The sequence below is a fragment of the Xiphophorus maculatus genome, chromosome 2 (assembly GCF_002775205.1).
Source record: "Xiphophorus maculatus strain JP 163 A chromosome 2, X_maculatus-5.0-male, whole genome shotgun sequence".
NCBI lineage: Eukaryota > Metazoa > Chordata > Actinopteri > Cyprinodontiformes > Poeciliidae > Xiphophorus > Xiphophorus maculatus.
Window position 1 is genome coordinate 10,011,044 of NC_036444.1, and position 262,889 is coordinate 10,273,932.

General features: G+C 37.3%; 8 protein-coding genes across 19 annotated transcripts; 4 read left to right on the forward strand and 4 right to left on the reverse strand.

The window, feature by feature from the left end:
* The first annotated feature begins 27,592 nt into the window (after positions 1-27,592).
* On the forward strand, positions 27,593-83,711 carry LOC102218264 (semaphorin-4B-like). Of its 2 annotated transcripts, none has more exons than XM_023352181.1 (15): positions 27,593-27,772; positions 59,101-59,474; positions 70,872-71,032; positions 71,231-71,293; positions 71,751-71,849; positions 72,391-72,502; positions 72,798-72,914; positions 73,143-73,300; positions 76,690-76,871; positions 77,238-77,388; positions 77,623-77,833; positions 78,235-78,350; positions 78,704-78,861; positions 78,963-79,048; positions 79,153-83,711. In XM_023352181.1, the coding sequence occupies exons 2-15, from the start codon at positions 59,357-59,359 to the stop codon at positions 79,923-79,925; spliced, it is 2,505 nt and encodes an 834-aa protein (XP_023207949.1). In that variant the 5' UTR covers positions 27,593-27,772; positions 59,101-59,356; the 3' UTR covers positions 79,926-83,711. The 2 variants fall into 2 exon arrangements, with proteins under 2 accessions (XP_023207949.1, XP_014323978.1); XM_014468492.2 differs by lacking the exon at positions 27,593-27,772 and adding an exon at positions 38,899-39,092.
* Positions 83,712-84,313: 602 nt separating this feature from the next.
* Positions 84,314-97,643, forward strand: LOC102218001 (ras and EF-hand domain-containing protein-like). 6 transcript variants are annotated; one of them, XM_023325133.1, is made up of 18 exons: positions 84,314-84,453; positions 84,548-84,835; positions 86,219-86,371; positions 90,530-90,629; positions 90,903-90,998; positions 92,005-92,082; positions 92,160-92,275; positions 92,373-92,441; positions 93,635-93,716; positions 93,833-93,903; positions 94,007-94,181; positions 94,270-94,371; positions 94,929-95,073; positions 95,305-95,386; positions 95,526-95,640; positions 95,729-95,842; positions 95,958-96,034; positions 96,829-97,643. In XM_023325133.1, the coding sequence occupies exons 1-18, from the start codon at positions 84,329-84,331 to the stop codon at positions 96,929-96,931; spliced, it is 2,091 nt and encodes a 696-aa protein (XP_023180901.1). In that variant the 5' UTR covers positions 84,314-84,328; the 3' UTR covers positions 96,932-97,643. The 6 variants fall into 6 exon arrangements, with proteins under 6 accessions (XP_023180901.1, XP_023180905.1, XP_023180908.1 ...); XM_023325137.1 differs by having other exon boundaries at positions 94,932-95,073; XM_023325140.1 differs by having other exon boundaries at positions 92,011-92,082.
* On the reverse strand, positions 97,636-127,209 carry LOC102217752 (peptidyl-prolyl cis-trans isomerase FKBP8-like). 6 transcript variants are annotated; one of them, XM_023325199.1, is made up of 9 exons: positions 127,126-127,209; positions 123,657-124,207; positions 123,329-123,498; positions 121,654-121,742; positions 102,344-102,561; positions 99,940-100,121; positions 99,663-99,740; positions 98,574-98,711; positions 97,636-97,748 (listed from the first exon to the last, which is right to left on the reverse strand). In XM_023325199.1, exons 2-9 carry the CDS (start codon positions 124,096-124,098, stop codon positions 97,662-97,664), a joined length of 1,404 nt encoding a protein of 467 aa, XP_023180967.1. In that variant the 5' UTR covers positions 124,099-124,207; positions 127,126-127,209; the 3' UTR covers positions 97,636-97,661. The 6 variants fall into 6 exon arrangements, with proteins under 6 accessions (XP_023180967.1, XP_023180951.1, XP_023180945.1 ...); XM_023325183.1 differs by lacking the exon at positions 127,126-127,209 and adding an exon at positions 126,955-127,032; XM_023325177.1 differs by lacking the exon at positions 127,126-127,209 and adding an exon at positions 126,955-127,008 and having other exon boundaries at positions 123,657-124,424.
* LOC102217502 (RNA polymerase II elongation factor ELL-like) lies at positions 127,174-156,420 on the forward strand. Its single transcript, XM_014468486.2, has 12 exons — positions 127,174-127,392; positions 131,532-131,579; positions 143,923-144,050; positions 144,577-144,731; positions 147,295-147,536; positions 148,069-148,193; positions 149,326-149,440; positions 150,494-150,950; positions 151,371-151,440; positions 151,823-151,994; positions 152,100-152,144; positions 152,345-156,420. The coding sequence occupies exons 1-12, from the start codon at positions 127,255-127,257 to the stop codon at positions 152,456-152,458; spliced, it is 1,809 nt and encodes a 602-aa protein (XP_014323972.1). The 5' UTR covers positions 127,174-127,254; the 3' UTR covers positions 152,459-156,420.
* On the reverse strand, positions 153,212-160,032 carry pex11a (peroxisomal biogenesis factor 11 alpha). The gene is made up of 3 exons (XM_005798214.2): positions 159,723-160,032; positions 159,474-159,589; positions 153,212-158,525 (listed from the first exon to the last, which is right to left on the reverse strand). The coding sequence occupies exons 1-3, from the start codon at positions 159,776-159,778 to the stop codon at positions 157,966-157,968; spliced, it is 732 nt and encodes a 243-aa protein (XP_005798271.1). The 5' UTR covers positions 159,779-160,032; the 3' UTR covers positions 153,212-157,965.
* Positions 160,033-173,400: 13,368 nt separating this feature from the next.
* LOC102226378 (gonadotropin-releasing hormone II receptor-like) lies at positions 173,401-182,700 on the reverse strand. Its single transcript, XM_005798213.2, is given in 6 exon segments — positions 173,401-174,869; positions 174,943-175,147; positions 181,574-182,099; positions 182,101-182,107; positions 182,552-182,633; positions 182,635-182,700. Coding segments are annotated over 6 exon segments (1,350 nt in total). The 3' UTR covers positions 173,401-174,405.
* Positions 182,701-209,355: 26,655 nt separating this feature from the next.
* Positions 209,356-211,353, reverse strand: LOC102226126 (ras-related and estrogen-regulated growth inhibitor-like protein). Its single transcript, XM_005798212.2, has 4 exons — positions 211,238-211,353; positions 211,104-211,157; positions 210,947-211,023; positions 209,356-210,414 (listed from the first exon to the last, which is right to left on the reverse strand). The coding sequence occupies exons 1-4, from the start codon at positions 211,284-211,286 to the stop codon at positions 209,989-209,991; spliced, it is 606 nt and encodes a 201-aa protein (XP_005798269.1). The 5' UTR covers positions 211,287-211,353; the 3' UTR covers positions 209,356-209,988.
* Positions 211,354-226,908: 15,555 nt separating this feature from the next.
* On the forward strand, positions 226,909-260,079 carry LOC102225867 (solute carrier organic anion transporter family member 3A1-like). The gene is made up of 10 exons (XM_023325223.1): positions 226,909-227,070; positions 232,995-233,445; positions 254,329-254,427; positions 254,511-254,783; positions 255,781-255,945; positions 256,046-256,244; positions 257,933-258,101; positions 258,677-258,849; positions 258,954-259,018; positions 259,398-260,079. The coding sequence occupies exons 1-10, from the start codon at positions 226,909-226,911 to the stop codon at positions 259,748-259,750; spliced, it is 2,109 nt and encodes a 702-aa protein (XP_023180991.1). The 3' UTR covers positions 259,751-260,079.
* The last annotated feature ends 2,810 nt before the right edge of the window (positions 260,080-262,889 follow it).

Here is a 262,889-nt window from a genome sequence, read left to right on the forward strand (position 1 = left end):
GTCCACTCACATTCTGACCCACAACGACCACAAAATGGGGCTGCTAATGGTATAGGTCTGACACTTTTTAATTAGTCTGACTTACAGTATGTGCTGATGTTGTTCATCTGTAAAGGATGAACATATTCTTTTTAGTGCACAAATCTGAATGATGGGTCAATGAAATAAACAAAGGAGAAACTTAAAATAGAGGAACATGGTAATCTGTGATTCCTCGTGCCATGATAGAGCAGGGCTGTGTGCACTTTGTAGTACATTTGGGATAACTTTTTTGAACAACAAGAAGCAGAGAAATAAGAAGAAATTGGAGGTTTTTTGTGTATGAGACAGACATCCTCTTACAGTGAGAACTGAATCATATTAAACTAGTCTTCTGCTGTGTGTCCTCTACTTGGTCTCCCTTTGTGCATTTTGAAAACTATTTGAATAAATAAAAATGCATAAATAATCAACATTTCAAAACTGAATACTTCAAAGACGCTTCGTGGATTTTGGTTAAAATCCCATAAAATGATATCTGTTTGGATGGACCCATGGCCTTCTAGCAGACAGTGGAAATAATAATAAAAAAAAAAATCACACATTATGCATAAAAAACCACCAGGTGCTTTAAGTAATTCAGTATCCTTCGGTATTTTTATAAGAATTTATATTTGACTCCTCACCAAACTACTAAATTATTACATCCATCAAATATTTATGATGGGCTGCTAATAAGAGCCCTTTTTGAAATCTATTCTATCTTTAAATGAACTGTCTAAAATTTCAGCTGGCAGGGTTTATCGTGAATCAAATATCAGCTATCAGGGCACTCACCAATGATAGACTAGCCATTGCTGATTGCTCTGGTTTAGGAACCTGTAGTCATTGTGAAATGTGTCTGAAGTTAAGATTTCTTATACAAGCAAAAGTTCTCTAATTACCTTTGTATCTAGTGTAATAAAATACAATTGAAAATGCATATTTTTTCTATTTTTCATTGATTTCTGTTTGTGGAGATTTGGTCCATTCCAAGATTACATACACCGAACACAAAGACACATGCCTTTTTTTAATACTGTCTGAAGTTAAAACAGGCCAAACTTCTCCTGTTTTAAGTCAGTTAGAGAAAACACAATTATTTTTATTTGCTAAGTGCCACAATAATTTGTGAAATAATAATGTTAGAGATTTATTTATTGATGTCTCTTTGCGCAATGAAGGGAAAGCCCAGATGATGATGTCATAGCTTTGGAGACTTCTGATAGGTTAACCGTCGCATTTGAGTTAATTGGAAGCCCACCTGTGGATGTATTCTAAGGCCACACCTAGAACACTTTGCTTGTTTGACATAATAGGAAAGTCAAATAAATCAGCCAAGAAATTATGAAGAGAATTGTGCAGCTGTACAAGTCGGGTTCATCCTTGGGAGCAAGCTACTGATGCTTGAAGGTGCCGAGTTCATCTGTTAGAATGTGTTGTAATAATATGCAAACATAGATATGATGGGAATGTCCAACCAGCATAATGCTCAGGAAGTAGATGGATTCTGTTTCTCAGAGATGAATGTATTTTGGTCCAAAATATGCAAGTCAACTCCAGCCATCAACATTGTGAAGATGCTGGCGGAAGATGGTAAGACTGTGTTTTTATCCACTGTCATACGTATTGAAATGTGTCCTGTACCAAAAGGGAAACATATGTTGCCAGCAAGTTCAATAAAAGTCACGTCACTCAATCAAGTCAATATAGACAACTTAGACAATTAGAACTTTATTGGTTAATGTGTTTAATAATTGCAATAATAGTTTTAATGAGCAAAAAAAATTGGCAATAATAATACAATGACATTTTATTCACGTAGGTTTATTAGAAAAAACACAAATTCATAGCAACTGCTAGCTAAAATAAGCTTGTAAGGTAAAAACATCAAATTTATTTGCAATTATATTGAATCCAATTTGATCCAACTTAATTTCCACTGAATCCAGTTCATCCTAATACAATTCCATCATCTAGTCAGATTCAGATCCAGTTGTTTTCTAATCCAATCATAATCATGACATAATGCAGTCAAATTAAGTTGATCAACGTTAAATGTTATCCAAGACATCCGTGCCAAATGCTGAAAATCTTTGATTTTGCAGCAGTCCTAAGTAAGCACGAGGCAACGGTGAAAAGCAACGACTTTTAACACAAAAAGATTTCCAGGAAAACCAGGCTAAGTATATTAGACCATTTGCTGTGGCTGGCTGGGGATTGAGAGGACAGGAGGGAAACACAGTAGCAGGTTCAGGAGAGCCTTTAAGGAAAAGAAAAACCAAGGATTTACAGAGCTAATGAGGGCTGAAGTTCCATTAATGGCTTTTTCTAGGAGAGAAACAGAGCTAAACTCTCAAACCCCTGTTGTATTACTGTATTTATGGAGAGGAAACACAAATATAGTCCATAAAGTTACCGGCAGCAATGTCTACTTCAGTAGTTTTGTCTTGAAGAAAAATGCAGCAAAAAACATAGAATAAACAGGACAGGTAAATCTTGAATGAAAACAGTTGACAAATGTTATTTACTTGGCGACTCCTGCTACATTAAGACAGAGCCAAACATAGAAATATTGGGCCAGCAGTTTTTAGCATTGTGGTGAAATGTTCAGTAGACTAAGGCTGTTGTAATGCAACTACAGAAACAATTCAACATAATGTGCTATTCGAACAATAAGCTATTTCAAAAGGGATGTTTTGCCCTAATTAAAACTAAGAATATTTTTACTTTCATTAGTATTTTATTAATATTTGATGCAGATACATCAAAATAAACATGACCAGAAACAACATTTAGTTTTGTTCACAGTCTATGTGAACTTAATAATTTGAATACTCAAGTTTTTGCCCATTACGAAATCTCAATTGTTTGTGTTTGACCATATTTTTGACAATTGTATCTGCTGTTGTGAAAAACCGACTACTCTTTACATTTTCAGAAAAAGGAACAGCTCCCTTTACATTCGCTCCAAATGTTTGAAGGAAAACATGTTTCATCCATCAGAAAATAACAAGATATGTGCGTCATCATCTTTTTGCAGGTTTCCTTTAATCCATGCAGAGAATCACTAAACATAGAAGGGGAAAAAGCATAAAAATAGGCAATATGGTTCCTTTAAGTACATCAGTTGAAACATGCACTATGCTTTTAAAATACATCACACCATAAAATCACCTATGTCTTATTTAAATTAGCAGCATTTCAAATATACAGTCACCCTTAAAATGGCAATAAAGGCATTTATTTAGTGATCAAAAATAGTTGAGGAAGAAGCACTGATAATAACCAAAGGTACTATGTTTTTTTTATTTTTTTCCATTTCCCTGGTAGGTGTTGTCTTACCACAGTAAAATAATGAAGAGAGCTCTGCTAGATTACTTTCTTTCAAGGCATTCTTCCCCCACAAAGATAAAACACACACAGGCTCAAGGTGATTATTTTTTTTCTTCCCGATGAGACTTTAAGAGCTATGAGCTACTACCGAGCACTATGTGATTTAACTTTATAACGATAAGGTTGCTTCTTCTGAAGATCTGGAATCCTGCACATCTCACACACTTTCAGGTTTATAACAAGCTTTTGAAATTCAACACAGCCTGCTGTTCATACTGTTTTTTTTCTAAATTAGTAATCCAGCCTTCCCTGAACTTCTTACTGAGCTGTGCATCACATCAAGGCATTTTGAACAATCAAAATGACAAAAAAAAAAAAAACGCAACCTACAAAACATTGATATAACTCGATGGTTATGGTTCGAACTGAACTCTTTATTTAATTCAAACAGTGAAAATGGTTTGTTAATTTTTTCAATCTTACTGTTTTTTCAGCTTTGAAAAGGAACTGATTTAGGTGTAAATTAGATTGTCACAGAGACAAAAATATTGCCTTTCAGTTTCTCTCCAAAGGACATTTTCTGTCATGAAAGAAAATATACACATAGTGCCTACTGGTGATCATGCAGTTAACATCCGTAAAATGTATGATGACAAACATATTTTAGTTTTAAATTATTAAAAAAGGCATAACAAAGATTTTTTTCCCTCTTTCTACCTCGCGAAAGACATCCGTCACCACTAGGTTTAAAAAAAATCTGTAATTGTGTTTTCAAAAGTTCTCCACTAGATGGCAGCAGTGGTCTATTCAAAAACAAATCTGCGTTTCTGAACTGCTTCTTCAAGGTCTGGTTGCTGATGGCCCCTATAGAGGCAGAGTCTGTGGAATTATCCATCATTTGAGTCTGGACTTTGATTCCCTTTATGTAACACACTTTGTAGTTTATCATCTTACCTATTAATCATTCAGGCCTTTAAGTTTTAAATCTCAAGAGATAAACGTTGGCAATGAACCACTTTGAAATCAACCTTTTTTTCTTACTAGGCCAACTTTGTCTTGGCCCTTTTAACTGAGGACAGACATTAACAGAAGTCCTTGCACAAGGCAGATAATCAGCTGGAGCATCACAAATGTACCGGATCCTGTCTTTGCTGGGACTTTTTCTTCTGCTGTAGACAGATTTGTTTATGTCTCACTTTTTTTTTCCTCAACTTGTCGACTTCCCTCTTTTTTTTTTTTTTTTTACCCCTCCAGGGGGTCTTTTTGTGGGCTCTAGAGTCCCTTTTTTATGAAGTAGGCTGACAGGAAAGGGGGGAGGAGAGGGGGGAAGACATGCGGTAAACGTCACCGGGTCCGGGAGTCGAACCCGCGACAGCAGCGTCGAGGACTTGAGGCCTCCAAATGTGGGTCGTGCTAACCCCTATGCCACCACGGCACGCCCACTTCCCTCATTTTTAAACAAATAACATTACCTTCATATGCGTTCATGGTTGGGTAAGAGGAACAGACAAAAGATGAGTGTCTAAAAAAGTATTTTCTAAAAGTAAGCAGAATATTTATCTGAACCAAATTTAAAAGATTGACATGAAGTTTGGGCATTTGCAAGTAAAGTATAGAAGTATATTACCCTACTAATGAGAGAAATATGACTGAAATTTTAAGATTTTTATAGATCGTACTGACAATAAGGAGTCAAAAATAGAACATTTGTTCTGCATATGTTTGATTCTAATGAAACAAAATAAAGGAAATCACAGGAACTAAGTTTGCTCTTTTTACTGCCTCACTTATAGGAGATTAACACAACATAAATCTAACTTTTACACTGTAAAATAAATAATTCAACATGTTTGCAAATAGCCCTAAGGTGCAACAGTTTCTAGAAAATGTGGACTTAGTCAGTAAAATGGAGCTGTGCAGAGAGAGTTTGCGCTGTTAAAACAGACGTACTTCTGGATGTTTTACATGAGACCTGGATGAGACTGAACAGATGAAGGATAGAAATAAAATATTTTCTGCTCTGGCTTTTCTCAAGGCATTGCTCTCCATGAAATGTGGCACTGACCTTGTTAGAAGACTACTGAGCAGAAAGGAAAAGACAACATTTTGTGATGCTTCTTGATAAATGATCAGAATAAATAGAGATTTAGAGATCTTATAGCATAGCAGAAGAAACATCTAATTTAATTTACTGTTAGCTTAAGGTTCTGTGTGCTATAACGGTACACATCTACACATGTGACCTCCACTGCCCGTTTCTTTGTTGTTGATTTATTCTCTTTTTGGTGTTCTCAGAGGACTCAGTACCTATAAGCTCCATACAATGTGTACAGTGTCAGATGGTTTCTTTGAGAACTTTCCTAGAAACAGAAGTGTTTTAGTTGGTCTTCTGTATTTCTGCACTGAATGACTACATAAATGATTGAGCTGAAATGATTAACAGGCTTCAGAACTGCTATTTCTGGAGGCATGGCAGCTTACTTAACATTCATAAACGGCAGTAGACTCATACGTTTGTAAAGATGTTTTCATTAAATATTGAGAGTCCTCTCTCTGTGGGGGATGTCTGATAAGTTACTAAAATACACCTTCTCTACTTTATTAACTCTTGGTGGAGTGTGAAAACTATTATTTAAGTTTACTAATATTGAAGTATTAATTTTTGTTTGACTAATTTGAAGAAATCCTGGCTCTCTTTTCCCTTTGACATAATTATAAATATGCATACAGAGAGGAACTTTATCTCATTTGTTATGTTTGTAACATCTGTAATGCGTAATTCATTTATCAGTGTTAAAGATAATAATTTGAATTAAATCTTTCTTATAGTTTCTAAAATGCCTAACATCTTTTCATTTTTTTACAAAAGATATTAATGTTTCAGATTAATGAACTGCTTAATATAAAAAAATGCCACTAAACAGAATTTTTAAACACTTTGTAGTCATATTTATATTTTTCTATTTTCTAATAAACAATTTTTATTTTTGCATGAAATCAGACTTTGCCACTTCAGCTATTGATTTTTTTTAGAGACAGAACGCATTTTATTCACTTATTTTTTTCTAAATGTGCATAATTATGCAACCTAAGATTTTAATTGTGCTCAAATTTTGTTTTTCATTATTATCCATCCATCCATTACCAAAACACGCTTATTCTTGCAGGCGCATGTCTTCTCATCGGGAAAGGGCTGTTACCTATCTCCAGAGGTCATCCAACAAAAGGCAGAGTACTACCTGGACAGGTTTCCAGTCCATCCAAAGGCATTTAAATCATTATACGTAATCCACATTTAGATTACTATCACTATCAATCTTTTGAAAACATAGAGTCAGTAAGTATATTTATTAAAACACCAAAAAACAAAGTTCTAATCATCTGTTTTTATCAGTGGCTGACACTTGACTATATTTGATTGTAAAGGATCCTAAGTTGTATTTGATTTCTGATATGTTCTATCCTAAACATTGTAGATATTATATTTGTCCTGCTTTTGTTGCAGGACAGTCAGAATAACAAGTACACACAATCCAATCCAACTTATAATAGACAATAAACAGATTATTGTTGACTTTGGGAAATAATGATGCAATAATGTATCAATTTAAAGCTGAGATAAGACAGTTTTTGGACCTTGAAAGAATCAAAAGTTGGAAATATATTAGTTCAGGGGACATAGGTCAGTGACACACATGACTTCTCCAGTGAAAAAAAGGCAATGCCTGTTTTCCATTCTGTTATGCTGCCATGCAAGCTTGTTTTACACCACTGAACTGCTAACTTTGTCTCGCTGCAAACGCTTTTTGTTTTGCAAATTCTTTCTAACAAAATATAAATTACAGAATTGTTCTGAGTAATTTTCTAATTTGAGTTCATGTTTAATCATGCAAGTAAGACTGCTTGCTAAATATTTGCCCAGCACCGATTGAAGCCCCTTGTAATGAATCTAATTTCCTGTGTTTGGGTTTTCAGTGGGTATAAATATTATTGTAAGAAATGCTGTTATTAGGGCCAGTTGTTATATGTTTTCTCAACTGTGAAACTGCCACATGCCCAGATCAGGCATAAAATTATGACCACCGACAGATGATGATGTGAACTAGTATAAGTCTCTTCAGCATGGCATGTACTAGTGAATGGGTTTTATTTGGCACAATTTTCTCCCTTTTGTGGATGCTTTGGAAAATGAGAAGGTGTAAGGATTTCAGTGAATAGGGATCCAAAAATCTGGGCTGGAACTTGATGGTCAAAGAGACCTCTAGCAGGCCTTAGTGGACAGCTCGGACGTTGTAGGTTTTCTTCTCGAGTAAAAACAAGTCTCTCACCACCTGTATTAAAAATGTTTAAAAATAGACTTGCTTGAAAGCCTTCCAATGAGAGATGTTACATATTTCAGATCATTGACTGTGGATGGTGGATCTGATGAGATCCACTAAATACAGTGTTTGCTGACCTGTCTCGAATGGACGGGCATGTATAGATAAGGCTTTCTGTGGTTCTGATAGAAGACATGCCACCCTAAACAAACTTTCTTATTGGAGTGCAGAACTGCAGCCCAGTTAGGAAACCCATATTGACTCCTTCCCAATGCCAAAAGCATGAATTCATGAGCACCAGAATTGAACCATGGAGCAATGCAAAAAGGTGGTCTGGTCTGTCTGATAAATTACATCCATGTGTGACCTGCATGGGTGGCAGGGTGGGAATTACTTATCATGGGAGCACATGCAATCAGCACATGCAATCAAAAAAAAGGCAATATATCTGAGTCAGTGTCATGTTTTGGGGAATGTTTTAATGCAAAACCTTGGCTCCTGTCATACTTGTGAATGTTACTTTTATACATACAATCAGCTGTGAAGACCAGCATGTAAGGGCTTCATAGTTGCAAATCAGTCACTCTTTTTTGGAACTGAATGGCTTTGGGTTTTTCGGACGGAGTAGTGGACCCTGCCACAAAGGAAAATCGGTACAGAAAGAGTTTGAGGAACAAAACATTCACCTTAAAGTGTTTGCATTGGTCTCCAGATTCCCCAGATCTCGTTCTATTTGAGAATCACTGAGATGTGCTGCACAAACAAGTCAGGTCTATGGAGTCGCAACCTCAAAACATACAGGACTGGACTTGGTGTTAACATCTAGGTGCCAGATACCACTTCTCTACTTAAGGGGCCTGATAAAGGCTGTGTGTCATCAATACACTACTGGACCGGTGGTTGTAACATAAACAATCAGTGTTTCACATCATATGATGCTGCAAATAAGCAAGAAGCCTTTTCTAAACTCTGCTCTATTCACTCTTTCAGTCCAATACGTAGATAACACTTCAGAAATCAGTGCCTTCAGTTGCCCTGCCTCAGTTACTTCACTTGTGTGCACAAAGCCTGTTTGATTTATTTTTCTTAACTTGGCACTCAGACTTGTCTTTTTACTCTTTACCTTTAAACATTAGTGTAGGCTTATCTTCCCTGGTTTTAACTTGGCTTTCATGGTGGCAAGGCCAGTAAAAGACACTGGGCTTTTGTCTGTGCCCTTCTGATTTAATCTAGCACCTGTTTGCTTTGCAAAGCCTCAAGAAGGGCTCTTTGATATGGGTGTGTGTGTCTGTAGGCGTGTCGGTGTGTGTGTGTGTGTGTCTAACACCCAGATTCAAAATCTGATGGTATCATGAGCATTCTTTTAAAGACTGAATATGCTGAGGGATGGCCAGAAAGGATTATGGAACTATTTTATTTTATTTTTTTAAGACATAGAATGATACAAATGTTACTTCCTCATAACTGTTAAAAGTTGTTTAGAGCATGATCCTAATGAAGAAGAAAAAGCACTCCTGTGCTTTAAATTAGTAGCTATTACTTATGATTTGGGTGAATCCTAGACATATAATTCTAGTTTAAATATTCAAGAATGTTTTTAAAGTTAGAATCGTCAAATACCTAAATCTCATATTGCAAATACTCGTTTGTTTTTTTTCTTGTCTCTTAGTGGTGAGTAGAAATTGGAGCACCAACAGCCCTGGCTTGTGTGTCACTTTGGCACAGTGGTCACACACCAAAATGCAGGTCACGCAATGCGCTTGGGTCCTCTTTGCATTTCTTATTCATCGCTTATTTAAAAGCCACCCAGAGCTTTTCATTATCACCTGTTCAAGTCACTCGTGCCAGCATTCAACCGACTCAGCAAGACGATGATACAAATGTGAGTGCATACAAGATTTCAGCTTTAATGATACCTTCAATACGCTTCCTGTTTAATGGGGGTTTTTTTAGAATCCCCTATAATGACAAGGGAATTTGCTTGAGGTTGGAGACCTTTATTTGCACCTCGATATGTTAGTTTGTATCATAGTTTTCTCATGAAAGCACTTTATCCTTAAATTTTGAAATTTCATAACTCGGTGATGCAATGTTATGACTATAAAATCTCTAAAATACATTAAAAATAAACAGCAGAGAAGATTTTATAAAAAAATTTATTTTTGTTTTCTATTTTGTTCCTATGAAATATTAAGTTAAAAATATTTTTGCATGATTTATGTTTTTGGTCTTTCAACCCTTGAAAGACCAAAAAAGTCAATTTTGGTTCACCATTGATTATTACAGAAAAACCATGAAACATAAAAATAAAATTGTATAATTTATCCATAATACTTCACACACACATGTAAACATGTAGAGATTATTTTTGTACTTACTACATGCATTATTGTCCAAAATTAATAGACAATTCTGCTGACACACAATTATTTTGATAGTAAGGAACCCTCATGGAAAATGCTAAAAATTGTGAAATTTGAATTGATAAAAAAAAACTGCACTGAGAATGACAGCAAAATATTTTAAAGCGATAGGTGGTATGACAAAATGTGTCTTTCCTAAACAATCCCCAACCACAAAGAGAGAAGTGATGAGCCAAGTGACATCTTTGCCAGCAATAAAATGCTTTAATCATTACGTTTGCTTCGACTTCAGTTGCTGAGTATTTGGAAGTTTGGTCAACATGGGCCGAATGGCATTGTTCATTTTGTTTGCTGTTATTGATATGGTTGTAGATAAACTACAACCATATGCAGTTTACAGTATAAAAACAGCGCAGAAAGTTAATGTCATTATTAGCTCCACCTTCTGTTTAATTGGCCAGGATGAAATGTGCCAAGAGAAATTGAGCTTAATAGCATAAATCCCATAAGGAGCTGAATTGTATATGAAGGCCTTGGCCAGGGGTATAAGAAAAAATCATTAATAAAAATAAAAAAAAAAACAACAAAACAAAGCAAAACCAATTGCACAAAAGCTCCCTTAAAATCTTTTAAGGTTCAACAAAAATGATGTTCATCTACTTAGTCACAGGTCCAGTCGGTCAAGCTGAAAACGATTGTCTTCAATTGCCAGATCATTCCAGTATTACATGCAGTTCAAGCAATATTCTTGTTCTTTTAGTTATTATGTTGTACTGTAGTTGTCTGTAGTTCAATTTAATTATCTGTCTTTAACAGTAAAATACATCAAAGCTTTAAAAAAGAGAGATACAGCCTTAAGTAGCACAGCGTTTTTTTCAGGTTCTGCATGTGTTCACATAAACACCATATGTCTTCAGAGACTTGTAAAGTAATTTCAATTTGAAAAGACAATCATGTGCTAGAATTGTGATATAATGTCCAATTTTGATATATTAACCATTCATGAAGCAAAGGCATTTTATTTACAACAAATGTGTTTGTGGTGACTAACAAAGCATATTGCTGTGATGGAGGAAAATAAGTTTTAGATCACTACCGTGTTGTAACATTATAATTATATTGTATAGGATCAATTATACAATGTAATCATCACCTTTATACAATACAGTTATCATGGTTATACAACATGTCATTATGCTTGTGCAATATAGCCATCCCATTCAACCAATATGTTATCCTATTTGTACAACATAATTATTATGCTATAATGTGATAGTGTTCAAAAACTTATTTCATTGTGTGATAGCTGTAAGATTCCATACACAGGATTCTATATGTCAAAGAAATACAAAGAGAAACTTAAATAATAAGCTTTGTTTCTAAATTTAAGAATATAAATCTGAGTTTGCTTACATTTTATATTGCATGGTGTTTCAGCTCAGTTTGTGCCCAAATGTGTGATAAAAACGTTTTGACTTTGGCATTTATATACTGTGTCAAGTCGTATTACCGGTCCAATTTGCTCCAGTTAGATTGAATATGCCTGAAGACTGATCAAACACAAAAGATCTTTAGTTTGATTGAATACAACTCTGAAATAATATGAGGGGGTTTGGTAATCCTCAGTAGGGGACCAGAGCTAAAGATCTTCTAGAGTCTTGTGCTTTGGTTTTACTTTTTCCTCTGATTCTGATAGTAAAACCTTTGTAAGCATTGTTCATGTATTCAAAAGGCCTCAGTGTAACATCAGATGTTTTGCTTTGGGCCTAATTGGGCATAATGTTACTTATAATGCAGCGTTTGTGTTTATAAGCATGTGGGTATTTTCTGCAAATACCCAGAAAATAACTGAGGATAAACTATACTTTGTAAGAACATTATGAAATGTTTAAATTTATATTATTAGGTTCCATTCAAGGAATCTCTTACATTTTGAATGAGTGATTATGTATTGGCTAATTTACATTTCTTCAGTAGAAACGTGTAGTTCACAGGTGTCAAACTCCAGTCTTCGAGGGCCGCTGTCCTACAGCTTTTAGATGTGCCACAGGTACAAAACACTGGAATGAAATGGCTTAATTACCTCCTCCTTGTGTAGATCAGTTCTCCCAGCCTTGCTAATGACCTAATTATTCTATTCAGGTGTGGTGCAGCAGAGGCACATCTAAAAGTTGGAGGACACCGGCCCTTGAGGACTGGAGTTTGACACCCCTGGTGTAGTTGAAGGACACTTCAAAAGAATTACATAATTTTTAGCAGGCATCACACTTTCTTAGGGAAAACTCTGGAACCCAAAACTATACGCTGGAAATTTCTATTAGGAGTAATAAATATCTCATACACGAATGTCTAATCTGATTTTGATGAGATGACAAGCTCATGAACATTCATGAACAAAACATTCTTGTTTTGTCTCATAAAATGAGACAAAACACGAGAGCGAAATGCGTTTTGTGCAATATTTTAGTGAAAATATTTATTGGAAGGGTTTTGGAGTTGGTAAAATTGTCTCACCAAGTCTAACTCCTCGTTAATTTAGACTGTATAACCTGTAAAAGTCAGAGTTTTTAGTGTTGGAGAATTGGTCTTCTTCTTTTCCCCCCACAGTAACAAGGACATTTACTCACCTGTCATTTGTTTTTGAAACACTCTAACAAGTCGAGGCAAAGTATTTTTTAAACAACAATCTCAACTTTCCCTCTGAAATTCACGAATATATCACAGTAACCCCTATCAGTACAAGTGATGGGTGACTTTTGGTGAACAGCTAATGCATAATTATGAATTGCAGGAATGTATCAACATCAATTGTTTGATGTGGTTTATCAATTTTTTTTCCTTATCTATCTTATAGTTCACCTTAAAATTTCACCTTTTCCTTTTATTTGAGGCAAAGCGAGTGTATGTGGTGTTAAACAAAGTACCCCTGTCAACTGAAAACTATTGGCTGCTGGTGACAGTAATTTGATCTTGCCTATTGAGTAAAAAAAAATATTTTAGTAACTCAATATAGATAAATTTTCTACACATCTGAAGTAAAACCTCTGGAGCCTTTTATGACGAGTTGAAATCAGAGTGACGGTGCTGGATCGCAGCATTACCTAAGGACTTTCTTCTTTTTATATTCTGTAACATAAATCTGATGAGGCATTTTCATCCTTCAAAGCACTGAGCTATTTCTAGCTCAGTATGCCACTGTTGTGTTTTTCCATACATGCAATCGAGAACTCGTGCAGACTTGCAGTGGCCTCAACCAGTTGGATGCAAAAAATAGAGACATCTTGTCAGGAAATTGATTTTAAAACTAAAAAGAAAAATCACTATTCCAGAACCCTTTTCAGAACAGAAAAATATACGTCACATACATATTTATGGTTAAATTGTCTATTTGCAGTTTCAAGGGCTTAGGCTTCAAAGTTATTCATCTAAAATTCTGCTCTCAGAATATATTTAAATATACAGTTGTCCACAAATTGAAAATTATTTAATTTCAAACAGCAAGCAGAAGTTCTAAGAAAATAATAGAATTACCTATAGTTGGTAAAACTTTATTTTGCTTGATTATCACAAAACAATTTAAGTTTGTGGGATCAGTTTTCAAATTTTTTAATCAGTCAAAGACGGCTCAGCTTTGTTTTCTGATGCACATTAATTTGTCCGTTATTTTATTTCTCAATAGCAATTGACTCATCTGCACATACTCTAGACAAAGAGAGATTTTCAAAAGGTATGTACATGGCCACAAACAATACATGTGTGTGTTATGTTATGTTCTTCGCAACGAACTCTGACCCTAACATGTAAATGTTGTAGCTAAACTTGAAACTGAATCATACTAGGCAACATTTTATATAGCATTGCAGCGAAAAGTATTACCTCATCGTAACATCTTCAAAGGACAAAAAAGTCATTTCAATTTCAACCATAAATCATTGAAAAATTACAATAGCTTAAAAATCAACCTTATCTTAAAGGTCTCAAAAGCAATTATGTCTGCTTAAAATAAATCTCCAGCAGTCAGAACAAAGCAGCTTGACAAATGGCTCTTTTTGTCTTCGGTGTTAACTAAAATGATCTAACATAGTTTTTGTTTAATCCAGGAATCTGGTTCGTCTTGGTTATGCAGGAGAAGTCGCTCTGACTCACGTTGGCTGTCTAAAGACTTAATCTTGGATTCTCATCTGTTTTTGGCGAAGTAGTACACAGCGCTGGTTGTCAAGGCTGTGTTGATGCCACTGGCAACGTCAAGCAATATTTGGCTGATAAACAAAGACTTGTGAAATTGTGCAAAGACTGGGGTCATAAAGAGCCCAGAGAAAGCCAGGTGGAAAAGACGATGAGACTCACTGTTTTTTTTGTTTTTTTTTTACAAAAATGATAAAGCAGAGTCGGTTTTCCTTTTTAGTTTATTGATTCTCTTTCATTAGAGCAAGTGCATATATGAGCATGTTTACAGTCCATTTTATGATAGTTTCCCCTACTCAGACTCTATTATTCAAATGCTGGGGTTTATCTGATTTAGATGCAATATAGAAATGCATTTACTTAATTTAGAATCCCTAAATACTTTTAGGCATGAAGAAAATTGTATTTGTTTTCAATCAAATTTTCTGCTGTTTGTTGCTAGAAACCAACTACAGTTGTCTTGCATTTGTGTGTGTGAAGACAGAGTTCTGTGGATTAACACCATTGATATTCTGTCAGGAGCTGCTTTTATGGTGTGCACATGTCGACACATCTGCTGTCCTGCACCCAAAAACAAACTGTTCACTCTGCTATAGAGCCATCAATTCTGTTGATTGCTCATAGCAACCAATAAAACTGTATGCAGCTGCCGTGTGAGTGTTTACTGATGGAAACATTAGGATCAATGTCAAACACTGGGCAGAGAGGGTCCATTTAAATGTGTGTAAATCCTGGGACAAACAAAGCTGAGCTCAGACAAATGGGCAAGAGGCATTTAAAAGGAACAAAAAATCCGAGTAAGACATTTGAAGGTGTGCATTTCAATTTAAAATATGACAGTAAGACAAATCTGAACACATCTCGTTCACAATTTTATTTAAACTATAATTAATTTTAAAATGACTCAGAGGACAAAAGGTTAGGTGATTAAAAACTGAAAAACTATTGCTCCTTTGTGAGGAGTATCGAATGATTAAAGCTTCTAATCATTGATATGGGCTTTTTTAATGTATTTTTTACCACTGTAACACTGCGTATCAGCTTTTTTATTTCAGTTTTGAAAGAATAAGCAGTTCTTTATGAAACATCACTTGCCTTCCTACATTCATAATTACAACTGTAGGCCACACAAACAGAGTTTTAGCAAAGCAAGGATACCACAGATGTTTTGCATATCACACACACAATAACCCAGAATGAACACCCGACATATTCTGTCCGCTTTGAAAGAACCAGAGTTTGTGTCTCTCTTCGGTGTGGACCCGTTGTGCTGGACCAAGATTCACCTTTTGAGGTTGTCTCAATCTGCTTCCATGTGAACTCTGGTGAGATTTACTTCTGGTGTGAATACAGACCAGCCTTGGTACAAACCTACAAAAAATACACACCTTTTTGGACTTCACAAGCCACAGATCTAGGGATTATATTAAAAATGAGCCTTTCAGTGTTGTTAAAGCTGCTACTGCATTTACTGATTGTACTGAAATCGTACCTGATCCACATTTTTCTACTTGGCAACGCTGCTCCCAGCATGTTGTGGGTCAGGGTACTCTGTGCATCTCGCCTTATTCAGCTTGCAGCAGCACATGCTGACGCCATTCCAAATTTGGAAATATCACATCGCAAAATCTGCACTGAATGAGCTGCTCTTGACATTCAAATTGTAATGCAGTTGTAATAAGAGCACAACAGAAATGCTGAAAGCAGGATTTCCAAATTTGTTTACTTTCCGGTCTGTGTTGTGTCTCCACCCCCTTTATTTAATGCCAATGGAAAAAGTTACCATCACCTATTGTTACAATACAAAGTTTTTTCTTTTTGCATTGCTGTCATCGGTATTCCATTCCATGGACTGAACACATTCAGTGACGTTTTACTTAAAAGCACATTTGGACAGACAAAAAGAAAAAAAACAAAACGAGCAAAAATTTTTAAATTTTGCACTTGATTATTTTCAAATTGGAGATTTTGACCAGAGGTGCACATGACTGATCTAGAACTTGAAAATAGACTTAAAAAAATAAAATAATGCATATTAGTGAGAGATGTTTTCTGAAAGCTTTGCTGATCATCATATAACCTGCTCTATGTGCAGATTAATATTTTTATTGTTGCTTGCTAATCCTTTCACTTTCACAGATTCTTTACTTTTGGGGTAATTGTCTCCACATCAGTAATAAAAGTCTTTAAGTTGGATCTTGTTGGTCTTTCATAAAATATAAAATGAAAAACTGTCTTTAAAATACTTGAGTATGGCACACACATGGATGAAGTAAAAGTCTGACTTCTCAACATAGATCAAGTCTGGGAAACCTTAACCTTTAACAAAGCCGTAAAACATCTTGTGTATTTAAACCATGATGTGGGACACAAAAGTTATGTGCAACACATTACAGGTTAAATCTAATGATTTATTTCTGCAGTGTGTGTTTGCGATTTTGACCCTGACCAAGTTGGAAATTTGTATGCATGGAGATGTGGAGTTTCACCTTCACTCACTGATCTGAATGTAGGCCCCAAAGATTTATGTGCTTCAGCAAATGTGGTTAAAATGCTGTCTTTCAGGAGTGTTGTGTTCTTGCTCTCTGCAGACCTTCACTACTCATACTTGCGGATGTTAAAATTGTAGCTCACTGCTTTTTTTTGTGGTGTTGCCTGGGAATGTGAGCAGTTGTCACATATCTTTGCTCTCTTTGAGGGATTGCCACGCGACCCAGCAGCAGGCAAACATTCTCTGATCTGGTATGTTTCTGGGCTGAGCTAAGTTTAGAGGCCTGCAGAGAGAGTTGACCTGAGAGGATTTCTGGGTGAGGCCTTTGCTGCAGCGGCTGCGTCCTGCATGCGCTTAGCAGTGTACAGACCCGGCACGAAAGAAAGGTTTGCACTGCAAAATGCAACTTTGCTTCATGTGTAACTGTTGATTTGTTTGCTGCTAGAGCCAAACATTTTCCTCAAGCAGTAATTACAATTTGCGGCTTTATTTTATTTCAGCCCACTAGCGAATTGCATTCTGTCATGTATTATTGGTGCAAAACGCATGTAGGACATGCTACACTACAGTATTTGACAGTCCAGATAAAACTATATGCATATAAAAAAAGTGCTAATATATCAAGATACCAGACTAAATGGGAAAAGTCGACAACAGCTTGCATTAAATTGACAAAATATGAAGTTGTTTGAGAACGCTGTAAGACATTGGTCCCCAACCCTAGTCCTTAGGGCCCACTGTCCTGGGTATCTTAGATGTTTCCTTCTCCAGCACAGCTGACTGAAATGAAAATCATTGCATTTCCTTCTTTGCATGTCTCCAATTGCTCCATAGTCCTGTTAAACACCAGTTCACTTAATCATGTGGGCAATAAGCAGTGATGTCATAGTTACCTTGAAAAAGTTACTTGCGATTACTCCTTGAAAAAGTAATTTAGCTAACTGCTTACTTGATTCTGGCAGGTGGCAGTAAGTGGACCTTGCATTGGTTTACCAACAGCCAGTAAAACTCAAAAGATTACTTGATTTACTTGGACGGAGAGCTGGTTAGGTGTTAAGTTCTCAGAGTATGACGTTCATTGGAAGGGGCTTTGCACCTCTTGTAACGATGCAAAGCAAATTAATTTCGCAATGCTGAAATGTTGCTCATCTCATGAGTCCAAAAGTGGTGAATATTTACAAAGCAATTTAAAACAACTTTTAAAGAATGTCCTTTAATGTTCAGCATTGAATAGTAGGAAAAAAGTTTAGTAATTTCAAAGATTTCAATTCTCCTGCATCTGTAAACAGTAAGATAACATGTTCTGTCACACCAGCTGCTGTTTTAGAATGCAGTATGTATTTGAGCTTCATAATTGGTGTAATGATTCTAAAGCTTAATTGAGGAATATTTATGCATGTTCAGGGGAACAACTGCCTGCCTCAAATCACTTTATTCAAATAGATCCCAAGGGTTTGTATTTATTTTTTAGCTGTTGTAGATACTCCCAAATTTACAAAAATTACATTTTATAGCTGTTGTTTCATCATTTTTCAATAAAATCATGATTGTGATTCTGCTTTTGTTTGCATAAGTGTAGTTTTGTTTTTCTACATTAAAACATTTTTATATAGCATGACCAAGTTTGGATTAAATCCTTTTCTAGAGACATCTGTTGCTTTAATTTTTGAAGCTCAAGTCTCAAAATGATGCAAGCAGAATAAAATCATCTTAATTGCTGAATAGATATTTTGCTTGTGATCTTTCATTTCAAATTAAAGAGGCTGAATTGCCTTTACTTTATTGGAATCGTACCCTGTCATTAGAAGAGCAGCAGACAGGCATTTGCAGGTGATGAGAAGCCAGCAAGGTGCCTGCAGATTACTGTGCTGCAGACATACCTGCTTTTTAAGTACAGTCCTTAAATTACAATTGCTCAACTGGCTCACGTCAGACATTATGTGTAAAAGAAGTCAAAGGCAGGACAGTATTAAGAGGTAGTTCATGTTTTTGTACTGTTAGTTTTTTCTTTGATTACATTTTACAGGACTGGTGCTGGTGGGGATGTTGCATCCCCTCTCATTCCAGCATGTTGCCGGGGGGAAGATTCTATTCTTAAATTACATTTATTAAGTTTGAAACACTATTGAGATATACTGAACAAGAAAGTCTCCTAACTTAATGTGACCTTCCTAATTACATAAAGACAGATGATCTCAGTAATTGCACAGCTTCAGTCCAATCTGTCATTTTCTGCTTGAACATTCATTGTGTTTGTTGCCACACGGCCAAATTTCAGTTATTGTGACACACCTGTTGGAACCATCACGTCATGCATATAAATGGAAAAGTCTACGCTTGACTTTTACATATTGCTACTGTCTAAAATACTGCATGACAACTTGTACGTAGTATGTGTTAGAAAAGGGTAAAAATGATATTTCATGTAATGCTATGCAATTTATCACGGGCACAAAGCTGACACAAAATTGTCTATTTCATTTTATTAAGCCACCTCTTCTTGGCAGATTCTTTATGGCACAATAAAACTCAACTAAAATCCAACATGATTAAGCTGCCATTGTCTTACCTGATATATTTTTTTATAAATATAAAATTAACATTAATTTGCTTTTCATGCACCTTTAAACACAACATAACTGTGTAAAACCACATGCACACTGACAGCTACCACTGGCACAAACCAAACTTTCATAAATATCTTGACTAAAAACTGAATTTTCCATAGTGCCTGCAGTCCTGCCATAGGCAGATGGAAATAATGTCTTTCACTGGGATTAATTTTATACTCCGCTTTATGTTATTTTTTAAAGACTATCATTAAGAACATCTTGAACAGGCAACTCGACAAATTATTTCTTTTTTTTTTCATTCCCAAACAATACTTATCTGCAAATGTAAATGGGATATCCCTGCTGCTTTAATAGGGAAAAAACACAACAATGAACTTAAATGTTGATGAAATAGTGACTTTTACCTCTTTACACCAAATAAACAAAATAAAGTTTAATCACAAAAGCATAAACAGAGGGATTTTAACTTCCCACTTCATAAATACGGTGAAGTGATGAGATACAACTGAAATCGAAGTCAACCCATTGGTGACTCTGACAAAGATAAGTAAAATTTTATTTCCTGACTAAAATTGTTTGCTCTACCTTCTGAACATGCAATTTTCCTTTTAATTAGCCATTTGTTGTGATATGCCTGGTTTGCTGGATAAATGTTGTGGGAAGATGAGTGTTTTTTCAGGAATGGGAGGGTGTAGTGGGTCCTGGGAAGATAGGACGGTGATGTGAATGGGGATGTGAACGTAATTAAATTGTTGTCTTGGTTACCAAGAACACGATACTGCAGTAAGAGTCAGTAAACAAGGTACTGTTTCAGCTTAGACAAAGCTGAACCAGAGGAGCTTAGAGTACTTGTCTGAACTCTTTAGTCAGCAGATAAATAAATGGAGCTAACAAAAGAGTACATAATGTGTTTATTATTCCAGGGAATCCATTTGTTGATTTAAAAATTGAGAAATGTTCTGTTTAAAAAAAAGAAAACGTTTTTCATGATGATTTCTTTTTGGAAGTAAAATATTTGTAACATGAAACATCAGATACTATTACAGAATTCATCTTATAAATATACATAGTATATTTTTTACTTTTACGTTCAAGGCCCGCTCTGTTTAAACAGATGATCGAAAGCTTTATTTTTCCCATGAAGGAAGTAGGAATGTCCATCATAGTGGCAGGGCTTTATCTAAACAGCTGTACCAAAGCCTCTGATACCCTAAAGGAAGATTCTGAGGGGGTATCTCTGCTTGCTTTCATGCTGGGGATTAAAGTCACTATTCTAAGACACAAAAAATAAGACACAACTGCTGTGCTTCTTTTTACTTATAGAAGGATCTGTGGCGGCGACCATACACATCACGCTTGATGAATCTCTGTGAAAAAGTCTCATGCATGTTGTGTTACTGTTATCAGGTTGGGCATGTTGTGAAGCCACTTTTGATGTTGCCCAAGATTCAATATTAAAATTAAAGGTTAGCATGAGTGGTCGTAACCTGTTTGGTGAATTTGGTGAACAACCCCACCGGCGCCTCTGGGGCTTATGACAAACTGCCCTCTAGTTTAGGAGCTATCAGGCCTATGGGGGCAGTGGTAGCTTGCATGTCGTCCCCAATGAGATGACGCCCTGGGAGAAAAGGGTGATGTCTTCACAGATTCCCAGTTGGGTTTAGGTCTAAACTGAACCATTGTGACATACAGTTTGATATGAAACATTGCACTGTAGCTTTATATGTTTAGGGAATATGGATACTGGTTGGCATAGGATTTTCTAACGTTTACACATCACTGTACCTTCTACAGATGTCACCTGACACACTATCTCATCTCACCTATTCCCATAAAGAAATTAGCTCATGTTGAATGAATGCATATGAAATTAACCAGTTATTCTTCATTGGTTTGCAGTGTAAAGCATGACTGCATCTTAACAAACGCTTGTGTTATTCTCAAAGATCTGCTCCATGTGACAGTGGTTTATTATTCCCTCTGGAATTTGTTGGTTACTAGTAGACCGGCCACTCACCTTTGACCTTCTTCAATTTGAACTGGTCCCCAGGGCTGGAGAACGGGGGTTGGCGGGGAGGAAGGACGCCGCTGTTAAGTGAAATCAATCAACACCCTGCATCACAGCTCACCATCTCGTCTCCAATGTGTGAAGTCTAAATAATTCTTTGACACCTGCCGCTCCAGGGTATTTTTTTTTTCTTAATTATAATTAGTTTGTCTTTGCATGATTTTTGATAATATAGTCTGATACAACATAAAATCTATCAGACTACCCCTGTATAAGTCCCACTTGGGCTGGCAAACAAGCAGTAACTTGCTGAAACATGAACTCCACCTGTTGGATCTGTTGGAGTCCTCTGATATCAGACATAAAGAAATGATCGGCAGATCATTTAAATCTTTGAAACTGTGGCATGGGGCTGGAATTGATTGTATCCTTAAAAAAAATCACATGAATGTCTGTTTGAATTGAGCACTAAGGAATAAAGAGGTCAAATTACCATTCCAAATGCTCTTGATGTGTGTTTGTAGAGTAGTACAGTATTATAAAATTTGACAATTACTTTGACTAGGCATCTATTTCTTTTCTAGTTCCCAAAAAATTCAATAGCTGTTTTACAGTTGGTCCCAGACAATCTTTTCTCCACATTAAGTCTTACGAGTCATTGAGACCGTCACAGGTTCCTGTGCTTCTCCATCAATCAATAAATATCTAGAAAAGTTCTCAAGACATGGCATTCAGAAAATCATTTAACCTTTCACTTCATTTCAAACTGGTTACGGTATGGTTTCATTAAGACAGCCCTAAATCATTTACGGACATTTACACCTATGGTGACCAGACCACAAGTATGTGGGACAAACATCATGTTAATGTAGGAAACATTAAAATATGTCCATGTATATTACAATCTGAGATTTAAACAGACCAAAATATGCATTCTGCAATGTTGACTTTTGATATTTCAAATGCAGTAATGTAGTTCTTTTGAATAACTTTTAATGATAATTATAGATTTTTTCAGTTCATTCAAAAAACTTTATGAATTCCAAGGAAAAAATAAAAGTTGCTATCATCCATCAGATATAGTCTCTCTAATTGTTTTTGTTTTTGATAAATTTGAACATTTTGTTTAAAATACTAAAGAACAAACAGTTATTATGCTGAAATTGTTATTGATGTCCTGAAAAGTTCTCTTCTGAAACTGGGGTTTTCAACAGTAAATGTGCTGTAAAATTGGGGGAAGGCTCATTAAAAAGTATAAAAGACATATTTTTATATAAAAGATCATGTGCTGTTCAGTTGGTGTTGGTATTTGTTCATCCTTAAAACTGAATTATAGATGTGATTTTCATGCCTTTCTACTTTAGGCATTTCAGCACATGGTCCATCATAAGACTGATAATGAGCCATCTATGAAAGCAAACAAATATACATGGTTTGCTTTATGGTCTTTTATTTAAACCTTTTAAGAAAATCCAGCCACTGTACATTAATTGACAATTGGCTGCTGTGGGCATAAAAAAAATTATCAAAATTATGGAATTAGTGAAGTAGCTGCAGTTCTGTTGATTGTCACTATAGTCCACTTTACAAGTTCTTACTTACTCAACCTTACTAACTCCCCCACTTACCACCTTACCAACCAATCCATATCTTTAAAGGGTACTTCAAAGATGCAGCTGCGGCTACTGTTATTTGAGCTGGTCATTTTACATGTTGAAGCAATGTATGAAGAAAATGTTTTAGCCCTGAACTGAGAGTGCTATGTGAAAGGCATTAAATTTGCATTGTTTATTTATGGCTGAAATGTGTCCCAACATCAAAGATGTATCAGGATGATCAAGGTTATATAGCTGAGCTGGACATGTAGTCCCTGCTGTATTTAATTAGTCTGTACATAGATTTCAGAGGTGATATGAGGTATTTGTTTGTTTAAAGTGCATTACAGCATTATTACCATACTCTGTAACTCCAAATTGAAGATTGTGACTATAAATCAGAACTAAAGCGGCATAATACTCACATCAACAATAAAAAGGCAAACATTCAGTGGGCACATCTGTGTTATCCTACCTTTCTATTTTTATGAAAGAGGAAATTCAAATTTTTCACCTCTGTAATCTACTTGAAAAACTCTCTAGTGGCCTCCTTTTTCTCTAGTGCATAATCCTGAAAAGGAACTAAGGAATAACAGAGTGGTTCCACATTTATGAATCAACCTCACTTCTTTTATAATTGCTGCCAGAAGAGCAAAACAGGAAACAGCCTCATGCCTACGAGGAGGTGCAATCATAACAGTCCTTTGGTAATATCTTTCAAACAGTGTTGAAACTATTTGCATGCAACTCAACTTGAACTTGAGTTGAGCTCTAGCTACAAAAAAAGTTTATTCAGTGATATTGTATTTCATTTCTCTAAAATAAACCCATTCATACAATTTTATGAAAAGTTTTTTTTCCCCTATTTTGCTGGTGTCATAGCTATAATTTAAAACAGGGATACCATGCAGTGACTTTTTGTTCCCCCTTTCCAACAACCAAACTAAAATGGCAACATTCAAATGTTTCCACATGTCGGACATTCAATATGGTACCCCATAATTTGACAAAATTTCACTTTCCATTGTGTTCTTGTGACTTTTTATTATTTTTCACCACAGAGTCTGAAACAGATCTTTGTATTTGTGAAAAATGGGATGGTTTCATGTTGAGGTCAGCCACTTGCTATAAATTACTGCCATTTCCCCCCTTCTTTTCCTTTTTTACAAAGAAGTTCAAATCTGTTTGCAACTGAGAGACAGAAGAGCTCTTAGGCAAAGAAGCTTGTCTGTGTTCTGCAGCAATAATATTTCAAAGCTGTTGTCCCCTGCGGTTATAAAGGGTTCAGTCAATTCATGTTAGCAAAGGTCAGGTCCATCTGGAGTGCTGTTTACATTCTGTGGTAGCCTCTTTCCTCAGACATCAACTGGTGAATGGTGTCATACACACTTGAAATCCTACAGTCTTGTTCTAGTACAGCCGGCATTCCAGCCAACCTACAATACTTGGCATGCAAGGAATGTTGCTCTCTCCATTTAAAACACAGAGATGGACAAAAGAGCAATTGATTATTTTATCCATGCTTCTTTGTCTTTTTGGTTGTATTGTTGCTATGTTATTTTTTTTATTGATTTGACAACTATAACTGCAAATAGCACAGTTAAGTCAGTGTTTTAGCATTAAGAAGAGCAACTTGCTTATTTCTACTAAAGTATTTGAGTTCATCCTATGTATGATGTCAGTCTGAATGTGTTTTTACATGGAACACAATGAGTATCTTTACAGTTGGTAGACCTGAGATATTCATGAGCATTATGAGGCGAGCATCACACTTTGAGCAGTCATTAACTCTCAAATTATAAGGTTGCTTTGCTTTGTCATTGCTACCTCTCAGTACTAACTGCCATATTTACTCCAGTTTAAACGGGCAACCTTCATTTAACGTTAACTGTCACAACAAGGTGCAACAACTGCCCCTCAGACACATACGTCCATTTAAATTGTTTTCTACCTCACTGCCAAATAAATAAGAGATCTAAAAGTAGCTAGTTCTTCATCCATTGATTTAAAGCTGCATTTCATTTGAACTCAAAGGTTGAAACTTTCAAGGTCCTAGACAGAAAAATCAAAGTTGAAATTCTGCAGTGGAAAATCATCCCTTGTTCGGGCTGAAAGGCTGCTGTGATGGTCTGCTCTTCTCCTTCCTGGATTAAAGAAAACCATTTCCTGGGTCAGGGTGTGGGTGACCCCTCTGTGGAGACATAATCTGTACATAAAGAGTGTGTATGGGGAATGAGACTGTGTGTAGCATCTATTTTTGTGTGTGTTTACACTGGATGAGTGGGCATGAATTTCGGTGTGTGCATGAGTGTGGGAACATGTCGATGTGTCTATGCGTGTCTGTTCGTCTTTCAGGTTGGGTTTTAGCTGCTCCCTTCTTCTGGATCATTTTGGGCCTCCCACCACATGTGGGGGACCCAAAGGCCACTGAGTTTGTGGCTCTCAGTGTCCAAAGCTGGGTGTTCAAATATGTGTGGCTCAGCCTGGTGATGACTTGACTGGAACTGGCCACCCTGGCTATGCTGTGTGGTGTGCCCTCGGGGCTCGGATCTTAGTGTAGAGGGTGTAGCAGGTTGACAGTAGAACCTGTGGACATGTTGTTGCAGTCCTGGGGTCTACCAGTCCAGGGGAGCAGTTATCCCTGCCGTGGTGATCCTGGGGCTCCGTGTTCATAGGTCCTCTGGATATTTGTGGCTCCAGTCTTCCTCATGTTGTCCTTGGAGGGAGGTCTGCGGGCTGGTAACTGGTCACAGTGAATTAGCTAAGTTTTCCTGCATCCTTTTTTTTAAAAATAAATGACAATATGGTAAATCTTTGGTATGTGATTTTCTACTCTTGAAGATATATTTAATCCATTATGGATGTAACTGGGTGGTGTATTAGTTGATAACAGTGGTTACATGAAATGGTTGTAAATTCCCACCCGTTTCGGGCCATTGAATACATCAATGCCCCATTTCCCCACCTTCACTTCCGTTTCACAGCATTGTTGGGCTCATTAGTGTATATAGGCACCGGGTGTGCCCGGCAAGCTATGAGAGTCAGGTCCATTGTGGTGTGCAGTTGGATCTAGGTTGGATGAGTGCTGGCGCCGTGCTCGTTGGGCTGCTGCGCCAGGATTTGGTCCTGGATATTTGTGCTGTTGGGGGGTAAATGGAATTTTGATGTCACCTGTGGCAGGTTTTGTGTAATGTCAGGTCGCTTTTTATATTGTTGCTACTGTGCTACTGATTTTTCTGAAGTGATTTCTAATTGCTTTTTAGGAAGAATTTTGGGGGCTTTTCACTGCAGTGTCTGAATGTACCGTTTTTGTGGCTGATTAAGGTACCAGTTTTTCATTTTACCTTATATGGCTTTATTATTGTCTGCAGACACTTTATTGTTATTTTTGGGTATTACAGATTGCTGCTGTTGCATATTATGCTCTCACCAAGGTGCAATTTTTTAGATGCTCTCAGTTAATTTGCTAATAGGTCGTCCTCTAGAGCTTGAGTTGTAGCACAAGCACTGCAGAACCAGAACAACAGTTCATATTTCTTTTTTTAATGAATTACCTGATTGGGCACAGCTTTACAGGACTGGGTTGATGCAATGTGAGATTTGCTTTTCTTTTGTTTAATATTATTTTGTATCATTAATTTGTGCTGCTACTAATTTGGTTTGCAGTTGTTTTTGTTTATGTTTCAGGTTGCTTCTAGTGTTGTCCTGGATTCCTGTGCTTTATTGGGTTTTAAATTAGAATAATAAAGCATATTTTTAATATTGTAAAAGAATGTATAAATAAAATATATTTTGTATACTATTTCTGTTTCATCATTTTAAGCCAGACCTACCTGGGTACTTTCAATTGGGAATCCCTAGGCTACTTGATATTATTTGAGAGGTCTACCAGTTGGCTTTAGGGCCACGTCCTCTGTCACAATCCAGGTTCTTCCCCCGTGTTGCATATAGCTTAATAATACCCTATCATTATTATATTAAAAACCCTTTATTGACATATTACTTATTACTTTTGGAGCATAGTAGCTGGCTATTGAGAAAGACAACAATTTCCTAACTCTTACTAAAATTGCACTTTCCTGCAAGGTGCTTAAACTATTGGCATAGTCAAGCTACAGTTCCTGACTAATTTATTGTGACAGGCAAGTTAACATTAATAATCGCTCTAACAGTTGTACCTATACACTCGCAACCGCCTCAAGGAATCTGGAATGACCTTTCAAAGAGGTTGAATATCAGCATGCTCTGTGAGCACTGGTAGGCAGGCACTGGTCACGCAATCAGATTACTGCACACAATAGACACTGCATGGGTTTCTATGCTCCAGACCTACACTCGCACACAGGCACAGTCTTTGCCCCAAAGGAACGAGGACATAATAGGGTACATCATCCATTCTGACAACAAAGCCCAGTGATCGTACACAATTAAGAGCAGTTGATTGAATTATCTCATAGGTCTGACTCCAACTACTGAGAGCATTTTGCAGCCACCAGATCATAAATATTAAATTTGGGCTTGTGTATGCACTGAAGCAGTGACAGGGAGTGCGTCGTTTCAAGGAGCACCTCCCTTCCCCTGTCCACTCCTCTCCCACCCTTCCACAGAGGCAGCCTATGATGTAATGCTACTGCTGCTGATAGAGCAGCCCCCTCTCTTGCCTTTTTTTTCCATATTTTCCTCCCCTCCCCTATCCGATCTGCTTCTGCTGGTGCTGATCTCACCGGCGGTGATAGTAGCTGTGGATGCATGCGTGCGGTGCCGGCTTAGCCGCATCCTTGGGCATCTCTTGAGCATCTCTTGGGATTCCTACAGAGCTTCTTTTCCTCTGTCACCACTTGCAAGAGAGAACCTCCAACTGACCTTGTCCTCTGCTGATAAAAGGTAATTCAACTGGCTAATAACAGAGGAGATTAATTGCAAAATGAAAGAAAAGAGATGGAAAGAGTAAAAGAATGATAGACAGCAAGGTTGACGGAGTGTGCAGTTAGCTGCAGAGTAAATTGTTCTGCTTCTTGTCGCCTTAGTCCTGGATGCCATAGCAATTGCTCTGTCAGTGTGCGTGCAAGTAGTATGGTGTTCGTTTCCATGGTAAAGATGACAGATTCCTGTGCTGGCATTGTGGAGAGCTGCAATTACCTTTTAGTGTGGAATGATTTCTTATCTCTTGTGCAGCGGCTTGGAGATGTCGAACAGATTTTATTGACATTTTTCAAGAGCTCTAGTATTATTTCACTTTTTTAACCTAAAAGAGTCTGTTTGTATTAGGTTATAATTTATTTGACTTTTTTGGACCATATGGCTGACTTTGACCTGCCTGCTCTACAAAAACTGGGCGTGTACAATGAGCATCATCTAGCCAAGATGAGTGAACCAGTGGTTGTTTTCTGCATGCAGATTTTTGACTGTCATGGACAAGAACAGAGGTTTACTGTATATCACTTGGATGCTGAGTCAAACACTTTCCTAACTTAAGGTGTTTGGATTTAACATAAGATCCTAAATTGTTTTTTTAATCTACAGTGTGCCATTATTTCCAGGAGTTTTCCTAACCATAACTCATGCTCTAAATCAAATGGTAAGTTAATATTTCATGTCTCAGTTGCCTCACATGTAGATGCCCTTATAACTAATTCATCCTCAGGATCTTCCCTATTTTAATCACCGCCCGTCTGTTCTTCTTTTCGTTTAATTGTAGCCATTCATCTTACTGGGTCATTTCCCAGAGTGCACAAACCAGCAGGAGGATAATGTTTCCCTTTATTTGTAATTGGTATAAGGAACCAATAATTATCTAATTGAAATTGTCAGTGGCCCATTGGGATCTGGATCTGTCTATGGTGAGGAATCCTGAGTAACCAACATCCATGAAACACTCTGATTGCTCTGTAAGGGTTTCTAGTTTTGCCGTACTGGGGAATAGTAATACTGTCTACATAGATAGGCTTGTAAAATACAATGACTCAAGGCATGTTAGGATATTTTAGGGTATTCTAATTGATTATTTGATGTTAATTTGTACATTGTACATCATCCACATTAGCAGCTTTACCTTTTATAATGCCATTTCAGATGTACTGCATTCACTGTAGCTCTCATTTTAACCCATAGATGTCGCCACAGAAACAATCTGCTTCTCTTCAACAAGTGGTACCTAAAGAATAATCTAGAAGAATTGAATTTTTCATCTAAAGCTTAACCATATAATACTTTGAGGCATTATCTTAGTTTGTTTGGAACTTTGAACCTTTATCTTTGGATGGGGTTTCTAAAAAAATGTTTCTCGATTTTTACTGAAGATGTATCGCATATTTGATTAGTCACCATTTGATTATTATTTTTCCACATAACTAGCCAATTCACCATTTGATTATTTTAGTTTTGTGACCTCCTTATTGTGAGGAGACTGCAGCTATCTTTGTGCAATTCTGTTTTCTATGGTGAAAATTGTCCTACAGGATGTGTTCCAGATTATCTTTTGAAGACTTATTTGACACTTTTGGTTTTTGGTTTGAGCACTCTTGTTTTGATTAACATGTTGCTCTCATTAGGCTGTGTTCCAGGGCTTTTAAGCACACTGTTGTCCAGCCTCTTATTAAAATGCAAAGCCTTGATCCAGCTGTGCTGTCTCACTACAGAACAATGTAAATGCTGAAGGTTTTAGAAAAAATTTGTTTCTATTCAACTTCAAAGATTTTTAATCACCTTCAACATTTGTGGAAAAATTCCAGTGTGGTTTTTGAGCACATCCCACTACTGAGTCATGCCTTTGAAGAGATTTTAATTACAATAGCTTAATTGTTGACTTTGGAAATTCTGTTTTATGTTTCTTGTCTGACATTGTGAATTAAAATATGTTGCTTTCATGACTTGAATTTGTAATTGATACTATAAACCAGACTGGTTTAAATCAACCTGAGAAATAAGAGCTTCTCAGCGGAGTTCAGGACATTGCCCATCTGGAGCAGAGTGGCACAAAACAGCACAGCTTGATGCTGCTACATTTGTACACATGCATGTGCCTTTAACAAACAATGTATGCCTCATGCTGAAGTGCAACAAGACAGAATAAATCAATATTTCAATATTTCTGTGGATTTTATTCAAATACAGTTATCTATTAATGCCAACAGATGGCCTTTCAAAGAAAATGTTAATACATTGCTTACTACACTAAAAATACATTAAAATAAAGCATCTGGTTGGTGCACTGAGCACCAAGCAAATGCTGCTAGTGTGGATTGGTTCACTGAAAATGATTGGGACATATATTTCAACAGAGGATCTAATACCACAACCCTGAGTTGCCCTTTAGGGTCCTGTTCTTAAATTGCTTTTCTCAGTTGTTTAACATTTGGATGTTCCAAGCTCCCTCAAATTGGAAAAAAAAAGGTTAATTATATTGTTATATTATGCTTCTGCAAATTCCAAGTCAGTCTAAATGTTATGAAATATTTACATATTAAAGAACTGGAAAGACTTACATTTATTTCGTCACAACTGGACAACTGTAGTAATTTGTATTTTGGTTTGAATCAGTCATCTCTCCACCAATTCCACATTGTACAGAACTAATATAATATTTTAACAGGCACAACAAGCAGAAACACATAATTTCAATCTTGATTTGCCTTCCACTCCACTCACAGACTAATTACATTTTTTTCCATCAATACTTTAATGCTTAATGATGTTCTCACCACCCACACCAAATCAGCACCCCCACACACCAGGTAGTTTCTTATTTTGCCGTTATTTAAAACAAATTTTTTTCCACCTGACTTGAATAGGAAACTCCTGCATACTTAATTTGCCGTATTAGTTTCTTCTTCAGCATACGATTTTAACGTTGATTTTATTAGATTTTTCAATTCTGGTTGTATAAATTAGTTTTTGCTTGAATTAAGTATTTTGGTTATCCTTGCTTGATTTTGCATATGCAACATAAATATACTTGACATTGACAGTCATATTGAGGAATCAATACCAGCACACAACACAATTGCAGCAGAAGACGTAATGCAAGAAGTACATCTAATCAAAAAGTTGTTTGGAATCAAGGCATTTAAAGTAGCACTGTTGTCATTTTTATATCCAGGTCCTTACTGTATTATCACTCAAGACAATTTTTGTTGATTAGTGGCAATTTTTCATTTGAAGATGGCGAGTAATTAAAGTAATGTTGTGTTAAGTGTAAGGCTCACTCATTAATAAAGAACAATACACATGAAAAATAAAGATAAATATTAAAAAGCAAAGAGTTGTCAAGCCCTGTTGCTCCAAATCCCGTGTAATTCCCTGTGCATCAGATATCAGAAAGAGAGATAGTTAAGAACTTTTGACTGAGCTCAGCTCTTATGTGAGAAAAGGAAGAGGTAATTGATTTTATGTCAAATTTCACTTAATGAGACTCCTAAGACCTTCTGGCAGGCAGAGACTATCAGTGTCATGTAGGCCTGCTGATTTACATCATATAACCTGGATTTTTTTTTCTCTCTCTCTATACCTTCTGTCAACAGTCATTGAAAATACATAATATATTTTTACATGATCTCTATGAATGTTTGGTGTCAGACCATACCAGTCCAGCAATTATAGATTTGTATATTAATTGGATAAAATTGGTGTTTGGAGGTATTTCATACAATGGAATAGTAAAAGCTGTGATTGGGTTTTTATTGTTTATCAGTTTTGACTAGTTATTTGACTGTTCTGCTAGCTAGTGAAACAGACAGTATATCCAGATTATGGAGCAAAACAACCAAACAAAAAAACCCTCAAAATAATAGATACTCATTAAATATTCCTAATTTATTTACAACTTGGAAACATCTGCTGCACCCTTAACTCTAAACCAGTTAAGTTGAAGTTTTAACAAGAAATAGCCAATAAAACATTAAAAGGCAAAAGTAACCCTGTATAAATTTAGATTATGTCCATCTGTTTGTGGTTGTGTTTTCAGCCAACAATGCATAAGTAAGCAGGGCAGAAACATGCCAAAACATACAGTATATGATGAAAACATTTCAGAACTTGAAAACCAAAATTTATGAGGCTGAAATAGGAACTTTGGCCCTTATTAATTAATTTTAATTTCATTCATATTACTCCAATAACCCAAAATAGAAATTAAAATGTGTAACTGATCTTTAACAATGATGTAACATCGTAGATTATAAGAGGACTGATTGAAAGTGGCATAAATAAAGCATTGCCTCTTGGATATCTATTAAGAGAATTGTGGATTAATTAATTAATCTTAACTTGCATTAAAAATGTGTTTGTGCTTTTCTGGTGATCTAGTATACCCTAAAGAGGAAGCCCCCTCATGAGTTTATAGTTTTGCCTTCAATTAACTTATACAACCAGCGACACTGAAAAAAGACTACCGCAGTATAATCAGTTTCACAGCTTTACTTTATGACATGAGCTGTGTGCTTTGAGAAAAGGGAAAAAAAGAACCGAGCTCTGTCAGTATGGAGGAGGTGTATCTGTGTGGGGGAGGCAGACCTGAGTTGGAAATCGCAGACGAGTTGAGCCGCTGCCACGGACGTGGTGGGCCACCTGAGGAGCGCTCGAGCTGTTCCTCTTGCTCCGATGAATTTCAAACAAGCCCACTTGCTTTGGAGAAGAGCCACTTGTTCTTGTATGACAGCATGCTGATCTGATAAACTGTTTAGCTGTCTAAGCTATCACATATAGTGTTCTGCTAGCTAGTGAAACAGACAGTATAACCAGATTATGGAGCAACAACCACATATTGTGAAAGAGCGCATGATGTTAGAAGTCATACGGATTGCATGAGGAGGTGGTGAACTTGTGATGGGAGTGCAGGAAACTTTAAAGGCAGTTTCACACTTAGTAATATTTGGATAACATTGAGAAATCCTGGATGAATCCAACAGTTTAATACAAGACAATTGGTCCAGGCATTGATCTAAATGCCCATAAACACATACTGCCAAGGGTTGGATGATTTTCCTGCCAGAAGGCACGAGTCCCACAAACCCCTTCTGCTGGAAGCTTCATGAAGGAAAAAATTAAAGCTTTTTGTTTTTTTAGACCAAGTCCAGGTATCACAGCTTCTCTATTTCAACAAACGGAAAACCCCCTACAAAACTCACATCATCCTCAGGCTTTTAGTATGTGTGAAGGGAAGATGATTGATCATATGCCACTGGTGTTTTACACCGTGTAACTTGTTCTCATCATGCTCTGTCCCAAAATGAGTCACACATCACAGTTTTTCCTCCTGAACTTGAAACATTTTCCTCCAGAAGCAATTTAATGAAAGACAAAGTTTAAAAAAATAATAATAATAATTATGGCTTCATGAATTGATAGTAACTCATCCTTAACTTTTACAAATTAAATTACTGCGGTTACGTGTTGAAAGTTGAGACACAAAATGTCCAGATATTGGGAGTTCCACAGAAAGATATCTGAGATTCCTAAGTGGCTGCAAATATTTCCAAACCCGGCATGATCCATAATAAACATACTGACTGTTCACAAGTATAGAACAGAAGAACACTGTTTAGTTTTTCTGTCCTCTGAAAGTTTCACTCTCTCTGACTCTTTTGCAGCCTGGATGAACCAGACATGTCACTACATTTGGTAGTGTCTGCCACATTTTAAAATAAAATGATCAACAGACTTATACTGACCACATTTGGAACACTTCGCTGACGCAATTTCTTATTTATTTTTTGTTTTATTTGTAGTCCTTATTACTCAGGAACAGTGATGTTGAGAGCCAATTAAGGAAGAGATAAAAATCCTCAGACAGTTTTTCAATACATCTCTAAAAATACAAAAGGAATAACTTTCGTAAATATAGATGAAAGAAAAGGGATAACATCTTTCTTTTCTAATTAAACTTTTTTTCTTTTATTAAAGTCTTGAAGCTGATGCTGGCAGAAAATTTAAGATAATGTACAATTGCTTTATGATCTTGTTAGTGATGCTTATAGCTTTTTTTATTCGTGATGAATATAAGAACATTTGAGAATATTTGTGCATACTGTTTTGTTAATTAAACAGTTACATCTATAAAAATAGCACTTTTGTTCAAAATCAAGAATTTATATAGCTGTTCTGTAATAGTGTAATTTGCGGTAAACCTCTGAGGTCAAAGGGCAAGTGTAAGCATTGGTTGGTCAAGGACATGGTTAGTCAAAGTTGTGACTTTGCTGAACTTTTTTAAAATCCTTGATGTAAGAGTTGACTAAGGTCTTTCTGTTGTTATGCAACTGTCAACAACCTGTAAGGTGCGTGGGGGTGTTTTAGCTAAAAGGTGATATATTTGTCATAGTTTGTTAACAGCAGCTTTATTGCTGAATGCAAGTTAAGACTCCAAAGTTGTTCAACTTTTTTCCCATTGAAAAAGTAAGAAAACTAGTGTAAGAAAACTAGTGTGCTCCAGAGAAAAGTGTTTGATTATCACTAGGTCTGCAGCCTAGGCAATAAAATAACAATAAAAAAAGAGTTATTTTGATCTGTGAATTAACTGTTTGGAAATCCATTGTCACTAAAAAGTAAGTAGTACAAGGAAGAAGAAGTCATGCTGTTTGTTTTTTTTCTATGACATATTTCTATCAAACACACCCCAGAATCCAAGCATTTTATCATACTGGAGAGTTGCAATGACAAACACACTCTATCACTGTGAAACTGTGAAGTTACACAGTGACACAGTCAAACAGCATTATTCCTGAACTCTGAGGATGTTTTAAGATTTAAATCTGAAATGGCACAATTTACCAGTTGTTGACGGGGCCTCTGGCCCCCACAGAGGATTTAAGTAGACTAGTGCTCATATCTGTTGGGCTTCCATTTGACTAATATGTGGAACATGAGGACTTATCGCTGAGCTGTATTTCCTCAGCTGTTAATCATTTACGCATAATGAGCTGTCAGCGCTTCAGCTTGGTGTGTGCCAAACATAAAGAAGGTGGAAATTGATTAAACTTCCTTTTTTATGACAATCATAAAAGGGGATGCTGTAGCATATGCCTAATTGTAAATGCCATAAAATCAAAGAACTGTGCAGTTGCATAGTGTCACAAAACACAATAGTTAAGTTATTTAGAAACATGTGGAATTAAATTTGCAAGGCATCATATTGAGAATGAATTGTTAAACATTTTCAGAAGACAAAACAAAAAATATTACCTTTGAAAATAGCTGTTATGTGCTGTTATAACACGAAGAAGTAACAATAAAACAATCTTGCTTATTTGAGAATATATTATAGCTCTCTGTAAATGAAATGTATCATTTTGTTTTTATTTTATCTCATTTTATTTTAATTTAGTTGTGTTTACATTTCTATGTTTTATATTTCTATGGTTTATTTTTTCTTTTTTTTCCTACGTGGTATTGAACATATTGATTTCTACCAATCATTGTTTAATTTTATTACCACAATTAATTTTTTTTTAGATATATAGTACATTTTATTATGTTCAAACTATTTTTAGCCATTATTTTAAATATGTAGCTCAAACGAACCTTTGCGACATTTCGAGAGCACACTTAATATTTAAAGATGAGTTTGGAAAGTCTGCCCCAGGAGTCATTTATGTCTTATAGCTCATTTACAAATGGAGTTCTGCAGGGCACCAACAGGTGGTTCTCTTCAACCTTAGGCATGTCAACAGTTCCAGACTGGAAGTAATATGCCCAATACTGGCTTTAAAAAAAAATTCATTGAGTATCCTCAGTGTGGTTTTAGAGTGAGGAATCTTGAGTTTGTAGAGAAACACTGAGGCAGCAGGCAGACTCCCAACACCTCAAACTTGGCTTCATGTCGTCCTCCTTAGCAGTTGCCTAAAGTGTATAATTAGCATCTGCTATTTTAGAAAGAGGCGTCCTGTCTCAACACCCCGCTATTTTACACTTCTCTATGTTTACCCACGAAATTATTTTGGAGCAAGCATGTGAAGTTATTTGGTAACTCTCCGTGAAGTATTTCATAGCACTCTGCTGTATATTCATTAGCATCTTATCCACAATCTACAGACATACATTATTTCTTGTGAAACCAGTTCTGTACCAAGCACATACAGTATATATAACTTCAAATAAGTTGCTATTTATTGTGTTTTGATATAACATTAAGCTATATATAGTTCTTTTGAGCTGACTTTTCCCTTAACAATTACTAAGAGGGCCCCCTCTGAGACTAATACGTCATATTTGTTGTTCTTTTAGTACAATGGCCTAAAAATCATCCTTGTTGGAGTTTCTTAAGAAGCACATTATGTCTATGCTTCACACAGCAAATGACCTGATTTAAAGCTCTACAGGAGCATTGTCTATGAAATAGCATCTGCTCTAAAGTGGCATCTGCTGTTATTGTCAGCTATAGATTTCATGATGAAGTTTAAATCAGATTGTTACTCATGTGTTTGTGGAGATTACTGTGAAGAATATAAAGAATGTTCCCAATGCAGAAACAAATATGTAAACAAACCGAATTTGAATACTTGCCATAGAAGTGTTGTCTTTGGGCCTTTGATAAACAATATGCTACTAGAGGGTAGCTTGGTAACTATATAGCCTGGACAAGTGGCTGTAGTATAGTATAGTATAGTATAGTATAGTATAGTATAGTATAGTATAGTATAGCATAGCATGTGGTGTGGTATGGCATAGTATAGTATAGAACAGTATAGCATAGTGTACAGTATGATAAAGTGACTATACTGTAATTACTCAAAACAGCAAAAATGTTTTGGCCCTCTTTTGACACGAAGATGGAGTTATAATCAGTTTGACTGAGTCTCAAAATGTTTTCTTAAGATCCACATAATTTTTGATATCTTGTTGATGAACATTCTTATACTCTCAGTTTATGTATGTTTGAATTTCCCGTGTGGAATATACAATTGAAACGGCCACTGAAGTAAGTTTGTCACCAACTTCCAAATCCTCAAATTTCAATATGGCCACCACATGTGTAAAATGTGCTGATGGCTGCAGTAAAACTGCCAGTTCATCATTATGTTTCATAGCATTCAACAAAGAATGCTATGAGTACATAAATTGCCTTTTTAATAAAACAAATGACTGTGTTTATTTACTGGCTTATTCTTCAGAGGACAGATTTAAAGTATAAAAGTCTTTAAAACAGACCGGTTAGGCTTGGTGCCTGAGCTGTAACAGCACTGTACTTTTCTCTCATTGTGCTGATTTTGTTCTTCTTGCTTTCCCCCTCTCTCTGGCTACTTGAAGTTACTGTAATTATGATAATTAAAGTCAGACTTTATAACGATGCTAACATCTGGCTGAGGGGCAAACACCTGCAGTCTGAACTTACTCCCAGGAGAGATAAAAGAAAAAAGATCATGCTTCCACTTTTGTCTTGCAGGAGCATGCTTACGGATGACTAGTTTATCTTGTGATCCCTAACATTACAGAATGTGTTTTGTTACTGATGTGCCTGCTAAGCACATAGTTATCAGCTTTCAAGTCTGCTCAACCATATGCCTTCGCTTAGTCTACATTTGAAGAAATTTCCCTTTTAAATGAAAAGTTTTATGAGTACACTGTGGCTGAATATATTTAAAAGAAGTCAGTTGAACTGCCTCATTTTAAACATTGAGGTATAGACACCAAACCGCTTCTTAGATTCATTAGATTCATAGCTATGTTTGTTAATAGGATTCGTCCATCGCATTGTAGTACTTTGTGAAAGATTAACTTGATGCTTTCTTATTTTGGCAGCGTGCTTTGCAGAGGGAGGAAGAGCAATCTTCAAACACTGTGCTTGGACAGAAAACCTAAAGTTTAGGCTGATAAAACCTGTGAAGAAGTAGCATCCAAACCATTGTCATTGGACTCTAGCATGTTGATCACAAATTTTTAATATATTGTTAGCCCTGTTGCTTCAAATCAAGAAGGTTCCAAATTCACATCCTTACAGGGGATCTGCAAGATCTGTGAGTCCATAGACATCTAGTGGCTACAAGTAAGATACATTTCATTATTCTTTCTTATATAAAAAAATTTAAATAAAAAAAATTGCATTCCTTTTGTTCAAAGGATGTTAATATAGCAGAGTCTTCATTTAGATGTAACAAGTCCAACAGCACTTGGGAAGGGAGCAGCAACTGTCAAATCTGTTGATGTCTAAACAGCAGGGGGTTTGATTAAGAAGTCAGTGTAACTCCTTAGACACCAATAATGTCCATCCATCAGTTCACATTCAGTCTCCATAGTAACCAACTCTTGAACTCGCTGCTGTGTGCCGGTAGCCTCTGCTGCTTCAGTACTGCATCATACAAACAACACAGCATAGAGATCAAAATAGCTTTCAAAAGTATATGTTTTTGTCTCATCTGAACTGAAAGACCTTAGCTGCTAGCATGTGTTGCTAAGGAGATGGTCTCAAACAAAAACACTGCAATCTCTTATTTGCAGGGTTTCATCCTAGGTGTATTTAATGCTGTCCAAAATCTACCTTGTTATCCACGAGGGATCTGTTAGCAAAAAAGAAAAAAAGAAGAAGGAAAAATGAAAAAACGCAGCAATGTAGCTGTTCTGTGTAGTTGAGCCTTAAGGTGTGCTCAGCAAGCACTTATGCCTCCTATCACACCACACTCTGTATCCTCACTTGATCAGTTCGGCAAACAAGGCTGCCCCTTACACAGACCATCCTTCCCATCATTGTTCATCTATCATTGATGGCTGTCCATAACTCCATTAGGAAACAAACAATTTAAAAAATGTCATACATCTCTGTGTTGCCCTGTGATGGACTGACGATTCGTCCAGTTTGTATGCCACCTCTTCCCAATGACTGCTAGATTTCTAAAACTGCACATTTTTATTGAAGGTTTTCAAAGTCCTGACAGCTACTCAGTGTTTGTGAAAAGACTGAGAGCTTGTGAAACTTTTTTTTTCTGCTTGTGCCATGTGCTCTGTCCCTCCCTCTCTCTCCTCCTGATGGGAGGAGCTCCACACTAAGTGGATGCATGCTGTAGTACCGCACACTGTCAGAAAGACAGAGAGAGAGAGAAGGACGTGCGGACACACAGCTGTCCTCTAAAAGAGCTTTAGATCAGCTCTTCCTGTGAATTCTTCTTTGACACTTCGCCTGCTGAGGAATTAGTCTGTTTTTAATGTCACCACCTACAGAAGGAAAGCCTGTTTGAGATGTGAAAGAGAGTTTTGGTTTCACGCCTGGCTGACACAGACCGTAAGTAATACTGTTACAGACACTACCCTTCTGTTCATTAACTGTTCAGTGCCTCAGCTGCATGAATCATTGATGTTGCAGTTCTGGTTACCTGTGATGCCAGGATAGCCCTGCTGGAGAGTTATAAAATGTTCATGAACCACACTATGTTGGGGTCATTGTTGGTTTTTCTTTTTAAAAAGAAAGTGGGTGTGATGTGAGAGAAGACAGCCCTCAGCCATCTCCAGTCAGTCTTTATCGTAAGATGATAGCATGGCAAGAGGCTGGTCATTAAATACTCGCTCTGAATGAGAGCATCTATAGTGGGTGAGTTTGCATGTGGGTTTGGAGAGGATACGGTTGCATTACTTAATATTGGCCTTTAACTTATTTTCTCTAGAATCACAACTATTTAAAAGGGTATTAGGCATCTTAAGACTTGATGACTTGTGGGTCTCTAGAGGAGCAAAGAAGGGAGCTCCTTCAAGTGGAGCCACAACAGCTCATCAGGTCTAAGTCTGTGTCTGCTAAGGGGCTTTTCTTCTGATATGAGTAACTGAATGTGTCAGCAAATGCACTAACATCCTCTCCCAGGAAGGAAACGTTGCATAAACTCTGAAGGAGTGTGGAAAGTCTGATGAATCAAAGCAAGACAGAGTATACTGAGCAGCTTCTGGTTTTTGAAATTTGAACACTAGCACAACGAGACTGGTGTACTTTCTTTTGTGTTATGAAACTGGACAGGGCTTTATGAAATGACCCGGGAACAACAGATAAGCCTCAGGTGCTTTTGTGTGAAATTCAAATCTGTCACCCACACACACTGCTGACAGTGCAATCAACGCTGATGCTGTAAACTTGCCAGAAGTGTGGGTGACTGCTAATGGATGGGAACCATAAATGGAAACGTCTGTCAAGTGGTTTGGGTCAGTTTATGATTTTTATATGTTCTGTTTGCTTACTTTTCAGTGTGTGACACTGTGACCTTTGAAAAATCTCACGCTCTTTTTCAAATACTACGTACCAATAAAGATATACTATCAGGAACTAATGAAAGATTCTGAGGGCTTTCATTTAAATATTCAGAGTAACCAAATAAAAATGTCAAACTTCAATGTATTTATAACAGTTTTATGTCATAAAGCTGTAGTGCATATTTGTGAAGTGAAAGAAAAAGTACACAGTGCATGACTTAAAAAAATATTTTATAAATAAAAACTTAAAATGTGACATGCCTTTAAATTCAGATCCAGCTTTGTTGGAATTACTGCTGCAAGTCTTTAGGGGTGTGTCTCATCGACCTGTGGTGAGGTTCATAACTGCACTGACTCCTGGAATAGGATGTACAAATGTCTATACAAAACAGAAGCTTATGTTTCAATTTTGACTTTGTTCAAAACATTTTGTTGTTTTTATAAGCTCTTAAGTGTGCCTTCATCAATCCCATACTCTTCAGCAAGAGAGCAGCAAAAAAAAAACCAACAAAAAAACAATTAATGTAAGGTAAAATTAAAGAAGTCCACCTCTAATAATTTTGTCATTAAGCTTGTCCCATTTGACCTGTGACTCTCTGCAGCTCCAGTTACCTCTGACTAAAGCTCTCTCTTATCTTTTTTGTATTGAATTTGATTTATAGGTACCAGAATGAAAGAGACTGATTATAAATGCATGCTGAAATTTTCAGATTTTTATTAGCAAAAGGTTTAAAAATAATGTCAAATTTTTTCTCACATATTTTGTTTACAACACACTGCACTACAATGGTTTATTGTAGATATAAAACTAATAAAATACCCTACATTTTTCTGGTTGTGCAAAATGTTAAACAGTTGAGCAAGGCAACAGACTACGTAGAAATAACATTCTGTTGTACTTGGAATCTCTTCGAGTTTTCTTTTGCCCATCTGCAAGCTACAAAATGTAAATATTTGCAACCTTCTTCCAGTGATCGTTTTAAGCCGCCTTCATTCTTCTTTCAATAGAGATACTTTAGTTTTTGTTTCCACAAGTTCATTTTTCTCTTTGAATGATGATTAAACCAGCTTTCTGGTGTCAAGCGGGCTACACCTCAAAGGTCAGGAAGCCAAGTGGTTTAACAATAAGAAAAACACTTTATGGATTTAGTTCCTCTCAGTTTCCCAAGAGGAGAATCTGTCTCTGTTCTCTGGTGTTTGCTCAAAAAAGTCTTGATCTCCCTGCTGAAACCCAGTCTGTTTTTGTCTAACAGGACACTTTAGACATAACCCTCCCAAGCCAAGCTTTCACACAGACACACAATCCCAAGCAATAAACAAGTCAAGCTGGCAGAACTAGGAATAAATGGGAGCTTTCATAAATTTTTCAGAATGGTTAATTATTCCAAGAGAGGGGTGGAATATAATCAGCTGCAAAATCACATTTGTGGACGCAGAGTTTGTTTTTTTTTTTTCTTTGTACGGCCTCGCATATGGAGACTCATGTGTCTGCTGCTGGAGAAATGCTTGTCTGCGCTGACCTTGGCTCTGCTGTTTTCTTTTGGTTTGATCCACAAAGAAAACAGCTGGCATTTGCATTCTGGATACTGCCGGCGGCCTTGACAATGAACCGCATGCTTGATGCTGTCAGGAAAAACGAGGTGTCTGTTATATCAATAGGTCAAGCCAGAATTTATTAAAAAAAATAAAAATCTACAATTTATTACTCTACTGTAATTCTGCTTTGTGAAGTATTCAGTGCAGGAATATGAAAGAGCAAATTTACTTAGAGTCAACATACTGTGATGAAGCTTAATGTAGTAGTAAACTGAATCAGTCTAATCAATCTCGCCTGGCTTCAAATGTGCATCTCTTAGATTTGAATAAATATTAGGTTTTTACTTTTTTGCTTAATTGCATCTGCATATGTTCTGACTTCATAATTTCTTTCCCATTTTCTTGCATTGAAGGAGAAACAGCTTTTAGATACGTTAAAAATTTATATAAATTGAATGTAAGTGTTGAGAGGGTTTTTAATCTTAATTGTTCATGAATGTTTGTATTTATTTTGTACTTTGTGACATTTTTTGTTTGTGTAGATGTAGCGGTGCACAAACAGAGTTTGCATCTACATCAGGCTAGGCTTTTTATCCAGACTTTCTTGCCACAGGAACAGGAAGTTGGAAACAAGTTTTTTTAACAGTGTACTTGTCTGTGCTTCTGACAGTTTTGCATTATATTGTCATTGGTGATCATCTGGGGATCGGTAGGCTGCTAAAAGTTTACACTGCTTTCTTGTCAACTTTTCAGCCTTGTTTTGAGTTTTCACAATGAAAGTATTCATATACAAATTTTGTTAATTTTCGAATTAATACTCGTAAAAATATTCACACAAAGTCTTTTTAAATACACTATTTTCAACTTATGGTTTCCTTTTAGCCATATAACAAAAGCAACTAAACAGCTGCACAAAGTACAAGAAACATACTTTAAATCAGCCCTGTTGTTAATTTGCTCTATGCTTTGTAAAAATAGCTAAAATTCCTTGCACTTGTTACATAGTGTGAAAATAAAGTAAATAAAGATACTGATCCTGATACTTATCTCTTGATCTTTGGTTTGTTTTATTTTTATCTAACTTCCTCTTTATCTCCCCGTACCCTGATGAAGAAGAGCCAGAAAAGGGTTAATGTCTTTGGGAGGGGCGTGCTGTGGAGTGGCCAGTCACTTGTAACCTAAAGGTTAAACACAGGCCTTCAGGGAGTCCTGTTACTGCGCATTCACTGATGGGAACTCTGCAAATATTCATTCTGGGAGCCCAGCGGGTTCCTCTGTTTATTCCCAGTCTAGTGCTGTGCCATGATGTGGGAAATGACTGTGGACGTGGAACCCGGCCAGATTGCTGCGTTCACTGTAGTGTTTCCAAACTGCTACTTACCCCTTGTGAAACTCGCAACGCATATGTCACAAAAAGTGCTTTGGGTCGTTGTTGCCATCCTGGAGTTTGTTTTTATTAGCGCAAAAAGTCTTTTATCATTGTGTGATCTTTTTTTTTTTTCAATAATATGTTTAGAAGTCATATGATTCCTCTTAACATCAAGTCTTCAAGACTATGTCCATTGATTCATTGCTAGCTCTGGAGCTTTGATATGATGCACCACATGTTTGTCAGGTTTTTGTTGTTCTTAGTGGTTGTGAATGTTTGTGTTCTTTCAGACAGAAGTACCAGGAGTGTTTGTGATCCCTGAAAGAGTCTCCAACCGATCCCAGTTTAGCAACCAGTACCACCTCCCTCCCCCCTGCCTAGTGATTTGATATCTCTGAGCATTCCAGGTTGTGCCCTTTACTCTGCTAATGGTTCTGCTGACCCTTTGAAGACATTCCTCTGATCACACACATTTAATTGGTCCATTTTAAACAAGTTGTTCTGTATTTTCTTGTTGAAGTACAGCAATTTTTTAAACTGGGGTTTAGGGCTGTGCGGAGTAAGCTGTTGAAATATATGAACGATGACGAAAGACTGATGAAAGAAGATGTGTGAGGCAAGTGATTAGTCATATCATTAAATCCAATAGGGAAATGGGAAGTTCCTTTTCACCCTTTAAAGTGAAAGCATGAGATTTTCTTTTACACATAAAATTCCCTTTAATAGTCCCTTTTAAAGATTTCTTTCATTGTTTTATATTGTGATGTTTCAGATTTAAAAAAATGTCCTTTTCAGCCAAAGATGACCTGAGTCATCTTTTACATCATGGTAAAATTTAGTGGTACGTAAGCCAGCCTGGTCTTGCAGGTGCATTTCAGTAAATAGAAATATTATATAAAAAAATATTTATTTCAAAACTCCATTCACAAAATAAAACACAACTTGGAATGGATTTTGGAATTTCATGTTCTTCCCTTTCTTAACAATGTACCAGATTGCCAGCATTTCTTCAGGTCTCCCTCAATATGCTGCTCTAAACAGGGCAACTGGTTAATAAACTAGATACTAGTAAACTGACTGAACACATCTTATGGACTTCAGCAAACTTGCATCTTCCTCATGTTTTTTCATACATAGTTTTCTATTGTGCTACACTAATGTTAGCATCTTTACTGGTGTTTTGATATGACACAGTAAAAATTGGATACATAACATATTGCAGTGCTATTCTAGTTTGTGAACAAAACATACACACGTAGTTGTTTTCTTGCTTCTGATGGTTTGTGTTGAACCAGTTAAAACTTAATGATGAGTGTTTTAATTGTGATGTGTGACATTTCCTCCCCAACACAAATCTGGGCGCAGTAAACGGAGCAGATTATATGACACAAACAGAAAGCCACAGCACTCTCTCTCTCTCTCTCACAGTGAACATCATTATAAAATGTGAAAAGGGCTTCAATACGAAGTGGAAAACCTAGTTTATATTATCGAATTTATGTGAACAAACTCTTACACAGTTCTGTAGAATCCTGCATACGAAACTGGTCACACAAAACTTGTCCACGTTTCCTTTGTATAATCACAGGTTGTAGACTAAAAGCAGGTATTAGAAGATGAGGTTTTTAGGGACTGATGTCATCATAAAATGAATTGTAGGTCCAAGAGGCTCTGATCTATGACCAAAGAGAGCAGAGATGCAAACATACACCGATGGTACAAACAAGATCAGAGGGGTTATTTTGACTAAAATCTAGCTGACTCCTTAAATGTGCTTATTAGTCAGTGTGTAACCAATACAGCAAAAGGAAAAAGAAAATAAGGCCGCTTTTTACATAGGTTTGAACTAGGCTCATGAAGAAGATACTCTACACCTTTAAGCTAGCAGGTTCAAGATTTTTCTCACGTTGTTCCCCGATTTTAAAACAATAATTAAGCATCCATGGTCACACAGACAACTCGAAGTGCTTTAACAATACACATGTTGGTATTAGCCAAACTCACAACCCATCACACAATTAATATCCCTTGTGGTTGTGAGTTGCCCAAAGCTATGTTACTATGTAGAGTGGGGAGGCTGAAATTAAACTCACAACATGCCTGACAACTACTGTCACCATCATGTACCAGCTGAACCCAATAAATTATGCTGTATTTGAAATTGAATGGGAAAAAATGTTTAAGTCCAACAAAAGCTTTTCAGAAAATCTTTTAATACTGCTCAGGAATGCTTTAAATTCTAACTGGAATGTAACTAAAAGACAATTAAACTGGAACTGTTGAATGAGGCATCAGTTTTTTTAACCTTTGTTTTTTTAGACAGCAGGTTAGGTGAGGTAGTTCTTTGCGTGCTTACCTCACCTCTGAGAACTCAGATATTTGAACGGTAGCAAATCTACTGTCTTTCTGTTAAAAGCTTTGTGCCCACTGGTCCTGTTTGTTGACACAGTAACCTGATCTCTTTTCCTCAACGCTGTATTCCTGAAGTCCAAAACATGTATATACTTAGAGGATTGGAGGATAAAAGGAGCGCAGACCACAGGATGGCAGCCGGACTAAAAGCTTCCTGTGGCGGCGCAGGCAGCAAGGCGGACTTGGCAGATCAGCTGGCAGGGCAGATGTTTTAGGTGAGAGGCAAAGCAGATAGCACAATCTGAATAATTCATCAGATCGTATTGAAGATGTGATATATTAAGACACGGCGCACAAGACATCCTTTGGCCTCTTTCAGCACTTTTTGTGTACAGTGTAGCATGGCTGCAGGGCTTATATCAGTATGCATCTCTGCTTTCCTTCTGGCTGCTATCCACTAAATTGTGTACAGTGTAAGAAACAGTCAGAGATGTGCTGGCCAGACCTCCAGACATCTGCACAGGAAGAAGCTGCTCGGCATGCAGGTGAAGTTTAACATCACAGGAAGTAACACTGGTCATGTGTTGTCTCTGATAAGACCAGCTGGGGTCAGCGGGGTCTCACCGACTGTGGAGAGAGAAAAAAATGGTTCCAAGGAACACAGTGATGAAGATAAATTACCCATAGCTATGTTTCTCTCTAGTTTTTTTTTTCTTAACTATTACACAAATATTTAACTCTTCCTTATAAAAGAATAATGTTCTTGATGCAGAAAATTCTCCTGCATTGCTTTGAAATTCAAGTATACCAATTTATTCTGCGGTCAAACCATAGACCCCCTATCCTGTTTGTAAATAATGAGATGAATTTCTGGCTTCATGCAAATGTCAGAGATAAATCTGCAAAGCACTCTCTTGGGCTTTATGGAAATGGAGCCTTGAGAAAGATAAACACAGTGGATGTTTGTTAATAAGAGACTTGAATGCTTGAATATTTGTAACCACTTCTCCGCATATCACGACTAATGTCATCAATTATAAACAACATTTTTTCAATGTTTTGAATAAGATGGAAATAAGCTTCCACTTGTGTATTTTTTCTTTTTCACTTTAAGTCACAGAATAGTGGCCCAATTTCCAATCACAGATTTTGTGAAACTTTGACTTTATTATAGATATTTCTTGTCCTGTTTCAATCCCTATTTATTTCTATTAGTTTCAGAGACAAAGTTGCATCATGAGTGTTAAAGAAAGAGCTGTTAGCATTGCACATTTACTACAAACAACAAAATGATTACAGAGTTGACCTTTCAAGCCATTTTTACTATCTTATATCAGTTTTTAGAGCACTGGTTAGCACAGTTAGCATTACAGATGTCCCTGAGTGTTTGTACCATGCAGAAGATGTAGATTCTTACCTTAGCTGTGAGATTTCCAAAGGGCTTTCAGCACTTCCTAATCTGGGATGATGTGTGACAGAACTGGACTTCAAAAGAATAAAAAAGAACAACTTTGCTGTAATATCAACCAGCTTTTTGCTTTCTACTGACGTCTATCCTGTTTGAGTTAAGTACCAGACAAGAAATCCGTCTTTAGAAAATACATTTTCTTTTTATAAAGGTTTCTCACAGCTTCTTTGCATTCTTCAGCTTCATTTTTAAACACCTTACTGATAATGAAAATAGCCAAGCAAGTCTTCTTCACTCATTAACAATTTTCATTCCAAGTGTATGCAGCATTCTCTAATATCAAAAAAATGCTTGATTTTTAGTCTTAACCAGGTCACGGAGGTCAAATGTAAAAGTCAGCTCTAATTGCAATCAGTAGCAATTTTTTATTTATTTTTTTTTTTTTGTGCAGTTCTGGTAACTGATATTTCATAATCTGGCACTTTATTTGTCATTTTCATTCCAGCTTGCAGTTACCTAACCAGTCCGCACTTGTAAAATGGATAAAATGAGAGAAGGTGTTGAAATATGTGCTTCATGCTCTGGTATTAAAGTGCGGGGGCTCAGCTTTCTTGTGACACTTCATTTCAACTTCATCTCTCCATGGCATCAAGGCCCACATGCAGGCATCCATCTTGAGTGGCCTGGGACACTGTTTGGACATGTCAGGACTCTGATTTTATTTGGTGCAAACACAGATGAGGGTTTCTCTCTAAGACACAGAGGTACATTCATTGAGGTTCCTTCGGTTCAGAAACCAGTGTTAAACAGTGTTACACTTCCTCTGGATTTATAGGGAATTAAGTCATTTACATCATGTGCACAGTTGTTAGCAATATGTGTGACTGCTCAAATCTGTACTGTACCTGCAGCCGAGAACTTTGAACTCTATCATCTGATATGTTTCTAATCCTCTTATTATGCTTGTCTGGTTAAATACTGCAGTCAGTCAGCCATTAAATCATCCAGCAAAGAGGTCAGTGAGGCCTATAATTCTGCTGTCCAGGCCTCTAATTATAGCATCATATATTTGCAATGTAAATATGAACAAGTGATTCAGTGCTACTATAAATAACAACTTCCAAAAAATGTGTGATTCCAACAAATTCAACTTTGCATCACAATAAAACTTTCAGAAGAGAGGAGCGATATTAAACTTGTATAACTTCCAGAACAAAGTGAAGTGAATTCATAAAATGTGATTTTGTCTGCTTATCTTGTATTGCATTTGTCTCTAAAGTTGAAACTTCTGGGAAATACATCAGTTGCAATGATTACAAGACCAGTGAGATTTGCTACCTGACATTCTCAGTAACCCAACTAATTGCTCTTAGCAATAAGGTAATTACTGTTTCTCTGAACAGCAACCTGTTGCGCAGAGGAGCTATTTAGAATTGTGTGTCAGAAAGAACGCAAGAAATTATCCTTATTGTGTAAGTCACTAAGTATATGGGCCATTAACAATTAAAAGTTGGGCATTTCTACTTCAGAGTAAATACTGAATGCATATTGATACCATGTCCTTTAATAAATCATGCAGCTCTAGCAAAAAACATTTTGTTGTATTTTTTTTTATCACAAATTGAAAGTCTTGTAGTAAGAATGGTAGGTGTATGGTTTTAAATTGTCTTTCAAAATAGTGATTCTTGAAAAAAACTTTTTTCAAAAGATTTTGTGCTTGATCCAAACCTTAATATTATCTCTAGCATTTGCTCGAGACTCGAGCATATGAGTGACATGAGCTCATTTGCCTTTCACTGGGCAGATGTGTTGCACCCACAGGTCAAAATTGGTCGTCTAGGATGCTCAAAGTTAATAACTGGAATTCAACCCAAACATCACTGTTCTAAAGAAATCCTAAAGTGTCTTGGATAACTGGGATAGCAAGGGTTGAGTGACTGCTGAGGAATGTGCAGCCGCCTATTGATCTTTACTAAGTGAGGTCACTTCATGTGGGGGGCAGCTGCCCACTTTCAGACATCTCATAATAGGGTCAGACTGACCCCCACAAAGATATTCTAATGTGGTCAATATGCCAACCAAAGAGGTCAAAGACAGAAAAAACCTGACTAGAGTAATGTTAAACTTTTGAGATAATGTGTAATTTTTCCTTTTTGCAAATGCACTAAAGAAATGATTATCCATTTACAATTTGTTTAGCAACAGCATACTTCAAGTTGTTGACTTCTCTGGTTCTCTTGCTGTTATCTCAGTTCTGCATACCATTCGCAACTCTCAAAAACAAACTGTCTCTTGGCTTAATCCAAGAGAAATTCTTAAAGGTTAAGAATTTCAAGACGCTTTCTAGCTAAACCCATCGTGCATCTGTTTGAGCTGAGGGCATCATAAATCAAAATTATACTATAAACAGTTCCCACATGTATAATTTTAGATAGTGCGCCATAAATGATTGAAGACTGAACATGAACCTTGTTACATGGGCCTGAATGAACAGGCAATTCCGTGATGTAATACTGATCGTTTCTCAGAAATCTTCTTTGGACATGTCAATGTTTTATTATTTTTTCATTTTTTGCATTATCTTCATTGATAGCACAACACATCAACACAATCAAAGCTAATTTTGAGCAATTTTTTCCTTGCCATTATCCTTTTCAGAGGAGACAAATTTGGAGTGACTATTTCCTTCTTCTCTGTTGAACAAGATGTTTAAGTTTGTAGAACCTTGAAGAGCATGTCTTTTAGTGGTTTGAGACAATCTCAATACAAAACTCTAGAGTTTTGTTGAAGGCTTGTCTCTGGACCATGTGGAGAAATGTCCATTCTGAGCCCTTTATCGGCCTCACACAGCGACGGATGCGCGCAGCTCTTTGCCCAGTGGCCTATAGCCTGAGCTTCTGTTTAAGCCTCTAAGCTACTGGAATGCGTGCAGCTTCTTGCAGCCGACATCAAGGGGGAGCAGCCACGTCGCTTTGTTTACAGCTTTTCCATGGATGCCACACCAGCCGAATCAATTTCAGTGAGCATAAATGTGTCGGAGCCTTGTCTGTTGATTGAATGCTCCATGAATTTGTAAGGGCAAAAGAAAAAAAGAGTCGCTCATTTTCTCTAGTCAATTTGTCTATAACTGACGGTTATCTAGTCTAAAATTTCAATGAGGTTTTGCTGTTTGTTTTAATTTACTGTGCAGTATTTTTATTTCCATTAAGTCCTCTGATTGACAAAATACACAAACTTAATAGTGACAAAAAAATTCATAATAAGATATGAAGTGACCAAACAAGATGGCAGGAAATGAGGTGGAATGTCAAAAAATGTAAGCTTAAAGAGATAGTTTGGACTTTTAAAGTCAGGTTTGGTAAAATGTTGCTATCTTGTCCAGTATCAGCTGCAAAGCTCTAGATTTAGCTGATGAGAATCCAGCTAATGGCTAGTCTGAAAGGAGACCATATTAATATGAACCTCTATCATTTTCAAACAACTTTAACTTCAAAAACATCACAATGGTCAATGCAAACAATAATTAATGAACATTTAAACTGTCCATACAGTTGTGCTGGATGCCGATTTGCACACAAGGCAGTTATTACAGAGGAAATGGTATGCTATCACTTATGGTATCGTCCTCTGTGAAACACACAACTGAGAAATGGACATCTAAAGTGTTTCCAGTCACAGTAACCCTTCCCTTAAATTGGTATAAAAATGTTGGCTTTGGTGTTGCTTTACTTTATAAGGCACTTACTTTTATCTGCTGGCACACCGACTCAAACCTACATTTACAATGTAAAGGTTACTGGCTTCTTTGTAATAATGGCTCTGCATAAATGATGGCATTTAAAAGGTTCATAAAGTAGTGTTTGCATGAATCGCTATGGTGTTTCTGAAACTTAAAGTTGCTTTAAGATGAAATAAGTCTCCTGTAGTCCTGGAATCTCCCTACCTAGCGTCAGCTTCCTAGATTTATATTAAATCAAAACTCCAGCAATATATTAACTTTTAGTGTAATCACACTAAAAATCTGAGCCATACCTTTAACAGTGCATTTTAAAACTCATTTTTCAGAAGAGTTAACATTGATCTTTGATGCTGTACAGGAAATATGCCTCCATATTTGACATGAAAAGATGCAAAAAGTACTGGAAGAAGAAGACAAACACCTGATTAAGCACATAGTTAGCTATGTCTAACATTTGTGTAATATTTGTAAATTATGAAACTCAGAACCTTGATGTATTTCAGTTTTTATTTGTATAGCTGAGATCAAAATGAGCAATTTGGATTAATAGAAAATCAAAGCCACTAATTCACTGCAGCAGATTCAAACAGTTTTTCATAAACATTTTCTTTTTTTTTTTTTTAAATGAACAGAAACATTTCAAATGAGACTGAATGTTTCAACAGGTCTGACCTACTTACCAGCAGCCAGGTCTGAAACTCTGAAAAGGCTCTTCACCTGACTCTGGCAGCAGTCAGGAACTCTCATAAAAACACAAGCCCCAGATATTTTTTTTATCTATTTTTTTCAGCTTCTCCTTATTAGACTGGACTGCATATGGGCATACTTTCTATCGAATGCAGCATAGAGTTCTTATTTCATCTGTTTGTTTGCAAGCAGTCACATTTATTAGAAAACATCTTGGACTATATTATATTCTTTTCCAACCCTGTGAAAAACAGACAGTAGTTTTTCTACAGTGCACTTTGGTTCCTCAGTAAATCTGTCAATGTAATTGTTTAGTTACAATGGTTAAATAAGGTAGAGAATGCCGCCAGGCCATCCTCTGCTATTCATTAGCAATATCTATTTAAGAACTGAAAAGGCTGCAATGTAAGCAGCCTGACCAACTGTCAGCATATCACATAGCACAGATAAAAATTCTAAAGGATCTTCCTTTTGAATTTTTTCAGTGTAACATGACACCCCAGATGGTTCACAGACGTAACTACTGAATGTTGCATGAAGAAAGATTTTTAACTTTAGACAACATAAGGAGTTTGATGCAAAATATCTTATTGAACCTAAAAATGTCAAATGATCGCAAAGTACTTCAAAGAAATGTTTAGATTAGTAAAAAAGAAAATAGCACTGATTAATGCTTAGTGAATAAAATGCAGTAATGTGAAACTTAGTTGTCCTCTCAGCATTAGAGCATGAAAGGTGTCGTAGACGTATGAATGCTAACTTTCCCAGAACAGGGTGTGACTACAGTAGAAAAGACTTTGGAAAAGAAATAGGCCATTTCAGCAAGATCAACAGTGCAGGCTCCTTCCTCAAAGTGGATCAACTTACACTGATTTAAAAAAAAGAAAAGCTGAAAGGGGCACAGAGAAAGAAAAAGAAGCTTTCGCCTTCACTTTCATGCTCCAGAGTTTATTAATGACAACATTTTGGCAATTTTAAGCCAGGTTAAGCTCTGTCAGATGTGTTTTGACGGGAGATTTGGCTGAATTGCCTGAAAAAGTTAAGTACAAAACCGTGAGAGGCTCGTTGTATCTTTTTTGTGAGATTAGACACTTTCAGGTAATTTCTGCCTTGTAAAAGTATTTATAAATCCTGGACCTTTCCACATCTTGTCCAATTGCAACAACCTTCAATCAGTTTGGTTTTTCTACATTTTTGCCCTTTCTTTTGGTAATTTTTTGATTGCGTTCCCCACAGCACCATCGTATTTTATTATGGGAATGATGCCTTCAGGGGGTTATGTAGTGTTAGTTTTCTGCACTTGAAAGACCAAAACACGTTTATGCTCATCCAAACTGGGGACTTTCTTCCAGATCTTTACTCTATTGCTTATCTAGTAGTAACATATAAACTGGACATCATATGACTTTCTTTCAACAACAGTGTTTCATGCTTGGTCTAAATGTAGGATTTTTATCTGTGAAAAGTTCTCTATAAATAAAAGTTGTTGAGCTCTACTTTTTGTTATCCTGGCCATTGCCTTCCTATGCATTTCCACTCTATTCTAATCTCCCTTTAGTCTGAAATTTCTCCCATTAAACTTGATTTCTCCAGCTGAAATTGAACTGAGCCAATCGCCAAACAGAAGCAGAAGTTGTGAACGATGATGTTGATTTTCACTTCAACAGAGTCCACGCCTCCAGCAAGAAATTGTTTTTCAATAGATGAGACTCCAGACCCTCTGTATGAAGAAAAGCATAGAACAAGGAGGCTGGATTTTAACAGGTCAACTTTGTGTTTGTGTATCATGCAAAATTCTAATAAAATACATTGGAATTTGTAGGTGATACTTGACAAAATGTAGAAAAGTTCAAGCGGCATGATTACCATTACAGGGTGCTATGGGACATAGGATTTTTGCTTGGAAACCTTTAGTAAAGACTACTTTGGTCCTTTTCTTTGCTTTTCTTCATCCTTCCCTTTTCATGATTAAGATTTTTCTTTCTGTCACGGAGCTCGTGCTGCTCTTCTTTCACAGACTGGCATTAATAGCTGTGGCAGACCCAGCGACAGACCTCGGAGCTTCACTGCTTGACATTTCATCAGCGAGACTTGTCTGCAGTCTGTGCATGTGTTATGGAAATTGGTGCAGAGGGGAAATTGAATGAAATCGAATATCTTTTCAGACATTTGAACTTTTGAAGGATGATTTAAGCACTTGTGTTAACTTTTTAAAGACAGAACTAATGATATGTTCTCAGTCACTTTCACAGCATATATTCCACTAATCAGCCAATGCATTCCTGTCTTATTTTAGCTTCATATACGATATTTAGAAAAATCAGCACTTTTGATAAAAATGACTGTTTCTGACCTGGTGCCTTTCCATACAGGAAGCAAGTTTGATTCATTGAACTCCACTGGCACTTGAGTTCAAAATGTCCCTTATCTTTGTTCAATAGTTTAATAAGATTTTAATTAGGCAATTAAAAGTCTTTGGAGTAGCATATAGTCATAATTACTGCTGTATGCTTCACTCTGAGATGAACGGGCCATTAATTATTCTGAACAGGGTCTGGGGATTGCACGTAAAATGGGTCAATCAAGAAGAACTTTTTTTTTTTTTAAGTAGTCATCTGATCAGAGATACAGACATTTTCTTTTAACACTAACTAGAAGCAGAATGATGCTGCAGCAGCAGCTGTTTTTGATCTACTGTTCTCTAGATCTAAACTAATGACTCACAACTGAGACCAGATATTGAAAACAAAATGCAATGTTTGTTACAATTCCAGTTGTTTATAATGTTTAATAATTGCTCTGATTAAAGCTTTAGAAAAATGCTTTTTTCTTTTGTTTCCTGACAAATCTGCCTTCATTAAATGGCATGTTCTCCTATCTTTCCCCTTTTGAAGGGTGAAATTGAGTGTCCATCTCCTCAGTGTTTCAGCAACTAAATTTAAGAATATTTTTGCAAATAAATTCACAAAAATGTTCAAAGTCTGAAAAAGGTTTCTAGATGATATAATAATCATCTTGTTTCCTTGGTATTTTTCTTTTAAATTTATTTTTCAACCTATCGCCATAAAACCTAATCGTTTGCAGATTTTCACACAATACTGCATAAAATCCCAAATAAATCCATTGAAGTTTGGAATGGAGTGGTTTGAAAAATATGTGATGTTTTTTGATGTTTGCATCGTTCACTATAATTGCAGATGTTTGTATGTGTATGTATAAGATTTTTATGAAGCAGCACAGTGAGTAAGTTAACTCATCATCTCCTTAGTGAAAAATTTGAGGAAGAACCACTCCAGGCTCACCGCTTGAACGTTACTGGAGCAATGTGGGGATACACAAAAATGTGATCATAATTCATCACAAGTATTGTGTGTCAGATCTGTGTTGTGGAAGTGTTATCAATTGTTACTCACAAACAAATATCATTAGAACTGATTAAGTGTGTTGAAGCAATAGTTGGACAGCTGATACTTTGCACAATTTTATCATAATAGTGATTCCACACAGCTCACCTGATAAATCAGACACTCTGTGCAGTCAGACATGCTCTTCTATTTAAATCTCTCCAGGCAGATGACACTCTCCATATCTCACATCTGCTTTATGTCACAACGGACTGTTTTTAGTGATGCGGAGCAGTTTGGGGGTGGGTTGGGGGTTTGCAGTTAGAATCATAGGCTGAAGGTCACACGTGGAAACATGTAACCTGAGGTGATCCGTGTTCATCTGCATACAGGTGGCTTTTTGACACGCATGGCATGCCAAGAGGTCACGTTTGTGATTCGGCACTATTCCAGACGACGTGTTGAGCACTGACCCAAGCTGTTCTACTGAAATAGTAAATGGTAATGGTTCCACCACCTGTTTCAGCTGCGCTGCTATTTATACCATTCACACTCATAGAAGCGAAGCTGTCATGGAGAAGCTTTTTCTGTATATATATACATATATATATATATATACAACAGGAAATGATTGACATAGTTCTGGGAAACTCCCAGTTTAGTTCAATATAAAAGTCTTTTCTTCTTTTCCCTGTTGTGAAATGTTTTGACAAAGTGGCAAAAACATAACCTTCAAATGGTTTTTTGCACTATAATATATCTTTGTTAGAAGTGTTTATACCAGTTTAACATCACAAGCAGCTATTTCTGTTTCCTCCTCACTCTACTGTGACAGATTTGCATATTTTAGGTGGTTCTTATTGCCATTTCAGCTCCACGTGTTAATGAATCAGTGCTTTTCTTGTGATAAATTCTCACCCAGTTTCCTGCAGAACATTCCTCTGTCTGAGTCAACAGTTTCTCTCTCTAATCAGCCATGTTCACTTTAAGGAGAACTCTTGCTTCCACTGTCATATGATAGTCTAGTTAGGAGAAACCAGACCAATGGATTAGTGAGACATAGGGTTCAGACATGGTTTGGATGGCAAAACTCTATACTTTTACAAACTGGGGGCTCTGGGATTTATAGACTTTTTATTGAATATTTAAAGAGTTTAGAGGTTCCAGCAGTACAAGTTCCGTCTGAATTTATGGTAGATGTTTTTACTGCGGTAAGGTGTAAATTTTAAAGACCATAGTGGACAAACCTATGGATAGATTTGATTAATTTATGTATTATTTAAATATGTATATTAGCAGGACAGAACTCATTAAGATAAAAAAATTGTTTTGCAAAAACATCTTGTCAAAACCGGCAGTACCACAAAAAATAGTTTCAGCTTGTAAGACATGTTTGTGTGGCATTTAGTAAACAAGAAACTGGATGAACAAATGGATGGTGAATAGACAGATAAAAGAAAAGATGAATACAGAGCTGAATGATGCAAAAGATATATTATATTCCATACTCCTTCAGACAAAAAAAATAAACCATAGCATATTGCAAATCAACAGCTTACTGAGATTTTATAAATTTTATAAATCGTAAAATGCTTAAAAGTTGGGGAAGTCCTTCATATTCAATGTGAAAGTCTGACAAATGAAAAAAAGTATGTCAAACGGATAAGTCTAATGTGTTGCTGAAGGCTGTACAGAGAGGAATATACGAGCACTGTAGGAGGAGATGGTAGACAGAGAGTTTGGAGAGCATCATCCAGAGCGGGAGCACACTATCATGTCTGTGTAGAGGGTGAAAGGGATGATTCAGTTTATGCATCATGCAGGCGAGAGCAGTGAAGTGCAGAGTTGCATGTAGATTTCACTGCTGTCTGAGGCGTCCTTGTTCTCATACCCTCCAACTTTCTCTACATTCTTCGGTCAGATTCCTGCTGGTTTCCTTTGCTGACTGATACACAAACCAAGAATTAATGATGTTTCCCAGGTTTTCAATATGACTCTGCTGCATAAATAAGCATTTTCTTCTTTCCTTTACAGTCTTTCCTGCTTTCCAAACAACCTCCGCCACGCTCAGATTCAGACTGCTCCATTTATAACAAGCAGCCGAGTGCTTATTGACTAAAATTCTGGATCTCCATGACAGAAACCAGGAATAGACTCCCTCACTATGGTCTGCCATTGATTTCCACAGCTCACATGAAACTGAATCTCCATTTGGTTGCGTCTGAGGAGCTTCTTGTGGCAGGTGTAATGGAGCATTTGAGGTTGTAACTGGGATGTCCGTACTAAGGTTTTCCTTTACGCCTCAGTGTGTTCAGTAGACTTACATCAGTGAATTACCCTTTAACTCTATTACTGGTATAATAGATAGCTGTTGGCTTTATTGGTGAGAAGATTAAGTTTTTTATTTATTTATTTTTTTTTTACAATGTCAGTGGAGATATTAAAGAGGAAAATGAAAATTAATTAATATAATCTCTGTTGATTTTTACAAATTAACTGGATTTAATATATAAGCTTTCTTTTCTGGCATCAAAGCTGAAGTTTGATAAACAGTTGCTCATTGTCTTTAAACTTTATAAAAAGATTTTTAAGTAAGACTTTCAATACAGAGATTTCAAAGTTATTTATTTTTGCTTTAAACTGACTTACTAGCACTAATGACACAAGGAAGGCCATTGTTTATTAGTATTCAGTTATTTAAATTACTGACCTCAGTAACACAGAGCAAGGTCACATTTCCAGATGACTTTTAACTCCTGTTAGACGTTGTAAAAAAAAATTTCAATAACTAATGGTACGAGACATTTATACAAAAAAGAGGCATTTTCAATGTTTGGCATATATTTCTTCCTGTATAAGTTTGGTTGTGTTTTGAACTTTTATCAACAGACTTTTAGTGATGCATGTGCTACACTTGTCTTGGCTGTGTCATTTAAGCCAACTGGCAGCAGTGGTCTACAAGGGTAAAATAATTTTATTTGTGATATATTTCATTGTGGGTCAAGGTAAATGGTTTGCTGACAAAACTTACAATGAAAGTTGCTTTCAAAACATTGCATGATGCCTTTACATTCTTTTTCTTAATTTCTTTTTTCATTTTTTCCCAAACACAACTGTTTTAATTTACTAAATCCAGAGCTGTTCTTAACTTAAACCAATTAAAATATCCCATCTAATTTTTTTTTTAAAACCAACATAAACATCAGTCAGATTTTATATTACTTTTTATTCTTCCTTTTACATTTGCCAAATTAGTGTTTTCAATTGCTCAGAAGCAGCCACTTGTTTCTGTTTTTTGGGGTTTAAGATTCCACTGCATTCCTTTTCCCCTAAGTGTCTAGATGTTCCTGCACTGTCATGTAAAGTTTGCAAGGGGATGAATGCAGAAACATATTCTCTTCTGGTTGCAGTCTGGTTGCAAGTGGGCTTTGGATTCAACATTGCAGAGTGACTATCCCATGTCTATTACACTTACTGCAATTACTTTCCTAAACATAAGGCGATGGAGAGAGTAATTCAGTGATACAGCAAGGTTACCAGCAGAAGAATAGTGTTTACAAAAAGCAGTTTGTAGAGCAATGAATCTGAACCTGTAGCACAAGTACCACAGGTGATAGGTTGCCTTCAAGAGTACTCAGAAGTAATTTTGGCATTAGATTTGGAAGGTGGGTATGAATGGATTAAGTGTGATATAAAACTACTAAACAGCAGCAGCTTAAAAGATCAGTTGCTCAAGCACATTAATTGTTGCTTTATCAGAAATCTCTCAGTAGAAAATTGCTTTGAAGAAGGTTATAAGACCTTGCGGACGACGGTAAACCAACAACAATTGCAGGTGGCTGCTTATACTGTGTTCAAGTTACCTCTGAAGTTGTAACTTGCATCTGGAAATGAGATCAAATTCAATTTAACTGAGTTCTAGTTCCAAATGCAATAGCCTGTGGGATTTGCTCCTTTATCTAGTCAATAACTAGGGAGACTACAGTTTACAATAACAATGTATTTCCCTGCACATCGTACTTTCAAACACACAATACTACGAAGCATTCATGTTTCCGGAGGTTTTATTGTGGTACAAATTACCAAAAGCGGAAACTAAAAAAATAAATCATCCTACTGTACTACTTACTCAAAATGCCTTTCAGTGCAATTTATCATGGAAAACTTGTGGTATTTGTCATAAAACACTCAAGACTCTCTGACATGTAAATAAAAGAAGACATAATCTTCTGAGCATCTAATAAGTATATGCAGTGCATTACTCTAATCAACACAACTACAAAGATGCTAAATATTCTCTAAGGATCACAACTAAATCTAAACTTCTCTAAAATGAGCACAAACTCATTTCAGAATTCAAACAACATTATTAACTTCTAGAATTTTATGCAATAAAATAGTGCCACAATCACAGAGCTTACCACACAGGGAACATTGTATTCAACTACAATAGTTCAAATATCCTGATTAAAAAGGATATTTTGCTTCACAGTAAGCAAAGTGGTTTGATAAATGCCTGATCAGCTGTTAAATAATTAATTATAGTAGGAAATGACATGTGCAAATTAGCTCATACAACATACTAACACAATGTTGTGTTTTTTTTCTTTTTCTTCAAAGGTATCTGTTGAGACCCTGCAGTTCGGTGTTTCCATAGAAGAGGTTTTCTCCTGTGCTCTCAGGTCAACGATTGTAATATCAAACAACAAGGAGTTTTCTCTCTTCCCAACATTTCACCAGATTTCCATCTGAAGCACCTGGAGCTGCAAGAGAAGAGGCTGTGAAAGGAGATAAACAGAAACAGGCACACTTCATGAATTCCCCCAAAACCTAAAAGAGACAAATAGTACAAGTTGGCTGGTGGACCAGCGGTGGCATGTGGACGATGAGTATGGCTTGGCTGTGTCTCCCAGCCTACACTGTCCTACTTCTTGGTTTCCTTCATCTGGCTGTCACAGAAAATGATGTCACTCCACGTCTCAGCTTTCCCTACAGTAAGTCCCTTCTTTAAATAACTATGACATTTATAAAGGGTTTTATTTATTTTTTTACTTCTTACTGACACTAGCGACAATTAGTTGAATAGATCAGACAGGAAATGGCAGAAGAAAGAGAAGAAAGACATGCAGCACAGGATCCAGATTCGGGAATCGAACCCCTGGTTTGCATTCGATAAGTGTCTCCTACACAGGGACTACACCACCAATAGATTTTCTATCACCAGTTTCTCCCACCTTTTAACTTCTCTAGATTTATTATAGGTCTCATTTTCTCATCTTTTATTAATTGGTAGGTTTGTGGTTGTTCTGCATCATCCCTTCAATGAAACACAGGTTGCCTCTCCCAACTAATCAGAGTAGTAGGACTTCATTTATATATGTCAAGAAAGGGGGCTGAGTACTACTGAGCACCTCACCTTTTAGATTTTCAAAACATTTTATTTAACAGCTGTGTATGATACATTCTAATGGGATAGCACATGCAAATTCTATTGAAATACAGTGAAAATTGTGGTTGTGACATGACAAAATGTGAAAAAGTTCATGAGGCATGGATGCTTTTGCAAGGAATGCATTTCGAATCATAATAGCGCCTTATGCAAGCTGCAGATGCCTGAGGCTCCAGATGTGGTTGTATCAGATCCTTTTATGTGAACTGCAACATTTGGCCAAATGTCAATCAATTGTCAAATAAAAAATGAATGGAGAAAAAAAAACTTTACAGACCTGTTGATTTTGGTAGCATTTAACTGCAAGTAAGAGTTGGTTCTGCTGAGTTTCTGTGGGTCAAACATATTTACATACAGGCCTGTGGTTGTTGTAACTTGCTTCACAAATTCACTCAGGCCTTGGGTGTTACTGATTTTATCAAAAATGTATCTTTTCATGCCTACGCTTGCAAAACTGACTTGAAACTTTGAAACATGTTGAATATTCCTGTCAGCTTTCACTGAAAATATATCTTATTTGAACTCACCCAAGGCAAGTCTATGCAAGTTTATTTATAGTTCACATTTTAGACACAAGGCAATTCAGGGTATTGTACATAATGAAAATATATGTAAAAAATTACATTGCTGAAGGATAATAAAAGAAAGTAAAGAATGGACTACAGAATACAATTGATTTTTCAGTATAAATAGGTCAGTCAAAGGTAGCTGTGAAAGAACTCTGGATTTCAGCGTCATGTTTTCTTTTTCCATGAAAGGTGATTTATGGTCATACAGCTAGAGCATGTAGAAAAATTCATAACCGTGAATCAGATTATTGTTGGGATGCAGCGGAGTTGACAAGTTGGATTTCAACAAGAATCGCACCTTATTATCTCCATGGAAATTAAACACAATGACAGATTAAGGAATTAGTGTGAGATTGTAGTGTTTGAACTGTGGTGAGTGACTCATGGTCAGGCTTCATTAGTGTATGTCAGAGAAGATTGTGTGGAAGGATCTCGTTGAGTGCTCTTATATAGTCCTCTGATTCCCTTTTCAGCCCAGGACTACTTTGCGCTTTCAGAAAGTTGAGCCTGTCTGAGCTTGCGCCTTGTCTACATGTTGGACTTTTTACCTGAACATATAATCTCTCTCACCTCCCCTGCCTTTGCAGAGCCCACAGAGGCTGAGTGTTTCATAACAACACACATCATCAATCATTTTGTGAAAAGATGCTTTATGCGCTTCTCTGTTCTGCTGCAAAGATTTGCTTTTAGGGCGTGCAGCCAGAGTTAAACAACACCATAAAACATGCATGATTCACATGCCTCAAGTTCTCAGTATATAAACTGATGCATACAGTCTTTGAGTCTGATGCCAATCAAAGTTGGTTGTTTTGTTCTCTGTCTTGTAGGTTTGCATTAAGGCTAATAAGGCCCATAACCAGCCTGTGCAGGAACATAAGTCACCTTTAACAGTGAATTAATTAAATTTCTATATGGATGGTAGCTCTGAATTCAAATGATTTATTCAAAAACACATCTTGTTGCACTTAGAAGGCTGTAGATCAGGGGTGGGCACTCCTGGTCCTCGAGGGCCGGTGTCCTGCAACTTTTAGATGCATCTCTACTTCAACACACCTGAGTCAAATAATGAGGTCGTTAACAGGACTCTGGAGAACTTGACTGCACTTAGGAGGAGATTCAGCTGTTGGATTCAGGTGTGTTGGACCAGGGAGACATCTAAGAGTTGCAGGACACCGGCCCTCGAGGACCAGGAGTGCCCACCCCTGCTGTAGATCATGAAATAAGGAAAATCATGAGTTTCAGTATGTGAATGAAGGTCAGCAGAGCTTTGATAAATGCTGCCTTGCTTTGGTAACGTCAGTTCTGCTACGCTGACATTTTCCAGTCTCCCCGCAGAAAGTCTTTGTCACATTGTATATACAGTATCAAAGCAGAATGCAGAACCACAAGCCTTAGGGACATGAACTTTATACAGCAAAAACTGTCGGGCCTCGTCACGGCTTCCGGTGCTCTCTGTCCTATCTGAACGCCTGTTAGCTTGACAGCTTGCATGCCTAAACTGTTGCAGCTTAGGCAAGCCAGAGAACCGGCTGGCAGATCTTCATCGGTAGATTTCTCATTTACTAATGTCCCCTCCACTTTCCTCTGGGTCCCTCTGGATCCCCCTGGTTCCCGCCTCTGCCTTAATGAAGAGGGTAATCTGCCATGAATAATGAATGGGGATTTGTATGTGTTATGGTGTGAACACTTGTCTGGTTCTCATTATGCGCCTATCAGCACGGATCATGGGTTCATGGAGTAAAGCCTGCAACTGCCTTTCTCTCTGCTTTTGTTCCAGACTTTAATGTAGACCATACTGAAGGGCTTTGTGTGTTGGCGTGCTCTTTAAAGGCACACCTATAAGCCCTCCCCCTCCTCTATTTTTTCCCTGTTGATCCCTCTGTGACAACCCAAGTGACCATGGTTCTTTATTTTGGGCTAGGGCCATCCCTGCAGCCATGCTGTGAGCGAGAAAGTTTTCATTTAAATGTTGCCATGTTCAAATTAGCTAAATTAGCCAGTCTGCAGTAACTTCAAATGACAGCAGCATCAAGTGATATTACAGCTTTGTAATGCTGTTGCTGTCTGAAAAGTATGTTTAAGTGGGATTTTTTTCTGTTTGAGTGTAAAGTGAGAAGTGTTATTTACTCTGTAGTACAGATGCACCTGTTGAATCTTTTTTTTTCCATGGAGAAGTTCTTAACCTTGTTCCATGTACTTTGTCAAAGCATAATTACAAATAGGAAATGTAGTGCTGCAAACACGTGATAACTACAACAACAAAATTAGTAATTATTAGGTAATATCAAGCAGTTTTTTCTAAAGACTATCTGGGTTAGAAAATTATTATTTTTTTCTATCTAAAAGTATATTAAATGAGTTTGGCTTCTTGTATTAATAATAAAAATTCAATAAGATTGGTTGTGTCTTACTTCTATCATTTTTATATCAAAACATCTGTATCTATCTGAATTGTATCTATGTAGCCAGTCTGCACATTGTGAAAAATTTTATTTTTTTCTATTTGTTGATTCCATGAATAAACCATTCCTAGCCAGCTCCTCAAGCTAAAATTTGTACAAAAATACAATATTCAGTCAATCTGCACTTTATAAGATACACCTTGCTAATAATTAAGTTTTAACTCTGTCATAATGTAATAGCTCCCTGTGTTCTTTGTGGCATAGATTCAACAAAGTGTTGGAAACATTCCTCAGAGATTTTGCTCTGAATTGACTTGATATAATTCCAGATTTGCTTAAAATCTGTCATCTTATCATCCATAATGCAAATTCCCCAATCCACAACAACCCAAAGGCCCTTGATTGGATTGAAATCTGGTGACTGTGGAGGTAGATGGAAAACAGTCAACTCACTGTCATGTTCAGGAAACCAATCTGAGGTGATATAAACTTTGTAACAGTATCCTACTGGAGGTAACAATCAGAAGATGAACACTCTTGGCCATATAAGGTCAAAAACAAAAGACTTGTCACTGGATATTTTCTATTTTAGACCATTCTTTTCAAACCAGAAGGATAGTTTGTGAAAACCCCAGTAGATCAGCAGTTTCTGAAATACTCAGCTCAGCTCAATTGGCACTAACAACCATGCCACACTCATATTTATTTAAATCTCCTTTCTATCTCATTCTGATGCTCAGTTTGAGGTTCACAAGTCTTTTTCATTGTATCTAGATGCTTAAATGCATTAGGTTGCTGTCATACAAATGGGGTCAGTGGCTGTACATTGTAATATGGGTTTCTTTCATTTTTAATGTGCAAGTGCCATTAAGTCACATTTTAAGCACTAATAATTATCATAACATGTTTGAATGCATATAGTAAGTTTTTGTTTCTTCTTGTTTGTTCTACTTCATAACACCACAATGTCCATATTGTGCATATAATCCTGTACCTATTGACCTCTGCAAAGTTGCTTTGCATACAAGGTGCTTTTTGTGCTTAGCGAGTGTAATTGCTCAGAACAAATAGTAAGGTCTTAGTGCTGTGCTGCATTTAGAAACAGGTCAGGACCTCCTGTACAGCCCCTCTGTTCTTAATGCTCCAGAACCAGAGGAAGGGGTCATGGTGAGTTCCTGATGAACCAGCACCTGCTTAACATTATTACGGTTAATTCAGCATTTGTTGTTCCCTGAATGAACAAGGACTGCCTCATGAGAAAACGCTTCTCCTGAGGTGTGTTCCTTTTTAATAATTTATCAGAGTATAGCGCTCTTTATGTTTACAGATTAGCAGGATTCCTGCAATATCACACTGTGGTGTTGTAAATCGCACTACTGAAGCTTATATTGTTAATCCACGCCATGGAATATGTAAAACATGTTTTTACCCTGCCTTCCCCTCATTTTCCATCACACTTGCAGATATTTGTAGTTCTCACACCATGACATTATTAGAAATTAGAAAAGATATTGTCCACAGATGGTGCCGTAGGGACAATATCTTACTAACAAAATTCAGCCCCACAGTTTACCAACACAAACAGCAAGGCTCACTACTTGGCCAGAGGAACTTCTCAACCTCTTGGCCTTTTCATAATGCACTCCAGATGCTCCAGTCCCTGTCCTTTAGCTTTACTGGTTCACTCTCCCACACAATTATCCATTCAGGAGGAGCTTTTAAAAGCAAGCTTTAAAATACTTGGGATAATCCAGTTAGTGTTCCACTGTGGTTGTTTGGTATCTTACAAGACAATTTGACACTGCTATAGGTTGACCCTTGTTAAAGGTTTCTGCCTCTGTGGTCACTGCTTAAATGACTCCCCATCCTGTGAAAGCAGCAGTGCAAGGAATTCATCTACACAGAGTTTTGTTCTTTATGCCCAATATGTAGGAAATTGTCCCTTTGCTCTAATATTTTCTGCACAATGCAAAACCTATTCTTAATATAAGCTGTCAGTTTCCATAGTCATATAGCTTTCTCTGTGGGTATTTCTGTAATGAATACATAAAGATTTGTTTATCTACTTTGGGTTGTGAGTTTGCTTCTTTAATAAGTCCTGCTTTTCTAAAACCATTATTTGCTAGCATTACCTGGAGCTCCCTGAGACATTGCAATGTAGGTCATCTTAATGCTCAGAAGACTGGGAATGGGCTCTCTGATGTCCCTTAAAGATCAGTTGCTTGATACAAATTGGACAATGGCACTTTTTTTCTGAGCAAACAAAGATCACATGGAGTTAGTCAAGGCTCCATTCTTAGGCCACATGTATTCTATATCTATGTTTCATGTAGCTCAGACTGTGACGTACTGAAAGATCTCTTTGCTTATGACAGGAAATAATAAGTCCCTGTTTTCTGGTCCCAAAAATTGATAATTAGGGATCCGTAATCTAAATCTAGACTCCATGAGGCAAAAAACCACAAAGTAAGAAACAAAGGTTTTATCATAAAATCAGACATTAATTTTAACATACATTACATCTATATATAAATCAGAAGATTATTTTTAGTAATAATGCACCTGCACCTGAATTGGTTTCTGTATAAAATATATATGAGGTATCTGCAACTCATCCAAAGTGTTGATGCCACAGCCAGGACCAACATCTGTTCTTTCACCCTATTTGTAAAACGTTAACTTATGATGAATAAAGTTTAGCTATCTATCTATCTGTCTGTCTACTTTTAAACATTAACAAGATGATACATGATTTTCCTAAACTCCTCAGCTCTAGAACAGACACCTCTTAAACTTCAAGATGCACAGAGACTGTTGATTGCAACTTTATCTGTTCATTTGATCATGCCTTGTATTTTTTTGTATTTATTTGTCTTAAAATTGCCTTTATATTACTTATATCTAAAATTTTCTAAGTGTTTTATTACATTTCTTGTTTTAATTTAGTTTCCTTTGTATGTGTTCCTTTGTTAATCTGTGAAGCCTTTGGAATTGCCTTGTGTATGAATTGTTCTATAAAAAAAGTTCTCGTATCTTTTTTATTATCACAGTTTTTGGTGATGTTGACAACTATGGCAAGTACATTACTGTGAATTACAATTACAATGCAGTAAGCACATTCCTAGTGGTAAAAAATGTATTTATGATATTATCAGTGATATTCAAATCAAATTAAATCAAGCCTGTTTTTGTTTGTGATAATATTCCGCTGAACTCACTTGTAAATGAGCTGATATAAAAATAACAAAAAAGGCACCATTTAGTCAAATACAGTTCTGACTCTACAAAAGAAAGCCTTTAGATCACTATAAGTAAAGGTCAGAATACACTTCCTTTCAAAGATGTTCCACAGTCAATAAATCCTGCAAATGTTCACTTCTGCTTCAATGTAGCCTGCATTTTATGAAATAAATCTATAAAATCATCTTTTCCCATTACAAATAGACCTATTGTGTTGTGGTTCAAAATTATATTTGCCACAGTTAATGGCACCCAAGACACTGATCATTAGAATGCTAGAGCAAGTTCTTTGTATAGTACAGTTCATACACAAAGCAAATCAAAGCTGACCCAATAGAATAGAATGGGACTCCCTTAAACTTCATAATAATCTGTTCCCAAAAAAGATTTTCAAGTCCATCTAAGACAGTTTTCAGAAAATTTAACAGTGCCATTTGTAGAAATTAATTTTAATTACATAATAATGGCTATGATGCTTTATTGCTTGCAGCTGCAAAGTGTGCAGTTCATGGCTTAGTGGGAAAAGGTCACAGATGAAGTGCTACAACCACACAAAGCTGCTCTCACAAAGTCCATCATCAGAGGTCTACTATCACTGACATGATGAGATGTAAAGCCTCCAGCTTTGCCTACCAATGTTTTGGTATAATTTATTCAGTTGCCACTGGATATATATCATCTGTCTGTTCACTTTCTGCTTATTGTTCACATCAGTATAGCACAATTATTAAAAAACAAAGATCTTTTGTTTTTAGGCTTTACTAAATGCCATTTAGCATTTAGACTAAGAAGATAGAATGAAAAACATAGCAAAAGAGCTATATAAACCACATAAATTAGATAGAGATGGGAATAGGGTCCTTTTTTTCTTGTTGATCAGTAAAAAGCCAATCAGAAAAATTATAATTCAATATTTATTCCTGTTCAGTTAATGTATCAAATTCAAGCAGCACTGGGGTGCACTAGTCACAAATCTCTTCAGTGTTCAGTTGTTGTTAAAGGAAAAACAGCTAAAGATAGTCACTGTATATTCAGTATGTGACATTACCTGTTTTTAAAATTAGTACTCAATAAACATAAGGAAGTAATATAGATTTCTTTTAATTAAAGGAGAAAAAAAACAACAAAATGGCAGTTTTGAGAAAAAACACACATTAGAACTTAGCTGTAAATTTATAAATCTATATGATCATCTTCCAGTAAGGTTTTCGAATGCTTTCAGTATAAATTTGAATAATATTCACATTTCTTTGTAACTGATTTACTTTTATTTGACAAACTTACTGCTTGAAACTTATTTGAGCAGAAACTGTCTTAGAATAATCAGCGAGCTTAATCTGTACAAAGTACACGTCAACAAAGCCATTGTTTCTGTAGTGTAGATAGTTGTTGTTTTTCCAAGTTATTTTTGTAGATAAACCCTCAGTATCTCTCCAACAGAGCACAATTCCCTCATGTTCTTTTACTTGCCAGTAAGATCTAAACGGTCTGTCATATCTTATAGAAAAACAAGGAATTTTGTGGAGGGGTTTGCACGCTACGGGAATACATTTGTGCTAAACAGATAGTACAATTTTGATATAGTTTTTATTGCCCTACTTACCTTAGCATAAATTTTGACAATGATTTAGTATAAAATGTTTTTTTTGTTTGTTTCACATAAAAACAAATCTCTGAAGTGAAAACTAAATTCCTTGCAAGACATTTTGACTCTTAAAAGAACAAACAAGGTTGGTAATTTAGACAGATTGCAGTAATACTGGTGTACCTCGTCAGTAATAGCCTGATGTATGCATCTGCTTTGTTTGATTCTCTATCACAGATACAAGCTGTCCATACATTCCTAAGTGCCTCCATTTGACTCTAATGTTTCCCTTCATCTGCTGAGAACCTCAGAGTGTGTTGTGTAGAAATGCCACCAGGAAAAGGAGCTCAGATGGTCAAACATTTAGTCTTAGATTCCTTTTAAAAAGTTCAAACCACTTGTTAACTTTGCTCATTAGAAGGGAAATTTGTCTGCTCATGGGTTGACTAATGAGTTACTTCAAAAACCATGTTTCTGTTCTTTACTGCTGCTCCTGTTAACAAATTTAAGGCGGTTTTCACAAAGGTTTTTATTCTATCTTGAGTTTGAGACAGCGTGACAGAATTTGCAAGATAAAGTCTTTTTGATTCAGAAGCATCAGAACCACTTTTTGCCATTAGATTTATAAAAGCCACCACTGCCCTATATCTCTTGTAAATGCAGTGACAGACCAAAACTAAATGATATTACAGAATTTAATGTAAGAATTTGACAGCACTGTCGGCTTATTTGTCAGATTAAAATTACCTTTTGAAAATAACAATCTTTAAGCTAGTATTAAAGATCATTTTCTTTAAGTCCACTTTTTGTACAAAAAAAAGATACGATCTGGAGCTTATAAGTGACATGTGATGACATTAGTGGCTTTATAAAACACAAGAATACATAAATAAGTGTAACTAAAAAAAAATAGATTTTGAATCTGCGTCTCTTCTACAAGCTCATTAGCATACTTGCATGTCAATTGATTATTTTTTTAGGTCTGTATTTAAAGCAGTTTTAAAATAACTTACCAAATGTGTGTTTTATTCTTATCTCCATTGATAGCCGAGCCTCGATTTAATCTACAACTTAAAATTAGATGGTTAAACTTAATCATTGCTTTCTGCTTTCAGTTCTTCCACAACCTTTTGTTAAAATAATACAAAATTTATAAAACTCTTTACTGCAAGAGAGTATTTACTTTAATGAAGTCATAAAAGTATTTTTTTATTTACAAAAAACAATATATAAATATGCAATTGTCTAAGTTGTTTTTCTTTCACATCTGTGGTGTACCAGTTTTCCAGAATTGATCTCATTGTAGAAAACAACTCTGAATATATTTTGAGCTTAAAAAAACTATTTTATGCTTATGTTTGTAGTAAAGGAAACAAAACAAGTTGCAGAGTACAACGGAGCAGCCGTTCATTTATCCTGTAGTGCTACTGAAAAGCCCCCTGTGGGTCGATGTACGTGGAGCATTGCCTCTTGTGGTTTCACAGACAGATTTAACTACAATATGGCTCAGTGTTGCTGTGGCGATGGACTCCTATTAACATGTTGTTTTCCTGGGGGAAAGGAAGTTTCTCAATCTGCTGTAGAACCAAGGCACGGTTAAATTAGGACACACACACTGCAGGGTGATTGAGCTTCTTATGAGTAGAACTTAAAGACTCTTCCTGGAGTGAGTTGGTTAAACGTAGAAAAGTACCTTAAATTGTTGCCAGCACCATCTTGGGTTCAGTTTACTCTGATGCGGACACAGATAAAACACAACTGAATTGGATTCTGCACTTAATGCATCACTGTCTTTTTCTGCATGTGGTTATTCCATTAAGTTATGTTTTGAACGAAATCAGTATCCCTTTATAAGACAAATAGTTTTAGGCTTATATTAGGAGTGAAACATGATGTTGAGTCCCTACTTTTCACCTCATTAAATGCTCAGTCCCTTAAAGCAGTAGCTGATAGTTGAATCAGACTCTTCTTTTCATGCAAAATCCCAACAATCCAAAATAATCTTATTAAGTTTTAAATAAAAGCTTTTTTATCTGTGATTTTTCCTTCAGTTGCCATATTTTTAGGGGCAGAGATTCAGTCCCTTCAAGTTTCCAACAGCTCCCACGCTCTGTTTACATTGGCATGCAATTAAGGCAACTCGTTCAAGCTGGGCCTGTGCTGATGGCCCGTAAATCCAAGAAACACGTGGGCTAATAAATCATCAGCAGCAGCGATTTAGGGAGTTGATGATTCAACCTTTGTCTCTTTATTGAATCATGACCACTTAGGCAATAACACTGTTTAACTGTAACAGATGCATGAGCCTTTATGTCCTGCATGAAAAAAGATACACATAATGACATTTATTTCCTGACTTGATGTGAATCTGTTACTAATAATTTGGGTATTTTTTTTCCCCAAAAAACTATTGTTGTGATTTAACAAATGTAAGGAATTAATATGATATTATTTCATATGATAATTTCCCTCCAGGGTGATTCTATTCCATTTTAATTTACTCCATGGTCAGCAATGTTACTCCACTGTATTTATCCACCATCAGTCTCCTTGGTAACTAACTGCTTTACGGGCTAATGTTATAGTGATAACTTTTATTGCTTATTGTATTATTGCTCTGGGTTTGTACTCAAATATTCATCACTGCATAAGTGTATAAGTTACAATGCAGATGCTTTGCCATCGGTACATAAGGACATTAACTGCCACCACTAGTGCATAAGAAGACATTGCTATAAATATTATTTTTGTATACTTACAGTTGTAAATAATTCACCCTTTAGACATTATTCTCAAAACTAAATATTTAGTAATTAATTGAATTTCATACCACGTACTTTCAGAATCAAAATTCTCAAAAAGAGATGTTTTTCTACAATTGGAGTAAAATTATGTCCTGAACCAAGCATGTATTTTATTTTTATTTTTGAATGATTGTTCCCAGAACCTATTTTTGAATGTTTAAGCTGTAATTGTTTTATGTTTTCCTGCTATTATAAAGGGTAGCTCTTACTGCTATACCAGATGTCAAATCATATATGCCTGTTGAAATGTTCATAGTGATGATTCACTTAATGCATTTACATGTGATTGAAGAAAACACAATTAATATTACTTACATTGACCACCTTTCTGTTTCTGAGCAGATGCAAAGGAAAGGACAACGAGAAGCTTTTCAGCCAACGGGGTCTTCAACTTCACCTCCCTCCTGCTCAGCAGTGAAGACAACATGCTGTATATTGGTGCCCGGGAGATTCTGTTTGCTCTCAACCTCTCTGGTATCAGTGCAGCGAACCTACAAAGAAGTGTAAGAGCCTGAATGCTGCAACCTTTAAACTGCACTGTGATGTTAAGCATATAAATATGAATGTAGCTCCTTGAATCCCTCATGTAAGGTGGAAATTTGGCAATAGGGATTAAGAGATCACAAGAGTGCAAGCGGAATGTTATGCTTTACAGTGTTAAAGATATAGTTTAAAAACCACAGCATTTTTTTTTCCTGCAGCTCACGTGGAAAACTCCAGAGAGGAAGAGAGACGAGTGCAGTTTCAAAGGCAAAGATCTTCAGGCGAGTCAACTGTTGGTTTGAAGTGCACACAGCTGAACTCACATGGCTCAAACATTATTTACTGAACTTCAGCTCTGACTGCTGCTGAATCACAAAGCCCAGGCCAGGAAAGAAACCTGGACATTTCCTGTCATCTTGGAACTTTCCTTCTCATAACAATGGATTTTCCCCTTCCTTTTCAAATACAGTTTTATTGCACTTTTGTTAAACTTCTTTACTTTAGATCTGAACCTTTGACACTGGAGCATGTTAGCAAAGGGAAATGGAGCTTGTGTAAACGGGGAGTTCAAATTACTATGCAAAAACAAAGCATTTGATCTTTATTTTAAACTTTGTGCCTTTTTCTCTAATCTCTATACTATGCAATATAGTAATATACATTGCTGCTTTTTACTTGTTGTATAGCAGCTGGAAAATTTACAATAAACCCTTCTTCTTCTTTGTCTTTTTAAAACAGAGGGACTGCTTCAACTACATAAAGATTTTACTGCGTATGAACAGCACTCATCTGTACGTATGTGGAACGTACGCCTTCAGCCCAATGTGTGCCTACATTGTAAGTTTCCACTCTTTCAAAGATATCCCATCTGTTCAATAGTTTTGCTTCTGCATTTCTTTAAGATTTACAGACAACAGTAATGTTTGTTTTCCCTCATAAAAGGTGATTAGTCAGATGCAGGACATTGTATGGGAGTCATTTATTTGATTTTAGTGGAACATCATCTCAAATCTGATGCATCCCACATCCTGCCTCTCTACTCGCTCAGCATTCTGTCTGAGTGAGACGTTCAGACCAGTCAGATGCAATATACGTGCATTATTTTATTAGCTTGCATGTCCGTGGGGATAAGATCAAAATATATAATGCATGTAATCAGATTACATAAGAATCGATCTGGTTTTTATACATTTTCTTCAGATCCTTTAGTGCCTTTTAGAACAAGTCAGAACAAACAAACAATACTGACCTGCACTTCAACTTTGGCCAAAGACTGACCACCTTTTAAAGCAAAATCTGACAGAGAGGTTACTTAGAGCTTCGCCTTTCAAATTCCCTTATCACATGTGGTGTGTGTGTACGTGTGCTTGCCCCTCAGAGGACTGCGGACTTCTCGTTTGTCAAAAGTGATGCTGGTGAGATTGTTACAGAGGACGGACGCAGCCGCTGCCCATTCAACCCAGAGTACAAGTCCACTGCCATCATGGCTGGTAGGTTTATACAAATTGAAGAGCACACACTGGTTGTGTTACCCAGCAGAATCCTTGACGGAATGACACAAACATATCCATAAAGGGATGCTAGTTTGGAAAAATGTGTTTCAAAACTTAGAAATTTGGGAGTAAGGGGTTGATAACCACCAAGCTTTGTTAAAAGTTTCAAGATGCATATTCAGTGATGTCAGCGATAAAAACTAGAAGATATTCTCTGGATTTCATTACCATGTGACGCAGAAACATTTTTTCTTTTGGAGAAACATTGTGATCATTCTTGTCTGCATTGCAGATGGGGAGCTGTATGCCGGCACAGTTAGTAATTTCCAAGGAAATGAACCCATAATCTACAAAAGCTTGAGCCAGGGAACTGCTCTAAAAACCGAAAACTCTCTCAACTGGCTTCAAGGTATGTTGATGTAGCTGTGTAGCAATGCTTTTTATCATATCTTTCAGTGATAACATTTCTATTGTACAATGGATAAATACTCAGCTTTAAAACAGAGTGCCGGAAATGCTGCGTGATCAGTCTACAATGGAAAACCATCTTCTGTCCCTGCTGGATGTGGATTTCACTCAGCAGTGGGGATGTATGTTCCCAGATCCCAGTGTGACGGTATTGTTACTTTCCTTTCAGACCCAGCCTTTGTTGGCTCAGCTTACATACAGGAGAGCCTGCCCAAGGGCAACCTTGTGGGCGATGACGATAAGATTTACTTCTTCTTCAGTGAAGCAGGGAAGGAGTTTGATTTCTTTGACAACACTGTCGTGTCACGCATCGCTCGCGTGTGTAAGGTGAGTGATACTACAGGGCAGATATTTCCATCTGAGGATGCTTTTATATCCTTAAGCAACATCTAGCCCTGCAGTCACTGTAGGATTATATCGAACCAGATGGAGGCGAGTGCTTGTTTGTCTATTTCATGTATTTGTTCTCAGTCTGCCTCCTCTAAATGCACATGTGTCATCTTCTGCTTTCAGCTTAAATACATTTTGTGTAGCTTCCACTCCTACTGGGTGGTGATATAAGGAAATCATGTCCCTTCCATATGTTCGCTTTGTTTGATTCTTTTTTCTTTTTTTCCAAATCTCATCTTTAAATTCCTAAGGAACAAATGTTTGTCTTCAGATCTGGATTCAATAAACAGACACAGCCGCTTCAATTGTAGTATTTGAGTTTATCAGTTGTAGAATGTTGACCTTACAAAATATTTGTTAAAGACGGCAAGTATTTACATGCTTCTGAAATAATATCATTGCAGCTCAGACAACTGTATGGTGACCTTTCACCGAGAAATATTTCTACAAATACCATGAAAATATTATTCAGAGATTTTTTAGATTTAGATGTAACCTCTTATGCTACACTGTAGCCCTCCTACAGTGTTCTTTGACAATGCATCAACATTTATTTGACCCAAAATGTCTCTACTAAGATGTGTGAAAGTATTTTTTATATGCATTATCCATAAATTGAATGATTAATTTGTTAAACCTTATTTGGACTGTCCTTTCATTCAGTGGAATAATTACATTATTTGAACTTGAAAAACGAAGCAACTCCAGCCAGGAGATAGTGTTTCGTGAACGTTTATTTACAGTCTTTGGTCCTCCCTAAGTTTAAAGAACATGCAAGGAAACATTATATATCTAAAATATATTTCATAATTGTTCACCAACATGACTTGGCTGCATGTCTCACAAAGTCCTCATATGATTGGCTGGCTTTCTGTTTCGGAAACTGCCAGCTGTGTGGAGAGACTCAACCACAACCCATAGAGAAGAACCAGTGAGAAACTCTGGTTGAGTCAGAGCCAGACCTGATGAGTTTGCTAGACTACATAGATATTTTTGTGGTGTATCGCTTTGATACATTTGTCAGAATTTTGACAAATGTGCTTTTCTTTAAAAGTGTTAAAGTAGGGGCGTGCCGTGGTGGCGTAGGGGATAGCGCAACCAATGTTTGGAGGCCTTGAGTCCTCGAATCGGCTGTCGCGGGTTTGACTCCCAGACCCGACGATATTTGCCGCATGTCTTCCCCCTTTCCTGTCAGCCTACCTTCATGTAAGGACACAAGAGCCCACAAAAGAACCCCTGGAGGGGTAAAAAAAAAAGTGTTAAAAGTGTCATCACCCCCCAATATCACCACCTAACATCCTGCAAGCCAAAGAAGCAGCACCAACTCTTAATTTTTTAAGTGGGATCTTTAGGCAGGCAGAACCCCAGAGAGGCAGACTTTGTGTTTTTTTCTCTTTCCCTCTGCCCAAGCTGTTTGGCAGTTATGAAGGCCTTTCAAGGCCTTTCTTTAAACCTCTGATCAAGCAGTAAAAATTTTTATTAAAACAAATAAGCGTTTAACCAACCTAAAAAACATATTGTTAAATTCTTATTCAGCAAACGTAAACACTTTCCCCAATTGTTATACTCTGTAGAATTTGAGTCAGTACATTTGTTTTATTAATTTTTCAATCGGTCCTCCATCTCATGTTGTTGTTATCGTAAATAAATAAATGAATTAATTAATAAATTATTCAGATGTGTGATGGACACAGAAAGATAAAAGTAATTCTTAGGAAGGATTTTTTTACAAATTATAAAATAGATAAGTCAAATTAAGAGTATTTATGTAAGTATGTTAAGATACACAGAAATATACTGAACTTCTATAAATGTTTGTATTTCTTTGGGGGATTTAACATGACTAATTCAAGCTTACAGACTGAACTGACATTAGACAAAGCTGAACTCCTGGGCATTAATCTCCACCAGGCATCGCCCAGAAGGTTTAAACTGTCATTATTCAACTATTTACTTAAGTTTTCCAAACATTCAGTTTAGAGGCTCCATTTACCAGAATCAAGTAATCACTCACTCATGTAGTTTTCTCAGAAATTGTAAAATGAGGAACTCATCTTAAAATTTCCTGGTACGGATTACCCACAAGGGAATTTCCACAAACTTGAACAAGAATCCTTAAGTGTAGAATGTAAGCCAGAAGAAAAACAAAAGCTGGTATAATTGGCTACAAATGGTTTAAATAAAATACTAAAATCTACGCTTTGTTTCTGTTATCTCCCCAAAGCCAGTTTAAATCTCTGCAGAGGCTGCTTTCTCTGTCATTATGCATGTTCAGGTGTTTGCTGCTTTAGCTCTGCATCATCGGGGCAAACCTGGATAAACAATGTTTTGCCGGGAACAAACAAAACAAAGTGTGTTCTCATTTGCGTGATTTGCTCTGTTTCCCAGAAAGCTGCCTCTGGCAGCTGGCCTGTCCATGAGCTGCCTTTCGAACAAGGGGTGCTTTTACAAGAGGATTAATGAATGGAATGCATTTGCTTCAATTATTTAGTAGTCAGTTTAAGATCACAATAGCTTTAAATTATAAAACATGGGGATGCATGTTCCCTATTATCTGCCTGGGTTGCTGCAATAACCACAGTCATTGCTTCAGTATTTGTGATGGATCATTTCATCCCTAGCCAGGCTCCAGTAGTCTCCTATGAGGGTACCTGACCAAGGTGACCTCATAGGTCATTTAGATCATTCAGGTGTTGTTGTTGTTTTTTTCCGTCTTCTGATCATCACCCTTTCATCGTTTTGGATATGTGGGAACACTCACATCTGAGTCTTAAATCCATCAGATCAGACATCAAACTTCCACTCTTGTCTCTCAGCATGCATTGCTAAATTAGCACTCATGTCAACAAGATCCTGTGTCACTCATGGCACTATAAAGGATTATGCCAAGGGCAGCAAATCAGAGGGGCTATGTCAGGGAAGAGAGGTTGTTGGGGGGCATTGTTTCTTTCTCTTTTTCACTTAGAAGCACTTGCCCTCTTCAGAGGACCAAGTGTGTTTTATCTATGCCTGTTATGATGATGTAGTTTGTTTTCATGACCTAGAAGCATTCTGCCTTGGGGTAAATCTCAGTGGGAGGCAAAGCTGATTGAGTCCATAAGGGGTTAATATTTTTCCTTCTTCTCTGGTTAATCAGATCCAACTTTGGACCAAATACACTCTGTCTATGCTTTCAGAAAGAAGAGGGCAAATAAAAAGAAAATGAAATGACATGTTAACAATGTTGAATATTCCATACCGGTCTTCAGGAACTTTAATTTATGCTATTACACCCTTTACTGACCTTGAGCCAGACAGACTTTTAACCTCCAGTATTTGTCTTGTAGGGCGACATTGGAGGCGAGAGGGTATTACAGAAGAAGTGGACCACTTTCTTAAAGGCCCAGCTCCTGTGCTCGCTGCCTGATGATGGTTTTCCCTTCAATATAATCCAAGACATGTTTGTTTTTACGCCGAGTCCTGGGGACTGGAAGAACACTATGTTTTATGGAGTCTTCACATCTCAGTGGTGAGGATAAAAGTTTAAAACACCATACCAACAAAATTTAGCAAAAATATTTCCAGTATGTAAAACATATTTCAAAACAGATTAAAGTCTATATTAAGACATCTAAATCTGACAGGTGTAATATTAACATGAGTACGATTGTTAGGCAAGAAATTAATGTGGTCCTTTTGAAAAGTAGGGAGTATAATAATAGTATGAGTTCAAATTAGAGATGACTCTACATGGACTCTGATTTTGATGCTGTATGAGAGAAAACTGTGTGTACTACTTCTTGGAATATTCCTGCTAGAAACCTACACTTTTTGTGAAATCTTAAGGGCAATTTCTAATATTTTTGGATTTTTACGAAACTTTTTTGTCACTAAGGTATAAAGGTGCGTCAGGAAGCTCTGCAGTCTGTTCGTTCACGATGGACCAAGTGGAAAAGGCTTTCAATGGGCGCTACCGTGAGGTCAACAGAGAGACCCAGCAGTGGTACACATACAATCATCCTGTCCCGGAGCCTCGGCCTGGAGCTGTGAGTACATATTTGCTGCCATCTGCTGGAGAACCTGAACACATATTAACATCAACACACAACAGAGTCATGTCAGTTGCAAGACAGACATGCTTTGGTCTGCACATCAGTTATGATCTTAATGATTAATGACCAGACTGCTATTTGATAAAGATTCTACCAAACCACTGTTTGTGTTTTTATCAAGTGTGATAGAATATATAAATAAGATCACTTGTTTTGTTGCCCCCATAGTGTATTACAAATGCTGCCAAAGGGATGGGAATCTCTTCCTCGCTGCACATGCCAGACAAGGTGCTGAATTTTGTCAAAGACCACTTCCTGATGGACAGCGTGATTCGCAGCCAACCTCTCCTGCTGAAGCGTAACGTACGTTACACGCAGATTGTAGTCCATGGAGTCCAGACAGCTAAAAAGGTGTACAATGTTCTTTTCATTGGCACAGGTAAGGCACTTTCCACCAGTATTGAAGGCGGTGCTTTCAAGCATGCCTTTTATAGACAAAAATATGTCTAGTCTCTAATGGCATGTGTTACAATTTGAAAATGTTCTTTTCAGGTTTTTCAGGTTGTTTTCAGTTTAACATTTTTACTCTTTATATTAAAAATGCAAAATCAACACCTCTATAGTGTGGCGGTGTTTCCAATTTAGAGTACCATGACTTCAAAAGTGCTTGTTATAAAAGAAAATGATTTTTAATGGTCTCTATGACTTGAGAAACAATGGAAAGAATGATTGTTATTTATTTATGATTCATGCAGGGGTCTGTTTTCTGGCTCTAAATTGTAAGATGTTCCCTTTAACATGAGTCTTGTCTCATTTTAAGCTAAGCTATGTGTTTTCTAGATGATGGAAGACTCCATAAGGCCATTAACATCAAAAACAAGATGCACATTATTGAAGAGATGGTAATCTTCCGTGACTCTAAACCGGTACACCAAATTGAGCTGGACACTGAGAAGGTAAGGAGAGCTGCTTGGAAATAAATATGTTGAATCTATCTCTAAAACTTTCTCATTATACAACTTAAACAGTCTTAAAAAGTTTTTCAAAAATTTCCCCAGTGGTAAAGAGCTTTCCTCTAAAGCAAATGATACATTTTCTTAGTGGGATCTGCAAACTTACTAGACGTGGATGTGTTACACTTCCTGAATGTCAGCATACATAAACTTCCATTTTTAAATCAGGGTAAATAAATACTATTTAAAATGGCTGAAAAAAAGACCCTTTAAAGAATGATTACACCAGGAGTGGACATGGAAGTCAATAAAAAAAGTCACACAGACATTTGTCTAATGCCTCCTGTCTTCTCCAGGGTCGGCTTTATGTTTCATCTCTCTCTGAACTTGTGGAGGTTCCACTAGCTAACTGCACTAATTATCAGAGCTGTGGGGAGTGCATCCTTTCCAGGGATCCATATTGTGTCTGGAACAAGGGGCAGTGCGTAGACATCAGAAGTGCTCCTGCAAGCAAGTATGACCCACTCTGCACAATATTCTGGCTAAAACCCAGTGTGAAATGCAAATATTAGATGATGCAAACACAAGCCCAATGATTTGATGCATGTGTTTCAGTGCTCAGCAGCAGGATGTAGATGAAGCAAATACATCAGTCATTTGCAAGAAGCCAAGCCCACGGGTTCCTAATCATCCTCCAACACGTAGGTGAACTGCTCCTCTAAAAGCTGTCAACTTATTGTGTGAAGTCAATTATTATTCAGATAGCACAGCTTGCTACATCTTTTTCTGCTTTGCCTTCACACAGGATCATCTTCATGCCAGGCAATCATAATCCCAGCCAACACTTTCAAAGTACTGCCATGCAAGCTGCGCTCCAATTTGGCTGAGAGAAAGTGGCAATTCAGCGAAGGCACAGGTCACTTCCACTACCCCAGCCCAGAGGGGGGACTGGTGGTGGTCGCTCAGGCAGGCAGGCAGGAAACCTACGAGTGCTGGTCAGTGGAGGAAGGCTTCATGGAGTTGCTGGCAAACTACTGCGTGAGGGGCGAAGCCAGGCAGGAGAGCACCACCTTGACGGGCCGTTCCCGTGCGCCACAGCTTTCCCAAGAGGAAGTCATTTTTCTGCCAGGGGAAACCCTCTCTCCGCAGATAAACACCAAAACCTACTGGAATGAGCTGATTGTTGTGTGTGCTCTCCTGGGATTTTCCGTGGTGGTCTTCTCTCTGTTCGTGATCTATAGGAACCGTGACCACATGAAATCCATGCTGAAGGAAGGGGAGTGCCCCAATATGCAGCAGAAGAAACCCCGAATTGTGGGCAAACCTGCTGAGAATTTACCACTAAACGGCAGCACTGTCACAACATCGGCGTCAGATCACAAAGGGTACCAGACCCTTAATGACAACTACCTTTGCAGCACTCCACCTCATGAGTGTTCCTCGCCTGACAACACCAAGAGCTTCTCAGAGTCAGAAAAGAGGCCTCTGAACTTAAAAGAGAGCCATGTAGAGATTTCTCCCTCATGCCCGCGGCCTCGAGTCAGACTAGGCTCTGAGATTAAAGACTCTATAGTGTAAGACTGTCTGCAAAGAGCTGGAAAGAGTGCGCTTGTTGGTAAAGACTAAAATTTATAGGAGGAAGAGTACAGCACTCCGACAGTGAAACATTCATTACAGATATTTTGCACTTTGTCTACTTTTGTTCTGTCCCTGTGGTTCAATGTGCATTTCATTTTATTTTTCTCCTTCACACGGTGCATTCGGAGCAACTTCCAGTTTGCCTTCTGATGCTCTCACACATGGCTCACAGAAATATAACAAGCACAGAGGTGGCATCAAAACCACTTGTAAGGGATTGTGTTTCAGGGCATTTCAACTTTCTCCGTCCATAAAATACACTGGTAATGCTTGGAAATGCAGGGTGTTTCTCAAGGTTTATGTCACTGAGTTTGACACGGTCTCTAATGTTTTATTGTCATTCTGCCATCTGTCGGTGTTTGCGCTTCCCGGAAGCTACACACTAGTTAATGTGTGTTGCAAATTTCAACTCATATACAAACAAGTCTGACAATTGAAAGACATGGTTCCTCAGTTGTGGAAAAACAAAAATATAAAAAGCGCATCTAATATGACAAAGTGCCTTTTAAAAGTTTTCAAGTCTTCTGAATTTTTCTATATTTTGTGTTGTTACAACCACAAAATATGTATGTTATTTTTGCTTGATACTTTACCACAATGTAGTGTGTCTTTGTGAAGTAGACGGTTTTATTTATTTTTTTATTATGTTTTTTTTACAAATAAAAAAAAAAAAAACATGGGGTATTTCTCTATCAGGTTTATACATCCATACACCTAAGTCTTTGAGTAGAATTTTTCAAATATTTAACCCCAATTGGATTAAGGTGTAGATTTTCACAAGGACATTATAATACATGAATAGGCTTTGATCAAAGTCATTCCATTCTACCTCTGGGGTTATGGGTTTATTGTTCTGCTAGGATGTGAACTTCAGTCTGATGTTCCACGTTATAGGTTTTCTGTCACAATTCCTCTTTACCTCGATCTGTCTAATGAAGTCTGACCAGATTCCCTATTCCTTTTGAAGAAAAGCATCTATGACTGTGTCATGATTCTGACACATGTATTTTTCACTGTAGTAGCGCTGATATTTTCAAGATGATGAGTGTTACTTTCCCACCATTTAGCGTTTTGCACAGAGTCCAAATAGCTTTGGGCTGTGGTAAACTGCAAACAGAAGTTATTTTAGTTTGGTTTCAACAATGACTTGCTTCTAGTTACTTTTCCATAAAGGTCGGATTTGTAGAGTGGGCAAATAAAATCTGTCCTCTTAACAGAGTCTCCTGCTGGAGTTATGCTTTTCTGCAGCTGATCCAAACTTATCATACGCTCTCATCTGCTTTTTTTATTATCTTCTTGCCCAGTCTCTCAGTTTAAATGGACAATTATGTCTTGGTGAATTTACTGTTGTGACATAGTATTTCCATTTTCAGATGACCTTTGGCTTGTAAGATATCCAAAGGTTGTGATTTTTCTTTCATAATCTTTCCTAAGCTTCTTTAAAATTTCATCCCTGACCTGTTTTCTGTGTTCATTGGTCTTCATGATGCTATTTGATCTCTAATTTCCCCCGAGGCATTTATTAAATATGTGTTTTTACACTGAGATAAAATTGCACACAGGGGCACTCAAATTACTAATCAGGTATTTCTGGAAAATAGTTGGTTGCACTCAACTTTATTTTAGGAGTATCAAATTGAAAGAGGTTTAATAGAAAAGTACACAACACTTTTTACATTTTTATTTGACAATAAAGATTACTTTTTTCCTTCCACTTGATGATTCTGTGGAAGGAATCATCAAGTGGTACCTTTTGTTGGTCTTTCACAGAAAGATCCAACAAAATACATTGAAGTTTATGGTTGTAATGTGACAAGATATGAAAAAGTTCAAAGATTATGAATACTTTTGCAAGGCACTTTAGAAAACATTAAAAGCATTAAAATTTCACATAAATCCCACAAACTCGACTGCTAGAAGAGAAGAAGAATACGTATATACAGTACATAGATGAAGACAGATAAGCTCTTAAGCATGTAAATATTCTTATGATGAATTTTGACTTTTCTACGTTTTCTGTTTCTACATGCGACACAGAGAGAAATCTCATTCTGTTTTCCATCACGGTATTTGTCACAAGATCGGCGGTCTATGCAAAGCGAATAATGTGAAGTGAGGTTGATCAACATAGGATAACCTCACCTCGAGATTGGGTAAGCACAAGGTTTTGTTGCTGTGAATTACTTTAGAATCAGTGCCACTAAAAAAAGAGCAAAGCTACTCTTTATACAATCTTCAAATATGCAGCGTATTCTAGCCATTTGTGGAACGCTCCAGAGCAGAAGGCAGTGAAAACCTTGACAGGCTGGCAAAACGGGACAGATTACGAGGGTCCAGGACTGTTATGTAAATCTGTGGCGGCTGATTTATTGCAGCATGATGAAACTGTATAAATATTTATCATCACGATGTGGCAAAATGTTTTGGTTGCACAGAAACATTTTTTATAACCCCTTCTTCAGCGTTTCAAATATATATCACTGTTGTCACAGGGAAGTAGGGGTGAAAATAGAAATATTCTGACTTAAACGTCCCACATCTGTATAGCCTCAGCGTTAAATTGTTAGCCAATGAGTCTTAAAGATGAAAAGTATAAAAAAAACAACCTCTGCCTGCTTAAATAGTTTTGAGCGACCATAAGAGCAATAAGATCCATTCCCATCCAGAGACAAATACATGAACCAGTGCACTGAGTAATCATATTTATGCAGAAATAATGAATGATGAACGACAATAACTGCTAAATTCATGGATATTTCATCATTCATAAGTTGTGTTTTAGTTTGGCTCTAGCATTGTGACAAAGTAAAGAACTTAGAGCATCATAAAGAACAGGCATATTGCTGTGGGATTTGCACATGATGTTAAAAAGCCTTATTATGTTGCAGGTTGTGGCTCCGAGTATAAATTTGCCTCGGCAAATGGGATTAAAATGCCTTCTGAACAAAAATCAGGTGATGTGCCTCTTGAGACGATAAACTAACCAGGTATTAGAGCTTTAGAGTTATATAAGACACTGCAAGGTGTCAGAGAAATGGCCATATGTGGAAACAGTTGAAAACAGTAAAAAGATTCGTACCATCATATAATAGTGGCACAATTGTCTCTGTCATTGAACATAGCTCGTTAGGTGTTTTATTAGTTTAGTTCACTGATTGGGTGGCTTCAGTCTCAGCCAGGGACTGAATTTTTTTCCTAAATCACAACTCCTAACCACATCTTCAAAAAATAAAAAATGTCAAGTATTACATTTCCTATAAAAGTGTTTGGGGTTTTTTCTGAGACTGCCTAGCTGCAATCACTCATGCAGTGTAAAAGACTCATGCTTTGACTGTTAATAACGTAAACAAATGGCAGCTTTTGGTGAAGTGACTGCCATGAACAACAATAAATGTGCTATAGTCAAATGCATTGTGGCGATATTTTACTCAAAGATGATGTGCAGGTACATTAAATACAAGCTTAAACTAATAATGCCACTGTAAAAGTATTGTCGTCTGCTCTCTCTCCTAATGAACCACTGTAGTCAGGCCTTCTATTAGATAGCACACGTTGCTCAGACTCCTGTCAACATGCATTGTACAGCCAGTAAACAGGTTTTGTAAAGTTATTTTGTAAATTCAGCTGCCAATGTACAGGTATTGTGAATTGTATTTTTGTATCATATCACTACTGTTTTGTTTTGTTTTTGTATTGTATATAAAAAGCACTTTATTTTAATTTTTCAAATAAAGATGAAAAAAGATTTTTTTTTTCCATTGCTTCAGAATTACTGTGAGTTATAAGGCAAAATGGAGTAAGTACAATTGCCACTTCATACATTTGTTCAAGATTTGAAGCTAATTTATTTATCATGACTAATGTTACACATTTTTTAGAATCTTGAAGTTGTTTAAAGTTTCTTATTTTGGTGCACAGAGTATTAAATTCAGTGAAACCATATTTTACAATGGAAACTGGGTTTTGCAAATTGAATTCATATTTCATAAGAGTGACAATTATATAAAGGTTTATAACCAAAATAAAATAATCTCCACAGTTTTATCATTAGTAAAATTAAATTACTGCGATTTAAATTAAACAAATACATCTTAACAGTAATAATAAGTGCTTTAATTATATAACAATTTATATAAAAATATATATATATTTTTTTCTCACAAATTAGATCTCAATAATTGCTTTCTTCTTGGTTTCTGTGTTGGGATGACGCATTCCAATAGAGAAGTAAAGAAGTGTCTGTGATAAAAGCCTCCCCATGCGCTACACACCAAAAGCAAACAGACGTAAGCACTTGCTTATCTCTCCTGGATCTGCAGCAGGTTACCTTCGCTTCTCTCACCATGCATAAGCCTAACAAACCTCAGCTGCTGCAGGAACTGGGAGGCGGCCCGCCCACACCGACACCTGGACCAACCCGTGTCTTCGTAGGAGGACAGAGCGTTTATTTGTCTCAGACGCCGCTGAAGTACGTACATCCAAAGGGAGGTGGATGACCCCATTTAAATTTTCATACGCTCTAATTTGAATGCGATTTTTTTTTTTACTATGAACCGACCCAGTCTTAGAAGGCTGTTTTCCGCTTGCGATGTAAACAAGTCCGGAAGGATCGAGTATGAGGACTTCACAGTGGTCTGCAGGGAGCTCAGCGTCCCGAACACTGAGGTCCAAACTCTGTTCGATAAGTTCGGAGCTTGTGAGGACGGCTACATCGACTACAGCCGGTTTTCCTCCAGGTTTCAAGAGGTTTCAGAGACTCTCAACTTGGCGTCATTTGGCGCAGGAGCAGCTCCGACTCCGTGGGAAGAGTTTGTGGCCAGGATAGATGAGGAGTTTGTCCTCTCTGAAAGGTAAAGTCAATAACCGGACGGTAAAGTCAATAACCAGACCGGAGTCTCACTTTGACCAGGATTATTTACATACCTGTGATTACAGCACTTCTTAGCCAAAATGTTTTGCACAATCTCATTCTTTTAATGTTTTCACTTTTAATCATGCTACAACCACAAACTTTACTAACAGAGTAGTGCATTGGAAGAGTAAGACATGGCTTTAACATTTTACAAATCCAAATCCAAAAAGTGTGGCGTGAACTTATAGGACAAAAATTTCTTGACAAACTCAGATTCATTGTTTAGCGTCTGTTGAAATCAAATTTACAGTTTAATACTTTATTATGCTCTGTTCTAAACCATTACAATTTAATTTTGTCTAAATGTTTAGGCTTGAAGGTGAACTGGGTTGGAATCTGTTGGGTTTAAGCTTGTTTATATATATATATATATATATATATATATATATATATATATATACTTAATACTTAAAAAAAAAAAAACAGAATTGTCTGAACCTTTATATCTGTTGCTGCTTTTCCAGACGATAAAGACTGTTGGTTTCTTTTCTATTCTAAATAATTTTTAGTGTCTTCTAAGATTTTCTTGTGTTTATCCCCATCTGTTTTCACTGTCCCTACTAACCAAAAACATCCCCTCAGAATGATGTTACCATCATGGCATTGTGTTATTTACTGTGCACTGCAAAACACAATCTTACCAAGTACTTTTGGTACAGTTTTTAGTGAAAATATCTTGGTGCACTTGAAATAAGAGAAAACTAACTTACAAGTAACATTTCAGCAAGATATATCAGCTTGATTAAGTCAATAATTCCTTAATACTGATGGAAAAGTTAAACACTTTTGGGGTCCTGTGGACTCGGTGAGGCACTATACAAGTACAGACCATTTACCATTTTAAAGTCCTCTAAGTTTTGCAATTTTTATTTTATAACTGTCAAAAGTTTTTCACCAAATAGCTTCTGTAGAAAGGATGAGAAAAAACCTTGTGTGTAATTTTCCTGGAAATAAAATCAGCTTATCTTTTTAATCCATTTAACTTCAATTAAGCATTTGATTAAAGCATGATTGTTGCAATGAGACTGCATTGATTTAGGAAAGATAAACTTAACGTTTGAACAAGCAACTAAATATGCCATGGATGGCAAGCAGATGTGTATTTTGAAAATGCTGGCTTTTAATGAGACACGCTTAGTAACAGTCAGAAATGAAAATTTGGGTTAGGACACATTTTAGCTTATATTTACAATTACACATGTATTGAAAAGAGGTTATTCATCTACATATCACTTGTTTCTCAGCCTCTCATTTCTTTTGGGTGTTAGGTTGCTGTTTCTTTCTCATTGCTGTTTGTAAGTTTTTGTTCTACTCCTTATAGTCTCAGGGAGCAGCTGGCTAACCTTTACCAGGCCATTCACTCCTCTGCAAACACAACTCTTCTGCAGCCGTATGAGGACACCATCCACTCCCTTGTCAGTCTAAGCCTGGAAAACAAACTAGTGAGTGAACAGTTGGAGACCAGTTTGAAGAGGTAGGAAAAATAATGAAAGCTTTCCGTTTGTAGGGTCAGTGAAGCGAGCCGTTGTCTTGGAAAATGAAAATAAATGAACATGTAGGTCATAAAGAGCTTCTGCTCGACTAATGAAGTCCTTTCCTGATCCTCCAAAGATTGCTTGTAAAATATCCATGAGGTAAATTTAATGCTTTGCTTCACATGTCTGTTTTAAAGGGAACCACAGCTAATTATGAAAATAGACCTTATTTTGGAAATATTTATCTTAGATGTAAAAACAATACAGTAATAATACTGTAGGTTATTTAGTTTTTATAAATTTAAATAAAATATTTTCACAGGAATGTCGCCATGTTTTTCACACTGCAATGCATTCTGGGTAAATGACGTGTAACGGTCCAACTGCCTAAACAGTGATTAGTAACGTTATTAAGCCTTTTAATTTGAACCGGACCGCATTGAAAACGATCGGAACATAGAAATCAGAAGAGGTGATGAAGATGAGGAGGAGCAAACAGAAGAAGAGGACAGAGTTGGCCGTAGGAGCTGATGTTTCGCTGTTGCCTTCAGCTTCATAAATGAAACAATGAATGACACTTACCTCTGGTCGGACTGTGTGACCCGGCGTAGCTCCACTACCAACACTTCGTTCGGTGTTGGTAGTGGTTTTACAGTACCGGTGTTCTAGCTCCATTAGCATTTCCAGTAGTAGTAGCATCTCCATTAGCATTACCAGTAGTAATAGCTCCATTAGCATTACCAGTAGTAATAGCAGTTCCATTAGCATTATGTTGAGAAAAATGATTATTTTTGGTGGTTAATACAGCTAATATATGACATGTGTAAAGGTATAGCCAATACTTTGGAACAGTTTTCTGTGGAACATGTGGGAACTGACAATAGCAGACAAAGCAGGGCCTTTTGCCTCCCCCACACACACAAAGCAATAAAATTTACATTCCAATGGGAGTGGGACTTCGAAGGTGTCTGTGAAATCTCATCTTAGGATGTTTGGCGTCAGGGATCTGCCCGTATCAGATGGAGATGAGCACGGGGTAGACCGCCCTTTGCTTAGATAAAAAACAGACACCTTTGCTATAAATCAGGGAGTCCCAACTTTATCTGGGGGACCTGAGGGAGTTCTAATTGGTCGAAGAGCAGAACGCCTACTTTGCATATATTAAATAGGGAAACACCTCTTTAGTTTATATTTTTCCAGGTCAATACCAGAGAGTCAGAGTTTTTTCCATCTTTTTCTCCACGTGGGCGCCTTTGTCTCTCTGTGTCTCGTGTGTCTTCCCCCTTGTGTGTCTTTATTTTTTATGAGAAAATGCATATCTCTGTTCCTCTGCAGCTTTGTTGTCGATTGCTTTGTATGAAATTAAACTCTGTGATCTGTGACGTCAACACGTTTTGTTGTTGTTTCGTTTTACCAGCACGCGGTCGCTGCACGTCGCCCACTGAGAACGTCACTCGTCGAAGATCCCGGGCAAAATTAAAAGAGGAAGCAGGAGCCAAACGTTTTGTCCAAGGCTAGCATTAAATGATCCTCTTTTTTAATAATTACTAGTAGTAATAGCTCCATTAGCATTTCCAGTAGTAATAGCAGCTCCATTAGCATTACCAGTAGTAATAGCTCCATTAGCATTACCAGTAGTAATAGCAGCTCCATTAGCATTACTAGTAGTAATAGCTCCATTAGCATTTCCAGTAGTAATAGCAGCTCCATTAGCATTACTAGTAGTAATAGCTCCATTAGCATTACCAGTAGTAATAGCTCCATTAGCATTACTAGTAGTAATAGCTCCATTAGCATTACCAGTAGTAATAGCAGCTCCATTAGCATTACCAGTAGTAATAGCAGCTCCATTAGCATTACCAGTAGTAATAGCAGCTCCATTAGCATTACTAGTAGTAATAGCTCCATTAGCATTACCAGTAGTAATAGCAGCTCCATTAGCATTACTAGTAGTAATAGCTCCATTAGCATTTCCAGTAGTAATAGCAGCTCCATTAGCATTACCAGTAGTAATAGCTCCATTAGCATTTCCAGTAGTAATAGCAGCTCCATTAGCGTTGCTTGTCTTTTGACGTTTCAATCAGCGTCTGTGGCGCTGTGTCTGGTTCGGCATCAGCTGTGCTGCTTAGAGTTCGGTGCCGCGATAACAGCCACACCGGACGTAATTTCCACCGACACCGAACCTCCATGGATCCGGTCGGATCGGTGATGTCACTACCGCAGGCAGTATAGCTCCTGTTAGCATCTCAAAGAGCGTCCAGCTCTGCCTGTCTCAGCGGCAGCACGGCATTTATTTTTAGCTCGTTAAGGTAGCGATCACCTTAATGCTACCTTAACGTTGGCTGTTAGAGCCTTCGATGGTTCTGCCGGTATAAATAGTGCAAAGTGTTGCGGAGAAATATCCACGGTCCAGATTAGGTCCTTATTTGTGTTCCACTCCAGCTCTCGCACTGTGCTCTTCTTTCTTTCATGTGGGAAATTATCCAGATTCAGTCTCAATTTTTATTTTTATTTTTTATCACAGCCGATAGTGACACCAGTCAAACGCAATATGACAAGCAACTACTGGGGTAAAGTTAGCCTTCCCGCGTTTACTCTGTAGACTCCAGTACAGAATGGACCTAATGACGCCATCAACCCAGCGGTGAAAAAATGGCGACCTCCATGGGTGAAAAAATATAACAGAGGATGTACATTTTTGAAGCAATGAATTTTGACGTATCAAAAACAGCAATCTTTTAAGTAATAGGAAAATTGCAACATATTTAGGCCATATTTTGTTCAACTAGTTCAACTAGTCGTGGATCCTTTTAACAGGAGCTATGCCTTGGCTGAGCAGGTCACATCACTATAACTGATCTAATCTTTTGTTTGCAAAGCTGGTTGGGGAAAATTAGATTTGTTGGATCTCATACGCATTGCACACATTCCCCGTTTAACAGTGTTTCTCTTTGTGCAGTAGGATAGGAAAGGGTAAAAGTTTTTTTGTTTTTGTTTTTTTAGTTAAAATAGTTAATTTGTGCTCAGCAAATCAAAATTGAAATAAACATTTAAATAACTGCACAGTCCTAGCTGTCCAGCACAGCAAATTGTGCGGCGTTAAATCCACACTTAATCAAATTTATTTGTGTAACTCATTTCAGTAGCATGTCAGTTCAAAGTTCTTTACCTGGTGAATACCTAAAATGCATCATAAACAGAGATAGTCAACAGTTGTGAAAACAAATGTTACATTTTGTCTAGTGCCACTGTTAAAACAATCAGCACACATCAAATATGTTATTTGGTGCATAATAAAGTATAAGTATTATGGTTCAAAAGCAACTCTAAACAGGTGAGTTTTAATCTTGATTCTAAATAACTTAACATTTCCAGTTTTCTGGAAACTGTTTGAGATTTGAGGTGCATAGAAGATGAATACTGCTTGCACTCGCACGTATGCGGTTATCAGAAATTGTGTTTAACTTTTTCAACAGCACTTTCTACTCTGTTGCTTGAAAGAGTCAATAAACTTTCACACTGCATATCTAACACTGCAAAATTTCCTGCAAGTGAGGCAGGAGTTGCGGATGTAATTCTGCATGGCAGGTTGTGCCTCTATCTGCAAAGAGGAGATCTGGCTTGGCCTGAATCCTTCTTGTCTTGTGATTGCCCTCTCAGCAATCACACTTGTCGGACACTAGCTTTACAGTTCATTTTGTATCTGCTGCCAAAAATGCAGCTATATATACAGGAGATGGGTATAGTGATTTTTCTGCCCCGTGTCTGAGCTCTCTCTCAGGTTGAATTTGTGCACAGTATGAGAAAGGTGACATTCATTCCCTGAAGGAAGCAGGAAGCTTTAAATACACTGCCCTGCCCGGTTATTTAGCCTTATAAGAAGCCAAGCACGTCTTTCTATTGTGTTTTAAAGCTGTCTGGGAATCAATTAGCAAAGTCTAATTGACAAAGCGCAACTCATTTGTGCGCTGAGCTAACGCACGTGTGTGGGGAAATAGATCAGCACATATTTACAAAACTCTGTCCCTCCCTTGTCTCTGGTTGAGTAGAGTAGTCAAATGTGAAGTTTTGACTGAGCGGACGTGTGGACTTGAGCTTTGGTTCAGCAGTTGTGAGCCTGCAGTTCCAACACGTCTTATCCACTTTTGTTAAAACAGAGCTGAAGAGTTAAATACCAGTCGGCTGGCAGAGCTGGAGGACGACATTCAGCAACATTTAGCCCAAGCAGAGGAGCGGGCCAGAGACGAGGTGAGTGCTGTATGTACAATTTTTCTTTCCTTTCATACTCCTTTATATGAAGAAAATCAAAGTCATAAACATATACATAATGAGTTAATGTTGCATTTAGAGTGCAGTTTAATTCCAGCTGAAACAAAATGGTTGTTTTTACCAGAACCACCTACATAGCTGTGGTGAACTCAACAGGTTATGTGTCTTTCTCACAAAGAGGGTCTGTAATGTCAGATGAAAGCCCCACTTCAAGCTCTTAGCCGGCCTGCACTTCTGACTGCTTTGGTTTCATGTTTGCAGGAGCGAAAGAAAATGGAAGGAATCATAGCAACCATGCAGAGGAAATACAACGATGAGATTGCAGATCTGCATGCAACAGCTGATCAACTGTTAATGGTAGGCCTGTCACAGAAAACAATTTACACTTTAACAACTAGGACAACAAATTCCATCGAAGACTGTCTAATGCATTCAATGTTTGTTTTCAGCCTGTCACACACATCTGAAACACGTACACATTGTTTTCTAAAAACTGTAAAAGATATGCTGCAGGTATTTTTGAAAGAGACTTTAAATACTATGTTATTGTATTGGGATTTTAAGTGGAAGTAGAATAATCTGTAATGGCCAAGTTGGTGTACTCAAATAAATTTGCCTTATATTTTATATGTATCTTTAGATGTATATTTATGAGTATTTAATCATATATATGTATAGATACTACATACTTACACAAACTGTGTAAGGGACAGTTGTCCTGATCTGGGACAAGTTGTCCCAGATCAGGATGGACTAAAGGACTTACTTTGCTAGGTACTGCATAAAAACTTGGAGAAGTGCCTGTTCATCGCAACCAATCTGAAAGAAATGCACAACAGTTGATGATATTACTCATATATTTTTTTAAAAAACTTTATTGGAAATAACATAAGCCTTTTCTGAAACTACAGAAGGCAAAAATAAAACACAAAGTGCATATGTTTTAACACAACTGCTGTCTGTTTGTGGAAGCGCTTGCTACTTTTGTCCTGTAGATGGCCACAGTTGACAGTAAACACAAATGATGAACCCAGTTCTTCCTTGTAAGCAGGATTACTGATTAATGCTGCTCACACTGATGAGTAGAATGTGTGGGCTCCTTAATTTCAAGAGATTTATTTTAAACCTAAGCCAAACATGTGTTTGAGGAAATCTGTAAACAGTGATCCCAGACTTCATTGTTACTTCAATATGTTAGACTTACAAGTAATGGTGTATAAAGTGTATAAAATACAATTTTTCCTCATTCTCCTGTTACAGTATTTGACAATATATGAAATGTTAAATAAAACTGGCAGCAAAGTACAGAACAGAAACATGTTTCAGCTGTCTAACAAAATGTTTATATGGCTTTAATTTGGAGAACCAGGAGAGCTCTGAACTAAACCACGCAAAAGATGAGGTGATCAAACTGAACAAACAGATCAGTGATCTCTTACAGGTAAAGAACTCTGGATTCCAAGTCAAATATATCGCATGCACTTTGGGTTAAATTGCTTATAGTGCATCTATGTGCAGGAAAAGGAGCAGTTGCGAAGTTCTCTGGTGCAAAACCAGACAAACATGGCTGTACTCCACTCTGAACTGGACAAGCTGAAGAACATGTTTGGAGAGCAAAAAGCCCAGCATGAAAGGTAAAGGTTTTTTTTTTTTTCTGGTTCAACTAATAAATGTTGTTCCATTGTTTTATGAAATGGAAGTGTATGATTTTTCTTCTGTTGGTGTTCACAGAGAAACAGAAGTATTAAAAAAGATGGTGACAGAATATCAGTCGTACTCTAATCACATTCAGATCCTCCAGTAAGTCCACCTTGATCATATTTCTTGTTTTGGATGGCCTAATGAAGAATGCCAAAATTTAGATGATTGTTATTGTATTATTATTGTATAGAACAGATAAGATTTAGATATCAACATGGCCTCAAAACTAAAGGTCAACAATAGAAAATCTAACTTTTTAAGCAACCGTAACAAAATTAAAATGACTTTCAAAATAGAGAAGCAATCAGTAATGCAAATATCATGGTGGAGAGGAATAGTAAGGTGAGGAGCCACTTGACCCAGGCAGCTGTAATCTGTATCACTTGAAGTCTATGGAGATTTTTGTGATAAACCACACAAGTCACTTAAGCTGTATTTGAGTCGAGGGAGATATTGCCAAATACTTTTGGCAATATAGTGCTGGCTGTTATTTGTATGATATTGAAAATGTAGGTCTGAGACTGAGTCACTCCAATCTAACGTCTGTTTATACACAAAGAGCATCTTTGCGTTGTATAACATTGGTTTCTGCTCTTCTTATTGATCTATGTGGCTGTAAGGTGTACCCTTACCAGAAGAAAAGCTTAGTTATTTGTACAGCAAGTAGTCTATTTGACAGGCTCTGTTGCTGGTGTGTGTGCTACATTAGTGCTTCTTGTAATTCTTCTGAAAAAAATAACGTAATGATTTTATAGGTTTTGAAATTGAATTGTATCTGCTATGAAAACTTTGAATGCCTCTGTAATCTTTGGCGAGCTCCTGTAATGAAGTAGTCATAAAATACTAGTATTAGAGAAAATATTTATCGTAAATCTCTTTAGCTGTGTTATAATTAGTAGATAGAAATCTCAGTTATGTTTGTATTGATGTGTAATGATGGCACTTGACAAAATATAATGTATACTGGTTTTCTCAATTCTGTGTCTTCTGACACAGAAGTATTTTATGAACAGAACTTTAACTGTTTTGTTGCTGAAATAAACTTGATTGTTTTGTTTGTTGCTTTAAACACAATTATTTGAGAAAGGAACAAGCTGGACTTGTTTTGTAACGTGCTGCTAACAAGCAGCCCCTTTTTCCTTCTATAAGAGGAAAAAAATGACAAAATAACGACTTTGAAAAAAATTTAAGCTAAAGAGAAATTACAGAATGAGGAACAGCTTTATGTTTTCCTCAAGGAACTGTATGAATATTAATTATACACTCTTGTATTTTGTTGAACACATCATCAGGGAAATGAACAAGAAGCTTTATGACAGTAATGATGGACTGCGCTCAGCTTTAGCCAGTCAAACGGTTGCAGCTAAAAGGAGGGTGAGTTCCTTGTTTGCTCAGCTATGTTTCCTCATACCTGCTGGCATTGTCAGAAATAACCTCAATGTCCTGCCAAGTGCACAAGTAAAATAAAATGTTTCTAATCCACTAAACAGCTGTCTCCTCAAGACGAAATCCCTGCCAGGAGAATGAAACCTATTCGACAGAGCACACTCAATCATGGCAGGTATATGGAGTCCCTGTGCTCACCTGCATGACGACTCGGATCGATCACTGGGAAGATCAATTGTCACAACAATATTCAGACTTGTGTGTGTATGTGTGTGCAGATCCAAGCAGAACCCCAGCATCTTCCGCGTGTCCACCTGGGCTGACCGGTATCTGGACAGCGGCTTGCCAATGGACACGGTTGAGAGCTCAGCCAGTGACTATGATACTGACGACAGCATGAGTTCTGTGGAAACTGTGCACCACAGCTACTCGTTCATCCCGTCAGACATAGAGGTGAGGGGAAAAACAGAGCAGTATCAATTAAAAACAGCAACAGTTTTTATTCAACCCTTTAAAATGATATTTATTTTGGTTGTTGCAGATATCAGAGGTTAGGGCCGAGGCTGCGGTCTCTGTAGCTCCCAGCCAAACCAGCTCCATTGCTTCATCCCTGCGAAAACGCTTGTCTGCCTTTCCCACCAAGGTAAAAAAGCTTGTATTCATAATATCTTACAAACAAGCAACAACATGGACATAGACAAATTTGTTGGAATTCAAATTAATTAAATAAATTCTGATTTTATTAGTGCAGGAGTTATCTCATATCTTTTGGCATCTTTTTTTCTATCCCTCTGTTTATTTTGCTACATGTTGTAATAAGACAGATATTGGCCAGTGGCTAAAAGAAAAGGGCCTTACTTAGTTGTGGATTACTAATTAGGAATTCATAGAATCTTTGATCCAACTATAGAACTAATGAATGAATACATTTACTTATTTATTGGATCAATTATGCCATTAGAGAATGAAGTGTAACTGACTAAATAAACTCCATTTTTATTTCATGTGGACGATAGAAGAAGGTTAAACATTCATATTGTTGTATCCTTATTCTGTTGTTTGTACAATACTTTGTATGATTACTCGTCATTGCAGGACAAGATGCCAACTTCAAAATTGCACAAAATATAACAACTGCACCTCTTAATTTATATTATTGTGATCTCATATTCGTAATTTTCTTTGTGACTTTCTTTGTAGCAGTTAGGGGACAACATCACAGTGACAGAAGGACCTTCACCAGTGTACCGTGTTGTTTTAGCAGGAGATGCAGGAGCTGGAAAGTCCAGTTTTCTGTTGCGGTTGACACTCAATGAATTTAGAGCAGACATTCAGACAACGTTGGGTAGGTAACACTAAATATGTTGCCTTCACATACACAAGTGTTTTTTTACTTACAAATACACTGGAAAGACCCTGAAAATGGAGTCTGTGCTGAATTATTTTATCCCGAGAGCTTCTACCTGCTTTACTTTTTACCCTCTGATCTGTTTTTAAGAAATTTGTTAAAAAATTAATCTCACAGTTGTGGATTCCTGGCTTCAGATATTTTAACATGATACATTCCTGCACCCAGGTATTGATTTCCAGATGAAGAAGATGCAGGTGGACGGAGAGATGATGAGTCTGCAGATATGGGACACGGCCGGTCAGGAAAGGTACACCGCTTCCTAGAAAAAAGTTTTATCAAGACGGTAGCGACATGGAAAAATGGATTGCATCACTGTAAATGTGTAAACATTGACTCAGAGAAAGATGCACTTTGCTTCAAAAGAGCTGTGCTTCCTTTTATTTTAGGTTCCGTAGCATTGCCAAGTCCTTTTTCCGTAAAGCTCATGGAGTCCTGCTGCTTTATGATGTTACCTCAGAAAAGAGCTTTCTGAACGTCAGAGAGTGGATAGATCAAATTCAGGTATCCACAGCTCTGATGAGACATTAAATACATTTCACAGATGGCTGTGATGCATATCATATGTCTCCTTCTGTTTTTTTTTTTTTAGGAATCCACAGATGAAAAAATTCCCTTTTGTATTGTCGGAAACAAGGTGGACCTCCGGGAGCAACTTCCTGAAGGAAGCTGCGTTTGCAGCTCACATGGAGAAAAGCTGGCCAAGGTGTTACTTTCACCACATGGATGATTGTTTTATAAAGATGTTCAGCCCTCGAGGTGTCAGAGTAAACAGTCTGCAGTCAGGAATGTTAACGCTTTGCTTTGTCTTTGCTTCGCAGGCGTACGGCGCCATGTTCTGTGAAACGAGTGCCAAGGAAGGAACCAACATTGTCGAAGCTGTGCTTCATCTAGCACGGTAGGAAAGTTGGGATTTGTGTTTTAATTTTCAAGCCATACATGGCACATTTCTACTAATTATGTCATCAAAATGTTAATTATATTTTTATTTGGATTCAGTACACACGAGGTAAAGTGTTTCAAACTTAACATTTTTAAAGGATTTTTCCTGAGAGCTGGTTAAAAAAAAAGTATAATGTTCTTATAACTAATAAGAACATCATATGACTTATGAACAAAGATATTTAACAGAAATGTTGAAAAGCAAAGCCCACATTCTGCACAGTATATGCCCTCAAGAATAAGTCAGGTCACCTTTTGCATGAGTTACTGTGTCAGTGACGCAGAGCTAATCAGCCTGTCTGCGCTGAGGCCTAAAGAAAGGCAAGGTTGTTTAAATAAATGCCTTCACCTTCCGCCAGAGCAGTGTTTCTCAATATGCTCTGCATATTTTAGATGCGTCTCTGTTGCAGAATACATGATTCATACGATTGCGTGGTAAAGGATACAATAAATGCCCACCAATACCATCAAGTGCTGCAGAAGCCTGTTAGTCACTCACTTATTCAAATCAGATGTGTTGCAGAAGGGAAACGCCTAAAACATGCAGGACAAACCTGAGGACCGGAAATGAGAAACACTGCTCTAGAGAATACGCCATACGTTCTCTATGAGGGTCAGGCAGGTTTAGTGTTCATGAGTGAGCCTTCATAAAATGTATAACTTTTTGTTGACGTGGCAAAAATGCCTATTCTAAAAGTATTTAAAGCATATTGAGATGCACCTGTGCTTGTCTTTCTTATGTTTCTACAGAGAAATAAAGAAAAATGGCAAATTGAGGTGGGAGTCAGAATCTCAGATCATATTGAATGAAACTCTCCCAAAGAAGGTTGTTAAAGGTTGCTGTGGACTGTAAACATGAGGACAGAACAATGAAGAATATCATGCTGCTTGTATCTCAAAAAGGAACAACATTAAGCTTGTTTACATTTGTTTTTACTTTATTCTATTTCACCTCTTAACTGTAAACATAGTTTCGTGAAGCGTTACTTTTTGGTCAAAATGAAGGTTTTTGTAGTAAACTGCACATGTATAATTACAAATTGACATCATGTATTTTGTCAAAAATATTTAAGCTTTTATATTTATTTGGAAATGGATAACGTGAATTAGGATTTAGCCTAAATATATTTAATCATTGTAAGAGTTTGTCAAATGTTTTTATTAAAATCTCCCTTTGTAATCAGGACTGTAATGCTAACAGAGATGTATTTGTTTAGAGGATTACATTTACCAACATCTCCTTCAATATTTTATGGTAAAATATATTATAACATTTGGACTTTGTGGAGTCCAAATGTAATTTTGAGCTATTTTACTTAGTGGGTTTTTTTTACACTTTTTAAAGCATCTTTGTAAGCAAAAATAAAGGCAATCCCTTCCCCAAATAAAACTGACTGCAAATAACTTTTATAAACTTATCAACTGACTCTCTTCTAAAATCCACTCTTCGGTAAAAACATTCAAAGCTCAAGTTCAGTTTTCTTCCCGGCTGTGCTGCTCATACGGTGGGGACCTGCTGGTAGACAACTGGAAATCAATCAATTCCAGTGAATCACATATTTTTTCCTTCCTGCTGAGGAGTTTTAGTTTCTTGCGGTCATAATCATTGACGTCACCAAGCTGCCAAATGCCACCACCAGAGCTCCCAGGATGAACTTCCAGGAAAGTCCCTGAAAACATAAGAGGGGAATGGTATGAATCTGATTAATTTATCATAATATCAAATGAAATGAATGAGTTGAGTACAATTAAAGCCAGATATTTACATACACTATATAAAAAGATGCCAATCTGGGTTTTTTTTTGTTTCTTGACATTAAATCCATTTTTTTTTATCTGTTATGATTACTGTAATTTCCATTTGCCAAATGCCAGAATGAGTGAGAATAGAATTTACAACGTTTTTTTAATTTTGAAGTTTTTGCATACATTTCTTTAGTATTTTACATAATGGTTTTTGCACCAATGTTTTGGGTATCCTTTGAAAATCCTTACACAATAGTCTCATGGACTTTTGGCCCATTGCTCCAGACAGAACTTATGTAACTGAATCAGGTTTATTGCCCACACTCGCCTTTTCAAATCTCAGCAGAGAGCAGGGCTTTCTGACAGCCACTGCAAAGCACTGACTTTAACTAATTTAGCTTTACAATTTCTTCTGGGGTTGATCCACACATGAACATGATCACTGGAGATTCCCATGGTGTTTATGCTTACTTTTTTAAAAAAGATTATTGGAGCCATGGTGTTCTCAGAGCACATAAACTTATACATTTGAGATAAGTAATACAAAAAAAAATGTCTTATGGCATTTAGCAAATGTAAAGAAATATTAGTAACCCTAACTAACCTAGAACATAAGTTTGTCTCCATTTCCACTATCTTCCTATTCTTGCCTGTCTGAGAGGCATCAACAGTCTGTCACAGGGCATCTTCTTACACAGCAGATGTAAATGTCTGTAAATATCTGGTTTCTACTCTATTTAATGGCTTACTGGAGACTTTTTCTTAGAAGGGATAAGGAATGGTGTGATATCATCTCCGAGCACCTTTGCTGGTTTGAGTCTCCACTGTTGCGTATCTTTGCCTCCTGATTGTCGTTTGACAAGTTTGGACAATTCTGCATGGATTGCCTAAGTGTACACAAGAACATGTCTTTATGAAAACTTTGAAATTATACAGTGCATAAGTAATGTTTTCACAGCACTTCACTTTTTCCACATTTTATGTTACAACCTTATTTGAGATTGTAATAAATGACGCTCTCCTCAAAATTCCACACACAACATCCCATCATAACAATGTGGAATTTATTGAGATTTTTGCAAATTTATTAAGCATAGAAAATCAAGAAATCACATTTTTGTCATTCACATGAATGAAGCTTAAAATTGAGCTGCTTCCACTGATCATCCTTGGTATTTCTACAGCTTTAATTGAGTCCATGCTGGATTTGATTTCAACAGGCTGCAAGGTTCCACCTTTTAAAGAGCTGTAGCTGCAAGTGGCAGACCTCTGGAATATACCAACACAAAGTTGTGCTGAGGTGGGTGGGGCATTAGCTGCTCAAAGTTAAGGAGGAGGTGGATGATACCACATACGGGGCAAACATGGAGAAAAACCTGTTAGATTTTGCAAAAGACAAGATACTGAAGCAGATGATTAATTTCCAGCAGGACAACAACCCTAAAGATCAGTGAGAGCTGCAACAGATAGATCAAAGCACATTCATCTGTTAAAATGATCCAGTCAAAGTCCGGAGGATAATCTAAAGCTTTTCAAGAAATCTGACTGAACTATTTTTCAAATGAGACTGATCAAAGATTTCAGGTTCCAGTCGTGCGCGGCTGATAAAGTCATCCAAATAATTTACAGCTGGAAATGCATCAAAAGGAGGATCTACGAATTATGGACTCAATTTGATTTGTTAAACAAAAAAATCTGATTTTTTTTTTTTTTTTTTTCCCCACAACACAATCACTAATTTGTGTTGGACTATCCCATGAAATCCTCCAAAATACATTACTGGCAGGTTAGGAAGGAACATAAAAAGAGGAAGGATCATCTCATCCACATGATCTCACCTTGGTGGTTGGCTCCAGTTTCAAGGCCTGTTTTAGCACCTCCATGGCCTCTTTGTATTCACCCTTATCTGACAGCAGCTGAAAGAGATTAGAAGACCTGAAGTGTGAGCACTTCTAGAATACCCATAAATTAAAGTAATTATGTCCCAATATAATTTTCCCTCAAAATAATATCTAACACAAGATGAAACAGATTTCAAAGAATGCCATGTGTGGTCATTATTAGAGATGGGGTGAGATGTTTTATTACATCTCTCGGTGATAACGTGACTCTCACCTTTCCGGTCCTGAAAAGGGCCTTGACGTTGTTGGGCTGGAGGGTCAGGACGTCCCGGCTGGTGTGCAGTGCCTCGTTGAACTGCTCCAGTCTGAGCTGAGCGGTGGCCAGGTTGTTCAGACACTTCACCCGGTATTCCCTCACCTCTTCCTCCTCCTCCTTCATGCCAACATCATTACCATCTGCACAGACACAGGCATGTAGCTCACTGCATGCCCCCCTGCACTTGGTACTGGATTGATTTCATTTTATTATAAACCAAAAAAGAAAAAAACAAATGGAGGAGAAAAAAGTAGTTGCATAAATCATCTTGGGAGGGAGGTTTTTTTTTTTTCCTTTTAATCCTTATTTAAAAAAAAAACAAATTCCCAGTGGTTCATGCTCTACTTTTTAATTCAGCTGGTTATAGTATTCCTTCTCCTGCATGGTGTCTGTACCAGACCCAGACGTCCAACTGAAAGAGGTATTGACCAAAAAAATGAGGACTTGTTCACACAGACATTTTACTCTGTCTTGTTGGATCACAAATTCAAGCAGTTTATGAACAGTTTCTGTGTACCAAGTTTAACCTTATTACTGATTTTAGCCATTTGTCTTTATGGTGTTGATTTTTTTTTATTTGTTTTTCTGGAATGTCTAGTTTTGACTTTATGCTGTTAGCAGCAAAATAGTTGATACTACTTCCACCAGTTGTTTATGTCCTGCCACTAAAATAAAGGCTGGAAATGATTTAGATTTTCTTTTTTTTTTTTTACCCCTCCACGGGGTCTTTTTGTGGGCTCTAGTGTCCCTTATATGCAGTGACGTGCGGTGAGGTTCATAGCTGGTGAGGCACTGACGTCATCAGAATCAGATTTGCAAATAGATGCATAAATTGACAGCAGTTTACAGGTTATGTTTCACTTCTGCATCCTTACACATACAAACTGTAGCTCACAAAATCTATCGCTGCACTTGACTTGCTTCCCGAATCGTTTAGCCTAGCTCGCTATCACTTACTCGGCAGTTGAGGAGTGAACAAGACGAACGTCTGGGATCTTGAGCGCCCCCTGCCATGAGGCAAGAGAACTGCCTGCCTCACCTCGAACCTGTTCTCTGCCGTTTATAATCGCTCATTACACGAAACACGTTACACAAACACAGTTGGTGACAAAAAGCACTGTACATTATATACATAAGCTAAATTATTGGAAATAAGTTCACATATTAAATTTGTTTAAACCATTTTATTGACGCCGTACAGCAACATGCTCTCTCCGCTTAGCAGCCAGCGCAGAGCCAGGGGTTGCGCAATCCAAGGTGAGGCAGAGCTCGCTGCTGCCTCACCGGCATCGCTTCCAAGCATTTGAATGGGAAAATAAGAAAATTCAGCGATTTTGAACAAATAAAAATCGAAATTGGTGAAGCTACATGAAAAATTAATATTTTTTAGTACAAACCACCGGATGAATATAACAATTTAAATTACTTTATGATTATATATTTTCTTTCTTTCCATGATGGCTGGTGAGGCACTGCCTCACCTGCCTCCCCTGACCGCACGTCACTGCTTATATGACAGTAGACTGACAGGAAACGGGGAAGACATGCGGCAAATGTCGTCGGGTCCAGGAGTCGAACCCGCGACGGCCGCGTCGAGGACTCAAGGCCTCCAAGTACGGGCCGCACTGGCCGCTACTCCACCACGGCACGCCCCATGATTTAGACTTTCTTTCATGAAAATGTTTGTTTCCTCAAGGTGGAATAGATAGATAAAGACAAATCTGGTACTTTTTTCACTAAATAAGAGCTGGATTTTAAAAAAAAAAACTGTTATATGGATGATTTTAGCAGAACGTTTCTAATGTTACCTGTGTGTAATTTAATCTCTGTATTAATACGCCTGTTCTGGTGTTTGCGTTTGAACACTTGAAGTTGGATTCCAATCATTTAAAATTTTGCTAGACCTGTAAATATAATAACTGCATTTCTCCAGTTTAATTCTTCATCTTCTCTTTGACTGATTACAATATCTGTATGATCTGAACAAACTCCTCTCTTCGGTGTCGCATTGGATTCACTCACCATTCAGCTCTTATTGATTCATTATGAGGCAGCTCATGTTTTTACTTCATCGTCTTATTCAGCCACATTTCTCCCTCAGGCTTTCTCTGCCTCGTCGATAATTAGCGTGATTAAGGAGGTTGAAATGGTGGGAAAGTTGATTGGCTTTGATCATGCAAAAACAATTAAGTGAAAGCATTTACCGCAGCGCTCAGCACAGATGGACGCAGCCATGCATAGAGACGCTGCGATTAGTGTGATTGGTGGAGCACTCCTGTCAAATGACATTCTATACCTGCAGTTCACATACCCTTGTTATAGCTACCAGCATAGAAATACCCAATCATTATGCCAGTGATACCTTGGCTGTGTGTGGTCAGCACCTCCAGAGCTACATAATAAGCTCTGGCAGCCAGGCTGTACTCCTCTCTCTGGAAGTGAAAGTTTCCTCGCTCTCTCTTCTGGTTGCCAATGCGGATGCGGTCAGCGATGGGCAGAGTTTCTGGGTCTGGTTTGTCTCTGATGTCCAGCAGCTGCAGTTGGTAGAGTAGTGGAGCCCATGCAGGGATGTCAGGCTCTCTGCACAGACATAAGCAAGCAAAGTTAATACCAGGGTACAAAGTAGTTCCCTACTTTTCTCAAATTCTCTTTATGTTTATGTTCAGATATTTTCTGTAAATATAGAAAATATGTACAGAGTGGATGACAGAGACCAAAAAACATCCTTTTCTTCCTTAACTTTTTCCTGATTTCCTAGTGAATACATTTTCTTTGTTGTGCTTCTGTCACACCATGCATATATTCTTTGTTTCCATTTAGAGTTTGACGGGGAAAAAAGAATTGACTTCCATGTCACTAATAAAATGGATACAGTCCCATCCTAAGTTGTATGTGCTGCCATTGGCAGTAACTTGGAGTTTACTTGGTTGTCAACTCAACCCTGTGTAAACATTTTTACATTGTAATATTGTGTAGAAAAATTTGACATGTTTTATAAATTAAAATATGAAAAGTGATGTGCGCTCTTGTGTTTTCTAGAAGCATCTTTTGCTGCAAATATGGCAGAAAGTATTAAGAAATTTTCCGCTTTGCACACCTATAGACTGAGATTTCTGCCCATGCTTCTTTGCAAAATAGCTTTAGCTCAGCCAGATTACATGGAATGCTTCTGTGAATATTTTTTTGCCACAGATTTTAACTTTTCACCTTGATTTAGGTCAGTACTTTGACTGGACCATTTTAATTCATGAAAATTATTGGGTTTTAACCATTGTACTGTTGCTCAGCTTTTACTTCTGAGAAGTACACCTCTGCACCAGTCTTAAGTCAGTTTTAGTCTCCAACACAGTTTTTTTTTTTTACCAGGATTGTTCTGTATTTCTTTCGTCCATCTTCTAAACTACTCTGACCAGCTTCTCTGTCCCCAACAGCATAACGTTTCCACCACCATGTTCCTCAGAATAGATATCAAGGTAATATGCGATATCATATGCTTTATTTTATTGTTGACTGTTGCCTTTTTATTCACATTAATGTTACACAACTAGGTTGTATAATGCGACATTATAAAGCTTGGTCATGTGTACTGTGTAAAGCAACAAACAGTCACCATCATGGTGCTGAAGGAGCATTAGTGAATCTCTGTACAGATTAATTTGAACTGGATCCAGCCGCCTACACACTTCAACAATAACACCTTCAACGATGTCTCAGCCATGCCAGCTCATTTAAGCGGGCAAGTATTTGAAACTCGTACGAACCCGATGGCTTCAGCGAACTCAGGAGTCACTCTGAAAGAAAGTTAATTTGGTTTTTAATCATGTGTCTCCTGTGCACTCATGGCTCACAATGGTCCATAATCAGTTCCACTGTGGAGGTTCGGATTCCAGATGTGTGACAGAGGGAGGTAATAAGATGGAAAGATCATAGGTTGGCAGTAGAGTTCAGTACATCATATTACAAAAATACAATTAAAAGGTCACTTTTAACAACTAAATGTAAAAAGAAAAAAAAAAGATCCCCTGGGTTCAGTTAAAACAGAAAACTTCTAACACTAAGTCACAATTTGGTGAAGTTTAGCTTTCTGCTTGCCTTGACACTGTTGTAGTTTCATGACAATGATAACTCTGAGAGTCGTGTCAAGTCATGAATTATTCAAACTGGTTGTGCCACTGACACAGTTAATGTTACTCCAACACAACTGGTTGTGTACACAGACAATATGCTGCTGCGTCAGGGATCAGGTTACCCTTTCACCTGTTCCCCTCCAGAGGCCTCGCCCTGTATCACACTCAGCACACACAGGGGTGTGAAGTTAGCAGCCGAGCTCAGGCTTCAGGAATCTGAGCACAATCGCCACAGTCGCCACTATTTTGGTGGTGTCAAAGTATTATGAAACGACTGTCTACCAACATATGACCGCAGTTTAACTGTCTCCACTTTGAGCCACTCTTATCAGAAAACACTGGATAACATTCAAGGCTATATCTTATGTAACAGTGTGCAGCAAATAAACAATCATACTTGCAGTGTAGTTTATGCTGTGGAAATTTGATGAATGGTTTTAGATCAAATTTGCTTCTCTGGCCACCAACAAAAGTGATTACTTTTCTGCAAGGGAATTAAATCAAAATCACTAAACTAAACTGAATCTCTGTGACTTATTTGATGTTGTCCCAGTTAGAACTCTGCAGTAAATAAAATAAATGAAACCTTCCCTTCCTCAAAGTGTCCCTTGTGATTCATACTAGTGCTATCCCTCTTCATGATGCTTTTTGTTCTTTAATGTTTCTAGTAAACATTTGCATGCCGTTACCCTAATTATTGGCTCAGAACCAGTTTTAAATATTTTAAGCAAAGCAGAAAAGCAACAATACAAAACAAACAAAAAAAAAACCCTACATTTTCGCTATCTTATTTTCAACAAAAGCTAATTTTACATGAGGTCTGCCTCCTTTAGTCGTCACGTCAGCAGCTTGATTGGCTTTCATTTAACCCGTTTCTGTCTCTTTTGCTGCTCGGGGTGTTTTTAGCACCAAAATGTGTGCAGAGTTGTACATTTCTGTGAGACTGTGGACACACCAACCAGCTACTGAGTATGTGAAACTAAAACAACATATATTTGTTCAAATTACTATTTTTCTTTCTTTGTGTAGACGTCTGCACTAGGCACAGGCTCTCATGCCAGCTTTGGGGCATGTGCATTATGTGTACAGACTGTAATGGATTTTATTTCTGGTCCAATGCTGGCAGATTAGTGCAGCCAAAAAGCTAGTGCATCGTGTGTGTTTTAGTTGAGTTTTACATTGCAGCTGCACAGCAAACACCCTTGTGTGCACATAATAGGACAAATAGTGTAATGTTATATCCCATTAGGATAAGAGATGTCTATAATTTACAGACATTGCATGTGACAAGCTGCAACTCCAGCCTTAATTATTCACAAAAGCTCTGTGTGTGTTTATAGCCATTCACAAGCCTTCAGGCAATATCTCTGTTGTGCACATGCAACAAAGCACACACAAAGCCGACAGTCTGGCATCATCTGTAAATGTTACTCCTTCCCACAAGGTTGAGAGTATGCGTTTGTTTACGAACTAAGATGTTGTTGATGTATAGCAATCTGTGAACGATTTTATTGGTGAACTTTGTTGTATTTCTCTAATCTGCTGCCGTGTTGTGCAATTTGCAGGAGGCTGATTCTCTCAGATAGTGTGAAAAGGGGACAAAGCTTAAATGCTCTGTTTGCAAACTGCAAATATACCTTTAATAGGATAACTGGATTCAGTTATAGTTCTTACTTCATAACTTTGTGCTTGCGGTTTTCTGCTTATGGCTCAAAAAGTTGAATTATTAAAGAGTCCAAAATAAAAACAAAATTAAATCTAATTCGTGCTAAAAAGTTAGCCCATTTATTCAGGGGTTTTGTCAGTCTTCTCTTGAGGCATCTTTGCTTGACTCTTCATACCGTGGAGGACTTTGGGATATTGAGCATCTCAGTTGGTCTTGTGCCTACTCTGTGAATATATTCACTGCCTACTACTTGATGACTAGATTGCAGTTTTTTTCTCTATTTCCTTCCATTTAAGATCACAGGTGACCATAGTGAATTCATACAGTTCAATTGGACGCTGGAAGCTTAGAAGAAGCTGTTCAATTGCTTACACTAAGTAAAGATACATCAAACACTTGATTGTGTAAAAAGGAGATTTCAGGAAAGCAATTATCACAAAGAGGGCACCCTTTCCCAGCAACACAGAGTGACCAATTTTTAATAAATGTTTGTAAAAGCAATTGCCAAACCGAAGCGTTGGATTATGCACAACTTTGGCCAATGGAAGTAATGTGAACACCTACATTTAATGATATTTAGGAGTGACCCAATACTTTTGATAATATGTTCAATTGCTTGTTAGCATAAAATTACCTATGTTAATCATGCAGCAGCAACTCAAGGTATTTTAGCATCTAAACATGGTAAAGAAGTGGAGAATGAATAGGCAGAGTCGTGTGATATGGCAGACAACAAAATGTTCAAATACTCAGTCAGTCCATACAACAAAACTATGTGCAGTACAATCTCTAAATGTCAAACTTTGCAACAAATGGGCTGCAGCAGTAGAACACCACACAAGGTGACACTCCTGTAAACTAATAACAATAAAGCACAGCTATAATTCAAGCAGGCCTATCAAGATTTGACCAGTTGGAAAAAACTTTCTGGTGCAACAAACTTTTAGATGGCAGAGTCAAAATTTTATGACAGCACAGAACCATTCTGCTTTGTAGAAGCAGTTCAGGAAGGTGGTGATGTAATGGTGCTCAGGATGTCTGCTAGGCACAACTTGGCCCTTTACTACCAACTGATTATTGCTGAAACACCAAAGCCAACCTCAGCATCATCTCCTTCCACTTAAGATCACAGATGACCATAGTGAATTCATCCAATTTCCAGAAGGATGATGCACTATGTCTCAAAGCTCAAATACTCTCAAGCAGATTTTTTGTAGCCATAACAGTGTTTTAACTGTACTAAACTGGCCTCTACTGTCATCACAGCTCAACCCGACTGATCTTTAAGATGTGGTGCAGCAGGAGATTGGTATCATGAATACGCAGGTGTTAAGAAAGCAATTGCATGTTGCTATCCTGTCAGGATTGATCCCTACAATCTCTAGAATATTTGTGACACCTCATTGAATCTATGTTATTAAGAATTACTGTAGTTCATAAGGCAAATAGGGTTCAACCTCAGACTAATAATGCGTACTTAATAAAGCAACTAGTTTGAGTGACTTAGTTAAGACAGGTAATTTTTTCATTATTCTGTATCATCGCTGAAGGTAGGGGTTGCTTTACGCCATAAAGCATTTTAATCGATATATGTACGTATGTATGTATTTCTGAAACTAACACTGGCTTTTGTAGATTTGGATAATGTTTAATTTTGTAAACAGCTCCAGTGAAACCCCTCTCTCATCATGTCATTAACTATTGATCAGTTTCCAACAGTCAAATTGTCCGCTTTGTTGCTTCTGACTCACACAGACTGAGGCACATTATTTGAGGGGTGATGACTCATTGATATTGCTGCTTAAGTGCAAGCAACACTAACTACTGTGAATGTGCCACATTGATGCACTGAATACTAAATGACAAATTATCCTGTGGATAAAGTGTCACAGAGACTCACAAAGACACTGATGGGCAGGATGTAGTCTGGCACTGTGGGATTCGACAAGTGTAAAGCTTTGAAGATCAGCAGTTAGTAAGAAAAAAGAAAAAAAACAAGGCATAATGCAGAGCATTTAATCACAATCTTTACCTGAGACACTAATGAATTTTGAGACTAGCTTGTGGACATTGAACAAACCCAACTTGACCAATGAGGAGTTAAAAATGTATTCTATTTACAGATCTATGAGGTTTTTGGTGTTACAGAGGCCAACACAGATTAGCACAACACCAGTGAGCTGCTGAGCTGAGCTCATCCAGAGAGCCTCCAGGGTCCTATTAGTGCAAACAGGAAGCAGAAGGTGGTGAGGGTAAGGAGATTCCTTTGCAAACTTGAACAGGGAACTGCAAACAACGGATGATTCATAAAGTGAGCAGCAATGGCCTCAAACTACCTTCCAGCTTTTGAACTAACTGATCGTACAAAAAGGAAATGTTAACACCTTTTTCTCGCACTTTTTGAAAATTAATGACTTTTCAAAAAGTGACAATTCTGTAAATTTTAGTATAATTTAATATGAAAACCCAAAACAAAATAGGACATCACTGTGAAACAGAAGAAAAATATGTGTCAAATTATCCACCTTACCCTTTAAAAGAAAAACAGTGGTACCAATTACCTTCAGAAGTTGCCTAATTAGTAAATAGAGTAATTTAAGCCCAGCAGTTCTTTGAAGGTCTCATTGGTGCTGCAAAAGCTTGTTCCATTTCACGTTGACAGCTGATGTTAAGTTTGCATTAAACATGAAAGCAGATCATTTGTTCTGCTTTCATGAACAAATGAAAGCAGAACAAATTGCATTTTTTTTATACTATCTAATATAATGAATTAAATGTGATCAAATGTATTTTTCAAAAATTGAAATTCAGTTTCTTTAGGCCCCAACCAGGCTTGATGACCAGACCAGATATGGAAGTCACTTAGAATCTGACAACATTCTCTTTAAGAAGTTTCTACCCTTTCTGACACTTCCCTTTCAACAGGTCATCACAACAATGCTTCTCATTGATGCTGTTGTTTGAAGCCATTCTCAGGAGCTTTGGACTGAGAAGAAGTTAATATGAGAAGCTCAGCAGATATGCAGTTTCACCAGGTGTTTGCTAATTGCTGCTGCCACTAGTCTAGGGGAGCTGTGTGGGGAAGGCGAGTGGCAGAAATAGGTTTCTGTGTTATTAATTAATTTCAAAATAATTATTTAGGATGTAAAAGATGGAATTTGAAAAAAAAAATTGCTTCTTAACATGGAAGAATTATTCCCCGCTGAATTAATATACACATTTCAGTCAGAAATGTTTCTGTAGTGATCAGACTAGAGATCCCAGTCATTTTATGTTCATAAGAGAGGACGTCCTTATGTTATGAGAAGGGTATGAATTCATTACTGCTGACTTACACTGGTGTGTTGTGGCTGAGCCTGCTTCTTTATGAAAGTGACTCAACCTGCTGCCTGTCATGCAGACCCCTCGCTGCTGTGAACAAAAGGAAAAACCTCCCTCTGAGAAAGAAAACAGTGGTCACTTTGACGTCACACACTCCATAAATGATGGGAAGGCCAGCCATGTGCCTCATCCCGGTCTCTATGGTTACAACTTCAGATAGCACACTAATATGGTGTAATAAATATAGCCTGGGGCTTGTATGATAATACAAGATCCAAAGGGATTTATGAGGTTGTTTTTTTTTCATAAGCGTGAAACAGGTCTGCTGCTGTTTTTCAGCCATGTGTTTGTTTTGACTCTTGGATGCAAGCGCGGCATCCACCCACCACCATGCAAAGAGGCTTAACTATAATCCTGACGTTGCTGAGACGTCACAGATGTTTTTCCTCTCTTATTTCTGGTTGTAATTTGGAGCAAATCAGCCCGCTATTGTAGTCACAATTCAAGAAACCAAACTATGGTGCGAGGCCCTTTCTATCTGCTCCCTCGGCATGTGCTTTTCTCTCTTTCTTTTTATTTCGTCCTCCAGCAGTGGGGCCAAATGAAAGAGGACTTGAAGGGATCAAAGGTATCTACTGCCAACATCCTGGCTGCTGAGCTCCATTAAAGTCCTCATATAACCTGCAGCATATTTTCATGGGCCTTTTAAAAGGCATGCCAACTCTGCTTCAGACAACATGCAGAAGATGGTTTTTTTTTTCAGACCTTTTAATTTTGGTGAACATCTGAAGACTCATTTAGCAACAAAACGTCATTAAGTACAGAAAGTCAGCTTGCATGTACAAAAGCTGACAGAAGTGGGAAAGGTTTTGGGCAAATTTAGAGTTCCAGAATAAATGTGATGATCTGATGCATCCAGCTTAAAATGTAGGAACAATAATGAGCAACTTCTTTTCTTTACATTTAGTCGGAGGTTGCGCTAGACTTTTTCGTCATTTTGACAGACGGGCCACTCATACTCTATTTTTACATGTCAAGTTTTAAAATGATATCCATTACATATTCAATTGCATATAATTTTTAATTTTCAACCTCAACAAGAGAATCACACCAAGGAGTTGAATAAATGTAACGTTTTCCCTGCAGTGACAAGAACCGCTGACTGTGGCCCAAATTACTACATATATACAAAGAAATTAATCAATTGCACTTAAAGGAGGTTTCTAAATCATATCTTATTGTGTAATTTTATACCAGACATCACATGAAATAAAGAGACTTATTTTGAAAGTTATTTTGAAACAACACTATTTGGACGCAGTCACAGTACTTTGGAGTAAAAACATCAAACAGGGGAGGAACAGTAGAAACTCTTATCAGGACACGTTCCCTGGTGCTAAGTACCCTGGAAACCTCAAGGCGACATTCACCTTCTCCTCTGGAGAAGTTGTCTGGGTTTCTTTTCTCTAAATCAGTGCCTTTTGCAACACATCTGCACAATTTTAAAAAGTACTTCATGTATGAAAGTGGCTTGAAAAAAAAGAAAACATATAATCTTGGCTCGGGTGGGAGATCAGCAGAGGCTCAATAAATACTGACTCGCAGCGGTTCATTACAGTGTCTTTCCAAGCCAAACATTTGCACTCGTCTTGACGGAAAAAGAACAGTTAATGCAAAATTTATTAAACATGACTCTGTTCCACTGAATAAAGCACTGTGAGATGACTGAGATTTTCTTTAGCTTTACTGTATTTGATTTGTTTTGTGCATTGTGCAAAGGTCTGCAAAAAATAAAAAATATCTGTACTAAGGTCAGTGATTCTTTCTTGTCATTGTTGCAAAACCTCTACATGCAATAGATTTACGTTAAAACAGCTTCATAACACAAAAAATGTCATGTTTCCTAAAGTTGGATGTTAAATTGTTTCCCACTATCAGCCACAGAAGGTTTAATACAATATTCTTCAGGGAGATTTTTCATCAGACAATGCAAAGTTATTTTCTACAACCCATTTAAAGTATAATGAATGCATCAAGAATTATAACTCCGATACATAACATGTGACAGTCGGAGGTTGCTTTTAGCTATTTTTGTGTTTCCGTCTTATCAGGAGTCTGAATTTGTCTTATTTTACAAAAGTCTAATCCAAGATCTTTTTCTATGATTCTTTTCTGAAGACTGGACAACTCAAAAAAATATGTTAGTGTATAATTTATAAGTATGTAAGTATATGTAAATCAATTACTATTTCTACTTAGTTTTAAAATTCATGAAATATATTTAACTAAAAAGAAAATAAACTATAATGCATGAGTTTAGGTGTGCGAGCATAAAATGTGTGGGGGTAAGGTTTAGTTTAAGTGGTTGCTCTGACAGGTTAAAGCTAAGTAATAACTGCTTAGCTTTTTCTTTGCTCAGATATTATGTCTACAGATTCTATAATCTGCATCTCCAGCTGTTTAAGGTATCACTATTTGAACTTTAAAGGTCTCTAATGGTCAAGCAAATTCTGACTGAAGCACCAGTAAGCCAGTTACTCTTAAGGTCTGCTTACTTCAAAGGCAGTGTAAAGACAGTCTTGTTTAAAAAGTGAATGTCTTAAAAGTCTACGTAAGCAATTTTGCATAGAGATGATGGAAATATATTTGACCATGTTGTAATGAGCATTCATGTTTGTTACAACAAGCCCCTTTTTCTTTATGAATGTGATTTTGGTTAGGGTTTAAATGTCATAAAGAGATAGCAATCACAAAATAATTTCCTTTCCAAGCCTGAACTGTCACATGAACATGGGTGAAATCAGATAACTCCCACAGGGAAATGTCATCGTCCCTGGGATATCATTTTGCAAATTAGAAGCAGAACATGCAGACCCTGGTTATCAGAGTCTCTGAAGGTTGATTGCATGAGAATGCATTTTAAGGCACAAGATGTTGCTGACCTTCCATAGCTGACCTTCACACCTTAAACTTGTTTCTTTCTGGCTGCCATGGAATAAAATTGACCAGTCAGTAATTTGCATTTACCGAAGCAGAGACCAATCAGACTGATCTAAGTTTGAAAGATCGTGAGGATATTTTTTATGGGCTTGCTAACTGCTCCTCCGAGCAAAATTAGGAATTATAATCCTCAAAGGTTCTGACCTCAATAACATTTTGTAAAATACTCTTTCTCCTGTTAAATTTAGTTTTTTTTTCTCATCTTTTTAAAAAAAAAATATCACCAAATCTTTTATGGCGATATTTTCTAAACGTGCTTTCTACAGTGTAGATTCCTAAGAAATTGGATGAAGATGTACCTGTTTGAACTAAAGAAACAAAAAAGATACAAACTGTCTAGTTCACACGTAGCTACTGGAGGGTATTGTACCAGAACTCTGAACAATGGACACATTTTTGTGAAGAAGCAGCAACAACAAAACAAACAAACAAAAATAAACATGCAAAGACTTTTTTTTAACCTTTAGCTTGGCACTTCTTCTCGACTCATATGCTACTGTAATTTACTTTCTGAAGGACTCAAACGGCCATTTTGATCTAACCATGGAGTTCATTCTCAATATTAGTCAGGGGCATACAAAACTAAATGCCTGAGGTTGAAGAGGGATAACCTCCTTCAAAATGCTCAGTAATGAGAGATATCCCCATATGTTCCTGCTGTGATAGTTCTGTGTTTGATTTTGGCCATTTTAAGAAAGAGTAAACATGGGAAAACCCTCATTTTTATTGCTTATTTGTATTATTTTTATTATTTACTTAAATATTTACTAGTATTATTAAAATATTTGTCAAACATCCATATGTCTTAAAATGTTAGAAAACCACACAAAGGGTGTCCTTATTTTATCACTTGACTGTTTTCGCCCAAATGTGTCAACACCCTCAGCTGTAGCAGGTGTGCCCAAGTCGAGTTCTGAAGAGCAACAATCCAACAACTTTTAGATGCACCTCACACACATCTGAATCAATTGAATGGCTTGTCAACAGACCTCTGCCTGGCTGTGTGGCTGCTGATGAGGGGATTTAGCCACTTGACTCAGATGTGTTGGAATGGGGGGAGAAATCTAAAAGCTGCAGAACAGCTTTCCAGGACTGGAACAGCCCTGGTTTATTGAGTGTTAGCACTCTGTCACATTTGAAAAAGAACCTAAGGTTGGCTCTCTAAGTGTTTCTAGTCTTACCCAACAATGATTCAGCGTCCTTTTTGTGGCCAACCCTGCCTGAGAATCATTAGCAGCTACCTCCTGACTTATTAGGCAGGTTGTCACACAGGAGCAGCTTGCATCTGAGGGCTCCTTCATCTCTCTTCCAGTGCAGAGATAGGGACCATGAGTAATAAACATGAGTGAAGCAACACTTTTTTTCTCCAGAAAGAACCCAATTTTTTGGAAAAGGCAAAGGTCAGCCTTAGAAAGCTTGGAAAACAAATATATTCAGCAGTTTATATTGCTCGGTTTGAACACCAAAACGTTTTTGGAGGGGTTCAAATAAAATCTCTGTTTTTGTTCTCTGGTTCAGTTCTACTAATCCCATCGTATTTATCCAACCATTGAGAGAGTCTCATTTACAAAGAGTTCTGCTAATGAGCCTGTGGTAATCTTCAAGGCTTAAACACTGCACGCCTGATTTTGAGCTCACAGGGAGGACGTCAGCGGGAATCTGCCAGTCATTAACTCTGAGAGGAATATTTAGAGCGTCTGTGCATGTGTGTGAGCATGAGTTTGCATGCGGTGCGTTGCTGTAGACGTCTGATGACGAAGCGCTGACGTCTCAGTGGGATGAGTCATGTCCCACTCGCATTCACAGATACACAACAACATACCGGGGTGTCACTTGTCACTCTGCAGAGACCTCTTTCCTCCGGCCTCTTAGGCTGCGTTCGTCACCTCACATCCCCCCGCAGCAGGAGAAACACACAGTGCTGCACATTACCAACATATAAGGTTATTTGTTTAGACCCACTACTGTCTCAGCCAGTGAGACCATGATGGATTCAACGCGTTAACCTGACAATGCAGACCTGTATTAGATTCTGTGTGTGTGTGTGTGTGTGTGTGTGTGTGTGTGTAGGGGGAGTTCGCGCGTGTGTGTGAGTGTGAGCATTGCGTCACTGTCAGAAACAGCTTGCCCCTCCACTTTGCCATCTGCTTCCATTCTGCTGTAGTTACAGATGAGCAAAATGAATAAAAAGTGCTCATTAGTTGCCCAGCAACTTAATCAGTTATTACAAGACAGTCTGCTGCAGCTTCTGTTGCGACAGAGGAGTGTTTGGCTTTCAGTTGGTGTAAGGAAGTATTTGGGAAAGTGTGAAATAATTATAAGATATAAAGTTTAGGAGTGAACAAATAAGAAATAGGACCAAATGGGCTTGTGGTCAAAGCTCCAAGAAAAAGAGTCTGTGTTTGAGTAATGGCAAGAAAAATACTGAATGCAGCTAGAAATATAAATGCATTGTTTTATGAAGTCAAAGCAAGCAAAGCTACAAACAATGCTAGCTTGAAACAGCCCTGTGTTGGGCATGCTGCCTTACCACATCTAAGGGTGAAAGTGTTTATAGTGTTCTGAACAGCTACTCTTCTAAGTAGCTGGTCGTTAGAGACAGAAGACACAGTTCTAGTTCTTCAGGCTGGAATAATGAGATGGTGGCTCATCAAAGACATTCAGTTTAGACTTTACTGTTATAACAAAAAAGAACAAAGGCAGTTGTCTAAATCTCTGGAATATACAAATGTCACAACAAACTGGGCTCCTTAATTGTGATTGTTTTTCATGTTTTTTTATTGCCACCACCAGTGTTCAATTAAACATGTAATCACCCACTCACTGGTAGACTGCAAAGAATCTGGTGCACTGATTATTTGCTACAAAACTCTATATTACTTTACAATAAAAGATAAGGAGAGAGGTAAAGGTATTTTTGCAAAAACACAGTAAGTTAAGTGAGAAATATGTTCAACACTGTGTAACAACTTTTTACAAGATGTGGTGTTAAGAGTTGGACAAGAGTCAACCTGGGACCAGTTAGTAGATCACTGTCTGAAAATCTTAGAGGATAACAGTTCAACAGGTTTGAGATTTCTTTATTAGTAAGGGAATTTTTTAGGCCTGTGGGGAGTGGTAAGTTTGAAGCATTGAATAACAGATATATTACAGGAGGAGATTAAGCCTTAAATACACAAAAACCTCAATTATTTAAATATTTTCCTGTAGATTCACACATGACACAAGCTGTTGCTCATGTACCATGAGAACAAAAGGTTGGCTAGTTACTAACTCTGGTCTGCATTATCTTGCATTCCTTTTTAAATCCCCATTTTATATTACACAATGACTACATTATTACAATTACACTCGCTACGTTTCGCAGTGATTTTGATTAAATTCTATTCAGTAGTTTTAAGGACATTTTATTTTAAAACAGTGTCTCAACTTACCCCATAGTACAAAAATCATGTCATCTGCGGATTTGACAAAGAGCTTGTTAAAGAAGTCTTCCAATTTCTCCCTTTGTTCACTTTTTACCTGTACAATAAAATAACTTTTTTGTCTCTTTGGAAGAGGATAGAGGAGTAGTTTACAAAGTCTTTTAGGTTAGAGCATACATCAAAGTTTTTCTGTTATAATTTAGGTTTCCATTCAACAAATTTTAAAAAGAGGACATTATGTTCTTAGTTTTTTGGGGGGTTTTCTCTCTTAAACGTTGGGTTAGGTTTTTGCTGTTAAATACCCTTCGTCTTACTCCAACCAACTTAACTGTTGTGGTTATGAGTACTATAGACCGCAGCCACAAATTAATTATAAATAACAGCTGGTATGGGTAAGAAAATTGCTGGTCAATCTGACCTTGTTTAATTATCATGTGTCACTTTCTTATGCCATACTCTGGAAAACAAACCATTGTAACATGTTGCTTATTTCACGAAGCACAACCCCACAACATGTCCACATTTAAGGGGACATATTCTGCTTAAGCACCAGCTTGTGAGATTCTTTCATGAGAGGTAAGCATTAGACAGCAGATAAAGCTGTAAATATAACATACTTGCACTTTTCCACCTTTTATTTTTGAGGCAAGGTTCTCTGCAATCACATCAACAGCATACAATGGCATCAATTGAGGAAGAATGACAAACAACAAAGCAACATGCAAAAATCAGATTTGCTCTTTCATGTTAACCAATCACTCACAGAATTAGTCAATATCTCTTGTACTTATGATGCAAGTTTTACAAAAAGGGAACCATATATGATAACTGTAAATAGGTAACTACATTGGCAACGTTTTTTATTAAAGTCTAAAATAATATGAATGAATTATAGATAGTCATTTCCCCTAAAGAAATGCATTTCATCAGCTATAATTATTTCCTTTCTCATAATGTTTTGAAATGGTAAGCAACAAACTTGGTGTGAGTTATGCAAGGACTGAGGTGTCTTTAATGTAAAGTTAACCTGCTGCCTTGATCCTATTGGGCAATAAAAGGAGTAAGTTACAGAGCAGAGCTCCAATCAGAGTCATCGTTCACTTCCAGGTTCTGTCAAGCTATAGCACACTTTGTTGTCAAATAGTATGTAAAAAGATTGTCTTTGAAGATGTATTACCAAAGCATTTTCCAAATGGTTTTGTGACTAATCCTACTAAGTTATAGTACAGATTTTTAAATAAAATATCAGACAATATCAAAAAGTCCTCAAAGAATGGTCAATAATGCACCCAATTCTTTGTTCTGCTTAAGTAATAGTGTGCCTTCAATGAGCTGTAGTTTAATGAGCAATGAGTTCAAACCAACAAAAAGTCTTAGACCATATGGCTTTGTCGTTATCTCTTCTGAGGAATCTTTCAGCTTTCAAGGCTTGTGGGTGTGAAGCTACTTCCAGCCAGCTTGTTTTATCAGATTTTTATGTCATTGATGAGAGACATGCATCATAATTCTTTACCAACAGATGCTAGACATGGTAAATCCAGATTTAAACAGTGACTGAATATTATAATTATGAAATTATGAAATAATTCTGTGTCACTGAAGTGCATCACAGCATACTCTTACTACTCCCGCCTGTGATCACATCTTTTCTAGAGAATGTGAAGTCAATGCTCCACAAAGCACCATATTATTTATTAGCTTCCTTCGTATCATGATCTTGTGACAATAATGTCAGCTCCAGCTGTTGAATGAATTTTAAAAGCAACCTATAAACATTTCCATCCATTATTACTTTGTAAACAGTGAACTGTTGTCTGACATCATCGTTCTTCTTCTGTGCATGTGGGTCACTTTGGGGTTGTAAACCGATTACACAGAAGTCTGATTGTGGTCATATTTAATTAGTAGTATGAACGACCAAGCAAAAAAAAAAAAAAAAAGAGAACTGATTTTTTTTTTAAATATATATAAATCTGAAATGAGCATTAAGACCTTCTCTGCAAATGTAATTTGTTTTTGTTTGTTTTTGGGGATTGTCATTGTTTTATGCATTAATGCTTCAGCAACAGTGTTGTTCAAAACTGCCTTGTGTTCATCTTTTCCTCTCACGCGTTTTTTTTTTCTTTTTACATTTCTTGCTTCTTGGCAAGAGAATGAATTATGAGCAACATGCCTGAGCACAACTGAAAAGAATGAGTTTTAAAAATTCTAGTATGAGTACTTTAAATACAAAATGGTTTGTTCACAGAAAATACAAAGATAAAAGGAAGTGATGACACAGCTAATTATGTGTATCACATACAAAAGGGAGTTAAGATTGATTTGAGAGAAATATATTTACAAAATAGTCAATCAAGCAAGATCAAGGACAATGCTTCGTCTATTTATTTTGCAGTTTCTACTCAACGTCTCTTGTATTGAAAACTTATATCCTGCAGAAGCTCAATAAAAGCATATTTTGCTAGAGGACATTTACTTTCCCATTAAATTTACTCGGATCGCAGAAAGCAGAAGTAGTTTTAACTATGAGCAGTGCTATACCACAGACAATAATGTTGATGTGAGAGATAAGCCTCCTGCTGGTAGAGGGGAAAGGTAAACATCCAGGGAGATTAGATGACTGACGTGCAGTTCAAACAGTGATTCAAGTGGTAAAAAAAAAGCAACAAAAAAAAGTCCAGCCACGATGTCGAAGAAACGGACATCTAAATTTCAAAAGTTATTCAACCTATTTGCATCATCCAGAATTTAATTATTGCTTGATTTTAGTTCAACTTTAACCTGTTGAAAGTACACGGCAGTGTAGCAGCACTGTTGCAAACTGAAGAGAGCGTGCTCATTGGGAGCTGAGCCCGATGTTATCTGCAGCACTGCAGCTGTCAGTGCTTGCTGGCCCACTCCCGAAGTATGAGATCTGGGTGTGGTTTTCTCGTCAACTTGCTGTGACCGTACCGGGAAAGAGAAACACAGAGCCAAAAAAGCTACAGTCAAACTAGTTTAGATCACGTGACTTCACAGTCAAGAGTTCAGCTGTTGATTTTATAGCAAAAAAAACAACATCTGCTCTATAAATAAGTTTAAGCTACACCAAACATCAGAGTGTTTGCTAGAGTTTTCTTGCAGAGAGGAAGCATCAAAAGAGACAAATGGTTCAATTTTCATATTGTGTTTTTCACAGCAGAGCGTCACAAAGGTCACATTATTCATTTTAGCCAGGTGGCTCTGCAGAGTGAGTCACATAGTGATCAGAGGACATCCTCCTTCTTGGAGAGGACAGCATGCTTACGCACATGGACCCAGGGGAGGAGAGACTGCACATAAAAACTAATAAAATTGACAGAGGCCAGTGCAACTGTCTGGCGAGTGAGTCATTCCACCTGTGTAATTGCAAGTGCCTATTGTAATGAAAAGCAGAAGTGCTAGTGTTTCACTGTGTCATGTTACATGGGATGATAAGAAGAGAGATTAGTTTGCAAGAAGGAGGAAGAGAGAACATTTATTACATGAAGCTAATCAAAGTACACTTTTCCATTTTTTCAGAGAAAAAAAACATAATCATAATTTCCCTCATTGTAGTGGTGAATTACAAACACATAGCCCATAATAATGAGACACATCAGTTAAAACCAAGCAGATCTGGCAGTCAGAAGTAGAGATGCACTAAGAAACAACCTGGAGTCTTAATCAACCCTGGACCTGTGAGCAGGTGGTCACAAACAGAAAAACTCTGAGAGAGTTATTTTATTTTCATACCACACAAAGAAGATTAGATTTTGAAGCCTGTACTGAAGTGGCAATAAGAAAGCTATTGTTGAACAAAAGAGGTAAAAATTTACCACATGCCATGTGGGACAAAACCAATATGTGGAACAACAGGCTTTGGTCTGAGGAGGCATTCATAAATGCCCTCAATAGAGCTGTTTTACAGAGCAGAACCAGCAACAGAGCAGAGATATTCTTTCTAGATCTCTAAAGCTATTTGAGACATACTTCCAACAGATTAATGAGAGGACCTGGATCTACAAAGACACAACTGAGGGTTCAATACAACTGTATGTCACACTGATCAGATTTCTGTTCCATACAAACAGACTTTTATTCTGCTTCATAAATTTGCACTAAGTTGCCTCACTCTGTTGCATAAAATATTGGTAAAATACGTGGATTGTTGTGATTGTAAATGTAAAAATGTTCAAGTGATATAAATATGTTTGGAGATTCTCCTAAGCTTCTTAAATGGGGGCAACATGGTAAACTCACTGAATGTTCACCTATTTATCCAGATAAACATTAGTGCCTCCTACAATTCATTCTGATGAACTCTTTTTGTTGCAACAATCAAGCTAATGCTCCCACCATCTCTAGGGGTGTGTGCATCCTTGACAGTGCTGCCAGCAGAATGTAGACTGTATGAGCGACAGATCCTACAGGCTGCAGTGATGAATCATACTGTCTGACCAGCTTTGCACTCCCTGATGTGCTCTTAACAGCTCTGTTTGCAGCAGAGGATTGACAGAGTTCAATCAGTGCATATGCCAGAGAACAGAAAGAGGCTAATGAGATTTCCCCCATTGTCTCCCTGTCTGTCACATTATTGTACAGGCATGCTGAGGTCACTCAATCCGCATTCAAACATGACATATGTTGCTGCTTGTATTTTATTTTATTATTGTTTTTGCATCTCTTATAATCAAATATTTAATAAACTGTTTAGCCTCTCTACAAGTAGTAAGAGCAACAAAGACTAAAAGAGATCTAAATAAAAGATTTGGCTCAACTCAAATCAGAGAAACTGACAATATTTTTTAACTAAAACACTTCATATTCCTTGACCCGAGAAAAAACAGTTTAGGGTAACGCACATCAGTTAAATGAATCATATTGGAAAAGCAGACACGAAGCTCTGATTCTCTACCTTGTGGTTCAAGTAAGGTTTGACCGCACAGCACACAACCCTAATCAGTGGCATCAAAACAATCATTAACCAGCCTCCTGCTGCCTCCTGCTCCACACACGACATGGAAAGAGATTCTTTTCTCACAGGCTGTGTTCTTTGCAGAGTACTCGCTATACAAACACTGGCTAATGTGCAGCACTTAAAACAGGTTAAAAAAACAAAGCAAAAAAAAACTGTTTTATACAAGAGAAAAAAAACAAGCTCTCACTACAAAATGTTTGAATGTTAGATTTTTTTGTGTATTTGTTTTTTGATGACAATGGTCTATATTTTCTCCTTAGCTATAAAACTACAGGTGGGTCATAAATCGAGCAATGAATTCTGCCCCTTTTCTCGCTTTTACTGCCACATGACATTATTCAGCAAACAAATGGGAGTTAAAGCAGCTTTTCTGCTGATGAGTGTTCTGTCTGTAGAAAAATTCTGGGAAATATTTTATTTTATGGGTTTCTCAAGCTATAATGATCACAGTTTGCTTCCCTGAAAAACATATTTGGATCAACATTGTGTGCTTTAATCTATTAATTTATAATTGGCTCTAATGACAGTTGATGATATTGCCTTTTTAATAAAATTGCATCACAGCCTGACTAAATATTACTGTCAATTATCCCTGTGTAAGCACTGACAACTAAATAAATCATCAGATTTGATCGTTAGATGGTTTTATGAAGTGTTTATGCGGTGTGACATAAAATATGATATAATTACTGATTTGCATTTTGCTAGATATGAACAGAATAACTCGCTTTTGCCTGTTCAGTTTATCTTGAGCAAACAACTGAACTGTAAAGAACAGGTTTTAGGCAGCAGTTACTATGTGGTTTCTCCGTTTATACTGGCTCTTCACTGGTGAAAAGGTTATAAACCCAAGCTATTGGCTGTAATATGAGTAGGGTTACCCCATAGGTTAGGAGGTTACAGACACACCACGGATAGGTTGCTCCTGAATTGTGTTCAGACAAAGCCATCTGCTCCTGTTTATGGTCCATTAACCCCGATAACTCAGGATGCACAGACTGCCCCCACAGCAACAGGTTCAAGAGGCTAAAGATGGCATTTTGATGTCATTATTGTCAAAGTAAAGATAAGAGCCTTAATCCTGTTGAACCTGTTCTGAGTATGTTTTCTAATTTCTAAGATTACAATAAACAAAATCAACTGGAAAATCCTTACCTTCCCAGAAGTCCATAGGCATACTGGGAATCAGCCACCAGTAATGTGATCTCCCCCTTCTGCATGGACATGACACACTCCTCTAGAGCCTACAGGTGTCAAGAAACACATTACTTAGAACACTTCTGTGGCTTGTTTCACATCCAGCCAATTGCATAGTTAAACAAAAACACATGTATGTTGATTTGTCGCATATTTCAGTTAACTGACAGATTTTAATATATTATCTTTTCCTGTTCAGATTTCAAAGCTAAATGAGTGAGCTTGTAGAAGTGTAACTCCTCAACTGTCACCTGGAAAATGCCTAGATGGAATCCAATGGCACCATGAAGGGACCACCGACCTCATGAAAGTTAAAAAGTTTTAACCCAGACCTTTTGTGATCCAGACAATTAGAGCTGCTGTCACAGATGAACAAGTGGGAGGTCTTGAGTTGCTATAAATTTTAGAGGAGATGAAAACAGTCGGTTCATCTAAATAGAAGCAATGCAGTAGCTGTGGAAGCTGTTTATGGCATCATTGTCCCTCTTTCTCACTGACTTGGTAGAAAAGTTCACATTCAACAGTCTGTGTCATGAGAGTCTTCCATTGTTATTCTGTGGGTCAGAATCTTCAAAGTTTGTGAAGCCCTGGTCCAGACTATCTTCTATTTGGCAAGAAGACAATGTACCATTATGAGCAGGTAATTACCCTAAAACTTCAGTGAGAAAATCCCTTCTACCTCTGAATATTTTGTAAAAGCTTTAGTGGGGGTTTGTACGCCATCTCAAAACGTCACAAAGTGTTTTGTTTCCCTATTTTCAAGTTCTACATGAATATATAACAATATTTATATTTATATTCCCTTCTAAAAAGTTTGACAATCTCAAAAGGAGTTAGTCCAAACAGAGTCCATTTCTGCCTCGAAAATGGTTACATGCTGTTTCTTCATCTTCTTTTAACAGCTTAATCCATGCATGCACCTGTAGATATTTACTCAGGTAAGGGAACAGATGAAGACATGGTTACATGTTTTTTAGGACTGTAAACATGCCGGTAAAGCAGCAGAGAAGTGCCTTTGGTTTTTTAAATCACTTTTGTATTTTATATTTTAAGTCTGAACATTGTCAAAATATTTGCTGTAGATTTGACTTGAACCTTTTAAATGCATTTATTAAAAATAGGACAATATATCAGAAAATTTGACATCTTCATATTGTTGAAATTTGAACTCCTCAACGTCTGACCCAAATGTTTCAGGAGATTAAAAAAGCCCCCATCTTTCTAAAGTCGAAGGATCTAGTTAAAGTCGCACCACCCTTTAGATTCTTTTCACTGCATATTTGTTTAACTGAAACATAAAAAAATGTTAAGGTTGACTAATAGATTTGATTTCGACAAAAAAAAAATCCAAGCGACCAAAATTTGAGTCATAAGGATTCATGCCCAACAGCAACATATTGGAAAATGTATTGGAACAGTGTTTAGAAAACAGCTCACACTTTAATTACCTGTCAGTCTGAATAACCCTTTTGTTATTTCCAGATTTAAAGAATTACGAACATCCCTCATCCGATATCATTAAGCCTGTGCTGTGAGACCATGACTATGCAGATTTTTTTTACTTTTTTGAGGCAACACACACACACATGCACACACACAATAGAATCTTTCAAGAAAAGCACTGGAGTATCACCTGTATTACATCTCCCTCTCCGATAACAAAGACAAGTTTGCAGTCCTTCTCCACCACAGTCCGGTCCTCAAGAACACCCTGCATCTTCACAGTGACCTCTTGACCCCAGGTGGAGCGTGGGACCTGTTCGTCTCCTGATTCCAGAATTTTCTTCCTCAACAGCTGGTCCTCTGCATAAAAGCAGAGTAAAGTACAAAATCTAGTCAAATCTGGATTTATAAGAAACTACCCACAAGGACTTCCAGTTATTGCAGTTGGTTTAACAGTTCGATATTTAAAATACTTTCCAATATTAGGAGTTTAGATGATTCATTTCATGTGTTCGTACCTGTGATGTTCTCCCAGTCCTCTGCCATGAAGAGCTCCTCAAACTGAGCACATGTCCATTCCTCCACAGCATATTCTGGAAAGAGAATCTCTGCAGAGCTGTCCCTCTCCACAACATCCTCTTCCGTCGAGGGGTCTTGAAACCGGACCATCTTCCAGCTGTTTGTTTTCTTCAGTTTTTTCTCTACCTTGCATTCTGCTTGTTCTCTCTCTTGCTCGCAGTTGGATACGCTTTTTATCTCTGTGTCTTTACTCTCTACTGCATGGTTCTCGATTTCAGATGGTTCTTTCCCACAGAGTTCTTCACCTTGTTCTGGAGGCCCACAAGGCAGTTTGTTCAGAGGATCGCAGTCTGCAGGTTCAGAAATGCGTTCCACTACCTCAGGCTCTGTGGGATCCAACACACCATCCCTCCGCTCTTCACAACATGGCTCTGTCTCCATTTCACTGAGCGATGGAGACCATCTGCATTAGTCCCAAGAAGAGATGATCCTATTTGCTCAGCCGATGACCCACTGAGGTGTAGGGTTGTTGCTCTCACCAGCACCTATTCTTTGTTTAGACAAAAAAATATATCTCCATAAAAACATTTAGGAATCCATGTTGTGTTTTGGATAATCCATCTCAGAATGCATTCCTACTTTACCCAGTCACATATGATGTTTTTAAAGCTTTTGTCCCACCTGCAAAATCTGCAATTCCGCCTCCCTTTGACCTCTCCTCAACAGCTTGCATCCATCTTAGTCAACTTAATTCATCAATGTGGTGGCTACAAAAAAATATATCAATGTAAAGAACCTGCACAGCGCAACGAAGGACTCACAGCCAGCAGGCTGTGCAGTGGTAATCTACAGGATTAGAAGGAGAAAAAACCTAATCTGACAGAACGCCTGTAAGCTTCTTAATGACTCCACTGTCGTTCTGCTCAACACATGTGTAATATTGTGACAATTTAGTGATGTTTACTAATATTTTTGATGAAAGAAGCACCCAATTTGGTTACATTGAGTTATATTAGAAAGTATTTAATCTCAAAATTCAAATGAAGACAACCTGCAGCCAGCAGAAAGTAAGGAGTACACCAGATTATTGATTACATAAAAAGTGCCATGTTCAAACTTTTGAGAATCAATGCATTTTTTGCCTAACATATAAACATGATCTCACAGAAAGAAATGTTATTTTTTTTCTTAGGAATACGATGCTTATCAAAGCTCTGAGCAAATATTTAACAAAGCCGAACCTTTTAAGATGTTTTGGGGTTTAGCTTTTTAAACAGTGACATCATTCAAAAGCCATTAGAGCTGAAAACTCAAGTTTACATACAGTGAAGATTATATATTATTTTTCATGGCAGCATAGTGCAGTTATAAGTCTATCACAAGTAGCATTAAAGTATTTATTTTTGTGCGGTTTGTTTTTCTAATGGGTAAAAAATGATTTCCCTATATCAAAGTGAAATAATCAGCACACTGTCAGTATGGAATATTACAATCTCAAAGCACTATGAGGGTGTAATACTTGTCAGGCTACAGCATTTCAGGAGCAGTGCATTGAAATTCTACCTGACAATAAATATTTTAGCCACTTGGACGTCTGTAATGACATTAAGTGATTCAGATATTAGCACCTAAAATCAGAAGCCTAAAAGAGGGAGAGGAGGATGGTGCAAAGGAATAAGGAGTAGATGAACAGTTGATAATCATTACCAACGTATTACTGTATTAGAATTTCCCCATTCTGAGACATCAGATGGATTTCTATTTCTACTTGACAAACACTATGATGCTTAATAAAACAAATGTGGCAACAATGGTGAATGAAATGTTTTTGACATTGCTTTCAAACACAGGTTTGTTGATCGCTGTAACACCAATATCACTCTACATTTCCACATTTCATAAATAAACACTGCCTCTCTGACTCATTCTTTAATCCACATCAAAGGATGTTATCCGTCAGGATTAAATTAATCCAAATTCCATTTCTGGCATTTAATTTCTCTGACAGGCAGATGTTTTGCATGTGTCAATATTGGTTTTTTTTGTTTTGTTTTGTTTTTGAAGGTTTGTATTCAAAACCTTAAAGGATTATTTTTCACACAAAAAATTGTTTTCCTACACTTTTGTTGTTTTTAATTTATTCTTGTTTTTATGTGTCCACACAGAAGTATTGAATGAGTATGTTCAGTATTTGTATTTTTCAGCATCCTCTATTAATATTTCTGGTTGCTATAGTTATCTCATCTTATATAAAATTATTTTTTAAAGATTACTTCACACTACAATGAAGATAAAATGGGCTAATTTTAATATGATGTCTGGGCATGTATTGTCTCTATCTAGTTACTGTCGGTATGAGATTGTCTTGTAAAATAACATTGAGATATTATTTAGAAAGCCCAGAGGTAAGATTAGTGTTTTAAGTTTAACTCTGCATTTGAGGCTCTTACTTTGAACTATAAAACGGAGTAGTTGTTGAGTAAGAATTTAAGAAACCTTTATCATTTTAACCATATGTCATTTTAGCCACTTAGCAGCTAACAGTCAAAGTAAGATTTAGCTTTGTAGCTTTCCATTGACACAAAATGAATATTTTAGTTTCAATGTGTCTGGATAGAATATCATGGTCTCCAGTTCAAAATTTAAAGTACTTAACGTGAACAAAATAATAATAATAATAATAACTGAAAAACACTAAGCGATAGATTAAACCTTTACTTTAGTGGTAAAAACACAAAACAGAAAACTTTTGAATTAGGACCACAAAGCTTTCCCAGGCCCATGAAGAAGACAAACTGAGGTTGAATATTTTTCACTGATTAGATCCTTTAAAAAAATTAAATAAAAAACAAGTTTGTGATCTTTTTCAGTTCGTTAAAAAAAAAAAAACTTTTAGTTTTTCAAAAAAAATTGTATCCAAATTGTTTTCTCACTTCCATTTGATCCCAACATGTATTGTTCTGTCTGTTGAGTAAGTTGGACCTTTACAGCCTTTCTTAAATGTTTTATGTGAGCCTACATGTTGCATTTGCAACATACTAAGCAGCATTGTTGATAGTTGCAGTAAGATAACATGTTACATAGCTAGAACTAATAGCATGATGTCGATAAAACAAACCTTTTACAATAATAGAAAAGTTATAAATAAAAATGAGTGAACAGCATAAACATCCTGAGTAAAATGACATTTGTTTTGTGAGTCATGTTTACAAATGCATTTACTTCCTGGTATAACGTTTGTATGCGTGTGTGTGTGTGTGTCTGTATAAGTAGTGAGAAAATTCAAAGTGTATTTACCTAAATCAAAAGGAGCGAGACTTGGATCTGACCCATGGGCCAAAATACATCAAAGAAAAAAAAAACAGACTTCAAGCAACCGGAGTGACAATGATGGCCAAAAATACTGACCAGAGAACCGAAAGTAAAAAAAAAAACCGAAAATAAAAGAAGCTTTGCACACATATTTACTTTAACATTTCAAGAATGCGTGTGCGCTGGTACTTGGGGGTGTGAGCGTACGTGTGTTAGCTCCGCCCCCACGCCTTCTTCTCCGTGACGTTCCGGGCAGAATGTCACCAATGGGCTTCAGTTGTAGAAATGGCAGCGCTGAGACAGGAGCGTCGGTATGGGCTCTCCTGTGGAAAAATTAACAAAAACAACCCGAGTCAAAGTCTTTACCACGTCAAACTCACTGACACGGCCATCCGGACCCTGGAAGCCTCCCAGAACCTGAAGGTAAGCAAGAACACCGGCTTTAACTTTAAAGCTGCTGTGGCTTTTATTATTCATGTAGGAACATTTTCTGTTTTCTTCATCGTCTCTCTCCCAACTCCGGGAACTGCTTTGGAAAACATTCGCTTGGTTTACTTGTCGCACGGAGCACAAATAATATATATTTTTAAAAACCCATAAAAGTTCAAATAGCTCTTTGTTTTGAGTACGGATTGTCTAAATTTCAGACCAAAAGGGGCTGGTGGCTGATAAAAGCAGGCTGATTTAAACGTATTCTCGCCCACTCAGAGAAAAGGCAGAGCTGAATTTATTAGGCTCTAAACATGCAATTCTTAATATTTTTAATTTATTCTCCCGTATTCCATAATTCGAACTGACTTAAGCAAACATAATATAAATTGGGCTAGATTTTTATTCGGTGTTCTCTCTCTCTCTCTCTCTTTTTTTTTTTTTATAGTCTCCCTAAAAACAAACTTTTCTTTTTTCCTCTAACTATTAAAAGCGGATATTTTTTTCTCGGTTTATGTAGGCTACACCGCAGCTGGCGTTGAACGTTCAGACGACGTCCGCTGAACGTCCGCCGCCGATGTTTTCCGGACGACAAAATGAAACACCATTAAACCATTAAACTTTCAGTTAAATGCACGCCGGAAGTCCGCCGACAACTTTCAGCGGACATTCGCAGTAGATGAAAATAAAATGCTACATATTGTTCTGCGAGGTCTGTGGAAATTCTAACAAAGCAGCGATTTCACTGGAATGCGAGGTTTTCATGTGGAAAAGTTGTCTTCCGTTTCCTAGGGATATTAATCCAATGTTGTCACAAATTGGAAAGTCGATGACAGTCTTAAAACACTTGGCAAAGAATGTATTAATTTTACAGAATCTTAAAATGTATTTAGGTAGAAGGATGAACGCATATGTTTTCATTTGTTTATTTTTTTTAAGGCAAACTGCTTCGCTTCGCTCATTGCAATAAATGTAATATTCGATCAGAACGCTGTTTTATTGCCTTCAACCAGAGTGAAGTTGGCCCATTAGATTAGTCAGAGATCATTTAGTCTATCCAAAATGCTCTCTCCCCACAGCAGTGCTTGAAAAGACAGAGCTACAGTTGTGACTGCAGGAGGAGGCTCATTTAGTTGAGGGTTTTTTTTATTTTTTTTTATTTTCCGCTGTCAAAACAAATGAGTCTGTTTTTGTGTGCGCCACATTCCCGAGTCGCATACAGCTTCTAAACCTGGACCCCGACCTTGGTGGTTGAGCTGGATAGTAAACAGCTGGGTTCGGTGGCACTGGCTCTGAAAGTTGTTGTGTATTGTTGATGCCCGCCCATCTCCGGAGCTCATTGGTCCGTGAAGCGGAGGAAACTCCGGAGCTCTCCCACAGCCTGACAGCTTCCTCCAAGCCACAGCAGGCAAACAGAGAGGGGAGGGGACAGCAAGTTTTCCAAGCCGGAGACCACCCCAGAAAATACCGGTTGAGGACAACCCCTGTGAGGGTGGAAGGTTTCTGTCCTGCAGAAACCCGAACCTGACAGCTGCTACTACTTCACCGATGCTTACAATCAAGGGTGAAAAGAAACAGGCGAATGAAACCTCAAAGAAATGTGTTTTTTTTTTTCGAATGGAACGTCACATTTACTGAAAACAGGTCTAATAAAAAAAATATAAATAAAACACTAAAATGCAGCATTTGACAGTCACAAAGTTAAACGGAGGTAGCCTATAAGAAAAAAAAAAACATTGCAATGAAAAAATAAAATAATTTATAAGCATAGTTGATTCGAATATTGATCAATCTATCATACCATACCATAAGAAAATAGTTTGATTATTCCTAAAGTGGCTTTGGGCCGGTTTGCATCTTTGCATTTGTACCCATGTATTACATAATGCATTATAAGAGATAAGATAAGATAAGATAAATCTTTATTGTCATTATCACAAGGACAACGAAATTCAAAGGGTGCCATCAGTCGGTGCACATGCCCAAAAACAAAAAATAACTGTATCACAATTCACACACAACGCAAGAATCAACAAACTGGCAAAAAAAAAAAAATTATAAATGTAATTATATTATTTTCTGAAAACTTTACACCCCTTGTAATTCCTGTATAGATGGCTCTTATGAAAAACGATACGAAGACCCAATAACACCAAAATAATTGAGCAACCTCCGATTTTATTTACTTGAGTCACATAACAGTGACTCCAGATAATATTCAAAGAGTATTGTCGATAGATTGTTAAAAATGACCTTAAATCCTCATTTATCTAAGCTGCTGTAAACTCTCCCTGGCGAGTTCAATTTGGCACAGGATCAGTATAATCAGTCCTGTGAAGGATGACTCCCTTCTGTTACCCAAGTTGACAATAGCCACAGGAAGAAAATGATAAAGAGGTGAAACAACCAGCACCCTTTCAAAGCCAAGGCTGCCATCTTCATATATTTTTATACGAATGAAACCACTTGTTTTGTTTTATTTATTTTATTGAGATTGAACTTTTTATTATCGGCTGCATATTTGCTGATATACTTAGTCACATAAAATTGTTTCACATTAGTTTTTTGTTTGTAAATTATTTTCTATCAATTTCTCATAAACTTTAAGACAGCTTCTAAAAAGTGCTAAATTTACATTGCAGCTTTTTGCTGCCAACAAGGCCTGTTTTATAAAGTAAATAGAAGCTGAATGTCTATTGACATAAGGCTACAACAAACTTCACAAGTTTTTGCAAAGTTTGACAAACAAGAACTAACACATATCAATCGCATATTTCATTTATAAGAATAATGGAGCTGTGGTGTTGATACTTTATTTATTTATTTTTTTTATCACCCTGCAAGGGGTCTTTTTGTGGGCTCTAGTGTCCCTTTTTTTAAAGTAGGCTGACAGGAAAAGGGGAAAGACAGGGGGGAAGACATGCGGTAAGCGTCGTCGGGTCTGGGAGTCGAACCCGTGACTCCCAGGTAACCCCTCCGCCACCACGGCATGCCCCGTTGATACTTTATTAATGTTAATGGTTCATAGCTACTACATACATCAAATACAATGTGCTGTGAGAAATATAGAAATGCATGTGGAATCAAGTAAGTATCATACTGTATATTATGGTGCTCTACAAGGTTTGATTAACTGTATACATAATGTAATCTTCACTCTGAAGATTTTTTTTGTTCAGATTAGGGATGGGCAACAAGGACAAAATATTTACTGAAAACAGGATTAAAAAATGACTATTTTGCTACAAATTGATCACTGCATACAGTTGGACCCTCACATGAACTCACTGTTTTAAAAATTATTTAGACTTTTATAAGAATCCGTTTTTATAAAAATGTACTTACATCACAACAGTTAGCGTTCAATCGTATTTACTGTCATTTTCTCTAAATACAGAGAACTTTGCAGTTCATTGTTAAAAGTAGGACTCAAATAAAATCTGAATAAAAAATACAAAAAAAGCAACAAAAAAAACTGCAAAAAAATTGTTCAAACAGTGAACATATTTATCTGATCCATGTTGTCAGTTTTTGTGGTTTGCAGACACTGTTACTTTCAACAAATAATATGATCACTGTCCACCTCTGGTTCAGATTCAGTTTTCAAGGGTACAAAACTGCATTCGTTTCACCCTTCTCAACTATAATCTTATTAAAACCATATAATAAAAGAGGAGTTGGCCTGGCCCAGACAAGTCATAGTGGAAATTTGTCAGAACAGATCAAACATGAGTTACATTCATCTGGTGGCTGGGATAAATCTAGGGTACTTGCTTTGTCTTTTGGTTTAAAAAGTATATTTAACCACATTTTTATTTTATACCTAATGACCACTGGAATTACATGTTTAAAAACAACAGAAAAAATATTCAAAAACACATAAATCACAAACAAATGTGACATGAAGAAAATCTTCTGGTGGCAGTAGAATAATTAATTACACCCACTTCTCTTCAAATTAGAGCCAGAAACTCTTAAGCTTTACACTTACTGTGGAACGGTGGTTATAGCAACAAACACTGAGGCATGCAGAATGGCTACATATTTTTACCTATAATATTTTATCAACTTTGTAGATTTGAGATGAACATGATTTGCAATTTAAATTGGATGTTTTATTCCCTTCTTTACAGGCTTCACTATCAAACCAGCCAGTAATTTGCTTCAAGGGAAGCCAGGGGGTAAGATGTTTTCCATATTTTCTGTAATGTTTCAGTAACTGAGAATATATTTTTTTTCCTGTTGAGCACATTTATGAAGGTTTCTCTTTGCCATCTTGTTAGATTATTTAATATCGAATTATCACTTCCATAGGTTCATAAGAAAGTCTGTTGAAAGGTTGGTGAATGATGGAGGTGCCATTATTGTTGTGCCAGAATGATAATATGGTCGCTGTTAATCCAGCTCACCTCACAGCCTAGGGTAAAGGTGTGATTCATTTCCTCAATAATACTTTGTTGCGTCAAGTATCCTTCATTAGACATGTCTAAGCAGACACCTGGTGGATAGTCTTTGAGAGAGAAAAAAATCCTTTGGTAAAGAAAGTAGGAGGACCTTTCTTTGAAGCGCCTGAAAAGAAAGTTGCCTACGTCCAACTAGATTAGCAGGGTCAGACTCTCCCCACCTCTGCTCGTTAGGCTTGTACATTTTAATAGCACAATCGGCTCTGTCTGTCATGGGCCTTTCTAATCACTACAAGACCTGATTCCACTGACTAAAGTGACTTTGCTCTGTACACAAATACTGGCCCTGTGCACTCACACGGGGCCCTAAAAGTCCAAAGACAGGGTATGCTATCACCCCCTGCCTGCCAGGTTACTGGGTCAGGCGCGTAACTGGGGAGGCTTTGTTCTGGAGAGGGTTATGGGGTCTGGGGATTTGGCAAACCTTAGGGAGTCCCCAAGTCTCCATGCTTGTTGTTGGCATGAAGACATGAAAGACCTGAAAAACTCTAATGGTACGCAAGCAGTGGGATTTTTTTTAAATTGGGAAAAAAAACACACCATGCTTGTTGAAGTGCAGTGAGATATCTGTGAAAACACCTGCTGATTATCCTGCTTGTGAGAGTGTGAAGCTGTGTCAAGTGACTGCAACTGAAGTTTCCTTTAATCACTGAAAAAGAATTGGTGATTATATCTTGGCTGGCACATTACATATTCAAATTGCTCTGCAGAATTTAAGCATGGGCTCCCTCCCCCTCCGACAATATTCCCAGGGCTGGACGATTGGCCATTAATGAATGAGATGCAGCCATTGCTCGTGTGGGGGGAGCCCAGATTAAGCTGTTACTGGGGGGAGGACGCTTGTGAATTTTGCAGTCTGGCATGAAACACACCAAGATAATATCCAGTATGTCTATCTATATTGGAAGGTTACAGGATTAAAGATGTAATACTTCCTGTGGTGTGTGTTTGTTGGCTGAATCTTTTACAACAGCTCACCCCTTCCCCCAGAACTCGCACAAGGTTCAATAGGTCATTTGTCCACTGACAACCGCCAACTGTTGAGCTTTATCGCAAAAACCACAATTGCTACTTTTTGATCCTTGCCCTCGCTGGCTTATGTCAAATTTCCTGTAAAGGGGGCACTTGTGTGGCCACAGAAACCATAAGAATTCCTCAAATCACAGTCCTGGCGTCACTCCAGGGTTTAGCGGTGCCAGGGGCCAGGGCACCCATCAAGAAATAGCAAAATGAGGTTTTTCGGCAGCTTTTCTCTGTCTCTGCGGCATTTAGCCCTACTACTGGAAATAGTCCTGCCAGGCTTGTAATCATGCAACGTAAGGCAAAGCATATGAGACCTTTGAATTTGACATTCAAGCTGAATATGTAACTTTGAAATAACAGCAGAATGCCACTTTTCATATTGACATATATTATTGTACATGGTAAAAGGAAAATTACATAACTTCAAAAATGATACAAACTGTGAGCCCATATTCTGATCAATAAACAGCATATGGGCCAGAGATACACAGCAAAATCTGCTTTGAATTCACAGAGGGATTATGAAATGCATTGAGAACTGGTTTGAGTTCTCATGGCCTGGAATTTCACGTCTTTGTGCTTATTTTTTTAGGGCTTTGGGAGAACTGTGTCTGTGGTTAAAGATTTCCATTTTGTTGCAAAAAGATAGAAAAGATATAAAACAATACAGTTGAATGCCTGTTAATGGAAAAGTATTTCCCCCCTTAGTGGTTTTGTAAATCTGGCAAACAAGCAAAAGCAAAAAAAATCTATATATTTAAGAAGTCAAATACTTTTTCACAACCCTGCATGTGAACATTATTTTCAATCAGTCTTCATTTTTTTGATTGACTCATTCTGTTCTGTTGAACTTAGTAAACACTGCACAATACACTAGACAGCAATTTGAGATTTTATACTGTAGCATCAGGAAAACAGTTTGTGGGTATATTTTGTTGCTAGTAAACATGAACATTAAAGTAGAGATGTGTATGTTTTGCTCTGTCAGGAGTTACGACAGTTTAATTTCACTCTCGCCTGATAAATGTTGAATTACAGTAGCCAGGGTAGTTGTTCTGGTTTATAGCCCTGTCTCTTTTTATGTGCACAGCTGTCACATAAAGGCAGCCTGTGTGAGGATGAGGGGAATGTGGAGGTCCTCTTAAAGATATTCTCATGACGACTGTGTGTGAAGGCAGAGCTTCCCCTGGGCTCCTTTCCGCAGGCCCTGTTGATTATTGTGCCGTTTCACCCCGTGTCTTGGCTGAATCCTTGGGAGACATCAGGGCTTCTATCTCACACTTGGCTGCTCTGACTCTCTACCCCCACTTCGCCTCGTGCTCGACCAAAAATAAGCTTTTGCTCTGTGTGAGTGTGTACGTGTGCATGCACACATCACTTTTTTTTTCTGGACACTAATTAGAATAACAATAACTGGAATGCGGTTTGATGGTCGTTCTCTCCCAGTAGCACAGCAGTGAGAGGGAGAGCTGTCCCACGTGTTTCTGAAAGGGCACACGCCTTTCTATTGAGCCAGATGTGTTAAGCAAGGCAAATTGTCTGCATTTTTTTCTTTGCCTAAGGCTCTCTGGAGTTTTTCTTTTATTTTGTTTTTTTGATCACACAGTATATTTTAGGATCAAGTCTTATGGGAGTCCTGCTGCTAAAGAGGACTTTTCGAGAGAATAGGGGTGGTGCTAATGTTTTCTTACTCTACATAGACAAATAAAAAATATATTTTTTAGCAGATCTTAAAACTAGATTAATGCAATGAATGTTTTGTAGTACATTACATAGGACAAGTTGTCCTAACCTTTTTTTTTTTACTTAGCCACAGCGCAGGAACAGATTGATAATGATGCTACATCTTTTATTCACCAGCTAATTGAACAACTTAAAAGATATATCTAATTTTCTGCTTTGTGACGTTGTCAGTCGCAAAGATGTTTTTACCACTTTTAAGAACTATACAGTGCACTCAGCAATTGCCACACTTAAAGCCTCCCCCCCACACACACACTCTTGTAGGATTTCCGTTGTTCTTCAGGCCAATTTCTGTCCAGTTTCAACTGTCTGACAGATGGCCCCACATTTAAAGTCAAGGTCCTGTGGCACCAGAACAAGGCCTAAATTGTCAACACTCCACGACCACACTTGACATTTAGTAAAATGTCCTTGTATGTTGACATGCTGCATTTAGTTTAGCTAAGCGTAGGGTTGTGTATGCAGTTAACCATCTTGATTTCATTCATGTGTCCAAAACGTTTGTGGTTTGTTTGGAGAAAATGCTACTTGTTACATTTGCCTGACACGTCATACTTTTAAGTCTCTTTAGCTGGTCTGTCATGAAGGATCTGAACTCGCTGTAAACTCACTTCCTTTGTTTCTTTGAAAGAGTGGTGATTGTTTAAAACAATAGTCTTTCTTGACTCATCTTTATGGCTTGGGACAATACAGTCCAAAGCAATAACATGCAGATCTGACATGAATATTGTGGTCAAATAGATAACTAAACCATCAGAAAAGAAACATGGAAAGGAAAAGTGGGTTAAACAGTGGAACAGGTGGTAACACTCTATAGCAGCAAAGCCCCAGCAAGGAAAACCAATCTCTGTGAAATGAGGTCTAATTAATTTCTGAATCAATTCACACATTCATCCATTTGCACTAAATAACTCTGAATATTTCTGTTAGTAAAGATACATATTTCAAAAAGACTTGCATCTCACAATTTAATTACAATTTATTCAGCTGAAGACTAATCTTGGTTTTATGTTTAGGATAGTTGAATCTGAAAAAAAAAAATCGTATTTCTATTTAAACCAAAATAGCTACAAGCTCGTAGGTATTGATTAGAGTTACATAATCACATTTCCATCCAGTAGGCTTTGTGTAGTTTTTACACTAAGCCAAATCTTTTACACCACCTTTGGTGTTCAGTCTTAATCATTCAATGATGATTTTATGAAACTACTAAATAATAACTAAAAACATATTAATAATTATATCAATACAAACCCCCCCCCCCCCCACTTATTTCTGATAAAACTGCTGGCACTTAAGTGCTATCACACCCTATCTTGATGTGGAAGGCACCTTTGAGGAGGGATGGCATTGTCAAGTGCAGAGAGACTGCAAGCATTTGTTGAGGTTGACAGATTAGGCCCAGCTTTTTAGAAAAAAGACTGATTCTGCTTGGCATAACATGCAGTACCTTGGGGGTTACTCGACAGTTGCCCATCCCCATATTGCTGCACTAATTCGCATCAGTCCCAGCCACCCCCCTCTGCCTCTTTTTCCTGTATCTACCAACCCCCCTCAGTGAGGAGACCCTCAAACATCACTACAGCATCATTCGATGCTCACTAAAAACAGGCTGTAAGGGGTTTGAAATGTGTTTGTTTTTAGCTGTGTTGCTGGCAAGGTTTAAACCTTAAAACTTGATACTAATTTATTTTTATCAACATTGCCACTCTATCATGACTGAAAGTGCCACTAAAGGTAGCAAAATGTGTTCCCCTGGTGGTAAAAAGCAAACTTGCCCATTGAATGATGGATGGTAGCATCCATCATTTTAGTAATAATAGTAATGCCAAAATCAAGTCACTCCTCTCTGCACTGAGCTGCACATTCCTAGAGGAGAAACTATTTAGAGCCATCCCTCATGCACTGGCTCCACTTAGTGACTGAGACCACCCCCCATCTTTTCCATGCACATGCCCAAGTCCCCAATCCACCCCAATCCCTTCTTTTACCACCAAGCAAGACACAGCCACACGTCCCTGCCGTTCATGAATAATCCAGGCTGCCCGAAAGGCCATTGCACTCAGCTTTGTGGGGGGAAAAGCTAGAACAAAAGACTGGCAGCTCACAGAACAGCTTTGGCTGAGTAGGCTCAGATGAAAAGACAATAGTAACTAGTGTCAGTACAGGCAGGGGCAGGAGGAAAAGACTTCAGAGAAAATCACATATCGAGGCGGCAGTTCACATCTCATCTAAGCCAAATACCAGAAGTTTCATTCTTGCCTTCATCTGCAAAGCAAAGGGAGACAGTGATAAACTCTCATTTTTGACCTTTCCCTGCAGATACTTGGCTTTATTTTAACAAAGCAAAGGGCAGGCCAAGTCTTACTGTTATGTATGTTATATTTTCCTCAAGACAAACAGTCTGACCTGCTCCTAAAGTCACAGAACCTTTACAACAACAACAAAATACTGGCCCTTGTCCTTGTTCAATTGCTGAGCCCCCCTGCCAGTTTTCTGTTCCAGTCCAGTTCACACCTTATAACAGCTTGAAAGTATTTGACATCTCCAAACACACAGGGCCTGGATTAGCAGATGTGCTTGGACTGGAGCCACAGAGGCAGTTATTGTATTAAGCTATGCTCTGTTTGGGAGAAGTGGGGGGTGCACTGAAAGCGGGTCGTCATCTGGTAGCTCTAACTGTAACTGTCCAACAGCTACCCATAATTCTTCCCCTTATAATGAGGGGATTTACTGTGCATGAGTCTCACTGTGACTAATGATGACCTGATGAATTTTATTGAACTGACACAAGTTAGCAGAATTCTCTGATTAGAATAAAATGGACTTAAGCTTCCTTCAGAGTAAAGATTATCAGACTTATTGTCTCAGGGATCGTAATTGGAAACTTGTAATGCATAGGTAAAATAATTAATTTGATTTCTTTCTAAGGTAGTTAGGGATGTAACACTTACCATACACCAGAGATGTGCGGTCAGGGGAGGCAAGTGAGGCAGAGCCTCACCTGTCATAATGGAAAAATATAATGATAAAATAATTTATATTGCTATTTTCACCCTGTGGTTTGTACTGTAAAGTATTTAATTTTTATTTAGCTTAACCAATTTTAATTATTTTTCCTTCAAAATTGCTGAATTTTTGCATTTTCCCATTCTAATGCTTGGGAGCGCAGCTGGTGAGGCAGCAGCGAGCTGAGCCTCACCAGAGATTGCACAACCTCTTGCTAGCTGAACTGGCTGCCACTCTATAGGAGCATGTTCCTCCTGTCTGTACGTCGCCAGCAAAATGGCTAAAAAACATTTAATGTATAAACTGATTTTCCATAATTTAGCTTATGTATATAATGTACAGTGTTTTTTGTCACCAACTGTGTGTGTAACGTGTTTTGTGTGCTGAGGAGCGATCAGAAACGGCAGAGAACAGATTCGAAGTGAGGCAGGCAGTTCCCTTGCCTCATGGCAGGGGGCGCTCATTATCCCAGACATTGTGACTCCACAACTGTAGAGTAAGAGACAGTAACAGCGACCTAGCCAACCAGTAAAGTCAAGTGCAGCAATATATTTATAGTTTTCTTCTCCTGCCACAGCAATCACTTATTGATAATCGCAAAATAAACATCAAGCCTAAAGCCATACTACTGCAACAAACTGAATGTTCTGCTCTTTGTGTGGGAAATATTTGAGTGTTTTTAGGGGCGTTGTTGTCAGTTGTTATGGCAACGAGTCTGTGTGTAGCCTGGCCAATGCAGAGAGCGAGAAAGACTTGGTTTTGAGTTGTACTTCGATGGTTTTTCCCTTTGCTGTGGAATATAGCACAAAATTAATAGTACCTAAATTTCAAAGTTTCATTGAGTTAACGGAATTATTCTACCACGGCAGCGTGGCTATGGATGGCATGTAAAAGAATTGTCTTTTTGCCCTCCAGCGTTGTCCGCAAGCACAACATTTTCTGATGTAAACAATAACATGCAGGTGGTCTGCACTTGTATATCTGATTACGATTAAGTTAGTGCCTCACCAGCTTCACACCTCACCGCACGTCACTGCGATACACAATATCTGCTTTATTAGACAGGAGATTAAAAGTACTTTCTAAAAAAACAAGGAAAGTAATGGAAATGGAAAATAGTTGAACAAAGCTGCAAACTGTTTTGTTAAAAAAAATCTATAATTAAAGTTTTAGTTCCCCAAAAACTGGAGGTTTTCAGTAAAACTCCATCTATTGTGGCCCTAACACAAAACAAGCAGGCTTGAAATAATATTTAGTTTTGCTACAAATGGAGTAGAGGTTTCACAGATCACAAACTATGTTTAAAAGACTATTTCGTCAGTGTAAAAGTATCCAGTCCAAGTCTTACCAGTCTAAATATTTAGATTTTTGAAGTGATGGTCATTGGACTGAATTTATGTGGCACTCGTCTAGAAGAACAGATGACTCAAAGCATTTTATTCTAAAGCCACATTCATCCAATCACACTTACAAACACGGGTGAATTCATACACCAATGCGCAGATTGGTGGGCAACTCGGAGTTAAGTGTCTTGCCCAGGAGCTTGTCAATGTTTGGCAAGAGCAAACTGGAACCGAACCAAAGTTTTGGATTGCAAGTTGACTACCACTTACAGCTGCCTCAAAGATAAATGAAGCAGCAAATCATATGTCCACTTCAGTGTTCTGACTGAGGGCCAAAAGAAGTTTTAAATATTTTCTTATTGTGCCGTCACCCAGTCATGTTGACAGTAAGTGGAAAAGACTGAGAGACTTCCTCTGGGTGAGAAATTTTGTGAACAGACACAGCTGGAACGTCACTGCAGTGTAGTTACATTTCAAAAAACAGATTTTTAAAAGAGCAGAAAAAAGATCTAAAGGTTTTCAAAACACAACTTTTACAAACATTGTTACACTTTAACACCAGCAACTAAACCAATAAATGTGATATTTTGCAAGAGCTCTTTGCACTGACAACTTTCAAATGAGGAAATCTGATGTGTTTATTTATAAAATCTAAAGCAAAATAATATATTGGTAATTATTGCAGTTTTAGGGTACCAGATTGTCTTGTTTTTAATGTGAATGCAGTACAGCACCCAACAGCTTGAATAAAACCCAATGTGTTGACAATGTACTAAAAGAATCACATGCAGTTATGTAGAACTGTGTAACCAGAGCTCCTTTCCATGGCATGTAAGCACACGTTTCCCTAGTTCTTGACCTGGGAGTGTTAGAGTTCCATTTCTCTTTCAGCTTTTAGCAGCAACTTATTAGCTGCATGTGAAGCTTTGTTAACTTGATAAAAATGTTGTGTGTGCTTTGTTTTTGACCAGTTTTTTATGCGCTGATTTATTCATTGATGACTGGATGTGGCTTTTCCACAGAGTCTGACTGACACCGGCCTCTGTGTTGACATTTAGCCTTTGCCATAAGCTAGATGTTTGACCTCACCCCTGCATCTGACCTGGACACTATGAGGCTTGCCCTGCTGAAAAACTAAAACACAACACACAAACTGACAGCCTTGGGGGAATCTGACAGCCTTGGGGGAATCTGGCCAAAGTTCCACATGGAAATGCCCATGACTGTGTCTTTATGCAAATCTTCACCTTCTACTTGACTCACAGGAAAACAAGCATGTTTTCATCAAACATAATCAATAGTCAGCGTTAATGGATGGGTGGGGAGATACCTTGGCTTTGATGATGAGTATATTCCACTGAGATCATCGTTGTAATTTTTGAGGTTGGTGATACCACAGCAGTTTTTGCAGAGTTCACTTTACTTGTTAAAAGTATACTATCCTGCAGAGCATTATAATCATAGATATGTTATCTAATGACAGTCAAAGAAAGCCACTTAAATTATGACACCGATATAACTTCTAGAAAAATTGTTTTCTGTTAACTTTAAGACATAAATGTATCTCCTCTTATAGACCATTTTGTTGTCTTGTAAGAATCAATTCTATTGATCACCCTTCACACTTCCCCACAGCTTCTTTAATTACGGTAATATCTAGTGGAATCAATCAAAGACCATTCAAGTTTCACTAAAAGGGTCAAAATTTACTTTGAATACTTCTGTTGCTGTCTTTCTTTGAAGAAACCATTATTTTGTGCAACAAAGATTAGGCATGGTCAGTATAGGATTCTTAAAATATAGACTAATGCCGTATGATGACTATATGAACTTTGAATAGAAATAAGGTTTTGCTGCTCAGTGGCATAAAAATATAAACATAAACAAAAATTAATTGGATATTATCCCTTTTATTTGAAAAAGAGAAGCAGTAGTTATTCCTTGATGTTGCTGAAGTAATGAAACATTGATTATTATGTATTATCTGTCAGATTTATTGTTATTTTTATTGTAATATAAACAGAGACAAGAGAGAACACAGTACATCACATTTGTGAATATGTGAAGGGACTTTCACTAAAATAAAATGTGCATATAAAACCAATACCACAAAACTGAACTTATCTCAACACCATCAGTTATTAGTGAAATCATATTACTCATCACAAGATGCAAAGTAAATCAGGAGGAATAGTAATAACTGATGGCAACCAAACCTCTTATCTAATCAGTAAGTATTTGGAAAACCTTTGGTTTCCAATGGCAATGAAAGAAATGACAGGAGAAAATCTAAACAGTTTGTTTAGATTTTAGACGTGGTATTCTGTGGTGCCGTCAGCAGTCAGTCCCTTACTTGCAATAGACAGATGACTCCAGTTTGTTGACTAAGATAGAAGTCCTCAAGGGAATGTTGAACTAAGTTTCATTAGGAATCTTTGGTGTCTTAAAACAACTCTAGCAATTAAATTAAATTCAAAAGAGATGGACCTGTAGTAGTATAGGGGAGTAGAAATACACTTTGCTATGTTTGTTCCAAACATGGCCAAGTTTTTTTTTTTTATTATTTTAAGACATTGTACTAAGCTATCTGGCTACAATCCAATAGATCAAGCAATTACTGCATGTCTTATGGTTCATAGGAACAGAGGCTTCTCTGACTGGCCTCACTGTGGATTCATAGCACTTTCGGGATGCGCTTGTGATCCCGTGATTAGCCGGAACAGTTCTACTTGTGGGCGTCGGGAACTGCTGGGAACTAATGGGTTAAATGACATATGGTTATGAAGCTTGGGAAGGAAGCTGTGAATAAAGTGGGGGTGACCTCTGAACAGTCTGACCCAAGTGACATTGATTAGAATTAGAATGTGAAGTGTGTACGGTGGCATGGATCGGGGTGACAGGCAGATCTAATACATGGCTGCAGGGGAACTCATACTGCTGCCATCAACTGAAAGAGGGGACATGGTGGCTTTATTACAATGCTAAACATTTCATCTTATCAGAGACCTTTTGTTCAGATTAAATCTTGCATTTATCAAATAAAAAAAGAAGCGTTGCACTGTTGAACCTGTGTTATCAGGAAACTCTTTATTTGTGGCTCTTTACATGAAAGATCCAGGAGGCTTGACTCCCCTGTTGTCCCTGCTCATATTTTTTGCTTGTTTTGGCCAATCGTTCCTAGTTAGTGCATTGTGTTTAACCGCATCCTGTTAACAGCCAGACATAAATGGGTCAAAATTAATGGTCAGCTGTGTCTCAAGTGTCCTCGGCCTGGCGGGCCGCTTTGCGTGTTGTATTGACTCGGGTGGACTTGTGCACATGAGGGGAAGCTAGAGGCGGATGGGGGTAGGGTGAATGGCATGCTTTGGGTTTTAGACGAGAAGGAGGAGGGGTGTCGAGGAGACATGCTGTTCGTTGGCTTCATGTTGCAAAGAAAAAAATGCTTATGGGTTTGCTGCATGACTGGGCATTTGTGACAGCTAAAGTCCTGCCTGTCACATCTGCTGGGAGCAGTGTGCTGTCAGCCACAAGACTGGTAATCAATCACTTATGGGGTGTGGCTAAAGAAGCAGTTTCAATGAAACAAATTCAGGGTTTAGTTGAAGTTTTTCCATAAATAGAATGGAAGACTTAAAAAAAAAAAAAGCAATACCTGAATCTAGGACATTTTATTGACAGAAGTTGCAAACTGCCCATTTTCAAACTGACAAACTGAGATACGGCTTCAGGCAATGCAGAGGGAAGTAACTACCCGACAAGGTTTTAAAGGACGTTACCTGTAGGTTAATGACTTTCTATGTTCAACTATCCTTTTAGTGGAAATGGGTTTTTGGGTCATTTTATGTAACAGATTTCTAATGGAGGTAGACTTTACGCCATTGGCTTGTTTGCTGAGAAGAAGCAGTGGACAGACTCTTACACAAGACGCTAGAACCTGATCAAAGAGTTGTCACTTTTGTTCTATGTTATGTTGTGTCTATCATACTGGATCTCCTTATGACTGGCTACAGGTCGTCTTCTTTGACCTGGGAGGCGCCTTACAGCCCTAATGACTGGCCAGCCTGGCGGATTATTTAGGTCACATTTATTGGATGGAGCAGCATAACAAATCAGGGACTGTCCTGAGTAGTTAAAAAAAAAAAAGATTTTTTGTTGTTTTGGTCTTTACAGCATTTGGAAAATTACACTGAATTTGTTCAGGCTGTGTCTAGGAGAAGTAAAATAATCCTATTACATAATGCGCTGCTCAAAATAGCAATGGCAGCAGATAAATGCAATCCTGTCAGTGAACACAGAAAACTGCTAAAGGTTAAATATTACCTCAGTGTTACAATTTGCACAGCTAGTGTAATGATTAGTCTTTCGTCTAATATGTAGTACATTGAAAAATTATGCATATACCATTACATTGAGTCACATTTCCGACACAAAGGTTTATGAATAATATTTGCATTTTATGTGATAGGCTACTACAATGAAAATGTATAAAGTTAAAGGAAAATAATAAATGCTTTTTAACTGATTTTACAAATAAATGTAAAACTAATCAAGATAAAAGTGGAATGGTTTAAATTAAAGCACATACACGTATTCGAATGGCCTAGTTAAAGTCCAGATGTTGAACATTTCTATTCAAACATCCTCTCTTCTTCCATGCTAAACTTGAGCTATATTAGGTAAAAGGATGGGCAAAACAGAAATGTTAAAACTATATTTTGATTTTTTTTGACTCCTTAATGAAACATTGCTTTGTGTACATCTGTCACATAAAATCACAAACAAAAATAAAATAAAATAAAAAAATCACACTGTCATTTGCAATGAAGCATTACAAAGTTCATGGAATTTAAATAGTTTTTCAGGGGACTGAAAATATATTCTAGCTTTTAAAAATGTTCCTAACAGTTTCACACTCATATTTCTTTTGTTTTTATCTTTGGCAGTACATAAAGATCCCAGCACCGACCACTGAATCTCCAGATGGATTCAGAGTCTTCTCATTTTACCTTTCCAGTGACAGCAAAGACAAGCCTCAGTCCAGCTTTGACTGCATTCACCAGTTTATCTCAGGGTGAGCAGCACACAGAACTTTTTCCGCTGTCGACCACAAATGGAATTTAAAGTAAATGTGGTGTCAGGCTGCAACCGTGGGGCTTGACCAAACACTGGCCTCTCTCTTCAACCTCACAACAATGGACAAAACGCCTGCCGTTCAGCCACATTCAGCTTTAATAATAACCTAAGGGCTGTCAAGCCACATCGGACCTCAAAGGTGTGACCATTGACAACAGAGAAGCAGCATTTGTGGCTTCACAGAGTCAATGGACTTCTTCAGAAATTACATCAGCACCAGAGTTTTTAGCTTCCAGAAATTAGAACCCCTTGCTTTAGAGGTCAGAAGAGGTCAATTTGCTTCATGTGGTTTATAGAACTTGTGTTTCACAAGAAGTTAGTGTGCACTCAAGCAGTCCAAGAATTTTGTCATTGGATTTAATTGTAAAACTAAAACACTACCAAATATATGAGCACAGAATTTCTTTTGCTGCTTTAGACAAATGTAATGCAGGACTCAACTTTCTTTTTTTTTCTATGTACAGGGAGGGCAGGGATCACTTGGAAAGTCAGGGGAGCATTCAAGACAAGATCACTGTTTGTGCCACAGACGACTCTTACCAGACCACACGCGAGCGCATGTCACAGGTGGAGAAGGACATCTGGAGCCGCACAGCGATTGAGATCAAGCCAGGACCAAGTAAGTTTTGGAGTTAAGAGTTTCAAAGTTCTCTTACATGTTCTAGCACCAAAGGGGTAGTTCAGAATTGTTATATTTTGAAGTGAGGCTATATTAAACTGTATTAAGCAGGTAATATCTCACCAGCAGAAGATAACTGTCTAAGGCCTTCATTTAGTACAAATTCAGAATCTCTCTAATGACTGACTTTTATGGTCTAAAGATGACTAAAAATCTCAAGACTATCATAGTAAGTTTATGTGAATGTAATTTTATGAAGATTTATAATGTTACCATGTTTGTATTGAATGATTATTTGTCATTCTATTTAAAAGACCTGGCATCAGATATTTAGAACTATCATTTTAAAACGTATTTTGGTTAATACAGATAACTTGAAACATATTACTGCTTCTAAATCATTCCTTGTCAGCAATTTCGCTTGCCAACAATATTCATTTTAAGTGACAGATATCTCATACTTGCTCTAAAAGGGTTGTTTACAAATTATTTATGCAAATGAATAATTTGCATGAAAAATCTGGCTAGATATGTGTCTGAAATCTAGCCAGTCCAATTTATTCTGGCATTTTACCAATTTCCAACTCAAATTTGTTGATAAAAACAAAATTTGCTGAAATGATGGAGGCCTCACAATAATAAAGGCTTAAAATATGTAATTGCACTCATTGAAAGTTAGTTGTTTTTGTTTAACATTTAAAGGTGTTGAAAAAATCTGTGTCTAGCTGTTGCATTATGTCATGTGTACATACTGTATATTTCTAGTAGCTGAATTTACTTGATAAATGATGGGGCAAATTTCAAAAATTCCTACTGAGAATCATGCAGGAATATGGTTTCCCATTTTACTCAAACATGTCTTCTCCTGCACATCGGGAGATTCATGTAAATGGGTTATGGCTCTCAGTATGAGCCACATGGCAGGGAAGAGTGCACAGTTGTTTTGTGGTCACATTCTGTCTTTTTATGGTACAGTAATGCTATACTTCTCAGAAGAAAATGCCTGTACACTAAGTCACAATTATATGCTGCAGTAAAAAAAGAAGAAGAAAAAAAGTAAACCATTTAGATAATAGTGTGTGATTTTAATGCTTGGAAAAGAAGACCTGGCAACTAAGTTGAAGACAGTGTAAGCACCTGGTGCTAAAACAAGTTTAAAAAAAAACAAAAAAACATTGAAAGCTCTCCCCAGTAATATTCCCACATGGCTAACAGATGCTAAGCTTATTGTTTGGCTAGTTCTCAGAAACACTTCTGCAGTATGGTAAAGTTTCAAAGCAGCACAAACAATTATGACACAAATATGTCCCTCGAGCAGTTCTAGTTTAAACTCTGAAGGGACGTCTCTGGTTGCTGCTTGTATGAAATGTTGCACTGCAGGTTGTTTTAGTCAGAGCTGAATAGGTCCATTACTTGGTCTAAGGTAAGTGTTAACCATACTGTCTTTTAGAAATCTTCAATTCTAAGCAGCACCTTGCAAAAGTATTCATATATCCTGGAGTGTTTGAGCATTTCTTGCATTATAACCAAGAACTTTAATGTCATTTATAGGGATTTTATGTGATTGACCAACATGAAGTAGCACATAATTTTAAAAAAAGAAATGTACATGTTTCTTTTGTGGTATTGGTCTTCATGACGCTGTTTGTTCACCAAGGTTTATAACAAACCATCACAGAACAGCTGTACTTTACACTGAATTTAAATTAAGTAGTGGATGCTTTTTATTAATTTAATTAGCTGACTTAGTAGGCAAGGCAATTTTCAGTTATAATGTAAAAAAAAATTAAGGTCCAGGAGCACAAATGCTTTTGCACGACCGTGTATATTTCCAATTGTTTGAGACAATAACACCTGCAGGATATGTAAATAACAAAGTCAAGTATCAACCAAGCTCTCTCTGTTGGCACACAGTGTTAGTCTTTTACCTTTAATAACCTTCAAACCAATGTATGGCTTAGCATTGTAATGAGATTACAGTCGGCAGACATCCACAAGAAGTGACCTGGATCCAGTTGAATTAGTCCTGTAACATGAAGAAAACCTTCTCTGAGTTAATTGCTTTATTTTCCCCACCCCCACTTGTTTACTTAGGAGAAGCCAATTCTACTATCTCATCATTACACTGGTGCAGCCTCTACTCACATACAAAAAGAAAATGCATGAGCTCGGCATTGAGCTCTGTGTATTAACGCATGTAAACTACTTTTTCAGACTGGCATGTAAATTCAGTCTTATCTGTTGCACATGCATAATCCATTAAAACAGAAGAGATAAAATTACAAAAACGTATTGTCTGCCTGTCATGTGTGGGCTTGACTTAGAAAATTGGGGCATGATTTGTATATCTACCCTTAGGACAGGATTGTGAATGATACGACAGCCTTGTTTTCTCAGGATACTTCAACTGCCTGAGTCCTGTTATCAGATGAGTTGAAAGCATGTTCCTCTTTAGTTGAGCGAAGTATTTATCTGAATTAAACAACTTGAGATTATTGGTGTAATACCCACTACCTCTAATTAAATTGATCTCTTTAAAACTCTTTGTCTACTTTATTAATAGGTAAGTGTGTGAAGGTGCAAAGGAAGCAGGGCCTGGTCTCCAGCTCCGACAGCAGTAACAAGCACTCCCCCAGCAACAAGAGGCCCCTGCTCCCCAGCCCGGTGGCACATCGGCCCTTAAGGGATCGCATCATTCATCTCCTGGCCCTAAAGCCCTACAAGAAGCCTGATATGCTCCTATGGCTAGAGAGGGAGAGGGCCAGCCCAAAGGACAAGGCTGATCTGACCTCTGTACTAGAGGAGGTAGGAGACTGGTGGAATAATATGTTGCAATTAGAAATAATTTTAAAAAATGTATCTTAGACAATGAGTAAATTTAACTGCCTTTGGGATCTGGTATAACACTGAAAAATTAAACATTATATATAAGAATTGTATAAATCTACCCATGCCTGGTCATCAATTGTGCAAATAAAAATAATCCAATACCATTAGGTCTATTTCAGGCATATTTCCCGTGTTCACATTGTGAGTGTCCCAACGCAATCATCAATTGAAAACTGTGCAGGCAGTGGTAACTGTAATTAGGGCTGTGCTTTAATTATCTTTGGATGAGAAGATACTGTTTCTGACAGGAGAAGGGTTGGGATGACACAGGCTGGGATCCAAGTAATCGGAGAAACTGTTGGTTGCTTTGGGTATGTTCGTATTAGTGGGGTTTGTATACAAGTGATAAAAATAGTGCAACAGTGCTGTGTCAGAGGTTACAAGTACAGCTAGACTTGTTTTCTGTTATACTACTTTCTGTCCTATGACGGGAATGTTGGTTTTCCAGGTTGGTAAGCTGAATCCTAAGGATAGCAGCTACTCTCTAAAGGATGAACTTTACAAACTTGTCCAAAGAGACTGGCCTGGATATCTGGAAGAGGAAAAGCAACTTATCCACAGGCTTCTCATCAGGTGGGAATTCATTTAGGCCAAATATGAAAATTTAGCAAAAGACGAGAAAATATTTAAATATTTTTATTATTATTCATTGTTACCTACAGTGTAATTGTAAATATTTTCACGTTCATCCTTAATGTTTGTGAGAGGATAAGTTTTATACTTTATTTACTTTATTACACAAACTGCCAACTGTTTAGCTTAGTATAAAGGTGTGAGGGTTCAACAGCAAATATGGCTTTACTTTTAATGCACTTTAAAACTTGTCTAACACTTTAAACAGTCTAATATGGTCATCGCTTGTTGAGTTATTGTGCCTAGCACTATTGGTGTCAGTCTGCTTTGATTTTTTATTTTTTTTTAAATGCTGCTTCTAAATGACAACGCCTTTGCTCAGAAGAATCTTTTAATCGAGACATCAAAGCAATGGAAAATTTTTCATGCACTCTGCTGCCAAGTGGCAAGACTTGCGAGGCTAAGCAGTTGAGGAGTGATCTTTAAGTGCCTGCCAGAAAACATGGAAGCCATGTGCTCCAGTGCCATTTTGGAAAAAGCACAACTCCCACTAGAATCTTGCAGCACTCCTGCTGGGTGTAAAAGCTTTTCAGTTGTATCCATTCAAATATTTTGCCAAAAACAATAAAGCTGTGATTTGAAAAAACTTGGAGCATCTTCTCTGTAGTCAGTTTATCTGACTACTACTTCACAGCGTTCTAAGAACTGTTGCTTATTGCTACTTAGTGGCTAGGAACTCCACTATTACTGTCACTATTAATGAGAGGGCAAGAATTCACTGCAGCAAGTGACCTTTGGTAATGGCATCTGTTCAAGGAAGGAGCTGTACGAAACAGATTACCAGAAAAAAAGGCTTTGGCCATAAAGAGGTTAAATATGCAGCTATTGTTTCTCATACGAGTCTTTTTAGTTTCTGTGGACAGCTCCTGTGTGTTATTTTACAAAAACACAGTTGCATAACTTCTGTAATTATTTTGTCTGTGGAAAGACTTCCACCTCTATCTTTTCCTAGCTGTAATTGCTCATCCCATTGCACAAAAATCTGCAATAATGTGTTCTTCCTGTTTGGCTTTATGGGCCATTTACCTTAGTTAGTCTAAGTAAAGGTACTGTGTTCTAAATGTCTTCACAGGAAACTTCAGCCACTGCACAATAACCAATCAAGGAGTCCCCAGTCCAACCATTCATTGCACAAAAGTCTTGGGGATTCTCCCTCACGGCTCAGTCCTGCCAAAAATCTCTCAGTGGTAAATATTCATGTTGCAAGATTTGTCTTGTTTTTATTTCCTAATTTTTTTCTGACTAAAAATGAGGCATTACCCTCTTAAGTCAATGTACAAACAAAATGCATTAACAAAAATAACTCAAATAGCTCTTACTGGAATCATGCAGTGGGAAGTAAAATTACATGGTTAGTTATTTAACAGAACCAGGAAATGGATAGATAAGTGATGTTATGTTCTGTTTTATGGAAATGTCTGAATACACAACTAGTCTTTATAGATAATTGGTGTTAGCTTAGAAATCATTCACAAATGAACCTGTTCTTTGGCTTTATTGCTGTGGAATAGATTGATGTATCTTTACTTTGTTTAAAACGACAACGTATGCAAATCCTGCTAAATTATAGCAGAAATTAGGGTCTTAATCAGGTTTAAGACCCTAATTCTAACCTAATAAAACTCAACATGGACAAAGAGAAGTATACATTTTAAATCTATAAAACTTTGCATCCATTGCAGGACCAAAGATAAAAGGTGACAGTGTTTTCATCTCCTCTCTGTTTGCTTTGATTTAAATTTTTTGTGTCTCAACAATGATAAAGTTTTAAAAACAAAACAAAAACTCCAGAAGTAATTCAAATGCTTAAAACCTGCTTTTGTTTAGTCATATTCACTTATTTGCATATAATTTTTACAGCAATGTATGAATTTATGTCCTAAAAACTGCTTAATAAATAGGTTTCTAATTGGAATATCAAAACAATCTAAAAAAAGAATAATATTGGTCACTTAGGGAATGGTGATTAAAAACTAAACAACCAATATGCCTCAGATATTATTGTCTTGGACATACAGACATCAAAGTCAATCAACTAAAGTAAATTTACCTCTGCTTATTTGACGTGAACTTTTCTCATAGTTTTTCTGTATTCAGTATTTTTTCTAAGCTTACTGTTGCTATTTTTGAATGGTAGGTTCGTTCCCTAAAGTGAATTCAACACTATCCACAATACTATAAAAACCCTCTTCAAAATTTTCTAGTAATATTTAATTTGTTTTCTTTCTCTTTTGTTCTAGAAACGGTCACTGGTTTTGGACGCTCCCAACATCCAAACCCCCAAAAAACAAAGGCTGTCGGAACATTGTCTCCCCCTGCAGTCGCCCTCTCATGCAGACTGTGGCACCAATGGGGCTCGTAACTCCTCCAGTCACGGAAACGCTTGTGCGGCGACAAAAACAGAGTTTGACATAACCAATAATCATCCTCAGGGAAACCCAGTTGGTTTGTATTCGCCACACAAGCTCAGCATGCCGTGTGCTATTTCCAAACTAGACAAGACGGAACCGGCTCCCACTTTACCCAGTCCCAAGCCTCGACACAATGGCACCTCTATATGCACTGCACAGCAGCTCGCCAATGGCCAGCACAAAAAGAAAAGGTCCAAGAAACACAAAGACAAGGAGCGAGATCGCTTAAAGCCAGACTGGATTGAGACTAGTCCAGACCTGAAGCAGAACCAAGAAAATGTTAAAGGTGAATGCCAAAGTTTTATCAGGTCATAATTTATTCTGTTTTGCTGGTAAGATAAGGACGAGGTTGTGCAAGAAGGCCGTTTAAAGAAATAATAAACTTTCCAAGATTGAGTCATAAGTTTTTTTTTTTTGTAGAATTAAAAGAGGAGCATTTTATAGAATTTGATCTAAGACAGCAGTAAGAACAGTTACTCTGTTGTCTGTTGATGATTGACTGTGTAACAGCTGGGTGACCTATGGCCGAGCTAGTCAGCAGGCAGATTTACCTCCTGCTTTGCTTTGTTGACGTAACTGCTCGTCTTGGATTGGATCGGTTATCAGAGACACCATTAAATAATTTATCTTGATATGACAGACTTGTTGCCAGATTTCCATCAATATACTGAAATTAATCTTTCTCCTGAATGTGTATTTTAAACAGCTACAGACCACGAACGAGACAAAACACCTGTTAACCGAGCCGCAACTGAAGAACTGCCTGACTATTTCATGTAAGGTTTTAAACATTTTTTATATTAAAATTTTTTTAATGAGTAAAACATAGCCAACTTTCTTTACATTAGTTGTTGAAGCAACGTTTTACAGCATAGTTTTGAATTTCTGTTTTAACCTACTGCTTGAAGGAAAAACCAAAGTTTTCCTTAACAATACGGTTCTGCTTCAACCCATTCACATAAACAGAGGAACATTATATAAATAAGGTCTCACAAAGCTTCACTGAGAATAACTCACAAAACAAAATATCTTATGTCCTACATTTATACATCTGCTCAGCACACCATTCTCTAATCTAATTCTTGCAGAGCCATCTAGTGGATGGATTCGGTACATACTCGGTTTCCAGAGATTGACGTGTTTCCTTTTGCTTTTCAGAAAATACAGCACTGTAACAACACTGGAGCAGCGGCAACAGTACCACGATGACTTTTGTGCCGAGTACGATGAATATAGAGCTCTTCATGACAGAATTGGGGCCATCACGGAGATGTTTGTTCAGTTGGGCTCAAAGATCAACACTCTCACACCGGGAACACAGGAATATAAGGTACTTTTTGTAGTGGGAGCCTGCTGAAACTGCTTCATTTTGTAAAATACCAAAGAGAAAGTGCATCATGTACAGGGCAGTAACACTCTTTTTGTATTTTTTCAGCTCATGGAGGACCAAATACTACAAAAATATCGAAAATATAAGAAAGTAAGATATTTTTAAAATCACTTCTTTTGCAACGTCCTGACTTTGATGAATGCCATGTTTGTCATACTTGCCTGGGCAAATTTAACAAAAACTGAAAACAAAAGTTATTACAATGATTAAGAACTTTTTTGCACATTTAATGGGAAACATCCATCAATAAAAGTTTAATACAGACTCTTTTCCCTTTCTGTTTTTTGTAGAAGTTTCCTGGATACCGGGAAGAAAAGAAACGGTGCGAGTACCTCCACAAAAAACTGTCGCATATCAAAGGCCTGATCGCAGAATATGACCGAACACAGGGATTAGTTTCCTAGTGACTGCACACTACCCACACCGGGTTGCAACAAAAGTGGACCAAAAGAAGCAAGGTGGACCTAAAGACTGCCCAGCCAGGTCCCAGGGATGCTGAGACACTTTAATTTCCTCCACAGTGTCAATGGAATGGAGGGTGTAAGGTGCTCTGTCAAAAGTGGGCCTGGACCGCCTACTCGTGATCATATGTTACCCTTTAAAGCTCTGTTTTTTCAGCTCTATTTATGGCTGGAAGAGCTGGTTTCAGTTCTGCTGTAAAACACGACAAGTAAAAAGGAGAAGCCAACAGATGTGATCCTCCTTACCTAACTACATAATTTGTAATTATATTTTTAAACTGGTTGAAACTTTAAAGTGTCGACTTGTAAGTAATTAAGTGATGGTACAATCAAACTTAGGGGTATAAAAAAAATTCCACTGAAGTGTTTATATTTAAATACAAAAACTGTTTGTGGATTTGAAGATAGAAAATATATTTAGGATTATGAATGATTAATTTAGTACAATAATAAGAAACATGCTGGCAGCAATTACATCGTGCTAGTTATAAGTGCACTCTAAGGCTTTTTAAATTAGATTAAAAATGGCAAATTAATCATTTGTAGAACTTAGCTTGATTAAAATTTGTCATTCATCCAAAAACCTGCAGAACTGAGACCTGATCTAATATTGATCACTAAAGAAGGATATATGGAGTCGCTGCAGAGACAAGGGTTGAAACGTGTGTCTATGAACTACAATCAAAATGAATTTTATGCCTGCTAATGTTCTGTCTCATTTCTCCGAAATGCCAAAAAATACTCACAGTGGGGAATTATTGAAAACGTCAAATTTGTCTTAGTCACTGAGGACGCTTTTGCCATGAAATTCGCCTGGAGGTCAGTAATGACCCAAGTAACCCACACATACAAAGAATGGAGCACAAATAAATCCTTAAATTATATGTAATAAAGCAGAATAGCACTTGTTATATGAAGTCTGGTAATCTCAGTATACAAAAAAATGTCCCACATAATGATTTTATCACCTTGGAACTTCACTGTTTGTTGTTTTTAAGGTGATTCCAGTGCAATTTCTCCTCCAAACATGGTGTGTCTAATGACATTCAAAGAGTGAAGCTTTGGTCTCATCTCCCCTGAATTCTCCTTGTGTTGTGTTTGGTCCGTCCAAATGTACTGCTGCAAGTTTAAAAGGTCTTAAATGTGCTTTTTTCAGCAGTGGAGTTTTGTGTAGTAATTCTTACAGAAGTCATGGCAGATATGTGTATTACTTACCGTTTTCATGGAAAACGGTTCCTGCTAGTTGCAGGTGTCTCTAATGCTCATTGACTACTTTATGGCCCTTGGACAATTATTCTGATTGTTGACTTATTCTTAGTAATCTTAAAAAGAGCACCTGGGTATGGTTGGCTTATGGTTAAATGTTCTTTCTGCTTCTAGATTATGGCCTACATTTTAGCAGCCAATGTCAGGACTATGCTGTTAGTGATATTAATTTCCACTGAAAGACCAGTATTTTTCTCTGCTTTTCATGCATTTATTAACTTAATTTTCTTCAAGTGATATTTTCAATGTCATTCCATTTCACATAACTTATTCAGGGACTTGCATAATTCATTTCTTTGTATGTGTGGGTCACTTGGGTGGATACGAACATATGGTGTAACTCATGGTTCATGTCAAAAAGCAGATTAAAACTATGTTGATGAAAATCACATTGGTTCCACAATAATAGTTCCACTGTATATTTGCTGGATTTCACATAGTACTGTGCACTTTTAGAGTCAGTTTCACAAATGTAGCCTACAGTGCCATGAATTGCCTTTTAATATGAAATGATCAACATACTCATCTCTCAAGTCTTCTGACCATAGCTTTACTTCCATAGAAATAATGCTGTTCACACTGTAGATGGATGATCATTTTATTGTGTAATTTTACTGCTGTTAAGGCCCTGAATTAAGTTTAATAGAAGGTTTGGCTAAAAACAATGCATTGCTACCTTCTATGAGCGTTACATTGAGGAGTTATTCAGAGAAATGTGACTAAAGTGTGTAATTTAAGGAGTCGCAAGCGATTGGTCCTGTGGGGTTTTTTTATGCCCAAATTGCTTGGTTTAAGTTTGTTATAAGGAGTAGTGAGAACACAAAAGGGATCCACATCAAGATTTTAGACACTCTGATATATATCAATGTGCATCTGATCGGTCACAACCTGTGCTTTTAATTTTACCGGAACAATCTCTGGTTCTGGTGTAGAAATTTGAATATTTGTAGTTTTCTCTAAGCATTTGCATCATAGTAGCAGTACTCACATCTATTGTCTTAAAAGTGACTTATAATGGATGAATGAAGTTAACACTTGCCTTGACATGCACTGTATGTCAGACATTTCCAACTTTCCTAGTTGCCCATTTTCCAAAATGCTCCTGGTTTATCCTGCAAAAATCAGTGTTCTCAGATCATTTCTATAAATGGCTTTTAGTCCAATTGTAATTTTGGTTACTGGTAAAATGTGCTGAAGTTGTCTGTTTTATTTCTGTCTGTGCCATGTACTTATGTCTTAATTTTTTTTTTCCCATCATTTGTTGTCTTCTTGTCTGTGCGATAATCACAAACTGTACAGGAGTTTCTACTACCATCCAGTTCTGTCAGAGATTCAAAAACATTGAATACCTGCAGGAATCTATGTAATTTGCTTCTGATGATTTCTTTGTGCAGCAGCTCTATTGCCAAAAGTTTAGTGGCCAAATGTTTTTTTTTGTTTTTTTCTGCAATCAAATAGACATTTTTAAATGCGGTACTCTGATACGTTTGAAGGATTTGAGTAACAATAGTTATTCTGTTTGAGCACATATGAAATAAAATTAAAAAAAGTATTGGCACTGACGACTGGAGGAAAAACTGTAATCCCATAAAGTATAAACCAGCTTCAAATACTAAAAATCATAAAAAAATAAACAAGTATATAAAAAAATGCATAAGCACAACTTAAGTGCATATCCAAAATTTATTGGGATTTTGCAGTGTTCTACTAAAAAGTTGAAATTTGAACATGGTTAGAGCAATAATGAGACTCTTCAAACCATAGTTTGCTGAAAGCAATACATTTTAAAACCATTTTCTTTCAGAAGCTTACAAATATGTACCTCTAACATAGTACAAGTAATATTACACGAGGGAAAAAAACTGATAACCTGTGACATGTGTACCATTTGTGAAAAAAAAATCCTACGTACCTTTTTCTTATTTATCTGTTGCAGGAGCTAACTACTGAAGGTGCCTTTTCACTCAGAGAGCAGGTAGATTCATCACACAGTTATTGTCCAATGAGGGAAAAGAAAAACTGCCAGCGGTAATTACAAATCTTTAGCTTGACACTGTTGCCACTTTTTAAAAGTGCTTTGTTCTATTTTTGCATAATCTCAAAAGATGCCTCTTTAAATGCACATACAGGCATATTTAATAAATTAGATCAAAGTTTTCCAGTAATAGAGACTTGGTCTTATAGGATTGAAGACCTATTAGGATATCAACTCAAAGCCACGTCTGTTTAAAAGTGCTTTGAAGCAACTGTCTAAGTTTCAGTTTAATTTCATCTTCCAACTTGGCAAACTATTTCCACATTTTTCCATTGAGGTGTGATTTAATAGATTACTGGTACAGGAAACAATAACACACCAGTGGAAATGTGAAATAAAACCTTTTGTCAACTATATATTATTGCATTTTATTTGCTTGGAGCAAATGTATTTATTGCTTTTAATGACTGTACATTTTTGAGGGACTATTTTGTGCATTGCTTATTCGTTCTTTGCACAGCCAAACTAAACCATTGTGAAAGAGACAATGGAATATACTGTATTTTTGCAATATCTGGATGAATATAACATCTCTTGAGAATAATCTTTTACAAAAAAATGTATTGTTGTCTGAGTGAAACAGAAAATAAAAAGCTCTTCAATTGTACAAGTTGTCATTTGTCTTAAAGAGGGCAGTGTAACTACTTCTGAAAGACAAACATGTTGCATGGAGCAAATTCCAATACATTTAGTTGCAAACAACAGATTTCCAAGTATTTGCAGCTCAAACTCTTCTTGAACAAATAAAACGGCCATGCAAAGTTTTTCCTCTTAATCCTGTATCACTTTTCTTTGAGTTAACCTCATCAACAGTACTTATAGTTGAAGTCCAGCAGATTATTTCAGTAGCACATTAAAATCTAAATGTTTCCCGTCATTTGACAGAGAAGCCACTAACTCTTCAGTCATATCAAATTAGCAGCATTTTATCACAAAACAATAAGCACAGCAGTGGCAGTGGCCTGAACACTAACCCTCAATTTGTACTTCCATTATGTAGCCACTTATTTCATCTCAACCGTCCTCCCTTTCACACCGGCAAACAAACTTTTCTAGTCGACACTTGGACAATAATGCACTATTATCCAAGTGTTTACCTCTAAGAAGGTAAACATTCTTGATCAAATATGGAGATAAATTATATCGTCATCCCTTTTCCTTGAATTTTAAAAAGTTTACATAATTCAAAATTTTCTGCAACTCTATTACTGATCTCTGGTGGTTGATCGTTGAGGAAAAAAAGCTTATGACCTCTGATCAAATCAAATAACTGAGTAACATTCTGTTAATCTTACTTTTTTGAGTCACAGAATCCCTTTTTCTCACTACCTACCAATTGTTAATCACAATTCACCAATGCGGGTACAAATTGTTTCCTGGTCTGGACAAAACATCTTGCATAGTTAGGTGATGTACAAAACCCAATATATTTCAAAAGTATGAAATAGTAAAAAGGTCAGATGTAATCATCAAACAATTCCACAAATAAAAATATTAAACATCTTTGAAAGCAGACAAAAAACCCTGCAATATAAACAATTTTTGTTTCATATTACTTGGGAGTCTATCAGTTGTGAAACTGCTGGTAGTGTTTACAGAAATGCAACAAAGTCAAGTCTTTGATATTAAGGTTGTTTAGAAAGTACTTCCTGCAGCAGGTTGCTGTTAGTTATATTTAGAGATGCACCAGTTAGTCAGTCAGAAAAACAGAATTGTCCCTTGACTATCGGTCAAACCTGAATTTTTTTACTGGTCATTAAATGCATCACAAATAAGCATTCACAAAATTTTAATCTGTAAGCAATCAACCAGTAGAAGGTACTTTGTACTTCCTACTAGAATATTAAAATCACACACAGGTTAGGGAAATGATTTGATATGTTAAATAATTAACCTGCAGTTCCTTAATTTACCTTCTTTGATGAACAAAAAATATCAATTGGAAGGTTAGACTACAGAAAAAAATTAAAAATTGCTATCAGACATGAAATTCTTGATTGATGCATCTCTAATTATATTATTGCCAGAAAGCCTTAAAGTAAATTCAGATTCTGCTGCAAAACCACTCAACACAATTATCATTGGAATATATAATCTTGCCTGTTATTGCTAGTCTGTTTTAACCTTTGGTCAAACTCCACCCTCCTTATCAGGGTTTGATCCTCAAAGTGGGTCGTGCGAGGGTTATAATGCCAATCAGTGAAGATATCAGCCCACAAAATCCAACAACTCCTGCACTTGACTTGTAAATGCCCAGCCTATCTAAAGGAATGAAGAGATCGCAGATGTTCTTCACAGTGTCCAAGGCAACAGTCGGTTCTGATCTCAGAGTCTCCAGAAGCAGGAAAATAAGGGCATCCAGCTCAGGAATAACGGCTTCCGCTACTTCAGGACAGTCACTGAGATGCTGGCTTTTGAGGCGGTTATCTCTCCCTTTCTGTTGCATCAACTGGAGAATTACATATAGGTCTCGGGTCAGATTCATCACTAATGAAAAGAGGTAGTAGCGAGAGGCATTTATGCTCCAGCGTTCCTTGTCGATGCTGCGGATGAGGCCCACATTTCTGGCCCACACTACATTATCACAGATAAAGTAGAGGGCCCGGTTGATGTTGGCCACTGTGAGGCACAGGCCCAGTACTCGGTCAGAGAGTTGCATGGTTTGTTTAGCAGCCACAATGGAATTGGCTGCATTTCCTAGCCTGAGCACTGACAAAGGAGGCAGAAATGAAAGCAGGAATGAGTTCAAGAGAAACATGAAGTGAACATTCTGCTATAAGCAGTCAACAAGCATCCAACAGGTTACTATACAGCTACATAAACTACATAAGTTTAGCATGTTAGCAACTCTGTAGCACAAAGGTCAAGGTCGACATTCATGCAGTATCTTCACGTCTACTCTACAGCACTTTTGAAGCAAAGCTTTCCTGCTTTCAGAATCTCTTAGGGACCTTGCTCCAAATGAATGTCCCACCAAAATGTTTTGCTAAGAAATTATGAGAAAATAGTGTCTGTGAGTTAGTAAGTCAAGCTGCCAAAGCAGCAGAGACTTGCGGTGGCAGCTAAGATGCAGAAGCGATAATTAAGCGGTGCATCAATAGTACCCCTTTGAGGCCCAGCTTTGGACTTAGTAAGGCTCCACAAGAACAGAAATAGGAAATGCTATATCTTTATCGCCTGACCTCGCTTCCAGGCATTTCCAAGTCAAACCTGTCTCTTGTCTTTTGCACACATTCATGAAGGAACTGGGACATTATACATTAAAGTCTTAAAAATCTCAGTTCACCTCTTGTATTTTTTATAAGTATTTTACCAGGCTATAAATCCCAGAAGTCAAACAGCTCATATTAAGTACTTAAAATCCCAGAAAGCACAAAGGAAGAACGCTTGATTTTTCACAATGTTCATTAACTCATAATTATGAAAATGTCTTAAGTTTAACATTTCCAAATATGTAAAACTTTGAGCAAAACACTAATTACTGTTTGTCACAAGGACAGGAGTGACACATGCAAAAGGGACACTATAGACAAGGATTTTTTTTTTTTCATAAATTAAATTAATTAATAAACGTTGAAAGTTGTCTACTGATAATGAAATGCATTAAAATATTTTAATCAATAAAATGTTTTATTGCTTTTTTACGATTATACTCACATTTTCGTCCAGCACTTAGATTATTTTCCAAACTTTTAAGTCTGGCCACCAGGTCCTTTCTATCAGGCTTGTTTCGTAGTAAATATATTGACAGTGCACAGGCATACTGTGTAGCTCTGAAAGCAAAAACAACACAGGAAAAGTTATCAAATTTATTACTTAAGCAATATCACCAATTCGGCAAATTTACTATTATTATTTATTATTTTCAGAAATACGCCTGGCCAACTTTATAAAGGAAAAGCGCACCTGAATATACGGTCTCTCCCTTGGCTTTGGCTTGTGAATTTCACAACGGCGTCCATGATTATTAACACATCAGGACAGGCTGTTCTGCTCAACTGCGAAGTTTCCTCTTCGTGCACCCGCTGTCATGAGCTTCTTGTTGATGCCGGTATAGTTCAGTTCCTTTCTTGACTTTAGTATATTGTCAGCACTAGGTCCTCACATTTGTTGCCGCTTTAAAAAGACCGAATACTTAGAAATGTAAAACTTTCACCGTGTGTTTCATTTTGCTAAAGCTCAGCTGATTTACAACACCTGCGGAACTAAACACGGTTGTTTCACCACAACTCTTTACGGCAGCGGAATGAACGTCGAACAGATTTCCGGGACGGACAAAGGGGTTTAAAATGAATGGACCTTACCAAGCTCCGCCCACAACCGACCCACGACTCAAGTCTCACAAACAAAGCCTCGCAGCGCGTTGTTTTTATGTAAACATGACTGATTAGTGCATAATTTCTACCGGATTTTCACAATATATCAGCTACTACAATGGACAGAGGAACTAATAAGTTCATGTAATAATCTGGGAGGAGGTTACTGGTTTCTCAGTCACAAGCTGGTTGCAAACCTGAGGCCAGCAGGTGTCAGTCAGTTATGGTAGATCTGAAATTTGGTTTGATGACGTCCTACAGACTGATAGGAGGAACCAAAGAGCTCTGTAAAGGTAAAGGCAAGTCTTCTGAAGCTGGGATATAAGTAATTTAATGTCACATAATTATTGTGGTAGAAGCCATTCGTTTGTTAAAATTTTATGAAATATATTTGTTCTATTTGATGTTTGTTGTCAATGACGTCAACTCACAAACAGACGAGGTAATTAGTCCAACGTTTAGAAACTACGGCGGCTGTAATGCGCCACAGCAAAGGTAAACAAAGGTAAAATAACCCACACAGGTGATCAACTCAAAACCACTCCTACCTTTTTACTCTCTCTCTCTCTCTTTGTAGTTTAAGCACACCTGTTACCGTGGCAACCGCCTGCGCCCCGCAAGACGAGCAAAGATTACGTTCAAAACGTAACATTCAGTCCGTTACGATATCCAGTTTCCAGGCCTGATATTTATTTCTCGATTATTGATTGACTAGCTGTACTTGGTGCTAGAGTGGCTAACAGGAGTAACAGTTTAGTCCAAAGCCTTTTCTGCTAAAATAAAAATCTTTAGTGTTTGTCAGATACAGTAGACATTGCATATTGATCTGTTTAGCTAACGTAAGACTGTGTAGCAGACAGGCTTCAAGGTGTAGAAGATGCATCAGTTCTGCCTTTATGTTGTACTTAGCTAACGGGAAGCGTGTGTTTGTGAGACGGCCGCGCACGTGACCACGTAGAATGGGCATCAGCCAATGAAAAGCGGCCACTCTACCAGAGGTCCATGGACCTCTGGTAAGGTCACTTGGATGTTACTTGGATATTTCAAAGTCTTTTCTTTCCCACAAGAAATATCTTTGACTGTTTGGTCTTTCTGAACCAAACAGTTCAGAAAGATGCAATGGCCGTAGTAAAAGGAGGGTACAACTCCTTAAAGTTGAAGGGTTTATATATCTGAACCAAATAAGGTATTTAGATAAAATAAAAGACTTGTAGCCTTTAGCAGATGACCACATAAGTGGTCTTGCTGTGTCATTTTTTAGAGAAAAGAAGCTTTTTCCAAGCAAAATTTTGATTCAGTTAATAGAACATTCCCTACTGTAAAGAGTATTTTCTTATGAACAATCTTCCAATGTGTTTAATAATAAATCCCACATTTCTTTGGAAATGTCCCCATAAAACTTCACAGACTGGAAGTAAAAATCCCTTTCTAATACAAATTTTTGCACAGCTGCCTCATTTGTCATTTCCATTCAGCTTTTGAAGTAGGCTGTTAGGCCTTTGTTTTTTGGTCATCAAGTTTGAATAGTTTAGCAAATTCCGTTGAGTATTCACTGAGTATGTAAAAGGCTGGCTTTGTTGAGGGATGCAGTGAAACTTGACATTATTGCTCTCAGTAACACAAATATAATGCATTGTGGGAGGGGGGCAGTGTCATTAAGCAACAAAACAAACCTGTTTGAAATCAGTTGCTTCTGCAATTATCTGGTAGATTGGCTTTTTAAATGTGTCTCTTAGTTCACTACAGGGAGTTCAGACTTCAGAGGAAATGCAATTTGGTCTGAGAAGGTAAAAGATCAGTTTTTTATGGTAAATAGAAACCAACGGGTGGAAATAGCCGAGTATTTTTCGACTGTACATATTTGTCTGATTTTAAAACATGGGATGCAATGAGTGGCAGTGTATGCGTATTATTTCATTAAGGACATCAAGCCTGATTACTGTCAGACTTGTAGAATTAAAAAATCACTTAAATAGTGCTTGTCTGACACCAAGAATAGGCTAAAAGAAACCAAATACCACCAGTCTATGTATTTTTATCAGAAATTGAGAAGTTTTCATTTCAACACCATTTTTATGAAAATGTTCTACTCCTGTTTTATCAAATCAAAATTAACATTTCCTTTAATTTGTTGGTTTGAGTTAATGATGTTGTCCCTGAAAAATAAACCACATTGTAAGGATATGCCGACAAAGGATAGGGATAAGTCTGGCAGAGTCACAAAAGTCCCAGAATAATATCAACGCTCCACTTGTCTCAGATAATTTGCTTGTTTTTCCACAGCTCGCATATTTATTCATTTGTTGTACAATAATTTAGAAAACTTATTTAATTACTTTCAAATCTTCATATCAACAATTACTCCATCTTGAGACATGTCCAGTCTATTTAATTAAAACTCCCACTGATCCTTTATTTACAGAGCAGTGGGAAATGCTTTTAATCATCTGTTGTCACACACAACCTTGTATGCAGCCAAAACAACGAAACACTCATTCCCAACAAACGCCCTGGGGTGAACCACAGGCACAAATTAAAGAAGCCAATTTATCCTCAAATTATTTACTAGAGAGGGCTGATTTTACCAGAAACCTTTACTTTATAATGCTTTATTCTCACTTACCTCAGTGCACAGTGTCAGTGTTCATCATTCATAACTTAGGAATAAGAAAGAGACTGACCAAAACCACTGCTGACCAAAAGTAGCTTGTCATTTGAAAGAATAAGAAGAAAAAAAACATTTTCATAATTATCAAGACCTTCATGGAGATATTCTGTATACTTATGAGACATATTTGAAGGTGTGTGTCCTATTATTTTTGTCATAAAACTAACAGTAGTTCAGAAAAAGAACATCACGTGTAAAATCACTCAGTGGTAGTTTGATGGCCTGGGGTTGCTCTGCTGATACAAGATGAGCACAACGTGCTATAACTACTCTCCATTACCAAATACTCAAGGGGATATCTCACCATCATTTTGTGACCCTCAGTTTAAGTGCACTCAGGATATGCAGAAGGACATTGATCGACGCCACTCGCCACATACGCAGATCCAAATCTGAATGGCTCAAACAAAGCAAAATAAAAGATGCTTAGCGAGCCTAGTCAGCGTATGAACTTGAAATGTATTATGATGCTGCATCAACTTTCACTTGCACAGTTTGTATAACAGAACAAAATAATCAAGTCACCATGAAGTCTGAAACTAGATAATCATGAAATTAGCTAATTGCAACATATTATAAATGCCTGGCAAAGACTTAAAAATTGCAACAGAATGTAAAAATGAAGTACACCTATTATGCTTTTATTACAATTAAGAGGATAAGTGGCAACCTGGTGGTGCAATCAAATACAATGGTCTTTAGAAATGCCAACCTCTGTCAGAGAAAGCAAATGTTTTGGCTGCTTCTCAGTCTGCGGTTCTTGGTTTTATATCAACACAATCCAGCAGTCACCTTCGAGAGGCTTTTCTTGTTAATCTGTGTAGAGCACAGGATCACTTTGAAACTATTTTAAATCCACAAAGACTTTTCTCAACTGGAAAAAAAAATACTGTTAACAATCTCCCTGTGGGGAGGATATCTCAGCAAGTTATCTGGAAGGTCAGACAAGTGTAATACTGTAAGAAATTTCTGTTAAATCCTAAATGTTACATTGCATAAATTGGAATTCCTACAGGTCTCTGTTTGAACAGAAAACATCAATGTTTCTGAAAGGACAATCAGAAAAAAAAAGACTGGTGATGGAAGGCCTTCAATCTTTTCCGTGTTTGTAAATTTATTTGTTCCTGCCACCTGTTTTGATTCTTCACAGGATTCACAAAGTGAATAAGCCTAGACCTATTGGCGTATCAAAGATCACACTTAAAAACACAACTGAAAACTGTGACAATAATCTGCTTGAATACAAATCAAGCAGATTCCTGCAATTTGCAACAGTTTTTTTCTTCAAGTCATACTTGTGTTTAGATCATTCATTTGATAAAAAAACAAAACATTTTGACTAAACTACAAGGCAGAGATCATTGGAGGAGAGGGTGAGTTCTACTTTCTGTGACATCCTTCACCCAATCGTTGTACGGTCAATAGCACAGAGGTTTGACTTATTCCTTGCTTATTCCTCTGCACCAACATTACCAGCAGTTTTCAGTTGTGTTTTTAAGTGTGATCTTTGATACGCCAATAGGTCTAGGCTTAAAAATGCCAAGAATTGTGCACTGACTGTATAATTTACATAAATGTGAACAGGCTGTTCCCTAAATGCAATATCTCATTTACAAATTCCGTTTGGTTAATGAATATATTTTAAGAGGAAATATGTTTTTTTTCTCTCTCATTTCAGAATCAGATGAATGTGCTAATTCAGATTTGCACATATTTAGCAATTGCATTTAACAAATTTGGAAAAATGTATGTCCAATATATTTCTATGCTAACTCTGGAGTGTTTGAAAACAGTGACGAAAAGACCGCAGAGCAACTCATGTTGGCAAAGATTCCTGTGAGAGAACATTATTATTTCAAGAAACGTTTTCTTTAGCCAAATATCAAAGTGTGACAATAAGCACATTGGCTAAATCAACAAAAACCTTTTGTCAGATATGGTAGCTATGAATATGATCCGGGCAGCTTGAAGTTAATGTGCCAACTCCAGAGTCAAATCTGAAGGTATTTATTTGACAGCGGAAGCTTGAACACAGACTTAAATTACTTTAAGAGTTCCCTATCATTACACTTTTGTAAAATCATTATAATTGAAAATAAAAAAATCAAGATATTTACCATTCTATAATCGTTTCTCCATCTCCACCTAATGGTCTTCCTGTCACTTTCTAACCAGATGGAGAAGTGGATGAAAATTTCTCCGTCAGGAATGATGGGAAGGAAGTCGCTTGGCTGACCAATAAGATCATTATCTGAAAGAGGGATTATCTGGAGGTGTGGAAATCTTCTCATAAGCATATCCACTGAGTCAACTGGAACTGAAATGTCTTACTGCTTTATTTTGCAACTCCACCTGGTTGTATTCAGCCACTGTCAATCAGAGAGAAGGAGGGTGGATGTGAGTGTGCATGCTGTTACATTTGCAAGTACACAGATAATTGTAGGTTTACAAGCCATTAAGCCTTAGAAAAGTGTCTTTAGGTTTCACTTAAGTAAAATCTGGCATATGTGACAAAGAGCAGTCACATTAAAGAAGAATATGGAAAGGCCTCTTTGTGTTGCTGTGCATATGTTGACTTTAAAAGAGATGTAGCCATAAACTTGTAAAAAACCACTCATTTGTTTGGATTATCTGGAAGATAATTTGCTTGTTTTTTCACAGCTGGTATATTTATTCATTTGTTGTGCAATAACATAGAAAGCCTTTTTAATTAATTTCAAATCTTCATATCAAACATTCCATCACTCTGTCCTGAAGCATATATCCATTCAATTCATTTAAATCTCTCACAGATCTTTTATTTACAGAGAAGGGGGACATGTCTTTAATCATCTGCTGTCAGAATAAAAATAAATAAATAACAACTTTTGACTTTGAAAAACAGATTCATAACAAACTCCTTAGGGTGAACAATAGGCAAAAACTAAAGATGCCGAAGAGTGGCTTATTTAGAACAGAGTTTGACTAGTGTGTACTTCTACCATTTAATATTTTCTTATTTTTGTGGAAGAAGAAGAAAATACAATCAGCAGTACTAGAATTTATCCCTGGCTGAATTGGATATTATCAATCTATGCAAAATTGACACAACCTTGTTACACAGCCAGTCACTGACTGAAATGTCAGTCTAGCCCTCCACACAATGAAAGCATAGCAATATTAAATTAGTAATTTCTCATACATGTGAGCAAGTCAGCCAATAAGGGGAAATCATCATTTAACGATTCAAATGAAAGAGTTTGATTTTAAAGTCACCCTCAGAATGTCAGAATGTCCTTTAGAGGCTGGATTAAGCCAGAGCCTTGAGGCAAAGATAAGGTGCAGATCAACCGGGTGTTTATTCACTAATATTGAACAGGCTCACAAACAGGCAGAAAAACCTAACCTGTTCCTCAGGCCAAAAGAGGACTCAGCAGCAGCTCACAAGCATCTTAACAAGCGGTCTTTAATAACATCCTCAAATTAACAAACTTACTATGCATCTTATATGTTTGTTAAGATACTTGTGAGCTGCTGCTGAGTCCTCTTTTGGCCTGAGGAACAAGTTAGGTTTTTCTGCCTGTTTGAATATATACAGTATATATAGCTAAATATCCAGCTATTCTGACAGACAAATACTGTCAAACAATAGAGCACACCTAAAACCACACTTCAGTTTCTGCATTTAAAGCTATAATTGTAAACCATAAAGTGCATAGAATACTTATGAATCAATGAACTAATCTGGAACCTTTAAATGGTTCTCAGGCCCCCAGAGAAAGAGACCGAAGGAAATCATGCACAACAAATACCGCATATAAACATCTACAAGGTTAGATGATGCTACTTATTGTTATTGCCACAGACCATTACATATTGACAATACAAATTTCTCACATAGACTGTGGCTTATGACCATCGGATGAGACATTAGACAGCCAGAGAGCCCAATGCTCAGATTTTAGTCTTATAGTTAGATTTTACATTATATGTTACATGGTGTGTATGAATACAAAGCCTATAAATAAATACTGTTGTTGTAAATTATATTGGCAACCTAATAATAAATATTATGTATTTCTCATTAAAATTTCAAGCAGTTGAAGGTGGACTCCCAGACAACTTTTTCTCCCCAGTCCAGTTGTGTTCATATGTGAGGACAACAAACAGTCTATAGCTAAATGCTTGCTTAAGAAAAAAACAACAACAACATACAACTGAGTAACACCCATGTGTTATTCATGTTCCAACAGGTGTTTTACACATTGCCTCACTAATTCCCATGAAACATGAAAAACCTAAGTGCATTACGCTCTACTCGAGCAGTCCTTGCTCACATCCTGTTTGGCAGGCATGTTTTGACAAGTGGCAAATGTCAAAGTCACATCAACTGAACCACCAGGATGTGTTGTTTGGTTTTCATAGCAAAATTTCATGTAACAAGATGTTACACCATTTTTAAAATTCTTATGATTGCAACTAATCTGTACATAGTCTATATATTATATACTAAAATAACAGCAAAAACACACACACACGCCCATACAAAACATTTGATTTATAGTTCTGCTGACTAAAGAGCCAGAAAATAACTAGCTGTCAGTCAATAGGGCAGGTCGTGTTCAGTGTGGGAGGCTGTCTCAAACTCTGGAGACCAGAACCTCAAACATCGAATCTCCCAGCAGTTTCAGCCTCAACATCAGAAAAAAGGTTTCCTTTACAAAGTCTGTTAGACCAGAAGGTAGAGCAGATATGTAGGAGCTCAGAAATCCATGTGGCAGATGGCCAAGTCTTTTTATACAGGTTACAGAAACAAAGAATTAATGCTATCCTTGTCAAATTCAATTTTTTATTTTATTGTGCAAAGTTTTTTGTGTTTGTATTTGAGTTAATAAAACAAACCTATTGTGTTAATGTTTGCAGGTTTTATGCTCAACATTTTTATTAATGTATGATTGCTCATAGCATGTTTATTTACCTTCTCAAATAGAGACCTTCAACTAATGGTTCCTCACAAAATTGTTCATTTGTCATCTAACCAGACACTGAACATCACTAACTATAGAAATTCTTGAAAATTGATCAAATCAACACAAAAGAATGAAAGAAGAGCACCTTCAGCTAGTTTCACTTCAACAGGGACCCTGAAGAGACCAGATGTGTATTAATAATCTCGACTAGTAAAGGAAAAAGCAATACCCCACTAAATATTAAGCTGTATTTATATAGTATCAGTGCAAACTGAAACTGTAAGAAGGCTGAACATCCTTCAGAATGTGGCTGTACAATTCTCAGCCCTATTAGTTGTTGGTTAAAAAAGAGAATAAATATAATAATATTAATTTTTTAAAGAATGAGGACAGAGACTTGTGATTTCCCCTCTTTCAACAAAACCTATTGAAAACAAAGTGAAGACGGGGGATTCAGGTGTAGGAAAGATGGTTTGCCCAGAGTGCCAAACAGGCTAGGACTGCCTCTATCCATGATGCAGGAAAGTTAAAGCGTTTCTCCAACCTGTTTAATGTTTGATACACTCTGAAGTTTTCAGTGAAACATAGTAAGGATGTTTCGGCCTTACAATTTCTTAAGACTTAAGAAAGAGGAGGTTATTTAGTGAAAGGATCATGCAAGGCTGTTTGTTGCTGAACAATGAAATGTTGCTTGAAAAGAAATCCAAGTCAGTGATAACGAGAATAAAATTATAAACAGGACAGATTTGTTATTATAAAGACCCACATGTAAAAAAAAAAAATAAAGAAAAAGTGAAGTAAAATTGTCATGAGGTGGTGGAGTGAAGTGGTGAGGCAGACACTGAGAATCCAGGTAGACGTGTGAATGATGGTTTTTAATGATGAATAGTCCAAAATTAGTCCACAAAACCAGGCAGCACGACAGAGCGGAAGCCAGGGCTCAACATCGGTAGCAACTGGTACATAGAAGACGGAAACAAACGTGCGCACACACAGGACAGACACCAAAATGAGACGAGGACCTGACAAAGACACAGACACACAGGTGACACTAAATACACAGGAGGTAATCAGGGAACGAGACACACCTGGGAACTAATCAAAGGGAGACAGGACAACACGGAGACACAGATACACAGGAAACTCAAAATAAACACACAAAAAAACACAGATCCTGACAAAAATGATAAATCCCTTGTGTTTATCTCAAACAAATACAACATGGTGTATGGTGTTCTCAGTTTCACCTTCAATCCCCCAAAAATGATCACTGTATGGTTGACCACATATCCAAATTACCTGTTAAAATTACATTATAATAGGAGATCAAAATCCTATGCAATCTAGGTCAAACCAGGACATGTAAATCCTAATATCCTTCCTTTCCTGATTATAAAGACTAGAAAACTCCTTCATGGAAGCCAAAAACTTTACAGTTTATGAAACTAATACTGCAAATCGTACTCGTGAGACAACAGCTTCATTTGTATGCTTCACACCGTCAGCAGCATATTTTGCATAAATAAATATCTGCAGTGAGGATCAGATTGCCTATTAAAAACACATAGCCTTCACCGAGGTGGAAATTTTCTGAACACTTCGGATGCACATTGAAGTGAGTCCATGTCAGTGTGCATGTGCATGGGCATAATTTTGTTCATTGCTGGCAAGTGAAGATGTTGTCACCATGCAGACGTTAGGGTTTAATGCTACATGAGTAAACTGGGGAAAATATTGTGAATTTCAAAAGTCTACAAACCTCTCTTCCGTTCCCAGGATGTTGTGGGATGAGAAATGAGGCCACCGTTTCTCCACCTTTTTTGTTATATATTTCTAGAACAGTCAACTGTAATTTGATGAAACTGAATAGCTACAGACTTGTAGCTGCTTTACAAATGAAAGCTGATATAAAGAAAGATGGAGTTGTCACCATTCCAACTTAAACAAGAGTAATTAAAGCTTAAAGCTCAGTTGATAAAGAAAAGCTACTTTTTATTTTCACTGAAAAGAAAATGCAACAGATTAAACCAGTTTTTTTTATATCTACTCAATTGTTTCATACTATTAATTGGTAATCAACCTTTAAAAGACATGGTGGGAAAATAAAACAGAGATAAGAAGCTTGCACAAACATACAACAAATTTCTGGAGCAAACCTTCATCACAACAAAGGACCTTTTGTCAAGATGAACCAATAACTGTAAAGTTCCTTGTTCATATCTTAAAAGCAGGTGTAAAAAAGTAGGTGATCGTTTGACATTTAGCCCAGTCTTATACATTTATAAACATTAGGGGGAAAAAGGAGGCTCAAATATCCACGGTGACCTCTTAAAAGCACAGAGATGATTCACGATGGACAAAATGAAAAGAATAAAGTGAACACAAAAGGTTTAATGGATGACCAGCCTCTGGACTCAGCTCCTTTTTTTCCTGTCAAGAGGAAAAGCTCTTCAGTCCAACCTTTATATATACCGGCCGTCGCTTTTTGCATCAGATAAGAAGACATTTGTTATCTCGGCAGTATTTGAAAGTGTTAACTTGTGTATTAACTTGACAGTATGTCCATCACACTGCTGGCCATTCTAACATTTCACATGCATCTGTCTAAATGTTGTATATCAGTAGTGGCTGCACCTGCAAAATCTGTCTGTACGAATTCCTTGTGACCAAATCTTTTTTACAAACATTTAATACACCAATCCATTAATACAACTAAAGAACATAAAAACAAAGCTCCCTCGCTGAAATAGTTTTTTTTTTTTCGTCTTTCAGTATCATATCTTACAATTTTCTGTCCTTGAGCTCTGTCTGGTGGCAGGTTTTTTAACTTTCTTAGCATCTTTACTCCATTCAGCTTCTTGAGCCATTATAGCACTATCAGCTCCATCATCATTACATGATGTAATATTTACTAATCTTTGCTTTTCTGAGAAATATCTATTGGTACTTTGACTATTATATGCATTTCAATTAATTATTAGCTTCATTTCCCTGCCAGCTGGTGTTTATTGGTATACTACAACTAGTGAGTAACTTTAACTCACACAACTGGGTTAAACTGCAAATGTTGCTTGATTACAAAAAAAGTTGTAACTGCAGAAATATTTACTGAGATCGAAATATTTTTTAAAAAACAGTCCAGTTCTAGTACTGGTAAATTAGTCCAATAAAATATAGTCAGTTGTGCCAGATGTTGACTTTGACAAAGAGATGTTTAATTGCAATTCAATTTAAACATAGAATCAATACTTCACATTTTCAAAGGTTGTTTTGGCGTGCAGTATGTTTGAGACTACAACATCGAATTCAGAGAATGTATGTTTCCTGTTGGATGAATTCAACATAAAGAAAGGAGTTTTGGTCAAAAACTTTTTAGTGTGAATATGTATCAGCAGGTTTCCTTCACCGGTGTTGAAGAGTGGGCGTGAGGTAGCACAAATTACTTTGGCCATGCCATCTGGTGTATGAGTTTCATATGATGTTAATGCCACTTCACTTTCTTTTTAAAAGTGAATTATAAATTATTATCACCCACATTAAACTAAGACACCTGGCCTCAATGCTTTTCCAAAGATGCACTCTTATGTTTTCGTTCTCTTGAAATTATTTTAGAGAAAATAAATCTTTTGACTCATCGTAATAGATTACATTTCTGAAGCAAGGACCCTCTCAGAGGGGGAAAAATGTCCCTTTGAAAAGTGTCGCTCATGAGAAGTATTTGCTAGCCTTCTTGACCTTGTCATTTAATGGAACATGACATGTGTGCTTCGGGTCACTTGTGAGCTTTACCTCCTGAATACCTGAGCATGTACCTGCCATCCTGTCAGCTTTCACATGTCCAGTGAGCTCTGTCCAGTGAGCAATAGCCTTCTCTACAGAGAAGGCTATTGCACACACTTTGTCACAACATCAAGGTAGAAAAATAATTATATTACTTCACATATTACATGACATAAATGCAGATACTTTGATAGAACATAATAGAATCACTTTAAATAACTATTTATCTTGAGATGCACTGCCCCATTTTAAGTAGGTGTTCAAACAAACAAAATAATGAAATGCTAAAATGGCTAATAAATTAAAAATGTTGCATAAATGTATGAGATACTAATAAAAAAAACACAGGAACAATAACCGAGAGATGTTTTTTGTCAAAGTAGAGTCCCGTACTGTTTAGATCATTGGACCCAGCACCTTCAGGTGTTTAGGTGTTCACCTCTTCAATGACCTCTCCATTAATGACAACCAGCTGGGACGATGGTTTTGACTTCCAAAAATCAATGATCATCTCCTTTTGGAGGTATTCAGCAGGAGGCAGTTCTTTGTGCTCCAGTTATTGAAGACCTTCATCAGATCCATCTACATGGCCACTGTGGCCGCCTGTCAGGTAGTCTGTGTGATGGAGCTGAATTCACAAACTTACAAATCTGCCTTTGATTTTTACTCAATGGAGCATGTAGGATCACATCATCCATTCTTGGCTTATTTACTATGTACTGCAGGGGATCCACCACATGCTTCACCTGTGGTTGCAGAATGCGGAGAATTGGCCGCTCCAGTGTCTTCATGATGTGTGACGCGAGAGCCACCAATCTGTAGTCGTTGATCTTAGTTGGGCGTAAGAGTGATGACACCAAGCAGGATGTTTTCCACAAAACAGTGACATTGTCTGTTTGTAAATTAACCAGATGACAACTATTTGTAGAAAACGTCAAACTACTCTTCTGTCAAAAGCATATGCTAAACTGTTGTCACTTCTAAGTTTGAAAAATGACAGAGTTAACCCATTTGTTATCATTTAAAAATACGCCTTGATTGAGATGCTCATTTTCTTCTATTCTGCGATGAGCTGAAAGCTAATGTTCCTTAAGACTGACACATTTTTTCCTAAAAATCTACGTAAAGCAAGAGGCTACTGTGCCACGCGATGTGACTGTTCTGTTACATGAAGAGAGATTCCCAGTTTGATCTTAAATCTAAATGTGTTTAGGATGGAATTTAGATTATTGAGGTACAACTGATTTTGAGGCAGATATTTTTTATTATTTTTATTACTATAAAAATAGTGAGATACTGACAATACATTAAAGCACACAACCGAACTTACAGAATAAATGGCAACAGCAGGCAAATATGTGTATTTTTTTTTTTTTTGCAGTGTAAGTACCAGTCATGAAATCCAATTAACATCACAAAATGAAGTGTTTTGCCCTGATTTGACTAAAAGCTGACATTAATCCACTATATAATGAGCTAACAACACTAATAATAATCCAATAATCAATAAGTTTTCAAGGACCATGCAAAATATTTAAGTGCATATAGAACACAATACATACAAATATGGAAACAGCTAATATTATATTTTACTGGCACAGAAGTCTATGAAAGCAGGTCCAAAAATTCCTACATCTGTAGGGTAGACACTGTAGTACTTGTTTACATTACTGTCATCCAGATGACCTTTGATTGTTGTAGATCAAAACTTCATATAAACACGAGTTCCAGCTCAATTGTAAACAACAACATTATGAGCATATTAAAGTGTCTTTAAATAAATTAAATGTCAATATATACATAAAGTAAAAAAAAAAAACAGCATAGCTTTTTAGCATAAGAGCATAAGAATAATTCCATTTTGTCAACTTTATGTCTTGCCATAGAAAACAAGACCAGCCATTCTAAACAAAAATACAAATCAGCAAACACATCCACATCAGCTGTGAGGTTGGATTCAACAAGTTAAGCTGCTCAGAATCTTATTTTTTTTATACATAGTTCCTTAAAGAATAAGAGTCAACCAAACTATTCTGAATCTGTGAGCTGAAATTTACACTTTGGGGAGGTAGGAAGAAACATCCATCAGTCTGGGAGTCACACACAAATCAGACAATTTATGATGAACGCCATGTTATAATGTTTCAAAGACAATTTAGACAAGTGTGTTAAACTAATTGTAAAAGAAATTGTTTTATGTTGTCAGTTTTTATCTGTATACTATAGCTTTCGTAAAGAGTAAATATCATCATATGTTAGGGTAAAACCTCAAAATCTTAAATAATTTAAGAGAGCTTAATTACAAACAGACTTTACACAAAATGAACTTTTCTGATGTACATCTAAAGCAGAGATACTGTAGCTGCTATAAACAAAAAATATATATATATTTTCTTGCTAATAATAAACATGTTTCTGCATTAGATTTCAGTCTTAAAGGAAACTTTAAACTGAGCAATGAAAATACAATGCTGTTTATGCCATGGCTGCAACAGATAGCCCTAATGCAGTCAACAATCATATCATCATATCGTCAGCAGTCATCACAGTGACAGTGGGTGAGCTTTGTGAGCATAAATTTCTCAAGTTAGAAATTTTAGAATCTTTTTTTTAAGCTGTGATTTTTATGTTTTTAAGAGCCATTGTCATCAGAACACTTTTGCTGAGTTCTATTGATGGTCGCCTTCAATCTTCACAAAAACAGCAGCATGTTAAGATTTTGCATTTACTTTTCTAAATCTTTTCATTGGTGTAATTGAAATGAGATATTTCCAACATTTTTGACTTCGACATATGAAGTTTTACACAACAAATAAACAAAGTAGGCAACATTAATAAGTAAGTACACCTGTTTTTCCCTGAAAGTCTTTCAGCCATTAAACTTCACTCACTGAAATGACAGGACAGGAGGCATTTTTTAAGTTGCTGCTGTCGCTTTCCTCCCCTGTTTGTTTACCGGAACCACCAGAGGTGAAATGCCTGCGAGACGATAAGCCAGACATTTGCACCAGACAGGTGTTGTTTTCTAACTCGGTGTGGGTGGTCGAATTTTGACAACGTCTCCTCAGACCTTGACGAAAGTGAATTGTAAACAGGCCGTAGGTGATGGGGTCCAAACATGCATTGAAGAGGCCAAATATGAACAGCATGTGAGTGAGTGAATGAGAGACCGTCTCCTCCATTTTTTCAGGAAACAACCAATACCACAAGCCAAGCAGGTAGTACGGCGTCCAGCAGATGATGAACGAAGTCACAATGACAATGCTCATCTTCAGAGTTCTCATCCGAGCTTTTGGGATGTTACTGTGAGAACGCCGAAGATGGATGTCTCTGGACAGAGCTGGAACAAAGAAAAACATCATATCTGTTCTAGAAAATAATTTTGACCTGCAGAAGTGAGACTTGTGACTTACTGTTATTCTGAGCCATGCGGCTGGATATCTCCACCAGGATTCGCGTGTAGCAGAAAATCATGATGACCAAGGGCAGGAGGAAGAGGCACGTGAATGTAAACATGTTATAGAGAGTCTCCTGCCAGCGTTGGATAAAACTACCATGGGTGGTGCACTGGGTGAAGTTCTCAGGCACTGTTATGGTCACGTTGTGGAAAATAAATATCTGTAGAAAAAAAAAAAGACAACAGGTCTATTAACCTGATTTTAATGTCACTGTGGTTTGTTTTTTGTTCTGATGTGCATAGGTGTAGAGCATTGTTTTTCAGAGTGGCGGCCGAGGCTCTGTGGGGGGCCAGCAGGAGCCTTCAATCATGAAATTGATTGTTGTGAAGCTCATGAAATTGGAAGAAGTAAAAAAAACTTAATTCTTATCAATTTTGTAATCACACATTTTTAATTTTAGATTTTCTAATACAGTAATTATAATAAAATATAAATAAATACAGCCATGCTCATCTTTCTAATTGGTTGATTGTCAAATCTTTGAAGCTGCTTTGCTCCTCAAGCAAAACATGAAATGGACAAGTTTCTGTCAAGAAAAAAAGACCAAAGAAATGATCCAGCAGCCTGGCTGTGAAGAACACTGCTGTAAACAACACACAAAACTCAAGGCCAACTAAAATCAAAAGATATGAGGCAACATTTATGCTAAACAGAGCATCACTACTTTTATTCCAGTAGTAAATAAATGTGAGGGAAAAACATTCTATAAGATGATGTTTTTTTTCACATATTTGTGGCATTGCATGTGGGCTTACAAAAGGGGATCCCTGAATAGAAGCTAATGCTGTTTGGGGTTCATAGACCACCTCTGATTGGATGATCTTCCTCAGGATGTCTCCTTCCCTGGAAGAGCATCTTCATGGTAAGTTGTGTCCAGAGATTCAAACACAGAATCAGCCTCCTGTGTTCAGACTTCCTGAACCAGGTTGGAATGGCCTCATTAACTTTATCTTTTGACCAAAGATAAAGTTTAAATTTTTCATCCTTAAATCTAAATATCACATTCAATCTTGTTTTTCCACCTTCTACTACTTTTTCCATTTCTAATCAGTTTTAGGCCATTTTTAATGAAGTGACATGAAATCACTCAAATTGAGGGCATGTATCACAGTGGCCTTTAGAGAAAGTGCAAGCTGTGGGGTGGAAACAGGAAATGAATTAACCCATGATGTATCAGAAAGAGAAGATAGATTTTGTCTTCTTTTATATATTAAACTAGTTTTTGTTTTTTTGTAAACCTAGCAATGTCCCTTTTCTTGTTTATTTCTTGAGTCAAGATTTCCACTTACCTTTCAGATGGTCGACTGCTCTGGTCATTGAAAATGGAAAGCTTTTTTTCAGGCTTTACATAAATCACAAAATTACTTTAATGTACAATAATTTCGGCAAGATTTCCCTAAATGCATTCATTACAACTCAGTTTAATGAGGCAAACAGCATCAGTTCAGAAAGACATTGTTCACTGAAGCCCATTTAGGAGCAGATTTGTCTTTCTTTCCTTTTTCAGAATAGAAAGGACATACAAACTAAGGCTTAGCCACATTTAAAGAATAATTGAAAATCAGTTTGCCCTTAAGGTTTCAAGTATCTAAATGGCATTGATGTTTTTTGTTTTTTATTTGAATGCAATATTGGAAGGGGACCCACTCTTGACCAGTTTCAAAGCAATTTGATTCACACCGGGAGACATTATACATCTTGAAAGTAAAACAAAATAAAAAAAATGATACAAATTAATCTTAGCAACACAGACCACAGAAAAACACACAAAACATTGAAGAGATGTAACAAGGCCAAAACCTGCATCTCAAAAGGAATATGCTATACATAAATGTTCTGTATGCTTAGGTCATTTAAGCTGAGTAACATGGAGTTTTGTTCATTTTCATTTCACAACCCCAAAGGAACCACAGTTGACAAGATGGAAAAGAACCAAAATAAACCTTTTCCTTTCATTTTTACTTGACCAATTTTGATTTAAATTTTCCATTTTGATGCTGGATGTATGCTTCTTGTGAAAATTAGATTGGTGGTGAAGTGAAAAAGAGTAGTCAGGTTTACATGAGCTGGTTTTAAACTCTTGCATGCAGTGCTGGTGTTCATTTGGTCACATTTCATTGCTAACCTATATGTTTGTGTACGTGTCAGTCACACTTAACAGTGTCTGCAACTTCAGGAGACATATTTATTATCTTGTAGCAATGAACAACATACTACAACTTTCAATTTATGGAAAATGTAATTAAGTAGGAAGAATTGCTCCATTGTAGGAGTCCCTACATAACAAACTAACACCATGTGCAAATTACACTTAGTGGCCTTGACCTTTCCTTTGATGCCATGGTAAATGCAAATTGATACGGTGACCTTCCACAGCAGAGATACAGAGAAGTGACCAGAATCCAGCATTCACTGCATTATTCCTCTGTGAGATGAGAGTCTTGGAGCTCAGAGGCTGCAGTATTAAAGTCAACCAGCTTTCATAAGATGATTTCCTTTTTGATCTTTTAAAATGTAGTCAATAAACAAACAAAACAATAAACAGAATGGGCTTTGTGAAATAGGGTTCATATTTGAAAGAACTTATTGGACAAGAAAGTTAGATGAAACGTTGTTTCAAGAGTCAGCAGTTTTATTTATTAATTTTTTCTTCTTTATCAAAACACTCGAGCAGTCTTGATTTTTACTGGTATGTTCTGATCCAGGAATATCAATATTGTTGGGCCAGTTGGGGTATTGAGGATGACTCTGTATCACATGGAAGACATTGTTAACACTTCCCAGCATCCTGGAGCAGTGAAGCTGAGACCAGAGAGTGCACCTAAGATGTCAAGAGTTTATTCTTATAAGGCACCCGAAAGATTTTATTTTAGGGTGATGGAGGTAAGCAGACTCTGACCAATTTTCAAACCTCATCAGTTCCAGGAAGACAGGATGGTTTTGTCGTTGCCATAGAACAGCTAACACCTGATTATCACCTTCAGAGAATTGGAAATGGGACAATGGGTATTTTGTTGTCTGATCCCCACTATCCCATTTTGTAAATTTGGTGAAGACCTGCAAGCATTTTCCCTTTTTCTGATTTGGTCTGGTGAGAAGTGTACAGGTTACACCTGGGAGGCCTTTGAGAAGAAACTTTCTGTTTTGGAGAAGACAAGGAAACATTATTTGACACCTGAGTAGGTACTAGATTAATGCAATACCTTTTTAAACTTGCTGGTAAAGAATTCAGACACCCATCAGAATGCTGATTTGATTATTTAGAGAAGACACTAAAACAAACTAGTCAAAATCAAAGCCACTCATGAATTTAAAATTTCTCACCAGTCAGTGATGTATACTCTGTAGTAGCTCCTATTAGACTGTGACAATGTTGCACAGCAGCATTTTGATATGCAGTGTGGATTCAGGTGGACTGTAACCTTTAGGTGTTTCTCAGCAGCAGTGATGAGTCAGTAAGCCAGCCGCTTTCTCCATCTTATACAGGGCTCTTGTTTTGGTGGAATGTTGTTCCATCAATAATCTTGTTTTGCTTTGTAGGCTTGTTATTTGAGTGAACCCTCATGTCACCTTTCAGCACAAACTCCAAAATAACTCTTTTTCAATGCAAAAAGTTATTATTAAAGTTGTTAGGAGAACATCATTTCCCACTACATAGCTGCATTATTTATATGTGCAAACTAGTTTGTACTTATGTTATACAACCCAGTTGCTAGGAACCAACTTAGATATGAAAATACAAAAAAGACCTTAGAGCATCAGGAGGTATTTTGTTGGGTGATTTAGCATTTTGAAATAAAATAATATTTTTGTTTCTAAATCTATGAAACATACATATAACAGGGCAAAAATTTGGGTTTTCCGGTGGGTCTTAAGCCAATATGGACTGTTAACAAAGGTTTCCTATGTTCTCTCTGAGCCACATGATGCATTGCACTGCAATAAATATCTTGTTATATGCTCCTTGTTTGTATGTCTCAGCCACAAATAAATAACAACCCATAAACAAGTTAAAATCTGACAAAAGTCTACAGCTACATTGTAGGTGCAAAATTATCTCTGCATCAACAATGTTCTCCGGAGCTTTTAGGTTAGGGCATTAAATGCCCAGAGCTAAGCTTTGACAAAACATCACCAGCAGCAGGGATAACAAATTGGCTTTAAAAAAAAAAGAGAGAGAAGTCTGATACAATTAAGTAAAACATAAATGGTTCAAACTGGGCTACCAAACACTAAAATTTCCAATGTACAAAAATAATCAAATTAATTCAGTCAAAATATTTCATTGTAAAAAAAAATAAAATGTACATCTTTCCAGAAAGCAGAAAAAAGAAAACATTGAGTTTTTATTTGCACTTCTTAAAGACAAATCTGAATGAGTGATGATAAAAAAAATCGGCCAAAAATCTCATCAATCCATCTAAGAATTAAGGAAACAAATCTTTTTGACATCCACTGACAGTTTAGTTCAATTTGCCTTTGCTGTTAAACAAGAATGCAGTGTCAAGACACTACTTTGACTAAGATCAGGGATGGACCAACATAGACATTTGGACTAATATCCAATGTTAATATTGTAGTTGTGATTGCTAACTCTTATTTGCCAATATTACAAATATTATTTATATTTGACTACCCTTTCAACGACCAAACCCCTGATTTCACCACACCCTCTTCGCTTCAGTTAACTTCCCATGCGCTGCATGACTATCACTGTCACATGACCTAACAAATAGTACATGACCAAAACTCCTCACCTACAGAAACAAATGGCAACAAGATGGAACTGAATATTGGTTGCCAATATCTGCCTAGTTTTATTTATTGGACAAATATCAATAAGTTAAAAATGAATAATATCAACCAATACCCATGTTAGAACTAGTATATCATGCATCCCTAGCTAAGATAAAAAAAAATGTTGAAACAACATAACAGTGTAAACAGACACTAAAATAATCACACAAATCATGAAAACCTGAAATTGATATTGAAATTGGCTCCATAAAGTTCACTTAAAACAAAAAGTGATTATCTGTAAGCAAAGCAAAAGATCTAGATGAGAAGAACAGAAGTCTAAACAAAATCTTAAACAAAATAAAGATTCTTTGGACCTAGCATTTATGTGAAAGGCTAATATTCCTTTTTTGTTCAAACTAGAAATGAACACATGTATTTCAAAATTGTAGCCATCTCCTTTTAGCAGCTTATTGTCATGTTGGTTTAAATGATTAGATTTGAATAAGAGGTCTGACTTATCCCTGTCTATTTCAGACCTACTGCACCATATGAAACACTGCTAATTTACAAGTATTGGCAGAGACTTTGTTTAGCTGTCAAGCTCTGGGAGTGTTTTGAGACTTGATTAGCGACTTCCTCCCTGATGTTTGGGAACCTGCAGAGATTCTGCAGAGCTGAGGCATGGACATGCTGCACCTGATCAAAGATCTGATTTAATTTAAATGAAGAGCTGCCTCATTTATGCTCAGCGTCTCAGACTAATTTAATCACTCTGTAATTGGTATATTTTCAGAACCTTCAACCTTCTTTAAAGCTTGTTTTTGTGACTTGAACAGAAGATGTTATGTGTCTTTAAAGGAGATACTTTTAAAGATGTTTTGATCACAGGGACATCTCAACCAGCTGTATCAATAACATTTTATTTTAATCATTCAATTAAAATGGTTATAAATATGTATTATATGAAGTAGCTATGTAAATATGTATTTCCAAAACTTGTTTCAGTTCTGGTACTGAAACAACAAAATTAAAGCCAATTTACTAGGAAATAATAATATTACATAAGACCAGTAAAAATTTAGTTTTTGACAATTATGTGATCCAGTATGTGATCACTGAAACTCTTTTCACAAGGTTTAACCCACAACAGGTCATTCCCAAAGGAAACTACTCTGAGTGTAGCATGCAAACATAACCATACATAGAAAGTTGAGTGGAAGGAAAAAAGTATGGTACAAATAGTTGCACATGAAAGAGGGATAGATACAACTTTGACTGGATTGTGAAACAAAACACATTTATGAGCTTGGGGAGGATTCATAAGACATGACCTGCAGCTGAAATCAGTGCCTTAAGTAGTCTGTGTTTTTTTTAACATCTCAGCATTTCCACCATGCCACGTCTCTGATGCAGCAAGTAAAGCAAAAAGAAACTCAACAAAGTACTAAGTGAATACTGTGTCTTTTTATGTCAGTTTTTCTTCCAATTCACTTTTACCATTAATACGCTTGGACACAGCACCACGAACAGCCTACATCTTTAGCAATGATCTTCTATGACCTACTTGTGAGTCTGCTGGATAACAAGTCAGCAGTCAATCAGCTGTTCTTCCATAGCTATGCCAACACAAGGCCACAACGTTTCTGTATTTAAAAATGTTTATTTACTATTATTATCCAGGCTTTTTAAACGGAATTACTGAAATTAATTAACTTTTCAATGAAATTCTGACTGACTGAGATGCACTTGTATTTTTATACAACTGTGCTTTTGTAGTGGTGTAGAGTAATAAAAGTTTGATGTAAATCTTCCCCCTGATGTTAGGCTGAGATACATTCCCTCTTACCTGCGGGAGTGAGAGGATGAAGCTCATAGTCCAGGCCACGGTCAACATGATTTTGCTTTTCCTTTTAGCCTCGCTGATTCCCAGAGGATTGAGGATGGCAGACTGCCTGTCTAGGCTGATTACCACGGTCACAAAGGCGCAGGAGTACATTGCCACAAGCTTCATGAACATAAGCAGCCTGCAGGCGGCGTCCCCCGCCTGCCACTGAACCGTGATGTTCCACACCGCGTCCACGGGCATCACGATGAAAGTCACCAGCAGGTCCGCCACCGTCAGGTTCATTATAAGGATCCTGACGTGAGACTTGCGCTTTCCGCCTTTGCCGGCTGCCCACAGCACAATCAGGTTGCACACGGCAGACACCGCGCACAGAGTGAAGGTAATGATCACTCGGACTTTGGCTGCGGTTGAAAAAGTGGGGAGTTGGAGCGCGTTTCCATCAGCGCTCTTATTGCAGTCCAAGGTGGTTCCCTGACAGCTGCCGTTCACCGTCTGATCCTTCAGCTGGTGGAACATAATGAACCCGGGGTTTGACTGACGGGACAGATGAAAGGGACACCTAGACTTTACCTTTGCCCAACATCTTCAACTGAGTCTCAAACTGAGAAAAGCGAGAAAAAGACTCATGTTAATTGTTCTGTTTCTCCTCTTGACGCGACATGTGCCACAGGAGAAAGAAAAGATCTGTAGGTTCTCACACCATTGCAGAATGCAACTAGGAATTGGCTGCAGAATGCTGTTAATGACGTGCAAAGTCAATCTGACATCTGTATAAAAATGCATCACTAAAGTGTGTATAAAAGGTTTTACAAATACACAACATAGCAGAAGCAAGTAACAAGTAGGATAATAATTGAACTTATAATGTAGCTCATTTAATATCTCTTGCTACTAATTTTAGGTTAATATAAACAGACAAAATGGAAATAAATCATGGGCTGATTGGTAGTATTTTCCGAGACCAAGTATGTGTCTTACCTGGATGCACAGGAGCCGGTGAGCGCTCGTACAGTGATCTCACAGAGCGCGTTTCCACTGCAGTCTCTGCAGCTGTTGCTTCAGTCCGGTTCATTCAGCCGCTGTGACGCGCAGAACTGCTGCTGCTGGGGTCGATCGGTTTGATCCATCCACGAACCCAAGAGAATCCTTTTCACTGGAATGTACAACACAATTTCATATAATTTCAGAACATAAATGTATAGATTCAGATTCAATTAGATTGGCATTTTGCCTTATACTCAATGGAGATTATTATTTTTTATTACAATATAAAGGAGCGTGGATTTGTGCTTTTGGTTTGGTGATTGTGTGGAACTCCACTTATATGTGTATGTTTTATTCCTGTTGATCCCATCAAAATTATAATTTGTAGCACACTACCTCAAACGAGATGGTTAATATGAAGTATTTCCCTTTGAGGTTTAACTAAAATCCAAGGATTTTCCAAGCTTTGACATTCATGTTTGTTCGATTTTCTACTAGCAGACCTAGCAATCTCTGAGAATCTCACCACAAGCATTAGTGAAAGACACACTATAAAAGGCGATAAAAGATCATAACCACTGAGTAAAAGTAGAATAGATCATAAACTAATTATTACCATGAGCTAATAATCTACTCAGTGGTGGTTTATGTGATCATTTGAGATCAGTGTGTGAACTTCTACCCCGGAACAGATGATCTGCTCATTGAGTATGTATGTGATTATTCAGCTCATCTCTACAGATTGTGACTTCATCGTCACTTTATCCACAAAATTTTTGTGGATGCTCTGCAACATAAATGTTAAAGGTTTTCCCAGATGTTTCCTTAACCTCTAGGTCCTTGATAAGCTTCTATTAAAATTAATGTGCCATTATTGGATAAAAGCATGAACCCAATTTAAAATTGAAACTCTTATCAGAAATCTTGGGACTTTTAATGATTAGTTTGAATTGTTCTTTAATTTAATGTTGGTAACATTAAATTAATCTGCAGTGTATTTAATGACGACTCCTCTCATGAGAATTGGAGGAGCAGATATAAAGCTGTCATTGTCTTGACAACGGTCCAGCTTTTTAAGAGTAATTCATTAATGTTTGGTATGGTTGAGGTCTGGAGCATTCCGCAAGCTTTACGTCGGCCTGTTTGTGTCCATTTCCGTGCCAGTTTGATGTGTGTTTTGGATCATTGTCATGTTGGATATATGTCCAAGTTTCAAGTGGAGACTTTTAATTCAAACCTTCATAAACATCATGATTGACTGAAACTTTGATAAAGAACCCGACTGAATTATCTTTTATCAGCTGCAATGCAGATTTACAAGCAGTCTCTTTGCAGCCACAATAAAGACAATATATTCTACACACTCAATTGGAAGAACATCAAAAGTTCATTTTTTGTAGCTTACCTTTCGTTTACTAAAATAACTGTGGAGTTGTTGTGTTTGGATGTAATATCTCCGTGGGTTTCCTTTGATGTTTACAAGCGCTGCACCTTCCATTAATTCTTTTCCATCCACTGCCTAAAACAAAATTATTCCTCGTTTAAATTAAGTTAATTAATTGTTTTTATTTTTAGACCATTTATTACTACTGTCGGTCATGGGGGGCTGTAGCCCCTAAACAAGTCTCTGTAACCTTAGGAAAAAAATTTTCTGAATAATAAATGAAAAGAGAAAGTGATTCAATCATTTGCTGTTTTGTTGATGTTGATCAGCTAGCTGAGTGTGGTGGTATTGTAAGACAAGGGGAAGAATAAAACAGATGTTGCTATTTGGAGCAGCGATAAAACAACCTTCTTCAACAATTTTCCTACCATCTGTCCCTTTTTCTCAAAGAACATGCTTGTGGGGGGTCCATGATTATAAAAGACATCTGAAGGTACCCTTGTTGCTGCTGATTTAAAGCCATTTAACAACGAATTATAGGAGGAGCTTTATTGATCCGAACAGTAGGGGATGGAGACAGAACGAGGAAATGGAATTAAAAGGATTTTCTAAAATCAAAAATGGATCTCACAGGCAACAAAATGAAAAATTCACAGGAACCAGGTTGAAGTAATGTTTTTTTGTTGGGTTTTTTTTTGGTGGGGGGGGCTCTCTTGTTGTTTTCATATTTGCATTCTCTTTATTTGTTTTAAAGCTGCTGCTTTCATTCACCCACCTAATTATCTACTAAAAAATGTTCACTGGGTAGGCTACAACAAAAGAATACACTAGATTGATGCATAGTTTTGTCATGCATTGCTATAGCGTTAATGCATCTTATTGGTATTCTATGTGACAGATCACGAGAAAAAAGTGTGTGATGAACCTCAAAAAAATTAGATGAAATTGATTGTATTTATTAATCACCTAATTATTTATAAGTACAAATACAGTTAAGTCGCCCTATGTGTGTGATTTTAACTGGGTAATATAACACTGTCCCTTCAGTTTGTTGCATTTCATTGTGGCAATTCACGCAAAATTAACAGAGCCCTGCAATTTTTCACAATAATGCATAATTGTAAGTTCATTGTAAATTTTCTCCAACAATTGTCCAAAGCAATAGGTTAAGTGACCGCTTAACCCATTGCAGGTGGCAGTATTTTATACTTTTACTACACTCCTGCCTCAGCCTTATTGGATGTCAAGTTATTGTTGTGGTGATATATGAAGGGAGAGTGTTGGAAAACAGGAGCTTCTTAAAGAGGTAGAGTCCAATTTCCAGGTGCAAATTTCAACACCAAACTTCTTCTAAGCTAATTTGGATATAGGAAGTATTTTTATAACAACTGAAGGTAACATAGTTACTTGAATGTGTTACAAACTTGACTTGTCTTAAAATGGCTCTGTGCACCTGAAAAAAAATACAATATGCCCACTTACCACTAAAGCTAAATATTGTGATTTTTCAACTAATTGAAATTGCCTAACGATAGCAATTCCCCAAAGGCCTTTATAGCATCATATTGCTCTCTCCTTTCATTGTGATGTTGGTTGACCTTCGCTTTGTCAAAAACAATGATCTGCCCTTTGGATTCATTTTTCGAAGACTTCTTGCTTTTGTTGTCACTTTTATTTTATCATTAAATAGTTTATTAGCTTCTCCGCCTGCCATCCTCTAAAGTCTTATCTGCATTCTGTCTACCTGCGTCACTATGCATGACAGCTAATTTAATGGCATGTTGGTTTGTGCAAGGAATTTATGAATTAACATGCTCATTTATGAGCTAACTGCATAAATCCTGTGTAAGCCAATATTCAGTTTCCTGATGAGCAACAGAGATTGATGATCCTGCATTAAGTTAAGTTTTAAATTATTACAAGTGAAGCATTATGTAAGACTTACCTTAATATATTTGCTGTCTTGTGGAAGGTTGTCTTTTGAAAGCTGACACATTCAAAGTGAATCACAAATCTTCTCAACCAAATGTTGTTCAGGAGGGGAAAGTTCAGAAGTATCTTTCTCCCAGAAACTAGGACATCAGTTAGCTACTGAATCCTTATCTTTTTCAATACCACTATGTTGGAGACTTTATTGTTCAGATGGGGGGTTAGCTAGTGTATTTCATTGTCATTTTAGTATTAATGAAAACTAATATATTAACATACTACATTATTTTCCAATATTAACTTTGCAATATTCCAGAATGACTTATCTGTTGTTTGTGTGAAAAATGTCTTTGGCTCTGCCTGACATTATATCTGTATAGTGTCTGTATAGACATGTGCTTTTCATAATGAGGTCTATGAAAAGCTTGTCATAGACCTCTGTGGGTTCCTTTTCCACGTCTCCATGAGGAGATAACGTATCTCACCCGTCTCTGGTTGGCTGCAGTGGATATTTCGACTTGTCATGATGTAAAAATAACTAATGGAACAATGGTTTATGTCTAGAATGAGTCCCAGGAAAACCATAACAGGAGGCTAATAAAGAAAGCAGCCTGTAGCTCAACTTGAAAATGTTTGTTTGTTTTGGGAGCACAATAGAAACATGGCAGACATTTGGTCATCTGCACTAACGTAAGTACGGTGCACTGTTCCAGAGAAAAATGCTAGACCGTGTGGGCTTCTAGACGGAAGTAAGTAAGCAAGTAAAACTTTATTTATATAGTATCTTTTCAACATATTGATCACAAAAAGCTGTAAACACATAAAAATACATATTAGAAAAGAGAGATGAGTTACAAGTACACTGTAAAAAAAAGTCACTGTAGAATTTACAGTAACTTACTGGCACCAGGGTTGCCAGCCAGTTACTGTAATTTTTACGGTAAAGAAATTACAGTAATTTTACAGTATCCTTACTGTATTTATTTTACAGTAGCCTTACTGTAATCCTATTACAGTTTTACTGTGATTTTATTATAGGTTTACTGTAATTTTATTACAGTTTTACTGTAATTTTATTGCAGGTTTACTGTAATTTTATTACGGTGTTACTATAATTTTTATTACTATTTTACTGTAGTAAAAAAATTTGTAATTTGATTCGTGTTACTGTAATTTCTTTAAAATAGCACAGTAATTATATAACATGGTTACTATGATTTCATCACATTTTTATCATAATAAATTACAGTATCCCTGTAGTAGAATTACAAAAAGTTGTCATTTTACAGTCGATCATGAAACTGCAAACTTTGCTAGCTTTTAAAAGTTTAAATGTGAACTTGCAACTTCATTTACCAAACTCTCAAAAAAATGTTTTATTTTTCTAATTAAAAAAAATATACATATACATTTTAAAATCTACGGAAGAGGATTAGGGCCACTGAAAAAAAAAAATTATGGCCCAGAAAAAAAAAAGAATTCTGACTTTAAAGTCAGAATTCTGAGATTAAAGTCAGAATTCTGAGATTAAAGTCAGAATTCTGACTTTAAAGTCAGAATTCTGAGATTAAAGTCAGAATACTGAGATTAAAGTCAGAATTCTGACTTTAAAGTCAGAATTCTTTAAAGACTTTAATCTCAGAATTCTGACTTTAAAGTCAGAATTCTTTTTTTTTTCTGGGCCATAATTTTTTTTTTTTCAGTCTCAGAATCTTTTTTCAATCTCAGAATTCTGACTTTAAAGTCAGAATTCTGAGATTAAAGTCAGAATTCTGAGATTAAAGTCAGAATTCTGACTTTAAAGTCAGAATTCTTTTTTTTTTAATGCAAGGTAGTTGCTGAGACTGTGGCAGGCCTAACTCACTTCAACCTCCTGCTTTGGGAAATAAAAAGGAGAGAAAAGAAAAGAAAAGCAGTGGCAATGGAACTTTTAATTTCCAAATAACAGGGAGAAATTACATCATCTAAAAAGTGGGCTTTATTGCAACACTTACCTTTTGTGGTTTATACCCCAGAGTACGTTGTTGTTTTGTCTCCACTATCTGTTTCCCCTCCCTATAAGAATTTCTTCTTAAGAGCTCACATGGTTAAATAAAGGTTGAATGAATGAATGAGTGAGGGTAAGCCTTAAAATCAGATTGATAGTGTAAGTTATTGCATTTCTGATTTAAAATCAATTTTGATTGTTCTTATGTAATATTCTAATTTTCTAATAAACTGAAGTTTGGGTTGTTATTAGCTGCAGGCCATAATCAAAATGCAAATAACTTGTCTGTACTGCATAATAAATCTGAGCAATACAACTTTTACTTTTTGAAGTTAATTAAAGACAAACCTTTCTGGATATGACACTGAGGAAACAATGAGTTTCTGCCATTCAGACCTCCACAACGCTCTTTCTGAAGGTTGTATTCAAATGTGTTGTAACATACTGCTTGTGCAACTTCACTCGATTTTAGTAATTTATTAACATTATTAATGCTGCTGTTAATCTTGCCCAAAAATGTCTCTGTTTGCATGCCTCTGTGAACGACACATCCTATCTGTATGAGTCAAATGATTCTTGTGGCGATAAGGTGAACCATTCAACCAAATCAGATGTTTTGAGAGGTCTTCAGGTCCACATTTATGTAAAGGTTTATGTTCATTTTCACACTGAAGTGAGACAGGACCATAAGTGTACCCTCAAGGCACATGCTGAGATGTATATGCCTGGCACTTGAAGTAGCTCAGACCAAAAATTTATATTTGATGTGATTCTGTGAAGCACATATTGCATACATGAACAAATAAAGGAAGAAAACATTCAGAAAAGAAGGGTAGTTCTAACAAGTCCTAACTATTCCATATTTTATTTGTTTTTAGTACATTTATTCTGTAAGCTTTTTTTGTGTTTGTTGGTCAAAATTGTTTTTGGTCAGCTGTTGTCTTACATATGCCAGATAAATATATTAGTCTTTGACATTTTTAAAATTGTATGATATATTTTAGGCTAGTTACTATACATATTAGATCTTCAAAGAGGAACTGTGCAGTTGTTGAGCAGGTATTTTTGCAATTTCTGCCTATAACAAGCGTTTGTGACTGGAAAGTTAATGTTGTGTGGAATAATAAAAAGACTACCAGAATGCTTCTTAACACTGAGAGCACAATAAATTACTTCCTCCTGAATTGGTCTGAAAAGAAGTATTTTCTTTTCAGACCACCTCAGCTGCATTTATCAGCAGCAGTTTGTTCTGTATTAGCAGAAGTCAATACAATGAAAACGCCATGTGAATGGTCACACAGAAATAGGTTTGGGTGCTGCAATTATTCCTGTTGAATTTGCTGAAGGCACACCAGCTTCAAGCTTTTGTCCACATGCAATATGCTGGAGACAGGGATTAGAGTGGCTGTGATTAACATCGCAGCAATGCAAACTTTAAAGGACACTGAAGAGGCTTTGACACACAGATCTTATAAGTGTACTTGTCTGTCCCTCTCTGTACGTCTGATGAACTGAACGTGAAGTGCGTCCATCATGCACTCAGGGGAGGAGATAGAGAAAGAAAAGAAACAAGAGGAGCACTACATTTACATCCTAATGTAACAATATTAGCAGGTATGAAGGTCCACTTGTCCAAAGTATTTGTTTTGGGGTTTTTTTTAATGAAATTTTATTACTTAAATCTGTAATAGCATGTAAATAATGATCCCTATCAATCTAATGTTTAATAAAATCCTGAGATCTTTGTTGTAACATGAAACTAGATACTGTGGTTATCATAATGACATGACGAGATCCGTACAAAAAGTAAAACAACAAAAACTAGATAAAACACAGATTACAGCACTGATTCTATAGGTTACTATTGCAGGAGTATAAGGGGAACAGTCAATATTTCATGTATATAATATTATGTAAGCTGTTTCTCAGGAGCTCAAAGAAGAGTTTCATGACTTATGAGTTCTAAGACCTAAAAGATTTGAGGGCAAAGAGAGAAGAGCAAGAAAAAAAGAGAAGAATTCTACATTTTTGAATGGATACAATAGAGGAAACAGAAGAAAAACCCAACTGGTGGATCAGAATGAAGCTGATGGCTCACTAACCAAACCAACTTGGACTTCGGATCAAGAAGCTCCTGTAGTTCCAGTTTTCATCTCTTGTTACAGCTTGTTCAACTAAATTTTACTGGAGGTCCAGCAAGGTTCCTAAATCATGAGACGAGTTTTTTTTTTGTTTGTTTGTTTTTTTAGATCCTAAATCACCTAAAATCACCGAACAATTATCAAATAAGAATTTAATTTGGAGGAAACAAGTAGCAGCATTCTGCCACACTGGTTCCCAAATGGACTCTCCTTCTTTTTCTGGGATAAAGTACCACCTTTTTTTCTTTATCTTTCTCGTGTTCAAGATTTTCAATGTATTATTATTATTATTTGACTAAAAAGACAAGCACACTTTCAAAGTTTAACATGTTTAATAATATTTAAAGATAATTAGCTATGGATTATATCAGGGGAGCCCAAGTCCAATCCTCCAGAGATATCATCCCCCCGACTTTTAGATGCATCCTTTCTCCAACGTGCCTGAATCAAATGATTTACTCACCAGATCTCTGCAGAGCTGAATGTCTGGCAATGAGGGAATTCAACAGCTTGATTAGGGTGTGTGAGAGAAATACTCATCCAAAAGTAGAAAGGTGGTACCTCTCACAGACTGGACTGGCACCCCTGGTGCCACAGTAAAACCTTTTTTGTTTGTTTCTAATTTAGAAAAAATATGATCATTAATGTAAGAGACATATTGACGGACATTCAGAGAAGAGTATTAAACTTCAACATTACTATGGGTCTAAGAGTTTGTTGTGGCTACATCTAAGACTACATTTTTTTTTAAGAAAAATCATTTTCCTTGATGATAACAAGTAGTTGTGTGGATATTTTATTTGTGGTTAAAATGTTGGGACAATTATTTTTCATGATTGTTTTGACAAGTCTGACTATTGTGTGTCCTGTGGAGCATTTTCATAAAATTGGAGGTGCAAAAAAATGAGTCTTCCTCTTCTTCTCAGTGTTCTAGCGGCACTCTCGCCTCAGGCCAGCAGCACAATCACATTCCTGATTGCCATTTCAAAAAGATATATTTTTTTAGCTTGAAGGAAAAAGAGCTTGAACACTGACAAAATGACAAATGCATAAGAAGAAGCCAGTGTTATGGTCACTAGGAATGCTGAAATGTTTTTCTGCGGGGCCACACTTTGTGAAAGCCACAAATGGAAGTGAGAAAAATTTGGACAGAGATGTTTTTCTTCAGCAGTCCTCCTCTCTCTTGAAGGTCATCTTTTCCTCATGTAGCATGTGAATTTCCTTCAGCACTATATTTGCTGTTGGAAACCTTTTTATCCAAGTACTATCAGTATTGCTATTACAAAATGGATCAATAACCCCTGGGATCATAGATCTTGCTGTCACAGGTCTCCGACATGACAAGGCTGAAAGTTATATTTTCCTTCAGGTTTTGAAGGTTTAGAGTGGATACTGCTGTGTACTGGCATGTACTCGGTGTAAGTATCGGTACTTGTTTTTTTGTGGAAAAAATTCTAAAAAAGATTTAAAAATTTAACAGAATATACTAATTAAATAATGAATAATATGGGCTGGCATCCCTTCACTGCACAGCTGAGGATATAAGCCCAAGATGCAAGGTGCGTCGCAGGATAAGGACAGACAGGGAGTCACAACAGCCTATGCAGAAGCTGAGAATATTCTTCGGCTATGAGGGAAAAAGTCAGATTTGCTAGTAATCAGCTAGGCCTGTATGTAACAACCATACACACAAAAATATGCTGTCCTTGTGAAAAATTGACTGCAAAACATTGTCAGTGGGTCATATTATGGATGATGGTAGACCAACAAGGTATCAGGATGTTCACCTGTGACTAAGATCTTTCAAACTGGACCCCTGGCCAATAATTCGTTTTCTTGACAGTCTGTACAGTGGGCAGGATGGTGAGGTGAACCTCCAAAGTTCACTGTATTAGGATTTTTATTTTTTTTAGATTATATTTCTTCAATGTAAGATACATTATTTAAGTCTAGTTAATTCAGTCAGGACTTTTTACACATTACTATCATAGGTTCTGTAAACTCTAAACTTGACACGCATTTCTGTTTTCTGTCTTTTAAATTGCAGATGAAATAAAGTCCTTACTAACAATTCTCAGTGTTGCTGGAGTTGAATCTACAATAGAACAAACTTTATGATGCAGATGTCTAAGTATAACTGAAAGGGATGTGTTAATCTGGTCAGATTTAGACTTACATTTTTTAGTGCCACAGACTCAAAAAGAAAAGGAAAACCCCATGGCAGATTTTTTGCTGCATTGGCAGCAAGAAGCCTGCTGAGATCCTTGGCTGCAGAAACAGACGCTCTGCATTGGATTTCTGAGTCAATGGTTCAATCTGCAACAGATGAACATATTTTGAGTTGCACACAAGATGGGGGTGTCAAAATGACGCATTCATACAAAGAAGCAAGGCCATGTACTATAAAAGCATCAGAGCAGGAACGCTGAAATATTGTTTTACAAAATATCACAATCATTTAAATAAGTTCGAGTTGGTCTGCCGGGAGAAAACAAAACAAAATTACAGGTTTTTTTTTAATTTTATTTCTGTTGCATTTAATAACATTTTTATTAGGAGGTGTTATTTACATTTTGAGAGATGACCAAGTAAAGTTAATTTATTTAATTAAAACCTTCTATAATAGAGCGCACCCTTTCATACAATCACATTTACCTTCTCCCCTCTTGTCGTAGCTTATGGCTTAACTCACTCCTCAATAACACACATCAGTGTGGTGGCAAGTAATCCTTAAGTTTCTGTTAAAGCTACAATATGTAACTTTTATGAAATATATATATATATTATTTAAATCTGCACTATGGCATGACAGTATAGCATGAGAAAAATAAATTGTGAAAAAAAAAGCTCCTCTGTCTTCTTCCAGTGCTTTCAGTGGAATTGCAGAAATACACCACTCAGTTAGAAACAACCAATCAGCAGAGGATCCTAGGGTTGTCAATCATTCTTCTGTTGTGAGCTGCTCACACCTTTCTCCTTTGCTCTCTTCTATGCTACGAATTCTTTCCCATATCAGAATGCTCATTCTAGTTAGCATAGCCACCAATGACTGCAGATAAACAGCTTTTCTATTATAGTAAGTTGTTCCTTTGCTATTAGGACAGTGAGCAGCAAGTGCACTGTGGTGATTGACAGCACAAAGACCTTCCTCTTGACTCTAATTGGTTGTTTTAGTCCTGGAGCGGAATTAAAACAAACTTATTTTTCCTGCTGAAAAGTTGCTTTTCAGTTATTTTTGTCTTATTTCAAGTGCACTACAATATTTGCACTAGAAACTGGACTCAAATATTAGTCTAGTGTTTAGCAGTAGGTTCAACATGATATTTTGTTCTCTGATCTCCAATATTAAAACACATAATTTATGAACCAACATGCTTCCTTCTTTATACAGCTTTACTGTCCAGGTTGAAGTAATATGTTAGATCCTTTAAGTATTTGATTTGTTCAACTTTGAACTTGATAGTTCAAAGTTGAACTGGAAAGATGAATGGATATTCTGGCAGACAGAATATTTCTGTCTGCCATTTGTGAGTATTTGCAGAAAATCTGGTCGCCATAGATGGCAACATTCAAAGTAGAAAAATAAAAAAAATAAAATTGGATCATGCACAGAGCTGCATTTCCACATTTTGCTATTTGTTTCACAACGATTTGTCTCAGTGGCCTCCACAGACAACCTATTTAACTTGTAAAGCATGGCCAGTAGCTACGCAGACAGCCATTTCCAGAGCTGTGAAATCAAACGGAAACTCTCTGCAGACATTTACTCACAAACCAGCAGGTGATGATGACATGTAGAATCAAACCACCCTGCTCTGTTATTGCTTAAAAAATAAGTAAAAAAAATAATAGGAACTCATACAAAAACAAATGGGAATTTAACAGAGAAACAAAGAAAAATTAAAGGGCATATGATCTTTTTTTTTCTTTCTTTCTTTGCAGTATATGTCAGAAGACACTGGGATGCCCTTAAAATGAAAACAATTGACATGCTTTTTTTGTCAGCCAACATGGTTGGTGGCTCTGTTGTCCCATATGTTTAGGGACAACTCACAAGTTCACACTAAACATGTTTGTCACATAAGTAAAACCTTTTTGACACTAGTGGTATTTACTTCAACCATAAGGCTATGGTATTTTGAGTTGCCTCATGCGCTGATCTGGACTTAAGCAGCACCATCCTTTTACAAATGTAAGACACACAAAGGCATCAACTGGTGCCTTTTTTGGTGTCTTTTTTGGTTCAGGGTCTGAATGAACCAAAAGAAAGAGGGACAAATTTAAGCTGCTGACTGAAGTACCATGTTGGGTTTGGTTAGATGCTGATGGAAGATGAACGTTAACGTGGCGATCTAGGGCAGACAACCCTTTTCTTTGAAGAAGCATTTTTAAGCAGAGTAGCTAAAAATCAGTTTCACAAAATCCTCACTTTTCTTATTTTGTTCATTTCTGAAGAATAAAACTGTATCTGTTTGTCCATCAACCCATCCATTTATCTTTCCATCCATCTTAGTTAATCTGAGGTGCTGGGGATTAGCAGGAGGTGAGACTCATGAGGAGAGGGCATGATATTATTATTTTTTCTCTCTCTCTAGTCATACGTTTAGATAATTATCTACCTGTAAGACCAAGAGGTTTCCCACAGTTTTCTGCCACAGTCCAGCACATATTCAGCTATAATGACATGTCACTTAGAAAAATTCATATTGTCATTTACTCTAAGAAGGTTTCCACCCATCTTACTTAAATGACGCGTTCTCTCGTCCTCTCCATTTTGAAGAGCGGTGAAGAGATCAGCTGTGTCATTTAACATTTAAATTCTAGTAAAAGAAAAAGTCATGGATTAAAAATGAGTAACTTCAAAACACTGAGCAATTTAAAACAGTAATGTTTCAGTTTAATTTACTTTATCAGAATCATGATGGTCACATTTACAATCGTGCTTCCTGAGTATGTTGCTATCTTTCTTTACCCCAGTGACAATAAGTGTGAATGGGGGTATAAAATTGCTTTTAGGTTACTTTTAACCCACAAAACCAGTGGAGATAAATCTGTTTAGATAAAATGTTTGGATAATTTGTATGTTTTTTCACTTTTGAACTAACTGCATGTGTGATCTCCAGTGATTCATGTAACAAAAGCCTCTGTGGGAAGACTCGTCATCCCAGTAACCAAGACAACAGTCTACCTTTCTTCAACACTTTTCCTCATACCGGCAACACCGTTTCCCCCTTTTTATAACCAATCTGTGAATTGAAGCTGACAATAAGCTTTTTTATTCACATAACCTTTCCCTTACAATCATCAACTGCATTTCTGGTGCAAATATTACTTTATTACAGATGACGACAGAAGGCAGTATTTTTTTTCGTGGCCTATAACAGCTGTTAAAGGCTTATTTTAATGGCTCACCACTCAAGTGTTGACGTAATTACGGACCGTAGTCAGTTCAATAGATATTAAACCACTGCAAGAAAGATGAATGTTGTGTAGGTGTGGAGAGAATCTTATTCAAGAGCAAGCTTGAATGCTACAGAAAGAATTTTTCAAAAGAAAATTTACTTGGTAAATATGATGTTCATACAAGTTTTACTTTCAAAGTAAATTAGTCCCACGTGATTCTAAAATCCTTGAATCCTTAATATTGTTTTGAAAGTCTCACTTTATGAGTAGCTCTTTGTGGCTGGAAAACACATTCGCGAGTCCACTGATTAAATGAAAGTAAAAAGATAGAAAGTCGATATGGAGCTGAAGATGTCTGAGCAATTCTCTCTTAATTGCATCACTTCTCCTGAGGGTTACAGCTGCAGACATGGGAAATTTATTCCAACATAACTAATTATATGATTCAGTCCATTACTGCCCAACTTTCAACTGTGCTTATTCCCACAAAATCACCACTCAACTCTAATGATTATTTAAGACATTTAAAAGTAGAGGTTCAACTATTTTTGCTTTAATTAATGAATTTATCATTACTTTTACCCGTCGACTAACTAAAGGGTTTACTTAGGTTCTTAGATTTGGTATGACATAACCTTTGAGAAGTCAACATACTAGGCACTGCAAGAAAACAAGATAATCAGAAAACGCCAATATGTTAGCTGTCGGCAAAAACCTTAGTTTCTTGTGTGAACAAACGCACCAGATTTACTTTTCACTTGGGACCTGAAAACAAGCTCTTATTCCACACAAAATCCACAAAAATCAATGTTTTGTGACCTTAGTGTGTAATTCACAGAAGAGTCTGATTGCCTGCATTGTTTATTTTCTAATTCGAATGATCCCAATTTACTGACTCAGGAATTCATAAACAATCCTGCGTGAAACTGTGAAAAGGAGTCTAGTCATTAGATGGTATCCTATCATGATTCTTGATATCTTTGACAACTCTTGGGTCTAAACAATTGGGTTAAGGAAAGTAAAGTAGATTTTTCTAGGGCTACGCAACATGATTTTGCTATCATGTTATACCAAGTCTGCCTCTGATTGGCCAATCTAACACCAGGTCTAATTACCTGGTCGAGATTTAAAAGTTTTTTGCCACTTTAACCAAATGATGTGTTGGTTCCTAATCTAAATACCTTGCAGTCTGAGTGATGATCATGCTGGAACAGCTGCTGTCTGTGCCCAGACATCTGGTCTGATCCAGCCAGCTCTGTGAGTCAGTAAGTCAACAGCCTGATACCAGTATGTACTCTTTTCTTGTTCTATTGTGGCAATGTTGGTGTTAAAATCTTACAAATGAAAGATCATTCAGAGTCCTAAAATTGCTCCTCTTCTTCCCTCCCAGGTTACTGTTGGGAATTAGAGCAGAGAAATTTAGACATTTTCATCGTTTTCACAGGCTTCTGAAAGAGTTAAGTTCTGATAAAAGTTTGATTTTCAGTCAATTTAAATATCTCATGTCACATTCATAAAACTCTGTAATTGGAATCATCTAGAACTGGGATTTTCAAAAAATTGCAAAAAAGAACAAAACAAGGTTTTATTTTTTGTTTTGTTTATTTTGCTGAAATGTGTGTTTTATTTTCATTTATTGTCATGTGATTTTGTTGTTGGAGGACCAAATTTGGAGACAGGAGCTGGGAGAATGGATAATGGAGAAAAATATTTTAATGAAAAAGTGATGAACAAACTTACAAAAATCACAGAGGGCCAGGGTAGAAACAAAAAGTAATCCCACAACAACAACAAAAATAAACAAGGAGAGCCTGAAGTACATAAGGAGACCACAGAGAAGTGACAGAACTATGGGAAGAATGAAGAATGAGTTGTACATATATTGGGCGGGTAGATTACTGAACAAGAAACAGACGGCTGATTAGAAACAGGTTGCAGGTGTGAGGGGAGAGAAAGTGGCACAGTGGACTAGAAAAAAAATCCAACACTAAAGAATAACCAAACCTAAGAAACATAAAAACAATAATAACTAGCAAAAAGGACTAGACAAAAGACATAAGCACAACTAGAATCACTATGATGGTATAGAAGAAAAAATAGAAGCAATGCAGAACTAATAGGAAGAACTAAAGAACACAAATAACAAAACCCCAAACAGACTCAACCAACCTAAGATCCTGACATTTATACTGTTTCACAGAGGCGCATGCTCACAGAAGCGGTGCCATTTTCGATGCAAGTGTAGAGGGGTAAAAAACAAGTTGTTAGTAAACAAAACCAAGAAGTAAGAAAATAAGCACCCAACATAATTTTTCATTTTGTATCTTTAATTTCTCATCGTAATAAGTTCTGTAGTGTTATTTTAGTTAGTCCGTGCAATTCTACAGATGGCCGCTAGGGGCGCTAACGCGTTAGTGACCAAGAAAATATTGAGCACACCAGAAGAATAAATCTTCCTGTTGAAGTTAAAAGGAGCTCAACGTGTGTGTCTCGTCTTTTTCATATCGCAGGTCAGTAAAAATGTATGTTGATGCATAAATGTGGTGTCCAAGAATTAAGAGGTTATAGACTGTTAAGGAAAATGATTATTTAATGCTAAAAATACACTTAATCTTACGACATGTGTAAAGGGATAGCCAACACTTTATTTGGAACAGTTTTATGTGGAGCATGGGGGAAGTAGGGCCTTTTCCTCCCCCATTGACACAACAGAGCAATAAATTTGCATTCCAATGGGAGTGGGGGCTACGGAGGTGTCTGTGAAATCTCATCTTAGGACGTTTGGCGCCAGGGATCTTCCGTATCAGGCAGCGATGGGCACGAAGTGGTCCGCCCTCTTACTTAGATAAAAAAAACAGACACCTTTGCCATAATGAGGGGACTGTCCAAGTTTTCTGAGTCCCTACGGAGTTTCTAATAGGTCAAAGAACGGAACGCCTTGACTGCATATATTAAATAGGGAAACACCTTTTTCATTTAAAAAGTACAGGTCAGCAAGTGGGCGCCTTTGTCTGTCTCTGTGTTTGTCTGTCTACCCCTTGTGTGTGTTTTTATTTTTATGAGAAAATGCATATCTCTGTTCCTCTGCAGCTTTGTTGTCGATTGCTTTGTATGAGATTAAACTCTGTGATCTGTGACGTCAACACGCTTTGTTGTTGTTTCGTTTTAGCAGCACGCGGTCGCTGCACGTCGCCGACGGAGAGCGTCACTCGTCAATCCCGGGCAAGATTAAAGAGGAAAAGAGCCAAACGTTTTGTCCAAAGCTAGCATTAAATGATCCTCTTTTTTAATAAGACTCGAGAGTCAACTGGTGGGTCACTTTGTACAGCTTTGGATGGACATTGTGTAGAAAACGGGACGTATTTCGGGAGGCTAACTAATGCTAATGCGAGCGAACATTGTACACGTGTTGAGCTGAGAAACGGTTGAAGGACTAGAGATTGAGTTCATTTTGAACCTATTGCATTTTTCACTTTTGAAACGGTAAAATATATGTTTCTGGTGTCTTTTCTTTATGGGCTATTTAAATAACGCAGAAACAATGTCGTTGTCAAACTCAATGAGTATATGTTGTGCAGAATAAAAATTGTAAAAGCTATTAAAATAGTTAAAAACAAATCCATATATTATTTTGAAAGTGAAAAATATAAAAGGTCTGAGGGAAAGGGACATGGTATTTGAGTTGTCTTGTCTCTATGCTGTAACTGCGAAGTAATTTCCCTGCTGGGATGAATAAAGTACTTCTATTGTATTAAAACAAAACTAATTGGTTTGGAGAATTAAAAGCTATCTAAAATATTTTGTCATTCAATAAAATTCATGATGGAGCGTGTTAAAATAATTCTCGTTCGGTTTAAAGGGATATTGCAGTCATTTGTAATGTAGTGAATCGAAGGGCTATTTGTGTAAGTTATACAGTGATGGCTGAAGTATTTGATATGAAGTATTGCATTTGTAGTGTTGTATATGGAGTACGGTCATCATGAGAAGAATAAATCTTCCTGTTGAAGGTAAAAGGAGCTCAACGTGTGTCTCGTCTTTTCCATATCACAGCATCACACGTTGAGGGAAGATCATCTACTACATTTCCCTCAGCCATCCGAGGTTGCCGGCTAACACAAGAAACAAAAGTTTAATCTCTGGTTCATATTATTCATTATGCTGCAATACGGAATGGTTTTCATCTTTGCAAATAACCACAACTCTTCTCATTAGTGTCTGCTGCCTCTCTAGAGGCTTCTAATAAATGCCAAAAATATGTTTTTGCATGTAGGAACATTAAGTCCACCGTGTCAGTTTTTCCATGTTACACGGTGTTCAGCTTTCTTAAATCTGTTCTTTGTCCGTGATTGAGCATAATCAAGTGGCTCCCGGTAACATGGAAAACTTAAACGTTACCAGTTATAAGCAAACACTACTAGTTGAATTCAGTGGGCTGTAATATGAGCTAAACCATGTGATGCATGTCTATTGTGTAAAATGGGATTTCAAAGTGACTAACTTCAGTTGCAATAATCTAAATCTAAAAAAGGTTTTAGTAAAATGAACTGTTGACCAGATAACAGTAGACCAATTATAACTAATTTTGGGCCTGCAGCAGCCATCTCAATCTAGTCCAGTAGGTCTGATAGCTTTTGGCTCTATTCAGTCATGTCTCATTTCTGAGAAAAACGTCTGATTGCCTCGAGCTAAAAATGAAAGCACAACCCAGCTGACTTTATGAACCACACACCTTTACTCTCTGATCTTCTACATGAATGCCATGCAACCGCGGGTGGAAACCAGGGTATTAAAATGAAAACTGTAGCAATGCACCAATGTCTGAGTGCTGAATTATTCACTTCCTCTAAAATAGCCCTCCACTGCCTCCTGTGAATTGTCATCAGATTCCCATGCATTGTGCACCAATCACCAGGGCAGTATTCTTTATCATAAATGGCACTTTCGCTTTGTTTTCTTGCAACGTGAGCCCAACAATCAAATGTGTTTAAAAATGACCTCTGTTGTTCATAATCCTTTTTCACACCCAGATGGTGTTGACTTCCCGCTGTCGAAGGTGCTTTTTTGATCAAACAAATTTCTCATTCATTCCTTGGAGTACAGAAATGGAAAAACAGGATCAGGCTGAGGAGGGAATAGTCCACAAAAGATAAACAATTAGACAAGGACAAACTGAGGAAGAAAGAGGACGATTCACTTTGTGTATAAACAGAGACATGTTTATTGGACATAGCTGCCCCCTAGTGGCCTCTTCCAGAACTGCTATGTGCTTCTAAATTAGAATTTAGAATTCTGTGATAGCAAGGCAAATACTCTTCCCACTGATCTACAGCCACCTATATTTAAAGCGGCTCATTTGACACAATCTTTTTATTCCTTCTGCTTAACTTTAAAATGACAAATGTGAGGAAAAATCATACTTTCAAGTGATTTTTCCAACCATTCTTTTAACTTATATTAGATCTTTTAACTTATATTAGGGAACTTAATGAAAGTTACATTCTCAACTTTCAGTAAGTTCCCTAAAATGTTTGAAGTTTTTTTTTTCCATCTTTCACTCTTAAACATTGCTGCATATCATTATGTCAGACCTTCTCCATTTTGACATTGTAGATTCCATTTGACTCATTCACTCAGTAAATTAGATTTTCGATTGCCCTGATGTTATTAACTTGGTGGTGAATCATGAAACAGTGACTCATTCAACCAGTTATTAGCATGAAGATGTGCCCTCCAAGAATGGTGACACTTTTTGATACCATGAGTAGAGCACTAGACCAACAAAGGGTTTTGCTCTCCTTCTGAACCTTAAAAATCAGTTAATTTTTTTCCCTCTTCATAAAGAAATGCACTGTATCTGCCAGGGAAAGCACATATTTAACCACCTTGCAGCTGAATCACAGGTTATTTTGAATGTGAAATTGTTTGGGAGGGAAGAATTAAACTCAAAACCTTTAAACAGAAATAGAAACGTATGTTGTGAAATTGTAAATAAATCTAATTTAGGTAAGACATTCAAACTGTGTGATGTCTACAGCATAGCTCAATTTCAAGAAAGCTGATTGTCCTGCATTCGTGAATACGGCAGTGTGTTTTCATCCTTTGTCCTTGGTGACAGGCTAAGGTTGACACTGCACGCGTTACCTTTCTGTGTGACCCTGGATGCCACTATGCAATAATAGCATTCTTCACATTCAGGACTCTTACTCCACAACTCCTCCCTTTTCGGCAGCATTTTTCAGAGAATGAGTATCGCATGAAAGGACAGACCCCTGCTGTGAGGTCCGTGAGTAAGTCATGTGTGGCTCTTTTCTTATAACCTGAAGAAACTTGTTCTGTACAAGTTTCTTAAATATGCTGCTGTTGTCATCAGAAGGTGGCAGACCATTGTGTCAGACCTTTAAGTCTGACGCAATGTTGCTTTTTCTGAGGCTAAAGATTATAGCAAAGAATTGGAAATGTTGAATTCTTTGCCGTAATCAGCTCTGTCCTGACAGACGGGGCTGATTACTTCAATTCCTGACATTCAAGTAATTAAACAAATGGTCTGTTTTTCCATCAAACAGATGGTTTTAGATCAAAGATATACAGAGTCTGACGCAAAACACTTTTACTTTATTTTTTGTGGTTTTCCAAATCTGAAACTACAAAAGAGCCAAAATACTGAGTCCCTAGACTATCTAAAAAATCCACCTGTTTAGAGTTGCATTTGAATCATAACAAATTAAACATTGACCAACATATTTGATGTGTATAGAAGACTTTGATTATTGCAATCATCAAAATGTAATGCTTGTTCAATTGTTGACTACATGGTGTCTTTCATGACTTTGTATTTTTGTTTTTATGATGTTAAGCACTTTGAACTTAAGTGCTTAAGTTCAAAGCAATAATCAGTCATTATTACAGTCAATAATGACTGATTGACTGTAATCAATCAGTCATTACAAAAAAATGACTGATTTATTTGAATATCAGATGCTTATTAAAGGTCATTGTCAGGTTCTTTTTCATTGGTGCCCCATAAATTAGTTCCTTATAGAGGCCCAATTTAACATGAGTCAGCATTACGGTACTTCCTTGTATCCCTGGTGCTGGCAAGAAATTCTGCTTAACTTTGCTTTTCTGTCTCTGATGCGTCTTCAGATCCAAAGTATAGTTTGACAATATCTTTATCTCAGTAGAAAAAAAGTCACATTCTGGTTGGAATTTGAAAATACACTCAATCAAGTCTTTGTGAGAGTAACTTTGGCTACAACTAAATAAGTTAACTGCATTTAAAATCATTCCAGATTTTTGACCAATCTGGTAAAAATCAGATTGGCTGCTGAATGGGAGTCTACCATTCAGCAGCTCCCAGTGAGCGTTTTATCACCCTTCACGGTGTAATGATTCACTGAGACACCACGCCTGATTGCATTTGCCAGCTCACATTCTAAATAGTCTTCTCTTCCCTCCATGTGTGCTCCTCGTTAGAGAGAGAGCGTGTTTCCAACCATTCTTTTAACTTATATTAGATCAAAGCTTTATCAGTGCTGCCCTCCAGACATGCCTAGCCAGTGTGGAGTCTCTGGTTATTGAAAGATCAAACAAGCAAAATTTAATTGATCCACAGAATGATGTCAATAGAGTCCTTTTCAATCAAGTGGAGGGCCTTTACATGAGTTGCTGGTTTTCAGTGCTTTGCTTCGTTTCCATCTGTCATGTCTATTAAATGCATCGTGTAGAGACGTGGGTATAGAAAAAAGTACTGTGGTGATTTGCAAGTGTTCAGCTCTAAACTGAAATAACTGCAAACAAGCAAATGACTGATCTGTCATTCAAAAGTTTTCATGCGTTATTAAATTTTTTACATGTTGTGACACCACAGCCACAAACTTCATTGTATGATATTGGTATTTTATGTGATGAATCAGTGCATAATTGTGTAGTGGAGGAAAATTACGCATAATTTTAAAATATGAATAAATATAAATCCTGAAGTTGTGCCATATACTTGTGTTTAGCCCTCCCGAGTCTGACACTGCTAAGTCACTTTCAACACAATCCATCTGTGTTGAAAGTGGTTGTCTATATTTAGTAGTTGTCAAAAATGTGGATGTAGAGCTCTGGAAAATGTAATTTCCAAATTTTTCCATATCTTGATTTAAGATATATCTTGTTTATTTCAATTAAAAGAGACAAATCTGTTTGAGGAAAAATAGAAAAATAAAAAAAGATACAACAACCTGGTAAGAGTTCACACTCTTCAACACTTGAACCACTTTTTGATTTCATTTTGATATTTTGTCATATTGACATCAACAGTTTTAGTCAGTCTAATTTACCTGAAATAAATTCCCAATTGGAACTTTTTGCATCCTCCACCTAAAGCTATAGTTTGCGGCGACACTACAAATGATCAAAACAATCTGGTTATTCAAACATACTAGATTACATCAGCAACTATGTATGACAGAAATGTTCGGTACTTCCTATTTATTTGGACAAACAAATAGGGCTGCAAGTCCTTTCTTCTGAAGAAAACACCCAGATTTAGTTAAAACTTCCAAGTACTTTTAGTCAACCATATTTCGCACTCACAATCTGAAGAACCTAAACTGAAAATTTTGAGAAGCATTTCAAAAAGGTACGTTTAGCTCAGATATATTACTCAACAAAAAGAGCACACACACATTCTGTGATATATGTTGGCAGGCTTATTAGGACCTAGGGTTAATTCTCTGCAGATAGAAATTGGATTTTGTTAAAGTGGATGAACTCATGACAGGTTTCAGTTTACCTATCAGAGCAGCTTTAGGTCTTTGCAAGAGAGCAAGATCAACATAAATCTGCCTTGTCTGGCTCTTTGGAGTCAAAACAAGTGACTCAAAGATCAAGAACTCAGACTGAATGGTTTAGATGTTTTTAAATGTCCCCACAATTGAAGACCTGATATAAAAATGCTCATAGAATTGATCATATTTCTAAAGACCATAATTGCAGTAAAAGGTGATCCTATGAAACATTCACTAAGGGGGTGTAACACACCTAAATGTATTTGACACATTTAAGATTTTTGTTCTTTGTAAAATTAATGTAAACCTTCTTAATAATGCTCTACTTTTTGGTTGGTCTGTTGTAATTAAGTAAATTACAATGACACTTGTTAAGACCAATATATTGACAGCTAATAGCCCAGATGGGCTTATACTGAGTCTGTTATTTACATAACAAAGCTTTGAATGTTGTCCATCAGAATCATCTTTACTGCCTGAAGTTGTGGTTTTGGCCAAAAATAAAAAAAATAGCCCCAAACTATCTCGAATGGTTTTAACTGTTGGGTGTTGGAAATTATTTAAAGATGCAGGAAAATATAATGGAAGAATGAGATAAATCATTAAATCCTAACATGGAAAATACAAGCGCTACTGAACTTTGAACTTTCAACGACATTCACTGCTGGGGGTAAGTAATGGTCACGGTGGTTACACATCAAGACCTTCTGCTGAGCAGTCGGCCGCTGCAGGAGGTCTGATAAGTCTTTGTGGGAGAGCTTAGCAAACACAAAAGGGCATGAGCAAAGATATAATTGACATTTCTGAAATGTTATCACATTTTACTGAATAATCTAAGGCACCAGCTCTGAGCAACAAAGATTATTCTGCGGTCCATGATTTCCTGTGTAATTCTTTCATTAGCAAATAAAGTATTTTTTTTTGTTCATTGCCAAAGGCATAGAAAAGAGGTATGAGCCTGATTCACCTAGGGACATCAAGCATATTTTCTGAACAAAAATGAACTTTCTTTAAAAATTAAAGAAAGACAACTTTTATAAATGTACCAGAACTAAACGTTTTGGAAAAAGCAAAACATTTAACTTTTGCTACAAGGTCATGCCACTGGGCTGCACAGTGCTGTATTCTTTAGCACTATCTACTCACAGCAAGGATCATTTTCAATCTTGGCTCAGTTCTGCAGCCTATTGTGCATACATGGGTTTTCTCTAGTTCTCTGCTTTCCTCCCACTGCCTAAACCCTGCATGATAATTGGTAAATTGACCTTTGGTATAAGTTGCTGTGAATGCACAGTATGTCTTGTACTTGTCTCTGTGTTGGCCCTGTAATGGTCTGCTGACCTGTCCAGGGTGTAACCATCCTCTTAGCCATTGACTGCTGAGATAAGCTCCTGCCCTCCTGCGACCAATGAACAGCACTAACTGGGTACCGAAAATGCTGAGCCCAACATAATCCAATTAGCCATACTTCCACATTTTGCTGGAAATTACTATTATTTGTTAATTGCATTATGTTTTTATCATGTAAAGGACTTTGAATTGCCTCCATGCTGAAATGCGCAATATAAATATGACTTATTTTTACCATCCAGGCATATTTATATTTATATCATGAAATGTATTTTGAAGTTTAAGTAGTTTCTTTTAATGAATGCAAAGAGGGGAAGGGTGGGCTCGTGCCTACCTACAGCAATAATTGAGAGAGAGGCTGGGTACACATTGGAGAGATACAAATTGAAAATTTCTTTAAAAAAAATGTGTTCATACAATTTTGCAGCGCTTTGAGTTAATTGTGTACTTTGGTCTTGTTCTATTAGGTTTATTCAGAAAACAATGAGCAAATACAGTGAACAGGAATAAACATATGTGTTTGTTCCTGTCTTTATCTTGTTCAGGGTATTACCCCAATGTTCATTTGAATTGTTCATGTCCCTTCCCAGCATACAGTCATATGATCACCCTGTTCTCATCCACTTTTTGCCAGATCCTCATAGTGTGTCCTTGTTCTTCATTTGTTGTTGTAGGTCCAAACTGTGCTGTTTGTTTCATTACAATTCTTCATACTAGGATTGTGGCTACCGCCTGTCTGCATTTGGCTTCACAACAACAATCCAACATTACATTTGTACAGACATAGTGTGTTGTTGTATAAGCCTCATTAAAACGTGTATTGGACATAAGATTCCTGGTTTAGTTGCATTATACAACTTCACCTTTAAATATGGCCAATTTTGTACATTTGTTATTTTCGTCAAAACAGATATTGCTTTCATAATCCCGTAATACTAACATGCAATCCAAGAAAACTAAGGTGATTTCTCATGATAAATAAATGCTGCCCTTTAGAAGTATCATTTGTGGATGCTTAATGTTGTATTCTCTGAAAATATATATCAAAAAATCTTGCTTTGGTCCTTCTATTTCTTTGTTTATGTTGTCTTTAAACCTGCTAACCTCTTTAAGAACATAACAAACACTTAGCTTTACAGTAATGAAATAAACCCAGCTCGCATTTAATAAGGAGAAAGAAAATCACATTGTGCATTGATCAGCTGTGTCTCTTTAAAACGTGCTGTGAGCCAGAAAGGAAATAGTCACGGGTTGATGTCTGAAAGGTGACTGGAAGGGAAAAGCTAAAGAAAAAAAGAGCAAATTATTTCCTTATTGGGTTTCTTTGGAGTCACAGATGATCTGCTCACGTGCAGCCAGAAGTCTCACATAAATGTTCATACGAAACTGTCCACTTTAGGAGCACTGATGGTAATCTTACTGTTTGACTGAGTACAATGGCATCTATAAATCTTTAATGTGAAATTACTTTAATTTCTCTTACTTTTATGACTGATTTTATGCATTTAATCAGTGTAGTGGTTTGTTTAATTCCATGGGAGATTCATAAATTTCTAAAACATGCATGACAAAATCAAAGCAACAATCCATATGTTTTTGGTGAGGGAATAATATTATAACACTGAAAGGCTCTTATGACAGATCAGAAGAGCCTTTCAGTGTTTTTTAACACACTCTGGTTCCAGGGAAAGAAATCCACAGCTGTTTCTGAGATAAAATGGCTGTTTATATGTTCCAAAAAAAAGAACCCATTCTATTAAATTATGACAACAAAGTCCAGTTTCTTGGTTTAAAATTACTTACAGTAATAAAATTAGGCTTCCTCAAGTACAAATTCCAACTTTAAAATCAGTTTTATCTAATTTGAGGTAAATTAAATCTGGAGTTTTGGTAAGAAATACTTAGATTTTAAGTGTTATTCGTAATCCAGTTTTAGAAGTTTTAATAGAGTCTTTTCAAATAAAATGTCATTTGTATTCATAGAAACAACACTTTGGAACAAATAGGAAATGCTGCCATCACACTTACATGATTTGTAAGTTTTTCTATTGATTAGTTTGCAGATAGAAAAATATCAGATTTCAAAGTAACACAAAAAAATGTACTCTTTAGAATACTTAATGTTGCTCTGTAGCTCTGCATGTGTTCCAGGTAACCTTTGACAATCAGCACTTGACAGTAAGAGTTCACATCCACTTGCACGTTAGCTTACAGTTTTTAATCCTCACTGAAAGTTCTCTTTTGCAGTTTTTGCAAAAATCAGTCTCCAAGTTCCTTTTCATTTTTTGTTGCGTTTTGATCCTAACATGAAGATAAGCACCAGATTGCCAACCTCCCCCCATACAGAGGACGGGGGGAGGGTGCTTACATTTTCCTTTCTAAGCAGACAGATGGATGGACGGATGGACAGACATAATTTCCCCAAAATTACACAAGAAATGTTATGCAGAACAAGATCATTATCACTCAAAGTTAATTTTCTAACTACAGAGTGGTAATGTGGCTAAATCTTTTATTAATCTTACACTGGAATGTCATGCTGACAGTTTTTATAAACACATAATTTCAGTTCCAGTAAAGCCACAAGCAGCTCTCCCAGGTAAAGCATTTTAGTCTGGCTGGTGTTTGTTATGGGTTCCCCATGTGAAAATCTTGAGAGGTCACAGACAGTGACAGTGACCTGTAGGGGCCATAAAGCTTTGTTAACCCCTGCCTTATTCCTGTCACATTCTTCACAGACAAGAAAAGAAAAGGAGGACGAGCGGCACCGGCTTACCTGCCATTTGCCCCCATGTGCAGCTGCCTTGTTAATCACTAGCATGGACATCTTCCCAACACCTAACAGCAGACAGTTTTTCTTAATCTCTCAGGGTCAGATCACGTTTATTGGATTATACTTCAGGCCAGTTAGAGGTTTTTTGTTTTTGTTTTTTAGGGGTAACTCCTCCAAATAGTTTCAGATTGGGATTTGGACTCCAAACAAAAGGAGCACTGATATGAAGTTTTGCTTCAACATTAGAAGGTGACTTAAGAAATCTTTTCAAATTATTGTGGATTTTCTATCATTAACATTTGAATAAATTCCCCATTGTGGATGCAAATAAACTGTGGACTAATTGTAGCCAGTAACAAGGTCCTGGGATAATTCTGCCAGTTATATGACTGTGCTTCCTATCAAACGTTGTAAAGCTTATTTAAATAGCTTAGTTTTCAGTTATTGATATTTTTTAGAATTTAAACTTTTCCAAAAAGTTTATTTTTTTCTGATGTCTGAGGTCAGAAGCAATTATGAGTCAAACTTAGTCTGCTTTATTCATCCTGAAACCAGATCAGATGTGTGCTGAAAATCATTTTCTTTTTGCGGTGCCCAATTAGGACCAAGTTCAAATAATTTAACTGTTAATTTGAGGTTCATTAATTTAGGTTCCCCACACCATCCAAAATCATACGTTAGGTACATTTTCTCCGGTTGTATGTTTTTTTGGGCTTACTTCTATGTTAGACTGTGAAGACCATGTTCTACATGTGAAATAATGAGAGTGATTTGAAAAGTCACACACATGTCTTCATATTTATGTGGATTCGAAACATTTTATGGTGTGTCACACAAGTTATTTTGAGGGGACGGCAAATTTACATTCTTATACAAGCTTTTCAGTGACAGCTTAAAATTGCAAGAAAGTGTCATGTCTTCACTGTTGTCCCATGAACAAATATAATTATATATTTACCATATGTGATTGCTGTAATCACTTTTGCTAGATGTTAGATTCTGTAAATTCTTATTAGCAAGAAAAGTAGTGTAGGAATTCAACATGGAAGACAAATGAGATGTAGGTTCATTCTTTATTTCCAGCTGTAAACAATAATGGTTCACATTCAAGGAAATGGAAAAACAATATTATAAATAAAAACACACTCCATTATTTTAGAAACATTTTTCTCGAAGGTGCACTCCTCCTTCTATGCAACAAATATTACACTTTGACCAAACTGAATTTCACAGCTTTGAAACTTATGTTGTGTTAAAGGCTATGTGTTGTTTAGTACAATAGACAAGGAGTGAATGCATGGAGTTATGCAGCTTTTAGTTTAAAATGACAGTATGCTTGAAATGGTTCTTTTAAGACCATTTCTTTGGTACCAGCGTCAACAGTACTGGAAGAATTTGAATACACTTTTATGTTTACATGAAGACATCTAAGTCCAGCGTGCACTTTTTATATAACACCGATAAATAAAGATTAAATATCCTGCACAAAACAGTTTTTTTACAGTCCAGAAAGATGAAAGCCATTTTCTTGTTGAGGTCCAGGGAACATCTGCAACATGTGTGTTTTAGTTCATATTTTCTGAAGCTTGATAGCTTATCTGAATTCAGAGTCATTTCGTACTATTATTTTTTCCATCTGGTAAAATGCCCACAATTTCCAGCCTTTTCTTCTCCCTTCATTTTTCTCTCAAAGTGAATCTGTCCTTCTTCTGGCAAACACAGCAGACATGCTTTTTACTATGCCCTTAAACCTCAGAGGTCTCTTTGTGGTGAGCTTGGCATCCTTCATCCTGTCCACAAGGCCGTTAAACACAGAGACAACGCTGTGGTAGTTCTCTGCAGCCGAGACTTCATAGAAGAGGCAGTCCATGCTGAGGGCCAGCATCCGGCCCTCCTCACTCAACACTGTCCGTCTGTGGAGCAGGTCCTTTTTGTTGCCCACTATCACTATGGGGACCTTATCCCTGCTAAAGCAGTCTCTGGTGGATTTGATCTTCTGAACCAGCCTGCTGATGGCGTTAAAGCTGGCTCTGTCACAGATGCTGTAGACCAGGACGAAGCCGTCTGCCCACTGGATCTTCTTATGCAAATGTGAGGCTTCCACAGACAAATCCTGCAAAATAAGACATTTAATAAAATTGCTGCATAAATTCTGTTTTTTTTTTCCACCTGGTTTTTGCTTAAGATCGGAGGTCTTGCATGAACACCACTACCCCCATATAGGTCAATTGCAATTTTCCCATTCACCTTGTGCTATTAATGCCTGAACAAGAGTTCAAAATGATCTTTTTGGCTTGTCACACTATTAAGTAAAGTATTCACAAGTCTGAAGCTGTCTAAAACATGTTTTCTTTTATGTAGAATACCCACTTAAGGTTTGATCAGTGTAAACATTTAAATTCAAATTATAGATGATCAAATATAGTCCAGATTTTTTTTCTTCTCATTTTCTGCAGTACATTGTACATAATACAGATTGTGTCCACAACAAACAGACAGATAGATTTCCAGATTATTTTGTATGTGGGTGCCCCTCAGGGTGTGGCACCCTGGAAAGTGAACCAGGTCACCCATCTCCTACTACATATAAAACATCAATAAGGCAGAATCTTACAAGATTTATTAGGTCTAGATAGCACATATACCTGAGAGTAAGGCGAGTCCCAGATATTCAGAGTGACCTCTCTGCCATCTACTATAAAACTCTGGCTGTAGATGGATTCTGAAAAATGAAAAGAAATTTGTGTCAGAGTTCATTCATTGAAAAGGCATCAAAGTTAAGCGAGCATAATGGGAACTTACCGATGTCTCCATATTCACCTATAAATCTCCGAGTCAACAGGCGCACAGTCATTGCTGAGGAAGAAAATAACCACCTTAATATTCAAAAGCAATTCCAGAAGAGTTAGTCTTCTGTGGAAGAAAACGTGTTTTACCTGATTTCCCGACACTTTCTGTCCCCATAACAACAATATTGGCTTCCATTGTGAGTGGGAAACTTGTTAGATGTCCATGTGTGGATGAGGACCGGGTCCGCTGCTGTGTCCCCGCAGCCGTCTGAAGGCAGCTGTTATAAGACGGACGGGTGGGCGGGGCTAGCAGGCGAGCAAAACAACAACTGTCAGACCTCTGCCATAATTTAATGATTTCTATGTCACGTGGCAAAGGGACAGCGCGGGGGGGAAGAAATCAAATCAAATCTAGACTCAGTGTGTGTGGTGCTAATGCTCCTACTGTACTGAGGAGGTGCAGCCCTACTAAACCTTTATTATAGGTTTCTCTCTAAAGGGCGAATATAAAATGTGAGATCTAATTTGAAGAGTCACCCTTTATCCCCTCCAAAAGTGCATTAGTTACCCAGTGAATGAATTCAGAATCCAAACTGAGGCTGAAGTTCTTGTTTAAGTTGGTCGTGAAAAAAAAAAAATCACGAAATCTGGTGATCAATCAAATCAAGACAACTGTGCGTTTTTGAATTCTCTGATTAATCTGACTAGTCATCAATGCTATTGAACACAGTTTTCTGTTTATATCTAACACTGTATTATTTGCTGACCTGCTTTCGGAACTAATTAGGATGATTATGTGCTTGGTTTTATTAACCCGCGGCTACGAAAGTGTGTGGAACATCTAGGTTCAATAATCTGGAGGAGTGACTCTACCTTTGGCAATGAAGTGTTGTGAAACCTAGAGGACGTGACAAAAGAGAGTTGATAGAAAATTTTGTACTCAAATTGCTGTTTTTTAGTATAAATAGTGCATTTTATTATAGTTTGTGAAATTCATTATTTTATTCACCGTTTTTATGAAATTCTTAGCAGATTTCTATTCTCTGAGTGGGCACTGTTCTACTCAGAGTTGCCACAAGGGGGAGGTGTAGTTTAATAAATCCCCTACCATAAAGACTTTATCAGTTTTTGTTTATCTTCCTGCGGTTAGCTAAACCTACAGACTTGGAACATTGATTGGCTGAACAGAAAAAGGGCCTCATATAATTGGCTGTGACAGTTTGTAGTTAGGCCGCCTACAAATCAAACTAAATTATCTTTACATCTTTACTTTTTTATAATGACCTGAGTATCAAGGAGCTTCGGATTACTAATCCAGAATGTTTTCCTTAGACATGAATATGACACAGGCAGCATGTTACTGCACCTGGAATAACAGGGAGACTTTTCTCTTTTAGGTGTACTAGTGTAAAAGTCATCTAAGGAATATAAAGATGAAAAGTACTATTTTGGGTCATTGCAAAAAATCTCAGTAGGACTCCATGAAGCGGGGAAAAGCACTGCTGGGAAATTGCTTGGTACAGTCATTATGTATTATAACATCAGCAAGGTATTTTCCCATCCAAAGCTGTTTAACAGGAAGCTGGTTCGCTAGTATGTGCTTATGCAAATAAATCTTCTTACAGACTTAACTCACACTCACTTTATGCTCATGATAATTTGCCTTTCCTCTATTTCCGGAGCAGTGATAAGAAAAGAAATGGAAAATTATCCTCCCAGTGAATGCCACCGGATGCCGTTCCTTATTTAAATTAACCCTTGATTTGCAATTCTACATGAAATGTGACGCTTAAAAAAGAGAGGGATAAAACTGAACTGAGGTGGCGCTTAATTCATTCGAGATGTGCAAAAGTGCTCATTATAAAAATACAGTTTAACAAAAACACAACGTGATTTGGGATGGAAGCTGCTGCAGAAAATGTCAGTCAGGCCTAAACTTCCTGGAGGGATTTATTATTTTTGTCCTACATATTGACTAAAAGAGATCAAATTCTTTTTTATTTTATTTTATTTTAATGCAGTTCAATTTGCTGCTCAATCAGTGAGCGGAACTGATGTCAGTTTGCAATTAAAACTCATGAATTTTTTAAATCCTGGCGGCTTAGGGTCACAGAGAAATCCTATAAGCACTGAAGTTACAATAAACACACCCTTATGAAATCAAAAAGCACCTGTTTCATGGGTGAATTAAAAGAAATTGTCATTGTATCATTTAAATATATTCTACTACTGCTTGACGAAATATATAAAAATATCATGTGAAGTAAAGGTACGTATTGTGCCATTGGTATAACTTCAAGAAAGCCTCATGATCCACGACACAGAAAAAACCCACACAAATTGTGCTGAGTCCTGAAAATGTCTTTAAAATAGCAAATAAACATATTTCATGAATAGTGTCTTACATTTTGTCACGTGCCAACCATAAACTTCAGTTTAATTTTTCAAGATTGTTTGTGATAGACCAACACAGAGCAGTAAATAATTGTAAAGTTGAGGAGAAAATTGTGTACGGTCTTCAAAGTAAAAATGTGAAAACTGTGGAACATCTGTGTATTCAATATAAATTAAAACTTTGCAAGAATTGCCAATGCAATTACAGTAAGTCTTGCAGGAAATGTCCCGACCAGCTTTTTGCTCATAACTGATATTTTTGGCTAACTTTTCCTTATCAAAAAGTCGATTGGATTGGATACATAGTGTCACATGTCTTGCCATAGATTTGATTTAGGACCAGAGCCAATCAATGTCAATCCCTTATGGCTCTGGTTGTATTGTCAGGATCTCTGGTCTACTAAAAGATTAATCTTTACCTCAGTCTCAAATTTTGCAGCCTACAGTAGATTTTATCCCAGGATTGTCAAGTATTGAGCCCCATTATCTCCCTATCGACTCTTTCCCTTTTCCTATCGAATAAATGCATCTCAACAGTAGGATGATTTGAACTGTATTTTGTGGGACAGCAGACTAAAATAATAATCTCTTCTAATCGGAACACATTTTTTAACAAACGTTCTTAAAGAAGGTGCATGTGTAATCTACAGAACACGTGGCAAACTGCAAATGGGAGGTCTAAGGACTTCCTTTTAACAATGTTGTGTCTATTTGTTCTCTAGATTCTACACCAAAGTGGGTTAACTGAAGTGAAATTATTTATATCTTCTAATTGTAATGCAAAACCGAAATTTAGCCCTGTGGAATCGCAAAAACAGTCTTTTCAATCTGCAACAAAAGTGTGTTTTTCCTCAAAATGCTTCTGCCAGTTGCTGCCAATTGGTAAAACTGAAGGCATCCGTCATTAGCAGCCACTTACACACTGATGCTCTCATTAGACAGCTGTGACTGAAGACCACAGAAGAGGCAAGAGTGCGCCATTAGCGTGTCATTTCCTAGAGAGGAAGGAAACTTTCAGACCCGTGCTGTCAGAATCACAGGATGAGAGTGGAAAGAACAGAATACCTTCAATTCACAGACTGAAACAATTCCTCCTCTGTCCCTCCGGAGTTAGCAAGGAAAGAACACAAAGTGGGCTCAGCAGAGAAAGTAAAGAAAACACAGAGTAGCTACCAAACAGTCATTTACATCTTCTTATGCTAAAATCAGATTTTGCCGCTTATTAAAAGCAAACTCAAGTTGGAATGGTTGCTGTAAAGCTTTTGTTTATTTTTCAGTATCTAAAACATGACTTAATGAGCCCTTTTCTGGATATTTCATCCAGCTTCCTGTCATAAAACATCAAATTTTGTCAATCTACTGTACCTCAAAGTGCGGTTTACAGTTGAGAATGTGCTTGCAAGAAAAAGTGCTGCCTAAATATTTCATAGTATAAATAACCGTAAGTGGCTTGTAATGGACTTTGAAAGCGTGTCACGGTTTTACATAACATCTTCTCCATCTCCTGCTTGTGTCTTAAAATGTGCTCAGACGTGACTGTTGTAGACAAAGATTTCTTCATATCTCTGCTTTTGAAAGATTTTTTGAAAGTAGCTGCCCTCATTTCAACCTCTTGAAAATATTTAATTAGGTGTATTATGATATTTCTAGGCAGATATTTGACCTAAAATGCACTCAACATCTTAGATTTTTATTCAAGCTAAATTTCATGAGTTTTTTTTTTTTCATTTAACCGCATAGTAATGTTCTTTTTGTATTAATCCATGACAAAATAATATTTTTTAAAAGCCTGTTACTATTAATGAAATTTTGTGAGCCAAAAAATTACAATGTGAAAAATATCAAGGGGTTTGCATACTTTTACAACGCATTGTACATCATGTTGCTTTTCACATCAGTTGGGTAAGTGGACACATAAATAGCATTAACATTTGATTATAAAACATATAAGAGGCCAAATATTCCTCTGAGCCAGTTATTACATATTTATATATAATATGAACCTTATAAACCAAAACATATTTACCTCATATTTGTTCTTCTGGATGTATTTGAAAAATTTCTTTACAAAATCAGTGCAGTAGAAATTTTAAAACAAGAAATGTTAAAACATATGTAATCAGAATAATTCAAGTATACTGGAATCATCTATTGACTGGATTTTATAGTCCCTTCTGTTGAACATAGCGCTAAGTTAGCATTGTTAGGCCCTCTTTTTTGCCCTTTTATTTACATTTATATATGAAATCCATAGCTCAAAAGTTTTGAATTGATTTCTACAGAAGCTCTGTTCAGTGTAGAAATCAGTTGAAGTCTAACCATGTGTAATACATTGATCTTACTACTAAATGATAAATCACACAGAAGTATTTTATATAATTTCTTGCAGCAAGAGAAAACTAATTTGGAGCACAACTGAAAAATAATTTTGGTTTGCCTGCCTCCTGGCATCTCCACGTGGTGTTTTGCCCTTGGCAGAAAGTCTACAGCCAAAACTGCCACCACTCACAGGAGTTGTTGGGGAAATAACCAAACCAACTAACCAATATTCATCTATCCATTATCTAAACACACATATCCCTGCAGGGTCGGGATGGGAGCTTGTGCCTATATCCAACGGTCATCAGGCAAGAGGCAGAAACACTCTGGACGGATTGCTAGACTATTGCAGGTCAACGTGCACACACTCACGCTACAGAGACCAATTAACTACATACATGCACTGGGAGAACATGCAAACTCCATGCATGGAAATCAAGCCCAGGTCCTCCTTGCTATAGTCCTGTATTCTTAGCATTTCCAAAGAAATTATGTTTTGAGTTAATCCTATGTGTCGAATGTTAAAACACATTTGAATACCTGGCTAAAAACAGAAATGCAAATGGGTATGTGTCGGGGAAAGCATTCCATTAAAAGCCAGACTCAATAAATATTCAGGAATGTATTTTACTTTTAAATAAATCACAGCACAGCCTTTAGCCCTGAAGCTTATACAATAATTCATAAACAGTAGATGTATTAGTTAAAATATGACTGTGTCTAATGCCATCAAACCAAAATCTTCCACCAAAATAAAGAAAAGACACTTACAGGCAACCCTCTGGATTTGCAAACATCTTATTCAGCAAGTCGTTCAGCTCAGCTGCAGGGGAAAAATATGTCACAATCTGAGCTCAAAGAGAGAATAAACAACCTCTGCTTCTACATTTATATCCTCGCACAACTTTAAATCCTGCTGCATAAAACAAACACAGCAAAAATACAGCCAAAACTCTTTAGCTCTCATTGTTTGGTAGCCTGGTAAAAACCAGCCTCTTGACCTCCTCTAAAGAGATTTTTTATTTTATTTTTTTTTTTTTTAGGAGACTTGCACAGGAAGACAGTGACCAGGCTATTGGTTTTGTTCACTAATAACTGAAGTTTTTCTTTAACTCATGTTGTGCCTTTCAAAAGTACTTACAAATGTACTATTGTCATGGTGAAACTTAGTGGTTGTAACATCATACCTTGAGGTTTTTATTGTTTCAGCATGGGGGGTTGATGGGAGTATGAATGGGTGTAAATACAGGGCAATTCTGGAAGAAAACATGTTCTATTGTCCAAACATTTTTAGACTGGGACAGGGGTTTAACTTTCAGAAGGACACCAGCGCTTAAGATCCAACCAGAGTTATGATGGAATGGGTATGGCACGCTGATGTATTAGTTTGGCCCAGTCAAAGTACAGGCCTACATCGGTAGTAGCTCTTGAAAATTACTGTTTACCTAAGCTTTTCTAATCTGGAGCTGAGCTTGAGCAATTTTGCAAAGGAGAGTGGATAGAAACATATAATTTGCCATTTACTAAACTAAAACATATCAAATCAAGAATCTGGAAGATTTTGCTAATTTATGAAAACATAATGCTGCAATGCAAGAGTGGCTTCCAAGTGGCTTCTCTATAACTTTGTTGCTTTACAAATCAGCAGTTTTAGAAGAGACTCAAAGGCGCGGCATAAACACAATAGTATCTTTTTACATAGAGTAGTTATAAAAACAGAGAGTTTAATTTGAGCTCTTTTAGGGAGATGTTTGGTCTTTTCCTTCTAATCCTTTTGTTGTGATCAGAGGGGAATCAAATGACGCTCACAGACGGTTCACTCACAGGGCAATTCCTCCTTCATTTGCATGAATTTAACGTATGTAAATTAAGACGGAGATTGGGGAGACAGTTCTAAAGTCAACGTGCTTATATGTCTGAATTTGCAATCCTGGCACTGTGTTGTACTTTCAGATTTAAGGACAATTTTTGATTTTAAACAAAAAGAGCAATAAAAGATTACCATTTGTGCACAACAGATCATTTCCATGTTATGTGTTGTACACTGCAGATTTACAAAGGAAAAGTGAATAATATCTGCGGTAGTATAAAATGATCTTAACTCTGGATTGTTTCCAGTGAGATTCTTGGATGTGGTGCCCAATTAGTCAGCCCTTCAGTGTGAATTCTCAGCCCACCACATGCCAAATGCTGACAATCCAAATGTCACCAACGTAAATGCATCCCTGTGTAAAACGAGTAATAAAATGTGCTGAGTGAAGAAAAAGAGGCCTATAATATTCTGCATTGCCTGGCGCTTCATACTCACAGGCCATGCATATAATATACAATCATGAACTCTGTATCTCATAAGTGGCTGTCAAATCCCACTGAGCAGATTACCCCACCCATCTTAAATGAAGCTTTGCTTTTACCCTCAAGTCCTTATTTGTGCGTGCATTTCTGTGTAAGTTGCCAGTTGAAGTCGCACTGACAAAAGAAGGCTTTAATTACAGAAATTACTGCCTTGTGTGATGCACGCTTACAAAAAGGGACATGTTACAAAGGTTTTCCATCCAGAGATTTTTACCCTTAGCCCTCTGCCCTTCAGCTCAGAAAATGGTGGTAAAATGTTACCAGATGTTTTGGAACTAAGGATTTTGAACCATGTAATCCAACTGTTCTACTCCCTCAGCTCAATATCAGCAAAGTACAAAGTTTTGTATGGAATATTTTTTTCTGCTTGGTCCAAAGTGTGTAGGTAGACAGGAAAATGAGTAGTTATTTCTTCCATTCCTACATAAATGCAAAAGTAAGAAGCAAATATGTTGTCTGTGTTTCTACGTCAGACATTAAGCAAAATATCCCTTTGAGTACCTTTCATTAAAAGTTCAGGATTCTCTGTCTGAAGTTTGGGGATTTTCCGGATAAATATAAGTTCTTGTACTTCATGTAATTTTGGATTTAAATGTTTTGGAAGAATAAGGGGGAACATTTTAAAGATACATTTCAGACCAAAAAAAACAGAGAACACCAGAGACAGAACTCAGAAGAATGCTTTTATTTTTTGTTAGAACAGACATTTTTTGTTTGCTTGTTTGTTTTTTCTTGGAATCACCTTTTGGTCTACTGCAGGATTCACCCAAGCCTCTCTCGAATGAGAATATATTTATGCATCTCAAACAGTGAGATTTAATTAAGAATAGACGAGAACATATGTCTTACATTAACTACATTACATCATACATAAATGATCAAAAACACATTCAGTTTCACAAAATGTTTAATGTTGTACACAATTCAACTACACTTGTGTTTCTGAGGAATTAAAACAGATTAGAATAATAGATTACACAAAGTGACAGTTTAACATCACTCATATTATCTTGAGTGGTGATCTTCTTCAGAACAACCTTCCCTGATGAGTCTGGAGGCAACAAATGCTTTCAGTGGATTAGTCTGGACTCACATAGTTCTGAAATCATATGTTTTTATGGAATACTTTGGTCATACAAACTCTATAAGAACATCATAAGTATAGTTTGAATTACTGACTTGGTAGCAGCCTAGATTCTGTGCAAATTGTCACCATAAACTCAAAAAAGCAGCTATGTGGAGTGGAGCATGGATTACGTTTATCAGAACGAAAGAAATCAAAAGGTTTTGTTGGGGGGGGGACAAGTCCACAAGGTGAAACAATTCTTCTGATAATTTAATTGTCTAACTCCAACATGTATTGTTCTGATATGTTTGTCCTCATTTTGTTTTGCAAGTGTATTTGTTTATCCTGCAACAATAACTCTGTGCTTTTGGACTTTTTTTTAGGAGACATATCAGAGACATTTGTTCTCTTTCACATGAAATGGGAATAAAAATATCAAAAGCAATGTAATGTTGCTTTGTGATGTTCCGGTTGGTGACATGAGAGGAGGACATACTCTTTTTATTTTACGTTATTTTTTTCAGTCAGTTCATTATGTTTACTGATGGCATTTCACCACAGGAATAGAGATAGAAGTGGAAAAAAACTGAAGTTTTAACTAAATGTCGCCTGGAAAGTTCCCCCAGGATGATTCTTTGGCCCTGGTATTGTTTCTGTTTCAAATGGCTTATAACTTTACACTTTTTTGGGTGTATTTTTATGCTATCCTCAGTTAGCTGACTGTAATTCTTCTTTCCTTTATGTGAATGCAGCACAACTGGCTTTGCTGGTTTTCAGTAGTGTTTGTACTTTCCCATGACGAAACTTTGGCTATTGTAGAGTGAGGTATTATGAGATGTATTCTTGTGAGAACTATTTTTTCCCACTGAAACAAACATGATTGCTACAAAATTCGGACTAAAGTAAGGGGAACAGAGTGCTATTCATGCCTATCAAGCACAGTTCCACAGGGAAGCATGCACATTTGCTTTATTTACCCAAGAAGAAACAGGACCTCACTGCTTTACATGTGCCACACTTGAAACCCTCTCTCCAGCAGTGCAGATAATGTTACTCTATTTTGAAAGAGCACATTGCCCTCTCTACTGATGCTAGTGTAAAAATAGAGAGCGGCACAGCAGCATGAAATGGTTCAAAAATGTAGAACAGACAGCAGAACTCTATATTTAGATGGGACACAATCACAAAAAGTGCCTGGTGACATTTTCCCAACTCCAAGCAGAAAGTTGTTTGGCTCTCCTTTTAATACTGTATGTAGATGTCCTGATGATCTCCTGTAAAGTTATAGGAGAAAACAAGATTTGAGGTGAACTCTGAAGAAAATGAGAGAAAATTGACTATAGAGTTAATAGTATATTATTATATGTATGAGCAGGTCTTCTGGGTTTAAGTTTTTATTTTGCATATTATATGAATTTAGGGACATTAACAGAGAACAGATGCAATTATCAAATGCCAGAATATGCTTTGACTATTATCCGGCTACAGTGCATGCAGTTCATGAGAGCAGTGTCTGCCATGCAAAAATGTGTTTCTAAATGCATGAAGGATTTTTGAAAAACATCTGACACTGCAGGGAAAAAATTATGGGAATTTTCCATAAAAAAAAAAAAAAAGATATATGCTTTCAATACAGTCAATGACATCCTCTGCAGAGTGCTGCTCCCCTCCAGGTGAAATTCCAGCTCCACTCAGCAGCAGCCGATTGGTTGAACATTACACTGCCTGGAGCCAAACTGACAGGACATTGGTTTGAAGGAGACAGTTCTGGGTCCAAGCTAAAAGAAGAGAGGAGGGGTTTTGTGCTGAGCAAAGAGTGAAATTTAAATAATTGTCCAGAGGCGACTGTGGCTCTTTGGTAGAGTAGTCGTCTTGTGATCGGAAGGTTGTAGGTTCGATTTCAGCTTCCTCCTGCCACATGTCGATGTGCCTCTGGCCAAGGCACTTAACCCCAAATTGCCTACGTATCGGTGTATAAATGTGTTTGTGAGTGCGACTGGGTGAAAGTGCTTTGAGTGGAAAAGCGCTATATAAGTTAAGTCCAGACCAAGAGTACAAGAAAAGAGTTTACAAAATGTAATTAAGCAAGGCTAAGAAAGTGTTTTTCCCCCTCAGTTTGACAAACTACTTGCAGACTTAAGTCATTAGCATTAGTATGTCTGTGAAAAATAGCAGGAGTCGTGTAAAACAAAACAGGTCAACAAGACCCTGCACCTCAGAGACAGAACCAAATATGGAGTAGCAGAAATCAGGTTGTATGCACTATAAATCTGGAACAAACTTCCATAAAGCTGCAGAAACACTGAGTTCTTTTAAATCAAGGATAAAACCCCACTTGCTAAAAGCTGCATTTGATTAGTAGAGGAACACTGGTTAATATATTTGATGGTGATTATTCTTTATTGGTATGTAATGTTTGTTGCTTTTCTCAGTGTTGGTTATTGTGTTATGTTTTTATCATGTGAGACACTTTGTGAAATGTGCTATACAAGTAAACTTGACTTTACTTGACTTGTTTAGTGCAAAGTCATAGATCAACCTTTTTCCTTAGCCATATTAAACATTGGGAACTAGGCATGAGATATATACCATAATAGCTGAAATGGATCCACACCCAACAGGATGATCTTCAGGACTAGAGATGAATAAAGGAATTAACATTGGCATTAAGGCGTATACCTGTTTCATCAGAAAGAATTTATTTTTGATGAAAGGACAGCAGCATCTTGATCCAGTAGTTTTAAGAATTGAGTCCAAATCCTTTGTAGTACTTCATACCTTCTATAGGCACAAGCTTAAGTACAGTGGACTGCAAATGAATATAAATCTGCAGACTTATATTCACTTGCGTCTGTGGCTCTAAGAAAACCCATAACTACTTCTGGGTAGATTTTCTGCCAATAATTTGGAGTCATGTTTCAAAGAAATATCTTTGAATAACTGAAGCCTTAACTACTAAAGTGCACTTATCTTCCAGACAGTTATACATTTTTAAATTAATTTGGTTTGATGAACATTTGCTCTCAATTGATTGTCTTCTCTCTTTATGTCGCTTGTGGTTTCTTGCAAATATGCATTAAAAAAATTGTGCTCTGAAAAAAAAAAACTGAATTACAAATTGGAATACATTTGTACTAAATGAAAAAAAATAACACAAAAGCCTATGATACAATATCTATTTTTGTTCGGATCAAGCGTTCTCTACACTGCCTAAAATTAAATCTGCTAGAATAATGGTTCATTGTCCAAAAAATAGAAACTAAAAAGAGGAAAGCTACAGTTTAGAGCTCCTTCGGGGCAACCCAGCAGAATAACAGGTAGTGCTTGAAATTCTTCAAAAGTTTAAACAGGAAACGTCAAAGTTCAGTGTTGTTTGTACTCCCACTTATTCCTGAAACGCCTTAAATTTTCCTAGTGACTTCCAGCAGATGGGCTGGCCCTCTCTTCATCCACCCTTTCCCAGATCCTATAAATAACAGCTGTTTCAGAGGGCAGAACAATGCTGCACAGGGCTTGTCATTCATACATTCTTGGCATCGGCCCGAGCCATCTCCTCCCTCCACCTGACTCACATCCCATCATGTTTACTGAGTGTAAGCACACACACGCCCACCCACACACACACACGGGTGAACGCACGCCCACACAAGCATGCACACCCCCCCCCCCCCCCACACACACACCTTCATGTATTTCCACGTTCCAATCAGACTGGTGTTGGAGCTAATCTGAATCTCACAAAGAACACGTGACTAACAAAAACTGTTAAAATTCCAATGTTTGACTTTTTATGCCAAAAATCATTGTGAAGTCAACAAAACAATAAGACTCACCTTAGAATTTTGTTCACTTTTTTTAAAACAGCTTTTTCTTATTTTTCAGCATACACAAATTACGTAATTAGTTAAATTAGCAACTTCTCTAATATTAAACATCCACACATTTGTAAGTGTGGGTTGTAAGTGTGGTACAATGAAGTAACTATCCTGCCTTCAGGTGTCTTTAAAGATATATCAAACATGACTTACAAGAAATTTGACTTTGTAATTTGACACCTCAGCAGACGCATAGTTCCACCAGGTCTTTCTTAATTGCTGCTGTTGCTAGTCTGGTTGAGCTGTGTGTGGGAGGTGTGGGGAAGGGCTGCGCTGTCAGCTGTCAGACGGCAGCTCTAAGGAGGAGCTTTGTGTAAATAGGCAGTGCTTTGTGGGAACAAATGTTTAGGCAGCCCTGAATGGCTGCCACGTGAGATTCAAAGATTTCTCAAATATGTATGAAACAATTTAAGCAACACGCCAGGTATCTTTCTGATGCATGGATAATACATCTCCTTTAATGTTCCTAAATTAATCAGTAATCTCTGCAATCAAGATGAATTATTTCCTAATTTTGTAACCAAGCTAAAATGTACTATTTACAGATTTAACTGAGCTAAGAAAATACACAAAGAAACCTAAATAAAAGCCATATATGTATTTTACTCTACAAATTATTAGAGCGAAAGGGAAAGACTAGAGTGACGCAGTAAAATTTAATTCCGTACGAACCTTTTACTATTGAGAAATGTTCTCTTTTAAAACTTGGTACCCATTTAGAGTATTTTAATCAATAATAATCCATCAATTCTTGCCTGACTGAAAGGTGGGTACAATAATTGAAAAACCTCTGCATAACAATATCTGTACAGACTTTGAGCACAACCAAAAATGTACACACAGGTGCCTTTTTTAGCTGGTTCACAGGTTTTCACACGTTATCCTGTGTTTTAAAACACACCATGACACATTAGATTTACATTTCCCATAACACTGTTCAGCTGAGCTTTCAGTATTTACATACTTGTCGTGGTTTTTCACATCTCTGCTCAGCTGGAAGTGAAGACTTTGTCACAGTTTGTTTGAACAACACATCCAGTGTTAAAACTGTCACTCTGTTTGTTGATAGTTCTTTTCTCCTAGCAGGCAGAACAGAAGAGGCAGCAAATTATTCTGCTACCAGGATTTTTTTTTTGATGTTGTTGGATTTTAGATGGTTTCAAGTGAGGAAGTGTTCACAAGTCATGATTACTTTACGTTGGACTCCTGCCAATCAAAAGGTCAGAGAATGAGAGGGCTGAGATAAATCATGGTTGACTCTTAAATCTTTCCAGTCTCATTTTCAGCTTTCATTTTTCTTCCAGCTCCTGTTGATTTTAGGAAGCGAGAGAAAGTCATCTTCCCATCTGCAGCTTTGATTTAAAATGTGCAAGCGAAGAAAATATTTAAAACATTCATTATTTCAGTCAAAAAAACAGAAACACCTATTAACTAAACATATTGGTATAATTGTGTAACTCAATAAGTTATTTTTTTTGCCAGTTTTATTCAAACCTATGTCACACCTCACATTTTACTCATTCCTTAAAAAATTGTTCATAAAATCTTTGCAGCCATAACACAACATTTGTTTTTCATTCAGTCAGTTAGAGCCCATAATTGATGTGGTTGCATTACATCATAGCCATTGCAGTGTCTCATCCTGTGCCCACTCAAATGATGATCCAATAATAATCATAGAAACAAGATGAGCAAACAACAGAACTTCTGCTTCTCTACTGCAGAAAAACACAATGGCAACAATTGCTTTCTCCATATCTACAACAGTGTTGAAAGGTTTGGTGGATAGGAAACAGTGGCATAGTACTACTGACTCAAAGCCACAATATAGTTTATGTAGTGTGGTTCTTTGGAAGTCTTTTTTTGAATGTTTGTGCCACATACTGGCATTTCCTTCAGTGGATAAGTATTTATTTGAATCTTTTTTTCAAACACTTAAAGATTTAGAACCTTAAAATGTTTCATGTGGTAAATGCACACAAATAAAGGTGTGCATTAACCACACATACATTTCTAAAATTTCCATTGTAATATTATGTTGTTGGAATTAAAGATACGTTTATTGCAAGATTACTTGGTCCCACTAGGTCTGAAGGGTCTGGTCCGGTTGTCTTTGGACTGCACGAAACAGAAAAACAAGCACATCAGGGGCCGCCCGCTCCAAATCTTACACAATATATAACAAAAATAAAGTCGGTCCCTGTTACTTTATTGTCATAAATTCAATTAAGTATTCACATAATGGGATAAAAATATATATTACAATGACGATGGTAACAAAAAATAAACTTATAAAATCTTTAATACTGGAGTGACTTAGATGAAAAATTACCAGGTTTATGAAAGGGAAGGGCTGAGGACCACAAACAATTTAACAGAACAATACCACAGAGGAAGAAATAAAGAGGAGGGGCTCCCGATCTTAAAGTTGCAGCTCACAATAATCAGAGTGGTTTGCATAACGGTAGAGGAAATGTCTGAGTAAGGGAAAACATTTGGTGTAATTATAACAAAGTCGAATACAACCTGCTTACGTGTGGTTGAGCAGAATTTCTGATCACAATTTAGTAAAATGTTACAATTGTTAAAAACAAAGTGTGTAATGATATATATGATTACAAAAATATTTAATTACTTTGATGAGCTTTCTAGTCACTCAGCATTTCTGCCACAAGTCAGCCTCAGACAGGCTTTTCTTCTCTGAATTACTGAAGTAAACACTATATCTAATATAGAAATATGTAAATATGCATTAAAATAGAAAACTTAGCCACTGGTGGTTTTTGCTTGGGTGAACTTCTCTTGTCTCCGTCAACTAATCAATCATGATCTCCTAAATTTCATCTACATTTTTCATGATAATCAACATTTTTGATTGTGATAAAATCCCTTGCAGTCCCTCACAAAGCATATAAAATAGTCAGCAAACAGTGGACATCAACTCCCCAAATTCTACAAAAAGCAATAGAAACATAGTTCAATGAGCAACTGACAAAGAAATTGTATTTTTTTTAATCCACCACATTTAATTATTGCAATCCTGGGTAACTGTCCATATTGCCCATATTAAAAGCTTCACAGCAGGACTGTGTGCACCAATGTGGCTGAATGTATGGTAACGCCCCTGGTACATCCACAGCATTCAGTCAATGCAGCCATCCATTGTTGCTATGCCTCATGCCAACATTAAAACAGTCCTTTAACGGCGGTCGGAAACACACTCAGTGCCCTGCAGGATTTTTGGACAGTTTAGTATTTTTCCGAAAAGAGCAGAGCTGAAGATGCTGCACAGCGCCCCTAGCGCATGGTTGCTGCTACAGACAGACAGAGGGAGGAGAGCAGAGACAGGAGGTAAGGGCGCAGACGATCAGCAGCCGTCGTGGCTGAATGTCCCCGTCAGTCCTCCGCTGCCGGAGTTAGGAGAACCTTCACCGGCCGCTACAACCCACAAAACTCTGCGGCCCAAGCATGCGACGTGACGGGGGTTTTTATGCCGGCGGTTCACTTGTGCCTTCGGAAAGCTCACATGTTTCTGCGCGGTGTCGACGAGGTAGCAATGTTTAGCCGCGGAGCAGCGACTGAGCCCCGCGGAGTTTGGATCTGCGCTCCCAAGCTTGTCAGATGAAAGCCTTACAATTTGTTGACTTACCGAGACGCGGCGCCAAGTAGAAAACCCTCGGATGTAGCCTCCACGGGTAGCAGACAAAAACGAAACCCTGAAGCTGCCGGCCGGTATCTTCCTCCGGTGAACATCCTCCACCTCTTCCTCCTCCCCCGGCGAGTGTTTCGGGGAGTCCTAGGCGGCGGGGATGCAGGTGAAGAAGCACCGGGACCCGGGGAGCAGCAGTGGCGGCGACATGCTGGAAAGCGACACGCTCCGCAAAAACTCATCATGCTTCTCCAACATCAAGATTTTCCTGATATCGGAGTGCGCTCTCATGTTGGCACAGGGCACAGTGGGAGCGTACCTGGTGAGTACCGAACAGCAGGGGCACAGACTCATGCAGCCAGGAGTCCGTCCTGTTACTGTACAGTACAGTGAAAGGCTGCAGCTGCAGATTTTCTGCTCCACTCTGGGCTTTTCTGAAGGGCTGCAGTTACAGAAACCGGCTGCAGGACAGATGTTTGGCTTCTGGTTCTTGTCACGTGGGTAAAGAAAAACTTAAAAATCATTTACGATACTGATATTAGGCTAATTAGTTCAGAACAAAAACACCAATTGGCTAAATTGACCAAAAATGTCATTCAAGGTCAAGACCCCAATCCTCATTTTTCCTTCTTTCTTCCAGTCTTCCACACGTGCTCACTCTTTCATTTTCACATTTACTCACACTGATTACAGATAAACACATTTTCCTGTCTCTCTCTCTACATGATGCCAGTTGAATTAAAATGTCAAAAGAAAGAAACAAAAAAAGGGATGCGGACAGTTCTTATTTTTTGGAATTGGTGGAAGAAAACCTCCCTAAAGAGCGCCACAATATTTATCAAAGCATCTCGGATGAGATTCGCAGCCTCAGGCAGCCGCTGTGAACGTTTAGGCTCAACATTAGCAGTGTTTATTCTCTGAGGAAAGGCAGCGATGTCTCTGCTTGCGCCCAATTAATGCACCTAAACCCTAAATGCCTCAGCCATATTTGGACTGGAACATCTTATCTCCTCTGTAAGTGGACCTGCTGAGCATCTTGGAGCTTGAGGATGGTGCTGCCACACTGTGATAACTCTGACAGCAAGAAAAAGAGCGAATCCTCCTTTGCTTCTCAGACAGAGCAGGACTGGTGGCCGTTTTTTTTTTTTTTTATGGCACATTAGTTCTGGACACCTGTTCAAACAGTGAATGGACTGTAAAACTATAGCAGACAGTGAAATTTGCAGTCACCTCATTGGATAAACACAAGGGCTTTTAATTTTCTTGAAGTTTCCTTTCCATGTACAGGACATTGGGTACCTGGCAAGATGTCAAGCTGAAAAGCTGGTGTTGACTTACATGTTCAACTATGGCATCTCTGATTGGATCATTGTGCTTACAGTAAGAGAGTTTGCTGGCACCAGCGAGGGAAAGTTCAACATTTATGGCCCCTTGCCTTCCTGTGAGCTCTTGACTGTACAAGACAATCAGCAACGTCCTAAGTATCTCGAGTGCAACAGTGAAACAAAACAGACAAAAGCAAAGAGTTAGACTGCTGTTTTTGAGACTTTTGATATTAAAAAAATAATTGAAAGTAAGTTAGCAACCAACTCCTGAGACTTTAGATTGTAAGTAGTGAATCTTTTTGAGTTAGTAAACAAATTGTGTTGGCCAATACAATGATAACACATGTCACAAGTATCTGACACCATTAATACTGTTTCATTCCTGATCACCTCTCCACCAAAGCATATCCCCATTTCATACTGCACATGGTCACTTCATCTTCATCACTTTCTTATTTTTTTCAGGTGTTTTCTTGAAATATTGAAATAAGTGGTATAAGAGAGTACCAACATTTGAATGTATACTTTATTTTTAATTATTCATTAATTCTAAAAACTAAACATTGTATTTACCTTATTTCCATTTTCTTTTTGTTCTGGTACTTGTTTGGGCCAATTGACTGCTTAATCAATATGCCGAAGTAGATCCAGAATAACTCAAAACTACCCCTTGTTGGGTGATAATAATTTCATCATTAAAATAACCAATGTTTTTTACATTAGATTGAGTAAATGATAGAAAATTACTTTAATTTGTATGTACTGAGGTACGTAATTTCTCCACTGCATGGTTGGTGTTTAACATCTAATGGCTGACCCTTTCGCACCTGAAGAAGTTGTGTACAAAACAACTGAAACTACAGGTCCGTAATGGTGACGGGGACAAATGACATTAAGCCCCTTGCAAACCTGTAGTTTAGATGCTCAGCCATGAAAATGACGGTCCTCTCTTTGGTGAAAATTGTGCAAAACAGTCTGTAAATTCATCAACAAACCTCATGTTCACTGACCAACTTTGTTTTGAGTTTAGTAAAAAAAAAAATCTGATAAAGGTTAGGGAAATACTATTGGTTGGGGATTTTCGGCTGGATTTATAATAGCTACCTTTATCAAGAAATCAGCAGCACATTTAGTCTTTTTCAGTCAAAATTGTGGACATTTATTTGCTGAATTAACACAAAGATTCCACAGAAAAACGTCTTGCTTGCTTGAAAAAATTTAATTAATATCAAGTCAGTAAAAAAAACTTGATCAGGACATCTCTGGGTAAGTCATTTTGATTTTATGCATTATCAATTTAAATTATTGCAACTGTTAGAAAAGCTCAGGTGCATTAAAATGTTTGCAGCAATATGACAGCATCTTATCTTCAATTAATTACATGCAGAAATTTATATAATCTACTAAAGTACAATTAGAAATGAGAACGTTTTAAACAGATCTAGATAATGGATATTAGCCAACACTAACAAAGGAAGTGTTGAGTAGAACATTAAAATTCATATAAATTGACTGGGGACGTTGAGCAGCTCATCTGTACAGTTTAACAAGAGCGTAACGGTACGTTCAACATTTTATATAGATTTAAACCAAGGCAAGAGCTGAGCTTAACATTTGTGAAAATCCAGTTAGCATTTTTATAAAACAAATCTAAAACAGAAACAACACCGCACTTCTCAATGGAATCTTTCCTTCAATGAGAAATATTGTCTTTTTTTTTTTTAACAACATGAAGATGTTGTAACACCCATAGTGTTTCGTGCCTAACTTTGATCAAATAAAATGTTTGATCTCGGTTCATTTAGTTAAATGCAGTTTCATTATAATACTTAAAAGTACTATGCAGTACTAAATTCTCTCTGTGACTCATGTGCAGATATAGACAGTTTGTGGTGTGTTGGGTGTAGCTGCACCTCTGTGACGACAGTCAAATCTGACACTTAAGAGCTCAAGTTGGAAAACCAAACTAACACCTGGTCCTCAACTGTTATGTCCTCAGTGACGTGTCACACTAAGGCAGCCATCAACCCACGGAGCGCTGAAAGGGGATGTGGAAGCCATTCACTGCCTAACAAAACCCTGTTTATCATTTCCAGCTATCCACTACTCTGCCATTGTCAGCTTATTTGTTATGTTAGTTTGTATTGGGTATGTTGGATAATCATGTTGATTGGTTCTCTAGGGAGTAAATATTTAATGAGGAGATAAAAAAAATACAACACCACACCTCGGTAATCTATTACTGCGACTAGCCTCTGGCCTTTTTTTAAAATTGGTTCAGCTGTTAACAGAGTACTTGACAACAGGCAATAATAACAAAGCTGTAAATGTTTAAAAAAAAAAAAAAAAACTAAATAGACAACTGGTTGTACTTATGAGTTCAATCAGAATTATTTTTTATATGTAAACAACACTATTTGTGTTTTATTTTTTAGAGTGTATTCAAAGGATTATTGTTCTTTTTAATCCAAGTGTGCTCATGCTAATGAATGTTATTTATGCTTCATGCTCATAACAAATTTTTAACCTGATTGTTCTCTGCTGTTGGAGTAATGTAAACCAATAGTCCGTAAGTTCCAGCTCATAAAACAGAGAGGAAATTATTCTAAATAGTCTCAGCTCCAGTTAAACACAGCTGCTCAACCATTGAAATAGCATCATTTTAACATCTCTGCCTTAGAGCTAAAACATAATGTCATACAAGGGATGTCAGCTGCAGGGGGCCTTGTTTTCTTTATGTATATTAAACCCCTTCCGGTTAATTCTGAAAAACATCTCTAAAGGGGAAAGTGTCTTGTTTTTTTTTCGGATGAGACACACTGCTCAGTGTTACAAAGTTTACTTGTTGCTATGCAGCAGATTAAACATTTCCACGGTAATCTGGGCAAAACATGGCTGGGACCACTGACGGAATGGTTTCCATTTGCTTACTTTTTCCTGTATATTTCATGGTGGTTTAACTCCTCCTGGAAAGCTGCCTATTGAGGTCAGAGCTGAAGAGATGAATATGTTGAACCTATCGTACTCAGAACGGGTTTTCCTGCATAGCTAGACTCACATTTACTCAGATCTTCCATAGTAACTAAGGCTCTAATTGGATTTTTTTTTTTTTTTTTCGTTCCAAACGTGGCATGAGACACAACTGGAGGAGCCAGTCCTGCCTGTTCTGTTTTCTTTAATTTATGACAAATAGCCACCCAAGGGGCCGACGTTTTCCATTCCCTAAATTCAGTGGAAGACTCTGGGCGCTCCCAACAGTCATTCTCCCTTTGCTTTGTACTTCAGGGAGGGACATGCTGCACTTAGACTGAGAGCAGCTGCATCACTGACCTGGATGCATCACTTGTGACACCTGCATATCAAAGAAGAAAGCGCATTTTAAACTCCTATAAAAGAAAAAAAAAAAAACAAGCCGTACTGTATTATTTCTGGCAGTCGTATCACCTGCTGATCTTCTCTGCCTTCAGTAGTGGACCAGCTGTCATGCTTCTGCAGTTTTAACTCTTTGCTTTATTTACCCAAGACCCTCAGCCTGTATCATTATGTAACAAAACAAACAGCCTTCACATTCCAAAGGACTTAGTTAAAACTTTTACTGTTATTTTTAGATGCTGTCCGTTGCCTTTATAAGTAGCTAAAATGCTCAGCTGAACACAGAACTACTAATGTAGGAGTTTATTTCACAATGTTCTTCAGAGAAGAATTTGGCATTTAACATGTGAAACAGAATCCCTGTTTTTTTCGATGTAGTGTATGATTTAGTGATCTGTTTCCAATAAGGCTTGATATGAAGCATAATAAGATACTGAATTTTAAGTCAACTATATAAGGATGTCAAGTAGTGTAGCGGTCGAAGAGTTACTCCATATACTCGATGCGGCAGTCCTTTGTTTGATTCCTGACTTTGAGATCTTTGCTGCATTTCTTTTACTCTGCCCATTTCCTGTCTGGTAACTGTCAATAAAGGCCACAAGTGTTTTTTTTTTTTGTTTGTTTGTTTTTCACTCCCAGATGAAAAATGATGTTAAAATGAAAAATGATAGGGTTGTGGTTTCTTGCCATATCATTCACAAATCTTTTCTTTTGGCTTTTTTTAAACAGTGAAGGCTAATAATTCTCAGCTTAGTTACATTTGTAAACACAAAAAGCAGATTTTGGGTTGTACCTTAAAGATCAACTCTGCTATGACAAGCCCCATGCTGTTTATTATATTAGCATGGATCAATAAAAAAAATATCTGTTAAAATATGAATGAAGTCTCTCAACATTAGGATGCCATATAAAAAGAATTTCTCAGTTAAACACCTGTGCAGTACTCTTTTTGTCTCACATTATAACTTAAAGATGACTACATACCACTCTGGATGTCTGCTGCTCAGTCAGCTACTCGGTTAGCTCACTCTTCCTGGTTTCTGGCTTTCTGATTGGTAGTGTAGTATTTGTAGGCAAAATTTGCCATGTACAGAGTTACGTATCATATCCATATATTGTATGTTCTGATATAGGTGAAGAGAAGTGAGATTTAAATGCTGAGTTAGATCTCTCCTTTGAGTTTACAAAAATGCCGGAGTTAAAAAGTTCAATCAAATGTAAGCATAGGTTAGCATAAGAGCTGTAATCAAAGCCAGGATTAGCTTCTTGCTGCCTTGTTAAATGTTAAAGAAGTCAAAGTGGAATTCCCCTAAATTTTCAACATTTAAAAACATGCTGGGACGGCTTTAATGACACTGTTGCAAACAACCAATCTGCTGCTTTTTTTGTTCCTGATAAGTTTCTGCTTGGGTTTTTAAACTGTGGTGTGGATGGCAGCTGGTGAAACACAAAAGCTGGTGGTGAAAATAAATAAGTAGAACAGAGGTCCAATCTCTTTGTTAGAATAAATTTGATTCCCTGAACTCAGATTTGTCGTTTTGTTTTTCAGGTGAGTGTGCTGACTACCCTGGAACGACGGTTCAACCTGCAAAGCGCCGACGTTGGAGTGATAGCCAGCAGCTTCGAAATCGGCAATTTGGCACTGATTTTGTTCGTAAGCTATTTTGGGGCCAAGGCACACCGGCCCCGTCTGATTGGCTGCGGGGGCATAGTAATGGCCTTAGGAGCTCTCCTCTCAGCTCTTCCCGAATTCTTGACCAAGCAGTATGAAATAGAAAAAATTCACAGGACCAACTTGGGTCGGGATGTTTGTTCCAATACTAGCTCTGGTGAGTCTCAAGATGAGACTCTCTGCGCCAACAAGGCCAACACCAACATGATGTACCTGCTGCTCATTGGGGCCCAGGTCCTGCTGGGGATTGGGGCCACTCCGGTGCAGCCCCTTGGAGTTTCCTACATTGATGATCACGTGAAGAAGAAAGATTCCTCACTCTATATAGGTGAGAAACTATTTCATCCTATCAAAACACCATGGAGATTCAAAGTCTTTTTGCCATTTCAAAATATATAATCTGGTTCAGGTAAACTAACGTGCAGAAAAACAGCATATTTATCACTGTAAAAGTTAAAAATAGCAATCCAGAATTTCTCAAACACATCCAACGTGGCTGTGTTTGGTCACCACTATCAGATGCAATTTTTGCACCGTTTCAGTCAAGCAGGGACACCTGCTTGCTCTTCCTTTGTGGCAAGTCTGAGCCTGTTGATGCGTATGCCAGGTGAGCATTTCTCTGAGCTTTTAATCTCCATTACAGCCAGTTAAGAGGCGAAGAGGCAAAAAAGGGGGGCCTACTTTGTCCGATCCTCTCTTAAAGGGAAAATGCTGCTGATGTCAATTTTCAAGGTGCTTTTCAAAGTGCTTCCTGTGCAACATTCAGATTACACAATGCTGGGTTTTTTAATACTATTGTGGCTATGTAGGTATTTTTCAATATTGGTATCATCAAGGCACTTTGACTACTTTGCCCAGTGAACAAGAGATAGAACCACAAACTCCAAACTATCTTACTTGGATACCTGTGAAACCGAAGGGTTTAGATATGAATTATTGTTTATATACAGTATATGTATATATAAATCTGACAGTATCCAGATGTATCTAGATCCTTTAACTCTTACACCCCTAGATAAACCCATTGTAAACCATCCCATAAGTTCTCCTTGTCAGATTCTTTCTATGTGCAAATGTAGATATTCTGGGAAGGTCTCATAAGGTTTCTGTAGACAACACAGTGTTATAAAGATTAAGGAACACAAGTCCAGAAAAGATTTGAACGGTTTGAACAATGCAGTCAGCACTGGTCATGATATCATTCCAACCTAACAAAACTACAAACCTACCAAGTCATGACCATGAGCCTGTGCTGATAGACAGAGAAGCGAGAGAGAAGCATGGTAACTAGAGGAACTAAAGAGATCAACACCGACTGTTCCCCTGCACATATACTCAGAGCTACAATGGAATGGTTTAGGTTAAAGCATATTCATATGTTCGAATGGCCCAGTCAAAGTCCAGACTTTAATCTACTAAAAGAAAATGGATAAGACTTGAAAACTGGTGTTCAAAGATCAGATCCAATTAGGGATACATTTGTTGTATTTTCCTTTTCTTTCACTCCACAAATATTAACTACTTTTGTGTTGTTCTTTCACATCAGATGCTTTGAAATACATCAAAGTTTGTATTTTTGCAAGGCACAGTATTACGATTACTACATCCATCATAATTCCTGTAAATGTTTTTTGTTAAACCACACAGCCCTTGAATGTTCACGTTCTGATAGTGCCAATAATTTACTGTCCAGACTGCCACATCCACCGATGATGGAGTAGGTGTGTGTGAACAGTGCGGGATGTTTGCTATCGGTGTCAACCAGAGACAATGAGCGCTGGCACACACCCTTCCTGATCCGTTCTACAGCTGCCTTTTGTCACCCAGATGCAGATGTCACCTGTAAACAATGGCATATCTGTACTCTGTTATCTAAAGCCTAGAGCAGATTAACCTAATTGCCCATCTTTGTGTTATTTTTTTGTACCAAATATGAGGTGTTTTTTCTAGAGCAACGAGTCCACATTCGAAACCACGTCGATCCTTCAAAAAGCACAGCAGAAGGCTTTGACTTTTTTTGTACCATGGTTTTGTGGCTTAACAGTTTTATGTTTGGATGTGGGCTGTAGGTGATTAAAGTTTGGCAGACATAAGTGGGGAGAGATTTGGGTCTGGCTCCTCTGATAAGCTACAGGGAGAGTTGGAGGGGAAAAAACAAGCGGTGAACTGTGAGGAACAATGTGGTATTGAGTCTTGTTCAGCTGATCGTCCTAATCCTTCTGCTGCAGGCCTGTCATGTGCCCCCGACTGCATGAATGGTGCAGATTGTCTGAACTTCTGAGAGATTCTCTTTCATATGCAATTGATGTGTTCTGATTGTTGAACTTTTGTCATGGCTAAATATTTACATATTTCTTGCAAATTTTTCTTTGGGCTTGGCTTCATTTTCCATGTGAAACACAGCCAGGCAGCAAAACGTCATCCCAACCTTCAACCTATAAGAGTTTGTATTGGAAATGTGGTCAGAAAATGCCTAGAGGTATATGATCTGGAAATACTGTCAAACAGGAATTATGGAAATTAACACATTTCAAGCCGAACACTTCACCCTAAACCCACATCTGTTACAAAAGTAGTAGCCAGCATGAGTAATTTCCTCTGTTATCATTGAAAGTTTGCAGCAACATGCTTTGGCCCATGTAGACTTCTCTACTTCACCAGGTGCAATCCCAAAAAAAATAGGCATTTTTTTAAACTGCGTCTCATCTCACTTTCAGTGCTTCCATTTCAAAGAGGTTGATGCTTTTAGCTTCTAATAACTACAGTATATGTCCAAAATATTTGAAAGAAGTAAGTACAACACAGCTACAAGTTTCCTGAGAGTAAAAGTTTTAAACAGCATTACTCAGCACCATGCTGGTTTCTATGACAATTTGGCCCACGATTAGAGGGAAGTTCAAAGAAAAGCTTTCTTAACGCCAGAGGTTGGAGATCTAACAAATCAGCACAGATAATTAAAAACCCTGTGTTGCCAGTTTAGTAATTCACCACAAGGGAGAATGGTTACTTTGTGACAGAAAGTGTATTTGAAAAAAAACCCCTACATTTTCATCTAAAATGATCATGTTTCTGCACCAGTTCTGACCAGCATTGCTACTCTGATGAGCACAGGCAATCACCAGCATTTAATTCTTTTCCTATTATCACAAGAATGTTTCAAAGAATGAAACACAAGGGAGTTAAAGTCAAACAAACTGTCAGCATTTGTTTAGACAAACAAAGCCTTTGGTTAGACTCTTGTATTCTATATGCAAACTTTAAAATCAAAGTCCTTCCTTTATGTAGGAAAGGAATGTTTCCAAAATCACCGCAGTAGTACAAAGCTTTAAGAATGCCAAAATGAAAGATACACATTTCTGTGATGTTATTATATAAAAATAGATTCATTTTGCATGTAAACACATGGTACACTTTGGCAGCATTTGTCACATTTACAGGTTTTTTAAAAAGGATCTTGTTTAAGATTTAGTGGACTCGGGTGTATTGGTATCAAAACAGAAACATTTGGTGTGAAAGAGTTCATTCGTTTTTCAAGTTTCACATCATTTTATCTCTTGAAATTGAAGTTAAAACATCACTATTACCTCTGATTGGTGATACACGATGCCGAGTGTAATGGTGAGATGCTTTTTATCTGCTGGCCATACAGTATTTACCAAACTAATTGTATTCTAAGCTAAATGTCCAGGAGAATCATTGGTGGCTAATTGCTGTAAGTGTGCATTGGTGGTGGTTGGGGAGAGATCAGATCAGAGAATAGCAAAGCAGTCTGGAGAAGAGCCATAATTACAGAGCGGGCCAGGAATGCCAACCAGCCAGCCACGAGGTGGGCCGGAGTGGGTTGAGGCTCACATGCATACCACACAGGCCTGTGAAAAACAACTCTTCCCGAGGCCTTGGCTGCCTGTTTTTACTGCATATTCTTTAGCAAGCCTGTCTCACACACTCCAGCAAGGTCTGCTATGGCTCCTCACAGAAACCTCATTATGCTTACTGTCATTTCTTGAGTGGATTCTGTTCTAGAAGTGGTACTTTTTCTTCCTTGAGGGAACCGCTGCCCTGTTGCACTTTAAAACCAGGAGCCAACCTTCAGTTTTGTTTGGGTTTGTCTCCCACTTTTAGATGCTGACATGATAAAAGGAAATAAATATTATTGGGCATGTTGCATCAACAGGATTTCTTTCCATTGGCCCTGCTAAGTGACCTATTACTACCCTCAGCTAATTCTGGCTCTTCCCACCAGACCCCATGACTACATAAATACACATGCCAGGACGCACATCCCAGGTTTTATAGCTGAACACGCTGTATTGCAGAACACAGACCTCACCCAGCTGCCTCTCTTGGTTTTAAAAGCTTTTAAACAGCTTGGGATTCCCTCATCAAACTGTAATGTAAAGTATGTAGTGCCTGCAGCATCAGACGTGTATGACATAAATCTATTAACACAAGTTGAGGACCTCTTATGTAAAATCACACACATTTTGTACACGTGAAAGCTTTTTTTGTGTGTGTGCATAATCGATGTAGCATACAGAAGTGGTTAAAGGGCATATGTTTCAGTTTTCTCAATTTGTTTCTCCTCATGGAGAAAAAAGTAAGAATGGCTGGGAACCCATTCTTAAACTATCTTACATATGCTGACAAATATTATTCAGTGTACATTTTAATTATTCAGCATGGAAATAGCCATAATGTTGTTACATAATGTGCTTTTGAGCATCTTCATTCTGCACAGTCTCTGTTTACTTCTCTCCTACACACTGTGCTCTCATAAATTCAGTAAAACTCCCCCAAAATATATGATTTGCATATATTTATCCCTCTGCTGTCAGATTCAGTAATGAAATACGGGCTTATAGCAAAGTTATCAAGTCATCCTGAGAATTTTAGGGGGAAAAAACAGCTTTGCCTTAGTTTCTAAGACTTGTGTGTTAGGATATCTGGCAGCTGATATGACTTGGACAATGCTTGCAAAGTAAAAAGCTTTCTTGTTTGAATCATGTTAGTGAAAGTACAAAAAGGTTAATTCACCTGGTGGTTTGGTCAAATCCCTTGATATTTTTTGGATATTCTTGCTACATCTCAATGGACTTCATTTGGATTTTATGAAGTAGACTAACACAAACCTTCCAGTAGGGAAAATGGAGGTGACAGCATCATTGTTACAGTTACAAAATAATTTTCTACCATTTTAGACACATTCATAAGTTTCATTGAGGCCATCAAAACTGTGCAAGGGCGGTCCTAGCCTGTTTGACACCCTGGGCAAACAGCATTCAAAGTTCCCCTCCCCTCCAGTCAAAGTTGTGACATTATTCCATGTGAGAATCTGAATCAAGATTTGAAAACTGCTTCACATATTCTCTCCATTCAATCTGTCTGAAATTGAGCTATTTTGCAAAGAAGAATGAGGAAGCAACTTTAGTCTCTAGGTGTGATTATCTGGAGTAATCATTGAAAACACTTGCAGCTGAGTATTACCAAGTGTCTGGGGTTTTTAAAGCCAGGCTTCGAGGGCCGGTCTCCTGCAACTTTTAGATGTCTCTGCTTCAATGTACCTGAGTCAAATAATAAAGTTTTTTGCAGAACTCTAGAGAACTGGTTGCATACCGAGGAGGTAATTAAGCCATTTGATTCAAGTGTGTTAGACCAGGAACATCTAAAGCTTGCAGGACACCAGCCTTTGAGGATTCAATTTAAAAAACCCTGGTATAAATTATCCCTTGGAGGAAAAGTTGGTCCAAACATGCACTGTGTTGCTTTCAGGCCAAATAAATTTGCTGCTGTCTCTCATTACTGAGACGGGAAACAGAAGAACGAGGAAACTATGTTGAACTGGTAAAACAGCATGACAGAAAACACCTGCTAGACAAATATTTCCTGGATTTACAGATCAAACTGTTGACGGACTGAGAGAAAATTCTATGTGATTAAACTTAGAAAGCTTCAGTCTATACAGTATTAACCAATGATAATGATGTAAATTTGCATAGAATTTTTTGAAAACACAGTTTATATTCAGTACTCATCCATATTATGTAATGCATGTGTCACAAATTCACCCAAACTTTCCTTGCCTTATCCCTGAAGGGTGTTTGGCATATTGCGGCAATTTAGATAAATCTGAAATCTTTATCTGTTAAGGCAATGAGCCATCACCAAGCTTTGGTCCTTAAATTTTAAAAGTTAGTTGTTGTTTTTTTTTACAAACCTCTGCTAACTGACATGTCTTCATTAACTTCTAAACACATTTTCTCTCCAATTCAGCTGTCAGTCAAATGACTAAAGCACTTCGCCCACTTATGGGCTGCAAAGCTGCAGGAGTGTTTTCGGTGCCAAACCATCTACTTTATTTAATAAGTGCGCAATGACATGGTTTATATACACACTGCCTTTATAGTTTTTGACAAAAAATATAATAACTAAGCAATTATGATTATAGCCCCCTTGCCAGGAAAAGACAACACTCACATTACGTAACAAGACGGCAGCAGCGAACACATTTCCTCAAGCACTGGGGAACTGAACAATAATGGCAGACTTCAACTTTTTAAGACCTTATCACCTTTCACTGAAAGCACTGTCAGAGAATTTACTGAGCAAATTCTCTGAAGCGTTTCTCCATTTCTTGTTGCTCTTATCTCTGCGGCCTCAGGTTTGTCGGGAAAACCGATGCCATCCTCGAGAGTCTTGTCAACGTTTCTGCTGAAGCTCTCTGACTCCAAGCGAATGCTGCAGCAGGTCCTGAATATAAGCTACTTAAACTCGAAGCATGTTAATGTCATCTTGAAGGATTAGATCCTAAATGGGTTTTTCCGGCCCCGCCATAAGCTGCATGTTGAGTTTGCCTAGCAACGGTAGTATGGGTTATCTTAAGATGATAAATGGGAATGCAGCAAATGCTCATCAAGCACCCGCAGCTCTTGTGCATCGCTGTAAAGCACAGTACAGTGTGAGCTTGGTGTTTCCACCTCAGTCTGCTGTTCTGCAAGCTGAGTGGCCCAATGGTGCTCGCGGGGAGCTGCAGGCCTGGATTGAGAGGCTAGCCTCACTCGCCCAGCTTGGTAACATTTTCCGGAAGATGTCTTAAAGGCAGGGGACATCAGATTATTAGAGAAAATGTTGTCATAGAGCTAATTAATAATTATTCCTAAATACCATATCTCATTTTTCAGAAGAGAGGGGGGAAAAAATGCTGGTACATACTCCAGACAGTGAGGTAATCTACACAATTTGGAGTCTTCTCATATGGTGAACAACTGGTGAAAGATTCATTAAATCTAAACACAAGGAAGTGGAATGTTGAGAGCATTGTCTTATCAGTTTTACTCATAAATGGAAAATTTATGTTTGTTTTTTTTAAGCTGAGATTTTGTCAAATACATGTTAGTAGTCTGTATATTGTATAAATACAAATAAGCTATTTGTTTTGTGTTGTTTTTGTGGCTTTAAACAAGTTTTATATAGCTAGACCAAAGACAAAAATGGCAGCAAGGGTTGTAAAGGCTGCTGATCCCTGTGCTAATTTGAGAAAAGTCAGCAGCCTCCAGCAGTGTTTTGCTCCTGAAAGCTTTTGCCGATCTGGATACTCAAGCTTTGCTCGTCCATATAATGTGTTTTTCTTTAGCCTTTCTAATTCTGAGGTGGAAAATGTAGGAAAACGTTTTATGTTTGCATACATTTAAGTTTTCATTCATTTACTTTAAAAAGTTTGTGTGAAATTATCCAGTTCAGGTTGAGTCAGTCTTAGTGTTTTCTATTTTCAGCTATGAGTCAAGACCTACTGAAAACCCGTGAAATAGTCCTTTAGTTTAAAGCCAATAGGAACATGTCTCTCCGTCACAGTTTGTTTCGTCTGCTGCTGACCCAGAATGCTACCACCCAAACAAATTAACATTGGTGGGACTTTTTCGGTTCTTTTGTGGCCGAATGTTGTCAGTAGGCGTGAGACATGTGGTCATTTGAGATAAAATATATTACAACACTGTAATTAAGCAGCCGGCTTTCATTGATGATTCAGATCATTGTGCTGTGTTTTAGTCTAAGTACCTGCTTGCTACACAGAGCCTGCTTATTTAGTGTGACGAGTCTTTGATCCTTAGTTGGATCATTGGGACACTGAAAAAGTGTGAGTGCTAAATAGGTCAAACCCCTGTATGATCTGGATCATCACAGATGACAATTATGACACCCTCTGGTCATATCATCACAGCCTATTAAACTAGATGTGAAAGCTTCTGGCCTTTGCCAAGATTGTTAATAATCAGTTTTCCATCTGCTACAGTGCAGGCTCAAAGGACTGAAAGATGCTGTGTTTAGCTTCCTTTTCTTGCCCAAGCATGCCTTTGACACCTTTTAGTCTTTATGATGAATTCATGTAGCCTATGCAAACCTTACTGTGGTGCCAGACAGTCTACTTGAGGCAATCTGGGTCAGGCTCTGTCACTGCTGATTAAAAAGGGGATTTTTTTTATGTCATTCGTTGAAGGAGGAGCCTGGGGATAAGGGTGGGAGGAAACAAATCATAAACCCAGCAGTATCAGGAAACTGCAACCACAGAAACAGACTGTTATTTGGCTGTTACAACTGCCAAGGATACATCCATCACTCTGCTTTTCAGATCTTCACTGTTTAAAACAAACAAGGACTTATCTAATGTGCTTGTGACCTTCCATGGATGCAAGTGCTCATTAAAAAAGCCCTTGATCTTAGCAAGTGAACATGTAAGCAGTATTTATACATCCACCACAAGCCCCAGGCCTAATTGATTGGATGGTTTCTAAGAGCTTTGTGGACCTCTTGGATTACTGGCAGCATGGTCAGTACTTAACCCCCATATCAGTAATAGTATTGTGTTCAACATAGCTATACCTTATTAAATGGACTCTGATCAGTAGGTGATATCAGACATAAATGGCAGAGCGTCATATTTTATTTACTGCATTGAAAAATAACAAACATATTTTATGGTTTCCAATATATATTTAAATGTTCCCCACTGGGTGAGTGTTTGCTTACAATTGTGACAATTCATTTCAGATTTTGAAATTGAATAGAATTGACCATATGGAGTTGGGTAATATTAAAAAACATATATTTATATTGGAATTGTATGTTGATGATCCTGCAACTTTAGCTTGACTGATAATTTAAAAATTGCATTTATTTGGGGACATTTTGCTTAATTAGAGAATATTTCATTCCTCTTTTAATATAATGTGAATATATTCAATGACATAAGTAGTATATGTTTTTCTTCTTCTTTTGTTATAACAATTGTTTTCCCACAAAATATATGTGATAATCATCATTTCCTGTAAACAACTGACCAAAATAGATGAGTAAATTCCTTGGTGTTCACCAGGACAACAGATTGGACTAAAGTTGCAACAGTAAAGTTTGTAATTGTAACATAAAATGTGAAAAAAATAAAGTAGACGGTATACTTTTGCAAGGCACCCACAGCAAGTGCTCTAAACCCATTAGCTATAGGTTTGTTTGTTTGTTGTTTTTTTCCCTTCAGAAACACCTATTTTCTGCTCTTCAGCACCGATTCCATTTAAAATCCATTTCCTCAGGATGTAGCACAGTTTTTGCAGCATTTTATTTGAGCCAGACATGTTGGTGTACAATCAGTTGCATATTATGAGCCCACTTCTCTCGTTTTCCTGGGAAAAGAGGGAAAAAAACAGGTTGCTGGCATCTCTGTCCTGATTATTAGGCCAAGCCACCTGCAGAGGAAGCTGTTACCAGCTGCTGTCAAACAGTCTCAAACCTCTTCCTGCTCTTCGTCTTCAATAGAGCAGCTGCAGCTCTCCATCAGTGTTCTGTTCTGATGCTTTAACCCTCTGCTTCCATCCCATCATCACAGCCACCCAACAATGGAGGCTGTGTGAGGCTCCATACCTCTTCCTACATCTGAAGATGGTTACAAACAGCTCACTGTGAGGCCGGCCCTTTCTCTGCTGCGTTAACTCTCTCGCACTGACCCTCCATCATTGTCCCCTTTTGTTGCTTTCTGTTTCTTTTCCTCATTTGGCCCAGCGTTCACAAGGTTGGCTGTCTGGCCAAGACCTCGGAGCGTCCAGTATCACACCACTGCTCAGTTTGGAAACATGCCCAGCCTTAGCGTGTAATCTTATGACTCAGAAAAGTCATCATCATTGTTATGACAGGAGTTGATGCTTGTATCAGTTAAAAATCTCTTGATGACCATCTTGCAAGTGGACCGAAGACTTGTAGCGATGATTTGTAGAGGCAATGAGTTATACTTATATCTGCAAGTAATGTCTGGTTAAAATGACAGTTGTTACGTTAATTATGAGTTTGTGTTGCAATTCAGGCAACAACAACTAATCGACTTAGGTCAATGGAATCTAACACTGGATCCGTTTAGGTTATTGAGCACTCTGAGCAGTTCCTAGACTAATTTTTTGTCACAAAGCTAATTGGAATTAGAGATTAGGGTACTCCATGTCAGATTAAAATGTCCGATTGGCATTGACCTTCAAGGTGAGAGGAGAAAGTGATTACAAACATGAGATTCGACTCATTCTTGTCATCTTGAGCTGCAACAGGTGTTCAACGCATTGAATGAAAACCCCAGGACACACTTCATTCTGCACCTTTTCAACAGATGATTATCTGCAGATGATTACCTCAGTTTTGCAGTTTAAGTTTTGTTGTTTTAAGTCACAAAACAGAAGCATAACAATGTTGAAAGCATTTTCAAGCCATACAAGTGTTAAAATAAATGTTAATTTTCCAGTTTTTTTTTCTCACATTCTTTTTTTTAATGTAAGTAATTTCATAATTTTGAGGACGGACAATTAGGATATATACAGATTCAGTAAGAAAGTGTGCCTCAACCAGATTTATCTCCCTTAATATATCTATTATATCTATAGTCCACTTCATAAATGTTTTGGGGCCAGATGTTGATTTTTAGATTATAAAATCATTTATCTGTCACTGGCCCTTTGTTTCTCTTTTTCCATCCCACCACAGGGTGTTTTGGCAAAATAATTTTTTCTCTTCATTGTCATCTAAAGGACTTAGGCGGCTCTGCTGTCGCAGCCAATGAATTATAAACTAGGACAAAGATCTGTTAGGCACAGAGGATTGCTTTTGTTTTGTTTATTTTTTTTTGCTTCTTAGAGCTACTTCATCATTTCCTTAGATGGACTGCAAGGCTTTTGTGACATAAATATCATCATGTGTACCAATCCTTGTGGATTGTTTGGACAAACTGAATGCGAGGATTACGTAGGACTGCAACTTCTGAATAAAAGCATGATGCATACAAAGTTAAATACTATCAGCAATATAAGAATTTCTTGCCTTAATTCTAAAGCTACAGAACTCTATATATTTTCTGAAATTTATATTTTTAGGTTCTATTTTAGTCTCTTATTTTTCTTTGGGTTAGCAAATGCATTGTGTTTACAAATCTATTGTGTAATCATTGCATAATAATATTGAGGCCAGAAACTTCAGAAATAGTGTTTAAAGTGTTTTTCTATATTTCTATCCATGTGTTCATCATCCAACCATCTGATCATTCATTCATTTTTTGTTTATTATCCATCCATTCGCTTCCCTACACTCTGAAAATTAAACAAGAACCATTCATTTCTCTGAGTTAGTTAACCGGCTAATTAACCAACTAACACCAGCTATAAATGGGTATTTCACAATGCAGTGCATGTAAAGTATGGATGCTGGAACTCCTGGGCTGTCCTTTGGATCCTTAAAGTTGGAGAGTGGTTGTAAAAAAAATAGAGAAGCAGAGATTTGTTTAATTTTGAAAAAAGGGCTGAGTTTCACAAAAGATTACAGAAAAAATATTGACTGTTGAAGTAGCATGAAACAAAAATCAGGCTCATATTTCAAAACGGCCCACCAGCAGGATTCTTATAGGTTTCCAAAAGGAGCCAGCTGCAAGGTGTTGCTAAAATGAGCTAATGAAATAATCTTGGTTGTCCTTAAATTGAGACAAAGTTCAGTCTACCATCAGTTTGTTTAGGGAAAAGGTCTTGCTAAAAGCCTGCGCATAAGCCAAGTCCATGATGGACTTTGTTCTGTAGTAACCTCAATGCTCATCCTCAGAGGGTCAAAAGGTTAATAGCATTAAACATGTCCTCAGGCTGCAGTTTTTATTCGGCAACCATATGGCATCAGTGAAACTGTTTCAACCCTTATCTGCTGTGGTTCAGATGGGAATGTCCAACAGTGTTTTTAGTGTCTGATTCTGTCTTTCTGTGTGCCAATGGCCAGTTTGAAATTTTAAATGATTTGACGTAAGCGGAAGTTAATGTCGGATGATCCTGATGTAATGGCATTTGAATGTGAGTTGAGAGCCGGCTATAAGCTTTGGCATGTTATTTAGGTCATGACTGTGTGCGCTCAACAGGGTTACCACAGGATAAGGCAAACCTGCGTACCTCTTTTTGTATTTTTGTTATTCTGGATATTCCAATCTCATAATCAATTAAAGCCTCATTTAAAGAACTTATTTGAAAATGTTACTGCAAAGTTGAAGATACTTTTTTTTTTTTTACCAGTATAAATACCTTTAATGTTATGGTAGGGCTTAAAGTTTTCAGGGTGCAAAGAACCTTCTGTGTGTTTTTAAAATATCCAGATGGTGAAGAATGTTTTTTTTTGTTGTTTTTTTTTATAATGAGAGATTTTAACTTTGATTCTTAAAGCCTCTAAGGTGGGTTGAGGCTTTACTTTCCTTGGTGAAAGCTGCTGTCTAATGCTGTTAGCTCTGAAATTTGGGAAACTGTTAATCTGTTCTGTACTTCATCGAAATAGACCTTGCCTTTGAGAAAAAAAGGGTACGACTTTTACCTGCTCATGTTCTGACAGCATGAGTTTACAAGCTGGATGTCATGTTCTGATTTCCTTAAATTAATTATTTTGATCAACCTTTTTTGTCAATTTAGATGGGTGCTTAGTCTCAATATGATTCTTAAAAATATTTTCTATCTTCATCTTGAAGTTCCTGTAGATTTTAGCTAGATCTAGGTTTTATTAGAGCCTATTTTTTGTTGGGAAAAATCTGAAACTTCTGTTCTAGAAACCCCACTCTGTTTTCAAGATATAACCGATGTTCTTACATTCTTCTAAACAATTTATACCGTTATCTAAGGGATGCAAATTTGCTAATCTCAAGAGGATTTATTGATCTCAAATCAAAATATGCTTCAGAAATGCTTGGTTTATGCTTGTGCAATTAGACACAATTTATTAAACAACAAACAGAACATACATTACATTAACTATGGAAAACAAGTTTTAAAATAATTTATCATAGTCTTATTTTCTAACATAAAAAAACCTGTTACATTAACATGGGTGTGAACACTTTTGAAAGCCACTCCACATATTAAAAAGGGACTTTTTACTCAGTTTAGTCTATACTGCCACATATCCTGTCAGGTAGTTTCATGTTTCCTGTTGTTCAGTGGTAGTCACTCTTGGTGTTAAATAAAACCATCACTTGTGAGGTCAAAACATTTTTGCAGCTCCTAAATATTTTTAGAGAAATGTGAGATCAGAATGTTGTCATTCCTGTCAGAGTGAATAAGAGGACAGTAACTTTGAGTCTAGATAGTTAGACGTGTCTGAAACGTCTTGCTTGGGTGGATCAAAACCACTTTTATCTTTTGCAAAATACGGTGTATTTCAAGACTATGGTAATATCTATTTATATAATTTAGAGAGATTAGGTATTTCTATTATTATGTTTGAGAGACAATAAAATGAATGCAGGAAAGACTGGGAAATAGTGAACTAGTTCTATATATTCTAAAGTCCACATCCATTTTCTCACATACATCCTGCAAAAGATTATACAATTACAATCTTTATGTAGTCTTTCCTTTTCTGCCCCTTATCAAGATAAAGAAACAATAACTTTCAAGGAGAAATGGTTTTCTATTTGTAGCAAATTACTCAACTGTTCACTCTCTATGCAGCATCCAGTCATTAGAAAGTCAGTATTTCTTCCATATATGATGACTTCTTTCACAATTTAACTGACAAAGGAAATGACATCAACAGATTGTTTGATACAATTGGCTACTTCCCACCTCTTCCTCTTTAGGCCAGTCTACAGTCATGGCCAAAAGTATTGAGAATGACACAAATATTATATTTTCACATGACCTGCTGCCCTCTGGTTTTCATGTGTGTATGTCAGATGTTGTCATCACATACCGAAATACAATTGCAATCATATTATGAGTAACAAAAGCTTTTAATGACAGTTAGAATGAGTTAATGCAGCAAGTCAATATTTGCAGTGTTGACCCCTCTTCTTCAGGACCTCTGCAATTCTCCCTGGCATGCTCTCAATCAATTTCTGGACCAAATCCTGACTGATAGCAGTCCATTCTTGCACAATCAATGCTTGCATTTTGTCAGAATTCCTAGGTTTTCGTTTGTCCACCCGTCTCTTGATGATTGACCACAAGTTTTCAATGGGATTAAGATCAGGGGAGTTTCCAGGCCATGGACCCAAAATATCTATGTTTTGTTCCCTGAGCCAGTTAGATATCACCTTTGCTTTATGGCAAGGTGCTCCATCATGCTGGAAAAGGCATTGTTCATCACCAAACTGCTCTTGGACGGTTGGGAGAAGTTGCTCTCGGAGGACATTCTGGTATCATTCTTTATTCTTGGCTGTGTTTTTAGGTAAGACTGTAAGAGAGCCGACTCCCTTGGCTGAGAAGCAACCCCACACATGAATGGTTTCAGGATGCTTTACAGTTGGCATGAGACAAGACTGGTGGTAGCGCTCACCTTGTCTTCTCTGAACAAGCTGTTTTCCAGATGTCCCAAACAATCGGAAAGGGGATTCATCAGAGAAAATGACTTTACCCCAGTCCTCAGCAGTCCACTCCCTGTACCTTTTGCAGAATATCAGTCTGTCCCTGATGTTTTTCCTGGAGAGAAGTGGCTTCTTTGCTGCCCTCCTTGAGACCAGGCCTTGCTCCAAGAGTCTCCGCCTCACAGTGCATGCAGATGCACTCACACCTGCCTGCTGCCATTCCTGAGCAAGCTCTGCACTGCTGGTAGCCCGATCCCGCAGCTGAAACACTTTTAAGGGACGGTCCTGGCGCTTGCTGGTCTTTCTTGGGCACCCTGGAGCCTTTTTGGCAACAATGGAACCTCTCTCCTTGAAGTTCTTGATGATGCGATAGATTGTTGACTGAGGTGCAATCTTTCTAGCTGTGATTTTCTTTCCTGTTAGGCCATTTTTGTGCAGTGCAATGATGACTGCACGTGTTTCTTTCAAGGTAACCATGGTTCACAGAAGAGAAACAATGATGCCAAGCACCAGCCTCTTTTTAAAGTGTCCAGTGGTGTCATTCTTACTTAATCATGACAGATTGATCTCCAGCCCTGTCCTCATCACCACCCACACCTGTGTTAATGGAGCAATCACTGAAACAATGTTAGCTGGTCCTTTTAAGGCAGGGCTGCAATGAAGTTGAAATGTGTTTTGGGGGATAAAGTTCATTTTCTAGGCAAATATTGACTTTGCAATTAATTGCTGTTACGCTGATAACTCTTTATAACATTCTGGAGTATATGCAAATTGCCGTTATAAAAACTGAAGCAGTAGACTTTGTAAATATTAACATTTGAATCATTCTCAAAACATTTGGCCATGACTGTAGTTGACTCTCATCAGTCCACACATTATTCATTTATAAGTTGTGGTATGTGTTTTATATAGACCAGAAGTAGTGACGTATTTAAGGCCTACCATCCTTCTTGATGGGGACTTTTTTGTGAGAAACCATGCAAAGGTTGAGAAAGTGGCTATTTAAAGTATTCAGAGTGAAGCGTGTCACCAATTTCTCACATTTATTGTAACCGTTCAAAGTAAGTCAGTTATACAGAAACAGCTAATGTCACCGGCTGAAAGCTGAGATGACACTGCTTCAGCAAGAAGCCAAGACGTTTTTTCTACCTGTTAGATAGTTTAAGTAAACAAGCCACTTTCTGTAATATCACCAGAAAGCATCAAAGATTGAAGTTGAGTTTGCATAGGTAGAAAGTTATTAAATTTACATGTTCACCAAAATCACTTAAGACATTAAAAATACAACTTGTTGTAGTCAGATGTGTCAAAACTTTGGAAGATACTTCTGTTATTACGAATAAATTTACTCTTATGTTACTTTTCCATGCGCTGTACAATCTAAATAGACATATTAGGCATGGCTAACACAGTAAAATTCTGTAATAAAGCTGCTGTCGGTCCATTCCTATTTTGTTACACAATAATTTCAAAAGCAATAAAAATGGATAAACTCCTGCAGCATGCTATTTGACATCTTCTTCCTCATAGCCTGCTGTCTTCATATGCAATTGAAATACAAGGTTGACATGCAAATGGACAATTAGAGCATAAATATACCTATAAGCAGAATCAACGCTTCTATTACTCAAGCAGAAAAATCTCATAGTATTTACTGCTAAAAGTAAGTCTATCTTAAACTAGCTATCTTCAGTCATTCTGACCCAGGAGACCCATCTCCTGCTGCCTATTATTGATTATGTAACAAAACTCGTGTCAGATGAAACACTGGCTCCTGGCTTATCTTCAGTAATCATTTAGTCCATTCTCAGTTTCTTAAACTGGTCCCGGTTGTGAAAGTGACACAACCTGCTGTCTGGCCATCCACATTACTCCATCCCTCGGCTCCTATTTAGCTCAGAGGATTACTGAGCCAACTTGAGTAGGATTAACAGAGGAGAAGGAGGAATACCCTTTGTGCCCTGAGAGCAGGAAATTAACTGAGAATTATGTTGCATTTCAATCCTAAACTCGGATAAAAAGTTAGAAATGTACAAATGAGGGTTTTTTTGGGGAGATCCTTCCATAAATGCAATAAATTGGCCTCTCCGGGCTTCGTCTGACAAAGTTATAATCTTTTCTTACATCTCAATACTTGCATTAATGTTCTGGGTGAATGATTAAAGTTTGATGGAGTTACTTGAATGTGAATGTTTAATGTTTACTCTAAACTCCCTTTTCAGCTGCAATGCAGAGGCTCTGCGATCCATCTGCCGGTTAATTAATATCTTGGAGAGGACAGGCCTCGTGCACAGTGGCTCTGCAGCCCTTTCCAGCGGTTTCTAAGTAAATTAGTGAGAGACAAAAACTCTAGATGCAAGCTTTGTTATTGAATTACTTCTGACATCCTCCCCTGAGACCATAATTCACAGCGTTCTAAAAGGCTTAGGCAAAGTACAGCATGAACAAATTAGTTTGTTTTGTTCTTATCTTGTAGTGGGACTGCTGGAAGGGGAAAAGGGGGGATTTGGAAGTTGTTTGGAAAGCAGTGTATTGCGAAGATTACAGCCAGCTCCGTGTTGTTCCTCATGGAGAGTTAATGGGCTTAATTTAGATTTTCTTACTTCCTGCTTAATCCTGCTTTGAAGTACGCAAAATGTGTCCCTTTGCAACATGTGCAGACAGGTTGTAGTCTTATAAAGTAAAGTGTGGACAAAAACAAGGGTGGCTTTTGTGGAGAAAAAAATCTGAAGCACTAGGATGACTGGGTAGAGAGAGTTGGGGAAGGGGAAGAGGTGGGGGTCAAACAGAGGCTGTTTTACAACCCAGAGAAAATTAGTCTATGGTTAGCTGCAAACTATAAATAGTTTGATTGGAATCTTCAGTTAGGCATGGTAGTATCCAATAAAAATAAAAGCATTGATACTATACAATGTACATGGCAGCAAAAGTTTTGTCTCTCTTTGACAGAGAACATTCTTTGTCAAAAAAAGAGAAAAAGAAAGTACACAAAATTAATAATAGCCCTATTTCACTAATGGGTCACAGGCAGACACACCGGGCTATGTGTAGTATCAATGGAAAAAACAGAGACTGAGAGAGTGCAATGTTAATGGCAGCAGTACATGAATAGTCCGAATTACCTCCAGTAGCTGAAAACGGTTTCAGCATAACTACAAAGACAGCTCAGGCTAATATAAAGCCAATCAAACTCTAATTTTAACAAAAACAAATGTCTACTCTTAAAAGTAAGCAGAGTTTCTGCCTTACAGACAAAGACTGGAAGGTGGATTGGAGGAGAGAAACTTCAAAACTTCAGAATCAGACTGCACTCTGAATTTAGGTGCCTTCACTAAATCAATGCAGTTTTACAACATCTGGCCAACATTTCAATTTGTAACTTTGGTTAGATTAGGAGAGCAGGAAGAACATGTGATTCAATCTTGCCTTCTATTTTGCTTGAAGATTGAATTAATAAGATGAAGACGAACTCTGCCAATTTCAAAATCGCAGGATTCTGTTGTATTCTGGCAAAAAGCGTCAAACTGTTATTGTGGGGGACATGCTCAGTTTTCGGGGGTCTGCTCATTATGGGGGACAATGTTATCACCCAGTGTACCGTAAAGCAACTGTGTGTTAGAACGGATCTCAGTGGAAACATTTCTCCTCCCAGTGGTCGCTGACTTGCGGTTTAGCTGGGCCATCACCTCCCTCAAGGTGATGTTTTTTTTCTAACTCAATTTCCTTCTTTAGATTTCCCATGGTGCAAGCGATTGTGATGTTGTCAGCACATGAAAACAACACTCGGTTTCTAAGGAAACTGAGCACACCAACCTCATTTGCAACACCACAGGCAAATGTGGTCGTCACATTGTGGGTGCAGTGCCCTTCTTGAGTTTTTTTTTTTGTCTTTTTTGGAACTGCTGCTAACCTGCATTATCTGTCGTTTCTAGTGAACACTCTTCTTTTGTCTTGCTGCCACAACAATGCTTTCTTGTTCATCAGTTTGCGTTTGGACTTCAGTCTCTTTCAGGGTGTTAACCGGTTTGTTTTTTGTACTTCTTGTTGTTGCATCTTGTCCATGTAACAGAATCTCAGAAGCTACCGTGATGAGGAAGGAGGTTGAGACCTGTACGTGCTCTGGCGCCTCGTGGATGCATCTGTGTGTACTCATTTCCGTGCTGGTTTCGCTGTCGGCAACAAATGTGTTTCAGTTGTGGTTGCGCGAGAAAAAAGGACGAGTGTTCCCATCCCATTTCTTTTTCCACTCAAAGGAGCTGTAGCACGTGTGTTGCTACCGAACTCCTCCTCGTGAATTTGTGAGTCATTTCCTTTATGTGAAAAATAAACTATGATGTGATTGAGGGTACGTTTATGTGACTGCGTCGCCTCCCTTCCTAAGTGGGTGGTCAGGGCAGGAAGCAGACCATTGAGTTTACTCTAGGCACCAGAAGAGAAACACAACGCTTAGTCACAGTTTCCGTGCTTCATTAAGTGGCTGCTTCTGGAATCAGTTTAAAAGAACAGCGATCAGCAGCCAACTTGAGGCCAGTGAAATGAATTTGTTTTGGCTTCTGTGCAGCCATCGATTGTCTCTGTTTGCTAGACATCTTCCAGCCCTCTAAAGGAAAGTCTTATATTGCCACACATCAGAGGAGTTAAAAGCCCGGGAGGAAAATTTGCCTCCCAAATTGAGCTTGGGCTCTTCATTATCTTCCTGCAGTCTGAGTCACAGGTTCACGCTTGCGGCCCGCTCTAATTAGAATTTCGGATCAAGCTCAGAAATTTCATCTTCAACTGCACGCTGGAGGAGATAGGGGACCTTGTCTGCTACGTGTCTTTCTCTTCCTGTCTGGGGTTTAATTCTGAGTGTTCGGTTAAGTTTTGAGGAGGATGAAAGCATGCGAACATCACCGACAGCACCTCTCATGCTTGCCTCTTGGTTTTTACACCAGCTGATTTGATCTTTGCTGACAACCGAAACAGTTCCCTGTTTGCAGTATTGCTTCTCACTTTACTTTTTTTAAACAAGGGTATTTTAAAGTTGAACGCAACACTTAATTAGTCAGCAAATTCATAATTCTGGCTTCAGAAGGTGACGAGTTGAGTTCAGTCTGTTTGTTGGACCTGCATGCGTTAGACTGGCTGTTTATGTAGTCAAATGATGCTGAGTTATGCCTGCGGGAGTTTGATAGCCAGCTTAGCCCTACGTCGTGAGTTCTAACATTAATCTAGCAGTTTCTTGGCAGGTTTTGTAATATTGTGGAGTTCTGTTTTATTGCTGCACCATATTACAAAATCTTCCAATGATAATATCAGTTGTGAGAATTGCCTGTTTTCTTCTTTCCGCTTCTTGTCATCTGTGCTTCTGACTCTGTGAAAATTGACATTTGTGTCCACTGCATTTGCTGCCGTAAAACTAGGTCCAACAGGCAAAATATTACATTAGCTTGAGTAATGCAAGTTCATATCAATTAGAATGTATTAGTCAAGAATTGTTGCACCTCAAGCAATCCCTAAGCAGGCCCTATTCTATATTTTGTGAAGCTGCATATGAATTAATGAGAGCACAATTGAAAAGTAAATTTTTCTTCAGTTGTTTACTTCAAAAGTTTGAACTCAAAGATTACACACACTGTGATGTATTTCAAATATTTATTTCTCTAAACTTGAATGCACCTTTTCAGAAAATTAGAATGTTGTGTAAGACTAATTTCTACTTTGTAGTAGAAATGTTTGCCTACTAAAAAGTATGTCTACAGTATATGCACTCCAGACTTGATGTGGGCTGCATTTGCATGGATCACCACATCAGTGGGGCGAGGCATGGAGGTGATCAGTAGACAACAGTACCTATCTTACAATACTTCACAGATTCTCTATGGCGTTTAGGTCAGGCAAATTTCAAGCGCAGTGATGCTATGGTCAGTAAACCAGGTGATGGTACTTGTGAGAATGGGGGCACAATGAAATCAACATCAACAGAAAGCTTGTCAGCAGAGGGAAGCATGAAGAGCTTTAAAATGTTTTTGATAGAAAGCTACTGTCGTTAGACTTGTTAAAATTGTGGAAATTTCACCCTGGACCCTTCTTGTGTCGTTTTAATTATCAGTGTTCAGAAACACAAGCTTGACATATACTCTGCCATGAACATAACGAATTTCATTTTAAACTGAATCAGTGAAATAAATTACACTTTTGATTAAATTCAAATGTATTTATATGCACATGTATTTAAATCTACATTAATGTATTACAATGTGAAAAATAATATTTTTTAGCTAACCTGTATGTATAAAGCCATATACTGTACATCACAACAGATCTGACTAATGTGAATAATTTTAAAAGTTGTTTAAGTAATCAAAGTCTGTGCTTGTCCCTTTGCAGGAATTCTCTTCTCTACGCTGGTGTTCGGACCTGCCTGTGGCTTCATCCTCGGATCCGTCTGCACTAAATTCTATGTGGACTTCATCTTCATAGACACCAGTGAGCTCAGTGGTCCAGAGGTTGTTGTTTTTTTCTGTTTCTCTCATACAGCTCGTTGATTTGTTACGTGCCTCTCATCACAGGTAAGCTGAGCATAACTCCAGATGACCCGCGGTGGATCGGGGCCTGGTGGGGAGGCTTCCTGCTGTGCGGTGCCTTATTGTTCTTCTCGGCTATCCTGATGTTCGGCTTTCCTCACTCACTGCCAACGAAGGAGAGAGACGAGGGAGCTGAGAGCGAGCAGGTTATGCTGCCTCCTTCTCTCAGCCAAGAGTATGAGACTCCGAAGCCCAGCAACGGAGTAGTGCTCAGCCATGAGCCTGCCAACAGCCCCACCTGCTGTCAGCAGCTGAGAGGTGAGCATTCACTTTAAGCCATGTAAAATGCATACAGTGCAACAAAGTCTTCAAACTGGGCTTTGTGAAAGTTTTTTGTGATGTTACATTGACTTTTGGTTTTTGGTTGTGCTATAGAAAATGTTTATGGGACTAATGCATAATTATGAAGTGGAAGGCAAAATGTGCATGGTTTTAATTTTATTTTCAAAATAAAGAAAATAAAAATTGCATGCATTATATTCAGCCGCTGAGTAAAGACTTTCTAGAATCACTTTTGGCTTGGCTTTCAGCTGCAAATCCTTTGGGATATATTTTTTGCAGTTTTCACCAGTAGAAGTGAGAATATTGTGAATTTTTTTTTTTTTTACCAAGTTAGGTCAAAATCTAAAGAATGAAGGGCAGTTTTTAAGTCTTGCCACAGATGAACTTTGACTGGGTCTTTGTAACACATGCACATTCTTTGCCCTAAACCATTCTACTGCAGCTCCGGCTGTATGTTTATGATCATTTTTCTGCTGCTCTACTCTCAAGTGTTTTTCAACCTTTAACAGACTTTCTTCCAAGTGTCCCTTCTACTTATCTTCATCCATCCATCCTCCCATCAACTCTGACTAGCTTCCCTATCCCTATTGAATAAAGCATTCCCAAAGCATAATGTCTCCTCTGCCTTGCGTCATCATTTGGATGTTGTATTCAGGGTGATGTCAGCTAGATAATCAAATTTCTGTCTTATCAGCCACGTGTTTACTGTGTCCTTTTTATGACTTGAGGCACATTCAGTGATCTATTTTTAGTTAGCATTGTCTCTTCATTTAGAGCCACATGTTTGTAGGTATAAAGTTGTGCCCTGCCCTTCCTTTTTAGATGATGGAGCACTCTGCTGTTGTCTAAGTGTTTCTGGGTTATAAATTATGTGAGTTGCTTATTAAAGCCACAGCAAATCAAGAGTGCATGTCCCATTAACTAATTTGTCATGACATTAGCGCTCATGCTGCCTATTGTGTTTTACCACCAGTGATCCCTAAGGTGACAAAGCACCTGCTGTCAAACCCCGTCTTCACCTGCATCGTCCTCGCTGCCTGCATGGAGATAGCAGTTGTGGCCGGCTTCGCAGCCTTTCTGGGAAAATACCTTGAGCAACAGTTCAACCTCACCACCACCTCCGCAAACCAGCTGTTAGGTCTGTTCACTAACAGCAAATGTGACATACGTAACTTAAGCATGCATGAATAGCTTTGAAGTAAACATTATGTGCGGGATCTCACCTTTTTGTCGTTAAGGCATGACAGCCATTCCATGTGCCTGTCTGGGAATCTTCATGGGCGGCCTGCTGGTGAAGAAGCTGAACCTCTCAGCGCTGGGAGCCATCCGCATGGCCATGCTGGTCAACCTGATCTCCACTGCCTGCTATGTCTCCTTCCTGTTTCTGGGCTGCGACACGGGCCCCGTCGCTGGAGTCACTGCACCATACGGCAACGAGTAAGAAAGTATTTAGTGATCACGGCAGATTAGCCGGCTGTATTTGGAGTTAACCATGTTGATTAACTTGGTTGTTCAGTCAGTCACAATGGCAGAAGTTCCATAACCCTTTGGAATATCAGCTAACTAGTACTTATTTATTTGCTTTGACTGTTTGCACCCCCTGCACGTGACTCACTCCTCCTGCACGTGCGAATGGAAGTGCCACTCTTTCATGTGTGCCCCTCTTCTCTGTGCAGACCATCATATGCTGCCTGTTAAGGGAACAATGGTAGTTAATCTACCCTATGTTACTTCTACTGCGGTTTAATTATTTAACCCATTACATGGGGCATTCGATTGACAGGAGCACAAAATATGTCCGATAAGAAAGACTACATGCCACAGATGAGCAATAAATACTTACGATTTCCTCAATGTAATCATTGTGATTACATTGTATGTAGATCATACATTTTGATCAATTCACTCAAATGACTGTTGACCGTAGCAGCAGGTAACAACATAAAGCCTTCTACCTTGGAAAGCTAGACTTTATTAAAGGTGACCTGCACAGTAAAAATGCAATTCACCTCTATTTGTTAGGGTGCAGTGGGGTTTCCATTTATATAAACAAGTCTGCATCACCTCATTTCATCTATAAACAGGATTTCTATTCAGCGTGGCTTTACATTCCAGAGGGCTGCATGAACTGAATGCAAAGGCGTTATTGAGACAGACAATAATCCCCATAAAAAAGAAAAATTTTGATGGAAAAAAATGCACTGACTTTCATAAATGATTCTGATTCAGTCATTGTCAGGTTCTTCCAGGCACACAATGTTTAATTCTAGTTTTAAATAAATCCTTCTGAGACTCTCAATTCTTATGCTTCCTGTTGCTTTTTTCTGCTTTATATAGTGGCTGTACTGGTACATAGGAACAAGTAATAGAGATGTGTTAATGTAGTAAAATATTATATTTATATATTCTAAAATGTATGAGGAAATAAATAAGTAAATTGATCAAATTTCAACTACTGGTAAAGATGCAACCTGAACATTTGAGAAAACTACAACTAAACACGTGTTTATATTTATTAGTCAGTGTCATCTGAATGTAAGGTGAGAAATACAGAGGATTATGTCAGAAATTTACTTTACTTGCTGCAACAAATCAAACTGAGCTTTATGACCCAGTTGTAATTTCTGCTTTTGATTATGACAAGGACTGCATCAAACTGTTATTTGTAATACATCTTTATTCTAATAGATTTACACATACTTTTCTGTACATCAGCTTCAGAATAAAACATGACCTCTAACTACATCTAATTATTGCTTTTGGATGTAGGCGGATGGGCTTCCCCAGAGGGAAATAGTTGCATTACAACAGCATCAACAAAGACATTTAAAGCAGACAACAATAAAAAAAAACATTTGTATGTATTCATATGGAAATAATGTGTATGTATTCAAGTTCAGTTGTTACTGTTTCCTTCTTGTAGTCAGCATTCTTTAGACACACTGTTCTTGTTTCTCTAAAGGAACTCCATCTTGTCTTTTTGATTTCACAACCTAGACTCAACATGTTAAAAATAAAGACTAAATCTGCTCATAAAAGGGTTCAGGCTTTACCTTCAGGTTGGACAGATGTATCTGTTAAACACTGAGGTAAAAGACATTTAGATCTCCTGTGTTTCTGTACAGGACACTAAATGTGGGTGAGAAACCGGAGGCTCAGTGCATCAGCCACTGCAGCTGCTTCACCTCGTCCATCAGCCCCGTGTGCGGCTCCAACGAGGTTACCTATCTGTCTGCCTGCTTCGCCGGCTGCACCCGGACAGGAGCATCTCAGTCCGCATCGAACATTTCGCAGGTATTTACCACTGCTGTAAAAGTTAAACATATTCCCATGTGCTGTTGTATTTATGAATGGGGGGTTTGTGGAACAAGAAGTACGCATATCATTTTATATGCTCTTGTTCTGAATATGGAATGTCTGTTGGGAAAATGAGTGTGGAATTCCCACACTATTTTGTTCTGCTAAATTTGCCATGGTTTCACAGTCTTGTTTTATTCACACATTTCTTCATGTTTAAGCATCAATTGACTGTTCTTGAGTGCCCACAAGTGGTTGGATAGTTGTTAGGCAAATTAATCAGAAACTGGGTCAAGCTGTGAGTTTCATTTTTTAGTTCCAAGCATCCCTAATACTTGATGTGAAAATCTGCGGCACTCTGGCTATTTTTGTGGGGAAAAAAAATATATATATATATACTGTATATACAGTATATATGTATATACAGTACAGACCAAAAGTTTGGACACAACTGTGTGTCCAAACCTTTGGTCTGTACTCAGTTCAGACTTCCGATTTCCAAACATGGATGTAGATCTACAACGCTGTGCTGTTTACAAATTCTTTTTTTTTTTTTTTTCCCATCTTTACAGAACCTGACTGGCTGCACCTGTATATCTTCCAAAAATGGTTCTGGCACTGCTACTCCTGGGAAATGTCCATTGCCAGGTTGCCAGGAGATGTTCCTGATCTTCCTGTGTGTGATATGTGTCTGCAGCCTTGTGGGAGCCATGGCCCAGACTCCCTCTGTCATCGTGCTGATCAGGTAAAATTTGCTGTTCAATTCAATGTGTTGGCTGAATACATCAATCAAAAGCACCTTTGAGAAATTAACGTGTTATCTTTTTTTTTTGTCTGCTTCCCTTCTAGGACCGTGAGTCCTGAACTGAAATCATACGCTCTAGGAGTGTTGTTCCTTTTGTTACGACTCCTCGGTAAGAATTGACAGCAAAAGAATTGATCAGACCATCTTGCCCTGGCTTCCTTCCTATTCTGTTTTTATATTAAGAGAGAGAATCTAGTCAAGTCAAGTAGTTTTCCCAAAGGGAACAACTGCTAGTGTAGAGGTGCAGTTCATTGTTGGAATGCAGCTTTCCAACAACATACTGTATGTGATGTTAAGCTTGAACTTTTTCCAAAATATGACGACATTTACTTTGTGCAATTCAACTGAAGAACAAACAAATTTGTAAGAAGGAGAAGTGTAAAAAAGAATAATGGTTGAATAATCTTGTGGCATTATCTGACTGGTAGCTACTGATATTTCTCATGTCAACAGATCTCATAACGCTGATTGGTGTTTCTGTTTACCAGGATTCATCCCGCCTCCTCTGATCTTTGGTGCCGGGATCGACTCCACCTGCCTTTTCTGGAGCTCTGACTGTGGCGACAAAGGCGCCTGCCTTCTTTACGACAACGTGCAGTACAGGCACCTCTATGTGAGCCTTGCCATCATCCTCAAGGGTGTGGCCTTCCTGCTCTACACCACCACGTGGTACTGCCTGCGGAGGAACTACAAGAAATACATCAAAGCAAACGAGGGCAACCTGACGGCAACCGAGTTTTACCCGTCCCTCAACGACGGGCCCAAACCCGTGGACAGGACAAAGTTTATATACAACCTGGAGGACCACGAGTTTTGTGAAAATATGGAGTCTGTTTTGTAAGAATTTTTGTTTCGTCTGTTGAAATGATAAAAGGCCATACGGGTCTGAGGTGCACTCCATGAGCTTTTTCAGAGGGTCCATTCTAGTTCTTTGAAACCATGAGGTGTTGTCAGTGAATTCCTGGCGTGACTCTGTGGTAGAAGACAACTCCACAACCCTCGCTGGGTCAGTCCTGGTTGTTTACTAGTGCATGGATGAGATACTACTACGGCTATAGTTGCCATATTGTTTAGGTCTTTCATGACCAAACTAATCTGTGTGGGTAAATGACAGGCTTCCTTCAGTCAGCACAGTGTTCTGTCTGTTACTCAAAAAAAAGAAAAAAAAAAGATGAAGTTTAAAAAAAAAATGTTTTCTTCAAATGTTTAAAAGTTGCCAAGTGTTTACAAACTAATAGCTGATGAGACACTGTACTTTACTTCAGAACAAGAGAGACCAGATGCACCTGGACCAGACTGGACCGGGTTATTTTAGTGGCCTGATAAAAGTTTGGTTTTTGTTTTTCTTGCTGGATCAATAAAATAAACTGTTTTTAATACTTGCTTGGACTAGACTCTAAAGTCTTGCCACATAGGTGCAATTCAGATCCAATTTATTCGTGTTCTTAACTTTTTTCTAGGACTGCGGGGGGTTTTTTCCACTGTAGCAGTTTGTTTCATATCAATTTGCAGAGTGTATTCAGCCTAATTTGTCTTAAAAGGGATTCAACATATAGGAATATATATATATATAAATAAATATATATTGTTTTCTGCACCCAGTGGAGATGCAAAGAACAAAATCTATAGTAATTATTTTATGTGTTACAGAATTTGTGTTAAGATTAGGAATCATATGATTGGTTCATTAGGCCCAGGATGTTTTATTAGATCATATGTGAACTAAGAGCTAATAATTACATTTTTGTGATGTGTCTGTCTTATGTCACAAATGATTTATGAATATTTATATTGAGGATTAAAGTATAGTTCACTATTGTGAACAAAAAGTGTTCACACTCAGCCTGTAGTGTTTAGCATAAAGACTGCAGAAACAATTCTATGGAATTGGCTCACAAAATGAATGGTGAGCTTATTCCTGTATTACACCTAACACAGCACTTCAGTTCACTCCACTAGTCTCTTTGCAGTTGCAGTTTTGTCCCTTTCTTACACTTTTTGTATGGCAACATATCATTTATTTTACTCTGGAAATAAATTATTTTTCAGAAAATTTAATCAAACTTGAATCTTTTGTTTATTTATAAAAAGCAGTCAGCGTTGATGTGTTTTACTGAATCAAATCATTTTTGAAAAGCAACACTTAGAAAACTCTTGTAAGAACCCTTGTGGTAATAAAAAGAGGAAACAATGCATTACAAAGATCCATTACACAGGCAGTGAGTGTGCTTATTAATGTCACACATTGGGCTAAGGTGTTGATAAAATCTTCAAACACTGCTAAAGGTAAGCTACTATAATACAGTAATGGAAGCTTTAAAAAAAAACAACGGTTATCAAATGAGAATTTCAAAATGAACGATGAGATTTTATTTTTAATAGAGTTTTTGTTAAAGAAATTTGTGAAGGAAACATTATAAAAAGAAATGTTGCAGTAGGATTTAATATTGATTAATTTAGCTGATTTAATGTATTAAAATTTAGCAGCAAAAATAAATATTCCTATACTGAATTCGAAATGAATGTTTATTTTTTTAATCTATGATTCCCAGTATATGATAAATAGACCTGAGCCATATCATGAGAAACATTCCCATATTGTGCTTGTGTCACTTGAATTCAGAGTGTGGCTGTTGTCTGGTAATCTGCTTTTTGACCCCAAAAGGTCAAAAAGTGCTTTCTACTTAGTATTGAACCATTTCCTGAAGCCAGTTGGTGCGGCTTTCAACTTTAGCGCCTGTCATTTTGTTATTAACTGAGTCTTTGCCTTTCTAGCCATGCTTTGACCCATTGGTATAGTAGTTTCCTGTTGTCTTCCATACATTTCTGGTACTGTTTTCCCTGTTAACACAATTGATGTCATTTTAGCTGAGCAGACTCTCTTAAGTCTTCCCCTCTGGAATCAACTTTTTAGTCAAAGTTTGCTGTTCATCTGGATAATGTCTGGAGAAACGCACCATAACCATGTACAACATTGGCAGGCTTCATCCTTAAATAAGGGACACATGTTTGATACCAGTCGTGTTTTTTTCATAGAATGAATGCCCTCACTGATTAACTTCACAGTGCTAACAACTCCCTTTCAATCTGGTTAATGACATTTGACTGCTATTACTCTGAGCGTGGAGCAAACATGTTCTCTCAAACATACATAGATGTGTGGATGTTTGAGAGAAATACCGACAAACCAGATATAAAAGTTTGATTTGTTTTGCAGGTAATCACATTCTAAAGATATTTACAGAGGTTACTCAGCAGGTGAACAGCAGTGGTGAAAGCCAGCTGCCTGCAGCTGATCGGACACTGTGGTGAGCAGAGTCAAAGGACATGTTGGTGTTTGTTAGCATGCTGACTCGCTACACCGTGTTTGGACACTTTATGTGCACTGAATCTCAAGATTTGTCTGTGAATGTTTAACTTAAATTTTTAAAGGAATGACATCCCTGAAGCCATCCCCAAATATTACACAGCAAAATCTAAGCTATTCCTAGGCAGGGCTTGTAGTCACTGATGTTTACAAGAATATGATCAAGGTGACGAAGTGAAATACAAAAAAAAATGCGACTGAAGTAAAACTACCACATCAACTAATAATCAGTATATGTCATTTATTCATGCATCTAAAGGAGAAGACTCTTGTTAAAACATCTTGTAATAGTTACTATAATTTCTGGGACTTTCCGAGTGTAAATAGAAGATGCTTTAAAGTGCAGTGTGATTCCATTCGTATTTATGTCTGTTTTGTCCTCTGCAGCTTGTAAAGTCTAATTATAGACCAATGACACTCTTCATGAAGACAAAAGAAGCAACTCCAGTCTGCTGACAATACTCTGCAATGCGAACACACAGAATGCAGCTTTGATGTGTCCTTGTTGAAAGTCAAAAATGCACAAAATAAATCCACCAGTCGACACAGAAACAGCTGCAGGCACGGCTCGAAAGCTGTCAATTAACCTAAAGAGTGCTTTATTGGGATAAAT

Excerpts from the sequence above, each read along its gene's own strand:
- pex11a (XM_005798214.2), bottom strand. The coding sequence starts at position 159,778 with ATGGACGCCGTTGTGAAATTCACAAGCCAAAGCCAAGGGAGAGACCGT. Across the intron at positions 159,590-159,722 it reads GGGAGAGACCGTATATTCAG|AGCTACACAGTATGCCTGTG; the intron begins GTGCGCTTTTCC and ends TTTTGCTTTCAG. Across the intron at positions 158,526-159,473 it reads TCTAAGTGCTGGACGAAAAT|TGCTCAGGCTAGGAAATGCA; the intron begins GTGAGTATAATC and ends CTCCTTTGTCAG.
- LOC102218001 (XM_023325133.1), top strand. The coding sequence starts at position 84,329 with ATGCATAAGCCTAACAAACCTCAGCTGCTGCAGGAACTGGGAGGCGGC. Across the intron at positions 84,454-84,547 it reads TTGTCTCAGACGCCGCTGAA|TCTTAGAAGGCTGTTTTCCG; the intron begins GTACGTACATCC and ends GAACCGACCCAG. Across the intron at positions 92,083-92,159 it reads AGATCAGTGATCTCTTACAG|GAAAAGGAGCAGTTGCGAAG; the intron begins GTAAAGAACTCT and ends ATCTATGTGCAG.
- LOC102217502 (XM_014468486.2), top strand. The coding sequence starts at position 127,255 with ATGGCAGCGCTGAGACAGGAGCGTCGGTATGGGCTCTCCTGTGGAAAA. Across the intron at positions 148,194-149,325 it reads ATCCACAGGCTTCTCATCAG|GAAACTTCAGCCACTGCACA; the intron begins GTGGGAATTCAT and ends ATGTCTTCACAG. Across the intron at positions 151,441-151,822 it reads GAACTGCCTGACTATTTCAT|AAAATACAGCACTGTAACAA; the intron begins GTAAGGTTTTAA and ends TTTGCTTTTCAG.
- LOC102226126 (XM_005798212.2), bottom strand. The coding sequence starts at position 211,286 with ATGGAAGCCAATATTGTTGTTATGGGGACAGAAAGTGTCGGGAAATCA. Across the intron at positions 211,158-211,237 it reads AGAAAGTGTCGGGAAATCAG|CAATGACTGTGCGCCTGTTG; the intron begins GTAAAACACGTT and ends TTTCTTCCTCAG. Across the intron at positions 210,415-210,946 it reads GGGACTCGCCTTACTCTCAG|GATTTGTCTGTGGAAGCCTC; the intron begins GTATATGTGCTA and ends CTTATTTTGCAG.
- LOC102217752 (XM_023325199.1), bottom strand. The coding sequence starts at position 124,098 with ATGGAGACAGAGCCATGTTGTGAAGAGCGGAGGGATGGTGTGTTGGAT. Across the intron at positions 121,743-123,328 it reads GAGAGGGAGATGTAATACAG|GCTCTAGAGGAGTGTGTCAT; the intron begins GTGATACTCCAG and ends TGACACCTGTAG. Across the intron at positions 102,562-121,653 it reads GCCTATGGACTTCTGGGAAG|AGAGCCTGACATCCCTGCAT; the intron begins GTAAGGATTTTC and ends ATGTCTGTGCAG.
- LOC102225867 (XM_023325223.1), top strand. The coding sequence starts at position 226,909 with ATGCAGGTGAAGAAGCACCGGGACCCGGGGAGCAGCAGTGGCGGCGAC. Across the intron at positions 256,245-257,932 it reads ACTGCACCATACGGCAACGA|GACACTAAATGTGGGTGAGA; the intron begins GTAAGAAAGTAT and ends GTTTCTGTACAG. Across the intron at positions 258,102-258,676 it reads CCGCATCGAACATTTCGCAG|AACCTGACTGGCTGCACCTG; the intron begins GTATTTACCACT and ends CCATCTTTACAG.
- LOC102218264 (XM_023352181.1), top strand. The coding sequence starts at position 59,357 with ATGTGGACGATGAGTATGGCTTGGCTGTGTCTCCCAGCCTACACTGTC. Across the intron at positions 71,294-71,750 it reads TCAAAGGCAAAGATCTTCAG|AGGGACTGCTTCAACTACAT; the intron begins GCGAGTCAACTG and ends TTTTTAAAACAG. Across the intron at positions 78,862-78,962 it reads AGAAGTGCTCCTGCAAGCAA|TGCTCAGCAGCAGGATGTAG; the intron begins GTATGACCCACT and ends CATGTGTTTCAG.